Raw genomic sequence first — 288,358 nt, 5'->3', positions numbered from 1 at the left:
TATTTTTTTCCTCAGTTTAGGCCGATACGTATTCTTCTACCTATTTTTGGAGAAAAAAAAATCCCAATAAGCGTTTATCGATTGGTTTGCGCAAGATTTATAGCGTTTACAAAATAGGGGATAGTTTTATTGCATTTTTATTTTTATTTTTTTTACTACGAATGGCGGCAATCAGCGATTTTTTTCATGACTGCGACATTATGGCGGACACTTCAGACAATTTGGACACATTTTTGGGACCATTGTCATTTTTTTACAGCAAAAAATGCATTTAAATTGTATTGTTTATTGTGAAAATGACAGTTGCAGTTTGGGAGTTAACCACAGGGGGCGCTGAAGGAGTTATGTTTCACCTAGTGTGTGTTTACAACTGTTGGGTGGTGTGGCTGTAGGTCTGATGTCATCGATCGTGTATCCCTATTAAAGGGATCACACGATCGATGCAGCCGCCACAGTGAAGCACGGGGAAGCCGTGTTTACATACGGCTCTCCCCGTTCTTCAGCTCCGGGGAGTGATCGCGACGGGGTGGCTAGAAACGAATAGCCGCTCCCTCATCCCGGATCGCTCCCCGAGGATTTCCGACTGCCGCATGTAGCTGGGGGGTCCCGATCGGACCCCGACCCGTGGAAAGGCAGGGACGTACATGTACGCCCATATGTCTGTACGTGACATTCTGTGGACGTATATATACATGCGGCGGTCGTTAAGCCCTGTACACACGGGCAAGAAAAAAACGTTGTTTTCCCTGACGAGATTTTTGGCAAGAATCTATTGCCGTCCGAGTGTACAGACTCTCCTTTCAAAAGAACCGCGGTTTTCTTGAAAGGCAAGAACGCGGTGACGTTATCACGTACGATTAGCATGCGCTCGTCACATTCGATGCCGTCGCCGCCATCTTGCTGCACCCCACCTATAACTAGGAAGCTACCGCGCATGTGTCAAAGTCATTTTGAGCATGCGCGGGTTTCCACGGCGACAGGTAAGTATACACACGCTCGGAACATGTTCTCTATTTTTCTCGTCTAGATTCTGGGCAGTTTTCTTGTCGAGAAACCTGAAAGCCTCGTACACACGCACGGTTTACTCGGCAAGAAAGCTCTGTCAGCAGTTTTTTTGCTGGTTCTTGCCGAGTACACCGAGCGTGTGTATGAGGCTTTAGTCTATACAATATTTTTCATGTGAGGAAACCCAACAGCTTTTGTAGAAAATATGGTGAAAAACAGGAATTTACACTGCAAGCAGGTTTGGCATAAAATATTTACAAAACATAATTTGACATTGACCTTTCTGTTAAGAATTGCAACATCTGTTAGGGAAGTTAATGGGATGAGTTTTTTTAGGTTGCAAAAATCCTGTGTAACAAACAGTGGCTGCACGCCCATTAAGGGCTCTGGATGCATGCTTCCGGCCCCCTTATCTACATTTGTGGGTTCTGGATGCATGGATTATAATGTGGGGGGGGGGGGTTGAAGCACGTGATTAAATCCAGAGGCTATGAAAGACTTTAAAATGTCAAAATAGGGTAGGCTCAGGGCACATTCCGAGACCAACTAGTGGGGTGTCCCCTTAGTCTGCCTGTAGAGTAGCACACTTTTCCCATGTTTAGAAAAGTACCGTTGCAAAATGATATTTCTAAAGGAAAAAATCGAATTTAAAAGTGCTCACGGCTGTAATGTATTGCCAGATCCCGGTAATATACATAAAAAATAATTTAAAAAAACAGCGTGGACCCCCCCCCCCCCAGTCCGTACCAAGCCATTCTGGTCTGGTCTGGATATTAAGGTAAATTCCACGCCATTTATTTTTTTTAAATGGCGTGGGGGTCCCCCAAAATCTTTTTTCTTAATTCTATTATATGGTTCCCCTTAACCACTTCAATACACCATATTATATATTGTACAATGCACTATATACCCTGCACTGTATTATATATACTACACTGAGTGCACTATATACTCTGAACTGCAGTATATATACTATACGGACTGCACTATATACTCTGCTGAAAAATTGGGCCTTATGTGTTGGTGGTGCCAGAACACAGTAACCCCTCAGGCCCCGTACACACGCTCGGACCGAACCGATGAGAATGAACCGAAGTTCAGTTTCATCGGACCAAACCGACCGTGTGTATAGGCCATCGGTCTGTTTTCCTTCGGTCCAAAATTGTAAAACATGCTTCAAAACCGAACCGATGGACCGCTGCCCGATTGGACCAAACCGATGGTTAGTACAGAAAAGCATCGGTTCAAAACCCGCGCATGCTCAGAATCAAGTCGACGCATGCTTGGAAGCATTGAACTTCGTTTTTTTCAGCATGTCGTGTGTTTGACGTCACCGTGTTCTGACCCGATCGGATTTTGAACTGATGGTGTGTACACACATCAGACCATCAGGCCACTTCTGCAGTGAACCGATGAAAACGGTCCGTCGGACCATTCTCATCGGTTCGGTCCGACCGTGTGTACAGGGGGCTCACAGTTACTCTTGTTGGGTATAAGAACAGTCCCTGCTGTTAAATATTATTTCAGTGGCTGCTTGCCCTGTTTAAGTAGTCTGTGAGTGTCTGCCTGTCCTTGGAGGCCTTCCGGACATTATGGGTATTTTTTTTTTATTCTGTGTACACTGCCTGCACTGTTTTAGGAACTGTACATCGCCGAATGCACTGTATATGTAGGCTACACTGAATGCAGAGTGTATATATATATTATAGGGTTGTCCCGATACCACTTTTTTAAGACCGAGTACAAGTACCGATACTTTTTTTCAAGTACTCGCCGATACCGAATACCGATACTTTTTTTTTTATCTCATGTGACAGCAGCACATGTGTCAGTATGTTTTTTTTTTTTTTTATCTTTAACAATTTGTTTTTAACTTTATTTATAATGCTTTCTTTTTTTTAAGGGGGGGGGGGGGTAACCGTGTCAGTGTGTTATTTCTTTAATTCTTTTATTTTCTACAATCATTTTTTTTATTCTTTTGTTTTTTTATTCTTTATTTTTTTATTTATTTTTTCAGCCCTGTTGGGGGGGGCTTTGGTGAGATATCAGGGGTCGTAACAGACCTCTGACATCTTCCCTTTGAGACAGGGAAAGGGACTAGGGACACATGTTCCCCTGTCGCTTTCTCAGTAGCATCAGCTGCGCTGAAAATGAATGGAGTGAAGACAGCGTCTTCTCTTCATTCATAAACTGAAACATTTGTAAACACAGGTTACAATGTTTCAGTTATGTGAATGGACAGAGTCAGTGATCACTGACTCTGTCCATTCGGAGCAGTAAGGAGCCGGATTTACCGGCTCCTACCCCGCTCTCCATCCTGACATTTCCAGGGGGTGGAGGAGGAGCACGGAAGGGGAGAGATACACGGTGGCATACACGGGATACACATCGGTATACACGGGATACACGGTGGCATACACGGGATACACGGTGGCTTTCAGCTGCTTTAAAATCAGAGGTGATCGGTGCTTGTAAGTTCCCCATGCACTGATCACCGCCGACAGTACAAGTATCGGGTGAAGCATCGGGAGCATTTGCCCGAGTACAAGTACTCGGGCAAATGCTTGGTATCGGTCCCGATACCGATACTAGTATTGGTATCGGGACAACCCTAATATATTATGTAACCTGGGGGATAGGTAGCAGGTACAAAAGCTCCCTGGGATGAGCAGGCACAGATACCAAGTCCATAAGATAAGTGAAAAACAGTGGGGTGTTTATTGGTGCTATATACAAAGTCTTATTTACAGGTGCTGTACAGTGTGCAGAAAAACAAACAGAACAAAAAATTGTTAAACAAAAACCTAGCCGTGTCTCAGCTTTATTACAAGCCCTCACTACCAGGCTGAACAAGCCTACAGCTTGCCAGCTTCCACATTAAATGCTTAAGAGTTTTCACCAACCTCCTTGCTCTCACAGATCAGCACCCTCTGTGTTTCTCAGGCAGAGCAATGGCTGTCTGCTCAGGTGAGCTTAAATTGGCCTGGGGGAGTGGGCCAACACCTGAACTGGATCCTGGATCAGAGATCCCTGAACGTGTAAGAGAGGAGCCTGGGAGAGGTGTAAACCCCGAACAGGACTCTCCCAGGCTCTCTCTGGGATGCTCTGCTACAATATATATATATATATATATATATATATATATATATATATATATATATATATATATACACTAGTCCGATATATACATATATCGAATACACTACCACTAACTAACTAATCTGCCTGCCTATTCTAGCTCAATCTCTCTATCTCCGTCTACTATAACACACTACGGGCGCTGTGCTTATATAGTGTGGTGTGTGGACTTAGTCCCCCTGAGCCATGATTGGCCAAAGGCCCCCTGCCTTTGGCCAATTATGGCTCTCGCTGAGGAGTGTGCTGTGATTGGCCAAAGCATGCAGGTCAGGTGTATGCTTTGGCCAATCATCATACAGCAATGCACTGCGGTCGTGCAGTGCTTAGTGGGGTGCTCGAATTTTCCGCCATAAAATTCGCTGTTCGGCAAACGGGCGAACACTTACGTTCAACACAAACTGGAAAGCTCATCCCTTGTCCAGTACATGCCAAAGAACTTGGGACCTGAGTACATTTTTTTGCATAATGTGTGTCTGAGCCACACAGCTTCCAGGTTCACCTGCAAAAGAACACAGGAAAAAAGGCATGTACCTTGTGGTACTTTGTATTTTCCAGTTCTTCTCTGTATAAGTATGTGTATGGCTATGACGGGCTTTGTTGCAAATAACCCTGGGTGAGAAAATATGATCTGTTCTGCCTCTTTCACGGTTTTCCCTCACTGCTTCATGTTCCAACCTTCTCATCCTGCACTGTTCCTGCCCACTACTACCTTCCTTTGGCTAATTTTTGGATTTTCTTTGCAATGTTTCTGTTCCCCTTGTAATCTCCCTTCGCCTTGTGCCAGTAGTACAGTAAGCACAGTTGATATATTTCCTAGATACTATATAATTTTGCTTCGAATTGTTACTCTTACTCTTTCCCAAACAGGTATATTTATCCTATGGGGTAAGAGTAATTTGAAACACCAAGTCCTGGTGACAAATAAAATCATTTCCGAAGGCAAGGGTTCCATGAGAATAGTAAAGCCTTCCAATTCATGGTGAGAGATGGCATTCATGGGTAGTATGAGTTTTTGAGTGGGCAGTATCACAGCCTCTGTCCCAAAGTGAACCCTGGCAATAAAAAAAAAAATTTCCAGCTTATTAAAGGGCGTGCATGATTTCTCTAAGTGTGCTCAAGTGTACAGAGTGTGTTTCTTTGGGTGTATGAGATCACCACACCCTTGTAGTATTATCGCTGGAACAATGGTTCTAAAAAGGGTAGTGGCTCGTGAGCCCGTGCCATGAAGGCACTTGGTTTCTTGACTGTAAAAACATCTATACACTGTAAAGTTAACTACAACATCTTCAATTCTTGAACTGTGATTACACTTTCCTGCCCCGTTGCCTAATTCCTGAAAAGTGGGACATATTACTTGCCCAAATGTCGACTCCTCTAGCACTAGACCATGCCTGCCTTGGATGTCTCCAGGGTCGTGTTTGCCTTCTCTGCGAGGAGGCATCATCTCCTTGCTCCTTCAAGGAGTATTCTTGTATGTGCTTCAACACAGTTACTGTCTGGATCCAACTCATCCCTTCTGTCAATTTCTAGATGTCAGTTTGGTTCCCACCTATGATGGCTATGGGTGTATTCAAGCCCTAGTCTCTGCTCTTGTCATGCTATGATCACATCTAGCAGTTCTTTAAATTGTGAATGCTGCTAACTTTCTCTTGCATGGTCCATATGACTTTATCAAACAACAGTCCATTGACAAAGTGTTCCTTCAGATTGAATAAGCCTCTGCAATTTCTTGACTCAATCATAAGGGGTCATTATTGCAGGGGAGGTAGAATGCATGCTTCCCTCTAGAGTAGTACCATTGGGTACTGCTGTTGCAACAGAACCATCACAATTTCCTGATATGACTCACCCTGTTAGTAGATTCTAAGTTTAACAAAATTGGTTATTGACCAAATAATCAAAGAGTAACTGTAATGCCGCGTACACACGATCAGATTTTCCGTCGGAAAAACCTTGGGTGTTTTTTCTGATGGAATTCCGCTCAAGCTTGGCTTGCATACACACAGTCACACAAAAGTTCTCTAAACTTTTGCCTGTCAAGAACGTGGTAACGTACAACACTACGACGAGCTGAGAAAATGAAGTTCAATGCTTCCTAGCATGCGCCAAATTGTTTCTGAGCATGCATCGGAATTTTGCACGTCGGAATTGCTACAGACAATCGGATTTTCCGATAAGAATTTTTTCTGTTGGAAAATTTGAGAACCAGCTCTCAGGCTGGGTACACACGGGCCGAAAACAGTCGGTTCAGAAGGAACCAACCGACTTTCAGCCCATGCGTACAGCTTCCTGTCTGACAGAAGCCAGTCTCAAGACCAGGTAAACCAACATCCGATCAGTGCTCTCTGCCAATGGCTACAAGTGCTAATCAGTGTGTTCTGGTGGGGAGGGGTTCAGTCCCCCTACCAAAACGATAGTGGGGAGATTGCCGCATTAATATTGTGTGTTTTAGTATGGCAATTTGTATGTATTTTTCCTTCAGCCCGCTGGGTTGAAAGAAAAAAAAAACACTTATAGTATATACTAAACTTAGCTTGCAAAGTTAGAAGAAATGATGCAGTCATTTGCTGATGCAGCATAGAGTAAAACTAAGAACCAGTTCACGTCACAATAAAGTGCAGGATAGTTGTTGTAACACTGGTGGACTTCTGGAGGAATCCCAAGCATAAAGGGCCTCTCCACTGGAAGTGAAATACTTGGTAATAATGGTAGCAATCGGGCAAGGGATCACCACATTAACTGGGTCTTCTGAAAAAAACTGCGTCCAGCTGCCCACACACTGGTTCTCACAGTAGAGCGCCTTACACTTGTCTGCACTGCAGATGTATTGTCCAGCATCATATGCTTCATTAGGAGTGGCCTCATTTTAATATGCTTTGGGAGGGAATCTGAGGAATATATCCTTCCTCTGTGTGTCCAGGAACACTGGTGGGTTGTGGGAGATAAAATTAAAGGGACCTGCGCTGCCATCTGAGCATGGTGAGCAAATGGGCACTCCACTACACTATCACTGGAATCTTGGTTAACATGAAGCTTGTAGAAGACTCATCTCACCAGTGAAAGCGTGAAAATTAAATGGTACATTAGCATATTTTCTATGTTCTGCTCTTAGTGATTTTTTTTCATAGACATTTTTTGTTTTTGCATTTCAGTATATATGTGAGATCTGGGGTCTTTTTGACCCCAGATCTCACATTTAAGAGGTCTTGTCATGTTTTTTTTTATTACAAGGGATGTTTACATTCCTTGTAATAGGAATAAAAGTGACCCAAAAAATAATTTTTAAAAGGACAATGTAAAAATAAAAAATAAAATACATAAGAATTGTTTTTTAAAGCACCCGTCCCGCCGAGCTCATGCGCAGAAGCTCACGCGTACGTAAGTCGCGCCTGCATATGAAAACTGTGTTTAAACCACACAGGTGAGGTATCACCGTGAACATTAGAGTGAGAGCAATACTTCTAGCAAAAGACCTAGGGCCAGATTCAGAAAGATCAGCGGATCTTTCTGCTGGCGTATCGTATCTCATTTGCGTTACGCCGCCGCAAGTTTTTCAGGCAAGTGCTTTATTCACAAAGCACTTGCCTGTAAAGTTGCGGCGGCGTAGCGTAAATCACCCGACGGAATTCAAATTCGGCGGGTAGGGGGCGTGTATCATTTAAATGAAGCGCGTCCCCGCGCCGAACGAACTGCGCATGCGCCAGCTGCAACTGAATCCCAGTGCGCATGCTCCAAATGACGTCGGGAAATCGTCATGCTTTCGACGTGAACGTCAATTACGTCCAGCCGTATTCGCAAACGACTTGCGCAAACAAAATGTAAAAAATAAAAAATTTGGCGCGGGAACAACGGCAATACTTAACATTAGCTACGCCTCATATAGCAGGGGTAACTATACGCCGGAAAAAGCACTTGCAAACAATGTAAAAAAAATGGGCCGGGCGGTCGTTCGTTTCTGAATCGACGTAAATACTAATTTGCATATTCCTCGCGTAAACAAACGGAAGCGCCACCTAGCGGCAAGCGGGGAATTGCAGCCTAAGATCCGACCGGCGTAAGACACTTACACCTGTCGGATCTTAGGGATATCTATGCGTAACTGATTCTCTGAATCAGTCGCATAGATACGACCGGCCGGACTCAGAGATACGCCGTTGTATCTCTTTCTGAATCCGGCCCCTACTCTATAACTCAAAACTGATAACCGGTAGAAATGTGTAAACGTCGCCTATAGAGATTTTTAAGGGTCAAAGTTTGTCGCCATTCCACGAGCAGGCGCAATTTTGAAGCATGACATGTTGGGTATCAATTTACTCGGCATAACATTATCTTTGTACAAAAAATAATATATATCTTTAGTCCATAAAATGCTTTGATCAGTGCAAATCAGTGAAGACATACTTTTCAGGTGATCAAACGGTTACTCTGTTTGCCAAACAGCCAAGAAAAAAGGCGCCGCTTACTAGATGTGATGGATCTCAGGTTATAGAGATCATATGGGCACACACAGGAGGGATCACTCAGGTGAAGACCGTGGGCTAGATTCACATAGATTAGCGGATCTTTAGATCTATGTGATTTACGATCCGCCGGCGCACTTTTGCGAGGCTAGTGCAGTATTCACAAAGCACTACCTCGTAACTTCCCCGGCGGAATTCAAATTCCGCGGCTAGGGGGAGTGTACAATTAAAATCAGGCGCGTTCCCGCGCTGATTTAACTGCGCATGCGCCGCCGGCGATATTTCCCAGTGCGCATGCTCCAAATGACGTTGCTAGGACGTCATTGTTTTCGGCGGCAACGTAAATTCCGGCCATCCGTATTCCCGACCGACTTACGCAAACGACATAAAAATTTGAAACTCGGCGCGGGAACGACGGCCATACTTAACATTAGCTACCCCTCATATAGCAGGGGTAACTATCCGCCAGAAAAAGCCGAACGCAAACGACGTAAAAAAAAGGCGACGGGCGGGCGTTTGTTTCTGAATCGGCGGAAATCGGAATTTGCATATTCCTCGCGTAAAAAAAATGAAGCGACACCTAGCAGCCGGCGGGATATTGCAGCCTAATATCCGACGGTGTAAGTCACTTACACCAGTCGGATCTAAGGGTGATCTATGCGTAACTGATTCTTATGAATCAGTCGCATAGATCCGACCGTCGGATCTCAGAGATACGACGGCGTATCAGGGGATACGCCGTCGTATCTCTTTGTGAATCTGGCCCCGTATGTCCACGGATTCATCCAGTATCGAGATCCTTCCTCCTACAGCTGCCTTTAAGTGCTGCAATATGCTTCACATAGCAACTTCCACTCGTGGGATATATTATGAAAGGTAAAGAAGAGGCTTCATGGTGCAATACTCAATTCAGGGTTTTCATTCACAGATGAAAAAGTACTGACATCCAATAAAGACGGTATTTGGTATATTTTAAAAAAACACAGCCGCGGCTCAAGCCAGCCAGCCATCGACTGGGAAAGGAGGGTTGTGCAATTTATTTATTTTTACATATATATTAGTTGAAAATTCAGGTTTTTAGTTGAAGCACCTGTTCTTTTTCTTTATATATATATATATATATATATATATATATATATATATATATATATATATATATATATATATATATATATATATATATATATAATTGTTTGGGGTCTAGCACAGATATCCCACCACACATAACATTATCTTTCACAATATAAAAAAAAAAAAAACTGGGCTAACTTTACTGTTGTTTAATTTTTTAATTCAAAAAAGTGTATTTTTTCCCCAAAAAATGCGCTTGTAAGACCGCCACGCAAATACAATGTGACAAAGTATTGTAACGACCGCCATTTTATTCTCTAGGGTGTCTGAAAAAAAATATATAATGTTTAGGGGTTCTAAGTAATTTTCCAACCAAAAAATGATTTTAACTTGTAAACACAAAGTTTGAAAAATGGGCTTGATCCTTAAAGTGGTTGTAAACCCTTTACAACCACTTTAACCTACAGGTACGCCTAGCGTAAGGCTTACCTGTAGGTGCAATAAATATCTCCCAAACCTAAAAGGTTTGGGAGATATTTGCAAAAAATTGCAGCACCAGTGTCTACGGCGCATGCGCCGTACACACTGGGCGCTGGCACACTGAGCGTGCCGCTACTAACGACATCATGCCGTTAGTGGCGGCTCCCGCACGGGAGTAACGTCATCACTGCTCCGGCCAGTCACAGCGCCGGAGCAGCAATACCCGTTAGTCACTCCAGGTATCATGGCGGCGTCGGAGGAGGCGAACGAGGGCCGCTGAGGGGGCTTCGATCTCAGGTAACTAATTCATAATGAGCTAGCATACTAGCATACTAGCTCATTATGCCTTTGTCTTGCAGGTGGTCTTTTTTATTTATTTTTGACAAGAGGGTTTACTTCCTCTTTAAGTAGTTAAAAGGTGAACCTTGCTAAATGAATACATAAATAGGTTTACTAATGAACAAAACCCACTTGGCTGTTTTTTTTTCTTCTTCCTTATTATGATACATTTTCTTGTATACACAGTACAATATTTAAAAACAATAGGTTAACAATATACCTATTGTAGAACTCTGTCCATTTTAAATAAATGCCCCACCCCTCAATTAATGAACATTCTCTGTCCACAATGTCTTGCTGTATACTGTACACATCAAAAGAGGCATTTCTGGATTATTTTTTTTCTTGACAACTATGGCCCAGATTCACGTAGAGGGCACATCTTTTGGCCGACGTAGCGCATCTCATTTGCGCTACGCCGACGTAACATAGAGAGGCAAGGCCAGTATTCACAAAGCACTTGCTCTGTAAGTTACGGTGGCGTAGCGTAAATGGCCCGGCGTAAGCCCGCCTAATTTAAAGTAGGCAGGTAGTGGGCGTGTTGTATTAAAATGAATCGTGACCCCATGTAAATGAAGCGCCGAACGAACGGCGCATGCGCGCGCATGCTCAGAATCACGTCGAATTTACTCCCTAAGATACGACGGCTCAATTCATAAGACGTGAACGTAACCTACGCCCAGTCCCATTCACGTACGACTTACGCAAACAACGTAAAATCCGACGGCAGTTCCGACGTCCATACCTAACATGACTTAGACCAACTATTTGGTGGTTTATCTTTACGCCTTACGTAAACGGCGTAGCTTACTGCGATGGGCGCAAATACGTTCGTGAATCGGCGTATCTCGCTCATTTACATATTCGACGCGTAAATCAATGGAAGCGCCCCTAGCGACCAGCGTAAATATGCACCCAAGATACGACGGCATAGGAGACTTACGTCGGTCGTAGGAAGACAAAATTCAGGCGTATCTTGTACTGTGAATTAGGCGCATATATACGACGGCGCATCCGTGGACTTACGCGGCGTATTATTAGATACGTCGGCGTAAGTCTTTGTGAATCCGGGCCTATGCATTTGGATAAATCTGATCTTTAAAAAAAGCATTTATTCCAATAAATTTATTTTCAATTCTACTTCCTCAAACAATGCTGTTCTCTATGTGTGGTTGCCCTGCATACAGGATTATTGCAGTATTAATAAATAGCCACACGCAAGATAACAAGGTCTACAAACCAGAAAAGTAGCATTGTCAGAATGAGAGGTCAGCAATGGTGCCCTTAGGCTCGGTTCACACTGCTGCGCTGCAAATTTGTTCCGTTTTTTGTCCTGTGTGAGGTGCGAAGTTACCGCGAATTTCAGGAGTTGGACATAGCTGCGATTGATGTTCTAGCCAATGGAATCATAATGTAAAACAAAAAAAAAAAGTGTTAACTTTCTGTTTTTTGTGGAGAGTAGTGTGGTGGAATTCGCACATATGTGAACCATCAATGCGGTTCCAGAACAATGTACATTGATGTCCATGGAGACTAAATTTGCAGCGCTGTAAACTCACACAAGACCCTTTTTTTTTATCGCATCGCATTTGTAGTGGAATCGCAACGCATGTATGTGAACGACCGTCATTGAAAACAATGGGGTAGATTCAGGTAGATTGGCTTAATTTTCTGCGGGCGTATCGTATCTCAGATACGCTACGCCGCCGTAACTTAGTAAGGCAGGTTCTGTATTCACCAAGAACCTGCGCCCTAAGTTACGGCGGCATAGCGGAAATCTGCCGGCGTAAGCGCGCTTAATTCAAATTGTGAAGAGGTGGGCGTGTTTTATGTAAATAAAACATGACCTCATGTAAATGACGTTTTTGACTAACGGCGCATGCGCCGTCCGTGAAAGTAACCCAGTGTGCATGCTCCAAATCAACCCGCAAAAAGCCAATGCTTTCGACGTGAACGTAATTACGCACAGCCACATTCACGGACGACTTACGCAAACGACGTAAAATTTTCAAAATTTGACGCGGGAACGACGTCCATACTTAACATAGGATACGCCTCATATAGCAGGGGTAACTTTACGCCGGAAAAAGCCTAACGTAAACGACGTAAAAAAATGCGACGGGCAGACGTACGTTTCTGAATCGGCGTATCTACCTAATTTGCATATTCCTTGCATAAATCGACGGAAGCGCCACCTAGCGGCCAGCGTAAATATGCAACTAAGATACGACGGCGTAAGAGACTTATGCCAGTCAGGTCTTAGCCAAATTCCGGCGTATCTTGTTTTCTGAATACAGAAAAAAGATACGCCGGAGCATCCTAGAAGTTACGCGGCGTATCAATAGATACGCCAGCGTAACTTCTTTATGAATCTAGCCCAATGACTTTATGGATGACATGTGAATTTAGAATGTTTTTGATGCATTACATTCGTTATGAACTCGCATCAGTGTGAACCGGGCCTTATATAGAACAGATGATAGCTTATGTGCTAAAGATATACATAAAGCTCCTGGCAAACTGCCTAGTGTTTACATTCCTTCATTGAAACAGAAAACAGAAAATGTTAAGAAGCAAAGAGGAATCCCACATCAGGAAATGTCATTAGTAAAATATCTACTCACTGACGCAAAGGAAAAATAGCATACACTATGCCAAGGGTGAAAACTAAGCAGGTATTTTAGCTTCTTCTCACATGAATAACAGCTCTGTAGTGTCTTTAATTACTCTGTTTTTCTTTTCTTTTCTTTTTTTTTATTCTTTACATCCGCATATTTAAAGGCTTCCTGAAATAAAGGACTGGTTCATGAACAATTTCTATGAAACATAATGCAATTTCCTTATCGTTTTTTGCAATATGATCTCCTGTTCATTCAAGTGACCAAATGCAAACTTAAATTTTTATTTGCAGAACTAAATATATGGAGAAAATAATAAAGGGCCAGATCCACAAAAGGGATACGCAGGCGATACTGATACGCCGTCGTATCCCTGTTTCTATCTATGCGGCTGATTCACAGAATCAGTTACGCATAGATATTCCTAAGATCCGGCAGGTGTAATACTTTTACACTGTCGGATCTTAGGATGCAGTACCTCGGCCGCCGCTGGGGGCATTTCTCGTCGAAATTCCGCTTCGGGTATGCAAATTAGCACTTACAGGGATCCACGAAGCGGTTTCCCTTCGTGAAGTCTCCGTAAGTTGTTAGTTTGCAAACGCAAAGATAGGGTACCTTTTACAAAGTGTAAAGTTAGTACACCTTGTAAAAGTATACCCTTCTTTCCCGCGACGCTGTCAAATTTTTTAAAAAATAAAAAAAATTCCCGCCGCATCTCTTTTTTTTCCCCGACACAACTTTTTTTACCCGGCGCGATTCACAAAACTCGGCGCAACCTAACTTCGCGCAAAGCACGTCGGGAAAATCACGTCGGGAGCATGCGCAGTACGTCCGGCGCGAGAGCGCGCTTAATTTAAATGGGACTCGCCCCATTAGATTGGGCACGCCTTGCGCCGGACGGATTTAACTTACACCGCTGCAAATTTGTAGGTAAGTGCTTTGTGGATCGGGCACTTAGGTAGAGATTTTGCGGCGGTGTAACTTAAATCCCAATATTTAAGTTGCGCCCGCTGTACGTGGATCTGGCCCAAAGTACCTAATCAATACATGAAGGCCAATACCACCAGAACTGACACTTAAAGTTGAACTCCAGGAAGATGTAAAAACGAATGAATTCAGTTATATACAGTATATGTGAAAAATGTGTAAATGTAATTTTATATGCAATGATAAATTCCTGAGTTTGACTTTGGTGTATTCCTCTGCACAACAGCACTCAGACTAGGAGAGGGAAGGGTCAATACTTGGGGTCAATCAGGTGTCAGGCATGCACATGTGCAGACAAGGGACATATAGGCCCAGATTCACAGAGAGCAGGGCGCACATTACGCCGCTGTAGAGCACACACTATACGCTACGCCAAAGCAGCGAGGAGAGGCAAGCATTGCATTCAGCAAGCCAGTGCTCCCAACGCTGCGCCAGCGTGGCTTGGGTTTAGAAGGCGCACATCGGCGTAGGTGGAAGTGGGCGTGAGCCCATGCAAATGAGGCGTGACCCCATGCAAATGATGGGCCGAGCGCCAGACAGGTACGTATCACGAACTGGGCATGCGCCGTGACGTGGACGCACCCCTATGCGCCTGCTCACAACCACGCCGGCAAAACTGCCTAAGCTACGCTGGATCATTGCGTACACCGTGAACATAACGTACGCCCAGCCAGGCACACGTCCAACGCACAATATGCCGGCTTGTGTTCCCTGGTGCAGACCTGAGCATGTCTGTTGCTGGGTTGCACCTCCTTTATGGGGAAAAACTTTACGCCGGACGTACAACTTACAAGCATCTCGCGTAACATGCGCCGGGCACACGCACGTGAATCGCCGTATTTCCCTCATTTGCATGTTTGAATGGCTAATCAATGGGAGCGGCACCATGCTCCCAGCCTAAATGTGCGCCCACTCTACGCCGGCATAAGCAAGATATGTTGGCGGGGTGTACCCTGTTTTTAGCCGCATATTAGTTTGTGGGTCTGGTGTACAGATGCGACGGCACACATTTGCACTTACGTTGGCGTAACTTGTTATACGTCGGCGTAAGTGCTTTGTGAATCTGGGCCATAGTATATAAGTGGAAAAAACCTTGGGAAAAACCCTAGGAAAACACTGCGCTATCTGGTGAAGAGCATATATTGAAATATGATGAGGTGACAAAAGCAGCTAGTACCTATTGCTCAAAATACCTAAAGCAAAAAAATACATACAAAAAGAAGGTACAGCGCTAATTAATATGTGAAATTTCAAAAATGTGTGAACAAAATGAAAAAGGATGAATACCAAAAAATGAATATTCAATATAATAAAGTGATAAAAATGGAAGTGATAATAAAAATATATATATATAACAGTCCATAAAGTGTCCAATAGTGAGAAAACGAAGTTGATAATCTTCCACCAAAAGAAAACACCAGTGTGGTAAATATCCAATCTGCTTACCAGATCCACTGACCGTTTGTTACAGCGGTCAGTTGAGCTCAGAGAAATTTATAGTCCTCTCAAGCAGACTAATATCCAGCAGGTGAAAAGGAGGGGAGAATCAAATCGGCAGCTTCAAACTCCAATGAATGAGAAATGAACGCTCGTGAGTGACCAATGCGCAGCTCGTCATCGCCTGTACGGAAGAGAGCCACACACACGGAGAACAGCTGTTAGGATTTGATTGACCGCACACGCTGTGTTTATTCTACTGAATTGTAAGTGCAATACTTTACATTAAAGACCTTTTACTCGCAGTACTTCACCATGGAGCATCTTTGTTCTTCCCTTTTTTTTCCCTAATCATACGAGCGTTCATTTCTCATTCATTGGAGTTTGAAGCTGCCGATTTGATTCTCCCCTCCTTTTCACCTGCTGGATATTAGTCTGCTTGAGAGGACTATAAATTTCTCTGAGCTCAACTGACCGCTGTAACAAACGGTCAGTGGATCTGGTAAGCAGATTGGATATTTACCACACTGGTGTTTTCTTTTGGTGGAAGATTATCAACTTCGTTTTCTCACTATTGGACACTTTATGGACTGTTATATATATATATTTTTATTATCACTTCCATTTTTATCACTTTATTATATTGAATATTCATTTTTTGGTATTCATCCTTTTTCATTTTGTTCACACATTTTTGAAATTTCACATATTAATTAGCGCTGTACCTTCTTTTTGTACATAGTATATAAGTAAATTTTTATAGCACTGATCAATGCAATAATGTTACTGGTCCCCAAAACGTGTAATTTGGGGTCAGATTTGTCATCCGCAGTGTTGAAGTCCTGCTAAAAATCGCAGATCACTGCCATTACCAGTAAAACCAATAAAAAATAAATACAAGCCCCTAAATCTATCCCATAGTTTGTAGATGCGATAACTTTTACGCAAACCCATCAATACATGCCTATTGTGGTTTTGTTTACCAAAAATATGTATAAGAATATATGTTGACCTAAACTGATGAATATTTTATTTTAGTTCTTTTTTTTTGGGGGGGGGGGGGTATGTATTATAGCAGAAAGTAAAAAATACATTTTTTTATTCTTTTTTATACTCATAGGGCCAGATTCATATAGAGGTACGACGCTGATACACAGGCTTTTTCTGGCGTATAGTTACCCCTGCTTCTATGAGGCGCAGCCAATGTTAAGTATGGGCGTCGTTCCCGCGCCGAAATTTGAATTTTTACGTCGTTTGCGTAAGTCGTTCGCGCATACAGATGGACGTAATTTACGTAAACGTCAAAACCAATGATGTCCTTGCGACGTCATTTGGAGCAATGCACGCTGGGAACATTTCCGAAAGGCGCATGCGCTATTCGATCGGTGCTGGAACGCACCTGATTTGAATAGTACACTCCCCCTAGCCGCGGAATTCGTATTCCACCGGGGGATTTACGATACGCCGCCGCAAGTTTTGAGGTAAGTGCTTTGTGAATTACCCACTTGCCTCAAAAACTTGCGGCGGCGGATCTTAAATCACATAGGTTACGTGGATCTAAAGATCCGCTAACCTATGTAAATCTGGCCCATAATGTAATTTCTGGTTGATCCTGTGTTTTCCCCACTTCCTGGCTGCAAACTGACCAGGCTAAACACAGAAGCCAATCTGTGCTAGCGTGATCAGTTTGTGTGCCTTTTCAACCCATGCAGAGTTAAGAGGAAATGCATAGCGTGCCTGTACCTTCCTTTGTCAGATTGTAGTACCCTGATGTTTAGGCAGGGATGCTGTTAAATTTTGTTGCCACTGCCAGGCAATAGTTGCCTTGGCCAATTGTTAGGAGGTCAAATGATTTCACCCTAATTCTGGAATTGTGGCACTTCCCTCTTTTGTCGCTAGGTGGCCGGGTACCTGGTGATATTAGATAAGATAAGGGCATTGCAAGGACAGATTAGGAATGAATGGGGTGTCTCAGCCAATGGGCAGGTTTTTTTTGGATCCCTTGGCCTGCTGGGAGAGCCTATTTATTTGGATGGGGTCAGGTGATCAGGGTTCTGTGCCACCTGGACAGTTGTCTGGGTGGATGTGTTTAATGCTGCCCCGAGCTGCTAGGCCAGAGCATGCCTATCCCTGAGACGACTGGCTGCTAGGCTGTCTGAGGGGCCTATCCAGAAGCAAGAGAGCAGGGTTCGGTTGATACTGCGGCTTGAAGTCCAAACAGAAGTGAGGGTTCTGCTGGCCGGAGAACCTGTTGTGGTCAGAGGTAGAGGGGAAGCTGTCGCCACTAAAGGACCATTCACCTTATTACCAGGGACCACAGTGAGTAGCTGAAGCACGTACAAGAGCAGTGTTCTCACGAACCGGGGACGGTGACGAATTGGGAAACTTCAGCAGGTACCAAGCCAGGGACCCAGCCAACCACACAATTTGTGTTAGAAACTGTTATAAGACTGTTGCCATAGGACATCGATTCTATTTGTGCAGATGTGGTGTCTTGCTGGATGCCATTCCCTGCATGACTGTCTACCTGTAGAGAGCTCGGAGTTTGCCAATTAATATTGCAACTACTAAAGGGTGTCCTGGCCCTAACCCTCTCTCCCAAAGTTCTGTTTAAGAGATTATAAATCTCTTTGCATTCAAGAAGTTTCTGCCACCCATAAATCTACCTTGTCATGCACCCACCATGCCTTGTAACCCACTCTACACTGAAGAATGTCAGCTGCCCCTAACTCTTGAGGTCACCATTAGGCCTGTGGAGGTCCGGGACTTGACTACACATACCTCTTCTCTTAATTGAAAGATGCTTCCCCTGGAAGCTGATCCCCACTGTCAAACATCTCTCAGTCATGACGAGGTGGTCACCCCCATCCACAGGTCTGTGATGTGACGAAGAAGGAAAACTTATCAATGTTACATTTATATATATGGATTTTTTTGGTATAATTTTTACATATATATACATATACACTGTATATATGGTATAACTGGACTTCTTCAGTTGAAAAAAAATCAGGTCACTAGGCAAACTGCACTGTTTCCTAGCACTGCAGAAATCTCAGGACTAGGTAGGCAGAAATACAAATCATTTACCAGGTAAAAGAGCCCCCTTTTATGTAATCTGTTTTTACTTAGCAAGAAATTACAGAGCTCAACAAGTTGGCGTTGTTATATAATCCTTTCATAAGATAGACCAGTGTTTATCAACCTTTTTTTCTGTCAGGACACCCTTTAAAATTATACACAATCTCGAGGCACCCCATTCTAAAATGTAAAAACTAAAATAATAGTTTTACATAATGTAGCAACATCCATTTATATCCATAATGTATATCCATATAGTGAATCCTAGTACATCTAATGCAAATCACACCATCCAGGCATGTGAATCAATCATCAATCACAGTGCCCCACCAACACAAACATGGCAACCCATGCCATGACAATCCTCTCCTGTTGCTATTCCTGTCTCAAATGACTGTCTACAGCTGGAAGCTGAATGTCAATAAACCTGCCTCGGATGCTTCTGATGTTACTGAAATAATATGGTCAAGGTCATATTTGATCAATGGCATCACTCAGGATGCCCGCCATCTTGTTTACAATTTGAAAACATCCAGTAAGCAGCTGGAAGCTCTCATTTAGTGGCGGTAGTAATACCACCAATAAAATTAAAGCAGCAGTCAAATTCACCAAATCTGGTCACTTAGGGCCTGATCCACAAAAACCCGGCGGAACGTAATTTTTCCTATTTAAGTTACACCGCCGCAAAATCTCTACCTAAGTGCCCGATCCACAAAGCACTAACCTAGAAATTTTGAGCGGTGTAACTTAAATCCGTCCGGCGCAAGGCGAGTCCCATTTAAATTAGGCGTGCTCCCGCACCGGACGTATTGCGCATGCTCCCGACGTCATTTTCCCGACGTGCTTTGCGCGGTTTTACGTTGCGCCGGGTTTTGAGAATCGCGACGGGCATAAAAAAAAAAACGAGTTGCGGCGGGAAAAAAAAAAAAAATTAACAGCGACGCGGGGTAGAAGGGTCTACTTTTACAAGGTGTAAACAGTTTAGGCCTTGTAAAAGCAGCCCTAATTTTGCGACAGCAAACTAATACTTACGGAGAAAAAACAAAGCGTAAAAGCTTCGTGGATCTCCGTAAGTGCTAATTTGCATATCCGAAGCGGCATTTCGAAGAGAAATGCCCCCAGCGGCGGCTGCGGTACTGCATCCTAAGATCCGACCGTGTAAGTCCCTTACACATGTCGGATCTTCTGCCTATCTATGTGAAACTGATTCTGTGGATCAGTTCCATAGATAGAAACAGGGATACGACGGTGTATCAGTAGATACGCCGGCGTATCCCTTTTGAGGATCAGGCCCTTAGTTCATCCATTCAGCTTGGGTTCAAGTTGGTTGAACCAAACCCAAAACTCAAGCACCCAAACCTTCTTGCTCATTCCATTTTCTCCCAAAGGTAGAGGAATGTAAAACTGATAACATCAAGCGCAAAATAAATGATTCAAACAAACAGATCATTTTATATATTTGCTTTATAAGTGATGTCACTGTATTTTGAAAGCGAATAACTGTCTTAATTAGAAAAACAAATCTATAAAAATAGCAATGTTTTAGTCAAATAAGGAATTTAAAGATTTCATATCTGTTACTATTATGTTAACAATGCTTTGAAGCAGTTTTAAATTGCAATGCTGATTAAATCTCAGCATTGCCTTCAACAACCTATTCTATTTTGGAAGTTCATTCAAGAACCAGCTTGTTCAAGTATATCATGTTCCACCTTGCAGGCTATTACTGTTTCATAATAGAGCAGTAGAATCGATACAAATGGATAACATAGCTAGCAAGTAGATAAAGATCCATTGACATATTCGCATTGATCTGCTTCCCCTCTCTGGTGCAGAGATATCACTGAAAAGGACAATAAAAACATTATTTACTAGAAATATGACAATAAATATTTTTGGTGGCCTTAAACAAAGCATCAGCACAACTTTTAAGTACTGAAAAGGTCACTGCTTGCACTATATTTTGACCTAGCCTGACACCACATACTGTTTATTGACTGTCCTGACACCACATACTGCTTACTGACTGTCCTGACACCACATACTGTTTCTGGTCTACCACCGCTATACCTCCTGACTTCTCAGCAGCCTCCACTGACAGGTATGATGGTATAGCAAAGGGTGTCAAAGGTCCTTGCAGCACTTCTGCCAGTAGCACACCACCAGCTGTAGACTATAAGAGACAAATTTCTCTGCAGTAAAAAATGTAATACAGTCACTGCCACCCATATGCCCAGCATTAAAATTTAAGCTTGTCAAAGCTGCAGGCTTTACAACTCCTGCCTTTCCTTCTGGTGGATTCTGCCCACTTCTGTGATTTTTGCAGAATGTGCTGTACCACAATGGCAGGTTCCCAGTCGCTTTTTTCTTTTCACGTAAGGCCATTCCAGTTCTGTACCATCATGTGGAAGGCAATGTTGTGGCATCGTTGGGCAAGGCAGTCAGCTGCAAGGTCCACCTTACTGCTGACACATGGTCCAGCAAGCATGGTTGGGACGCTACAGGGAGTGCAGAATTATTAGGCAAATGAGTATTTTGACCACATCATCCTCTTTATGCATGTTGTCTTACTCCAAGCTGTATAGGCTCGAAAGCCTACTACCAATTAAGCATATTAGGTGATGTGCATCTCTGTAATGAGAAGGTGTGTGGTCTAATGACATCAACACCCTATATCAGGTGTGCATAATTATTAGTCAACTTCCTTTCCTTTGGCAAAATGGGTCAAAAGAAGGACTTGACAGGCTCAGAAAAGTCAAAAATAGTGAGATATCTTGCAGAGGGATGCAGCACTCTTAAAATTGCAAAGCTTCTGAAGCGTGATCATCGAACAATCAATCGTTTCATTCAAAATAGTGAACAGGGTCGCAAGAAGCGTGTGGAAAAACCAAGGCGCGAAATAACTGCCCATGAACTGAGAAAAGTCAAGCGTGCAGCTGCCAAGATGCCACTTGCCACCAGTTTGGCCATATTTCAGAGCTGCAACATCACTGGAGTGCCCAAAAGCACAAGGTGTGCAATACTCAGACATGGCCAAGGTAAGAAAGGCTGAAAGATGACCACCACTGAACAAGACACACAAGCTGAAACGTCAAGACTGGGCCAAGAAATATCTCAAGACTGATTTTTCTAAGGTTTTATGGACTGATGAAATGAGAGTGAGTCTTGATGGGCCAGATGGATGGGCCCGTGGCTGGATTGGTAAAGGGCAGAGAGCTCCAGTCCGACTCAGACGCCAGCAAGGTGGAGGTGGAGTACTGGTTTGGGCTGGTATCATCAAAGATGAGCTTGTGGGGCCTTTTCGGGTTGAGGATGGAGTCAAGCTCAACTCCCAGTCCTACTGCCAGTTTCTGGAAGACACCTTCTTCAAGCAGTGGTACAGGAAGAAGTCTGCATCCTTCAAGAAAAACATGATTTTCATGCAGGACAATGCTCCATCACACGCGTCCAAGTACTCCACAGCGTGGCTGGCAAGAAAGGGTATAAAAGAAGAAAAACTAATGACATGGCCTCCTTGTTCACCTGATCTGAGCCCCATTGAGAACCTGTGGTCCATCATCAAATGTGAGATTTACAAGGAGGGAAAACAGTACACCTCTCTGAACAGTGTCTGGGAGGCTGTGGTTGCTGCTGCACGCAATGTTGATGGTGAACAGATCAAAACACTGACAGAATCCATGGATGGCACTCTTTTGAGTGTCCTTGCAAAGAAAGGTGGCTATATTGGTCACTGATTTTTTTTTGTTTTGTTTTTGAATGTCAGAAATGTATATTTGTGAATGTTGAGATGTTATATTGGTTTCACTGGTAAAAATAAATAATTGAAATGGGTATATATTTTTTTTTTGTTAAGTTGCCTAATAATTATGCACAGTAATAGTCACCTGCACACACAGATATCCCCCTAAAATAGCTAAAACTAAAAACAAACTAAAAACTACTTCCAAAAATATTCAGCTTTGATATTAATGAGTTTTTTGGGTTCATTGAGAACATGGTTGTTGTTCAAAAATAAAATTAATCCTCAAAAATACAACTTGCCTAATAATTCTGCACTCCCTGTATATTTCATTCACAGCACACTGGGTAACTGGTCTACCTGCAACTTGGAATGATGCAGCTACTGGTGATGATGCAAGATTTGTCAGCTCCACTCCCTCCTCTTCCTCCTCCATGGCCTCCTCTGCTGAATTTTCCTATGAACCACCAGTACCCACTAAGCGTTCAATGGACTATTCCATGAGTCAGGCTAAAAGGTGCTATGCAGTGCTTCAGCTGGTCTGTGTAGGAGCAACACTGGAGCAGAGATTATTGCAGCTCTGCAAGGGCACGCCCAGAGGTGGTTTACGCCAGCTGGAGCCAGGAATAGGGGTGTGCAATAATGGTACAAACCTCCTGTCCGCTCGTAGACAGGGTAAGTTGACACATGTGCCATGCCTGGCACATATCCTCAATTAAGTGAGGTTTTCTTAAGCAGATATCCAGGCCAGTAGAGTCTGTAGCCATTTCAGGTTGTCATACACAGCCGTTGCTCGGTTGGCTGAAATTCAGAGGGAATTTCACCTGCCCTTAAACCGCCTGATTTGTGACATGCACACCAGGTGGAACTCGACTTTGGCAATGCTGCAGCGGCTGCACATGCAGCAGAGGTGCAAAGGCTATATGGATAAATAGGATGCATATTTCTCCTACATACTGTATAACTGCTTGCCCTTTCTATGGTTGAAGGCCTTGGGTCTGTTTGTTGCATTTTTAACCACTTAAGGACCCCCCACTGTATATATACGTCCTCTTTTTAAACATGGATATCTCAGTAACGGCAGCAGCTGCTGCCACAACTGAGATATCCATGTTTTCAGCGGGCGGCCGTGTAAACGATAACGGCGGTCTCCGCGGCGGATTCGCCGCGAGATCGCCGTTATCGGTGGCGGGAGAGGGCCCCCCCCCCCTCCCGCCGCTTTTCCGCGCCCTCCGCCGCTTACCGGAGCCGTCGGTAGCGGCGGAGGAGATCCGATGCTGCCGCCTGGAGAGTGAGGACTTGAGTGAGGGCAAGATGGCCCCCACCCATCCTCATAGCTCTGCTGGGCGGAAGTGACGTCAAAACGTCAGTCCCGCCCAGCCTCTTAAAGAGACAATTTTTTTTCTGTCATTTTTTTAAATGACAAATTTTCCTTTTTTTTTTTTTTTTTTTGCATTTAAGCCTAAATATGAGATCTGAGGTCTTTTTGACCCCAGATCTCATATATAAGAGGACCTGTCATGCTTTTTTCTATTACAAGGGATGTTTACATTCCTTGTAATAGGAATAAAAGTGATCATTTTTTTTTTTTATATTTTAGTGTAAAAAATAATAAAATCAATAAAATTAAATAAGAAAACAAAAAAAAAATTTTTTTAAAGCGCCCCGTCCTGACGAGCTCGCGCGCAGAAGCGAACGCATATGCGAGTAGCGCCCGCATATGAAAACGGTGTTCAAATCACACAAGTGAGGTATCGCCGCGATCGTTAGAGCGAGAGCAATAATTATAGCCCTAGAGCTACTCTGTAGCTCAAAAAATGCAACTTATAGAATTTTTTAAACGTCGCCTATCTAGATTTTTAAGGGTAAAAGTTTGACGCCATGCCACGAGGGCGCAATTTTAAAGCGTGACATGTTGGGTATCATTTTACTCGGCATAACATTATCTTTCACAATATATAAAAAAATTGGGCCAAATTTATTGTTGTCTTATTTTTTAATTCAAAAAAGTGAATTTTTTCCAAAAAAAGTGCGCTTGTAAGACTGCTGCGCAAATACGGTGTGACAAAAAGTATTGCGATGACCGCCATTTTATTCTCTAGGGTGTTAGAAAAAAAAATATATAATGTTTGGGGGTTTTAAGTAATTTTCTAGCAGAAAAAACTGTTTTAGTCTTGCAAACACCAAATCTGAAAAACACCTGAGGTCTTTAAGTGGTTAACATGCAGTAGAGGGCCATCAACGAGTATCTGTGTGAGTATGGCAAAAACGAAAGGCTCAGGCCAGCTCAGCCTTTTTCCCTCATGCCAATGGCTGCTGATAAAGGATGCATACCCTGCACTGTCACCATTTGAGAAGGCCACAAGGCTAGTGAATGGTTTCAATGCATCTCTCAGTGACACAATCCCTGTTGTATTCCTGCTGGAGCAGACTCTGTGTGGCAATATGGATAGGGCACTCAAGGTAGAGCAGCGGCAGGAAGAGGAGGACTTCCTTTCCTCTCAAAGCCCGCTATATGTAGACTACATTCTTGCAATGTCATACAACACACAAAGGGAGATGGAGGAGGAGGATTCTGGCAGTTTTGGAGGCATTGAAGCAGGAGAAGACATACATCATCCCTTAAAAGATGGTTTCCCATCCCCAGAACCCTTAGAAGTAGTATGTGGCTGGGAGGAGGAAGTTCCAGATACTGTAAACCTCAGTGACATCATGGACTCTTTTTCTCATGCCTCCACAAACTTGCGGTGCATGGGCTCCCTCATTCTTTAAAGCCTGCTAAAGGACCTGAGAATATGTGGCATCAAGGAGAAGGATCTAACTATTGGTTGGCAACCCTCCTTGACCACTGTTACAAGGAGAAAGTCCCGGAACTCATCCTGTCCCCACAGAAGGAGCAGAAGATAAAATCCCTTGAGGACATTTTAAAAAGGGAGTTTATGTAACGCCTTTCCAGACTCTGGTAGGTTACAGTCTTGTGGAAAACATAGTTTTAAGGCTTCTGTTGGTCAAGAGAGGAACAGTGGAGAAGGGGGCCGCCTCAGTGATGCATAAAGTGAATGATGAGCGCAAAGATAAATGGAATAATGATTATATCACATCTAATCAATGAACAATTAAAGAATAAATATAAGATCCTCATTAAAATGAGGAACTAACGCAAAAACCCCCCAATCACCACTAATATCTTGTGGCAACTGAGGTGTGCAATCAGGGGTGATAAATACAAAAAAGTGTCCCAAAATATGATAAATAATCAAAGTGTCCCAAGTGACAGAAATAGAATGATCCGTGTATGGAAGCTGGCAGCGATGAAATATATCCAATACAGTGTGCTGTAAAATTTCACACAACAGCTGGGCTCACAGAGCGCTTACCTCCCTCACATGGAAAAACAGCATGGAAATCCTCAGACGGAATGTATACAAACTTCTCCTTTCTCGGATGGACGACTGTAGTCCAGTGGAATCTCTCCAGAAGCGTGTCCTTCCCTCTGTGTGCAGTTCCAGGCTTCACAAAAATGGCCGCTCCGTATCCAAGCAATCACAGGTGGTTGAAAGAAAAGAAGGGCTCCAATAGTGAAATATTTCCAAACGGAGTTTAATAGACTTCCATAAATGATTAAAATAGCCTCTGATGAAGTCACGCGTCATGACGTAACGCGTAAGGCGCATCTAGACGTAACCGGAAGTGACGCGGCATCTCGTCCGCACTATCGCTGTTAGACACGTTGCGTTGTTTTATTTCAATTTTAGTTCTTTTGCTCAGCTATTTTAATCATTTATGGAAGTCTATTAAACTCCGTTTGGAAATATTTCACTATTGGAGCCCTTCTGATACACCTGCTGTTCTGAGCCACATGTGAGTGCATACATATATTGTTTGCTTTCCTCTTCATATTGGTTTCATGCCCTGTTGATGACTACACCACAATCCACTTGTTTTATGTGAGTTCTGATGATCTTTTGATATCAGTGTTTTTGGATTAACCTAATCCTGCATATCAAGCTTGGAAGTGTTGCCATCTACCACTGAACCTCTTCATCATATGATTACATGCTTGTTTTACATATGTATCTGGTAAGCAGATTGATTGCACTGGGTGTTGGTGTGCATTTGTCTTTTGTACACCCTGAAGCTTGGTGGAAGTTTTCTCATCTTCACTTACTTTTAAGCGCTGCACTTTGGACTTTTATTTTTTGTGTTTGATTGATCTACAAACTGTGCTGGCCACTTTCTATTTTCTATTGTTAGCGCAGATATTTGTTTACCCTGTTTTAATATGTTGAATTCAATGGTGCATCAAAACTGAATGACAATGGTAGAAAGAAGAGTAACTAGGAAGGGGAGAGTATGCTTCCCACATTGTGTGGATGACATAAATATCTCTTAAATATCAATTAGTAAGTAATGCGGACAGTGGAGAGGAACCCCAGGGTATTAACACATAAGACCGTGACCACACGTCCTGAGTAAGGTAACAAGAAGAGAATATAAAGGTCAAGAGAGGGAAATAAAAAAAGGGTGAGGGCCTTTAGGCCAGCAAGAGAGGAAAAGGGGGGGGGGGGTCAGGGAAAAGGAACAAGAAGGAAAGAGGCCATCTACTCCACACCAGGGTAGTTTTTTTTTGTTCCCAGTTATTGAGGCAGGTATCATAAATCTAGGGTTCCAGGAGCATAGAGTCAAAATGTGAAGGAAGGAAATGTTAAACCCAAGGTGGCCAGATTTTTAAATGCTGTGAGATCTTATCTAATATAGTCACCTTGATCTTACTGTGGATCATAACGTGGGTGATCCTATTTTTAGTCTTTACAGGGCAGAGAGATGGGAATTTCCAAGCCTTTGCTATAGTCTGCTTAGAAGCTGTAATAACATAAATAGCAAGATTCGATTGTGCTTTTGTGAGATTGGACGGACAATGATTTAGCAGGGCAAAGTCTGGATCGGGGTGGTCAGCCTATTCATCAGGATGGTGGGGATTCTGAAAATTTCAGCCCAAAATTGCTGAAAAACCAGGCACTTCAAGCAGATATGTAGAGATATGCAGATATGCATATATGCATGTGTGTGCCCCTTTCACCACAACCTCAGAAGCAAGTGAAGAGGTAGGTCGGGAAGAATTGAGCAATTCTTGCCGGAACCAGATACCAGTGTATGAGTACCTTATAGTTGGTCTCAACAGCGAGCATTTTTTGTGACGAGGAGTTAGTTGTTGCCCAAATGTCATTCCAATCTTCCGGTTCTAGAGCAATATTCAGGTCATCGGTCCAAGGGGTAGCATAAGGGGGGAGACAGGAAGATGTAGTTGTGAGGTGGTTGTACAACTTTGAAATGATACCCGGAGCATGAGGATCCGAATTACAGATACCTTTGTATAGGGTCATACTGAATGGCGATGTAGAGGCACGTAGGTATGGGGCAAGGAAGTGGGATATCTGCAGATAGTGAAAGAATTCTCTACTTGGAATGTGAAATTGTTCCTGCAAACTCGAAAAGGGCTTCAGACTGGAGGAAGCGACCAGTGTGGTTAGCCTAGTCAAGCCAAGACGCTTTCAAGTTGTGAAAGCGTCAGGATTTATGTAGGCTAGAAGAAAAGATGTATGGCCTAGGAAAGATAATAGAGGGTAATGTGGGGAGTGCAGTTTAAAAGGTCCTTTAAACCTATCCCATAGGTGCAAGGAATACACAGTAATCAGGTTATTTAATGCTCTTCGCTCTGAATGTTGTAACCAGAGGAAATTATCAACTGTGAGGGGGTCATTGTCTATAGTTTCAAGTCATACCCACAGCAGAAACCTCCACGGTGGTGTGGTATAAGGCAATATGGGATAGTTGAGCCGCCTGATAATACTTGGAGAAACAGGGGACTCCCAGTCCTTCATGCAATCTACTGCCCATTAGCACTGAAGAGGGCAGCCTAGGCTTAATGGGGCCCCAGATGTATTTATGTACTCAACTTTGTATAATGCAGAAAAAATAAGAACGGAAGGACCCGGAAGAGATAAAGTAGTTTGGGCAATAAATACATCGTTACCGCCGTTATAAGACCCAGCCAGGAAAAGCATAAAGGCTGTCAAGTAGTCATAAGAACAATAGCTGAGACAATTTAGGGAGCTAGTAAGTTCACTATAAAAAGGCTGTGTCACTGGTGAGTTTGATGCCAATATATGGGAGAGATGAGGTTGTCCATTTGAAGGGGAAGGTTTTCAGTAGGTACTTCACTCGTTGGCAGGGACACATTGAGTCCCATGGACTTCAGTTGATTAACTTCAACACCAGATATAGAGGCAAAACGATCTAGAGTACAAATTAGATTAGGTAAAGTAATACGAGGTGAGGTGACGAAACATCAGGGCATTGTCTGAGAATAGGCACAGTTTGTGGTGACAAGTGGCCACCTCAATGCCTTTGATATCTGGATTTGTCCGAATAGTTAGAGCTAACAGTTCTAGAGCGAGGGTGAAAATTAAGGGAGAGAGGGCAGACCTGCCTAGTTCCCCAGACAATTGGGAATCTATCAGTTCGAAAACCTGAGTATTTAATATAAGCCTGGGGGTTATCATATAGGACCAAGACCCAATGGAGAAAATGAGGGGCAAAACCCAATTTTGTAGTACATATAGAAGATCAGATGAAGACATGGTATCAAAAGCTTATAAGGGGTTCCTGTCTTTTACGAGCCAGATGTCATAAGAGAATCACACGTCTAATGTTATCACTCGCTTGATGAGGGGGATGAAACTGACTTGGTCTTTTTGTATGAGGCCCCCAATAATACTGTTGAGTCGTATGGCAAGAATTTTGGCTAACAGCTTAATATCAAAATTTAATAAAGAAATGAGCATAAAGTTAAACCAGGAGGTATGATCCGTATTGGGCTTGGGGAATCATGGAAAGAATAGCGGTCAGTGTGTCCCTGCCAAAAGAACGTTGCATTAGGAGGGAATTAAAGGCATTGCTTAGAGAAATGTATCTACAGGGGGTCCCCGGGTTACAAACAAGATAGGGTCTGTAGGTTTGTTAAGTTGAATCTGTTTGTAAGTCGGAACAGGTACACTTTTTAAGTGTAGCTCCAGCCCAAAAAACTATTTTTAAGCTTTTTGGATAGCATAAGGAAGGGTTAACATCCCTGTAACATTTGTTTTGCTGTCTGTGCCCCTGTTCAAAAGATTTCACCTCACTTTCTGTCCCGGTGACAATTGGATTTTGAAAGTTTTGGGTTGTTGTGGAAACAAGCCTTGGTGATAAAGCATCAGTAGAGACACCTTTTTCCCAAAATAACTTTTACAGGAGAGAATTTCCCTTCCTAGGGGTAGATTTCCTCTCACTTCCTGTTGTCTCCCTCCATTTGTAAGTAGGAGTCGTTTGTAAGTTGGATGTTTGTAACTAGGGGACCCCCTGTATTTTAAATCATTGATTGTGTGCAACATTACATATACACACAGCTGTGCATAGTAGCCAGCAAGTTTCAAGGTTTTATTGTCAAAGCTCAATTGAACAAGCTAAAGTAATGCTGGCCTTACACAAATTTTAATAATCCAACATGTTGGATATTTTTTGAAAAATAAAAACTAATCAATGATGGGAGAATCGTGTGAGAAATGTAATCGAAAAAGAAATTCGCTTGTGCAAGAAAAGAAAATTCCCGGAAAGAAAAGGAGATTCCCGGATAGAAAAGAAGATTCCCAGGCACAAACATTATTTTCTGTAGGAACATGAGGTGAAATTGAAGGTTTGGTCAGTCGGATTTCGAAATCAATGGTGGCACCATCGGATCAAAAAACGCACACATTTTCTGATTTTCAAAATAAAGTTCTTTCGAAATTCGACCCATGTATGGCCAGCATTAGAAGCTGATTTTTTACCACGAACAGCTGAACCAGATTCTGTGTGCACAAGTTTTAGTAATTCTCCCCTTGTATGTTATTGTTCCTTGAGAGTACCAAATGAAGTCCCATATTTATTTTCCCCTTGCGTTACCATTTCTATGACAAGATGATGCAGGAATTATCCATCACCAAGTGCATTATTTATCAAGGAAGCGGTGGTTAAAAACCTAGCACATGACATCACGGGAATTAAGCTAGCAAATTGCCAGGGGCAGCAGTTTCCACATATATTTTTTTTTCCTTCAGTAACTGACCATGCAACTTATCAGTCAGATAATTTTGTAATGCTCTGTTGCAAGTTCCTCAGTTTTAAGCTCACCCCCCCCCCCCACAAATTAATTGACAGTGCAAACTCTTTACATAGAAACAGATTGCAAAATCATTCAATGTAATGAGAAAGAGAACTGAAGCCTCTTGTTTCATCATCCTATGTTTCTTTTTTTTCTTTTTTAAATATGTTTTTTTTGCATTAAACTTTTTTTTGTGCCAAACTTGAGGATGAAGTTTCAGACATTTATGAGTCAGGGCAAAAACAAAACTGGGCTTGAAGTGTTAAATGATGGCAACCCGTGGAATAATTAAAGAAATCAAGGTGTTAACATAATAGAGCAAGCAAAAAATTATACATTACCACTTTGTATTTATTCAGGGCCAACCCCTCCCATCCTATTACATTAATTAAAGTGGAGTTCCATTAATTTTTGTGTTAATTGAAAGCCAGTAGCTACAAAAAGTGTAGCTGCTGACTTTAAATAAACACACCCCTACCTGTCCCACGATCCAGCGGTGCACTCACCCCAACCATTTTCACCCTGTGTCCTTCCCTCCATGGTGCCACCTTCCTTACTATGGGCACTCGGCTGTGACAGCTTGCGGCTTCATGTGTCCCAGAAGACATCGTAAGGGAGGGGGAAAGGAAAACTTCCAATCATGTAAGGTGACCGGAACAGAAGTGGGAGCGGATACCTGTCAAATTGGGTACCTGCCCCCCCCCCCCCTTCCTTCCCAAAAGCTAAGTTTCACACATAGGAGACAGGGAGGAGGCCTTAAAGTGGAACTTCCACTTTTGAGTGGAACTCCGCTTTAGGTGAGTTTACTCCATCCCCACTCACACTTTTTGGATCTTTGCATAGTTTCAGCATATCGTGGTGTGGACACGTGATGAGTTTTCTGTCAAAAGCCTGGTTTGCCATATACTGTAGTTACTGAGGAAATGACATGGGATATATTGTCCCCCAACAGCAAACAACACTTTTGATGAAAACTTTTCAACTACACGTGTCCTCGACAGATTGCTGAAGATTATGGATGTCACTAGAGCTGGGCCAGCTTGGTGGTCAGGGTCAGCAAAACCTAAAATTCTAAATTGATTTGCCATTTGGAAATTCCTCCACCCGCTGACCACCAATGTAAGGGAGCATTTATTCTTACCACCAAATACAGTGCCTTGAAAAAGTATTCATACCTCTTTAAATTGTCCACATTTTGTCATGTCACAACCAAAAATGTAAATTAATTTTATTGGAATATTATGTGAAAGACCAACATAAAGGGGGTCATTTAATTAGCGATAATTACCGCTAATTAGCAATGAGATTATCACAATCACAGTAATTAGCACCCAAACAGAATTCACAATGATGCTGGGGCAAAAATGCTCCCAAAACCAAATTTACTATAGTGCCCAGACAACAGATAATGCCCAAACCCTAATGCCCTGTACACACGATCGGTTCATCTGATGAAAACGAACCGATGGATTTTTTCATCAGATATCCAATGAAGCTGACTTTCATCAATCTTGCCTACACACCATAGGTTAAAAATCTGATTGTGTCCAACGCGGTGACGCGGTGCTGAGAAAAATTAAGTTCAATGCTTCGGGGCATGCGTCGACTTGATTCTGAGCATTTATGGATTTTTTACCGATGGATTTCCCCACAGACAATCGTTTTTTAACCATATGAAAATTTTAAAACAGGTTCTATTTTTTTTCACAGATGGTAAAAAACTGATGGGGCCCACACACGATCGGTTCGTCCGATGAAAACGGTCCATCAGTCCGTTTTCATCAGACGAACCGATCGTGTGTACAGAGCATTACTCTTGGTAGGACCTGAAGTATTGCACATGAAAATAATGTTTAGAGCATGATATGATCGCCTAAATGGTACTGAAATATGTGGTATATTGTTTAAAGATGTTATATACACTGAAATATCTTTAAAAGTCTAAGAAGGGATAAATTCCCAATCTCTTTACAACTAGGTGCCAGTACAACTGAGCATGCTCAGACAAACTACTCTCATTTTAACTCCAATGCCTTTTTTACCAAGAGTTATAGTAAATACCAAAATGAGCGATGGGTTAGAAAGCGTTTTTTGAGAGTGAAAATTAGTGTTATGTAGCCCAATGTAAGTTTCAGCCATTATATCTAATGGTACAATTGTAACTTCCCCAAATAAATATTTTTCATGTAGGGATGGGCCGAACCCCCCCCCCCCCCCCCGGTTTGGTTCGCACCAGAACATGCGAACAGGCCAAAAGTTCTAGTAAACATGCAAACCCAAACACGACCATGAAAAATCAAAAGTGCTTATATTAAAGGCTTATATGCAAGTTAGTGGCATAAAAAGTGTATGGGGACCCGGGTACTGCCCTAGGGGACATGTATCAATGCAAAAAAAATAAAAAATGTAAAACAACATTTTTTTCAGGAGCATTGATTTTAATAATGCTTAAAGTGAAGCAAAAAATGAAATATTCATTTAAATATAGTGTCTGGGGGGTCACCTTGGTCTGCCTTTAAAGTGGCGTATCTGTGTGGTGTGTAGAACAGTGCCGCAGTAAAATGAACAGAGGTGTGACTTGGCTTACTGAACAGCTGAAGGAGATAATCTTCATTATACCCAGACGAGAACATCCCTCAACGATCAAGGTGGTTACTATCGTGGCTGGCAGGTTGATGCACATGCTCTTTAGATCTCTATAAACTGAGATCTCATCAATCCGGTAAGCGTCAGTAATATTACATTCTTTGGCTGCAAATAGATCTAGGCTTCTTCTGAATATTTCAGTGAATATTTTCTGTTTTTTATACAGCACTCTTGTTTTTTTATATACACAGTCATATGGACTTATTTTTAATTTTTGCACCTCTTTAATGTTCAAATATTTTTTTGGTAATATATATATTTATATATTTGTGTGGTTATATATGCATAATTTTCACTGAGTTGGTCATTTCACATAGTGTTTTTCAAATTATTTCCTTTAAATAGGTCTGATTTTACACTAATCATTTTAGTGGTTGCGCGCTTGTTTTTATATTTTTTACATGATTTTTGGGCTTTAAGTATTTAGGCTTTTATGAGCAGCAGCACCATTGTTTTTTCAATTAATTTATTTCACAATATCACATATTTTTTCATTAGGTCAAGCGCAGAGTTCTTTCCTCTTTTTATGGCTGTAATGTATTGCAGGCTCCCAACAATATAGATAAAAAATCATGAAAAAATGGTGTGCGGTCCCCCCCTCAGTCCATACCAGGCCCTTCGAGTCTGGTATGGATTTTAATGGGATTTCCACGCTAAAAAAATATGGCATGCAGCCTGGAGGTCAGGATAGGGGGGGACGAGCGAGTGCTCCCCCTCCTGAACCATACCAGGCCAAATGCCCTCAAAATGGGGAAGGTGCTTCGGAATGCCCCCCAAAGCACATTGTCCCCATGTTGATGGGTACAAGAACCTCTTCCCGACAACCGTGGGCAAAAAAAAAAGTGTCCTGTGATGTTAATCCATCTCCAATCACGCCACCCAACGGACCTGAAAAATAGAAAAAAAAAAGAAAAAATTCCACCTCCATGGAAGGGCTACCGCCGACTGCTGTCTTTTCCCTTTGACAGGTGTTATATAGGCAAGGGCAAGGGCAACCCAGTGAGGTAACCAGATGACGTGGGGGCAGTATCTGGGGGCCCCCTTGTTAAAGAGGGCTTTCAGATTACAATAAGCCCCCACCAGCATGACCCCAACAACCTATGGCCAGGGTTGCCGGGAAGAGGCTTTTGTCCCCATCAACAAGGGGACAAGGTGCTTTGGGGGGCACCCCAAAGCACCCTCCCCATGTTGAGGGCAACTGCCCTGGTATGGTTCAGGAGGGGGGCTCGCTCATCCCCCCCCCCTTTACTGGCCTGCCAGGCTGCTTGTTTAGATAAGGGTCTGGTATGGATTTAGGGGGGGTATGCCATTTTTATTTTTATTTCATTTTAAAATCTATACCAGACCCAAAGAGTCTTGTATAGATTTTGGAGGGGACTCAATGCCTTTTTTTTCTTCTTAATGTTGTCATAGGGTTCCCCTTAACTACTTCAATACACTGTATTATATACTCTGCACTGCAATATACCCTGCACAGTATATACAGTATATATAGAAAAGAGTGAATGTGTAGCGCTTAAAATGACTGTCAATGATGAGAATCAAATATCAAAATGTGAAAGTATAAAACACATAATAATTGAAAATACTGGGCCAAATTCTCAAAAACTCTGCGTAACTTAAATTTCAGCAGTTAAGTTACACTGACTTAAAATTTCTACCTAAGTGCCTGATCGTCAAAGCACTTAGGTAGAAATTACACGCTGTGTAACTTAAGTGCCGCCGTCGTAAGGCGGTCCTCCTCTCCTGGGGGCGTTTAAAATTTAAATGAGGCGCGCTCCCGCGCCGGCCGTACTGCGCATGCGTGTGACGTCATTTTCCCGACGTGCAGCGCGCGAACGTAATTAACGCCGGTCGGCTTTGAGAATTTCGACGGGACACTAAAGTTGCGACGGGTGAAAAAAAAAGACGCGCCGGGAAAACAAATAATTATAAAAAAAAATGACAGCGTCGCTCGGCATGCATTCCTGAGAGGGAGAACTCCATGCCAATTTTCAAAGAAAAAAACGGCATGGGTTCCCCCCCCAGGAGCATACCAGGCCCTTAGGTCTGGTATGGGTTGTAAGGAGACCCCCCCACGCCGAAAAATTGACGTAGGGGGTCCCCCTACAATCCATACCAGACCCGTATCCAAAGCACGCTACCCGGCCGGCCAGGAATGGGAGTGGGGACGAGCGAGCGCCCCCCCCCCCTCCTGAGCCGTGCCAGGCCGCATGCTCTCAACATGGGGGGGTTGGGTGCTCTGGGGCAGGGGGGCGCACTGCGGGCCCCCCCACCCCAGAGCACCCTGTCCCCATGTCGATGAGGACAGGACCTCTTCCCGACAACCCTTGCCATTGGTTGTCGGGGTCTGCGGGCGGAGGCTTATCGGAATCTGGGAGTCCCCTCAAATAAGGGGGCCCCCAGATACCGGCCCCCCACCCTAAGTGAATGGATATGGGGTACATCGTACCCCTATCCATTCACCTGGAGGCAAAAAGTAAAATGTAGTAAACACACAACACAAGGCTTTTTAAAATATTTTATTATTCTGCTCCGGATGCCCCCCCTGTCTTCGTTATTAGCTCAATTACCAGGGGGGGCTTCTTCTTCCGCTCTCCGGGGGTCTTCCGCTCTCCGGGGGTCTTCTCCGCTCTCCGGGGGGGCTTCTCCGGACTCCGGGGGGCTTCTTCCATCTTCTCCCCTCTTCCGCTGTTGACTCGGCGAACCCCGGTTCTTCTGCAGCTCTCCGGTGCCTTCTTCTTCAGCGCTGGCTGCCTGCTATGTTTGTGTGTTAGCTCGATTTCAAACAGGCAGCCAGCGCGGTCTTCTGTGGCGTCAGGGTCTTCTCTTCCTTTCTTCCGATGTTGCCTCGTCGCCTGTTGTCGCTGTAATGATGGAAGCGCGCCTTGCATCCCATTTATATAGGCATCACCGTCCCATCATGCTCCGGTAGGTACCCACGTGGTGGGTGCACGTGGGTAGGCACCCACCACGTGGGTACCTGCCGGAGCATGATGGGACGGTGATGCCTATATAAATGGGATGCAAGGCGCGCTTCCATCATTACAGCGACAACAGGCGACGAGGCAACATCGGAAGAAAGGAAGAGAAGACCCTGACGCCACAGAAGACCGCGCTGGCTGCCTGTTTGAAATCAGGCTAACACACAAACATAGCAGGCAGCCAGCGCTGAAGAAGAAGGCACCGGAGAGCTGCAGAAGAACCGGGGTTCGCCGAGTCAACAGCGGAAGAGGGGAGAAGATGGAAGAAGCCCCCCGGAGTCCGGAGAAGCCCCCCCCGGAGAGCGGAGAAGACCCCCGGAGAGCGGAAGACCCCCGGAGAGCGGAAGAAGAAGCCCCCCCTGGTAATTGAGCTAATAACGAAGACAGGGGGGGCATCCGGAGCAGAATAATAAAATATTTTAAAAAGCCTTGTGTTGTGTGTTTACTACATTTTACTTTTTGCCTCCAGGTGAATGGATAGGGGTACGATGTACCCCATATCCATTGACTTAGGGTGGGGGGCCGGTATCTGGGGGCCCCCTTATTTGAGGGGACTCCCAGATTCCGATAAGCCTCCGCCCGCATACCCCGACAACCAATGGCAAGGGTTGTCGGGAAGAGGTCCTGTCCTCATCGACATGGGGACAGGGTGCTCTGGGGTGGGGGGGCCCGCAGTGCGCCCCCCTGCCCCAGAGCACCCAACCCCCCCATGTTGAGGGCATGCGGCCTGGCACGGCTCAGGAGGGGGGGGGCGCTCGCTCGTCCCCACTCCCATTCCTGGCCGGCCGGGTAGCGTGCTTTGGATACGGGTCTGGTATGGATTGTAGGGGGACCCCCTACGTCAATTTTTCGGCGTGGGGGGGTCTCCTTACAACCCATACCAGACCTAAGGGCCTGGTATGCTCCTGGGGGGGAACCCATGCCGGTTTTGAATTTAAAAATTGCCGTGGAGTTCTCCCTCAGGAATGCATACCAAATGCCGTCGCTGGAATGGGCCTTTACAAGGTTTGGCTAACTTTCCACATTGTAAAACCAGCCCTAATTTTGCGCCGGCAAATTCGGAACTTAGGCAGAAATCAAAGTGCTGAAATGCTTTGAAAATCTGCTTAAGTCCTCATTTGCATACGCAAAGCTGGATTTCAATGAGAAATGCCCCCAGTGGCGGATGCGGTACTGCATCCTAAAATCTGACCGTGTAAGTGTCTTACACATGTCAGATTTTCTGCCTAACTTTGGAAAAAGCCTTTTGAGAATCGTTTCCAAAGTTAGGCACAGGGATACGCAGGCTGAACAGCAGTTAAGTCTGCGTATCTCTTTTGAGAATTTGGCCCACTATGTGCATTAATGACATTTAAGACCCATTTTACAAGGAACAAATAATGTGCCACTGGCACGTGATGGAACATAAACTGTTGCGTCTGTTGGCTGATACCAGAACACACAGGCGATATGATCAACGGTAAATAAATAAAATCACATATATCAAAAAAAAGTCAATCAAGTGAATCAGTGAATGGATGAAAAAGGTGACTTTCTCCAGTATGTGATAATCCCACCACCGATAGTAATGCAGGCTTACCGGAGCGCGTTGACTTGCGATGACGTATGCCACCGCAGGTCAAAGAAGGCTTATATGACTGATGTCATGAAATGATCCAGGGCAGAGTAGGACATCAACCGATCATCAAACGGGATTACACTATGTGGCTACTTTTCTCTCCTATCTACATACACCACTGACACATTGGGAGAAAACGAGCCTCGGGATCCTATTTTCAGAATAGCATCGAGTCTCCTTCTATCCACCTACCCCATAGAGGATTTGATGATCTGTTGATGTCCTACTCTGAGCAGGGCCAGGAGGCGTGGCTGTGAGTGACAGAGCGCCAGGTACACAGAAGATTGCGGCTCTTTAATTCAGCGGCAACAGATCGCAGCTCTGTAATTCAGCGGCAACGATTCATAACTTATCATACGATGGAAAGGAGGTAAGGTTAAAATAAGATTCCCTCCTCAGAAACCATGTCACTTGATTTCTAGGTATATGGTAATGTTAATGGCTTCTGCAGGATTGTGAAGCAGTGAATTATTATCCCCCCCCCCCCCCCCATCATTTAAAGTATTTAGGTTCTTCTATTGTTTCAGTACTCGTCTCTGCAGCCTGCTTAAGTCAGTTGCTGGGGTACTTGTTTACTGAGGGAAGTTGAACTTGAAGTGAGGGAGTTTGGAGACCCCTGGATTAAAGCAATATTATGACTTAGGTTAGCAAGATATTACCAGTACTCCTGTCTATGTAAAATGTTTTTTTTCCTTAGGCCCTGTACACACGTTCAGACCAAACCGATGAAAACGGACTGAAGTTCAGTTTCATCGGTCCAAACCGACCGTGTGTGGGCCCCATTGGTCAGTTGTCCTTCGGGCCCAAAACAGAGAACTTGCATTAAAATTGGACCGATGGACGCCTGACCGATCGTCAAAACCGATGGTTAGTACGCAAAAGCATCGGTTCCAAACACGCACATGCTCAGAATCAAGTCGACGCATGCTTGGAAGCATGGAACTTAATTTTTCTCTGCACGTCGTTGTGTTTTACGTCACCGCGTTAGACTCGATCGGTTTTTAAACTGATGGTGTGTAGGCACATCAGACCATCAGTCTACTTCATCGGTGAACCGATGAAAACGGTCCTTCAGCCCCCTGAGCCATGATTGGCCAAAGGCACCCTGCCTTTAGCCAATCATGGCTCTCACAGCAGATCATGCCACAGAGCTGAAGAACAGGGAGAGGTAATTGTAAACAAACCTTTCCCTGTTCTTCCTAGTGTGGCTGTCACTAATCGTCTGTTCCCTGTGTTAGGGAACGACGATCAGTGACATCACACGCACAGCCACGCCCCCCCACAGTAAGAACACTCCCTTAGGGCACACTTAACCCCTACAGCGCCCCCTCCTGGTTAACCTCTTTACTGCTATTTTCACAGTAATCAGTGCATTTTATAGCCCTTTTTTTTGCTGTGAAAAGGACAATGGTCCCAAAAATGTGCCAAAAGTGTCCAATAATGTCGCAGTCACGCAAAAAAAACACTGATCGCCGCCATTACTAGTAAAAAAGAAATTATTAATAAAAATGCCATAAAACTATCCCCTATAACTTTTGCGCAAACCAATCAATAAATGCTTTTTTGCGATTTTTTTTTTTACCAAAAATATGTAGAAGAATAAGTTTTGGCCTAAACTGAGGAAAAAAAATGTATTTATATATTTTTTGGGGATATTTATTATAGCAAAAAGTAAAAAATATTGCATTTTTTTCAAAATTGTCGCTCTATTTTTGTTTATATGCAAATTTTGTTTGGGAGCCACATCGCACGACCGCGCAATTGTCAGTTAAAGCGACGCAGTGCCGAATCGCAAAAAGGGGGCAGGTCCTTTACCTGCATAATGGTCTTAAGTGGTTAATGTGTCTAATTTTTTTGTGTTCTACCATTGTAGCTTGTAAGTTCTTTTGAGCAGGACCCTTCTAACTATATTGTTAAATGCTGGAGCATCATTTCCATGCCTTTTTATATATATTTTTTGGCCCAAGTACATTAGAGAGAGAGAGAGAGAGAGAGAGAGAGAGAGAGAGAGAGAGAGAGAGACTTGTAAAGCGCAACACATGCGAACTGAATCGCCTCTGGGCGCTGTATCCATTTCATGGGTAAGGAACCCCTTGACCTCAGAAGAAATGGGTTTTAATCTTTCTCCTGAAGGCCAAGTGGTCCGACTCCAGTCGGATGGTGGTTGGTAGTGCATTCCACAGGCGGGGTCCTTGGACTGCAAACTATTCAAACCCCTTCAAATCTGTATTAAATCTGGTTACATACAAAAGTATTTGGTTGTGCACAGATACTTGTCTTTGATTAGAAAGTGTAATGGAGGAGAGGGGAAAGGGGAGCGGGAGAAAGAAGAAATTCACATTGGGAGTGATACTAGCTGCGCGCCGCGATACGGAGACCCTTGAGTGATTGCCGGAACACACTAAAACAAGTAGGTTAAAACATGACTCGAGTAAAAGCCGAGGGGGTAATTTTCACCCTAAAATAAAAGGGCTGAAAAACTTGGCTTATACTCGGGTATATACAGTACTATTATGTCACGTGGCCAGCGGCAGCCAATTACAGCCTCGCCGGGACTAAACAAAGGTCTCACTGTCACTGAATCACATGATCGCCAATGTTTTGCTATGACGGAAAGAACGGCACAAATTCCAAGCCACGATCCCAGAACCAATACTGAGAGCATGGCTTCAGAATATGACAATGTGCGGGCAAGACCACGCCTTGTTTGAGAAATCGTGATACTGGATAGCACTGGTCAAACGACCGAACGCAACCCAAGATTGTGATACCAGAGGACGCTGGTCGCGCGGCAAGCGACACACTCAGAGACTCGCAATACTAGGTGACGCTGGTCTCACGCACGCGATACCAGGTGACGCCAGCCACGTGACAAAACACAGCCAATCACAACTACACAGATTAGCAATAGTGATCTTCACATAGCAAGTCTCACGACCAAGCATAGGATATCAACCTCAACACAAACCAAGTGTATAATTTCAAACCCATCTGCCGAGCTACCTAAAGCACACAGCTGAGGGACATGAAACGGAACCTCCTTGTGACCACCAACATGTGGACTCCATAAATGGCAGTCGAACGTACCACCAGTCAAAAAGGGGAACAAAAATTACATGCACAATACACCTAGTTATTAAGACAAAAAGTTTATGCAAATGAAGAGAATAGGAATACTGATAAAAAAAATAAAAATAAAAATAATGGAACACAACTCCCAGATCAAAAAGTGTAAAATCATATAAAGGAATTCATATGGAATGTGAGCTGGACACATATACCAATAAATATAAATGAAATATGAATTTTCAAGCTTGATTAATGAAAGCGTTTATGTTCCACTTGACGTTCATACCGAACGGCGAGTAGTGAGTGAATGAGTGAAAAAACGTATATAGCGCTGCACATGCGAACTGAATCGCCTCTGGGCCTGAGGACCTGAGCTCATGTATCCAGTATGTTTCTAATCGGGAGACTCTCCGTAAACGTGACTCTCCCCTCCAATGGGGAACACACTAGTCAATGAGTTGGAACTGTGTTCCGATGGGATCTTTATTATGGTATTTTATCCACTTCTATACCAGGCACTTATGCACCTTCCTGGGCGGAACTTATGGGTGGCACTGATGGGCACTTATAGGTGGGCAATGGGCATGGATGGGCACTGTGGGGTGGCACTGATGGACACTGTGGGGTGGCACTGATGGGCACTGTGGGGTGGCACTGATGGATCCATGTTGCCAGTCAGTGCCCATTTGTGGGCACTGATTGGCATCTTTTTTTTTTACTGCCCTTTTTTTTTACTGACTTTTTTTTATTGCCCCTTTTTTTTGGTTATCAGGTCGAGGCTTGGAGCTCACACCGGCATGTGACTGTTTTACTCCAATCATTGATCCTCTTCAATGGTTTGTACTTTAATTCATATGTTATCTATAAATATGTGAAATGTGGTGGAGCTGATATATGCCCCTGTTGTAGTCTATTTAGACGAAACGCATTGGATTTGACTTATTGCTCCCCACATTTCTTTTTTACTTTTTGTGATCACATATTTTTTTTTTTTGGAGGTAAATATGTTTTTATTAATTTCAGTATTGAGAAGAAATAATAAAAACAAAATATACAATACACGTAAACATCAGATTTCTACAGAATAGGATGAAACAAATTAGTTAATACTGTCTGAAATTCAGCACAATGGGATCTTAACACGAGTCTACTGAGTTTGTTTCTCATGTCGGGTTGTCAACAGTGTGTGGTACAGAGAAACAATAAAGACTGAGAAAACATAAAGCAGTATAACTGTTCATAAAGTATATGCAGTATAACTTCTTTCAAAAGACAGAAGGAGAAAAAGTAAGAAAGAAGAGAGGAAAAAGAGGAGAAAGAAGGGCGGTGGAGGGGGGAAGGAAGAACCGAGAGCCAAGCGGACCATGACGTCATTGTCGTGCAAAGAGTATTTGGACCGAGCATTAGGGTTGAACTTGAGGTGTCAGCGATGTTTTCAAGGAATCAGAGGAAGAGTAATTAATCCATAAAAGCCTTAGGGACCTGAATTTATTGTAGGTATCAGAATCAAGGGCTAACATTTCCTCCATCCGCATGATATCATTAACCAAGGAGACCCATAAGGACAATGGAGGGGTAGAGGTAGATTTCCAAAATAGGGTGATAAGCTGTCGTATGGCCGATAGAAAGAAACGTAGTAAGGTATTCTTCTGTGATGCTATGGAACCAGGTAGCATAGACAGCAATGCTATCTCCGGTGTGGGTGTTAGGGGCAGATCATAGAGCTCACTATATATGGAAAAACCTGAGACCAAAGGGGTTGAACGGCCGGACATGTCCACCAAATGTGGAGGTAGTTACCGTCTATTGAGCCGCATCTCCAGCATATCGGGGGCATAGAAGGAAATATTTTATGTAGAGAGAGAGGGTCCCTGTACCATCGAGAGAGGAGCTTGAAGTTCTTCTCCTGAGAGTAACAGGAGATAGAGGACTTGTGCGTGAAGTAGTATGACTTCTGCCAATCCGTTGTATGGAATTCCTTTCCCAGCTCCGTGGACCACTTCTTCGTGTAGGAGGGAAGTTGATCGTGTATTAGTGTGTGTAGCAGTGTATATAAGGAGGAGAGCAGGTGTCTTGGGGTTTCAGAAAGAGAACACAGTTGCTCGAAATCCGTTAGGGGTCTGTGAGTCTGAGACGAAGAGAATAGGACGGAACAAAAGGAGGACAGGAGCAGGGTCGTGAGCCAATTATGATGGTCCTTAGGCAGTACAGGGGAGCCGGAAGTGGGATGTACAAACGAACTCGCTATGGGCCAGGTAGAGCGGGAATATGGGCCTACCGCGTATGAACCCAGTCCCAGAGGCAGCCCGGGGTGGTCGAAGAGGGATGTCAGCAGCGATGGATCAGTGGACAGTAAGGAAAGTAGTCCCTTTTTGTACTATAGCTGTAGAGCGGCTTTTGTCAATGGAGAAGCATGAGAAACTAATTGCAGGTGATGTTTATAACCCCAAAGTAAAGCTTGTACGTCATAAATGGATAAGTCTTGTTCTATCATGGTGGACGCTTTAATGAAGGGGCGAGGGAACCATTCTAATATTCTGGATAATAATGCAGCTTTATGGTATAACTCAAAGTCGGGTAAACCCACCCCTCCCCTGGTCTTGGGGTATGTAAGTAGAGTATGACGGATGCGAGACTTGCCATGGTTCCAAATAAAACGAATGGACATGGGGCGTAGAGAGGAGAAGAAACGTTTGGGGATAGAAATGGGAATAGTTTGGAATAGATAGAGTAATTTAGGAAGTGTGTCCATTTTCAATGTGTTAATATGACCAAACCAAGGTATCAGGGAAGAATTCCAGGTGTCCAATTCCTTCCGAAGTTGGGCCAGAAGAGGGAGATAATTGAGGGCATACAGTTGTGAAAGATTTGAGGGAATCGTTACACCTAAATATGAGATGCCATCAGCACACCATTTGAAGGAATAATTCGCCTTCAATCTAGTGAGGGTTGTATGAGTAAGGGATATGTTTAGGGCTTCAGTCTTAGACATATTTAATTTAAAATGACTAAAATCCCCAAACCTGTGAAATTCATCTAATAATGAGGGGAGGGACACATGAGGTTGTTGAATGTAAACCAGTAGGTCGTCTGCATATAGGGATAGCTTGTTTTCAGCAGAGGGTGTCTGAATCCCCGGAATAGATATATTCTGTCTGATGGCCTGAGCTAAGTGTTCAATCACCAGGACAAAGAGTAGAGGCGACAGGGGGCAACCTTGACGTGTACCATTCGCTATCTGGAATGGTGTGGAAGAGGAGCCATTGACCAGGACAGAAGCAGAGGGGCGAGAATATAGGCCCATTGTCTTGGAGATGAAAGCAGGACCCAAGCCCAGCTGTTGGAAAGAAAGATGTAAAAACTGCCAATTGACCCGGTCAAAGGCCTTCTCCGCATCGAATGACAACAAACAGGCTTTTAAATTACGACGTTGAATATAAGAAATTAAGTGAATGGTTTTAGTCGTTTTGTCCCTGGCCTCACGACCAGGGATAAAGCCCACTTGGTCCTTATGGATGATTGATGGCAATAGGGGGGAGAGGCGGTTGGCCAGAACCTTGGCGAGTTGGCGTATAACTTAATGTCTATGTTGAGAAGCGAAATCGGTCGGTAGCTACTGCATTGTGATGGATCTTTTACAGGTTTGGGAATGAGTGAAATGTTAGCACTGAGGAGATCACTGGATGGTAAATGATCGTCGTCAATAGAGTTAAATGCAGTGGACATTAAGGGGGCTAGGGATTGGGCCAGTGACTTGTAGAACCTAGGAGAAAACCCATCTGGGCCTGGGCATTTCCTAGATTTTAGGCCATTAATAGCGGTAAGATATTCTTCGACCGTCAGGGGATTATCCAAAACCGCGGCCTGTTCGGCAGTTATCTGAGGTAAAGCTGTTTCCGAAATGTAAGCCTTTAAGTTGGATAGATTAGAGTCTCCCGATTGCGTCGATGGGGCCTGGGAGGGTAGATTATAGAGGTCGGTATAATAACGTCGGAAGGCGTCCAGAATGCCCTTTGTATTGCAAATTTTTTGGTTGATCATTAGCATAGATATGTTGTATGGGACGGCGTATGGGGCGGGGATGGAGGACTTTAGCCAAATGTTGGCCACATTTGTTGGCAAGGAGATAATGCTTGTTACGTCCTCGGTCTCTGGCTATCCGGGAATTGGTGTCAAGGAGGCGGAGAAGTTTCCTACGAGTGTTGGAGAGGTCGACATATGTAGCCGGGTTCATGTCGCGTTTGTGTACCGTCTCGAGTGTATGTATAGTGGATAGAAGTCTGGTAATATCAACTGTGATCACATATTTTATCATTACGGTTGTACGTTGGTTTTTGTTCAATAAAACCTACCCTTTTGATCTATACCATGTGGAGGCTTTTTCTCTTTTTATATCTTTTCCGATGAGAGTTTTTTTGGCCTTTCCATTCAGCTGTTCAAATCTGGCGTTCCAACCTCATGGCTACCTGCAATACTCTTCAAAGCTGCTCTTGGAGTTGCCTGGGTTTCTATGATTGCCTTGGGAGTCTGTGAGATCCTGGTTTTCTTTGCTTGATTGACTCGTTGTCACCGACATTCGAGTCCACCACTTCCGGTAAGAGTGCACACCCCATAGTTCTAGTAGAAGACACATCATCCCTGATGTTTCACGTGTTTACCTAATTATTGGGCCTCACCTCAGAACAACAACCATTCCATGTTGGACTTTATGTGTTTATTCTTCACTTATGGGACATTTTTACATTTATGTTTCTGTTTATTCATGTGTGTTTTTTCACATTTGAGATTCACTCCTATGTGCATAGCAACATTTGATATACAGAATCCTGTTTATTAGTTGCTTTCTTCAAGCGCTGCATTTTTTACTTACCTTAATCAGGGTGGAGGTGCTGACCGTAGAGTGGATCTCCAAGACAGATTATGCCTGTCTGCTGGTCCCTCTGATTCTCAGCTTCCAGCTGAGACTGTGTCGGGGGAAGGTGACAGTTCTGGTGATAATCCTAGATTGGCCGAAGGGGCCTTGGTACCCTCTTCTCATCCTTAGAAGTGTCAAGGATTGACTCTCTCTGCCTGTAAGATCAAATCTTCTTCGAAGTCCCATTCATCCAGCATCCGACAGGCTCAGGCTGATGGCCTGGGTCTGGAGAGGCAGAGGCTAATGGATTTTGAATGCTCTGTGAAGATTGTGAAGAATACTCTTACGAAAACAAGAAAGGACAGCGCTAACCCTGCCTATAGTAGAATATGGCATAAATTTCCAGCATTATTGCTGATCAAGATTTTACGCCGGACTCTGCAGAAGTCTGTTCTGAAATGTCTGCAGGCGTGGCTTGATTTAGGTCTATGCGTAGGTGTGCTATAGGCACACATTTTGGCTTTCTCGGCCTTCACCGGCATACAGTGGGCATCCAACACTTAGTTATACTGTTTTTCAAGATGCAATTTGGTTGAATCCTTGAATTGTTTCCTTGTTGGATATTATTGCATCAAATGCCTTTAATCACCATGTGGTACCTCTCACTGAAAACTGCTTTACTGGTGGCAATTACATCAGCCAGAAGAGAGTCCGCATTGGTGGCCTTGGAGTTTAAAGAACCCATACTTGTGTATTTCCCAGACAGGGTGGTACTCATGCCAATGCTCAAATTTGTGTCTAAACTGACTTTCAGAGTGCATATCACACAAGAGGTTGTCCTCCTATGTTACTTTTGGGGAGTACTCAAGAAATTATCCCATCGGATATGGGCCAGCTTTAAAATGTTTAATCACGGCGACTTCTGCCATCAGGAAGTTTGAGCATCTGTTTGTCATTCCAGGTGAAACACATAATGATTTTACAGCTTCCAGCAAGATTATTGCCTCTTGGTTGATAAAGCTCATCTCCTTGGCCTACAAGTTGAAAGGGTTGACTGTGCCAGGAGAATCACAGCACTCTTCACTAGAAGGGTCTTGACCTTGAGACTGGCAGCAGGCTGAGTGTCTGAATCTATCTGCAAGGCAGCTACGTGGGCACCAAAATATTCATATTCATAGCTTAATGACAGTTGAGTTTGGCAGAGGCATCCCAGCTGTGCTGACATGGAGCCATTAGGAAAACGGAAAATTTAATTCAAATACTTACCATAATTTTCCGTTCCTGACGAGCTCCAATGCTGCACAGATCCTACCCAGCTTGGTAGGACTAGTTACAGAACGCCAAGGCTGTAGGTGGGCTCAAATTTATATGAATTAAAGCGGAGGTCCACCCTAAAGTGGAACTCCCGCTGATCGGAACCCTCCCCCCTCCGGTGTCACATTTGACACCTTTCAGAGGGGAGGGGGGTGCAGATACCTGTCTAAAGACAGGTATTTGCACCCACTTCCGGCCACACAGTCTCGGGCAGACTGCGGGCATGACGTCACCTCCCGTCCCCGTCCCCCCATTGTGTTCTGGGAACACTCTGCTCCCAGTACACAGCGGGAGCCAATCGGCAGGCGTAGCGCGACTCGCGCATGCGCCGTAGGGAACCAGGCAGTGAAGCCGGAGTGCTTCACTTCCTGGTTCCCTCACCGAGGATGGCGGGGGGCAGCAGAGTGACGAGCGATTGCTCGTCCTCTGCTGTGGACGGCGCTGGACTCCAGGACAGGTAAGTGTCCTATTATTAAAAGTCAGCAGCTGCAGTATTTGTAGCTGCTGGCTTTTAATATATTTTTTTTCAGCGGAGCTCTGCTTTAAGTCCTGGAGGCATGGGGGGTGGAGCCTATACCCAGCTGTGCTGCCTTGGAGCTCGTCAGGAAAGGAATATTACGGAAAGTATTTGAATTCAATTTTCCGTTTTTAGTGTGGTACAAATAGCTACCATAACTGAACAATAAACTGTCAACTAAACCAAAAAGTCAAGGTTTCTGTAAGAACAAGCATTACGTTTAAACGATTTTCAAATATTTGCCTTGTTACTTCCTTAATAGCAAAAATACATAGCAGGCTTCTGTACTACAAAGAGAAGCTAAAGTCAATAATATTGTTACAATAATCCAATTTCAAAGCTATTCAATTGACAACATACTGTAGAACAAGGAAATCCCATTTAAGTAATTGTGTATACACACATAAGTGATTTATGACACTGTATACAGCAAGAAGGTACAGCCTTTGTTTTATTTTGCACTGTTGCAAGCCTATTAATGTATGCCGTTTATAATTTTGTTTAGCATGTTCTTTATTACTATAGTCAACATTATACTGTATCTTTTTACCCTTTGCTGAGCAGATAAATTCTACATCAGTTTAGCACAGATTAGAAATTGGATTGCTTTTTAAGTTTCATTACTGTGAGGTAAAGAATGGACTGCATGGATAATGCTGTTTGATGTTATTGCTTTTTTAGAAGCATTTCCAAATGTAGCAGGGTTTTTTATCCAGAGAAAAGATGTAGGAACCTAACTCCCTCCCCTAGGCCTTTCCTGTCTTTACCCCTACCCTCCCCTATAACCTCCCCTTGTCTCTATCCCTACACACCTGCTAACACAGCCCCCTTTAGAGAACAGGTAACAAAGTATCATTTTGGGAGGCTATACCCAGGGGTGTCCAAACTTTTTTCAAAGAGGGCCAGATTTGATGAAGTGAACATGCGTGAGGGCCGACCATTTTGCCTGACATTCTTTGAACCATTAAAATTCGGTCTAAGTGTGTTAGTTCGAGCTCTAATACACGGCCCAACAAGAATTCTCTTGCCTTTGTGGTTGTGTCTGAGTAAAGAGATGAGCTTGGGTGTATTATTTGTATGTACCGTATTTATTGACAAGTTTGCCTCAACACTCTTATGCCTCGTATACATGATCGGAATTTCCGATGGAAAAAGTCAGGCTAACTTTTTTCATCGGAAATTCCGACCGTGTGTATGCCCCATTGAAGTAATTCCATCGGAGATTACATAGAGAACATGTTCTCCTTTCCTCCGATGGAATTCCGTTGAAATTCCGATGTGAGTTTGGTCGGGCAAAGGTCCGATCGTGTGTACAGGCCATTACTTGACAGCTTGGTCTGTTAAAGTAAGTTATAAAATAACAGACTAACTGGCTTGATCACCAGGTTATAAAAACAAAAGCACAAAAAGAAAACGAATGCAGCCACCGCATTTATGAATTGGTAAGTTACAACTTAATACATTTTTGCTTTTGGGTTTAATGCCACCTTAAAGGAGTTGTAAAGTAAAAAAAAAAAAAAATTCACCTTAATGCAATCTATGCATTAAGGTGAAAAAACATCTGATACTGCCGCCCCCCCGAGCCCCGTTATACTGACCTGACCCCTGGAAAGTCCTGCGCGGTCCCGAGATCCTCTTCGCCGCTCAGCCTGGCCGCTGATTGGCTAGCAGATGGATTGAGAGCAGCGCAGCCATTGGCTGGCGCTGTTGTCAATTACATCCAGTGACGCAGCGTGCCGAGGGGCGGGGCCGAGTGATACAGCGAGCGGCTATGTATCACGGGAGCGCACCCGCAATTACTCACCACCATGCGAGCTCTCGCATGACTGTGGTCAGTACTTGCGGGGAGGACCAGAGACCGCAGAAGACGTGGATCTGGGCCACTCTGTGCAAAACGAACTGCACAGTGGAGGCAAGTATAACATATTTGTTATTTTAAAGGGAAAAAAATTCCTTTATTAACCCTTTAAGGAAAGATGCAAATATATAAATATTACTTCTCCATCCATCTTGGAAAAATGTGATATCATATACAAATAATGATTGGAGTGTCAACCATGTCAAGGTTGTTTTTCACTTATAGATTATTTAACCCCAATCTTAACGAAAGATTTTATGGAACACTTTTTTACCATTTTTAATAGGTATACCAATTAATGCTTTAAATTGGCAATTCTACCATTTAAATTCTGCTAATTTTTATAGAATAATATAGCACCTTCTGTATATGTTTATATTGGCTAAGCTTTTGGACTTTCTCTGTCAGATGATATAAGGATTCATTATCTTGGAAAACTTGACAAGACTACACTCTACTGTTTTGATACTGTTGTTCTTTTGCATTATCTTATCCTCAGGTACTGTATGTTCGTAAATAATGTCTAAAATCATTAGCTTTTTTTGTAGCTAATGTGGCTGGGAAAAAAGCTAAGCACAGCTTCTATCAAGCCAGAAGGTGGAGCTCTATTCTACCTTCCCTATTGTGCACAGTGTAACCATTTTAGCTGTGCTGAAAGAAAGTATTTGTTTACAAAAACTGGAATTTCATCATAGCAGGGACCTCTGAATATCAGATAAGTAGAACTGCAAGTCAAGCTTCCATGCTGTCTCATTAGATAACCAATAATGCTCTAGGAGCCCCTTGTTGTTTTTATTTTATTTTTAAACAAAAAAATATATACAGATAGTGAAAAAATACTGTCTCTCAGTATGTTTCACTATCTGTATATACAGTTGTATTCAAAATTATTCAACCCCCACTGAAATTGATTGTTTTGCCCAGTTTGACATTGATTTTGATCATCCTGTCATCCTGCTTACAATTAAATCAAAGAGGCACGTGTAGGTCAGACAAATATAACATAACATTTATAATGAAATAACCACAAATGTCTTTTCTGTGCTCACATCATTATTAGTGTTGCTCACGAATATTCGCATTGCGAATATTCGACTCGAATATAGCATATTCGAGAAATCGCGCTATATTTCGAATTTCGCGGTGAATATTCGCAATTCCGAATATTCGCATTTTTTCAATTTGATTTTTAAAACAGATCACATCCTATCGACGTCTAAAAGCATTGCTGGTATGATTAGAGACCCTGGGCCGAGTAGCTAAGCTGAGGCGATCCTTTTATGTTGCCAAATTGAAAAAAAAAAAATTGCGATTTTTCGCTATTGCGAATGCGAAAATTATTGCGAATTTTCGATAACTGTGGTAGGAGAACTCTGATTGTCTCTGATGCAAAAGGGGGGGGCTTTGTGTATGTGTATGTTATGAATATTTGTATGTTTGATATTATTATTTTTTGTAAGAAGGAAAAAATTGCGCATACCTTAAAAAAAAGGGGGGAATACAGCAGCAACTCAAAAATGTTATACAACATAAATTAATACAAGACAGAAAATGGAGTCGCTCTACAAGAATAAAAAATATGTCTAGTGACAAGACATGTGGGCAAATTATAAAATAAGCAAGCGCAAATAACTTGTGAAATACACAGTGAAACAAATATATAAAGAAATATAGTCCCAATAATAGAAAAATAATCTTTCATAAAAATGTCTTTGATATGTGAAGTGAAAAAAATTCCAAAGCATGCAGCATGAACGTGTTAAATCTTCAAGGTGTTTGATTGACAAACGGCTGTGACAGATGGATAGAGTAAAGAATCACCACCAATGCAAAACACTTTTTATTTTGTATTGTAAAATATCAAGAATATTCTGAGCCAATCAGAGTGCTCCTTCCGCATTTGCCGAATATTCGCAATTATTTTGTATTGTAAAATATCAAGAATATTCTGAGCCAATCAGAGTGCTCCTTCTGCATTTGCCGAATATTCGCAATTATTTTGTATTGTAAAATATCAAGAATATTCTGAGCCAATCAGAGTGCTCCTTCTGCATTTGCCGAATATTCGCAATTATTTTGTATTGTAAAATATCAAGAATATTCTGAGCCAATCAGAGTGCTCCTTCCGCATTTGCCGAATATTCGCAATTATTTTGTATTGTAAAATATCACGAATATTCTGAGCCAATCAGAGTGCTCCTACAGCATTTGTCGAAATTGCGCAATAAATATCGCATTCGCATGTTGCGATATTTCGATAAAATATCACGAATATTCTGAGCCAATCAGAGCGCTCCTCCAGCATTTCTCGAAATTGCGCAATAAATATCGCATTCGCATGTTGCGATATTTCGATAAAATATCACGAATATTCTGAGCCAATCAGAGCGCTCCTCCAGCATTTCTCGAAATTGCGCAATAAATATCGCATTCGCATGTTGCGATATTTCGATAAAATATCACGAATATTCTGAGCCAATCAGAGTGCTCCTACCGCAGTTATCAAAAAATCGCAATTATTTTCGCATTCGCAATAGCGAAAAATCGCAATCATTTAATTTCGATAAAATATCACGAATATTCGAATTTAGCGAATATATCTCGAATATTCGAATATATATTCGAGATATATCGCGAAATCGAATATGGCATATTCTGCTCAACACTAATCATTATCAGTTTTATTCAACCCCCAATTCAATCTTAGTACTTAGTACAACATCCTTTTACAGTTATAACAGCTTTTAAACTTGAAGCATAGCTTGACACAAGTGCCTTGCAGCGATCTACGGGTATCTTCGCCCATTTGTCATGGACAAAAGCCTCCAGTCCAGTCACATTCTTAGGCTTGCGCACTGCAACTGCTTTCTTTAAGTCCCACCAGAGGTTCTCAATCGGATTTAAGTCTGGTGGCTGCGATGGCCACTCCAAAATGTTCCATCCTTTAATCTTCAACCATGCTCTAGTGGACTTGGAGGTATGCTTGGGATCATTGTCCTGTTGAAAGGTCCAACGTCTCCCAAGCCTCAGGTTTGTGACGGACTGCATCACATTGTTATCCACTATCTCCTGGTACTGAAGAGAATTCATGGTACCTTGCACACGCTGAAGCTTCCCTGTACGTGCAGAAGCAAAACAGCCCCAAAGCATGATTGACCCCCCGCCATGCTTCACAGTAGGCAAGGTGTTCTTTTCATCATAGGCCTTGTTCTTCCTCCTCCAAACATAGCGTTGATCCATGGGCCCAAACACTTCTAATTTTGTTTCATCAGTCCACAGAACACAATCCCAAAACTTCTGTGGTTTGTCCACATGATTTTTGCATACTGCAGTCGACTCTTCTTATTCTTTGGAGACAGCAAGGGGGTGCGCCTGGGAGTTCTGGCATGGAGGCCTTCATTACGCAGTGTGCGCGGTATTGTCTGAGCAGAAACTTCAGTACCCACATCTGACAAATCTTTTGTCAGTTCCTCAGCAGTCACAAGGGGACTTTTCTCCACTCTACGCTTCAGGTAGCGCTCAGCAGTCGAAGTCAGCATCTTCTTTCTGCCACGACCAGGTATCGTTTCAACAGTGCCCTTTGGCTTGAATTTGCGAATGATGCTTCCTATGGTGTCTCTTGGTATGTTTAACATCTTTGCAATCTTCTTATAGCCATTGCCCTTCCTGTGAAGAGTAATCACCTCTTCTCTTGTCTTCCCGGACCATTCTCTTGACTTCACCATGTTTGTAACCACACCAGTAAATGTCTAGAAGGAGCTGAGTAACACAGTCATTTTAAAGCTGCCTGATTGGTGCTTATTAGGCTTTATTGCTGCTCCCTGACATCCACAGGTGTTTTCAATACCTGATTGAAAACACTTCAATGAACCTCTGTTCTTCAGAGTGGTAGTCTTTAATGGGTTGAATAATTGTGTAAATGAAGAATTCACAAAATAAACATTTACTACTGTATTACAAAACCAATTGATGTCATTTTAGTTGCATATGGTTCTTTAAGAAGTCCTTGTAGGATTTCATTCTGAATACAATTACAAATGTACACTAAATTCCCTAAAACCCTTTACAGCATTGGGGGGTTGAATAATTTTGAACACAACTGTATATATATACAGATAGTGATTTCTATGCACTCTTGAGATAATCAATAATGCTCTAGGAGCCCCTTGTTGTGGTATTTTTTATTTATTTAAAAAAAAAAATATATATATATATATATATATTTTTTTTTTTTAAATAAATAAATAAAAAATACCACAACAAGGGGCTCCTAGAGCATCATTGATTATCTCAAGAGTGCATAGAAATCAGAAAAAGCTATTTTAAGACAGGGGAGTAAGTACAACTGTGCAAGACTGAACATTAGCTGTAGTTCAGCTTTAAATGTAAGCATTAAATTGTCCTTGTCTAGCTTACCAGCCAATACCCTGATCTAGCATCAAAATAGTTGAAACATTTTACATCAGCCTGCTTAGCATCAGTTATGTTTTCTGTGTTAGGCATTTGATAGTTTTCTGTGAGGAGTACAGTTGGGGTAATTTTTTTATCCACCACTTTGTATTCTGGATTAGCATGCTCTTAGACATTCTCTTAGTCAATTTGTATTCATCAGGAATATAATAGCATCAAATGACAGACTATACCCACTAATGTTATTTTAAAGCCCAATCCCATTGTAGGGATTTCACCTTTCCCTGTGAGAGAAAGAACAAGAAATAGGGGATTTGTTGTTATTGGGACAGAAAAACACAGACATTAATTATACCCCAATAGAGAGTCTTAAGCCTCGTACACACGATAGGTTAAACCGATGAAAACGGTCTGTTTTCATCAGTCCAAACCGATCGTGTGTAGGTCCCATAGGTCAGCCCTCAAAATTTGCACTCGCCTACTCGCATTTGGCGAGTAAACAAATGAGGAGGGCGAGTAATGACAGGGCTGTGCTATCACATGAATGTCTGCTGCCTAGGACCGCCCCTCTCCACCTCCTGCCACACATCCCCGCCCAGGCTCGCAGAATGTGCTGTTCATTAAGCATGAAAGAACCGCTGGGACCTCCCCTCATCACCTCCGTTCTGCTGCACATCCCTGCCCAGACACACAGAACGTGCACTTCGCCGCCTGGGACCGCCCCTCTCTGCCTTCGTTCTGCTGCACATCCCCACCCAGACACACAGACCGTGCACTGCACTATACTTGCAAGAGCCGCCTGGGACTGCCCCCTTCCTCCTCTGTTCTGCACATCCCCGCCCAGACACACAGACCGTGCACTTCACCGCCTGGGACTGCCCCAGGCTCAAACGACGCTCTGCCCTCAGTGTGCAGTGATGACTGACCCCCATGGCTGCAGAATGGTAAAAACAATGACAGTGTGCTGGAGGCATTGATGAAATGGGGGATTAAACAAGACGTGTGCTGGAAGGAACAGGGGTGGGATTGAGAGCAAGCATGTGCTGGATGGGAGGGGGGATTGGAGGCATAGATATCATGGATGGGGAGGGGGGGTTGTGGAATTGGAGGTCTGAATCATATCTATGCCTTCAATTTCACCCCGCCCCCAATCCATGATTTCAATATTCTCCCCAATCCATGATATCTATGCTTTCAATATTCTCCCCAATCTATTATATCTATGCCTCCAATTCCACCTTCACTCCCCTAATCTATCATACGGTATGATAGAATGGTGGTGGAATTGGAGGCATAGATATCATGGATTGGGGAGAATATTGAAAGCATAGATGTACAGGATTGGGGGGAGATTGGAGGCATAGGTGTTTTGGAGAGAGGAGGTCTGATGATGAGGTGTGCTGGTGGGTCGTTGGGGTTGGGGGGTGGGGCATTGGAGACAGAGATATGCTGGGAAGAGGATTTGGAGGTAAGGATGTACTGAGTTAGGCATTGAAGGTAGGGATGTACTAGGGGAGTTGTTGGAGTTAGGGATGTACCGGGGGAAGCATTGGTGGTAGGGATGTACTGGGGGAGGCGTGGGCGTGTTTAGGGGCTGATTTAGGGGCGGGGCAGGGTAGGGTTTGGGTGGGGCAACTGGTGGCGAGTAACTCTTAAGGCCTGGCTAGTAGTTCAGGACTTGAAATTTTGAGCCCTGCCATAGGTCATTTAACCTTAGGTTAAAAAAATGGCAACTTGCTTTAAAATTTAACCTATGGATGGTAACCGATAGGTCAAAACTGATCGTTAGTATGCAAAACCAATGGTTAAAAACCCACGCATTCTCAGAATCAAGTCGACGCATGCTTGAAAGCATTGAACTTTGTTTTTTTCAGCACGTCGTTGTGTTTTACGTCACCGCGTTCTGACACGATTGGTCATTTAACCTATGGTGTGTACGCAAAACGGACCATCAGTCAGCTTCATAGGTTAACCTAGGACAACTGTCTTTCAGACCGTTTTCATCTGATGGACTGATCGTGTGTACGAGGCTTAACCCTTCCCCAAAAAGAAAATGTTTTCTGGAAGTCTGATGTATGCTGTGTAAAAAAACGTAAAAAAACAATAAATTCTTTGTGAAACACATGACCGGGTAAAACCAAAGAAGTCATGTGTGTGTGATCTCCTAAATATGCCACATGTTTTTATGGTTATGTTTCGCCTGTGTCTAGTGGCCAGTAGTTGCTTTGCCTCTTTCTTGTACTTTGATTCAGGCTCAGTCAAGGTTCTGATCCTCTAATACTCTTTCAAAAAACAAAAAAGTAATTTTTGATTGTACATGCACATTAAGGGGAACTTTAAAGATGTGATTAGCACAATGTTTTTTTCAGTTCTTTGTGCTACGAAGATATTCTAGTTTTTGACACATTATAGAGCTTAAAAGTAGTATTGTACATGCTTGTGTAATCAAGAATGTACATTTACTATGTAACAGAACTAAAATGTTGACACTCTTTAAAAGAAAGTATACATTTGCACCTATAATTGTATCACCTTTTCCCTGAAATGGGTCTGCAATTGCTTACAAGACATAAGTCCTTGTATCATCTTATTCTCTTGTTTTCAAGAAAAATAGAGTTATGCTGTTATTGACTTGTCTTTTCTTTTGCTGGGTTGTTGTATTTCATAAAACTATATTTTCTGTTTGTATTTTCCCTTTTTGTGCTCCTAACTTCTGGCACATTGCACATTGTACATTGTAGTGGGTAAAAATCTTATTTTACATGTTTGTGCAATAAAGACTGCTAGTTCACTATGTAACAGAACTAAGATGGTGACACCCTTAAAAAACAATTATACATTAGCATCTGTCATTTTATCACCATTTCCCTGAAGCACTTGCAAAACATAATCCTTGGATCATTTTATTCTTTTCTATTTTAAGCAAAATATTATGCTGTAATAAGTTATGTTGTTAGTGGCATGTCTTTTATTCCGATACTGGTGTTTGATGATTTATATGGGTAGTCTTGTAGAAAAGATTCAGTAAATTTGGGGTCCATTTGATTAAGCCAATAACTTTCTTATTATTTATTTTAGGGTGTCTAATATAAAGGATGAGTCTTTACCAAATAAATGTTGCACTAGTGGAGTTTCAATGGCCAAAAAGTTCCCTTATCAACATCTCTACTAGTGTCTCTACACAGACCTTTTATTTTTTTTTAGATTTATAATGCAAGGTGACTTCAAAAGGTTTATCTTAAGCATTGTTGATTGTACAGTATATAATCTTATATATATATATATTTTTTTTTTTTTTAATTTATGTCAGGGAAATTGGCTCACGCACGAGCCGCAACAGTAACATCAGATCAGTACAGTCCGATAAAACAAAACAATCATTTTGCAAAGGAACGTTAACATACAGAGACATAACACGCGTGTCCCCGAATCTACAGCGTTTTGACTTCCCTTTAAAAGTACCCCATCGAGGTCGACTGATATCACTTTCCCCGATCGGGGTTTCAAAGTCGGGGGAGGTCCCTTGTCGGGTTGAACACGGGCGTCCCTCATCTTGAGCGTCCTGTGTGGGTGAACAGTGCCAACTGTGGCATCGCGGGTCGTCCGGGCCAGTCCCTGTGTTTTTTTTTTTTTTTTTTAAATAAGTGAAAACTAGGTTAGAGAAGATGTAAAGAAGAAGAGAGAAAGGAGAGAGAGAGAAGAAGGCAGGGGAAAGCATCGAGGGATAGGGGGGGGGGTTAGGTGGCAGGGCCCACAGACATGGGCTCAGTCCCTTATATATATATTTAGCAATGTGCCGTGTGCATATACACATTTTATATATATATATATATATATATATATATATATATATATATATATATATATATATATATATATATATATATATATATATATATATGCAGGACCGCTGATAAGCCAGTACAACTGGCCCTGTTGTAGTGGGCCCAGGCCAGCAGGGGCCCGGATGGCAACCCCCTTTAAAAAAAATATATGTTTTTATTTTTATTTTTTAGGGGTCCGGAGACCCACAGGGCCCCAGATGGCAACTCCCCTTTTTTTTTTTTTTTTTTTTATAAAAAAATACATATATTTTTTTAATATATTTTTATTTTTTATTAAAGGGCCATTTTTTTATTTCTTGTATATGTATATATATATATATATATATATATATATATATATATATATAATTTATTAAAGGGCTCATGAGGTCTCCAGGGCCCCATGTGGCAAACCCCCTTTTTTTATAAATGTTTTATTTTTTTATTAAAGGGCCCAGAGGACCCCAGGGCCCTGGATGGCAACCCCCCCTTTTTTTATATAAATGTTTATTTATTTATTTTATATATTTTTTTTATAATTTTTTTATTAGGGCCCAGAGGTCCCGGATGACAACCCCCCTTTTTTGTAATTTCTTTTTATTAAAAAAAAAATAATAATAATTTGTAAAGGGCCCCCCTCCGCTTCTCAATTCGCGGCAGCCCCCCTCCCGCTTCTCAATTTCAGACGGCAGCACCCCCCCCCCCTCGGTTCTCTGCTCCAGGGGGCCCATGACTGAAGCTATGTAAGGGGCCCCATAATTCCTGATGGCGGCCCTGTATATATGTACTGTGAGGGGTTAGCCCGGAAGTGGGTGTGTGTGACCACCTGGAAGGGTTCAGCACACAAAAACACTAGGCACAGCAAACAGTGGTAGGAGGAAAACAAAAAGATGCAGTTTTATTTGAACTAAATACAAATAAAAATATGACAGAAAATAAAAGAAATACAAAAATAAATCCTGGTCAACTTGACCTGCTTGCTATAAACGTTGGTGTCCCTAACTAACAATTGGGTACAGACTTGTGCTGCCCCAGTCCCTGACTCCCTGCTGTTTAAATCTCTTAGCAATAGCCACACAGGCTTGGTCTCACCACACAGAGATCACACTCCCCAGACTATTCACACAGATCTGGTTCCAGGTTGGAGCATATCTCTCTGCATGCTGGGAGTTTTTGTAGAGGACCTAATGAGCTCACCTAATTCAGCTGGGCCCATTAAGTCCTCCAGCAGGACTCCCAGCACTCCCCCTAGAGGTATAAACTGGCATAAAGCCTGAACCTAGGGGATATATACACTGCATCCTGGATGCAACCAGGGAATGTAACCTGCCTGCTGCCACAATATATATATATATATATATATATATATATATATATATATATATATATGTAGCATCCCCCTACTTTGAGTACGGGCGCTACCCTAAAGTTAGTGGGGAATGGGAGGCTTAGTTTACTCCCATTCACAATTGATGTAAATTTAGGCTGCTGCCAATTCCAGAATCGGTCCTGTAGGTCAGTCTGCGCTCCAGGGGATGCGTTATTCCCCCTGGGTGGCAGTTGGCACTAGAGGGATTCTGGTGGACCCACCTTCTCCCAGCAGCCAATCAGAGGAGTTCTTCCCTCGTTGGGCATGCTGGGAGGGGATATATCTGTGGCACCTGCTTTTGGCGGGTTGTACTTGCGGGGCCCGAGTTCCAGGTGCGGTACTGACCTTCAGGGTACGCGCATCCAAGGGCCCCGCCACCGCGTCCTGCCATGCTGAGGCCGGGCACCATGCAGAGCCTCACCCTTCCATTAAAAGGGGCTCCGGCGACTTGCTGGGTCCTAACCTTCTGCTGAGAAGATCCTAAGCCGGGAGCTGTACGATGGGGGATTGGCTCGGGAGAACCTAACATTAGAGGTTGTCCAGGAGGCCTAGACAAACCATCGGGGATCTAGTCACCACACCATATGACAGGTATGCTCAAGCTGTCAGTGGGTGACATTGATTGAACTAACTGGGAGGATTTGCTCCAACTATTTTTCACAAATCCTAAATTGTCCAGCCTGTGGCAATCATTCTGTACAGCAAAGAAACAGTGGGAAAATACTACATACATAAAGTAACAAAGCTGTCCTGTACATATAATATATCTTCTAGATTGATGCCTCCCCATCACTATGACCCCTCTACACCCCAGGTATACCCCCAGCACTCCAATTTTGGGTCAGCATGGGCTCAAGGACAAGCTGCTTTGGGGAAAGTGCAGGGCCCCCATGCAGTGCCCAGGTGTGCCCACTCATTAATAGTGTTGCTCACGAATATTCGCATTGCGAATATTCGACTCGAATATAGCATATTCGAGAAATCGCGCTATATTTCGAATTTCGCGGTGAATATTCGCAATTCCGAATATTCGCATTTTTTCAATTTGATTTTTAAAACAAATCACATCCTATCGACGTCTAAAAGCATTGCTGGTATGATTAGAGACCCTGGGCCGAGTAGCTAAGCTAAGGCGATCCTTTTATGTTGCCAAATTGAAAAAAAAACATTGCGATTTTTCGCTATTGCGAATGCGAAAATGATTGCGAATTTTCGATAACTGTGGTAGGAGAACTCTGATTGTCTCTGATGCAAAAGGGGGGGGCTTTGTGTATGTGTATGTTATGAATATTTGTATGTTTGATATTATTATTTTTTGTAAGAAGGAAAAAATTGCGCATACCTTAAAAAAGGGGAGAATACAGCAGCAACTCAAAAATGTTATACAACATAAATTAATACAAGACAGAAAATGGAGTCGCTCTACAAGAATAAAAAATATGTCTAGTGACAAGACATGTGGGCAAATTATAAAATAAGCAAGCGCAAATAACTTGTGAAATACACAGTGAAACAAATATATAAAGAAATATAGTCCCAATAATAGAAAAATAATCTTTCATAAATATGTCTTTGATATGTGAAGTGAAAAAAAGTCCAAAGCATGCAACGTGTTCAATCTTCAAGGTGTTTGATTGACAAACGGCTGTGACAGATGGATAGAGTAAAGAATAACCACCAATGCAAAACACTTTTTATTTTGTATTGTAAAATATCACGAATATTCTGAGCCAATCAGAGTGCTCCTTCAGCATTTGCCGAATATTCGCAATTATTTTGTATTGTAAAATATCAAGAATATTCTGAGCCAATCAGAGTGCTCCTTCTGCATTTGCCGAATATTCGCAATTATTTTGTATTGTAAAATATCAAGAATATTCTGAGCCAATCAGAGTGCTCCTTCCGCATTTGCCGAATATTCGCAATTATTTTGTATTGTAAAATATCACGAATATTCTGAGCCAATCAGAGTGCTCCTACAGCATTTGTCGAAATTGCGCAATAAATATCGCATTCGCATGTTGCGATATTTCGATAAAATATCACGAATATTCTGAGCCAATCAGAGCACTCCTCCAGCATTTCTCGAAATTGCGCAATAAATATCGCATTCGCATGTTGCGATATTTCGATAAAATATCACGAATATTCTGAGCCAATCAGAGTGCTCCTACCGCAGTTATCAAAAAATCGCAATTATTTTCGCATTCGCAATAGCGAAAAATCGCAATCATTTAATTTCGATAAAATATCACGAATATTCGAATTTAGCGAATATATCTCGAATATTCGAATATATATTCGAGATATATCGCGAAATCGAATATGGCATATTCTGCTCAACACTACTCATTAAGACATCCCTGGATACACCCCATGTGAAAGAGGTCTAGAAGACACATAGAAGCTGCTATTAGACACCACCTTCTCATCATGCTGCTATGCTATTATAGGATTGCAACTAGGATTTCTGTCTTCCTGTTACTTTCAGAAAGCTTTCCTTCAAAACATGTTTAATTTGACTTTTCTCTGATTTTTCCCACTTTGGACATTATTATTATTAAGGATGAGCTTTATGTTCGGGTCGAACATGAGTTTGACTCAAACATTGGCTGTTCATCCATTCTCCGAACAGCGAACAATTTGGGTTGTTTTGCAGCAAATTCGAAAAGCTGCGGAACACCCTTTAAAAGTCTATGGGAGAAATCTAAAGTGCTAATTTTAAAGGTTAATATGCAAGTTATTGTCATAAAAAGTGTTTGGGGACCTGGGTCCTACCCCAGGGGACATGTATCAATGCAAAAAAACTGACTTTTTTCGGGAGCAGTGATTATAATAATGCTTAAAGTGAAACAATAAAATTGAAATATTCCTTTAAATTTCATACCTGGGGGGTGTCTATAGTATGCCTGTAAAGTAGCGCATGTGTCCCGTGTTTACACAAAATTACATTTCAAAAGGAAAAAAAGTAATTTAAAACTACTCGCGGCTATAATGAATTGTCGGGTCCCAGCAATACAGATAAAAGTCAGGTCTGGTATGGATATTAAGGGGAACCCTGCGCCAAATAAAAAAAAAGGGAACACTTTTTATGACAATAACTTGCATATTAACCTTTAAAATTAGCACTTTTGATTTTTCATGTTCGTGTCCCGTAGACTTTAGCGGTGTTTGAGTGTTCGAACTAATTTTTTGCCTGTTCGCATGTTCTGCTGCTTACCGAACCGGGGGGTGTTCGGGTCATCTCTAATTATTATATAGGATTTATATAGTGCCAACAATTTTCCAACATAATATAAAGAGGGTCAATACAGCAACAATACAATTCAATACAAGAGGGTTAGGATGGCCCTGCTTCTGCAAGCTTACGATCTGCAGCATTTTCTGTCCACATATGGCTTGGATAATCACACCCCCCTATCCATCATCACCAAAGACAAATATACTAGGCCTCCCAATACTGGGACATTCAAAGTCGGTTATTGTGACTTTGAATGCCCCAGTTTTGGGGGGTCCTAGTTTATTTGTCTTCGGTGATGATGGATGGGGGGCCGTGATTATCCAAGCCATATGTGGACAGCAAGTGTGTTTTTAATATACCTTTGATGTTTTATGAATTTGTTTTATGTATTAAAAATTGTGTAATTTATTAGTATTTCTTATGTTTTTCGTTTATGTATATGTTCTGATAGACTATCATGCTCCTGATGAAGCGCCACGATACGCAAAACATGTAGAGCAGAGCAAGAAAACCTTTCTGCATACTAGACCCATGATTAAGGCTATTCACTTCATATGCACACCGTTCAACCATCATTGTTTGTTGGATATGTATCTCTTGTAATTTGAGTTCACCAGTGCTACTATAGTTTTTGGAAGTGATATAATAGCATTATTCTGGGCCATATATTGATAATTACTACACTGATATTTATGAATGTATTTTTACAGATTTCTATAATAAAACCCTTAGATTTTTACATAAACGACCTATGTGCCATTTAAAGTCCAATTTCCTAGTTTAATCAGTGTCCATTTCAAAATATTTGGCACATTTATACCAGTGCATCCACATTGTCACCCTGTGGGGAAGCACACTTAAGCATTTCCTTCAAAACATAGCAGAATTGTTTTCTGCAATGCCGATCATGGTTATTTAAAAAATGCTTATTCATAGCACAAGGATGGTGTGCTGTTAAAAAAATAATATTCAGAACTATAATACAGAGTGATCAGTCTGATCACTTCAGCATCCAGCATTTAATTTAGTAGATCGTGTTTATATGGTGTGTGAATGATATGCAGATATTTTCAAGCCTAAGCATAACTCCATTATTGGCTCAACCTAAACATACTTGGTCACAAGCATTTTCTTCTCCTGCACTGTCATTTTTTACTGAGACCTCTCTGCACAGCAACTCTTTTCACCTGCACTGACTTTCTTTACTGAGCCCTATCTGCACAGCAACTCTCTTCTCCTGCACTGTCATTCTTTACTGAGACCTCTCTGCACAGCAACTCTCTTCTCCTGCACTGTCATTCTTTACTGAGACCTCTCTGCATAGCAACTCTCTTCTCCTGCACTGTCATTCTTTACTGAGACCTCTCTGCATAGCAACTCTCTTCTCCTGCACTGTCATTCTTTACTGAGACCTCTCTGCATAGCAACTCTCTTCTCCTGCACTGTCATTCTTTACTGAGACCTCTCTGCATAGCAACTCTCTTCTCCGGCACTGTCATTCTTTACTGAGACCTCTCTGCATAGCAACTCTCTAATCCTGCACTGTCATTCTTTACTGAGATCTCTCTGCATAGCAACTCTCTTCTCCGGCACTGTCATTCTTTACTGAGAACTCTCTGCATAGCAACTCTCTTCTCCTGCACTGTCATTCTTTACTGAGAACTCTCTGCACAGCAACTCTCTTCTCCTGCACTGTCATTCTTTACTGAGAACTCTCTGCATAGCAACTCTCTTCTCCTGCACTGTCATTCTTAACTGAGACCTCTCTGCATAGCAACTCTCTTCTCCTGCACTGTCATTCTTTACTGAGACCTCTCTGCACAGCAACTCTCTTCTCCTGCACTGTCATTCTTTACTGAGACCTCTCTGCATAGCAACTCTCTTCTCCTGCACTGTCATTCTTTACTGAGACCTCTCTGCATAGCAACTCTCTTCTCCTGCACTGTCATTCTTTACTGAGACCTCTCTGCATAGCAACTCTCTTCTCCTGCACTGTCATTCTTTACTGAGACCTCTCTGCATAGCAACTCTCTTCTCCGGCACTGTCATTCTTTACTGAGACCTCTCTGCATAGCAACTCTCTAATCCTGCACTGTCATTCTTTACTGAGATCTCTCTGCATAGCAACTCTCTTCTCCGGCACTGTCATTCTTTACTGAGAACTCTCTGCATAGCAACTCTCTTCTCCTGCACTGTCATTCTTTACTGAGAACTCTCTGCACAGCAACTCTCTTCTCCTGCACTGTCATTCTTTACTGAGAACTCTCTGCATAGCAACTCTCTTCTCCTGCACTGTCATTCTTAACTGAGACCTCTCTGCATAGCAACTCTCTTCTCCTGCACTGTCATTCTTTACTGAGACCTCTCTGCATAGCAACTCTCTTCTCCTGCACTGTCATTCTTTACTGAGACCTCTCTGCATAGCAACTCTCTTCTCCTGCACTGTCATTCTTTACTGAAAACTCTCTGCACAGCAACTCTCTTCTCCTGCACTGTCATTCTTAACTGAGACCTCTCTGCATAGCAACTCTCTTCTCCTGCACTGTCATTCTTTACTGAGACCTCTCTGCATAGCAACTCTCTTCTCCTGCACTGTCATTCTTTACTGAGACCTCTCTGCATAGCAACTCTCTTCTCCTGCACTGTCATTCTTTACTGAAAACTCTCTGCACAGCAACTCTCTTCTCCTGCACTGTCATTCTTAACTGAGACCTCTCTGCATAGCAACTCTCTTCTCCTGCACTGTCATTCTTTACTGAGACCTCTCTGCATAGCAACTCTCTTCTCCGGCACTGTCATTCTTTACTGAGACCTCTCTGCATAGCAACTCTCTTCTCCTGCACTGTCATTCTTTACTGAGATCTCTCTGCACAGCAACTCTCTTCTCCTGCACTGTCATTCTTTACTGAGAACTCTCTGCATAGCAACTCTCTTCTCCTGCACTGTCATTCTTTACTGAGACCTCTCTGCATAGCAACTCTCTTCTCCGGCACTGTCATTCTTTACTGAGATCTCTCTGCACAGCAACTCTCTTCTCCAGCACTGTCATTCTTTACTGAGAACTCTCTGCATAGCAACTCTCTTCTCCAGCACTGTCATTCTTTACTGAGATCTCTCTGCACAGCAACTCTCTTCTCCTGCACTGTCATTCTTTACTGAGACTTCTCTGCACAGCAACTCTTTTCACCTGCACTGACTTTCTTTACTGAGCCCTATCTGCACAGCAACTCTCTTCTCCTGCACTGTCATTCTTTACTGAGACCTCTCTGCACAGCAACTCTTTTCACCTGCACTGACTTTCTTTACTGAGCCCTATCTGCACAGCAACTCTCTTCTCCTGCACTGTCATTCTTTACTGAGACCTCTCTGCATAGCAACTCTCTTCTCCTGCACTGTCATTCTTTACTGAGACCTCTCTGCATAGCAACTCTCTTCTCCGGCACTGTCATTCTTTACTGAGCCCTATCTGCACAGCAACTCTCTTCTCCTGCACTGTCATTCTTTACTGAGACCTCTCTGCACAGCAACTCTCTTCTCCTGCACTGTCATTCTTTACTGAGACCTCTCTGCATAGCAACTCTCTTCTCCTGCACTGTCATTCTTTACTGAGACCTCTCTGCATAGCAACTCTCTTCTCCGGCACTGTCATTCTTTACTGAGATCTCTCTGCACAGCAACTCTCTTCTCCTGCACTGTCATTCTTTACTGAGACCTCTCTGCACAGCAACTCTCTTCTCCTGCACTGTCATTCTTTACTGAGACCTCTCTGCATAGCAACTCTCTTCTCCTGCACTGTCATTCTTTACTGAGACCTCTCTGCATAGCAACTCTCTTCTCCGGCACTGTCATTCTTTACTGAGACCTCTCTGCACAGCAACTCTCTTCTCCAGCACTGTCATTCTTTACTGAGACCTCTCTGCACAGCAACTCTCTTCTCCTGCACTGTCATTCTTTACTGAGACCTCTCTGCACAGCAACTCTCTTCTCCAGCACTGTCATTCTTTACTGAGACCTCTCTGCACAGCAACTCTCTTCTCCTGCACTGTCATTCTTTACTGAGACCTCTCTGCATAGCAACTCTCTTCTCCGGCACTGTCATTCTTTACTGAGACCTCTCTGCACAGCAACTCTCTTCTCCAGCACTGTCATTCTTTACTGAGACCTCTCTGCACAGCAACTCTCTTCTCCAGCACTGTCATTCTTTACTGAGAACTCTCTGTGCATCAACTCTCTTCTCCTGCACTGTCATTCTTTACTGAGACCTCTCTGCATAGCAACTCTCTTCTCCTGCACTGTCATTTTTTACTGAGACCTCTCTGCACAGCAACTCTTTTCACCTGCACTGACTTTCTTTACTGAGCCCTATCTGCACAGCAACTCTCTTCTCCTGCACTGTCATTCTTTACTGAGACCTCTCTGCATAGCAACTCTCTTCTCCTGCACTGTCATTCTTTACTGAGACCTCTCTGCATAGCAACTCTCTTCTCCGGCACTGTCATTCTTTACTGAGACCTCTCTGCACAGCAACTCTCTTCTCCAGCACTGTCATTCTTTACTGAGACCTCTCTGCACAGCAACTCTCTTCTCCTGCACTGTCATTCTTTACTGAGACCTCTCTGCATAGCAACTCTCTTCTCCGGCACTGTCATTCTTTACTGAGACCTCTCTGCACAGCAACTCTCTTCTCCAGCACTGTCATTCTTTACTGAGACCTCTCTGCATAGCAACTCTCTTCTCCTGCACTGTCATTCTTTACTGAGACCTCTCTGCATAGCAACTCTCTTCTCCTGCACTGTCATTCTTTACTGAGAACTCTCTGCACAGCAACTCTCTTCTCCTGCACTGTCATTCTTTACTGAGACCTCTCTGCACAGCAACTCTCTTCTCCTGCACTGTCATTCTTTACTGAGACCTCTCTGCATAGCAACTCTCTTCTCCTGCACTGTCATTTTTTACTGAGACCTCTCTGCACAGCAACTCTCTTCTCCTGCACTGTCATTCTTTACTGAGATCTCTCTGCACAGCAACTCTCTTCTCCAGCACTGTCATTCTTTACTGAGAACTCTCTGTGCATCAACTCTCTTCTCCTGCACTGTCATTCTTTACTGAGACCTCTCTGCATAGCAACTCTCTTCTCCTGCACTGTCATTCTTTACTGAGACCTCTCTGCATAGCAACTCTCTTCTCCGGCACTGTCATTCTTTACTGAGACCTCTCTGCACAGCAACTCTCTTCTCCAGCACTGTCATTCTTTACTGAGATCTCTCTGCACAGCAACTCTCTTCTCCAGCACTGTCATTCTTTACTGAGAACTCTCTGTGCATCAACTCTCTTCACCTGCACTGTCATTCTTTACTGAAAACTCTCTGCATAGCAACTCTCTTCTCCTGCACTGACTTTCTTTACGGAAACCTCTCTGCACAGCAACTCTCTTCTCCTGCACTGTCATTCTTTACTGAAAACTATCTGCATAGCAACTCTCTTCTCCTGCACTGTCATTCTTTACTGAGACCTCTCTGCATAGCAACTCTCTTCTCCTGCACTGTCATTCTTTACTGAGATCTCTCTGCACAGCAACTCTCTTCTCCAGCACTGTCATTCTTTACTAAGAACTCTCTGTGCATCAACTCTCTTCTCCTGCACTGTCATTCTTTACTGAAAACTCTCTGCATAGCAACTCTCTTCTCCTGCACTGACTTTCTTTACGGAAACCTCTCTGCACAGCAACTCTCTTCTCCTGCACTGTCATTCTTTACTGAAAACTATCTGCATAGCAACTCTCTTCTCCGGCACTGTCATTCTTTACTGAGACCTCTCTGCACAGCAACTCTCTTCTCCTGCACTGTCATTCTTTACTGAGATCTCTCTGCACAGCAACTCTCTTCTCCAGCACTGTCATTCTTTACTGAAAACTCTCTGCATAGCAACTCTCTTTTCCTGCACTGTCATTCTTTACTGAGACCTCTCTGCACAGCAACTCTCTTCTCCTGCACTGTCATTCTTTACTGAGACCTCTCTGCACAGCAACTCTCTTCTCCTGCACTGTCATTCTTTACTGAGACCTCTCTGCACAGCAACTCTCTTCTCCAGCACTGTCATTCTTTACTGAGATCTCTCTGCATAGCAACTCTCTTCTCCTGCACTGTCATTCTTTACTGAGACCTCTCTGCACAGCAACTCTCTTCTCCTGCACTGTCATTCTTTACTGAGACCTCTCTGCACAGCAACTCTCTTCTCCAGCACTGTCATTCTTTACTGAGATCTCTCTGCACAGCAACTCTCTTCTCCTGCACTGTCATTCTTTACTGAGACCTCTCTGCATAGCAACTCTCTTCTCCGACACTGTCATTCTTTACTGAGACCTCTCTGCATAGCAACTCTCTTCTCCTGCACTGTCATTCTTTACTGAGACCTCTCTGCACAGCAACTCTCTTCTCCTGCACTGTCATTCTTTACTGAGATCTCTCTGCACAGCAACTCTCTTCTCCAGCACTGTCATTCTTTACTGAGATCTCTCTGCACAGCAACTCTCTTCTCCTGCACTGTCATTCTTTACTGAGACCTCTCTGCACAGCAACTCTCTTCTCCTGCACTGTCATTCTTTACTGAGACCTCTCTGCACAGCAACTCTCTTCTCCTGCACTGTCATTCTTTACTGAGACCTCTCTGCACAGCAACTCTCTTCTCCTGCACTGTCATTCTTTACTGAGACTTCTCTGCACAGCAACTCTATTCACCTGCACTGACTTTCTTTACGGAAACCTCTCTGCATAGCAAATCTTTTCTCCTGCATTGTCATTCTTTACTGATACCTCTCTGCACAGCAAGTCACAGAGTTGAGACTATCCATCTATGCCCTATGCAATGTTAGGTGGAGTGTCCCATTATCCCATTACACTACCTTCTGTGCTAACCACCACAGGAAACTGTGCGGTTGATTTGCTAAAACTGGAGAGTGCAACATTTGGTGCAGTTGTGTATGATAACCAATCAGCTTCTAACTTCTGATTGTTCAATTAAGCTTTGACAAAAAATAAACTGGAAGCTGATTGGTCTCAATGCACTGCTGCAACAGATTTTGCACTTCCCAGTTTTAGTAAATCAACCCCAATGTTTAGATTTAAAGTAATGTCTGACATGCTCCTTAATGTGGGACTCATCCATGTGCTGCTCTATATCCTTCAATAGGAAATTATACAGCAAGATTTAGAATTAGAGTGTCCCAGAAAAATCCCCAAACCTCTCAAAGGAATCAATGACAAAAAATAATGCTGGGGTGGTGTGAAAGTAAAGCCTCAGAGAGTCACCCTGAGTCTGCCTCATTAATCCAGAGAGACATTACTAGGACATTAAGCCAAGTTTAGTAAGGGACCTCTGGTATGACAGGGAAAAACACAAAAAAGGAGGCCAGGTGGAAATACAATAAAGAAGAAGAACGTGGGTGAGGTTTGTACATTTTTATCCTTGCGATTTCTGCAGGGAGGTAAACCAATCTATCAAGTTTCAGTCTTGGAGAATAACTGGGCAAGGACATTTTGTTTTAAATAACTTTTTTATCATGAGAAAAATGAATAACAAAGGTGAGCTAATATACCAATAAAATAAATGTTATTTCATATACTTTCATTTAAAAAGGTGATAAACATTTAAAGTATGTCCTTCAATCAGACAAGGATTGAAGACTTGGCATGTTGCATTCATCATATAATATTGCAACCATTTATATCTGGAAAAAAAAACACACACGCACATTGTTCCAGCAAATACAATTGCTATAAATTCACCTGTAAATGGGTTTTTAGGAGCAAATGAAGAAATATTTATATTTGTCATCTGTGCGTGTCTTTATCTTGGTGTAATTTTGCGTATTCAGAATGGAAACAAAGCAATGAAAGAAACGACTTTTAATAAGAACGAGCGTAGGATATTATTACTATATTATCATATCAATTTACTGTAAAATCCAGAGATACCAGCAACCAATTTTATTGTTTTAATTAGGAAACCTTTTGTGTATAGCAGCTGCCATCGTCTGCTTATTATTATTTGACAGATAAGAAATTGAACCAGACATATTTCAGCTTATGATAAAAACAGTTCTATTCCCATAAGAAAAGTCGTAATGTCTTCAGTGTGGCTTTAGTATGTGTCTATTCCCAAACCATCAGCACTTTACTGAAAGGGATGATCACATGGGAGCATGAATCACTGAAAAAAAGACAGATAACAAGAAATTAGATTGTGTTCCTTTACAGAAGAATATTATTTATTTATATGTTTACTTTTCCTTCATGTAAATGTACACACACGTAAGGCTTATTTTTAAAATAGCCAAACAAAGATACATATGGGCGCAACTCAATACATGCAGCCACGGTCAAGAAGTTAATGTGTTGCTCGGCTTAAGACTAGAATGGGGACAATATGTGACCTGATGTGGTTAGTTAATATTTTTAAAATAAACATAGAGGAGCCCTTGAATAAACTCACCAGTCTTGGTCAAGGTCAAGGTCTACAGGTCAAGGTACATTAGCATGATGGTCACTGGAAAGAATGCTCCTAACATTTGTGGTCATTGGGAGGAATCCCCCCATTACAGATAGCTAAAAAGATCATTGTTGTCAGTGGTTACTTATCTGATAGGAAATTGTTCATTGGTTAAGTAACCCCCACAACCACTGAAGGACCCCCCCCCCCCCCCCAAATGCATTTTTTTACAGGGATATTTCTTTAAAAAATATGTGAGTAGTATTTTTTTACAATGAAGCACTGTTAGGTAGATTCAGTAAGAGTTAGGCCAGCTTATCAGTAGATAAGCGACCTAACTCAGAATCTACGCCGACTTATGTTTAAGCGTATGCTCAAACAGAGATACGCTTAAACATATCTAAGATACGACGGCTTGCGCCGTTCTATCTTAGATTGCAATATTTCGGATGGACGCTAGGTGGCGCTTCCATTGTGGTCGGCGTAGAATATGTAAATTAGTAAATACGCCGATTCACGAACGTAAGCCCGGCCGCCGCAGTAGATTTACGCCATTTCCGTAAGGCATTTTCAGGCCTAAAGTTATTCCATCTATTAGGTGGAATAACAATGTTAAAGTATGGCCGCCGTTCCCGCTTCGAGATTCAAAATTTTTATGTCGTTTGCGTAAGTCGTCCGCGCATAGCGATTTACGTCGTTTATGTCCACGTCGAAATCAATAGGCCCGTGCGGTGTACTTAGCCGCAATGCACACTGGGAATTGTAGGCGCCCGGCGCATGCGCAGTACAGAACAAACGTGAAAAATGTAAGGTCAAGCCTTATTAACATAAAACACGCCCCCTTACACGCATTTGAATTTGGCGCCCTTACGGCCGCCCGCTTTAGGCTACGCCGCCGTAACTTAGCAGGCAAGTACATTGTGAATCGTGTACTTGCCTCGCTAACTTACGGCGGCGTAGCTTAAATTCCTTAAGCTTCGCCGCCGCAAAGTTACGCCAACGTACCTGAATCTACCTATGTGATTTTATTTGATTACACTATGGAAGTATCTTAGTTTTAACTGATCTGAGCAGAACTGTGGTGGAGTGGGTAATGCCCAGGAGAGTCCTGATTCTGGTCACACAAGTGGAGGTAAAATCATGTGGATTACTGGGACATCTTGCCAGTTATTTGAAGAGAGCCTTCTTTACTCACTTTATATACAAAGGGGTCAAATAATACTGGTGAGCCTCCGTTTTACTTATAGTGTATGGATTCTATTTGAAGTGATAGTAGACTAATTTTGAGGATCAGTGACTCACTTATTTAAAAAAGGAGGTAATTTACATCTGGTAAGCCCTGTCGATATTGACTGTTTGAAGGTTTGAGATTAATATTATGCTGGTATTTAATTTAGACATTACAGTTTTGATCATCAGCATATTATACTATAGGAGTTTTTATGTTTTAATGCCAGTCCTGGGTACTTCTGAGAAAGAGGTATATTCTGATCTCATCGGATGAAGTGGAGAGTGTGGAAGTCTTCATATACATGTAGAAAAAATCTGGTGGGACACCTTTTGTCATGTACTCTCATTTGTGGGGAATGCTGAACACTCAGTTATAAGACTTGGTTAATATAACAAGTCAGTGATATCTGGTGAGCCTTTTAAATGTAACATTACATAAGAGGCCTTATACCGCATGGGAACATGACACTGTAAAGCCTCGTACACACGATCAGTCCATCCGACGAGAACGGACCGATAGACCATTTTCATCGGTTAACCGATGAAGCTGACTGATGGTCCATCGCACCTACACACCATCGGTTAAAAAAACGATTGTGTCAGAACGCGGTGACGTAAAACACAACGACGTGCTGAAAAAAACGAAGTTCAATGCTTCCAAGCATGCGTCGACTTGATTCTGAGCATGCATGGATTTTTAACTGATGGTTGTGCCTACTAATGATCGTTTTTTTCCCATCGGTTAGGAATCCATCGGTTAAATTTAAAGCAAGTTGGCTTTTTTTTTTAACCGATGGTTAAATAACCTATGGGGCCCACACACGATCGTTTTTGACCGAGGAAAACGGTCCATCAGACCGGTGTCCTCTGGTTAACCTATCACGTGTACGAGGCCTAAGGGTACTAAACTATGGAGATGTATTTTCTCTAATGTTTGATAGGAGTCGAGAAATAAGGGCCCGGATTCACATACATCGGTGCATATTTATGCCACCGTAGCGTATCTCATATACGCTACACCGACGTAGCGCAGAGAGGCAAGCACTGGATTCACAAAGCCAGTGCTGCCAAATCTGTGCTGGGTTTCCTATGCGTAAGTCATCGTAAGTGGAAGTGGGCGTGAGCCATGCAAATGAGGCGTGACCCCATGCAAATGATGGGCAGAGCGCCATAAAGATATGAATAACGAATGGCGCATGTGCCGTCCCGTGGACGCATCCCACTGCGCATGCTCAGAATCACGTCGGAACTACTCCCTAAGATACGACGGATCACTGCCTACGACGTGAACGTAACCTACGCCTAGTCATATTCACGTACAACGTAAACTACATAAGATACGATGGCTTGTGTTCCCTGGTCCATACCTTTGCATGGGTTGCGCCTCCTATATAGGGAATAACTTTACGCCAGACGTACGACTTACGCAAACCACGTATATTATGCACCGTGCGCAAGTACGTTCGCGAATCGACGTATCTCCCTCATTTCCATATTTGAATAGGAAATCAATGGGAGCGCCAAATACGTCCAGCGTAAATATGCGCCCACGATACACCGGCGTAGGCAAGTTACGTCGGTCGGATGAAGCCTATTTTTAGGCGTATCTCGGATTGTGAGCACGGTGCATAAATACGACGGCGCATATTTGCACTAACGCGGCGTATCTCGAGATACGTCGGCGTAAGTGCTTTGTGAATCCGGGCCAATGAGTGTGAATCCATGTCACTGACAATTAGAGAAATTAAGTGGTGGGGCGGACCCTACCTAAAGCTTTTCCAATTTCTGGGAAAATAAGTGCACCTGGAAGTCTGTTTAATTATACCCTATAGGGAAAGTGCTGTTTAACTCATTTAACTATAACGGGTCAAGATATTCTGGTGATCCTTTTACTTATACTTGAACACAGAGCACTGTGGTGGAACATTCTGGGAGCTAAAAAAAAGTGTGTTTCAAGGACAATTCATTTTTTTATCACAGACTTCATTATTATCACTGTTATCTGTAGGAGGAACTATATTGATTTTAATATCGGATTGATTTTTCACTTATATCTGATGGTTATTATACAGTATATTCACTTTACTGTATAAACTGATTTTATAGCAAACGTTAGTATATATGTGATTAACCTCTGGAGGAACCCTAGGGTTCTATGGGACTCTGGTTGAGAAAGGCTGCTATAGAGATTACACGTAATGATGTGAAAAACAAACATCCTGTAAGCATCAGTTTTATGGGGAAAAACACCTTCTTGATGAGGTCATTGGTGTATGGCCAAACTATTTTAAGATGACAGGAGGTCCACAACCTCTTTATAGCAGTGGTGTGCAAATTATGGTATTTTGTGAAAAATTACAAATGATGTACTCTTTCAATGGTTGACAGAGTACAGATGACTAGGTTGCATACTTAAAATGTTAATATGCTACCAGGGACATGAGATCACACAAACTGCATAACTGAAGACTGAATAATATTTCTGTGGTATGCAGATGGCAGGTTTAGATTTTGGTGTGCACAGCAAGAATCCATGGATCCATCCTATCCCATGTCAATGGTTCTGACTCCTGGCATAATGGTTTGTAGATTTTTTTTTTCATGGGGCATATAGGTTCATGACCATTCTGTGAATGCTACAGCATGCCTAAGTAATGATGATGATCACCTGCAACGATTTATGGGTAACGAGATAGATGTACCTAGAGAAGAATTCCAGGCATGTTTACATGCCAGCTTGGACCAATGCAATGATGCATATATTATACCTGTGGGATTTCTCTAGAACAGGGGTCTCAAACTGGTGGCCCTCCAGCTATGGCGAAACTACAAGTCCCATAAGGCTGACAGTTACAAGCATGACTCCCACAGGCAGAGGCATGATGGGACTTGTAGTTTTGCAACAGCTAGAGGGCCGCCAGTTTGAGACCCCTGCTCTAGAAGCTCGAGATTACTGTAGTAGATTCTACTCCAGTGATCTCCACCCCACCTGTTGCATTGCCCTTTTTATATACATTTTCAGTGTGTACTCATTTAGAATGTTAGCATAACTTTCATCTGAAAATAACTTTGTGAGTTTACATGAGATACTATGCCAAACGCCAAGAGACACTTAACCTTTGCTGCTTCAAAAAATGCTTTAACACAAAGAACTCGAACATAAGTTATAACAGCATGATAGAAGGTTAAACATTTTTCAGATTGCAAAAGCATGCTTGGTAAATTGGTATAAGTTTTATAAAGGCATCACAGTCAGTTTAGAGAAAAGATTCATACAGAGATTAGTCTATACTGTGCTTTCTGGCATGCAGCTTGTTCATTCTTCCTTGTCCCAGCAAGAAAACTCACAGAATACATAAACATGCATACACCTAAATATATATATATATATATATATATATATATATATATATATATATATATATACAGAGCTTTTTTTCTCAGAAAATAGGTGCAGGAACTCAACCACGACCCGTTCAGATTTCACAAACAGTAGGAGGGTCTTAAAGGGGCATTAACTACAAGAATTGCATTACACACAGAGTGCAGAGTTTAGGGAGTTACAAAGCTGTCACTTGTAAACAAAGAAACCAGACTTCTGTGTTTACAAGTGATTGTGGTGAGCAGGCACCAAAGGGTCTGAGCCAAAGGTGGTGGAACTGAGTTCCCCCAAGTTCCCCCTGAAAAAAAGCCCTGTATATATATATATATATATATATATATATATATATATATATATATATATAAGCATTTAGAGTTAGAAATTTTTGTGGATACACTAAAAAACACAACTTTTGCATAAACACAGACTGACCATGTCACAGACTCTTATGTGCTATTGGCTGGCTGATCATTAAATCACTAATTTCTCTGCAATAAACCATGTGTGTTGTTTTACCTAACAAATGTTTTGTATATCTATCTATGAAGTTCTGAAATGTACACAGCTCTGTCAGAGCTGGTTCACCCCGGGGCGACTTGCGATCCGACTTCATGTCACCTCAAATCGTCCCAAGTCGTGCTGTAGAGAAAAACAATGGAAGTGAATGGGAGCGGTGTTAATACACACGACTCAAGGCGATCCGACTTCAGAAAAAGGTTCCTGTACTACTTCAATCTGATTTGTAGGCGATTTGTACCAATTGATTTCAATGGAAGTCGCCTCCAAGTCTGATCACTGTCTTAACTGAAGCGACTTTCCAGGAAGATAACATACATTTCTCAGGCAGACCTCTCCTGCCCCCCTCCCTCCCCTCCCTCTCCCAGAGCTGATTGTTGTTTTATTGGCCACTGGAAGTCTCCTGTCCTGGAGACACTTCAAGTCGTGTTGTAAATCGCCCCAGATCGCCCTGTGGTTCATGTTCAAGTCGTGTCGGAGTCGCCTCTGAAAGTCGCGCTGGAAGTCGTGTCGCCCTAGTGTGAACCGACTCTCACACATGACAGTGATTTTACTCAGTTACAGTTCAATAACACAAGTCATGTCCTCCCCTAGCCTGTGACTGGACAGTGAAAAGAGAAGCAGTAAGCTAATAAGCTCATCCCTGTCTTATTCTGCTATTCCCTCTGATTATCATGTTCCTTGCACTATAGCAAAATGGACTGGCTTCTTATGCTAATTCTCATTCCCTTAAAGGGGTTGTACACCTTTGTGTTTTTTCACCTTAATGCAACCTATGCATTAAGGTGAAAAAACACCTTGCAGTGTCTGGCCCCTCAGTTTTTCTCACCTGAGCCCAGAATTTCCGTAGGCGCGATCTCGCGTCGCTCTCTACATGGCTTCTCGGCTCTTCATTGGATAGATTGATAGCAGTGCAGCCATTAGCTCTCGCTGCTGTTAATCGAATTCAGTGACACGGCCGCTGGGCATGGCCGATTCATACACTCGTGGCTATGGACGTGAGTGTATGACACAGGAGCACACCTGAAAGGTAACCCCCTCGGGAGAGAGCTTCCCAGAGGGGGTTATCTATTGCGGGGAAGAGCTGAGAGAGCCGCCGTGGCACCCCAGAACAGGAGGATCGGGACCACTCTGTGCAAAATGAACTGGACAGTGGAGGTAAGTATGACATGTTTGTTATTTTTTTTTTAAACGGGAACCATTACAACCACTTTGAAAACCTCACCGTTCCTTGCCTCTATGTTACCAACCTTCTTTTGTACTTTTTGTTATAGATATATTTTGCTCTCCCTTAAGGAATGCTCCTGAGGAAAGGATTATATCCTGAAATGCGTCAGGCCCTACCTTCATCTTGGAGACATCATCCATGTCAAATCACAATCATTGTAACTGTGTTTGTTATCGTGATATTGTTTTTACTCTATCAGTCAATTGAATGTTGTCCACATCTTTGACTTCTTAAACTTTATTTAATAAACACATTTTCTACTTATCTTGTTGTTTTTACAATTGGTTGCCTTAAAAGTTCCAACCCTCCTTGGGGGACCTCCTTTTTTCTGTATACTTTACAACCACTTTAGGCCTTGTACACACAATCGGATTTTCCTACGGGAATTGTGTGTTGACAGACTGTTGGTCTAAAATCCGACCGTTTGTACGCTCCATCAAAAAATTGTTGTCGGATTTTCCGCGGACAAATACTGGATGGCAGGCTTTAAAATTTTACGTGGATAACGGTCTGGTGTCAAATTTTTCGATTGTGTGTACATATTCCGTCAGACAACAGTCCAAAGTACGAACACGCATGCTCGGACGCAATGATTACCAAACACAACATTAGCAGAAGGTGCCCAAAGGGTGGCGTTAAAGAGCTGAAAAAAACATATAGTATGTCTAGTACGTCACTATGTTTGTGTTTGTTGGCTGACAATTGTGTGCCATTTGTATGCAAGACAAAATCCAGGCACACGCCCTTTGGAGAAAAGCCTGGCGGTTTGTCTGCAGAAAATCCGATAGTGTGTATGAGGCTTTATTTCAGGCACTTACACAGCTTGCAGAGGCAAAGATGTATTAATGATTACATAGCTGCATTCCTTTGTTCCTTCTATATCTTTAATACCATTGCCATTACAGGACTGACAGTACACATGAAACCAAATTTTAAATGTGAGTTGTAAGGCAAAGTGAAGTGCAACACAGTACATAACTGTCTCTTGCTTTATAAGATTATTATTTTTTCAGATCATTGCTAAACCTTTTAATCTTTACAAGGCTGTTGGCAACATATTGAAAGGTTCAAAGGATCAGAGAATTTATTACCCACTTAAGGACCGAGCCTCTTTCTGAGATTTGGTGTTTACAAGTTAAAAAAAAAAAATTTGCTAGAAAATTACACATTATATATATATTTTTCCTAACACCCTAGAGAATAAAATGGTGTTCATTGCAATACGTTCTGTCACACCGTATTTTCCCAGCGGTCTTACACTTTTTTTATTAAAAAAAAAAGACAACTGTTTTAAATAGTGAAAGATAATGTTACGCCGAGTAAATTGATACCTAACATGTCACGCTTCAAAATTTCGCCAGCTCGTGGAATGTTGACAAACTTTTACCCTTAAAAATCTCCATAGGCGACGTTTAACAAATTCAACAGGTTGCATGTTTTGAGTTAAAGAGGAGGTCTAGGGCTAGAATTATTGCTCTTGCTCTATCGATCGTGGCGATACCTCACATGTGTGGTTTGAACACCGTTTTCATATGCAGGCGTTGCTCACATATGCGGTCACTTCTGCAAGCGAGCTCGGTGGGACTGGGTGCGTTTATTATTATTTTTTTTTTATTTTACCTTTTGTTTTTTGTTTTTTTACATGGTTCTTTAAAAAAAAAATTGTGTCACTTGTAAACATCCCTTGTAATAGAAAACAAGCATGACAGGACCATTTAAATATGAGATCTGGGTTTAAAAAGACCTCGGATCTCATATTTAGACTAAAATGCAATAAAAAAATGCAATAAAAATTAAATGTCATTTAAAAAAAAGGTCTCTTTAAGAGCTATGGGCGGAAGTGACGTTTTAATGTCGTTTCCGCACTGCAATGGTACAGAGACGGGTGGGGGCTATCTTCCCCCTAACTTGTCTCCATACCAAGCCAGGAAGAGGACCCAATCGCCTCCGCCGCCATCGTCGGCTCCGGTAAGCGGCGGAGGGCACCAGGAGGGGAAGGCCGCCCCCGATAAAAGTGATCTTGCGGCGAATTCGCAATTAAACAGTACAATTATATATTTATTTTTCAGAAATGTTTAAGTTAGTTCCTCACAAATAAACCAAACATGGTATTTGATGACAAGTGTTCAGACACTACAAGACTACATCAGCGCTCATTACCACAAATACAGTGTAATAACATAACTTATAATTAACAGCATTTTAATCGAAACACTACATAGCAATACCTCCCAACCTTGATTTAGGCAAAGGACACAACTCTGCCACAACCCCTAATCACATGATGAATTAAAGCTAAAGGACAATTAATTAAACCCCATTGAGCATTTGTCTCGGCTAATTTTCCTATTAACGTTTACAGCTAAACCAATGCTCTGTCATGCTTGTGGCTGTCAGCGTCTTGCTATGCCTCATGGGACTTGTAGTTCTGCAACAGCTGGAGGGCCGCTAATTGCATATCCCTGAAAAAGAGCAACACATGAGTCCCACACGGGGGAGCAATAATTGATCAGACTATTTAAAACAAATGCAATATGACAATTTTTGGCATTGGTTAAAGTGTATCTAAACCCATATGCACATGCTTTACCATAATTGAAACGTAAAGTATCATTAAATCACAATTTATTTGCTGCCAAATGATAATACTTGTAAATAGATTTTTAAAATGTTTTCTAAAGCTGGCAATAGATGGAGCAATTTTCTTTTCATTTAACCAGATTGAGCTGGTTGCTAAGGAGCAGGCCGGGAAGCTGGCTGCTGCGTTCTTAACAACAGATGACTTATCAGCTGTCAGAGGGTTCCCCGTTGATAGCTGAATGTAACAAAAAAGCCGACAGTTAAAAATGATGAAAATAAAACATTGTGGAGTCTCCACCCCCAATGCATACCAGGCACTTATCCGAGCATGCAGCCTGGCAGGTCAGAAAAGGGAGAAGATAAGTGAGCAGCTTCGATCTGTGGGACCCATCCTCCATGTTGAGGGCATGTAGCCTGGTATGGTTAAGGAGTAGGGGAGCACTTGCCCCCCCCCTTTTCCTGACTTGCAGGGCTGCATGCTTTGATAAGGGTTTGGTATGGATTTTGGTGTTGGGTTTCCCTTAAAATCCATACCAGACCTGAAGGGCCTGGTATACATTGGCAGGTGGGGACCCCACACTTTTTTTTCATCATTTTTTATCCCATGGAAAAACTCTGCCTCCATAAGAAGCGTCCCTGTGACTGCCATGTTTTTGCTTTGACAACTGTTATATAGGCAAGGGCGGGGCTACCGGGTGACACTGCCCCCTTCCGACATCATGTGATGTCACGTGACGTCAGAGGGAGTGGGGTCACCCATTATGTTATCGGGTGGCCCCGCCCTCAGCTATATGAGACCTGTCACCAAAAGGCTGCAGTCGGAGGGAGATTTTCTTTTTTTTTGGGACCGTCAGTGCTGCGATTGAAGATGAAAGGACATTGCGGTCACCTTTTTTTTAAATAAAGGAATTGTCAAAAACTGTCTCCTGTCATTTTTACTTTTTTGGGTAAATGGGTAAGGGGGACAATGTACCCTATACCCATTCACATGGGGGGGGAGCATCTGGGGGCCCTCTTTTCCGGATTCTGACAACCACCGAGCAAGGGTTGTGAGGAAGAGGCCCTTGTCCCCATCAACATGGGAACAAGGGGCCAGATTCACATAGAAGAGCAGCGGCGTAACGTATCGTAGATACGTTACACCGCCGCAATTTTTTATCGCAAGTGCCTGATTCACCAAACACTTGCGATGAAAACCTACGCCGGCGCAAGGGGGGCCAATTTAAATGGGCGTGTGCCATTTAAATTAGGCGCGCTCCCGCGCCGGACCTACCGCGCATGCTCCGTTTCCAAACTCCCGTGACGTCATTTTTTCGAACGGCGACGCGCGTAGCGTAATTTCGTATCCCCGGACGGCTTACGCAAACGACGTTGATTTTTAAATTTCGACGCGGGAACGACAACCATACTTTAGACAGCAATACGCTTGCTGACTAAAGTTAGGGCACCTAAAACGACGACTAACTTTGCGACGGGAAACTAGACTAGCGGCGACGTAGCGAACGCGAAAATCCGTCGTGAATCGCCGGAACTCCTAATTTGCATACCCGACGCTGGTTTACGACGCGAACTTCCCCAGCGGCGGCCGCGGTATTGCATCCTAAGATCCGATAAAACAAACATTGCATCCTAAGATCCTGTAAAACAATTACACCTGTCGGATCTTCTGGCTATCTATGTGTAACTGATTCTATGAATCAGTCGCATAGCTAGAAACAGAGATACGACGGCGTATCAGCAGATACGCCGTCGTATCTCCACTGTGAATCTGGCCCAAGGTGTTCTGGGGAACCTAAAGCACCCTTCCTATGTTGAGGGCATGTGGCCTGGTACTGTTCAGGAGGGGGAGCACTCTCTCGTCTCCCCTTTTCCTACAACCTGCCAGGTTGCATGCTGGTATGAAGGGCCTGGTTTTTAAATTTTGGTGCAGGGTTCCCCTTAATATTCATACCAGACCTTAAGATCCGACAATATATTACAGCCGCAAGCAGTTTTAAGTGACATGTTTTCCTTTAGAAATGTCATTTTGCTGAGGTACTGTTATGAACATGGGAAAGATGCGCTACTTTACAGGAAGACTAAGGAGACCCCCCAGGCACGATATTTAAAGGAATATTACATTTTTATTGTTTCACTTTAAGCATTATTAAAATCACTGTTCCTGAAAAAAAAATTTTTTTTTACTTTTTTTGCATTGATACATGTCCCCGGGGCAGGACTCGGGTCCACAAACACTTTTTAATGGCAATAATTTTCATATTAGCCTTTAAAATTAGCACTTTTGATTTTTCACATTCGTGTCACATAGACTTTAACGGTGTTCCCACAATTTTTTTGCATGTTCTGCTGCGAACCGAACCGAGAGATGTTCGGCTAATTAATACTGATGAGTCATCTGTTAAGGACGCGGCAGCCTTGCTGATGAATATTTACGAATATTGCTAATAGGTACGTTTTTTATGACAGAAGAGTCTGTCTGTCAGTGTTTGTGCACACTGAGCTGCACATATGCAGCTCAGTGCACATTGTTGACACCGCTCTGTGCAGTGATAGTGTGAGTGGGATTGACACACAGCATGGCCAACTAAGCAGCCAAAATAAGTCTGAACCTGGGAGGAAGACCGAGAGAGGATGACAGTGCCCATGACTGAAGGAACTCAAGGGATCACTAGCCAGGTAAGTCTGCCAAAACATGTTTTGCATACTAGCACATTATGGCTAAAAGCTCCAACTTTTTTTGTAAAATTTTAATTCCACTTTAAAAATTCACAACTAAAAGGGTCATATATGGGGGGTGAGGGTTTTGGTTCCAACAGAGAGATGATCCCTCCAGGGAATGTTGGAAGCTTTGCATATCACAGTTTACACCTGTAAAAAAAAGAGTTATAATATTTAGATCCAGAATCCAGATCCAGAATTTCATGGTCAGCAAGAATCCAAAGCACAATTCAATGTTAACTACAGTACTATTTATGTGTATGCTGATGATGCAAAGATTACTGAAACCAATAGCACACATGCAGAAGCTTTCACTCTAATTACAATGAACTGAAACTTTGATTGGTCATTTAGGATGATCAAACCTTGCACATCATTTGCATTGCTTTACAATAAAGTTGTGTTCCTGCGAAATTCAAATAAATTCCGCAGGAATTTTTTAAAGGCTCACATGAACTTTGTTTTATATTTTGGTTCATTGCCCATAGCTGGTACTAACTCAGATATTCCTCTGCATACAGAAAAGAGGAAAACACTTATAAACACAGGTCAAGGTTCTCAGTTGTAATATAATATTATTTTATAACATCCAATCTTAACACCCACACTTTAATTTGTGTTTTCAGTTCATCTACTGTTTCATTATAATGCATAGTCAAAGTTAGACAGTAGCATCATGTTTTATATAACAGGGAATCTCTGCCAGGTTTTTATTGCTATGCATGCCCTTGAGGAGTTTATGCCTCTTTACTGTTCTAGTAGAGGGTTATGTTCCCTACTCCACTGCTTTTATTTATGGCTGTGTTCCAGCCAGCCAGCCAGCCAGATTCTGTTTACTACAAGGGCAGGTGTACAGTATGCTGCACCTGGGAACCAATCAAAATCGTTGTTTCATTTTCAGGCCTGCACTGCAGAAATGACAGTTGAAAGCCAATTTGTTGTCATGGGCAATGAGACATTTTTCTTTCAGAATACTTTTCATAAATCAGCTTCTTTCATGACCTTTTTTAAATAGTTAACCCATGTAAGCATTTAAAAAGGTACTTTAACCACTTGACAACTGGGCACTTAAACACCCTTAATAACCAGACCAATTTTCAGCTTTCGTTGCTCTCACATTTTGAATGACAATAACTCAGTCATACAACACTGTAACCAAATGAAATTTTTGTCCTTTTTTTCCCACAAATAGAGCTTTCTTTTGGTGGTATTTGATCACCTCTGCGGTTTTTATTTTTTCCGCTATAAATGAAAAAAGAAAGAAAATTTTGTAAAAAAAATGAATTTTTCTTCATTTCTATTATAACATTTTGCAAAAAAGTAATTTTTTTTCATAAATTTGGCCTAAAATGTATACTGCTACATATCTTTGGTTAAAAAAAAAAAAATGGGTTATTATTTAGTCTGGGTGAAAGTTATAGGGTCTACAAGCTATGGTACCAATTACTGAAAATTGATCAATTTGATCACATCTGATGTACTGACAGCCTCTCTCATTTCTTGAGACCCTAACATGCCAGAAAAGTACAAATACCCCCCAAATGACCCCTTTTTGGAAAGAATACATTCCAAGGTATTTAGAAAGAGGCATGGTGAGTTTTTAGAAGTTGTAATTTTTTCCCACAATTCTTTGCAAAATCAAGATTTTTATTTTTTTTCACAAAATGTTCATATTCGCCGGTTATTTCTCACACACAGCATATGCATAACACTAATTACACCCCAAAACACATTCTGCTATTCCTCCCGAGTATGCCGATACCAAATGTGTGAGACTTTTACATAGCGTGGCCACATACAGAGGCCCGACATGCAGGGAGCACCATCAGGCGTTCTGGAACACCCAGACCAATTCTGACATTCCTCTCCTACATGGAAAATCATCATTTATTTGCTAGAAAATTACATAGAACCCCAAAACATTATATATGCTTTTTTAGCAAAAACCCTAGAGAATACAATGGCGGTCGTTGCAACTTTTTATCGCGCACGTTATTTTCGCAGCAATTGTTTGAATGTGTTTTTTTGGAAATAAAACGGTTTTGTGCTTTTAAAAAAAAAAAAACATTAAAGTTAGCCCAATGTTTTTGCATAATATGAAATATGAAGTTACGCCGAGTCAATAGATACCCAACATGTCACCCTTCAAAATTGCACACGCTTGTGGAATGGCGCCAAACTTCGCTACTTAAAAATCCCCATAGGCGACGCTTTAAATATTTTTACTGGTTACATCTTTTTAGTTGGAGAAGAGCTCTAGGGCCAAAAGTATTGCTCTTGCTCCAACGTTCGCAGCGATACCTCACATGTGTGGTTTGAACACCGTTTTCATATGTGGGCGGGACTTACGTGTGCGGTCGCTTCTGTATACGAGCACGCAGGAACAGGGGCGCTTTAAAAAATATATATATTTTTATTGTTCATTTCACTTTATTTATTTTAGTTTGATATGTTTTTCCCCAAAAATAAATGTTTTGATCATTTTTATTCCAATTACAAGGAATGTAAACATCCCTTGTAATAGGAATATAGCATGACAGGTCCTCTTTACAGTGAGATGTGGGGTCAATAAGACCCCACATCTCACCTCTAGGCTGGGAAGCCTGAAAAAAAAATAAAAAAAATAAAACGATCCTGGTTTCGATCGTAGCGGTGAGTCAGAAGAGGCACCGGAGGGAGAAGGGAGGGGAGACGTCCCCTTTCGCCTCCCGTAAGAACAATCAAGAGGTGGAACAGCCGACATGATTGTTCTTATGGTGTAGGGAATCGCCGGCTGAAAAAAATGATATCTGAATGATGCCTGTAGCTGCAGGCATCATTCAGATATCCCTGCACAAAGTCAAGGACGCCATGACGGCCGGCGGGCGGGAAGTGGTTAAAACGCATTTTTTCCCCAGAGTATTTTCTGGGTACTGCAGAGTATTAGCCGGGGTATTGCAGAGTATTGGTGTTGGGGAATTGCAGAGTATTGGTGTGGGGGTATTGCAGAGTATTGGTGCGGGGGTATTGCAGAGTATTGGTGCGGGGGTATTGCAGAGTATTGGTGCGGGGGGTATTGCAGAGTAATTGCGCAGAGTAATTGTGCAGGGGTATTGCAGAGTATTGCCGGGGAATAATGCAGAGTATTGCCGGGGAGTAATGCAGAGTATTGCGCAGGGGAGTAATGCAGAGTATTGCGCAGGGGGGTATGCAGAGTATTGAGCAGGGGGGGTATGCAGAGTATTGCGCAGGGGGTGGTATGCAGAGTATTGCGCAGGGTGGTATGCAGAGTATTGCGCAGGGGGGTATGCAGAGTATTGCGCAGGGGGGTATGCAGAGTATTTCGCAGAGGGGTATGCAAGTATTGCGCAGGGGGGTATGCAGAGTATTGCGAAGGGGGGTATGCAGAGTATTGCGCAGGGGAGGTATGCAGAGTATGTCGCAGGGGGGTATGCAGAGTATTGCGCAGGGGGGTATGCAGAGTATTGCGCAGGGGGGGGGGGTATGCAGAGTATTTTGCAGGGGGGGGTATGCAGAGTATTTCGCAGGGGGGGGGTATGCAGAGTATTTCGCAGGGGGGAGTATGCAGAGTATTTCGCAGGGGGGGGTATGCAGAGTATTGCGCAGGGGGGTATGCAGAGTATTGCGAAGAGGGGTATGCAGAGTATTGCGCAGGGGAGGTATGCAGAGTATTTCGCAGGGGGGTATGCAGAGTATTGCGCAGGGGGGTATGCAGAGTATTGCGCAGGGGGGTATGCAGAGTATTGCGCAGGGGGGGTATGCAGAGTATTTCGCGGGGGGGGGGGTATGCAGAGTATTTCGCAGGGGGGGTATGCAGAGTATTTTGCAGGGGGATATGCAGAGTATTGCGCAGGGGGATATGCAGAGTATTTTGCAGGGGGATATGCAGAGTATTGCGCAGGGGGATATGCAGAGTATTGCGCAGGGGGGTATGCAGAGTATTGCGCAGGGGGGTATGCAGAGTATTTTGCAGGGGGATATGCAGAGTATTGCGCAGGGGGATATGCAGAGTATTGCGCAGGGGGATATGCAGAGTATTGCGCAGGGGGATATGCAGAGTATTGCGCAGGGGGATATGCAGAGTATTGCGCAGGGGGGTATGCAGAGTATTGCGCAGGGGGGTATGCAGAGTATTGCCGGGGGTATGCAGAGTATTGCGCAGGGGGGGTATTGCAGAGTATTGTAGGGGGGGTATTGCACAGTATTGCAGGGGGTTTCAGGGATGGCTGAGCAGGGATGGATGGATCTGTGACTGCAATAGTCACAGATCCATCCACAGCGCTGCTGACACCCGCGCTCCCCCCTCTCACACTGTACCGCTCGGTACAGAGAGAGGAGGGAGGAACCGGCGTCATCAAAAGACGCCGGTTTGTTTACATGTGATCGCTCCGTCATTGGACGGAGCGATCACGTGGTAAACGGCCGCTATCAGCGGCCGTTTACCGCGATTCGTGATCGGCCGGGTCCTCCGGACCCGGCGGTCACGGATGTTCCTGTGTGCGCGCCCCAGGGGACGCGCGGGAGAGCGACTCTGGGAGGACGTACATTGACGCCCTCCTAGAGTTAACCACCCGCCCTGTAGACGTATATTGTCTATGGGGCGGTTACCAAGTGGTTAAACAGTGATGCGTCATTTAAACATCTTACAAAAAAAAACAAAATCTCTGTAAGATATTACTGTCTGTATTGTATATTTGTATCACTTTAATTTCACATTTTGCTTAGTCATTGGATACAAATTAAAACTGCCATCTTTAATGTGAAATCTTCATGGTCTCAGGTCTTTTTCATGTAGCCACCCTGACGGTATGATTATGTCAGATTTTTGCGACTCAAAGCGGTACAATTGTTTTGCATAGAAATTTAGCGTTTTATATTGTAGGCCTGTAATTCTTATGTGAAATATGAGAAGCAGGTGGTGGCGCCAACCTTAAGTGTAGATTAAATGTCAAAAAATAATGAATGTTGTATGGGTGGTATAATAAAACCAAAACAAAAACAAAAAACAACAAAATTGTTGCGTGGTGATCCAAATAACAAACTGTTCAAAAAACTATTCAAGAAACAAGAAACTCAAAAAGTGTTCAAGTGCTGGAAAATCATTCCATCTCTGCTTCATGCAAAATTGAGTGAATCAATAAATATAAATATAAAAATAAAAATAAAAATATAAATATAGTGCAGTGTGCTTTCAACAGACAGTTTCCATACTGTCAGTAAAAGAGTCTTTATGCAAAAAAACCATGCAAAAATAAATAAATAAATAAAATATTAAAAGTGCTGTGTGCTTCTTCCACGTGAGAGCAACGTAGGTATAAATCTTCTGTGCAAAAAAACGTGCTCGCTCCCTATGGTCCCGCACTCACCAGATACTTGAACCCCTACAGGGGTAACAGGCGTTCACAGTATAAATACTGACAAATCCCTGGATCTTCCCAGAATCAATCATTAGATGTGTTGCTTTGCATCCGTTGTCTTTTCTTTGGCTTTTCCCCTTTGTTTTCACCTGGCCAGTAACACACCTTCTGTATTAGTGACTCTGCATGAAGGAGCACAGGTGGCACAGCAGATGGCAGCAATCTCGGATGGGTTGGACTCTACTACTGTACAGCAAAGAGTCAGCCAGACATAGTGGTCTTTGGAAACCGGGACCACTCAAACCGGAATGGGACCATAAGCGAGACTGGGACTTCAAATTGACGTGGCCGACAGGAACCGTTCCGTTCCGGTTCCTGTCGGCCACGTCAATTTGAAGTCCCAGTCTCGCTTATGGTCCCATTCCGGTTTGAGTGGTCCCGGTTTCCAAAGACCACTATGTCTGGCTGACTCTTTGCTGTACAGTAGTAGAGTCCAACCCATCCGAGATTGCTGCCATCTGCTGTGCCACCTGTGCTCCTTCATGCAGAGTCACTAATACAGAAGGTGTGTTACTGGCCAGGTGAAAACAAAGGGGAAAAGCCAAAGAAAAGACAACGGATGCAAAGCAACACATCTAATGATTGATTCTGGGAAGATCCAGGGATTTGTCAGTATTTATACTGTGAACGCCTGTTACCCCTGTAGGGGTTCAAGTATCTGGTGAGTGCGGGACCATAGGGAGCGAGCACGTTTTTTTGCACAGAAGATTTATACCTACGTTGCTCTCACGTGGAAGAAGCACACAGCACTTTTAATATTTTATTTATTTATTTATTTTTGCATGGTTTTTTTGCATAAAGACTCTTTTACTGACAGTATGGAAACTGTCTGTTGAAAGCACACTGCACTATATTTATATTTTTATTTTTATTTTTATATTTATATTTATATTTATATTTATTGATTCACTCAATTTTGCATGAAGCAGAGATGGAATGATTTTCCAGCACTTGAACACTTTTTGAGTTTCTTGTTTCTTGAATAGTTTTTTGAACAGTTTGTTATTTGGATCACCACGCAACAATTTTGTTGTTTTTTGTTTTTGTTTTGGTTTTATTATACCACCCATACAACATTCATTATTTTTTGACATTTAATCTACACTTAAGGTTGGCGCCACCACCTGCTTCTCATATTTCACACTTTTTCTCCATTCTGTGGGGATTTTTCTGCAGGGGCAGCCCCTCACACTTATTATATTATATACCTTATTTTTAAATATTCTGTAGCGCAGATTCACATTTTTCCTTTTCCTGTAATTCTTATGCCCCGTACACACCATCACTTTATGTGATGAAAAAAAACGAAATTTTCTGTGAAGTAAAAAATGACGTTTTTGAAACTTCAATTTTCAAAGACGAAGTTGCCTACACACCATCGTTTTTCTCACAATGTTCTAGCAAAGCGAGGTTACGTTCTCACCACTTTTTCCATTGAAGCTTGCTTCATAAGTAGCTTCTGGGCATGCGCGGGTGAAAAAACGTCGTTTTAAACGACGTTTTTTACTACACACGGTCAATTTCTGTGAAGTAAAAAATGACGTTTTGAAAAACGACACATAAAATTGAAGCATGCTTCAATTTTTTTTGGTCGTTTTTTACAAGACATAAAATGGCGTTTTCCCCCACACACGGTCAATTAAAGTGACGTTTTTAAAAACGTCGTTTTTTTTCATCACATAAAGTGATGGTGTGTACGGGGCATAAGTAATAACTCACTTAAATCTGATCAAACAAGGGTCTAGTAGACATCCTGGGTATGATAAAGTTTGAAACACAAAATCATAAATTATAATATAATATAATAAATAATTATAAAAAATAATAATATAATAATAATAAAATGCATTTTCCCACGATTAACTATCATCGCAGGATCCTGGAGACAAGGTAAGTAGCCTGCACCAGGATCCTGCAATGCAATTTTGAGAGTGGCTCAGGATTACCGCTAATGGTACTGAAATTTAACCCAGAGCCACAGTCGGGAAAACTGCCAGTGAGGTTAAAATTTCACAATTTAACATTTTTTTTAGTTATGTTGTGTAACATATTGTGTTGTTTATATAAAATAAATTTTTACAAAGAAATATTTATTACAGTAAAACAGGGCATACCCCTGACACTATTTTTACAGAGCATTCTAATGAAACAATTCACATCAGCAGCTTTTTCCTTTTTCTTTTTTATAAAAATACCTAAAACCAACAACATACAGCACTGTGTTCCAGAAGGAGGATGGGAATGACCTGTTCCTGGAACAAAATCAAGCGAGTGCTGCTCAGCTATTCATAGGACGCTTTGTATTTTATGAATGGCTTCCTCTGACTGGCTGAGGTGGAGAGACAGGCAAATGATGTCTTGATCTCCACCTCCAATCAGAGGAAGCCTTGTTCTCATTGATGAAATCCAATACTTCCTGTGAATGGCTGAGCAGCCCGGAGACTGACTCAATTTTGTTCCAGGAGCAGTAGGATCGGTTCCCATCCCACTATCAGAACACAGTGCTGTATACTGTAGGTAGCTGATGCCACATACAGATCCCCTAGTAGGCCCATCTTTTAGTAAAAAAAAATAGGCTTTGAAGCTGATGTACTACTCCCAAATCCCCTACTGGTTGGAGCAAACTCTGTGTAAAAGGACCCAGGTTCACACACACACATACACAATTATGTTAATAGTTTTGAATATATATTGTAAAAGTAGATGTAGCCAGGTGCTGGACTACAGAAACATGGAGAAAGAGACATTGCCTTATATTCTTCTCTTCTTCTACTGAGATACTGATGGTATGTTGCACCATTCTCCTCCAGCCAGCAGGGGGAGAGCTTAAGCGAAGCAAGCCCACAGACATTTATGCAGAGTGCTGAGAATCCTGGGAGTTGTAGTTTGAGAGGACAGCCATATAATGGGATGAATAGCTAGGTTCTACAGAAAGAAATATAACACTTAAACACTTAATTAAAAATATCACTACTTCATTTATAAAACGGATGCATAAACTCAGTCATGAGTAGTAGGGATGAGCTTCGTGTTCGAGTCGAACTCATGTTTGTCTCGAACATCGTATTTTTGACCGTTCGTCGAATTACGAACGTTACGGGCCGTTCACGCCAAATTAGAGTGGCATGTCATGGCCCATACAGGGAGTGCAGAATTATTAGGCAAATGAGTATTTTGACCACATCATCCTCTTTATGCATGTTGTCTTACTCCAAGCTGTATAGGCTCGAAAGCCTACTACCAATTAAGCATATTAGGTGATGTGCATCTCTGTAATGAGAAGGTGTGTGGTCTAATGACATCAACACCCTATATCAGGTGTGCATAATTATTAGTCAACTTCCTTTCCTTTGGCAAAATGGGTCAAAAGAAGGACTTGACAGGCTCAGAAAAGTCAAAAATAGTGAGATATCTTGCAGAGGGATGCAGCACTCTTAAAATTGCAAAGCTTCTGAAGCATGATCATCGAACAATCAAGCGTTTCATTCAAAATAGTCAACAGGGTCGCAAGAAGCGTGTGGAAAAACCAAGGCGCAAAATAACTGCCCATGAACTGAGAAAAGTCAAGCGTGCAGCTGCCAAGATGCCACTTGCCACCAGTTTGGCCATATTTCAGAGCTGCAACATCACTGAAGTGCCCAAAAGCACAAGGTGTGCAATACTCAGAGACATGGCCAAGGTAAGAAAGGCTGAAAGACGACCACCACTGAACAAGACACACAAGCTGAAACGTCAAGACTGGGCCAAGAAATATCTCAAGACTGATTTTTCTAAGGTTTTATGGACTGCTGAAATGAGAGTGAGTCTTGATGGGCCAGATGGATGGGCCCGTGGCTGGATTGGTAAAGGGCAGAGAGCTCCAGTCCGACTCAGACGCCAGCAAGGTGGAGGTGGAGTACTGGTTTGGGCTGGTATCATCAAAGATGAGCTTGTGGGGCCTTTTCGGGTTGAGGATGGAGTCAAGCTCAACTCCCAGTCCTACTGCCAGTTTCTGGAAGACACCTTCTTCAAGCAGTGGTACAGGAAGAAGTCTGCATCCTTCAAGAAAAACATGATTTTCATGCAGGACAATGCTCCATCACACGCGTCCAAGTACTCCACAGCGTGGCTGGCAAGAAAGGGTATAAAAGAAGAAAAACTAATGACATGGCCTCCTTGTTCACCTGATCTGAACCCCATTGAGAACCTGTGGTCCATCATCAAATGTGAGATTTACAAGGAGGGAAAACAGTACACCTCTCTGAACAGTGTCTGGGAGGCTGTGGTTGCTGCTGCACGCAATGTTGATGGTGAACAGATCAAAACACTGACAGAATCCATGGATTGCAGGCTTTTGAGTGTCCTTGCAAAGAAAGGTGGCTATATTGGTCACTGATTTGTTTTTGTTTTGTTTTTGAATGTCAGAAATGTATATTTGTGAATGTTGAGATGTTATATTGGTTTCACTGGTAAAAATAAATAATTGAAATGGGTATATATTTTTTTTTTGTTAAGTTGCCTAATAATTATGCACAGTAATAGTCACCTGCACACACAGATATCCCCCTAAAATAGCTAAAACTAAAAACAAACTAAAAACTACTAAAAATATTCAGCTTTGATATTAATGAGTTTTTTGGGTTCATTGAGAACATGGTTGTTGTTCAATAATAAAATTAATCCTCAAAAATACAACTTGCCTAATAATTCTGCACTCCCTGTAATTCACTGCGGCATCGCAGTGCATTGCTGGCTGATGATTGGCCAAGCATGCACTATGACCTGCATGCTTGGCCAATCACAGTGCGCAAAAAACGGAGAGCCATAATTGGCCAAAGCCAGGGTGGCTTTGGCCAATTATGGCTCAGGAGGTTTAGGACACGCCCCACACTATATAAGGCTGCCTCCCTGGCAGCCTTGTGTAGTGTGTTGTGGTGGTTAAGAGAGAGACAGAGAGAGACAGAGAGTGTTGTTTAGTTAGATAGAGCAGGCAGGCAGGCAGGCATGCTAGTCATTTAGAGTTACAGTGTGTAGAGAATATATATGCATTTCAGGTGTTGTATATATATTTATACACTGTATTGAGTTTAGCTAAATCTGCTCTTCCTAATATACTGACAGGCAGGCAGATGGTTGTGCTAGCTGCAGTATTCTCACTTGGTGTACTGTGTCCTCTGCAGAGTGTGCACCTAAAGCCACGTGAATACAATTGCTGTTGTTCTCATATTAATACCACAGGCAGTGACTGATCAACCAGTATTCTAACTTGGTGTACTGTGTCCTCTGCAGAGTGTGCACCTAAAGCTATGTGAATACAATTGCTGTTGTTCTCATATTAATACCACAGGCAGTGGCTGATCAGCAAGTATTCTCACTTGGTGTACTGTGTCCTCTGCACAGTGTGCACCTAAAGCTACGTGAATACATCTGCTGGTGTTCTCATACTAATACCACAGGCAGTGGCTGATCAGCAAGTATTCACACTTGGTGTACTGTGTCCTCTGCACAGTGTGCACATAAAGCTACGTGAATACATTTGCTGGTGTTCTCATATTAATACCACAGGCAGGAATCTGCAAGTATTTTCACTTGGTGTACTGTGTCCTCTGCACAGTGTGCACCTAAAGCTACGTGAATACATTTGCTGTTGTTCTCATATTAATACCACAGGCAGTGGCTGATCAGCAAGTATTCTCACTTGGTGTACTGTGTCCTCTGCACAGTGTGCACCTAAAGCTACGTGAATACATCTGCTGGTGTTCTCATACTAATACCACAGGCAGGAATCTGCAAGTATTTTCACTTGGTGTACTGTGTCCTCTGCACAGTGTGCACCTAAAGCTACGTGAATACATTTTCTGTTGTTCTCATATTAATACCACAGGCAGTGACTGATCAACCAGTATTCTAACTTGGTGTACTGTGTCCTCTGCAGAGTGTGCACCTAAAGCTATGTGAATACAATTGCTGTTGTTCTCATATTAATACCACAGGCAGTGGCTGATCAGCAAGTATTCTCACTTGGTGTACTGTGTCCTCTGCACAGTGTGCACCTAAAGCTACGTGAATACATTTGCTGGTGTTCTCATATTAATACCACAGGCAGTGGCTGATCAGCAAGTATTCTTACTTGGTGTACTGTGTCCTCTGCACAGTGGGCACCTAAAGCTACGTGAATACATCTGCTGGTGTTCTCATACTAATACCACAGGCAGTGGCTGATCAGCAAGTATTCACACTTGGTGTACAGTGTCCTCTGCACAGTGTGCACATAAAGCTACGTGAATACATTTGCTGGTGTTCTCATATTAATACCACAGGCAGGAATCTGCAAGTATTTTCACTTGGTGTACTGTGTCCTCTGCACAGTGTGCACCTAAAGCTACGTGAATACATTTGCTGGTGTTCTCATATTAATACCGCAGAGTTTTAGCTCCAACTAAAGTATCTGTGAGGGGTTGCAGTGTTGTGGCACCAACACCAGTGCCTAAGGCCCACTTTTTCTGCCCCTGTTCAACAGGGGCATGTAATTACAATTCTTGATCTAATATTTAACAGCATGGCCCATTCCTGCACCCACCAAGAGAAACTGTGAGGACTTGCAATGTTGTGGCACCAGCGCTAGCACCAAAGGCCCAATTTTTCTACCACTGTTCAACAATGGCATGTAATTACAATTCTTGATATAATAGTTTACAGCAGGGCATTCTAGCGCCCACCAAGACTAACTGTGAGGGCCTACGGTGTTGTGGTAACACCAACACCTAGGGCCAAAATTTCTGCAGAGTATATACGGCAGGCCCCTACTTTTAAACATCCAACTTACAAACGACTCCTACTTGCAAACAGGAGGAGACAACAGGAAGTAAGAGGAAATCTACCCCTAGGAAGGGAAATTCTCTTCTGTAAGAGGTGTCTCCTGTCCACTGATGCTTTATCAGCAATCCTTGTTTCACTAAAAAAAAAAACATTTTCAAAAAAACATTTGTCATTGGGACAGAAAGTGAGGTGCAATCTTCTGAACAGATGCACACAGACAGCAAAACAAATGTTACAGGGGTGATTTTTTGGCTGGCGCTACACTTTAAAAAAGTACCAGTTCAAAATTACAAACAGATTCTACTTAACAACAAACCTACAGTCCCTGTCATCTTTGCACTGCCTGTATACTGCTGTTCAAAGTGGCTGGTAAAGACCTGGGGGGAGGTAGGGGAAACCCATGCTATTTTTCTCAATTATTTTCATCCATATTGCAGGGACCAGACATTACATTAAAGCCGCAAGCAGTTTTAAATGACTTTTACCTTATAGTAATGTTATTTTGTGCAAGGACAGTTCTAAACACATGCCACTTCACAGGCATTGTATAGACACCCAGCAGGTACGATATTTAAAGGAATTTTTCTTTTTTTTTTTACATTAAGCATCATTAAAATCACTGCTCCCGAAAAAACTTCAGTTTTAAAAACGTTTTTTGCATTGATACATGTTCCCTGGGGCAAGACCCGGGTCCCCAAACCCATTTTAGGACAATAACTTGCATATTAGCCTATAAAATTAGACTTCAATGGGGTTCTAACGGGGGGGGGGTGTTCGGCTCATCCCTAATGAGTAGTAGTTCTCTTTAAAATGTATCCTCATTCTCTCTAGTTTTCGATAATCCAGTATTGTTTAGAGAATGCTTACTATGTAATGACGTGCATCATAATGAGTGTCAAACAAGGTGTCTACTTATAATGATAACTTATTAATGTAATCATTACTCCCTATCTTGTTTTTATCTCCTGTTTGACATTTTCCATTATGTATACTTTGCCTTGGGAAAATGACTTTGCAAAAAAGGCTTCATTTTATTTTACCTTTCCTGCAATAAAAGTTATATGTTATTAAAACTGGGATTGGCCAGAGAAAAGAGACAAAAAATAGGGTTAGGCACAGGTTTAATAAGCACTCTCCACTGCCTGATTGGTAATGAGGTTTCCTGTTCCTCAGGGGAGACTCCCTGCCACCCTTCTCCTCTTCCCTCATCCATTTTGTCCCTAGTGCTTTGTCCAGTGCCCTGCATGCAGTTTTATATTATATGTACTGTTCTTTCTGCCTGAAAACTTGAGATTGTTCATAGCAACCAAAAATTGTCCCTTTACATCAAAAGTGGTTTTAGACCAGCTAGAAAACAGCGATAGTAAATTAGAACACTTGCAGAATTGAGCGATAGTGAATCGTGGGGAAATAAATTTTATTATTATTATATTATTATTTTTTATAATTATTTATAGTTATTTATTATATTATAATTTATGATTATGATTTTGTGTTTCAAACTTTATCATACCCGGGATATCTACTAGACTTTTGTTTGGACAGATTTAAGTGTGCTATTACGAAAGCCCCGTACACACGGTCGGACCTTTGTCTGACCAAAATATAAAAAATAATGCTCTACTTGGGATAGAGAGGTGATGTTTATTGATTTTTTGTCAGATTTTGCCCGTGTTTCTATTGAGATCTCAGCTCATATATTTTGTCAGACACCATTATTTGTACAGGACATGAAAGAAATCTCTCCAACAAAACTACAGTAAGCAATAAAAAAAGTTATAGAGATTTCTACCTTTCCTGCTTTACTACCAATATCATGGCCAGAACTGGGCTTTAAAATGTAATGGAAGCCATAGTTCCTATTACTGTTTTATTATCCAATTCCAATTATGTCAAGCTGCCTTGTGCCACCAGCACATTGGAGATCGGAATTACTGCTCCAAGAGTTTGGGTCCTACAGGGTAACTCCACTTTCATGGGGAAAAAATAGCAAATATTAATAATATAGCATACACAATTGCTACACAAGCCATGTTGTAAATTATGTTGTAATTTAACATAATTAAAAATTACTTTTCCTTAGTACAGTAGTTTTCACTAAAATGCAATGCAATATGACAACCTGGAGGCGTTCTGTATACCATTGGTGTATGGAACGGCTCCAGGAATGTAATTTCCTGCTTGTGCAATTGACTTACTGAAGTCTGCACTAAGATACAAGTCAGATTTTAGGCATCCTCTGAAACATAAATAAAAATTTTAGTGAAACACTCCCTAAGCCCAGGTTCACAGCTGAATTCGCACGATTTCACTCCCGCTGGCAGTCCCGATGTCGGCCGCGATTACAGGGACATCTGTGCAGGTTTCTGCACAGATGTCAAAGTAAATCGCAGGCCGAAATCGCAAAAAGTAGTACAGAAACTACTTTTTGAAATCGGTGCAGCGCCGCAGATGAAGCGTTGCACCAATTAGGACTGTGCCTTTGCCGGCAATTGCCACCAAATGCTGTCGTTTTAACATGAGATTTGACATGTCAAATCGCATGTCAGACGCACCAGTGTGAACCAGGGCTAAGAGTTTATCGCTTCTACAGGGATTCAGACCCTTCAACTTTTCTAATTTCAATACTGCAAGTGCAATAGCTAATTCAGAATGAAAGCCAATCCCATTCAGATTCACTCTATACACAAAAAATTGCCAGAGCAAAAACAGGTAGGAATCTGCAGAAAAGTTTGTTAAAATCCATGCAATGTACATGTGGAGTTATTTTTTAAAGCGGTGGTTCACCCACACTAACAACATTTTACCATTAAATTAGGCATAGTAGCGCGAGCTACAGTATGCCTGTATTGATTTTTTTATCCCCGTACTCACTGTGCAATCCTCTATAGAAGATTCCTAAGTTGCCTCAAGTTGCCTCGCAAAGTCGTGCCGACTTTCATGTCGCTGTAGTGTGAACCGGCACTCAAGGATTTGGGTGCTGTAGCAACAACCAGCTGGGAACTGGTTCAGAAAGTCATAATGAAGATATTTGCCAGCACACCATGGATCGACTAGCTTTATAAATTAGCTATTAGCAGGGACTATTAACTGGGATTCTCATTAACTGGGAATGTTCATTATTATCAGTAAATGATATTCAACTACAGACAGTATTTAATAAGCAATTGATAAGCATTTTCAATTTCTGCTGCCTGTGTGAACAAGGCCAATTAACACCTAATGCTATAGGTGGTCTCAGTAATCAATAGTTAGCTTGGGCATGGACAATGGTAATAGCTATTAAAAGAAGATCAAGTTATAATAGATTCTATGGTGTTTATAAAAATATAGGACCGTGTAGAATCAGCTTATTAAAGAGATACGTGATTACTGTTTATGAGTCATGAGTGGAAAGCATTTGTTATGACAATGTACTGAAAACTATCCACTTCTTGGAACTCATAAGATAAAGTACAGTAAACAGTACAAGGTTCACCATTGCCTGGCCTTCTCCTCAGATGGCATGTCAAAAGGCCACCCTTTCACAATGTATTTGAACTTTAGAAACATCAATTGTTAAAGATTTGAGTTCCAGGGGTTTGTGGTTAACATGAAGTCTGTTTAAAAAAAAATCTATTGAAATGTATGTTTTTTTTTTTTTTTTTTACATTAGTAAACATTGTAAAGAATAATGTAAATACATATTTTCCTGCGGCATCAAATGCCACTCTAAACAAGCTGAATCGCCACTTAAAATCAGTGCAGGAACTTGGGACCAGATTCACAAAGCACTTACGCCGACTTAACGCGAGATGCGCGGCGTAATTGAAAAATGCGCCGCGCGTATCTTTGCGCCGTATCCTCAAACGAGATACGCCTGAAATCCATTTTTTTCCGTCCTACCTAAAAAAATTACACCGGCGCTTCTTCGAGCGCAAAATACGCTAGACACACCGCTGTTTTGATAGGCAAAGATGCAAATGAGGGAGATAAGGCGATCCACAAAATTAAGTGTGTGCGGCATAGATTACGCCCTGTGCGCATCTGCTAGTTTCATGGTAAAATTACACTTTATAAAAGGTGCCCTAACTTTGAACCAGCCGTGTAAATGTCAGCTAAAGCAACACCATTAAGGAAGAGCTGAGCACACACACTTGCAGGACAACAATCTGTATGCCAACATGCCAGGGGCATCCATGCTCATAACTATACTAGTGACTTTAGTAACCGAGGGTACCCCCTCTTCTGAGGGCACAGCCAGGAGACGCCTCGCAGAATGCATCTTTGCCCAGTAAACACACACATTAATCATGGCACAATGAGAATGCATGCATGCACACCCACTGTGGTCCCTAGCACAGACACATCACATGCACATCTAATTGGATTAGATCCAAGTACCCCCAATGGTACTTGGGAGCAGTAACGCCACGCCACGGCTCCAATTATGTCACTGTGCATTCATACACCTTTCACATGGACCTGGGATCACTTCTCCCTGGTCCTGGGGATCCCTACTCCACCAAAACTGAGGGTGACACCCCTTATTTAATCAGGGATGCCACCCCCACATTCACACATCATTCACACACATAAAACAAATCATAAGTACAGTATAATACAAAAAAAAAAAGTACCCCAAAACTTAACGGCGGCGGCGTGAGCTACGCCTGGGCCGGCCACGGGCACGGCCACGGCCAACCAGGGGAGACTCCTGGGGGGGTGAAGCAGGGGAAGGAGGAGACTCCCCTGGTGACTGTCCTCCTGCTGGCCTGCCCTCCAAGGCCACTGCAATTCTGTTCAGACCCAGAGTGAGGGCAGCCGTATTGGCCTGGATAGCCCGGGTATTGTCCTGGACAGCCTGGGTCAGGGCACTCACCTCCTGGGCCACGCCTGTTGTGGCGGTCTGCAGGTCACAAATGCATGTGATGACCGCCAAGGAGTTTGTGGCCACATCAGTGAGTGACTCCTTAATTGAGCCCAGGCTGTCCTCTATCTGGGTCAGAGTCTGGTTGATCTGACCCAGATGGCGGGCCTGCCGGGCATTGTCCCTCTGCAGAGTCTTGTGGCCTGGGAGGAGGGGAGAGAGAGACCCTTGTGGGGGAGGCCTGTTGGGGGAGGAGTGGGGGGCTACCCCTGATGGAGGCCTGACTGCTGTCAGCCTCAGGGGTAGCCTCAGGGGGAACCACATCCGAAGCCAAAAAGATTTCCCTGGCAATCTCCATATCTTCATCCTCATCCTCCCCCCCTCAACCTCCTCATGAGGGGAGGTGTGGCCACTCCCCTCCCCTGGGGACTCCTGCCATTCTTGGGGCTCTTCTGCAGCCTGTTGTCCTGGGGATGGTGCAGCCTGGCCTGATGGCCCCGCAATCTCCTGGCCTGATGGCCCAGCAATCTCCTGGCCATCTGTGGAGGACACAAAACATTCACAGGTTGGAGGATCCACACACTTGGCACATATTCCCTTCCCCCACCCACACATGCTACTCACCAGATAGAAAAACCCCAAAATTACCTGTCCTCACAGGAGCATCAGATTCAAAGCCAGGCAGGCCCACCACCTGCTGGCTATGGAAGCACCGGGCCACTGCCCATTCCTCCTCAGTCAGCCTGACGGAGCAGGGTGGGCCTCCTCCAGTGCCCGTGGCATGGGCATTTATTTTGGCCATCTTGTCCCGGACCAGGCTCCTAAGATCATTGATCTTCTTTTGAATCCCACTGGGGGTCCTCGTCTCCCCCCCGCCGCATTGATCTGATCAGTAATTCTCTTAATGATCTCTTTCCTCCTGTCCGGGGTGGTGTTCCGGCTCTCAGGGCCATGCAAATAATGCCCGAAACGGGTGATGGCCCTAGCAAGTATCTGCTTTTCTCTGATTGAAAAATTCAGCTTCCTGCGCTTCGGTGCCATAACACCCAACACTCAGCACCAACAAAAAACAAACACAACAAACAAACACAAATACTCACACAACAAACACACACAAAAATCAAACCACACAAGCAGACAGCTAATACAAATTCAAAAACAAACACCGAAAAAACAAACAGAAAAAACACTCAGAAAAAAAACACAGCTACTACACTCTACTACTCCTCCAAATCTTTTATCTAACACTAAACTCACCAACACACACCAACAGACGACAGAGCAAAAGCAACTTGCTTTAGGAAAGGGGAACACAGGGATGTACTTTTGCAAGGGAAGTGTGTTTGTCTGGGGCTATTTATACACAGGGCGATTCTCGAACTAAGTACGCTTGGCCTTTTACCTATCTCACTGATTGCGCCGAGCCGAGTTCTTCACATGCCCAGTGAGGTGCAGATTTGTGCGCGCATGCGCAGTACGGCTGGCCCTTCATTTGTATGGGGTCACGGCTCATTACAATGGAGCACGCCCACTTCCTTCCCACTTGCAATAACCCTGCCTTACGCCTCGGGATTTAAGTTACGCTGGCGCAAATTTGGGCGCAAATGCGCTGTGGATACGCCACTTACGACACAAAATTAAGGCACCGTAACTTAAATGACATACGTTTGGAGTAACTTAATTTGCGCCGCTCTACGTGAATCTGGCCCAGAGAGTGTAGATATCCCCATCTCTGTTCAGTGTTTTCTTTAGTTAATCCCCATGTCACTAAATAGAACTGAATGAGCAGATTTCAGATGGTAATTTCTCTAGTGTGATCACTTAGGCTACTTTCACACTGGCGCGCCGTCAGCGGTAAAACTATGTTATTTTTAGCGGCACTTTACCATTTTTTTGCTGCGCTTTTCGGGCACTAGGGGGGTACTTTTAATCCCCGCTAGCGGCCAAATAAAGGGTTAAAAGCACCCGCAAAGTGCCACTTCTGAGGCGCTTTGCAGGCGTTTTGGCAGCGCTGCCCATTGATTTCAATGAGCAGGGGCACTTGGGAATACCGTCCTCAGACTTTCACACTGGGGTGAATGGAGCGGCTCTTTCAGGGTGCTTTGCAGGCACTATTTTTAGCTCTATAGTGCCTGCAAAGCACCTCAGTGTGAAAGTAACCTTATAAAAAAGGAAACAAAATGTATAAAAAAAAATTATATATATATATATATATATATATATATATATATATGTGTGTATATATATATATATATATATATATATATATATATATATATATATATATAAGAAGGCCAGTATGGTGGCCTGAGTTTATGGGAGGAGCCCGGAGGGTATTTAAGCAGCCCACTCACACATGCTCTTTGTCGGTTCAGTGTGCGGTACTACACGTCACTGGGCCGACTCTTTCCAGCTCACCTCATGTCCGTGAGTCTGCGCATTCAATCGCATTCGACACCCTCCCGCCCTTCCCTTTTTCAGGGCACTTCTCAGAATATCCTTCTTCAATTAACTACCCATTACTTACCTTGGGTATGCCCCCTTTTCTTGGCATACTGACCAGACCATCAAGGCACACTTCAGGTATATTTATGTTGTAAGTCTTGTCGCGTGTTTATGTGATCCACATCTCTCTCGGTCAGAGGGTAACGACCATAAATATATATATACACACACACAGTATATATATATATATATGTATATATATTCACAAATGTTTTGCCTTTCATTTCTATTTTAAACTGAATGTGTTGCTTTACAAGCTGAGGGTTCACATATACTTCTTTAATGCAGCTATTTTATCATTAATATTTTTCTTTTATTTAAAAAAAAAAAAAAAAAACAAGCAGTGCAAGTGCTTGAATTTGGCTTTGTATTAGCTTCTTGCAGTCTGCTGTACAGCAAAGCTTACACAATTGGAGGGAGAAAGTCAGCTCATAAACTCGCTTTGTAAAAGGGAGCTTTAACACATTCCTTCCTGCAATCTTTATATTACTGATGTCCCATTGGGATTACATTACAGGCATACCCCACTTTTAAGTACACAATGGGGTTTATTTACTATCGCTGGAAAGTGCAAAATCAGGCTCGCTTCTGCTTGGAATCCAATGAGCTTTTAACCCCAGCTTGTTCAATTAACCTGCCTGGCGGTGTTCCCGAGTCTGACTCGGGGTTAGATTTTCCTGCTGCGAGCGGTAACCCCGAGTCAGACTCGGGCTTGCCTCGCTAGATCCACAGGCACTTTTTACTTACCTTGTCCCTGGATCCAGCGATGCCACCGCGCTGTGTGAGCGAGCGGGACCTCGCTCGATTCACACAGTGCCTCCGTGTGACGCCGATCTCCGTTCCCTGCGACGTTACGACGCACGGGGACGGAGAACGGCGCCAAATTCAAAAAAGTAAACAAACACTATACATACAGTATACTGTAATCTTATAGATTACAGTACTGTATGTAAAAAAAACACACCCCCCTTGTCCCTAGTGGTCTGTCCTGTGTCATGCATGTCATTTTATATAATAAAACGTTTCTTTCTCCCTGCAAACTGTAGATTGTCCATAGCAACCAAAAGTGTCCCTTTATGTCAAAAATAGTTTTAGATCAGCTAAAAAACAGCAATAATAAATTATAATCACTTGCAGAATTGTGCGATAGCGATTTGTGGGGAAATTCGTCATAAAAAAAAAAAATAATGACAGCGACAATTCTGCAACTGAGCAAATTTCAGTGATTTTAATTTGATTACATTATTGAATAATTTTTATTATAATTATATTATTATTTGTTATAATTATTTATAATTATTTATTATATTATAATTTATAATTTTGTTTTTAAAAAAATGTCATACCCGGGATGCCTATTAGAATCTTGTTTGGTCAGATTTAAGTGAGTTATTTCTAAAAATGACAGACCTACAATATAAACCGCCAAATTTCCTTGCAAATAATGGTACCGCTTTTAGCATGTTTTTTCTGAAAGAATCATACCGCCAGGGAGGTTAAGCCTGGTAATAAAACCTGGAAGCTCATTGGTTTCTATGCAGAAGTGAGCCTGATTTTTCACTTTAAAGTGATAGTAAATAAACCCCATTGTGTACTTAAAAGTAGGGAATGCCTGTACTAAACATACTGCCACCAACTGACACTTTGGGCAGCTGGTTGATCTGGTCCTCACTATAAAAAAAAACAGGAACCAATCAGAGTAATTCCCATGCGATTACTATTTCACTACAAAATAGTGACGACATGCAGGATGGAGAATTCTTAATAGGCTTTTAGCCGGTAGAATAACATTGCTACTGTTAGGCTGCAAAAGTGTTTGGAGTGTCATCTATTGAATACTGTAATTGTCATATACAATTACAGAATTAAAAAATAATTATTAATTGAAAAATAGCCTACATGTGCAATTTACAAATATGGCTGCCCCCGTTTACATATAATTTCATACTATCAAAAGATACAATTTTTAAAGCAATAACATACATGTAAAAATAATTGAAAGGGTTATAAAATCATTTGGAAAAAAGGAGTATTTTAAAAGCAACACTTCCTGTTGAAATAAAACTGTACATGTAGGAGGCAGGACTGTATGCAATCCAGGTTGCTTGCATAAAACTGCTCTTGTTTTTTTTTTCTAACACATAACCACAGTTGACGTCAGCAGTTTTAAGAAAGAGGAACCAGAAATAGTTATATGTATGTATTCTGTTTACTCAATTTCCATGGTATCTTTGTCAACACAAAACATAGACGAAAGTGAAAAGTACTTATTGCATAACTTTCCTTCTTGTATTCTCTCATTTTTTTGAAATTTAAAATAATAATAAATCATGTGACAGAATACAAGATCAAATTTGGAGTTAAAGGTCATGAGAACATTTATAAGGCTTACCACAATCTGTGAATTATAAGGCAAATCTCTGCACACCCCTTAGAATTTTCCTTACCTAACTTGGAATATGTATCCTATTAATAAAATATAAAAAAGTGATTTTACGTATACATTTCTTTTCAATCTGTTGTCAGCTTTGAATTTTTGTAACTGCGGTATTCAATATTTTCTTGCTTGCAGTCATTAAGTCAAGAAAAGACCCATACAGGCAACTTCAAAATCAAGCTCTTGTATTCCAAAACTAGTGTAAGATCATTTACACCATAGTAGTAATATACAAGTCACATCTCTGTGCTTCCAAAATGAATATAAGATCATTCTTACTATAGTGGTAATGTACTAGCCACAACTCTTTGCTTCTAAAATTAGCATAAGATCATGCACACCCTAGTAGTATGTGCACATCTCTGCAGGTTTTTATAACACTCCTTAAAAAGTTGCCAAGGTTTAGGTCTATATCAACCTTTTCAAAGCCAAAAATGCACTCAGAGTGGTTCGAGAATGGGTTGGTATAGACCGTTTTCAAATGAGCAGTGATTTAATGGTGCTTAAAGTGAAACAGTAAAAATGAAAAATTTCTTTAAATATAGTGCCTGGGTGGTCTTCTTAGTCTGCCCGTAATGTGGCACATCTGTACCCTGTATTGAACCGTCTGCAGCAAAATTTATTATACATTTATAAAAGAAAAAAATGACAGTTACCCTGCAAGCTTTCTTTTTGTTTTGTAAAAAACGGCTTGGGGAGCCAGTCTGTATGACGAGGCCACAATTTAGTGCATATGGAGCAAGATTAGAGATTTTTTGGACAAATTCTGGTGTCTGTTCAGCAGACTTTGGATAGAAGTAACAGGTGCGGAAAAATTGGGCTTTGGGTGTTAGTGGTAGTAGTAGTATTAACACCCTAACCCTAACAAAAAAAACACTGAACCCAACTACTAATCCTAACCCTAACCTAACCTTAACTCTAACCCTTTACCCTAACAACATTTTTTTTTATTAATAATATTAATAATAATAATAATAACCAAAAAGGAAATAAAAGCTCATGGAAAAGCTAAAAAGAAACTGCAATACATAGCAACAAATGATGCAACAGATTATAGTTTTCTCCATTGGCTAATAAAAAAATGTAGAAGCTAAAAGCAACAAAATTGTGCAAAAAAAGCCACTTAAAGATGTTATGCTCAGGTGTGAGTGCAGCCTAACACTCAATTAAAAGATTTTGTAAGGTAAATTATGCATGGCATGTCTCAGCATCTTCAGAGCGAACACAAGTAAAGCCGGTACAAACTACAGACTTTTCCGATTTGCGTTCTCTGCCATTGGCTGAGAGCGCTGATCGGGAGTCGGTCGACTGCTGGTTTTCCAGCATGCACATCTGACAGAAGCCGGCCAAACAGCTGGCTTCTATCAGACAGACCGACATACACACGGGCTGCAGTAGCATTCATGAGCTTGTTTTCATTTTTATCAGTGGGCTCCATTGCCGGTTGGTGGTATATTTTTCTCCTCCTTCCTCTGCTTCACGGTGGTATGGCTTCCCCTGCGACTCCTCCCTTCTCCTCCCTTCTCCTCCTTTCTCCTCCTTTCTCCTCCTTTCGGTCAATCTGGTCTCAGGACCAGCTTCCTGAGCTGGGATTGGCCAGGAGAAGACAAGAAGACAAGCAAACATTGAAGAAGACAATCGCTATTGTCACACAACTGGGTGGGCTCGGGACACAGTGCTCTGCGCCCCAAGCCTACCTGTTTTTGAAGCCAATTGAAGCCTCCGGCTCTAAACATGTGCTTTTACCAAAAAAACTCCCATTGGAATCCATGCGTCTGGCGCCCTGCATATAATTTAGGGGTTGGGCATATAGATTAGGGAGGTGGACTCTCAGCTTTAAAGTGGATGTAAACCCACTCCCATCCTTTCTAAACTACAGCCATAGTGCTGATCTATAAGGCTATACATGCCTTCTGCATGTATCCTTACCTGTCAAATGTCTCCACTCTGTCTGTTATAAGAACTGAAAAACTGCAGATTCTGTGAGCGGGTCTGTTGTCTGGAGCTCTGTGGGTGGAGTCATGATGTCAGTAGACTCCCCTCCCTCCTCTACACTCTCCTTGTCAACATGCATTTTTCCTGTGTATTCCTTACACTAAATTCTGCTATGATCACTAACATCCAGTCAAAATCCAGAAAAGTAACCAGATGACTTCAGAAAAAGAGTGGTGGTGGGAATTAAAAAAATAATGCCTGTCTCCAGGCTAGTGCATGAGATATGTAAATAACCTGTCAATCACAGCAAGGGGGCGGAACGGACTAAGGTTTTTCTCTGTAAGTCCGTTTTATTTCACTGAACAATAAAAGAGGATTGCTTATAGCTGGATTAACTCTGTGTGGCAAGACTGGGCACAGATGATAGGAAATCTTATACTGTACATTGTGACATCAAAAAAATTTATAAAAATTTTCAGGTTTACATTCACTTTTAATGTAAAAGTCATCTGAGTGGCTGTGGAGCTGCCCGATCACTGGTGCTTGTTGCCCCTCCTCCCCCAATGGTTTCTGGGCTCTCCTGAACAACGTCAGATTAGTGATGAAATGCTTCGGGAGGAGCGACGTACTGATGTCACCGCCCTGTTTTTACGTCCCGCATGCACAGGTGTGTTGTACTAGTGTTTGCCGGCTGACTTACTTATGGACTTTTAAACATGTGCATTCTATGCTTGTAAGCATACATTTTTATTCAAATAAAATACCACCCAGTTTTACCGATTCCTCTTTATTTTGTTTTTGGATCGGTATGAACATTTACACCGAGCTGATTCCAGCGGCTGGCTGCTGATCGCTGGACACATCCATAGTCTCCAGGAACGATTGGTTGATCGGTTACTGAAGGTGCTGGGAGGATTAAAGGCCCTGACTGGGTATAAGCCACAAGCTCAAACAGCTTGTGCAGCTGATAAGCTTGCACTCTATGTGGTGGTGGATTCACGTTGTGTTATAAAAGTTACAAAAGATTTCATTACAGTGGGCTAGATTCACATAGATTAGCGGATCTTTAGATCCGCGTAATCTATGTGATTTACGATCCGCCGGTGCAATTTAGCGAGGCTAGTGCAGTATTCACAAAGCACTTACCTCGAAAATTGCACCGTCGGATCGTAACTCCCCCGGCGGAATTCAAATTCCGCGGCTAGGGGGAGTGTACAATTTAAATCAGGTGCATCCCCGCGCCGATTTAACTGCGCATGCGCCGCCGGCGAAATTTTCCAGTGCGCATGCTCCAAATGACGTCGCTAGGACGTCATTGTTTTCAGCGGCAACGTCAATTGCGGCCATCCGTATTCCAGACCGACTTACGCAAACGACGTAAAAATTTGAAACTCGGCGCGGGAACGGCGGCCATACTTAACATTAGCTACCCCTCATATAGCAGGGGTAACTATCCGCCGGAAAAAGCCGAACGCAAACGACATAAAAAAAAAGCGACGGGCGGGCGTTCGTTTCTGAAGCGGCGGTTCTCCTCATTTGCAAATCCGACGCGTAAAAAAAACCGAGGCGACACCTAGCGGCCGGCGGGAGATTGCAGCCTAAGATCCGACGGTGTAAGTCACTTACACCAGTCGGATCTAAGGGAGATCTATGCGGAACTGATTCTTATGAATCAGTCGCATAGATCCGACCGGCTGGACTCAGGAGATCCGCCGTCGTATCTCTTTGTGAATCTGGCCCACTGTGTTTCTACAATCACTTATCCACTTACTATTGGAGGATTTAAGGACTGTTGATTTATTTTTTACATATTTTTATATTATATATTTTTATATTCACTCCCGTCAGTTTATTCATCATAACATAGGATGCTCACCATAAATATACCGGTATATTGTTTCCATATTTTTTTTTTCCTTTTTTTGCATTTTTATTTTTATTCGATTTAATTTTTTTTTTTTTGGATTCACTTATCAGATTGATTTATTCACTTGCACATTATTTGTTTACTTATCTTTTTTTTTTTTTTTAGTGTAGCTCCTTGTTTTGTATTTGTCGTAATGTAAAGAATGCTCCATAAGATGAAAAACCTTATGCCTTCACAACCACTTTAACCTCCTGGTTCAGCAGCATAGCTTTTGATATTACCTCTCTGTATTTAGCCTATTTATTGAACAGTGAATCAGCATCATCGCCTCTGTCCAGTGAGCTGACCTACAGAACAGTAAAGCTGAACTAGTAAGTAGTTCAGGAAATTGTCTTACTGACTACCAGGCGTGTGCCTGACCAAAATTACAAATCCTTGGTAAACATATATGTATTACAACCATACATAACTTGTATAACTTGTGACTGTATTTTTCACAAACTACACAATAAGAGGAACCAAAGCAGAAATATAATTGTGAGGTTTTGAAAAAACACACACTGCAAAACTGTGTTCATCTGGGTGAAGATATCTTAGAACCTCTGTAATTTGGAGAAGGGGGAAAATTTACTTTTTAGGCACTAATAATAAAAGAATACATTTTATTTGTAGCAACTTATACACGTAATTTTAAAAATAACATTAACAAAGACTGTAGCAATCTACAATGCTAAACTGGGTATCTGCAATGATAGCCTTTGATGTCAGATGTAGCGAGCCATAACAGCCCAAACAGAGAGACAGGACTGGACATGTGTAAGTAACAATGGAGCAAGCTTGCTCCATTTATTGGCAATATCCAGTTTACCAATGTAGACCGCTACAGTCTTTATAAATGTTATTTTTAAAAATGCATGAATAAATTGCTACAAATAAAATTTGTTTTGTTATCATTGGTGCCTAAAAAGTAAAATGTTCCCCTTCTTCAAATTATATATAATTCATGTAGAAGTTGAAAGGATGGACAGCCGCACCTCCAAAAAAAACCTTAGGTTGTCTTTATTTTAAAAATAGGTGGAAAATGCACTACAAATAACAGCAAAGGGTGGAATACAGCCTACACGTTTCGCACTGCGATCAGTGCTTAGTCATGGCTAACAATTGAATGAAACAAACTTTTTTTTCACAAGAAAGAATGAAACAAACTTAATTGTATATGTGATACAGATCAAAAACATGTGACCAATGCTACCACTCACAGCTGAGAACCAAATAAGGGGAACTCCCAGAAGTAAGTGGATAAGCACTAACACATGTGCACATAATGACATAAGAACATAGTCCTTGCAATAATAAAATCATCTAAGGCACACTTTGATAATAACACGCACAGGTATAAAAAATATATAATTCATGATTAGGACGTGGCACTGCTGTTTGCGTCCATAATGCCACCCTGTGATGGTGCACGTAGCTTTCTTGTTTATTTGGAACAGTGGTCTCCAAACTATGGCCCGTGGGCCAGAAGCGGCCCTTTTATTTGCTTTTATACGGCCCTTGGAGGACTATTTCATCCACTGATACCAGCAATGGGGCATAATTCCCCCGCACTGACACCAATTATGGGGCACAATTCCTCCCACTGACACCAACAATGGGGCACAATTTCTCACAATGACACCAATGTTGGGGCACATTTTCCCCCATTAATGCCAACAATGGGGCCCAATAACACCAATGATGGGGCACCATTTCTCTCAGTGACATTGACAATTGAACCCAATGACACCAATGATGGGCACAATTTAGCCCCAATGGCTCCAATGATGGCGAACAATTTCTCCCAATGACACCAAAAAGTTAGCCTAATGACTCCAAGGATGGGGCACAATTTCCCCCAATGACACCAACGATGGGGCACAATTCCTTGCACTGATACCTTAGATGGGACATTGTTCTTTGAAAGACAGTCAATATGGCCCTTTGTTTAGAAAGTTTGGAGACCCCTGATTTAGAACATCTGTTTAAAGCTCAACTCCATAAAAAAAAAGAAAAAATCCATTCTTGCAATGAGGTCCTCCACATTGTAAGGGTAAAATGTTTGTTAGGGGTTACATTGTACAGCTTTATTTACCTATTTCCCCACTCAGGCCGGCTTCAGCCTTCATCTCCTCCACTTGAGACGCCGGTCTATGGGTGTAACCGTGGCATCAATACAGGGACAATAACCTTGTATTGTATGTTTAGGAGTCTGGAATGTGACCAGAGCCAATCACAGATTCCAGAGCAGCTGAGAGGGACTGATCGCAGCACTGGGGGGAGCCTGTTGGATTGAGGAGTTCTCCTTATTCCTCTGCCCCTAGAGACTAAATAAGCAATGGACCCTTGCAGTGCAGGGGCTCCACTGCAAGGGTGGATTTTTTTATTTTCATGGAGTTGGGCTTTAGGGAGGTATATGATGTAGATTCAGAACACATACAGTATGTTCTCCCATAGTTTCTATATCTAACAAAATTTCATGACCACTACTGATGCGGGATTCCTGCATATCCAAATGCCATATAGCAGTGGCATTATTGCCTTCCTTTTGTACGCTTGTGATACCAGTAACCCCACAAGAAGAAGAAGCAAGAAGTTTATTCAATTATTTTGCAAGAAGCAAAAGAATAACAATTAGCATCATAGTGGGCAGATTTGCAAAGCTTGAGAAAGAATACTTATCAAAATATTCACAAAACCCATGACCTATGTCCAGTATAACAATAATAGGTTATCTAAACTGTAAGTAAATAGAACCATTTTCAGTTGTACAGTAACTAACACAGCATACACCCAAAAATAAATCACAAACACTTAACCACTTCAAACCAAGGACCAGGCCATAAACTTAAAGTGTATCTAAACCCAAACACTTACCGTATTTTCCGGCATATAAGACGACTGGGCGTATAAGACGACCCACCAAATTTTCCAGGAAAATTTTTGGTTTTGGGATATACTCGCCGTATAAGACTACCCTCTTCCTACTAGTCTTTCTGGAAGTTGAGGGGTAGCCAGAACCGCTGACAGAAACAACCGCTGACAGAAACAGGCTTTTTTCAAGCCTCACTATGCCATTACATGCCCCCACTGTGCCATTACATGCCCCCACTGTGCCATTACTTGCCCCCACTGTGACATCACATTACATGCCCCCACAGTGCCATCACATTACATGCCCCCACTGTGCCATTACATTACATGCCCCCACAGTGCCATCACATTACATGCCCCCACAGTGCCATCACATTACATGCCCCCACAGTGCCATCACATTACTTGCCCCCACAGTGCCATCACATTACATGCCCCCACTGTGCCATCACATTACATGCCCCCACTGTGCCATCACATTACATGCCCCCACAGTGCCATCACATTACATGCCCCCACAGTGCCATCACATTACATTCCCCCACAGTGCCATCACATTACATGCCCCCACAGTGCCATCACATTACATGCCCCCACTGTGCCATCACATTACATGCCCCCACAGTGCCATCACATTACATGCCCCCACAGTGCCATCACATTACATTCCCCCACAGTGCCATCACATTACATGCCCCCACAGTGCCATCACATTACATGCCCCCACAGTGCCATCACATTACATGCCCCCACTGTGCCATCACATTACTTGCCCCCACAGTGCCATCACATTTCATGCCCCCACAGTGCCATCACATTACATGCCCCCACAGTGCCATCACATTACATGCCCCCACAGTGCCATCACATTACTTGCCCCCACAGTGCCATCACATTACTTGCCCCCACAGTGCCATCTCTTGCCCCCACAGTGCCATCACTTGCCCCCACTTTCCCCCCCAATGTGCCATCACTCACGTTTTGCAGGCCGGTGACAGACTCCGTCTGCTGCGAGCGTCCATGATTTCAAAGCCGCGCCGTCTTCTCAGCGTGTCCTGTGATTGGCGGAACAGAAATTTTCCCAGTAGCGCCTCTGTTCTGTGTTCCGCCAATCACGGATGCCTTCTCATCTTGTCCGAGGATGAGAAGGCATCCGTGATAGGCGGAACACAGAACAGAGGCGCTGTTGGGAAGATTTGTGTTCCGCCAATCACAGGACACGCTGAGAAGACGGCGCGGCTTTGAAATCATGAACGATCGCAGCTGCACGGAGACCGTACCCGGCGTATAAGACGACCCCCGACATTGGATGCATTTTTTTGCATCCAAAAAGTCGTCTTATACGCCGGAAAATACGGTATTCTAAATATGGTGTTGTAAATGTTCCTGTAATGGCAAAAATGTAATCTTTTTTGGAATGTTTTTTCAAATATACCAGTAAGATGTATCCACAGACAATGCCTTTTAGGGTGACAACGATTGCTCAGTTCAGCTGCAGTGTTGTCACCTTTTCTGGGTTCTCCTGAGGTGGGCTATAAGCAGCTGTGCCAATGCATAGTTATGCAGTATTCACTGCAATAAAATGATAATGTTTGGCTTTTGTTTGAGGGGACACACATCCACAGGAGGATCTTTGAAGTGTCTACATGACATGCACAGTGCAATTAGAGAATGCATAAACAATGTAGATGTAGTGCCCTGTGGTAATCAGGCTAAATTGGGTTTTTGGCTCTGAAGATTCCAGATATAGAGTAGGAGGGTCAGCCATTATGAATATTTATTTGACCTCAGCTAATCCATGGGAGGGAGTACCCAAAGGGTAGCTGGGGGGAGGTAAATGGCTGGGAAGCCTGTTCAGCAGTGTCTTCCTCCTGGGACTGCTGCCCCTGGGATACAGCCTGTGTATTGAAGAGCTGATGTCAGGCCTCAGCATGTGCTTGGCTGAGAGCCTGAAGGAATCTGGATTTAAAGATATTTACTGGATGACATCACCTGTGGAAGAGGGCCTAATAGGGGGATCCTTTTATCACAAAAGAGTATTGCTGGAAGTTGGTGGGGGACAGCTGTCTGTGGAAATTGTGAGTAGGACCCTTTCTTAACCTCCCTGGCGGTATGATTCTGTCTGAAAAAACATGCTGAAAGCGGTACAATTATTTGCAAGGAAATGTGGTGTTTTATACGGTAGGCCTGTGATTTTTAGGAATAACTCACTTAAATCTGACCAAACAAGAATCTAATAGGCATCCCGGGTATGACATTTTTTTAAAAACAAAATTTTAAATTATAATATAATAAATAATTATAAATAATTATAGCAAGTAATAATATAATTAAAATAAAACTTATTCAATAATGTAATCAACTCAAAATCACTGAAATTTTTTCAGTTGCAGAATTGTTGCTGTCATTATTTTATTTTTTTTATGACGAATTTCCCTGCAAATCGCTATCGCACAATTCTGCTGATTATAATTTATTATCGCTGTTTTCTAGCTGATCTAAAACCATTTTTGACATAAAAAGACACTTTTGGTTGCTATGGACAATCTACAGTTTTCAGGCAGAAAGAAAGGTTTTTATTATATAAAATGACATGTAGGGCACTGGACAGACCACTAGGGACAAGGGGGTGTGTATTTTTTACATACAGTACTGTAATCTATAAGATTACAGTATACTGTATGTATAGTGTTTGTTTACTTTTTTGAATTTGGCACCGATCTCCGCTCCCGTGCGTTGTAACGTCGCAGGGAACGGAGATCGGCGGCACAGGAGGATGCTGTGTGAATCGAGCGAGGTCCCGCTCGCTCACACAGCGTGGTGACATCGCTGGATCCAGGAGAAGGTAAGCCAGCGCACGCTGCAGGCTCTGCATAGCTTACCCCGAGCGTGACTCGTGGATACCGATCGCAGCAAGAAAAACCCACCCCGAGTCACGCTCGGGGATACCGCCAGGGGGGTTAAGACTGCAAGTGTGCCTGTGCTTTTGGGGTTGAATGCCAGAATTTGTTACAAGGACTGGGATTGCTGCATTAAATCCACAGAAAGACAACCTCTATACTGAGCCTAGTGTGCTGGTATGCTCTGAACTGGTGTTGGGCCTGGCAGTCTCTGAACTGGTGAGGGAGACCTGGGTCATGTTCGGCTGCCCCTTCCGGGGGTGAACACTACATAGGGGGGGATTTGTAATGGAAAAAATACATTCTAATTTTATAATAATCCAGTAAGCATCCTTCCTCTAACATAAGGTTTAACTTGAATTTGATGTGGATGATATATAAAGATATATATACTATAGTAGATATTGTCTTTTCTTTCAATGTTATGGTCTTATTACATATTCTTTATTATGTGTCGGTTAAGTAAGCATGTGCAGATTTACGAATCAAGAAGAGTAGTGCTGTCCTGTAAAGGTCAAAGTATATGCTGTACATGTCCTGTAAAAATCCAAGTTAATAATGAGGAAGAGAGTTACCTGGATAAATTGCTTTTCCCTTTAATATCTCCTGGCTGATTCTGGGGCTGTTGCAACTCCAGGACCACACCCACTTGAAATTCTACTTTTCCAGGCAACTGTCCGATTTTACACACTGCTCCAGTGCCAACTTTGCCACAGGGTAAAATAACCTTTACTCTGCTTCCAACTTTCAAATCCATTGGAGAATTAGGAACAAACACACGGAAACTTCTATGACTCTTCATCCTGGTAATATTGATTTTGAAAGTGCTTTGTCAGTTTTATTATTATCAATGAATATAGCTTGAATATTATTTTCCAGTCTATAGTCATAAATATGAGCTTGCAAACGCAAAAAAAAAGACATGATTTCATTATAACAATGTATGGTAAGTGAAACGTCTCTTGAATTTGCTAATTTAACCTGTGGCCTAATTGTAAATTATGACTGAAATAAGAAGTAACTTTTGGTTCATAAGAACGCAGATTTTTCTTTTTCTATACTTAGAGCTGCTGATATGGCCACACACTGGTCCTGGGTTTACATTTTTTTCAAATGAAATAAAATTCTTCTGCTGTCATCATCCAGTCATGTGCAAGCAAAGGTACTTCGTATTTTTTTCCTTGCACATGGTTGAGTATTTTTTGCAAAGTGAATTTTCACCACACTCACTAAGCTAAGGGGAAATTACCCTGTAAAGTGAACAGCCTATTTGTCTTTAGTAAAACAACGCTATTATGTGGATCCTGATTTTAAATATGTTGCTTTTCAGTTATTGTTCTGTAAGGGCTTTGTCTAAAGCCTCGTACACACGACAGAGAAACTTGATGGGCAAAACACATAGTTTTGCTCGTCAAGTTCCTTGTTAGGCTGTCGAGGATCTCGGCGAGCCAAATTTCTCCATTGCCGTTGAGGAGTTTCTTGCTGCTTTTTGCCGAGAAACTCGGTCGTGTGTACGAGGCTTAAGGCTCCATTCACACAGGCGGACTCCGTTCCTACGGAGTCCACCTGCTCCCGCCAGCTCAGCGGGAGATCAGTCCGCAGATCTCCGCTGAGCCAACGGATGACAAGCTCCTCTCTGCTCACTGAGCGGGGAGGGGCTTGTCAGGCACTGCTGTCTCCTATGGAGCGATCTGATGAAAACGGACAGCATGTCCGTTTTCATCAAATCTTACCCGATCCGCATGGACGGATGGGGACGTGCCCCCCATACGTCTGTTTTTAGCGGATCGGATAGGGTCGGATGTCAGCGGACATGTCTCCGCTGACATCCGACGCTCCATAGGGATGCATGGAGCGGCCTCTATAGTCGAGGCAAATACCAAATGATAATCATATTGTGGATATATCAAACATAGTGAATGAGGCCTGATGCGTAGGGGTTGTTCTGCCAGATGTATTGCTATTCCCAGTATCCCCATAGTGAGGTTTGCGTATGAGAGTGCAAAGTTAGCTCCCTTGCCTCCTGAATCCACCCCCCCACCCCCCCTTAGCTGCTGGCTGGTGTGTGAGAGCGACAAGGAGCTGTGATAGGAGACCTGCCCTTTCATACCATTGGCATGGCGAGTTTGATTCACTACACTAGTTAGTAAGTGTTTTTAACATTTTTTTTCTAAATAAAATACTGGTAATACTGCACTTTCTCTCCTTCTCTTTGTCTGTGTTTTATTGCAACTCCAGGCTGCTTTGCAGTGTGAATGGGACACAGGAAACAATTATTTTCTGTGTATCCTTGTGGTGACCAACATTTTACAATGCAGTAAAACGCTGATGACCGCATGTGTGACTATAGCCTTTGAGGGACAATATAAAACACTTTTTAGATGGTTTGTTTATTTGTACATAGTGCTTGGTTTTTGGTACAGTATATTATAAAACTTTAGATATGGCAATTACATAGTTACATTGCTTCTTCTTGTACTTTGGAAGCTGGAAATCATTGTATTTTCAAAATGAATGATGTGTTCTCTGATTGGACAGTGTGGAGAGGCACTGCAGTGATGGCGCAATCGCACCTCTTCCAATCAGACAACACTTTGTATTTATTAAATCATGGGACCCGGAAAAAGTGGTAGCAGCTGCCACTGTAGTACCGGTGTCTACTACGATAATTTACAGCTTCCGCAGGGATCCCACATACACACTAACTATGTAAAAATTGTCATATCTAAATTTCAGCTTTAGGTATCGTTCACACCATGATGCATAGATGTCAGCTCTTCTGCATGCATTCTACAAGGGCACAAAAAAAATTGTTCTCTATGTGCTCTGTTCATACCACAACATGTAGTGTATGCATTTTTTTTGCACAGGAAAAAAACTGACATGACATCAACATTGGTGTGAACAGGGCACATAACTGATGCGCATGAAAACTGATGTAAACATGCATGAAATCTGATGTGAAACTGATGTCTCTGCTAGTAAAATCTGCATGGTTTTCCATTTCCCATCAGTTTTCATGCACGTATTATGTGAAAGAGCCCTGAAGGATTTAAGGGTTTCATTGTAGGGAAAACATTGTTTTTCTTTAGTGGTTTAAAATAACAGAATTAATCTATGGCCCTTTAGCTGCCATGGCATTTCATGTCCCAGGATGCCTTGGCAGCATAGAAAAAAAAACACATCATGCCTAAGGCCCATGTCACACAGGTGATAGCTGCTAAAGAATTGCTTATCTTAGAATTTTTGATGCTAGGAAAAAATGAATTATACTCATTGAACGGCCTGTCTTTTAGAGATTCTAAACAATTTGAAGTTCAGCTTCTCTAGTGTGTGTAACTTAACTATATATATATATATATATATATATATATATATATATATATAAACATTATAAATACCTTTTTTCCATCTTATTATAAGTGATCACGTGCCCTTTTTCCATTAACCATTAAGGTAGAACCCAAGAAGGCATTAACATCTAGGGGCCATAAAGGGGTTAACTGCGTGCCTAGGCAGATTGCTGTTCTGCCTGTCTCCCGAACGATCGTGAGATGCCGAACGAACATCATGCCCGTCGGACCCGCTGATTGGCTCCTGCTGTGTCCAATCACAGTGGGAGCGGGTCTCCTGCAGTGCCTATGCGCACCCCAGACCCAGTGCACAAAATCACGTACAGGTAAGAAATTTCACAAAGGAGGGCCGCCCTGCCGTAGTATATCTGCGTAGGGCAGTCTAGGAGAGGTTAAAGCAGAGTTCCACCAGAAAAAAAAAAATGAAAAGTCAGCAGCTACAAATACTGCAGCTGCTGACTTTTAATATATGGGCACTTACCCGTCCTGGGCGCCCGCAATGTCGGCACCTGAAGCCGATCTGTCCCTCGGCTCTTGGGTGCTGCCTATCTGAAATTCCCTATCTGAACCATTCCCCTAGATGTTGAACTGAGGAAGAGGAGAGTCCTTTATAGGGATAACCACAGATGATTTAGCCACTCTATTAGAAAATGAAAACTGTAATATGACTGGATGCTATAGACAACAGATTCTGATATCAGCAGCAGGGTTTGGAGGTGATATATTAAAAACTGGGATAGAACAGACATTTCAAAGCTGGTGCATTCAAAGGCAAAAACTATTAAATGGCATGCTTTGTCTTGAGTTCTCTTTTAATCTGCATTTAAAAATTTATTTATGGGTGAGCATGCAAGCAGATATGCTTAAATTGTGCTTACTATGTTTTCCAAAACTGAATAAGATATGATTGTGAAGAATCTCTTACAACATACTGTTAATTTACTGAGTGTTCTAATTTGAAACTTGAATTCTACCTCTCCAACATCAAATTACTGATTTACATACCTGCTAGGAAAGGAAACAGAAAAGCTTTCCAAAGCTGAACAGCATGTGAATGATGAAGGCACTTCTAAGTTCTTATACCCGTCTATAGTTCTAAGGTCCTTACAGGGATGTGTACAAGTGTTCACTGGATCCCCTAAAAGGAGACATAAGATTACATCAACATTACCAGTAATGCATGGAACCCTACTCCAGGTAGTAGAATTCAGTGCTGCCTTTGAACCCAAAGAGTGCCCATCTAAAGAAAAAAAAATGCATCTCTTCATCTCTCTTGCTGAAAAAGCTAGTTGCCTGTCATTCTCATCCTCCTCTTTGAACTACTGTAGATAGAGACTTCTGACTGTTCTGCATATATGGTCAAGGTCAATGAGCAATTATTGTACCCATTGGGTTAGAAAACAGCCAGGACACCAATAAATGGCACTTCAAGAATTTCAGTGTTGCCGGCTCATTCTACTGTTTATAGCAGGGATCCTCAAACTACGGCCCTCCAGCTGTTGCAGAACTACACATCCCATGAGGCATTGGAACACACTGACATTCACAGACATGACTAGGCATGATGGGAATTGTAGTTCCTGAACAACTGGAGGGCCGTAGTTTGAAGACCCATGGTATATAGTGATACCTTATACCCTGAAGAACAGGCTATTTCCAGTAAATGCTGGTGGGAAAATGGATCAGTAGGTGAGCAAAAGGAATGCAAAAATGTCCTACTGGCAGTGGACTGTGTGAACCATGTAGTGCATATATCTTTGGAGATCCCCAAAAAATGTAAGTGATTAAAGGGATCTTGCATTCAGCTTTACTGTATCACATAGTTCAGAAGGCGGTCGCCAATGGCAGCTCAATTTTTCTAGCATCACCTGTTTATTTTAACCATCTGCTTGGGAAATAGCCAGTCAAAGCAGACCTAATCTGTCTTCTACCAGCTTCTATAATAGGTTCTAGAGCTTTAAGGATTGTCTGTTAAATATATTAATTAGTCCTGCAAATCACCTTTTATGTCAGTTCAGGGGTATAAGCTGGGAAGTACATATGTATTTGGCATCCTAACACTGGTTTATAGAGTGAAGCAATCCATAAGAACTGTTGGCCTAATCCACAAAAACCCGGCGCAACGTAATTTTTCCCATTTAAGTTACACCGCCGCAAAATCTCTACCTAAGTGCCCGATCCACAAAGCACTTACCTAGAAATTTTGAGCGGTGTAGCTTAAATCCATCCGGCGCAAGGCGTTCCTAATTTAATGGGGCGAGTCCCATTTAAATTAGGCTTGCTCCCGCACGGGACGTACTGCGCATGCTCCCGACGTCATTTTCCCGACGTGCTTTGCGCGGTTTTACGTTGCGCCGGGTTTTGAGAATCGCGACGGGCGTAAAAAAAAAACGAGTTGCGGCGGGAAAAAAAAATGTAAAAAAAAAAATGACAGCGACGCGGGGTAGAAGGGTCTACTTTTACAAGGTGTAAACAGTTTAGGCCTTGTAAAAGCAGCCCTAATTTTGCGACAGCAAACTAATACTTACAGGGAAAAAACGAAGCGTAAAAGCTTTGTGGATCTCCGTAAGTGCTAATTTGCATACCCGAAGCGGTATTTCGACGAGAAATGCCCCCAGCGGCGACTGCGGTACTGCATCCTAAGATCCGACAGTGTAAGTCCCTTACACATGTCGGATCTTCTGCCTATCTATGTGAAACTGATTCTGTGGATCAGTTCCATAGATAGAAACAGGGATACGACGGCGTATCAGTAGATACGCCGGCGTATCCCTTTTGAGGATCAGGCCCTTTATCTCCTCACCCTCTGTTGCAGCCAGTTAAGGAATCAACAAGAACTTTTACTGTATCATTATCTGTATCATTATCTGTGTAAAGCCTAGTACACACAGGCCGAATATTGAGCGGGATCAGTCGGTTCAATAAAAACCGGCCATCATTCAGCTTGTGTACTGGAGTCGGTCTGACAGAAGCCAGACATTCATCTGGCTTCCGTCAAAGAGGCATGACCGAAAGAGGTCTGCCGATTGTCTCCCGATCAGCAATCTCAGCCATTGGCCAGAATGTGTTTTTACGGGGTGGGTCCCCCTGTCAGAACACAATAGAACCGCAGGGGTGATCGCTGTTCTAACGTCGGGTAGTTAGTACAGTGGCTTCTTCTGTGTCAGTTTTTTTTTTCGTTCAGCCCTGCTGTGTTGAACAAAAAAAATAAAAAATACTGGTGTGTACGAGGCTTAACATTGCTACTACTATTCTCCAGATTCTGTGCCTAGAGATCCTATGTTTTTGAGTATCCTCTTTAGCTCTGAACCTCCTTCTCACAAAGGGACTGATTTACTAAAACCGGAGAGTGCAAAATCTGGTGTAGCGCTGCATAGAATCCAATCAGCTTCCATTTTTTTTTTTTTTGTCAAAGCTTAAATGAACAAGCTGAAGTTAGAAGCTGATTACCTACCATACACGCTGGGCCAGATTTTGCACTCTCCACTGTCTCCAATATTAGTAAATAAACCACAAAGTATTCTGCATTGGCATAAGATATGAAAACAACTAAAGAAACTTACAACACTGAGGTTGAATAAAAACATAAGTGTGTACAATTAAAGTGCATGCATAGGCAAAACATTTCTTTCTGGTTTTGGATCAAGTAAGGCCCCATGCACACGAGACGCTGGTAAACGCGTGTTCAGAGGCATTTGGACAGCTTTTTCAACTGCCCCTGAACACATTCAATGTAACTTTTTTTTTTCTCTCTTTGTGCTGCCTTCTCAATTCTTCTACATTTCATTTGACTGCTCCCCTTGATGCTGATTCATAGTAACCTGGATTGGGGAGGGGGGGTGTGGGCGCAGTTTGGAATTAATATTTTAAAGCTGATCCCTTTCAAAGCATCTCCTACAGCGAAATACGTCAAGAAGGCTAGTGCCGACGTCATCGTGCTGCCGGACCCACTGGCGGTCCGTTTGTTATACTGCTCTGTATTACTTTGCCTGATGTGAGTACCTTTCTCTATTATAAATAAATGTGATTTAAATCTTTTGCCACTATTGTGGTATATCCCTGCTGGAGAGGCCTGTGGTTCCCATTATTTGGTCTGTACATGAGAGTGCATTTGGCTGATTTCTAGCACCATACAGACCTTCTATAATTTGGGGGCCTTGTATTCTGTTAAGAGGCCAGTGTTTTCTATGTGGTGGTGAAATTCTCAAGAAGTCACAGATGAATCAGTGGTGGTCTTTGATGTATTTATATATATAAATATAGTTGAATGATTTGCAAAATTTGCAGTGTTTGCACATTTTTAAATGACTCATATGGCAGATTGAGACTTAAAGGCACAGCGCAACATATTTTGGAATTATATTGTTTTTACATTTGAATTTGAATGTGTTCTTGAGTGCTGCTGTACACATTTTGAATTTATATTGTTTTTATTTGTATAATATTTGCACCAAGTGCAGTTTTAACATTATTTTAGGTTTTGGCATCATCGCCCTGGGCCTGGGATGACCTTGTCCCTATTTACATGTGTATGGGGTGGGATCAAGTGACTGCACAGAGATGGCAATGCCATCAGTATGAATAGACTGTCATTAGAATTGCATTTACTATGAAGAGGATAGCAGAACATGATATTGATTTCCTGCTGTTAATCACTGTCAATGTACAGCATAGTGTAGCGTTCAACTGCCAAAATAAGGGTAATAAACATTTTTATATATATTAAAAAAAAAATCATTAAATATGTATTAGTAGTAGAGGCAGATAAAGACATTGTAATTCTGCAGTTTCCAGGCTATTTTTAATAAATACATCAACAGAACCAATTAACATTAACATTTTTTTTTTTTTTTTTTTTCAAAAGCCATCTGCTTGGAATTTCTCTGTTCATCCTAAAATATGCTAGTCTTCAAAGGGTCGGTGTTGACAGCACAATTTCTTACATAAAACTATTGTCATATAAGAAGAAAGACTGACACCTGCTGGATTCTAATGAAACTGAAGAAGAAACAACAAGGGAATGTCAATGCAACTTGTGTATGCAGTTCTTTTTTTTTTTTTTTTGTAAATGTGTTGATTCTTATTTTTTAAGTAATATGTTTTTCTCTGTCGTCTGCAAAAAAACATTCTACCTCTATAATTTGACAAGGTTTGAAACTATTCATTACTATCCTTGATCTGTACCATGTGCCATCGGGCACAAGGTGTAAGAAAGGTAATGGGGTCTGTTAAAGCTGAGGAAGGTCCAACTCTCCACTGCAAGGGGTAACTGCTTGTTTTGCCTAAGGTATGCAGAATAAGGTGATATACTAACATCATTCATCACTCCTGCAGGCTTCCTGCTCTTCATGTAACCAGTCCCCCAAAGTCTTTTCTCATCAATGCCAAACAGGTTGCAGTTTTCTGACTTCATCCCACACAACGCAGGATCAGTAGTCCTGCATTGTATGGGAGACTGCTGAGGGCCAAACCATATTTTGGAGTGTCAGACAGAGGAGGAGAGTACCTGAGGCCATGGAGGCGAGGAATAAGGTAAATAAATCGCCTTATTCCTCATTCCCTAGGAAAAATAAAGAGTTAACCTTTGCAGCCCACTGTAAATCTTTTTTGGACCCTAAATATTACCTTTAACCTATTGTGATAGTTATTCTCTACACCTAAAATATATGATGTTTTCTGCTTTCATGACACACAAAACAATTTAATGTACAAAAAGGTAATAGCACAGAAGTCGACAGACAGAGACAGCATACAAAGGAAGCCTTTATTAAGATATGATACGATCTAAAGAAATGTACAATATAAGCGAAGGTGACTGGCGCCAAATTATTTAATGTAGGGCAGAATAAAAGATGTCATTGTAACAAAAGCATAACAATAGCACAAAATGTTTTACCAAGGTAATTGGAGCGCTGTTATTGTTTGCCATTCTGTAATTTAGGTACCATTACAGTTTGCAACAGTTAATAACTGCAGGTTACGTTTCCAAATAGTTTCTCTGCTTTTACTGTGTTGTAGACATTGGGACATATACAATGTGGGAAAACTGCAGGTGTTACTTAGTTGTCCCCCTTACAGGTTTTTGCATCCACAACAACATTCTAGAAAAAATGCAATTCGGCTTTGCAGGACCAGAGAATCAGCACAACTATAAATTGTCACTAGACACTTCAGAGGTACTGAGTGTAGTAGTTCCAATACACCAGTCCATGACAGGCATAGAGGTCATGTTATTGTATCGACAACAGCCTACCTTATAGACAGTAATGCCGAGCATGACCTTTTACCAGCCTCCATGTCATTGAGCTAATTGTCTGTGTGTGTGGGCATATAAGTTATAATCTGTTATAACTTGGGTGGTGTGCACATTGTTTTCCCCTTTTGGGCTTAAAGTGGTTGTAAACCCAACCACACAACTTGCATCTACAGGTAAGCCTAGATTAAGGCTTACCTGTAGGTGCAAGAAATATCTCCTAAACCTGCACGGTTTAGGAAATATTTACTGAAATGACAGGCGCTAATGTCTATGGCAAAAAACAAAAAATACAGCGCTCAGGGGTGGGGTAAGAATCACTTTATAGTCTTAAAATTAGTGCAATGTATATACATGAACTGAAAAAAATATATATGCAGTTGGCAAACAGTTTATAATGGAATCTAATTAAAGGTCCCCAACACATGTACAGAAGTCGTATGGTGATTGTGGGATAACAACCTAAAATCACTACTGGGAGGGTGTTGAAAAAAGCTTCCAACCGATGTACATACAGTGGTATGTGGAGGTGGTACAGCCGTTTGTATGCCTCTATGCAGGGAGATGGAAAACAAGCAGTGGGGAGATGACATCCACGCTGAAAGTAAACGTAAGTGCTGTTCACCTGCAGAGGGAGATATTGCTGTGGATCTAAACCAACAGGGAGGCCGATGGGAGCGAGATCTCTCCTCACGACGAAGATGTAGGGCAGCGGGGAAGATCCTGGATGGGAACCACCGGGCCAGTACGAAGACGCCGCCGCGTCGGTCAAAGGCGAGGAGGGAGGGGCGGAATCACCGCTGCGTCACACAAAGGGGAAGGGAATGATGTCCGGACTCTATCCCTCAAGGATCATGTGACTCCAGGGGCCAATCAGTGGAAGAGATAAACGAGCAGTATAGGTCAAAGCACTGGCGTCACTGGAGGAATTCCCAGAATATCAGTGTCTCAAGACTGGCTTCTTGTGAACAAGTGGGGGCATCAAACGAGATGGGGGTGAGCCGTGACTGACATGTTTCGCGTGCCAGACGCTTTGTCAAAGTCACGGACAGGCATCACCACCAGATTAATAAAGGGAAAATAACCATCCCATTGGATAATGGCAGGCGGGGGGACGGATTTGAAGTTTTAACCCCACCATCACCATTGTATTTTTTTAAAAAAGCAACATATTAAATTTGTGAATATTAATCTGAAAACACCCACAAAAAAAGCACACAATAATGACACATATACAAAATCTACAAAAAATACAAAAACTAAATATATATACATATAAAACTAAAAATAAAATAAAATTACAAAAAAATAAAAATAAACATGAAAATAAAATATATAAGTATAACCATATGTATATATGTCCATACACAGGCATAAACGCACTCTCCATATACTCAATATACTCAACTAATAACATGTATTGGCAGTACCATGAATGATACTAGCACAAAAACATTCATCCATAAAAAAATTAAAAAATCCTTAAAAAATCCTTAAAAGATCATAACGTTATGTGTATAAAACCATAACGTTATATATACAGAAATTTAAGTTTCGTTGGTAATGCTAAAGATGTCTAGCTCCTCGTTGAGGCCACCTGGTGACAAAGAACCCAGCCGAAAGATCCAAAAAGTTTCCCTCTTACAGAGGAGGGAAAATCTCTCATTCGCGGTAAGTGACCCTGACGGAATGGACTCAATAGCCAGAACCTCCAGGCACTTAAAGTCTTTCTTATGGACATGCAGGAAGTGTCTAGGGACGCTGTGTTTATCACAGCCCTTTTTAATAAGGCGTCTATGTTCGCCTACTCGTATCCGTAAGGTACGCATAGTCCTTCCTACATATAGCAAATTACATGGACAACGCAATATGTAAACAACAAATTCCGTAGAACAAGTAATAAATTGATTAATCGGAAACCTGCAGTCTTTGGTTTTAATAAAATCGGTACCTCCTTTGGGGATAGACTGACATGTAAGACATCCCCTTTTGCCACATCTGAAGATACCGGTTTTACTGTTAAAATAGGCCCGAATATCTAGTGGACGAGTAGAGTTGGTCTTAGAGACCTTACTTGGTGCAATGATGTTCCGAATGGTCCGTGCCCTTCTAAAGGTAATCTGGGGTTTAGGGGGAAGAGAAGAAGACACATATTGGTCTAGATGAAGAATATTAAAATGTTTATTAATAATGCTACTTATGTTTTTATGTTTGGTGTTGAAAGTAGAAATGAACCTTATATTATTTTCAACTTTGTCCTTCCTGACCTTCTTATTTTTGTTAATGATCATGTTAGAATTAAAAGCATCATCTAGTAGTTCCTGAGGATACCCCTTTTCTCTAAATTTAGTCTTCATAATAAGGCCCTGGGTCGTGTAGTCCTGTGTCTTGGTGCAGTTTCTCCGTAGCCTATTGAATTGTCCATATGGGATATTTGATTTCCACGACGAGTGATGGCAACTATTAAAATGTAAATATGAATTACCACTGGTAGGTTTGATGTGATTACTAGTGGTAATAACCTCCTGATCATGTGAAAGTACCAAGTCCAAAAAAATTAAATTATCCTTATCAAAGACATGTGTGAACGTAAGGCCTAGCTCATTATTGTTACAGTGGTCCACAAATAAGGAAAAAAGATCAGCACCACCACTCCAAATAAGAACCACGTTGTCTATGTAGCGCCCGTAAAAGACGACGTGTTCCAAAAATGGATTATTATTCCAAATCTGTAGAGTTTCCCAGTACCCCATGGTCAAATTTGCATAAACGGGTGCAAAATTGGCCCCCATTGCAGTACCTTTCCTTTGTAAAAAGAACTGATCACAAAAAGAAAAAAAATTGTGATTGAGGCAGAATTCAATACCTCTACTGATAAACTCAGATTGAAGAGAGTTAATATCATCATTATTCTTACTTAGGAAGTATTGTACTGCCGCTAATCCAATGTTATGGGGTATCGACGTGTACAAAGAGGCCACGTCTAGTGATGCCCAAGCATATCCCTCTTCCCAGGAGTAATTTTCGAGGGTCTTAATAATATCATTGGAATCTTTGATATATGAGGGCAATTCACAGACAATAGGCTGTAGGGCATGATCTATATAGGTGGATAGACCACTAGTGAGGCTGTTGGTACTAGCAACAATCGGACGACCAGGTGGGTCCACTAAAGATTTGTGTACTTTCGGGAGGTGGTAAAAATGTGGGGTACTGGAAATTTTGGGCAATAAAAAGGACTTCTCTCTCTTGTTGATAACGCCCTTACTAAAAGCCGTGTCAACAAGAGTAGTTAGTTCTATTTGATAGGCGGAAAAAGGGTCTGTATTAAGTTTTTGGTAAGTCTCACCATCCGACAGCAAGCGATATGCTTCTCGGAGGTACTCTACCTTATCCTGCACGACTAGGCTCCCGCCTTTATCGGCTTGTTTAACTATAATATTTTTGTTTGCCGTGAGGTCTTGAGGTCTAATGTCTATGGCGCATACGCGCTGCAGACAAGGCGCAGACGCACTGAGAGTGCCGTTTTTGCTAATGCCATTAATTGGGTTAATGACGTATTTCCGCACATGTGCAAGAGTGACGTCATCAGCGCTCCGGCCAATCACAGAGCTGGAGCGGCGAAAACAGGAAGAAGATCCAGGGGACATGTGTAACGCTATTAGCGTTAATTTGTGTACAAGGAGCGCAGCTTTACCTGCAATGACAGCTGCGCTCCATTCAAGAAGACATCCGCGTCACTTCCGGTACGCGGACGTCTGCGCTCCACATTGGAACGCGGAAGTGCGTTCCAGTGTGTGGCGCTCGGCGTGGATGGGAGACCGGGCTATTTAAACCTCCAGCACTGGCGGCAGGTTGTTGGAATATTCCTGTTGGACCCTGCCGCCACCTGGAGACCCTCCACCAACCCACAGACACCTTGAAGTTCCCTTTGTGGGACACTTGGATCCAAATCTCATTACTATACTGGATAGAAGGACCACCAGCTCTGCATACTGCTAAGGAGATACCATCAGCACCTGTGCTAACTTTCCCAGTCTGGACTACCTCCTAACCACAAGTATATTCTGATCATATTACTGCATATTGGGATTACCATCTACTCCTGTGCAAACAGACCTGGTCCACACTACCTCTTAAACTGCATGAGTATATAGAACATATTACTGCATATTTGGAAATACCATCTACTCCTGTGCAAACAGACCTGGTCCACACTACCTCTTAAACTGCATGAGTATATAGACCATATTACTGCATATTGGAAATACCATCTACTCCTGTGCAAACAGACCTGGTACACACTACCTCTTAAACTGCATGAGTATATAGACCATATTACTACATATTTGGAAATACCATCTACTCCTGTGCAAAGAGACCTGGTCCACACTACCCCTTAAACTGCTTGTGTATAAAGACTATTTTGCCACATAGATAGTGTTGCTATCCATACTCTGGACTGTCTCTTTCTATCTCTCTCAGAATGCATATTAACTATTGAGATACTTGCTCTAATTATATTGGGGTTTCTTTCTATATGTTATATCAAGAGTGCTAATTTTCTACATGACTCAAGTTCACTACCTATATATGCAGAAAGCACCTACTAAAGACTTATCCTTGTTATTTTCTAGATAAAAGATACAACATAGTTTAACAAGTATTAAACTATTACTACATGTTTTGCTCCAATCAGAGGATATGATGATATAGACCCCATACTCTTATAGTTCAGTGAGAGTGAGCTGGTGGTTAATTCTGATAGGCCTCTACAGCTGGAGTCTAAACTTGAGACAGAGTGTTCTCAGAATCAGGGTCGTAACATAATATTCCAACCCCTTTAAAAAAAAAAAAAAAGGAACATTCAAGATGGATCCAGCTGAACTTGCAAATCATTTAGTTACACTCTCTCAAAGAGTGGATAACCTTACTGCTAACATGAATGAATTGCGTGTTCAGAATGATACCTTACGCAATCTGAATCATGCACAAGCTAGAGACAGACCTGAAGCTAAGGTCTGCCCACCAGAACTTTTTTCTGGTGAAAGGAAGAATTATAGACAATTCATTAGTTCATGCCGTTTGATGTATGAATTACGTCCGCGCACTTATTACTCTGATAGAATAAAGATTCTCACTTTAATTACCTATCTCAGAGGTGAACCCAGAGTGTGGGCTGATACATACATAGAAGAACATGGAGATCTTTTGGGAGCTTTTGATACTTTTATTAATGAGATGTCTCTCTTATATGAAGATCCTAACAAACAGCTAACAGCTGAAAATTCAATCAGAACCCTCAAACAGGGAAAGAGGCCTGTGGAGGACTTTATTTCAGAATTTAAATGCTGGAGCAGGGAGACCCAATGGTCAGAGATTGCTCTTAGAAATCAATTTCGTTTGGGATTATCAGAGGCCATGAAGGATGAGCTTGCTCGCATTGTGCTCCCTGATACTCTAGAAGATCTCATGCACCTATCAGTGACTATCGATCGTCGCCTGCGTGAGAGAAAGGCGGAACGTGCAAATACATACCCAGTCACTTCCTTCAGGAGATTCAGATCGCCTTCAAAAGAGTCTCCAATGGAACTTGGAACTATAAGAGGACCTTTGACTCCAGCAGAAAAGCAACGCCGTAGAGCCAATAATCTATGTCTTTATTGTTCAGCTCCAGACCACATTGTCTCTACCTGTCCTCTACTTAAGAAAAACTCTGAAGGTAAATTTTCCCACATTAATAAATTAGACTCATCCCTTTCCACATCTAATCGATATATCTTTATCCTTCTTACTCTACAGTGGGATCAAGAAGAGATTTCCATTGAAGCAATGGTCGACAGCGGAGCCTGCGGCAACTTTATAGATTCAAGTATTGTAGAATCAAATAAAATCCCCTGTGTGTTTAAGCAAAATCCAGTGTCGCTCACTTTTATTGATGGGTCCAGTTCAACTCATGGTCCTGTTATATCTCAGACATCTCCCCTAAAGGTTACATGTGCCACTGGTCATTCTGAGACCCTCAAATTTGATATTATTTCATCACCTGTCTTTCCCATTGTTCTAGGCCTTCCATGGTTGCTTCTCCATCAGCCTATTTTTTTATGGTCCACCAAATCAATTTCTTTGCAGTCTGATTATTGTAAAGAGTTCTGTTATTCGCCATGTATCATCTCTTTCTCTGACGCCATTCCACATGACCTACCTGAATATTTACATGACTTCATTGATGTATTCAGTAAGACTAATGCAGATAAACTTCCTCCACATAGAATTTACGACTGTCCCATAGACCTCATCCCCGACAGTCCTATCCCTACTGCTCGAATCTACCCCCTCTCACAACCAGAGCTTGTACATTTAAAGGAGTACCTCGATGAGAATCTCAAAAAGGGGTTTATTAGGAACTCCACCTCTTCAGCAAGTGCAGCTCTCTTTTTCGTAAAGAATAAAGATGGTTCACTCCGACCAATCATTGATTATCGTTCTCTCAATAATATCACTATAAAAAATAGATACCCATTACCACTCATTCCAGAACTCATTGAGCGTTTACAGAACGCCAAGATCTATACAAAACTGGACCTCAGAGGTGCATATAATCTGATCAGAATCCGTTCGGGTGACGAATGGAAAACTGCCTTCAAAACCCCGATATGGACTCTTTGAGTATTGTGTAATGCCTTTCGGTTTATGTAACGCTCCAGCAACTTTTCAGTGGTTCATTAATGATATTTTTCATGATCTACTTGATATTTGCGTTGTAATTTATTTGGACGACATCTTAATTTATTCTGAGAATCAGGATGAACATCACAAACATGTGCGCTGGGTTCTGGCTAGGCTTAGGACACACTCTTTGTATGCAAAACTTGAAAAGTGTGTATTCAATCAAACTACTATTTCCTTCCTGGGATACCAGATTACTCCTAGTGGAGTTCAGATGGATCGATCTAAGGTAGATTGCATTCTGTCCTGGCCTTCACCACAAACTAGGAAAGCTCTTCAGAGATTTCTCGGCTTTTCAAATTACTACAGAAAGTTCATAAAAAACTTTTCAGCTATTGTGAGACCACTAACCAGCTTAACCAGTTCAAAGATACCTTTTGTTTGGACTGAGGATGCACAGAAATCCTTTGACACACTCAAGAATAGTTACACTTCAGCTCCTATTCTTCAATTGCCAAATCCATCATACCATTTCACATTAGAAGTAGATGCTTCGCATTTTGCTCTCGGCGCTGTACTCTCCCAACAACCAACCTTATCAGAACCACTACATCCAGTTGCTTTTTTTTCCAGGACACTCTCCTCAGCGGAAAAAAATTATCCTATTGGTGAGAAAGAATTACTAGCAATAAGAGATGCTCTCTCTAACTGGAGACATTTGCTGGAGGGTTCAACACATACTATCACCATCCTCACTGATCATCGAAATTTACAACACTTAAAATCTTGCAAAACTCTCTCTGCCCGTCAAGTCAGATGGAGTCTATTTTTTGATAGATTCAATTTCGTTATTTCCTACCTTCCTGGTACTCAAAATACTAAAGCAGACTCTTTGTCTCGTATGCATGAAGAACAAACATTGGAGATTCCACCACTTTCAATTATTCCATCCAATAGGATTCTGGGTACTACTATGACCTTTAATAAGTTGCTTATTCAAACCCTTACTAAAGAGAGATCTCATTTACCTATGGGTTTACAACAAGAGTCTAATGGACTATTAACTTTTAACAACAAGATATATGTTCCACCAAAATTGCAACTTATGTTACTAAAACAACTTCATGATGCTCCACTTGCAGGACATCCTGGAATTACTAAGACCCTTCATTTAGTCAAGAGAAATTACTGGTGGCCAAATCTCACAAAGACAGTTCAGGACTATGTTAATTCTTGTCAGACCTGTGCCACCAACAAACATTCTAGAAAACCTCCCTATGGCCTATTAACTTCTATCCCAATACCAAACAGACCTTGGGACGTTATTTCTATGGATTTCATAGTTGACCTTCCAAGGTCAAATGGAACAAACACCATCATGGTCACAGTTGATGTTCTAACAAAGATGGCCCATTTTGTACCTTTGAAGAGGTTACCAACCTCTCAAGAGACTGCAAAGGCTTTCATATCCAATATTCTTAAACGTCATGGCTTACCATCTCAGATCATTTCAGATAGAGGCTCACAATTTATTTCTAGATTCTGGAAAGCTCTCTGTCAAACTCTACAAATAGATCATCGCATGTCTACCGCCTATCACCCCCAAACTAATGGGCAAACAGAACGGGTAAATCAAACACTGGAACAATATCTGCGCTGTTACTGCACCCATCTTCAAGACGACTGGTTTCATTTACTTCCACATGCAGAATTTGCTTACAACAACGCCTCCAGTTCATCCTCCCAGTTTTCACCTTTTTACGCAAATTATGGTTTTCATCCTAATAATTTACCGTCTACTTTTCCTTCAACTAATGTCCCTGCTGTTCAGAATCTTTTATCAACCATAAAGGATACTCTAGATACTCTCCGTTCTAATCTTGAAGATGCACAGATTAGACAAAAGAAGTATTATGATTCTCATAGAACAAAACCCCCTTCATATAAGATTGGAGATTTGGTATGGTTATCTACTAGGAATTTACGACTCAAGATTCCTTCAAAGAAACTTGGCCGTCAGTACACGGGACCTTTTCCAATTTCCCACATCATCAATAATAATGCTGTCAGATTAATTTTACCCTCCGATTGGAAGATTCATCCATCCTTCCATGTTTCATTAATTAAACCTTACAAACCAAACCCTTTTCCAAACAGAGATCCACAACCTCCTCCACCAGTTCAAGTTTTTGGTGAGACTGAATATCAAGTAGAGAAGATTTTGGATTCTAGGAGGAGAGGTTCTTCCATTCAATACTTGATTCGTTGGAAAGGCTATTCTCCCACAGATGATTCCTGGGAATGTTCATCAGATATTCATGCCCCTAGACTCATTAAGCAGTTCCATCACAAATATCCTGATAAACCATCTCCTATTAGGCGCCCCGGATGGGCCCCCTTGAGGAGGGGAGTATGTAACGCTATTAGCGTTAATTTGTGTACAAGGAGCGCAGCTTTACCTGCAATGACAGCTGCGCTCCATTCAAGAAGACATCCGCGTCACTTCCGGTACGCGGACGTCTGCGCTCCACGCTGGAACGCGGAAGTGCGTTCCACTGTGTGGCGCTCGGCGTGGATGGGAGACCGGGCTATTTAAACCTCCAGCACTGGCGGCAGGTTGTTGGAATATTCCTGTTGGACCCTGCCGCCACCTGGAGACCCTCCACCAACCCACAGCAACCTTGAAGTTCCCTTTGTGGGACACTTGGATCCAAATCTCATTACTATACTGGATAGAAGGACCACCAGCTCTGCATACTGCTAAGGAGATACCATCAGCACCTGTGCTAACTTTCCCAGTCTGGACTACCTCCTAACCGCAAGTATATTCTGATCATATTACTGCATATTGGGATTACCATCTACTCCTGTGCAAACAGACCTGGTCCACACTACCTCTTAAACTGCATGAGTATATAGAACATATTACTGCATATTTGGAAATACCATCTACTCCTGTGCAAACAGACCTGGTCCACACTACCTCTTAAACTGCATGAGTATATAGACCATATTACTGCATATTGGAAATACCATCTACTCCTGTGCAAACAGACCTGGTACACACTACCTCTTAAACTGCATGAGTATATAGACCATATTACTACATATTTGGAAATACCATCTACTCCTGTGCAAAGAGACCTGGTCCACACTACCCCTTAAACTGCTTGTGTATAAAGACTATTTTGCCACATAGATAGTGTTGCTATCCATACTCTGGACTGTCTCTTTCTATCTCTCTCAGAATGCATATTAACTATTGAGATACTTGCTCTAATTATATTGGGGTTTCTTTCTATATGTTATATCAAGAGTGCTAATTTTCTACATGACTCAAGTTCACTACCTATATATGCAGAAAGCACCTACTAAAGACTTATCCTTGTTATTTTCTAGATAAAAGATACAACATAGTTTAACAAGTATTAAACTATTACTACATGTTTTGCTCCAATCAGAGGATATGATGATATAGACCCCATACTCTTATAGTTCAGTGAGAGTGAGCTGGTGGTTAATTCTGATAGGCCTCTACAGCTGGAGTCTAAACTTGAGACAGAGTGTTCTCAGAATCAGGGTCGTAACAACATGGTGGTGGACGGGAACGAGGAGGACTTCGGGGGCTTCGATCTAAGGTAAGTGTCACATAATGAGCTAGTATGCTGTGCATACTAGCTCATTATACCTTTCTCTTGCAGGTGTTTTTCTTGTTTGCTTGTTTTTTAACCGTGAGGGTTTACTTCCTCTTTAACCTCTTCCCGCCCGCACGGCGGGTTTTTACGGCCGCAATGCGGCTCTTAATTGCCGGGAGGCCGTCTATGTAAGGCCTCCGGCCTCCAAGCCACAGGTGCTGATGCGCGTGCCTGGTGGCCGCGATGTCCGCCAGGCACCCGCAATCGGCGGTCACGGAGACAGGGACGAGGAGCTCTGTGTGTAAACACAGAGCTCCATGTCCTGTCAGGGAGAGGAGACTGATGGTGTGTCCCTTGTATATAGGGACAACCATCGGTCACCTCCCCCAGTCACCCCCCTCCCCTCACAGCATCCCTAATTAGGGAATACATTAACCCCTTCCTCGCCCCCTAGTGTTAACCCCTTCCCTGCCAGTCACATTTATACAGTAATCAGTGCATATTTTTATCATTGTTCGCTGTATAAATGTGAATGGTCCCAAAAATGTGTCAAAAGTGTCCGATTTGTCCGCCGCAATATCGCAGTCCTGACAAAAATCGCAGATCGCCACCAATACTAGTAAAAAAAAAATAATAAGACCTGAAACTATTTACATAAATACTGTCTGATTGCCTTTACCCTTTACTTCCCAAAATCATACATAGAGATCAGGTGGGCTTTGTCCCGGGCCGGGAGGCCCGAGACAACACCACTAAGACGATACTCCTTATCGCATACGCCAAACGTTACCAAATTCCGACCTGCCTTCTCTCCTGTGATGCGGAGAAGGCCTTTGATAGGGTCAGTTGGCCATTCCTGCAGTCCAACCTCGCCCAAATAGGTCTGGGCCCGAAAATGCTCTCACAAATTATGTCTCTGTACTCCAACCCCTCTGCCTCCATATTGGTCAACAGCGTCAAATCAGAGACGTTTTCGATTAAGAATGGAACTAGACAGGGGTGTCCTCTCTCCCCCCTCCTTTTTGCTTTAGTGATAGAACATTTAGCCCAGGCGCTTAGAGCAAACCCGAGCATACAAGGGATCCAAACCCCCTCATCTCATTGTAAACTTTCCCTATACGTGGATGATCTTCTGCTATATATTACCCAACCCCATGTAACCATCCCGTCCATATTGGTGGAGATAGATCGGTTTGGTAGAGTAATTATAAACTAAATTTATCCAAAACAGAGGCCTTGAATGTATCACTGTCGCAGCCCATCCTTACGGCCCTTAAGTCTAATTTCTCCTTTCAATGGCAGGCAAGATCTATCTCCTATTTAGGGACGGCCATCCCAGCTCAACTATCTGAGATCTATACCCTGAATCATAGCCCTCTCCTGACCAGACTTCGACATCTCACCGAGGACCGCTTAGACTTACCGGTATTGTGGTTTGGACGTATGAATACGTTAAAAATAGATATTCTGCCCAAACTATTATATTTGTTCCAAGCGCTTCCGATAACCCTCCCTTCCGCCTTCTTTCGTACGCTACGCTCTATGGCCATACGGTTTGTGTGGAAGGGGAACCGCCCGAGATTGAAACACAAGCTCCTCTGCTCTCCCATTGCTAACGGTGGAACGGGTCTCCCGGATTTTGAACTCTACCATTCGGCAGTGGTATTTTCGCAGATCCTGGAGTGGCCTCGCCCATTATGTAAAATTGGCACATTAGTTGAACAGGATCTGTCCCCAGTTGACCTCCGGGCCCTCCTTTGGGGACACGATCGGTTGCATCGATCTCTGTCTGAGCTATCCCCCCTCACCAGAGACGCCTTGCCGATTTGGTACCGGAGGAAGGCGGCTTGCGCTTTAACCACGGATCCGGGCCCAATGACTCCCTTATTTGACAACCCAGCCCTCCCAGAGGGCAGACTCACCCAACTGATCAATGAATATTATAGGGATTCTTGGCCCACTGCACAACAATTTGTGAATGTATCTTCCGGTTCCTTAATGACGAATGAGGCTTCCACGCTCCCTAGAGTGACCTGGTTTACATATATACATCTGACAGCCTATTGCAAGCAGCTTCATGACTCAGGACAGGTCCATAGGCCCTTGACAGACTTCGAAGAACTTTGCTCACTTCTGGAAACCCCCCGCCACACTCTTTCTTTGATCTATAAAATGATACTAGGTCACACCCATGGTTCTCTTCCTAAATTTACCACAGCTTGGTCAGGGGATCTGGGGAATGTTCCCATCGGCTTCTGATTCATGCTGGAGATGTAACTCGGCTACTGGTACGTACAGTACCGTCATATATGGTGAGATTGTGACTTGATTCGCCCATTTTGGAACCAGGTGTTCCAAGTTTATTCAGAGCTGTATGGTAAACCTCTGCATCCCTCTCCTTCTATTGCCCTCCTATCCATTCTCCCTGGTACCTTCAAATTCCAGAAGCATACCCTCCTTAAATTTTGCCTCGGTGCTAGCAGACAGTTGATTTCCAGACATTGGAATTCATCCTCACCCCCGACCCTGGTCGAATGGGTAAGTGAAATGAATGGTGTTATGGAAGAGTTGCAGGACAAATCCCTAGACAACTCTGCCAAATTCTCCTTCACCTGGGGGGTCTGGAGGTATTACTCCTCCTCAGACAAACTCAAAAATAGACTTCCACCCAGTTCGAATGTATTGCCAGCACCAGCGCCTTAATATAATTTGAGAACCCTTGATTGGTGCTCATCGTGGGGGACCTGAGCACACCGTCTCCCTTACCCTCTCCCCTACCCTCTTCTTACCCCCCTTTTTCTGTCCCTCTACCTCTTCGACTTTCCTCTCCTCTGTTCTTCTCAGTTTTTCTGTCTTCTTCCGCAGACCGACTTTGCCTGGCTATGATTTCCCTTTTTCTTTTTCATATGTACAAGTTTATTTGCCAGCTATGGATCTTGTGTGTTGTACAGACTTATTGTTATTTCACAGCTACCTGCACTACTGCCATACTTGTTTTACTTCTTACTTCCACCTGGCCTTGGGCGCAGCAGGTTCCCAGAGGGGCGCCGGGGTCGGGGGAAGTCCTTATTGGTCGCAGGTTAGCACGTTGTACTTGTGCTTGTATAACCGATATTGTACTGAAGTAATGTCTGTTCACACTTGCTTATATGATGTGGGATGCTTATGATTCTTGTTATGTGGGTCGAACTGCCCAGTGTCGGTTCATTTTACTATCTGTTGAAAATTGTTCTTTACAATAAAATCTTATTGAACCTAAAAAAAAATAATAAGAAAAAAAAAAATCATAATTCTATCCCCTATTTTTTAGACGCTATAACGTTTGTACAAACCAATCACTATATGCTTATTGTGATTTTTATTTTTACCAAAAATATGTAGAAGAATACGTATCGGACTAAACCGAGATTTTTTTTTTTATTGGATATTTATTATAGCAAAAAGTAAAAAAAAAATGTTTTTTTTTAAAATTGTCGCTCTATTTTTGTTTATAGCGCAAAAAATAAGAAACCACAGAGGTGATCAAATACCACCAAAAGAAAGCTCTATTTGTGGGGAAAAAAGGACGTCAATTTTGTTTGGGAGCCACGTTGCAGGACCGCGCAATTGTCATTCAAAGCGTGACAGTGCTGAAAGCTGAAATTTCACCTGGGAAGGAAGGGGGTATATGTGCCCAGTAAGCAAGTGGTTAATAAGGAGCCTGTTATAGCTATGTTTAATAGTGTTGATTCCTTAAACTGCTTTAGTCGCAATAAAACTACTGTATTGCTGGAGATTAGCAGTAATTTAAATCCAATGTTTCTTTATTGTTTTGAGGAAAGGCATTACATCTTCAAAACAGTAGTATTCATAACAGATGTCACCACCGGAACAGTCTTACACAATCATTGAATGCAGTGTAAGTATAACAAAAAAACTGGGTGAAGAAACAAGGTGAGAGCATACATTTGAAACACAGGGTTCCAGTGGTAGGGAAGAGGGATGGGGGGGGGAGTAAGGGAAGGGAGGGTGGGGGAGGAAGAGGGCACCAGCATGAGCAGACAAAAGGAACAAGAGCAAGATGTCATTATTTGACAGAACATTTTGGATGATGCAACCATTGGGACCACATAGTCAGAAATTTCTCAGAACGTAAATTCTTCCTAGCTACTATTCTCTCCATTTCGCATTGGTAGTTTAGATCAGCAATGGTGTTAGAAATGGAAGGGACAGTAGCAGATTTCCAAAGTCTAGTAATATTCAATTTGGCAGCATGGAGTAAGTGAATGACCACACATCTGGCCGTTTGAGGGATCTTATCTATACCAATATGTAGTAGGGCTAGAGCTGGGGACGGGGACCAGGGCGTCCCAACGATTGAGGAAATCAGCCTAAAAACTTGGTTCCAGAAGGAGCTCAAGGATTTGCAGAACCAGAGAGTATGCGCCATGGAGCCGATGCTTCCGCAGTTCCTCCAGCAGGAGGGGGGGTGGCCAGGGTACATTTTAGATAACCGGTAGGGCATGAGATACCACCTGTGAATGGTTTTCTGATAAGCTTCCCAGTGGTTGGAACAGTGGGATGCTTTGTGGGTTTCCATAAAGGCCTGTAGCCACTGGTTGTGGTTAAAAGGAATGCTTAGTTCTTCTGCCCATTTATTCAAAGAGTGCACTTGAGAGCAGGGTCTAGCGTCACTGAGGCAGGAGTACATTTGGGAGATGCCTTTAGAGCAGGGGTGGGCAATTATTTTTTCGATGGGGCCACATGAGAAACTAAAAATATTTTGGAGGGCCGGGCCAAAAGGCTAAACTCAATACTGCAAAAAATCAATTGTATTTCTTTATAAAAAGCAGTAAATATCATTGTTGGACAACTGGTACGAGTACTTGTTATAGACATGACACAGGAGGGGGACAGAGGCTGGGGACATGGCACAGGAGGGGGACAGAGGCTGGGGACATGGCACAGGAGGGGGACAGAGGCTGGGGACATGACACAGGAGGGGGACAGAGGCTGGGGACATGACACAGGAGGGGGACAGAGGAGGGGGACAGAGGCTGGGGACATGGCACAGGAGGGGGACAGAGGCTGGGGACATGGCACAGGAGGGGGACAGAGGCTGGGGACATGACACAGGAGGGGGACAGAGGCTGGGGACATGACACAGGAGGGGGACAGACGCTGGGGACATGACACAGGAGGGGGACAGAGGCTGGGGACATGACACAGGAGGGGGACAGAGGCTGGGGACATGACACAGGAGGGGGACAGAGGCTGGGGACATGACACAGGAGGGGGACAGAGGCTGGGGACATGACACAGGAGGGGGACAGAGGCTGGGGACATGACACAGGAGGGGGACAGAGACTGGGGACATGACACAGGAGGGGGACAGACGCTGGGGACATGACACAGGAGGGGGACAGATGCTGGGGACATGACACAGGAGGGGGACAGACGCTGGGGACATGACACAGGAGGGGGACAGAGGCTGGGGACATGACACAGGAGGGGGACAGAGGCTGGGGACATGGCACAGGAGGGGGACAGACGCTGGGCACATGACACAGGAGGGGGACAGACGCTGGGCACATGACACAGGAGGGGGACAGACGCTGGGGACATGACACAGGAGGGGGACAGACGCTGGGGACATGACACAGGAGGGGGACAGACGCTGGGGACATGACACAGGAGGGGGACAGACGCTGGGGACATGACACAGGAGGGGGACAGACACTGGGGACATGACACAGGAGGGGGACAGACGCTGGGGACATGACACAGGAGGGGGACAGACGCTGGGGACAGGCAGCCACTGTTTAATCAATAACAATTGATTAAACAGTGGCTGCATGTGATGGCACAGTGGCTGCGTGTGATGGCACAGTGGCTGCGTTTGATTGGCACAGTGGCTGCGTGTGATTGGCACAGTGGCTGCATGTGATTGGCACAGTGGCTGCGTTTGGGAACAGTGGCAACAATTGATTGCACAGTGGCTGCGTGTGATTGGAACAGTGGCTGCGTTTGATGGGAACAGTGGCTGCGTGTGATTGGCACAGTGGCTGCATGTGATTGGCACAGTGGCTGCGTTTGGGAACAGTGGCAACAATTGATTGCACAGTGGCTGCGTGTGATTGGCACAGTGGCTGCGTTTGATGGGAACAGTGGCTGCGTGTGATTGGCACAGTGGCTGCGTTTGATGGGCACAGTGGCGACAATTTATGGTGGCACAGTGGCTGCGTGTGTTGGCACAAGTGGCTGCACAAGTGGCTGCCCTGCCTACCATGGGCGTCCGCAGAACTTTTTTCAGAGGGGGGCAACATTTTAAGGTCTGGTCGTGTGATCTTACCTTTGTCAGTCAACAGCGGCTACATGGGAGAAAGTGCTTGGCGGTGGCTGATAAAGCCTGATGAGCAGATGTCACCCATCGATTCCCATGTCACAGTTGTTATTGGTGCTCGCTCCTCTCCCCTGCATACGCTGCTGGATCACACAGGTGAGATAACATGACCAGATTGGAACAGTCTGAAAATAGGTTAGTCCGCATAGGTGTTAGGGGTAAGGGGGCGGGGGAAGTTTTTAAGGCTAGCGTAAGCTGGAATTCTACTTTCAATCTACCCTCCTTATTGGTGGCTTGTGGCAGTTTTAAAGCAGAGCTCGACCCAAAAGGGGAAGCTCCACTTGTTTGCACCCTCCCCCCTTCCTCTGCTGCATTTGGCACTTTTTGGGGAGAGAGTGTACCTGGATTTGCTGTAGCGATCTGAGCCACATGCAGAACCATGAAAAATATGCTGCGAGCGACCACAGCAAGTAAAGGTATAAATAAACATACAATTAAGCAATCAATCCATTACAAAAAAAACTAAACCTGCATGGTGCAGCATTGGCTCAAGCCAGTGGAGATTTTAAAATCTATATGGACACAAAAGCATCTTTATGCTGTTATGCCCATATAGCTGCTTTAGTGCCCATATAGATGCTGGTGTGCCTCTATATGTGTGCAACATCATCTATATTAGGCACAATAGCAGTTATATGGGCACAATGGCATAAAGATGATATTCTGTCCATATAACTCTTTGTGGCCATACAAATGCTACTGTCTCCTATTGTGCCCAGTGACACTGACCTTGCAGTTCTGCCAGTGTCGGGACAAGGTTATCTGGTGACCAGGGTGAAGATGCCAAACTGTGCTAAATTTTGAGTGTCTTCAGTTAGCCTAAAATACAGATTTCTTGTAAAAAATTAACAGCTACATACAGAATGCCCAAAATGATTTATACTGAGCAAGAGAGAGATTTTTAGACATTTGTAACTGACCTTAAATAATTTGTAACTGATCACATGCTTGGTCAGACATGAATTTTTGCAGATGCTCACCTCCTTTGCAATCAAAACATCTAGCCTTAAAAATGTCCATTACAGATTTGTAATGAGCCTGGGAAGTAGTAGAATTGTCCTGGTCTGGGGTTTTATCAGAGTTGCTGGATACTGATAATTAAACAGTAATCTGCAAACACGGATTACAGACAGACCATGGCACAGAAACAAGCTGACACTAACCTAACTTGTTCTACAAATATAAGTTGGCATTTCACCTGGCAGCTTCCAGGGCTTGATTCAGGAACTTCTCAGCTGGCCTGGGGTGAGCTCTGGTGACTGCTGGACTGGACAGTGGCTGCTGAGAGAACGTTATCTTCCTGCTCCGCCCACCCTCACTGCTGCTCTGACTGTATGTTTTCAATACTGAAATCGTATGCGGCTGACGGACGGGAAAATCGTAGTGTGAACCCAGCCTTACTTGGACAGCAGCCAAACCTGGGGGGATCGTCCTTCTCCTGTTTGGTACGGCTGCAGCTACAGAGAATGAGGCACTCAGTTCAGTGTGCGGGCTGTATAAGAGGTCAGAACACGGGGTAGTGTGACAGCTGGGCAAGATAAGATGCTGAAGAGCTTCTCCTGAGTGTTCTGAGCATAGTGCAGCTCGCATCTGGTGCCCCCTCTCCTCCCCGCCGTGCCTGCAAGGACTGCTCAGGAATCTCACTGTCTGTGTGCAGACACCTTGCCGATTCCAGGGGGGGGTCACTTGACCCCCATGCTGCCTACTGTTCTCACCGCGGCGGGGAACAGACAGCGTTCGTTTGAACAGCTGTTTTCCCCGCTGTGCATAGACACTCCCCCTTGGACGGATCTGTCCAATCGCGAGCAAGGGGGAGTGTCTATGTGACTCCCCCTTGCTCGCGATTGGACAGATCCGTCCAAGGGGGAGTGTCTATGCGCAGCGGGGAAAACAGCTGTCTGTAATGTTCCCCGCCGCGGTGATTAACGTGGCAGCGGCGGCGGCGGGGGGGGGGCCGGATTAAAAAGTCCGCCGGGCCGTAGTTTGCCCAGGTCTGCTTTAGAGGGAGATTGTGGCGAGGAGTAATACAGGTATATTGGTGCTGGGATTTGTACCGTGGAGGATAGTTTAGTTGTTTAGTGGGAGATTCGGGCATAAGTAAAGAGTTCCGAGCTAGGGAGACTGAATTTGTGTTGGAGAGCCTCAAAGGTATGTAGCGCATTATGGTGTAACAGGTCGCCGACATTTAGTATGCCTGAAGAGTGCCATTGGGAGAGATTCAAGTCAGGGATGCAAGAGGATAGGGCTCTGAGAGGTATCTGTAGTGTTTTCTGAGGTGAGTTGGGAGGGTATACAGCGAGAAGTTTCTTCCAGGCCATAATAGAAGCGGAGATCATTGGGTTAGTGTAATGAGGGGTTGGGGAGTAGCCTGCTGATGTTAAAGTGGAGTTCCACCCTCTTTTTCAACTTTATAGAATCCTATTTGATACTGGCCCCTTAAATATATTTGGCATGTTTTAAAAAAAAAACTCACAGTGTTATCCCATCTTTATATCTCCCGCCGCGGCGGCAGCTGCCTCGCCGCGTTTTCCAGCGCTGCTATGCCTCCTGGGAGATGTTTATCATCAATCCCAGGAGACAAGGTTGCTGGCCTGAAGTATCGCGAGATTCGCAAGCGGGCGGGCGGAGGAGACATGGTAATATCGAGCGAGCGGAGGGGCGGGCGGAGGCGGAGACATGTTAATCTCGAGGGAGCGGAGGGGCGGGCGGAGGCGGAGACATGTATAACTCAAGGGAGAGGACGGCGGGCGGAGGCGGGGACATGGTAATCTCGAGCGGGCGGGCGGAGGCGGAGAGATGGTTAACAGCCCCGCCCACCGCACTAATTATGTAATCGGCAGGGGGGGAGGAGGAGTGTTGGTGGGAGATAGCAAGCACCGCGCTATCATATACGCTGCCACTGCAGTGCACCCAGCAAACGCAGCCACTTTGCCATCAAACTGCTGCCTCACTACAATGAAAGTTTATTGAGTAAAAAAAACTGCTGCCTTACTGTGCCAGCAAACACTGCCTCACTGTGCCCGTCAAACGTATCCACTGTGCCAAACGCTGCCCAACGCTGTCTCACTGTGCCTGTAAAACGCATCCATGTGCTAGGAGCTATGCGATTTGGCGGGGGCAATGCAATGTGTTGGGGCGATGCAATGTGCTGGGGCGATGCAACTTGGCGAGGGGCGATACAATGTGCTGTGGCGGGGGGTCGATGCAATGTTCTGGGGTAATGCGATTTGGCAGGGGGGCGATACAATGTTCTTGGGTGATGCGATTTGGCGGGGGGGGGGGGATGCAATGTGCTGGGGCCATGCGATTTGGTGGTGGGGTGATGCTATGTGCTGGTGTGATGTCATGCGATTTGGTGGGGGGCGATGCTATGTGCTGGTGTGATGTCATGCGATTTGGTGGGGGGCGATGCTATGTGCTGGTGTGATGTCATGCGATTTGGTGGGGGGCGGTGCTATGTGCTGGTGTGATGTCATGCGATTTGGTGGGGGGCAATGCTATGTGCTGGTGTGATGTCATGCGATTTGGTGGGGGGTGATGCTATGTGCTGGTGTGATGTCATGCGATTTGGTGGGGGGCGATGTGATTTGGTGGGGGCAATGCGATGTGCTGGGGCAATGTGATTTGGTGGGGGGTATTGCAATGTGCTGGTGCGATGTGATGCAATTTGGCGGGGGGCAATGCAATGTGCAGTGACGATGCGATTCGGTGGGGGGCGATGCAATCTGCTGGTGTGATGCAATGCAATTTGGCAGGGGGCAATGTGATTTGCTGGGGTGATGCGATTTGGTGGCGGGGTGATGCAATGTGCTGGGGCAATGCGATTTAGTGGTGGGGCGATGCAATGTGCTGGTGCGATGTGATGCGATTTGGCGGGGCAATGCGATGTGCTGGGGGGGCATTGCAATGTGCTGGTGCGATGTGATGCAATTTGGCAGGGTGCAATGCGATGTGCTGGGGCCGATGCGGTGTGCTGGGATCGACGCGGTGTGCTGGGATTCATGCGGTGTGCTGGACCGATGCGGTGCGCTATGTTATGGTGGCAATGTGCTGGGGGAAGGAGGAAGCAGGAGGAACTCAGCACAGCACAGGGATGGTGGGAACCCCTCATAATGAGCACAGCAGAAGTACAAATCCAGGAATTCAGCACAGAACAGGGATGGTGGGAACCCTTCATGAGGGGTTCTCACCATCCCTGTGCTGTGCTCATTATGAGGGGTTCTCACAATCCCTGTGCTGTGCTGACTTCCTGGGTTTGTACTTCTGCTGTGCTTATTATGAGGGGTTCCCACCATCCCTGTGCTGAGTTCCCGGGTCTCTACACCTGCTATGCTCATTATGAGGGGTTCTCACCATCCCTGTGCGCTGCTGAATTCCTGCGGCTGTACCCCTGCTGTGCTCATTATGGAGGGGTTTCCACCATCCCTACAGCCCCAGGAAGTCAGCACAGCACAGGGATGGTGATTACCCCTCATAATGAGCACAGCACAGGGATGGTGAGAACCCCTCATAATGAGCATAGCAGGTGTACAGCCGCAGGAATTCAGCAGAGCACAGGGATGGTGGGAACTCCTCATAATGAGCACAGCACAGGGATGGTGGGAACCCCTCATAATGAGCATAGCCGGGGTACATAACGAATGTTGGTAATTATTATGAAAAGTGAAGGAATCTAACGAAAATTCGTATTTCGTACGAATCCTAATTGAGTTTCGGGCACAAAATACGAAATAACGGCTAATGCGAAACGGAACTAAACAAAATGAATTTATTGACAGTGCACATGTCTGGTATATGTATACACACCACATATATAACAAGATATATATATCATCTTGTTATGTAGATATATCTGCACAGGAACAAATGATTTTGTATATTTACTGGTTCCTGGAAGGAGGAGGGGAGGAGAGGTTTGCATAGATAAGAGGCGATAACTTTCTCTGACACTCCCGTTGCTATTGAAACCTGATCTGAAACCATTACACTGCTTGTACAGCACTGAGCATGTGCGAGGCTGAAATCCAGGAAGTCATACAGTCTGGCTTCATGATGCCCACACTTAAGATGGCCCCAGTCAATTTCTGTTTTATAAAGTGTCTAAATGCTGTAACAACCTAACAAAACGGACCTTAGTTTACAGACTAACTGTAGTAGAATACATTAAGCTTGTGTATTACAGGGGTTTTCATATTTAAAAAGTTTTTATATTTAAAATTGTGGCCGGAACTCCGCTTTAACAAGAGGTGGTCTGGAAGGCTTGCGGGCAGCTGGTAGGAGGCTTCCATGGTGGACCATTGCTTCTCAGGCGTAGGGTGCCACCAAAAGTACAGCTGGTCCAACCGGGAAGCGTAGTAGTAATTGGCAATTTGGGGCAGTCCTACCCCACCCTTACGATGGGGTCTGGTAAGTATGTAGCCCGCACATCTGGGCGGTTTGGAATTCCAGATATATTTAGTTAATTGGCTCTGAATAGAGGACAGAAGGGAGCTAGGGACCGGTAAACTTAGGGTCCGAAATAGGTAGAGAAGCTTTGGCAGGATTATCATTTTGAAGGTGGCTATGCGCCCCACTATGGAGAGGCCTGCACTCCGAAGAGATTTCAGTAGAGTGGGTAAATTACGGGTGAAGGTGTGGAGGTTCAGTTGAATCAGTTGCTTAGGGTTGGGTGTGACCTGGACACCCAAGTAGGGGATGGACGTGCTCGCCCACAGGTAGGGTAAGTCGGCTTTCAGGCATGCAGTCGTGTGGGGTGGGAGATGTATGGGGAGGATTATGGATTTTGTGGCATTAAGTTTGTAGTAAGATACAGAGCTAAATTGGTGGAGGATGTCTTGTATGGCTCGAAGAGACTGGGTAGGATTGGTGACCATCAGGACCACATCATCAGCAAACAGGCTGATCCTGTGGTCCGAGCCATTACACAAAAGGCCTGAAATTCTCGGGTCAGATCTGATTTTAGCGGCTAAGGGTTCCATTATCAGGGCGAAGATAAGTGGGGAGAGGGGACACCCTTGTCGCGTGCCGTTCGTGATATCGAAGGGGGTGGATAGCATCCCCCCAGTAAGTACTTTGGCAGTGGGGTTCGAGTATAGGGAGAGGATGGCGGTTTGGAACCATCCAGTAATACCAAATTTAGTTAATACCTCCTGGAGGAAAGTCCAGTGGACTCTATCGAACGCCTTTTCTGCGTCGAGGGAGAGAAGCAGAGAAGGCGTTCGATCTTGAGCGGCCCGGTGGATGAGGTTGAGCACTCTTCTAGTTGCGTCTGGTGCTTGCCTGCCCGGGACAAACCCAACTTGGTCAGGGTGAACTATCTCTGGCAGAAACGACATCAGTCTGTTGGCAATAACTTTGGCGAGTAGCTTGATATCAGTATTCAGGAGCGAAATAGGCCTAAAGCTAGAGGCAACAGAGGTGTCCTTTCCAGGTTTAGGGAAGTGAGCGCAGCATATCCGTAGGTAGAGAGCCAGAGGAACCAGCAGCGTTGAAGAGGTCCGTCAGTTTGGGAGACAAGAGCTCGGCAAATTTTTTATAGAATGGGTTAGAGAAGCCATCCTCTCCCGGAGACTTGTGGAGAGGGAGGGCTTTAATTGCTGCGTGGACTTCAGCAGTGGTGAAGGGCCTGGAGAGAGTTTCAAGTTGCGCCTCTGAGATCGTAGGTAATACGATCGGATCTAGAAAGCTACGAATCTGTTCTAACGTGGGCTGGGGATTAAGGGGGTCTTTTTTAAGGTTATAGAGTGATGCATAGAATTCGCTAAACGCATTAGCGATTTCTTGGGGATTGGTTAAAAGTTTCTTCGAAGTGGGGTGCTTGAGGGAAGGAATTTTGGCTTTTTTACGTTGGGCCTTGACTTGACGCGCTAGAAGTGATCCAGCTCTATTGCCCAATGAGTAAAAGTTAGCCTTAGGCCCCGTACACACGACCAAACATGTATGCTGAAACTGGTCCGCGGGCCAGTTTCAGCATACATGTTCGGTCGTGTGTGGGCGCGAGCGGGCCGAATTCAAGCAAACATTTGCCCGCCGGGCCTTTTCCCAGCGGGCAAATAATCCTGGACGTGTTTTAAAACCGTCCGCTGGAATCCTGCCCGCTCGGACATGTACGGTCGTCAGTACAGACCTACCGTACATGTCCAGGCGCCCGCCGTCCCTCGCATGCGTCGAATGACTTCGACGCATGCGTGGAAGCCTTTAAATGGCAGGCCCGCCCACGTCTCCGCGTCATCGCCACGTCATCGTCGCGGCGACGACGCGTCCGACGGACCGCTTTCACCATACATGTTTGTTCGTGTGTACCCGGCCTTAGAGTATTTAAAGTTACGTTCAAATTTGTGTAGCAAGAGGGTACGCAGTCGTTGCCTAAGCTCCAAGAGCTTAATAGAGTGTTTGTGGGAGGGGAGGGATTTATTAAGATTTTCTACATCTAAAATTTGAGACATGACCTCGTCAATCTGCTGGGTCCTCCGGCGTCTCGCTCGTTTACTCAACTTAATAAAAATTCCCCGGAGGTAGGCTTTGTATGATGACCAGAGTGTAAATTTATCGGTGCCGGGCAGTTTGTTAAAGTCAAAGAAAGATTGGTGCTCAAGTTCTATTTCTTGGAGGACTTTGGGGTCCTCTAGTAAGGAAGTGTCCAGCCTCCATATCCTCGGTGGTCCTGGACGCAGATCACCGAGAGTCAGTGAAATAGGGGCATGGTCCGACCAGGATATGAGACCGATGTCAGAGTTCATGACATTCTGGAGAGTCCATTTGTCCACCAGGAACAAGTCAATTCGGGAATAGGAAAGCTGTGGGTGAGAAAAGAACGTGTAGTCACTTTCCGAGCCGTGTTGTGCTCTCCATACATCAAAGAGATCCAATTCACGGAGCAGGGGGTTTAGGGTTGGTCGGCGGCGACTTTTAATGCTGGAGCTGTCCATACTTGGGTCGCCAATCATGTTTAGGTCACCGCCCATGACTAAGTTACCTTGTCGCAAGTCGTTCACCTTCTTAAAAAGACGTCGTAGAAAGCGCAGTGGTCTGGAGTTCGGGCCATAGATGTTGACCATGGTATAGGTGGTTTGAGCGATGGAGCAGATGAGAATTATGTATCGGCCTTGCGTATGGATATGTTGAAACTGTAGGGTATCCCGGACAGCCATCAGTACACCATTCTTTTTCTTATCATTTGAGGCGAGATAGACAGTGTCATAGCCTTTGAGGCCAAGTTTAGGAGTTTTTGAGTCCGCAAAGTGCGTCTCCTGGATGAAGACAATGTCTGCATTTTGTTTTTTCAGCTCTCTTTGCAAAGTAGATAGTTTCTGAGGACTGTTGAGGCCCTTAGCATTTAGTGAAAATATTTTGATCGGCATGGTACGTTGATGGATGGTGGTCCACTAGGAGTGGTTAGCAGTGTCAGACGTGGGGGAGGGTAAGCGCTTGGAGCGTTTATCCTTAAAGGAGCGCAGGCTGTGGGGAGGGATTCGAAAGTTTGTCAAAGCTGGTGTAGAGCGGGAAGGGTAGTAAAAAGGGTGATAAAAAGGAGGAGCCCGTGATCAATACGGGATCAATGTGCAGAAACACTGCTAAACTGTACCATCAGGGGGGTTTTCCTTCAGTGGAGTCCAGAAACTCGGACCCAGTGAATGGAAAGAAAGGCTCGAAGAGAAAAAAAACAAGACTCATCATAGATCCGCTGTGACCCAGCTATGGGTCTAAAAGGATTGTAAATGTAAACAGGAGAGCTTAGGCATCTTGTAGGGACCAGTCGCCTTCCATGTGAGAGGGAGAGGTGGGTGGCGGTTTAGGATTTTCCTCAGGGAATATGCGCCAAATTTTCAGCAATTGGAGGCCTGCTTGCAGCGTGCGTACCACGTGGGTTTTGCCTTGAAAAGTAATCAACAACTTGGTGGGGAACCCCCATTTGTATGGAATGTGATGGTTCTGAAGGCCTTTCGTAATTGTGGCCAGTTGCCGCCGGTTTTCCATAGTTGCTTTGGAGAGGTCTGTGTATAACTCCATTGCAGTGAAAGGTTCCGGGAGGTTCGGTTTGCGCTTAGCAGCGTGCATTAATTTCTCTTTAGCGTTGTAGAAGTGTATGCGCGCTAATACGTCTCTGGGTTTCTCAGCTGAAAGGTGAGGCGGTTTGGGCAGCATGTGCGCTCTGTCTATTTCTAGGTCCCTGTCGGACAGGTCAGGTGCTAGCATGCGCATCAGAGATTGCAAGAAGCGTATCAGCTCGGGTTGTTGGATCGATTCAGGTACGTTGCGGAATTGAATATTATTTCTGCGTGATCGATCTTCGAGATCGGCGAGCTTGAGATTGATCGCCCGCAGTTCATCGTCGTGTTCAGTGCAGACATCTACCACTTCATTGTGAGCAGTGAAAAGATCAGACATTTTGTGCTCAATGTGCTGCAGGCGCTGATCCTGGTGTTGCACAACATTAGCCAGTGAAGAGACTGCAGCTGAGAGATCAGAGTACAATGTCTGTTTGAGTGATATCAGCATGTGCTTCATCGTCTGCTCTGATATGGGCTGGTCAGAGGCAGGGAAGTTATCTATGGCTGCTGCGTTATGGATGTCAGGTGGAGGCAGTATAAAGGGTATCCTGGGGCTGCTTCCTGGAGCATCATCCTCCCTCCTGGGCTTGGATTTGACAGGGGAGGACGAGGAAGGTGAGCGGGGTGGTGAGTACTCACTGTGTGCATCTGGGGAGAAGCCTGGGCTCTGATGGTCGCCGCTGGTGTAGTGAGGCAACGGCTGAGCTGCGTGGCTGAGGGAGCCGCCGGCGCCATCTTGATTTCGGCTCGCTCCGGCCAGAGGGAAAAAGTCAGTGAGCTTTTGCGGCATTGCAGGCTGTTTTCTTCGTTTCAGCATGGCGCTCGGGTGTCACTGGTCCCGCCGGGATGAGGTACAGGCTGTTGGTGTTCAGTTTACTGCGCTGTGGAGCCGCTATTAGCCGGGTGTAGAGCGGAGCTATTCGTTCAGGCAGCCATCCTCGTTGCCGGCAAGCCACGCCCCCCGATTAGCAGTAATTTATTGTTAGGATTTGTTGCAGTTATTGGTTGTGTTGACTGATCTGATTTGGGAAAGTGTGTAAGAAACACTGGTCTCAGGTAATTTTATGTTAATATACATATTTGTACATCTTTCTATAACTATTGAATATCAAGAGGGCACAAGTTCTTTGCTTGTAATCGCAGATGTGGTCCTCCTCTGGTTTTACTTTGGATTGACTACCACTTAGGCCTCGTACACACCATCGAACATGTCCGATGAAAACGGTCCGCGGACAGTTTTCATCAGACATGTCCGCTCGGAGATTTCGGTCTGATGGCTGTACACACCATGAAAGCGAAATCCCCGTGGACAGACAGCGCGGTGACGTGGCGGTGACGTTGACGCCGCCATGTCACCAAACCAGGAAGTAAAATACTTCCACGCATGCGTCAAATCCATTCGATGCAAGCGGGAGATATCTGTCCGCTGGTTAGGTGTACTAACCAGCGGACATGTCGGACGGACGGGTTTCCAGCCGACAAGTTTTAAAGCATGCTTTAAAACTTGTCTGCCGGAAAAACCTGTCTGCTAGGCTGTACACACGGTCGGATCAGTCCGCTGAAACTGGTCCGCGGACCAGTTTCAGCAGACACGTTCGATCGTGTGTACAGGGCCTAAGTGTCACTACTGGCTCCTTACCCCTATTGTGGGTAGCCGCCTATGCTAAGAAGTACGTCGAATTACTGGATCATCCCATATTTATGGTTTATCATACCAGCATCCTCTTTTTTCCTTTTTTTTTTTTTTTATGGATAGTTACTGTCTCTGCATTAGCCCATATGGCCATATGAAGACTGATATATTTGCAAGTAATTGCCCCATAGTCATTCTGAATTCTTCCTGGATGTACTACAGAGTATATAGTATTATAGCTGCTATAAAGGGAACTTGTGCTGTTGCTCCAAGCAATAAGATGATAGTTTTATCTGTCCAGCCTGCCAACTAAATATATACCTCATTCTTGCTTGCACACATTTCCATAGATAACATCTTCCTATTGCACACTGATCACACATAATTTTTTTTTTTTGTTCCTTGTCCTGAAGTCAGACATGAAGAACAAGCAGTATCAATAGAAACATGAATGTTCTTACCTAACCGCCTTCGCAACACATCGTCGCCATTTATGGTTGCTTCTACAATCCCATCAGTATTATCAAATGATGGATGCTCTGGATTCTCACATTTTGCACTCTCTGTCAGGTTGCATCTTTCCTGCTGTGAAAAACATACACGCATGCAATTATATCCCATTTTTGCATTAGGCAACACACAAGTACTGAAAAAGATTCAAGTGTCAAACCATAGAAAAATAGGCAAAAAAGTAAAAAAACAAATGCCTGAATACCATTTACTAAAATGTTAAATGTTTGTGTTTATAACGACAGACTAATATAATGTTCTATATATATTTAGTGACCATATTTAGAACGCATTTTACACTTGCTATTCCAACAATAAAGAAACCGATTAGACTAGACACAGATAGCATGGCTTGCCCCACCCCCAGGTCCCTCATTACAAGATTTGACTGACAGCAGCGAGAGCCAATGGCTCCTGCTGCCTCAGCAAAGCCTGTGAGAGTGGAGAGAAAAGACAGAGCCGCTGCAGACGGGCACAGTGCTGGATTAAAGTGACACTAAAAGTTATTTTTTGTTTTTATTTTTTAATAACAAACATGTCATACTTACCTCCACTGTGCAGCTCATTTTGCACAGAGTACATCAGATAACCCCCTCTGGGAAGCACTCTCCCAAGGGGGTTACCTTGTGGGCACACTCCCAAGTCCAGCATTTGGCGCCCATAGCCGCTGAATGCAGGGGTCGGCCCACGGAACCTGCATCATTGGATTTAATTGACAGCAGTGAGAGTTGATGGCTGCGCTGCTATCAATCTATCCAATCAAGAGTCGAGAACCTCAGGCAAAGATACAGTGCGTCCTCGTCGTGGGACATTCCAGGGCTCAGGTAAGTAAAATGGCGGGCTGGGGGGCCGGTAATTGTCAGATGTTTTTTCACCTTAATGCATAGGATGCATTAAGGTGAAAAAACAGGAGGGTTTCCAACCCTTTAAGGTAGGTAAATATAAGGGAGGGTGAGGGGGCAATACTGATACCTAAACACTTTCTACCTTTATGCAGAGAAATGTGAAAACATACCGAAGAGCGCAGATGAGCATGGTACACTCACTCTGCAGTTTCTGCAGCTGTGCTTGGGCGACTTGCTTATAAGGCACCCTATAAAAAGGGGATATCAAGCTGTATTGAATTCAGAGCATACTCTTTTTTTTCTATTAATTTTTTTTTATTTAATTATTTTTTTCCAAAATTCAGTGTTTACATAGTTACTCACACCCATACAAAAAGTATGTGATACATACAGCTGGATAAACAGCCATCGCCGACGATGGTCATGATATACATACGATAAATTATCCTAACTCTTCCCGCCCCCTCGCTTCTCCCACCCCCCCCCCCCCTACTACCTCCACCCGCCCTCCCCCGTCCTACTACCGTCCCCCACCCCTTTCCCCCCCCAATGTGTCTCTTATGTCTTTTTGAGAGAGAAAGGGAGGGTCAGCCAAGGTGGAAGAGGGGAGTTGCCTCTTTCACGAATCTAGCTCATAGTCCCTGTTAGGGAGGGGCCGGAATTTGATTCGACTTATTTTAATTTTTGGCTGTTAAGAGATTTCTATCTTCTATGGTTGGGGGAAATTTCTATTAGTATCGATCTTTTACCTCTACAGAGGGAAGCCTGTGTGTCTCAACCAGGGTCCCCACACTTTTTCAAACCTTTTATAATTCCCTTGTTTAATAAACGCCGATCTCTCGCTCTCAATCAGCGTGTTTATGGTTGCGATCCAGTTCCTGACAGATGGGGGCTCTATGATCTTCCATGTCTCCCAGGAGGCAGGTTCTAGCATCTGGCTCTAACGAGGTCTTAAAGATATTATTAAGTTTGTTGATGACCTCTGTCCAATACCTGAAGAGCTTGGGACACCTCCAGAACATATGGACAAGGTCACCTGTAGCCTTGCATCTAGGGCATTCATCTCTCCGTTTCCAGCCTAGTTGAAACATTTTTTTTGGGGTGTAATAGACCCGGGGTAGTAAAAATAGATGAGACAGTCTCTGTGCTGGGGCAATAGATACTAGAACCCCTCTGTTTAGGATCCTACTCCACTGCTCTTGCGTTATCGGCCCCAAGTCCCGTTCACATCTTTCTCTACTCCTGAGCATACCCGATTGATTTATAGCCCTAGCCCCCAATTTATTGTATAGCTCAGAGATTAACCCTTTCGTTGATTTTTTTTGGGCTATTTTATTAAGGATAGGGGTCTGGATCCTGTCTAGCGAATGGGTTTTAAACTGAGTCTGAGTGGCATGCCTGATCTGAAGATATTTAAAAAAGGTTTTATTTGGGATATTGAATTCTTGTCTCAGATCTGAGAATAACTTCATAATATTCCCCTCATACAAATGGACAAGGCGCGTAATTCCCTGTCTCTCCCAAATATTGCATTTTCCCACCCCCTCAACTTCTGGGAGATTTTTATTGTTCCAATGGGGGGCAAATTCAGTTACTCCGAGGTATCCCAATAGAGCCTTTGTTGTCCTCCACACCTTATTAAGTAAGTTTATGGTCGGACACTTATGGGCAAATGAGTTTGCCTCCAAAACTTCTACTAATGTTTTGTGCGGGGCCCCTGCTAGCATTAATCTAAAGCACTCTTTTCTTGGGTCTAGGATTCCGCACCCTGCAATGTGCTGTAGCTGAGACACCAGAAAGTAAATTCTTTGATGTGGGACCGCCATCCCTCCCTCCCCGACCGGGAGCTGCATGGTCTGCAGCCCGATTCTGGCCTGCCCACCTTTCCACATTAGTTCGCGAAATAACGTTTCCACTCTTTTGAACCACGCTTGGTTAACCCAAATCGGAGAATTGTGGAGAACGTATAATATCTGGGGGAGCCAGATCATTTTAATTAGACTGCATCTCCCGGCTGCGGAGAGAGGGAGGCGGCTCCAAATGTCTTCAGAGCATACTCTGACAGCCTTATGTATGTGTGCTCTCCGTAATTATGTAATGTAATTGCGTAACAAATAAACATGATTTGGAACTCTCTCAGTCTGAAGGTAATTTCACAGATTTCCTGTAAAATAAGGAACCTTGAGGTAAAATCCCCATTCAGAATGTATGAAGGTAAAATATGTTTAGGCTTTAGAAACACTTTAAGTTAAAAAGCAAACTTTCCAATGGCCTATACTCCAGTTTTAAGCCCAACTGAAGTCACAGAAATAGATATCTGGTTAACAAGAAATTGACCTAACCACCTTCATTTTCATAGTCTTTCCTTCAACAATAAAGAGTTTTCCTGGTTTGGAAGGTGCAACATTATTAAAATGTCCAAATTCATGTACCTCTTATCGGGCCTTTCCTATGCGATAACCACCGCTTTACTTCCAAATTTGTCCAGTCTTCCAAAAAACATACAATTCACCAAGAACTTCTCTCTCCCTAAAGTGAATGGGGGACTTGCTCTCCCAGATTATCTAAGGTGCCATATGGCCTGCTACCTGACACATCTAATGAACTGGTGTAAACACGTACAACTCAAACATTGGGCTGCTATAGAAGAATCTTCTCAGTTCTCTCTTTGCTGTTTACAATGGTGATTCCGGGCTTATCTTATTCACCTTGAGATCTCATCGTACTATCAGTCCTACTGTCAGGGTTGAGTTCAACTGCTGGTAGCACTGGGGTTCACTTTGCAGATGGCTGCAGTTCCAGTGTCCACCAGCAGATGTCTCCCAGAAGCCAGCAGGTTCTGATTAACCACACCTGGCTCCAGCTGCCAGGTGGATATTTAAGGCTGCTCCTCCCTTCACCCAGGGCGTTACTATCCTGTCTGCTTGCCTCCTTGCTATTAGCTTGTGCCTGATAACCTTTCTGAACCTTCCAGTGTCCTGATCCGTCCTGCACCCTTCTGCCTTGTTCCATGCCCTTGTACCCAGTCGTGTCCCCTTCCTTGCATCCCTGTTGCCTTTGTCTCTTATGTTGTTGATATTGTATATAGATAGCAGTTAGGTTCATTAGTTATTCTTTTTGCTGGAGTGGTTTATGTTTTTCACTGGTTGCTGTGTATGTTTATTGGTGTGTGTTCACTGTAAATAAACATCACTTTAACCACTTAAGGACCGCCTTCTGCACATATACGTTGGCAGAATGACACGACTGGGCACAGGCACGTACAGGTATGTCGCCTTTAAGCCGTGGGTCAACACAGAGGCAGTGTCATTGATCCCCTGTTCCCTGATATAGGGAAAGACGATCAATGATGTCACACATCCAGCCCCGCCCCCCTACAGTTAGAAACACATATGAGGTCAGACATAACCCCTACAACGCCACCTAGTGGTTAACTCCTAAACTGCAAATTGTAATTTTCACAGTAATCAATGCATTTTTATAGCACTTTTGGCTGTGAAAATGACAATGGTCCCAAAAATGGATCAAAATTGTCCGATGTGTCTGCCATAATGAACAAAATCGCTGATCGCCGCCATTAGTAGTAAAAAAAAAAAAATATTAATAAAAATGCCATAAAACTATCCCCTATATTGGAAATGCTATACATTTTGCTCAAACCAATCGTTAAATGCTTCTTGCAATTTTTTTTTACCAAAAATAGGTAGAAGAATACGTATCGACCTAAACTGAGGGAAAAAAAAAAATGTTATATCTTTTTTGGGGATATTTATTATAGCAAAAAGTAAAAAATATTGCGCCGGGCTAAGATACGCTACGCCGCTGTAACTTACTTTTGTTTTGTTTGAATCCACAACGAATCCGCGCCGTAAGTTACGGCGGCAAAGCGTATCTGTTGCGGCGTAAGGGCGCGGAATTCAAATGGAAGTGATGGGGGCGTGTTTTATGTTAATACGTCGTGACCCGACGTAAACAATGTTTTTTTTTTAACTGTGCATGCGCCGTCCCTGGGGGTATCCCAGTGTGCATGCTCGAAATTAAACCTGAACCAGCCAATGCTTACGACGGTGACGTCATTCTACGCAAATTCCTATTCGCGAACGACTTACGCAAACGACGCAAAAAATTCTAAATTTTATGGCAAACAGGAGGCTCATATTATGCTATAATCTTTCTTTACTGTCAACCAGCAGCAAGAGAGTTAATGAAAAGAAAAAACGTTACACAGATGGATATGCAAATGAACATAGGTAGACTGTCCAATCAGGTAACAGAGTATGCTATAAAGGTGAGGTGTAGATGATGCTCTTCCTCTTTCTTGCTGCTCCAGCCAGATAAGTACTTTAAAAAATTCTCCTCAGGTGCTTATGCTTATATTTAGATTATATATATATATATATATATATATATATATATATATATATATATATATAACTCTTACATATATATATATATATTTATACTCATATTCGACAAAGAATTTCCCTGCAAACCTGCACTTGTCTCAGCTTTGCAGGGTCACACTTTCATCCTTAATCAGCACCTCCACTGCCCATCCCCCCCCTCCTCCTACTCATTATCTTCCCAGGTGTCTCCTCACCTTTTTTCATTCATTCCCGCTTTCAACATTTCTCTCATACCCTGACAACCCACGTCCCTTCACCACGGTTCCCGACACTACAGGCTATCATTTTTCTCCTCAGCTGGTGATCAGCTGTGCGCGGTACCGCGCGGATTCGCAGCCTGTCACACAGTGTCTCCCCTCACGACACTGCAACACTGCGATACCGCTGTTTCCCTGACAGAAAGTTTCTGTCAGGGACACAAGCAAGAGATGCTTTCTTCTGTGTGACTGTGTGCCTGTCACACACACACATAGTAACACATACGGTAAAACATAGCATTCACAATTTCTAATGTTAAATAACTTATGTTTGTTCATTGATATATACATGTAGTTGTATGTATATATACATTTGTATATATAGGTAATTGTGGATGTATATGTATATATAGATATATATACTTACAAACACTGAGCTGCAGTCTGAATATTAATTATAATATATATATATGTATGTTTGAGGTATACGCTTTTAATATATATGCCGCTTACTGACATGTGTATTATCTGCTGATACAAAACAGATATATATAATTCGACTGCATATACTAATTAGTTGTCCTATTATATTTTCTCTTGCAAGACAATTTGTCTTCAGCCACTATGTCTGATAAAGATCACACTACCGTTACCCCCTCAGATACCCCTGAGGAAAACCAAAAAATCCAATCCATAGTAGATAAATCCATCCACTCTGCTATGCAAACGGCCATATCTTCTATGCATGATTCCATTGCACAATCGGTAGTCATGGCCCTGTCCCAAAGTAAACCTCAGGTTACCCAGCAACCTTTACCTGCTACCCCATCTGACATTTATTGGTCAGCGGAGGACTCTACATCCCACATGATCCAGGGATTGAAAAAAGGGGGTAAAGTGTCTCAAAAGCGACATCATGCATCTCATACCGGTCCCTCCCATTCTAAAAGAATGGTCCTGATGGAGAACCAGGGTGAATCTTCTAAGCCTTCTAGTAAAGGAAAGGCTATTGTTAGTGACAAGAAGTCACACATTACACCCTCTGCCCGGGAGGAGTTGCTCTTTCAACGGGTAAAAATGGCCTCAAAAAGGCAGAAACCAGACTCTTACCGTACCTCGTCCAGCAATTCCTCTTCTAATGAGGACGAGGAAGGAGACTCTGAATACGAGTATGTCTCTGATACGGAAGAGGGTATACCCCTTGAAAAGGAGGAGTCCGAGGACACGATCTTAGACGGCTCTGGTGACCCGTATTTCGACCCAGGTCAAATTAAACACCCCCGTTCAGGAGAATGGGTGGCCCATTCCTTAGTTACAAAATTTTTAAGCCTCTGCATCCAGAAACCATTGGATAAGAACGAGGCTAGTAAGTTAAGAGCAGAGTGCCCGAGACCTTCCCTCCCAAAGAAATTAGCCAATACACCTGAATTAGACCCCGCACTAGTAAAATTTCTTCTAAAATCAGGAAAACACCCAAAAAAGGGTGTGGACAGATCATTTCGCTTCTGTCAAGACAAATTATTAGACATGTTAGGCCCCTTAGCTAAGATTCTGGATTTAACAGAAGAGGCAGTTTCATCTAACACCCCGATAGATTTAAATATCCTGAAAGGTTGGGCTCAGCGAGCCTTTGTGCTATTTGGCAACGCCAATGCGGCCATCTCTAACGAAAGAAGAAGATCGATTCTGATGAAGCTGGATCCACAGCTTATGCATCTTGCTTCATCTCAACCATCTTCCATCACCGAGGGTCTACTTTTCGGTGACTCTTTTATAAAAGAGATCAACAAATACGTGGCTCTCTTTACATCTCTAGACAAGGCCCAATCGTCACTCAAAAAGGTTTTCCAACCAAGAGTTTTTCCCAGAGCTGGGAAACGTAGGGGCCGATTTCCCAGCAGACCTTCTACCGAAGGTCATTTCCCCAGAGGCCCTCCCAGATCAGATCACTTTGCCCAACCGGTTAACACCTATCAACAATCCCCTTTCTTCCCACAAAGAGGTAGACCTTGGAGAGCGAGAGGCCATCGCGGTTTTCCCAGGTCAAGACCTTCATTTGGTAAGTCCCCATCCGAGGTGTTTTTCCCCAATTCCCTTGGGAGGCAGGATAATGTATTTTTTCCAAAGTTGGAATATGATAACCTCAGATGCGTGGATTCTGAACACCGTGTTAGGTTACCGGATAGATTTCACCTCTTTACCGACTCTAAGTCAGGACCCTATCCCAATAAGGTTCTCAGAAGAGGACAAAAAGCTCATCTCACTGGAGATAAAAGAGCTTTACTCCAAAGGGGCCATAGTTCAGGTTCCCCTACAAACTCCAGGTTTTGTGAGCAACCTGTTCCTGGTCAAAAAGAAGGACAGAGGTTTCAGACCAGTAATAAATCTGAAATACCTAAACAATTTCGTCCATTACCGCCATTTCAAAATGGAAGGTATTCACCTGTTAAAAGACCTTTTATTACAAGACGACTGGTTGGCAAAAATAGATCTGAAAGATGCCTACCTTTCTGTACACATGCACGAGAATTCCCAACCATTTCTTCAATTCCTATGGCAAAACAAGAAATGGCAATTCACCAGTCTCCCGTTCGGGCTGTCATCTGCCCCCTGGTGCTTTACGAAATTACTGAAACCAGTAGTAGCGGCTCTGAGGAGCAGGGGTGTTCGTCTAATAATATATTTAGACGACATTTTGATCATGGCACAATCACTTCAGACCATTCAGTTACACGTTCAATGGACAATATCCCTTCTGAACATGCTGGGATTCATAATCAATTACAAGAAATCCATCTTAACCCCTTCAAAGGAGGTCGAATTTCTGGGTTTTCTCGTCAACACCCAACTATCCCTTCTGAGTCTTCCAAACAGGAAATTGAAGACGATCAGAAGAGAGATTCGCTCAGTCCTGAACAAAAGTCAAATATCTCTTCGGACAATTGCAAGGATTGTCGGTCTATTATCAGCTTCCATTCAAGCGCACTACAGAGCACTACAGAGACTAAAAGCTCAACATCTAAGAGACGGTTTGGCATATTCCGACGAGATAACACTAACCCCGGACACCAAAGAAGAATTACTTTGGTGGCTGACTCACATCCAGATGTGGAATGGGAAGACAATCTTCCATCCACATACGGATTTGATAATAGAATCAGATGCAAGCAACTCAGGCTGGGGTGCCCGCTGCGGCCCTCTTACAACGGGAGGGAAATGGTCTCCAGACGAAGCTCGGTTGCATATCAATTGTCTCGAACTCCTAGCGGGATCATTTGCTCTCAAGAGTTTCGCGAGAGACAGGTTCGATTGTTGTATTCTCCTGCGCATGGACAACATACCCGCAGTACAATACATCAATCGATTAGGAGGTACGAAATCCAAACCTTTGGCGAACATGGCAAAGGATTTTTGTCATTTTTGCCTGGACAAGAACATTATATTGAAGGCGGAATACATCCCAGGCCTATCCAATTCCATCGCAGACTGGAATTCCCGTTATCTAACAGATTCCAGCGATTGGATGTTGAACAAGCCAATCTTTCAACATCTAAACTCCCTGTGGGGTCCTTTACAAATAGATCTGTTTGCATCACGCCTGAACAGACAGATTCCAACTTACTTCAGTTGGCGTCCAGACCCAGAAGCATTGGGGACAGACGCCCTTCTACAAATTTGGCCGAAAGGAACATCTTACGCTTTCCCTCCCTTCACTCTAATTTCAAGGGTTCTTCTTCTGACATGTTACCTGGAATCGAACATAGTTCTGATAACCCCTTACTGGCCATCCCAAACATGGTTCCCTCAGGCTCTGGAGATGAGCATAGACTACCCACGATTACTCCCAGTATTCCCTTCTATTCTACTAGACCCATTTCAGAATCCTCATCCTCTAATAATCTCAGGAGTTCTTTCCCTAGTAGCCTGGAAGTTATCAGGCAATCGGGAATTATCTCAGAACAGCTTACAGATCAGCCTGGAAACTTTGGTCTAATTGGTGCATGCAAAGGGATCTGGATCCCTTACATGCACCTCTCCCTCACGTGTTAAATTTCCTATCTGACGCTTTCTCTTCCGGCAAGGCCTACAGAACTATTAACGTATATCGTTCAGCCATTTCCTCGAGTCACTCACCCGTAGATTCTATTCCAGTAGGGAAACATCCATTGGTCTGCAAATTAATGAAAGGCATAAAATTCAAAAGACCTCCTAAACCCAAATACCTTTCTACTTGGGATGTTTCCATCCTCTTAAATTTTCTTAACTCCTGGGGCGATAACGAGAATCTGTCTTTTAAACATCTATCCTTCAAACTAACGGTACTACTTTGTCTTATCTCCCTCAAAAGAGTAGCGGATGTAAAAGCCCTAGATATATCCCGTAGACAATTCCCCCCCCCCCAGGGCGTTCGATTTTCCATTTTCAGACGCACAAAGACCAACTTACATTCGGTCTTCTATCCGGCTTTTCCCTTCAACCCAAACCTTTGTGTAGGCCAATGTCTAAAAACCTATGAAACTAAACCTCACCCTTTTAGAGACCCTGTCTCATCTCAATTACTGATTTCCTACTGCAAACCCTTCCATCCAGTTTCCTCACCCACCTTAGCTAGATGGGTGAGACAAACCATGGATTTAGCAGGCATTGACATTTCCATATTTGGCGCCCACTCCACCAGAGGCACTATGGCCACTAAGGTATTTCAATCAGGTGGTTCACTATCAGATTTAATGCGAACAGCAAACTGGTCTTCAGAATCCACCTTTAAGAATTTCTATTTTAAACCTGAATCTCATGTGTCTATGAATGTATTATAACTATAGGTTGTACGTTTATTTAATGCTAGGGTACACAGCTTTGAACTAGCATAATATGAGCCTCCTGTTTGCCATAAAATTGGAGATTTTCCTACCCTCTGGGACGGAAAATATAGATTTTATTAAAAACAGGAGGCGAGTATTATCCCACCCTAATACCCTACCCTTAGAGATTTATCTTGTTCTTACATAATGTATTCTTTTTTCAGCTTAAATACGCCTATTCTACGGTGGACTTCATGACATATTGAAGTATAAGTTTCCAGTTCAAGTTACCCCAATTAGCCTCCAGTTCAAGTGGTTTCCAGTCTAGTTTATCATCAAGAAAGAGGAAGAGCATCATCTACACCTCACCTTTATAGCATACTCTGTTACCTGATTGGACAGTCTACCTATGTTCATTTGCATATCCATCTGTGTAACGTTTTTTCTTTTCATTAACTCTCTTGCTGCTGGTTGACAGTAAAGAAAGATTATAGCATAATACTCGCCTCCTGTTTTTAATAAAATCTATATTTTCCGTCCCAGAGGGTAGGAAAATCTCCAATTGTACGCTGGAAGGACGGCCATAATTAACATTGAGTACGCCTCAGAACAGCAGCTTTAACTATACGCCGTAAAAAGCCGAACGCAAACGACGGAAAAAATGCGCCGGGCCGACGTACTTTCGTGGATCGCCGTAAATAGCAAATTTGCATACTCGACACGGATTTTGACAGAAACGCCACCTAGCGGCCGCCGAAAAATTGCATCTAAGATCCGAAGGCGTACGAAGACGTACACCTGTCGGATCAAGCCGCAATGCCGTCGTATCTTGTTTTGAGGATTCAAAACAAAGATACGACGCGGGAATTTTTGAAATTACGCCGGCGTATCAATAGATTTGTGGATCTGCCCCTTGGAGTTTTGTCCGAAGGACTTCTGTAAACCTGATCCGATAATCCCATAATAATTGTCGGAAAATTTTAACGCATGTTATACAATATTTGTTGGCGGAAAATCCGACAACAATTGTCCGATGGAGTATACAAACGTTCGGATTTCCTGACAACAGCCTGTCACCATACAATTCCCATCAGAAAATCTGATTGTGTGTACGGCCTTTTAGACCAATACTGCAATTCACCCCTGGAGGCAGAAATCAGACTGCTTTGTATGTCAAACTATTTTCTGACTCAACAGACCACCAAAAGAGAGAAAGGAAAGATTGCTTTGTGTTTTCAGAAATCTGAAAAGCTTGCTGACTCTTCTCACCCCCACACCACCTGCACAAATGACAGGAGGGGAATAACAAGGGAAAAAGCTTATGACAATGTGTATAATTGGAGTCTTGATGTGACCTCTTTTACACTGCTGCCTAAGCCTAGGGCTGCATGTGCACGCTTTAGTAGTTAATTGCATTACTAAAATCTCGTGAGATTGATCACTTTGTTGGTATCAGTTTTAAAGTGCATGTAATGTCATTAATTTGCTTCCTTCTGGTTTATAAAATGTACTGCAGTAGCACAAAAGGGCAACGTTTGCACTCATAGATTCTTTCAGTCTCATTTGCATGCTCCTAGGTTTAGGCAACTATTATAGTTAATATAGCCTTGCTCTTCCCCCACAACTTTTAGGTTACTCATTTGTCATTATTTTTATAAAATGACATCCTGTTTGCAATCAATAATACCTCAGAGAGTTGCTTTAATGCTTAACATTTTCTATATCTCAAACCATGACATTAACAACGTGTATTGTAGTATTGTTTAAATTATATTTATTTAACCACTTAAGCCTTTAGGCAGCTAAATGCCCAGGCCAGGTTTTGCGATTCGGCACTGCATGCTTTAACAGACAATTGCACGGTCGTGCGACGTGGCTCCCAAACAAAATTGGCGTCCTTTTTTCCCCACAAATAGAGCTTTCTTTTGGTGGTATTTGATCACCTCTGCGGTTTTTATTTTTTGCGCTATAAACAAAAATAGAGCGAAAATTTTGAAAAAAATGCAATATTTTTTACTTTTTGCTATAATAAATATCCCCCAAAAACATATATAAAAAAAATTTCCTCAGTTTAGGCCGATACGTATTCTTCTACCTATTTTTGGTAAAAAAATCGCAATAGGCGTTTATCGATTGGTTTGCGCAAAATTTATAGCGTTTACAAAATAAGGGATATTTTTATTGCATTTTTATAAAAAAAAATTTTTTTACTACTAATGGCGGCGATCAGCGATTTTTTTCGTGACTGCGACATTATGGCGGACACTTCGGACAATTTTGACAAATTTTTGGGACCATTGTCATTTTCACAGCAAAAAATGCACTTAAATTGCATGGTTTATTGTGAAAATGACAGTTGCAGTTTGGGAGTTAACCACAGGGGGCGCTGTAGGAGTTCACTTAGTGTGTGTTTACAACTGTAGGGGGGTGTGGCTGTAGGACTGGCGTCATCGATTGAGTCTCCCTATATAAGGGATCACTCGATTGATGCAGCGCCATAGTGAAGCACGGGGAAGCCATGTTTACATACGACTCTCCCCGTTCTTCAGCTCCGGGGAGCGATCGCGACGGAGCGGCTATAAACGAATAGCCGCGCCGTCGTCCCGGATCGCTCCCCGCGGGAATCCGACCGCCGCATGTAGCGGGGGGGGGGATCCCGATCGGACCCCCCACCCGCTAGAAGGCAAGGACGTACCTGTACGCCCATTTGCCTGTACGTGCCATTCTGTGGACGTACATATACATGCGGCGGTCTTGAAGTGGTTAAAGTCACACATATGCCTTTCTATGTACACTCACTGGTCACTTTATTAGGTAAACCTGTTTGGTTACTTGGTAACACAAATTGCTAATCAGCCAATCACGTGGCAGAAACTCAATGCATTTAGGCATCTAGACCTGGTGAAGACGACTTGCTGAATATCAAACCGAGCATCAGAATGGGGAAGAAAGGGGATTTAAGTAACTTTGAACATGCCATGGTTGTTGGTGCCAGACGGGCTGGCCTGAGTATTTAAAAAACAGATGATCTACTGGGACTTTCACACACATCAATCTCTAGGGTTTACAGAGAATGGTTAGAAAAGGAGAAAATATCCAGTGAGCGGGAATTGTGTTGACGACAGAGGTCAGGGGAGAATGGGCAGACTGGACCAAGATTATAGAAAGACAACAGTAACGCATTTGTTATAACCAAGGTATGCAGAATACTACTACTAGAAATCTCTGAACGCACAAAACATTGAACGAGGTGCCACTCCTGAGAGATTAAAAGGGTAAACTAGGCTACAATTCTCACAGGCTCACAAAAATTGGAGAATAGAAGATTGGAAAAAACGTTGCCTGGTATGTTGAGTCTTGATTTCAGCTGCAACATTCAGATGTTGGGGTCAGAATTTAGCTTAAACAACATGAAAGCACGGATCCATCCTGCCTTGTATCAACAGTTCAGGCTGGTGGTGGTGGTATAGTGGTGTGGGGGATATTTTCTTGACACACTTTGGGCCCCTTGGTACCAATTGAGCATCGTTTTAACACCACAGCCTACCTGAGTATTGTTGCTGACCATGTTTATTCATTTACAGTGTTGTAAGTAACAGCGTTTAAATAAACGCCGTTACGTAACGATTGCCCCTCAGGGGGTAATGAGTAATGTAACGACTTACATTTGCCCCAGCGGGAGCGCCGTTGCCGTTAGATTCGCTGCGTTACCGAAATTACTTCGAGCGTCTCAGACTGTCTGTGACATGACACGTTAGTGTCACTGTCACTCTGTCAGGGCGGGATGGAGCTGGCCTGTGATTGGATGGCCGGGTCATGTGACGCACTCGTCGACGTGACGATGTTGGAGTGACTCGTCGTCACTCGTCGTGGGTGGCGCTGGCCTGGAGCATGCATGCGGCTGGAGTCTCCGAGTCCCGCCCGCCCTGAGGCTGCTGTAGCAGTGCCAGTGTGTGTCACGAGGAGGGAGTGAGTCTCAGTCTGGCTCACCTCCTCACCTCAGCCGACAGCCGCCGACATCTCCCCTGTCCCCCGGGGGGGCTCCGCTCCACCATCCACCGCCGGTCCGGAGTCACCTCACCTCGCCAGCAACAGCATTGCACCGACCATGGCCCTGCGCAGGTAAGGAGCCGAGCAGTTTGGATTGCTTGGAACGGGGAGTGGGGGCCTGGGGAGGGGGGGGGGGGGGAGAGAGCGGCCTAGTACCAGAGAATCTTTTTTTTTTTTTAAATAGCTGCAGACTGGAGAGTGTGGGTGACAAATTGGACTTTTGTATTGATGGCTGAATTAGCAGGGAGTGCCAGGGATAGCAAAGAGCACAAGTAATTAGGGTGTGCTGCCTGGGCACACCCCGCATGTCAGTATTGCTGGCGCAGCCTGGGCAGTGATGGGCACTGGGGCAGGTGGAGTTGATATAATTAATTGTACACAGTATTGCATTTGCTGGACATGTGGAGCAGTCCGGTGGACTGTGTCACACAGTGTGACACTCTACCAGACTGCTCCACATGTCCAGCAAATGCAATACTGTGTACAATTAATTATATCATCATCACACTCCAGTGTCCAGCAATACTGTACAATATAGATTCATATATACTGTACTGTACTCTATAACTGCACTACAAAATTCCTTTACAAATAATGCATATTTTAAAATGTTATTAGTAATAACATTTTAAAATATGCATTATTTGTAAAGGAATTTTGTAGTGCAGTTATACAGTATAGTACAGTACTGTATATGGCAGGCCCAGCAAATGCAATACTGTGTACAATTATTAATATCATCATCACACTCCACCTGCCCAGCAATACTGTACAATATAGATTCAGTGTGCACTGCAGAAGTGTCACTCACACTACACACTGAATCTATATTGTACAGTATTGCTGCCTGGGCAGGTGGAGTGTGATGATGATATTAATAATTGTACACAGTACGAAATGTTGTAAAATACTGTATATAGTGTTTTTATTCTTCAATTAGTTAATATGAACATCTTTGATATTAAAGATGTTATAAAACGTAATAGCATTGTAGAATATAAAAAAAAAATTCTCAGTTACTTTTCCGAGTAACTAGTTACTTTGCCAAAAAAGTAACTGAGTCACTAATTCACTTACTTTTTTGGTCAAGTAACTTGTAATTGTAACTAGTTACTTTTTAAAAGGAAGATGAACAACACTGTTCATTTATGACCACACTGTACCCATCTTCTGATGTCTACTTCCAGCAGGATAATGCATCATGTCACAAAGCTCAAATCATCTCACCACTGGTTTCTTGAACATGACAATGAGTTCACTGTACTCCAATGTCCTCCACAGTCCCCATATCTCAATCATGGATGTGCAACCAATATGGACCTTGTTGAATCTATGCCATGAATAATTAAGGCATTTCTGAAGGCAAAAGGGGGTCAAACTCGATACTAACAAGTGGTCGGTGAGTGTATGTCTTCTGATGGTCGAACACATAATGATTTAATTATTCATACACAATTATTTAAAGGGGTTGTAAACCCTCCAGTTTTTTCACCTTAATGCATCCTATGCATTAGGCTGAAAAACTTCTAGCAGTAAAAGGACCCCCAGCTCCCCCATTTTACTTACCTTCTCTGCCCGGGGTTCTTGGCTCTTGATTGGATAGATTGATAGCAGCGCAGACATTGGCTCCTGCTGCTGTCTATAAAATCCAATAACGCGGGCGCCGGGGCGAGTCCTGCATTTAGTGGCTATGGACGCCAAATGCTGGACACAGGAGCGCGCAAGGTAACCCCCCATGAGAGTGCTTCTCCTAGGGGGTTATCTAATATGGGGAGGATTCGCGGGAGCCGCCGGGGGACCCTAGAAGACGGCGTACGGGGCCACTCTGTGCAAAACGAACTGCACAGTGGAGGTAAGTATGACATGTTTGTTATTTTAAAAAAAATTAAATTAACCTTTAGTATCACTTTAATTATTCATTATATTGATAGCTTGGATATCTGCATTAAATGTATGGTTCAGTAAGAAAAAAACATAAAGAAAAACAATATTTTTATTTTACTACATTTCCTATGAATACTACCAATTTTTTAAGTGCTTGAATAGCCAAAATGTTTTATTTTTTTAAAGGAACACTAAAGGTACAATTTTTTTTTTTTTAAATAACATACATGTTATACTTACCTCCACTGTGCAGATCGTTTTGCACAGAGTGACCCGGATCCGTGTCTTCTGGGGTCCCTCGGCGGCTGTCTCGGCTCCTCCTCGCAAAAGCTTTCCACGTTCATGCGAGCTCCCTCGCATGGTGGAAAGCTTTTGCGAGCGCGCTCCCGTGATACAGCAGCGGCCATAGCCGCCGACTGTATCACTCGGCCCCGCCCCCCGGCGCGCCGCGTCATCCGCTGTGATTGACAGCAGCGCAAGCCAATGGCTGCGCTGCTATCAATCCGCACAGCCTAGCCAATCAACGGCCAGGCTGGGAACCGAGCAGGATGACAAGCACGCGCCCGGGACTTTCGAACGGTGAGGTAAGTAAAACGGGGGCTCGGGGGGGGGGGGGGGGCGGTGCTGTCAGATGTTTTTTTACCTTAATGCATAGGATGCATTAAGGTAAAAAAACTTTTACCTTTACAAACCCTTTAAGTTTTGGATAGAATGGGTAAGGGTAAAACCCCCTGTCCGTTTATATACTGCTGTCCTGCAAATTTCCTTTCACTAACTGCCCAGGAGATGCAGGAAATAAAAAAAAAATCGCAACATAGTTAGGGGAATCTCATCTTAAACAGTTATCAGCAGAACAGGGGGCAGATCCACAAAGAAAGTACGCTGGCGTATCTATTGATACGCCGGCATACTTTCAAATTTCCCGCGTCATATCTTTGTTTTGAATCCTCAAAACAAGATACGACGGCATCTGGGTTAGATCCGACAGGCGTACGTCTTCGTACGCCTTCGGATCTTAGATGCAATTCTTCGGTGTCTGCTGGGTGGCGTTCCCGTCGTAATCCGTGTCGAGTATGCAAATTAGCTATTTCCGACGATCCACGAACATACGAGCGGCCGTCGCATTCTTTTACGTCGTTTCCGTTCGTCTTTTTTCGGCGTATGGTCAAAGCTGCTATCTGGTGGCGTACGCAATGTTAAGTATGGCCGTCGTTCCCGCGTCGAATTTGAAAATTTTTATTTTGTTTGCGTAAGTCAATGACGTCCTTGCGACGTCATTTGGAGCAATGCACCCTCAGAGTTTTGACAGACGGGGCATGCGCAGTTCGTTTGGCGCGGGGACGCGCTTCATTTAAAAGAAATACGCCCCCTACTCGCCGCATTTGAATTCCGCGCCCTTACGCCGCGAGAGATACACTACGTCGCCGTAACTTACGGCGCAAATTCTTTCTGGATTCAAAGATTTGCCAAGTAAGATACAGCGGCGTAGCGTATCTCAGATACGCTGCGCGGGTGCAGATCTTTGTGAATCTGCCCCCAGGTGCCCAAGTCAGAGACTATTGTGACATAAAAACTTGACAACATCTTCCCCAACATTATCCCAACCAAAAAAGTGTTTTTGCTAAATGTACACTTTATTCAGCAAGTAAAAAAACAAAACCAGGGAATGAATAGGAATGATTTATTAAACATTAAAACTGGTAAAGTAAGTAAACATCTTCCAAAATGTGTAGCATAGTAATGCCATGTTTTTAAGTTCCTGACAATTGTACCTGTTCCTTCAGTGCTTGTTGCTCTTCAAGAAGCTCTTGGTATCTGGTTCTCCATAGTTCTTTTTCCCCTGATAAGTCAGATTCCAGCTTCCCGACTTTTTCCTCAAATGTATATAGCCTGCTTATAGAGGTGCTGCTAATATCCTGCATACGTTTAAGTTCTTTCTTTAGTTCCTCTCCATCTATAGGATTAATGAAAATAGTCAATAAATATAAAAAAAATTAAACATTCCTGGCTCTAAATCCTAAACCAGACTCACCTAATATATTCCAGTTTTATTTTGACAGTGGCCATTTTTAATAAAGCTGATTTGATCACAAATATGAAGTACAAACATGCCTCCATCACTGTGGGTTTTACCTCTTCAGCCAATAACACTTGCATGTTATATCTTTTCTTGGTAGAAATACTATGGCCCGGATTCACGTAGCACTTACGCTGGTGTATCTCGAGATACGCCGCGTAAGTGTCAATGTGCGCTGTCGTATCTATGCGCCTGACTTTGAAAGCAAGATACGCCTGTAAATAGGCTTCATCCGGCCGATGTAAGTTTCCTATGCCGTCGTATCGTGGGCGCATATTTACGCTGACCGCAAGGGGCGCTCCCATTGATTTACGATTCGAATATGCAAATGAGTGAGATACAGCGATTCACGAACGTACTTGCGCCCGGCGCATTAATATACGCGGTTTACGTAAGTCGTACGTCCGGCGTAAAGTTAAGCCTCATAAAGCAGGTGTAAGTCATGTTAAGGTATGGACCAGAGAACAGCCGTTGTGTTTTACGTCGTTTACGTAGTAGTACAAGAATAGGGCTGGGCGTAAGTTACGTTCGTAGGCAGTGATTCGACGTATCTTAGGCGTTCGTTCCGACGTGATTCTGAGCATGCGCATTGGGAAGCGTCCACGGGGCGCATGCGCCGTTCGCTTGGCCCATAATTTTCATGGGGTCACGGTTCATTTAAATGGATCACGCCCACTTCCACCTACTTTGAATTAGGCCGGCTTCAGCCGAAGAATTTACGTTATGCTGGCGCAACGTTGGGAGCAAGTGCTTTGTGAATACTCTGTTTGCCTCTCTGTGTTACGTCAGCGTAGCGCATATGAGATGCGCTACGCCGGCAGAAATATGCGCCGATGTATCTGAATCCGGCCCCATATGTCTACTTAATTTGTCAGCTGTCTGAAATCGTGAACAACAACCCTGTACATGAGCCACATTGATTGAACATCTCCTACTATCTCCTATCTAGAGGACCTCAAAAGGAAGTAAAGTGGTTCTAAAGTCAAAAAGTTTTTTTTTTTTTTACCTTAACCTCCCTGGCGGTATGATTATTTCAGAAAAAAGGTGCTGAAAGCGGTACAATTATTTGCAAGGAAATTTGGTGTTTTATATTGTAGGCCTGTAATTCTTAGGAATTACTTACTTAAATCTGTCCAAAAAAGAGTCTAGTAGGCATCCCGGGTATGACATTTTTTTAAAAACAAAATTATAAATTATAATATAATAAATAATTATAAATAATTATAACAAGTAATAATATAATTATAATAAAAATTATTCAATAATGTAATCAACTCAAAATCACTGAAATTTGCTCAGTTGCAGAATTGTCGCTGTCATTACTTTTATTTTTTTATGACGGATTTCCCCACAAATCGCTATCGCACAATTCTGCAAGTGATTATAGTTTATTATCGCTGTTTTCTAGCTGCTCTAAAACCATTTTTGGTTTCTATGGACAATCTACAGTTTGCAGGCAGAAAGAACAGTTTTTATTATATAAAAGTACATGTAGGGCACTGGGCAGACCACTAGGGACAAAGGGGGGTGTATTTTTTACATACAGTACTGTAATCTATAAGATTAGAGTATACTGTATGTAATCTATAAGATTAGAGTATACCGTGTTTCCCCGAAAATAAGCCCGGGTCTTATATTATTTTTGGCAACAAAAGACACAGTAGGGCTTATTTTCGGGGTAGGTCTTACATGTAATGTGCCGTCTTCTCTCCCCCTCTCCCATCCTGCCTGACAAAAATCCCCATTGTGAACCGAATTAAAATGCTTGTACAATCCTATAATCCTCCCTATTACAGTAGTATATAATGTACAATGTGTGTGTTTCTGTAATATAATGGTGCCAAATACCTTCGTTATAACGCCGCTCTGTGCTTCTATGACTCGCCGGAGCTCTCTTCCCCACAATTATATTACAGAAACACACACATTACACATTATATACTCCTGTAATAGAGTGGATTATAGGATTTTACAAGCATTCTAAACTAGGGCTTATTTTCGGGGTAGGGCTTATATTGCAGCCCTCCTGAAAAATAACGCTAGGTCTTATTTTTGGGGTAGGTCTTATTTTAAGGGAAACAGGGTACTGTATGTAAGGTGCTTGTTTACCTTTTTGAATTTGGCGCCGTTCTCCGCCCCTGTGCGTCGTAACGTCACAGGGAATGGAGATCGGCGGCACAGGAGGACACTGTGTGAATCGAGCGAGGTCCCGCTCGCTCACACAGCGCGGTGGCATCGCTGGATCCAGGGACAAGGTAAGTAACTTTGTCTCTGGCTGCAGCGTGGCGAGCCCGAGTCTGGCTCGGGGATACCGCTTTTGGTATAAAAATCTTACCCCGAGCCAGACTCGGGAATACCGCCAGGGGGGTTAAAGGTGTTATAAAGGTCCATTTTTTTATTTTCTAAATAGGTTCCTTTAATCTAGTGCATTGTTGGTTCACTTACCTCTTCCTTCCATTTCCCTTCAAAATGTTTTTTTCTCACTTCCTGTTCCTCCTCAGTAAGCTGTTCTGACTGACTAACCCCCAGCCAGAATAGCTTGGATGATGGGGGCAAGCTTACTGAGGAGAAACAGGAAGTGAGAAATTCAGACAAAGAAAAAAAAAACATTTAGAAGGGAAATTGAAGGAAAAGATAAGTGAACCAACAATGCTCTAGCTTAAAGGAACCTATTTATAAAATAAAAAACAAACCATTACAACCCCTTTAATTCATTTTCTTCATTAAGGTTAAAAAAAACTCCCTACTACTTGTTCTGTACATAAGCTGTGTTGATTGAATATCTCTTACTAACCTCTATCTTAACCACTTGCTTACTGGGCATATATACCCCCTTCCTGCCCAGGTGAAATTTCAGCTTTTAGCACTGTCACGCTTAGAATGACAATTGCGTGGTCGTGCAACGTGGCTCCCAAACAAAATTGACGTCCTTTTTTTCCCCCACAAATAGAGCTTTCTTTTGGTGGTTTTTGATCATCTCTGCAGTTTTTATTTTTTGTGCTATAAACAAAAATAGGGCGACAATTTTGAAAAAAAAAAACACAATATTTTTTACTTTTTGCTATAATAAATAATTTTAAAAAAAAATATCTCAGTTTTGGCTAATATGTATTCTTCTACATATTTTTGGTAAAAATCGCAATAAGCGTTTAGTGATTGGTTTGCGCAAACATTATAGCGCCTACAAAATAGGGGATAGAATTATGACTTTTTTTTATTATTATTTTTTTACCAGTAATGGCGGCGATCAGCAATTTTTATTGTGACTGCGACATTATGGCGGACACATCGGACACTTTTGACACATTTTTGGGACCATTCACATTTATACAGCGAACAATGCTATAAATATGCACTGATTAATGTAGAAATGTGACTGGCAGGGAAGGGGTTAACACTAGGGGGCGATCAAGGGGTTAAATGTGTGCCCTGCTAGGTGATTTTTACTGTGGGGGGAGGGGACTGACTGGGGGAGGTGACCGATGGTTGTCCCTATGTACAAGGGACACAGCATCGGTCTCCTCTCCCTGACAGGACATGGATCTCTGTGTTTACACACAGACATCCACGTCTCTGGCTCTGTGACTGCCGATCGCGAGTGCCTGGCGTACATCGCGGCCGCTAGGCACGCGCATAGGGACCTGAGTGACGCGGCAGGCACGCGCACGCCCCGCCGGCAGTGCGCGGGAGGCCAGAGGCCGTATATTGAGGGCCTCCTGGCATTTTAGAGCCACCCTGTGGTTAAAGTGGTTAAAGACCTGAAAAAGAAGGATTAAAGTGGGTCTAAAGTCAAAAAGTTTTTTTAACTTAATACATTTTCTGCATTGAGGTAGAAAAACCTCCCCACTTCTTGTTCTCCTCCTCCTCCTGACCTGAAAAAGGGTTAGATGCTTGGTTTTAACATCTTTTATGTCACTGACCCAGAAAACATAAGCAGCAAGTAAAGTTAAAATTACATCAAAACACCTGTGAGTTAGCAATGTCTGCCCACATAATTTTATTGATAACTAGCTGAATACCCGGTGTTGCCCGGTCTTCCTATCTTAACCTTTTGGGGAGGAAAATCATAGTAATATAAATATACCCATATTTTATATAAGGGTGTAGGTAAGGGTTAATTTAACTGTCATATATTTTTATTTGGCATATAAGTAATATGTGTACCAGGTATTATTGAAATATCTCCAGGCGTACAGAAGTTATGTGGGAACATACATTTCCCATTGATTTGCGTGGGACTTTAAACAAAAACCCTGACCCTCACAAATGGGGGTAGTTAAGGGATAAATTAACTATCCTATAGTTTAAGTGGACATATAAGTAACATGTGACCAAGTGTTATCGAAATATCTACAGCCGTTTGGAAGTTATGAAGTAACATGTATTTCCCATAGAGTTGAATGGGACTTTAAAGGAAAACCCCGACCATGGCAAATGGGGGTGGGTAAGGGTTAAACCACCTATCCTATGTTTGTTGCTGACATATAAGTAACACACACACGTTGAGTTTTATATATATAGATAAGCAACATGTAGGGATACAGGAATATAAAGGGGTAAAAGTGATTTAAAAATCCAATTTATGTGATAGATTCGGCAAGAGACAATCATATAACCCCACTAGAACACTTATAGGCATAGGAATACATAAATATTGTGTTAATGCGCCAGTTGCACCCTGTTAAATCCTAAAACACATACACATCTGTCAGACTGAGATTGACCTATGCCAGTGCTGATCCTGACCTCCCTGGGGCCCTAAGCAAAATGACATGGCACATTAAAAATGAGAAGCAGAGGGCGCTGACGACAGTGACATGTCACATTAAAGAAAGTTGAGAAGCGGGGGGAGGGGGTGTTCTGCTGTCGGAAATAGCCAGCAAATTTAGAAGCGGGGTGAAGGGCTAAAATGACTTCTCACCAGGCAGGGCCTCTAGTCATTAGGGGGGCCCTTCGCAGCTTTGCGGGGCCCTAAGCGGCTTGCATAGTGAGCCTATAGGGAGGATCGGCCCTGACCTATGCTAACATTTACAGTAGATGAGCTGCCCAGAGTGAAATTTAATACTACTTCAATAATTAAAACCATAAAAACTTACGATTAAGCCTATTATGGTGAAATTCATCAAGGAAGACCGGTAACTGGGCATGTATGCTGTCATGCAGTTTGGAGACAAATAAGTTGTTGACATCAGTGTGCAGCTTATGTGTATTGGTGTTTCCTAATTGAGTTAAGTTAATAACAGATGTTTACAAAAATGTATAAGGCCTCGTACACACGGCCGAACTTCTCGGCAAAAGCCAGGAAGAAGCTTGCTGGTTTTTTTTTTTTTGCCGAGGAAACCGGTCGTGTGTACACTTTTCGACGAGGAAACCAACGAGGATCTCGTCGGGCCAAAAAGAAAGCATGTCTTCTTTTTCCCCGACGGGAATGGGAAAATTTGGCTCGCCGAGATCCTCGGCGGCTTCACAAGGAACTCAACGAGCAAAACTATGTGTTTTGCCCGTCGAGTTTCTCGGCCGTGTGTACGAGGCCTGAGAGAATACTATTCAGTTCAAGACCAAACATGACAATGCTATAATGTACAGGAGATGAACCGCTAGCATTGCTTCCCGTAGGCGATGTGTGTGTCTGTTGTATATAATAATAGGGCTCTAAAATGTTGTGATTTCACCCTGTGTAACATGTTTGTTGTCGAACTGTAAAATATTTGGAAATATCGAGGTGTATTTTTTAGGTCACGTCACTTCTAGGTCCCAGGCTGCCAGTTTCTACTAATCGGCTAGTGCAACACATGCCGGTGTTATGTCAAGTTCTCCAACCTGTCAGAAACTCCAACCGCTTAACTTCCGGTTTATTTAAAACCAGCAGTAATTGGAGTTTTTTGATGAATTGTTGGTTGGACACAACACTGGCAACCGAATAGAGTCTGGTGCAAGATATTTTTCTTACTTCAATTTGATACTAGCCAATAAAATGGCTGCCTCCGAGGCGGCGACAACTTTGTCCTTGTTAGCCGCTGTGCTGTCAAAACAGCTCAGTCTTCCTGTACCAGACTCTATTCGTTGTTGTCGGTGTTGTGTCCAACCACCAATTCGTCAAAATATCTGATTACTAAGGTTTTAAATAAACCGGAAGTGACGTGGTTGGAGTTTCTGACGGGTTGGAGATATTGACAGAACATCGGCTCTAAAGCGTGAGCAGAGGGGCAGCATCTCCAAAACATTTCATGTAGGTATTCCTAGTTCCGGGCAAAGGCACTCCACAATGTAAGCAGCTTTTAACTATTTTGTACTTATGATCCATTAAAACGGTATTACACTATATCAGTTCCCCTTCTTTCATTATGTGGTGCCATGGTGGAGAAGAATAGAGTTATCTAGAATCCCCCAAAGAAGCCAGGAGAATTTAAAGGAGTTTTACATACCCAGGTGTTTTTTTACCCTCTTTTTAGTTAAAGGAGTAATGGTTCTCTAGGGAGTGTGCATCTTATTTGTTCACTATTAGGTGAACAAACACTAAGCTGGTGATGGTTTTCCAACAACACACCTTACTGAAGATTAATCCCATTGATTCAGAAGATGTTATGAACTGCATTAAAAAACTATTTTAATTTACTGTCACTTTTAAATTATTGGAATTTAGTACTTTGCACTTATTGAATTTTGTATTTTGTCCAAAATGCTAAATTTGCATTTTTATGTATTTATTTTGCTTTACAGTCTATTAATTTTTCACTATTTTGGTATCTGATTATATGATATTTTTAGAGTTCGTTTTATAGCACCCCCTTATGCACATACATCTGGAAATATTGATACAGTTTGAAAAATTGACACTGAGGGAAGGGCCACGAACTATCATAAAACACTTTAACACTCCCAGCACACTGCTCAGACCTTTGGATTGGCTATCCAGGGATCAGTTAAAATGACCATATCTGCAGCTCGACAGCTCTCAATTTTACATAGAAACTATGTCGGATTGCTAATGAGCCATGAGAGCTGGTGATCTTAATAAATCAGATTGGAATTTGGCAGAACCAAAGACCAGTTGAACTTTGTTAAGTACTTATTCAGATTTAAACCCTGGTTCACACCAGTGCGACTTGTCATGCGACTTGAAAACTGTTCAAATCCGTACAACTTTGAAAAAGGTACCTGCACTATTTTTGTGCAACTTCATTGCGGCTTGCATTAACATCTGTTAAATGAACTTGTGTGCAACTTGTCAGCAAGCTGCGGTGAAGTCGCACTGAATAGTCGGCTTTGAAGTTGCGCAGAGTAGTATGACTTCAATGCCACACTGGTGTGAACCAGGGCTTAATCCTATTTATTTTGCTGATGCTTATATTTTTTTATTTTTAAATATCTTTTTCTGTACATATCTTTCTTTTTTTTTTCTTTCAAATATTTTATTGAATTTTTTAATTTTATACAATACAAAAAGCATGGGAGGATCATAACAGAACCGCAAAACAGAAGAACAAATGTGGTATGGTAAGCCTGGTAAACCTTCTATGAGGCCTCGTACACACGACCGTTTTCCTCGACAGAATCAATCAAGAAACTTGGTGGGAGAGCTTTTTTGCCAAGGAAACCGGTCAGGTGTATGTTTTTCATCGAGGAAACTGTCGAGGAACTCGACAAAAAAAAAAGAGAACAAGTTCTGTTCTTCCTCGACGGGAGTCTCAATTTCCTTGGGCTGGTTTTCGACGAGAAACACGATCATGTGTATGCTAAGAAATCCGCGCATGCTCAGAATAAAGTATGAGACGGGAGCGCACCTTCGGTAAAAGTAGCGTTTTGTAATGGAGATAACACATTTTTCACGCTGTAACAGACTGAAAAGTGCAAATTGTCTCTCACCAAACTTTTACTTAACACGCAGTAACATGAGATTAGCAAAAGCAGCCCCAAGGGTTGTGCCAGTGGAATCGAACTTCCCCTGCCATTGTATGTGTTGTACGTCACCGCGTTTGAGAACGAGGAGATTTGGTCTTGACAGTGTGTACACAAAGAAAGCTTGTCAAGTTTCTCCACAAGCCTAACAAGGAACTCGTCGAGGAAAACGGTGTGTCTTTTCCTACGAGTTCCTCGGTCGTGTGTACGAGGCCTAATGGAAAGTATAGGGAGAAATTCTGACAACATCAAAAAGAAATTGCTTTTAGAAGTAAGATTGTTCTACAGATTAACAAGTACATATCTTTCGTATACTTGTTTTATTGTCCTATCATGAAGACAATATTTTATGATTTTTATGATTCTCTAATTGCTCTAATGAGAGATTAAATAATTTCTGCATCTTGGATGAACATTATCATACTTTAATCTCTGTTAGGACTTGTTCACAGGAGGCAATTACATGCGTGCCCTGTGCAGGGCTGTGGTTTGCTGTCACAAGGATGCACAGGTGTTGCATGCATCCCTGTGCCAGCATCCCATTGTTGTCTACTGAAACATGCAGCTGAATGGACACAGTCCCTGTGTCCCAAAATGACATGTGGGTGCAAGTTTAGACTCATTAGTCTAGATAACCTGCTGCAAGGCTAAGCGATTCAACTAAGCATGAATACATAGATAATAGGGTGCAGAAAAATGTCAGCAGGGGCTCTGGACCGATGAGTCAAAATCGGAAATATTTGGCTGTAGCAAAAGGCAGTTTGTTTGCAAAGGGCTGGAGAGGAGTGATAATGGGTATCTGCAGGCAACAGTGAAGCATTGTGGAAGATGTGTGGGGCTGCACTTCTGCAAATGGAGTTGGAGATTTGGTCAGGCTTTTAATAAACATACACTTACCTGCTCCACTGTCTAGCGCCGCTCCGCTTCTCTCCCCCCCTCTCCGCCGGCGTCTCCATCCTAACTGTGGGCACCCAGCCGTGACAGCTTTTGGCTTCACGACCGTGCACCCATTGCGCATGCACGAGCAGCGATGTGCCATCTGATTGGACAGGCGATCGCCTACAGGGAGGGGCTTCCAAAAGGCGATTAGACTATTCGCCTTTGCAGCCCCTCGGCGGAAGGAGGAAGTGGGACAGGAAGTCCCACTCCTCCTGAAGCCCCCACTCCCCCCCCCCCCAAAAAAAATGACATGCCAAATGTGGCATGTAAGGTGGCGAGGAGTGGATTAAGCAGAAGTTCCACTTTTGGGTGGAACTCCGCTTTAAGTGTAAAGAACAAGGAGTCCTGGAAGTGATGGCTTGGCTCCCATAAAGCTGTGATGTGAACATCATTGAGTCTGTCTGGGATTACATGAAGAGACCGGATTTGAGGCAGCCTACATCCACAGAAAATTTGTGGTTAGTTTTCAAAGATGTTTGGAACAACCCACCTGCTGAGTTTCTTAAAAAATTGTGTGCAAATGTACCTAGAAGAATTGATTTGAAGGCAAAGGGTCACAAAAATATTGATTTGATTTGTATTTCCCTTCATTTACTTTCCATGTTGTTAATTGGTAAAAATAATTTAACATTTCTGAAAACATTCTTTCACACCTGCCTAAGGCCCCTTTTACACAGGGCAGATCAGCTCAGCAGACTCCACCAGCTCTGCTGGGGGTCGTTCTGTTGATCCCTGCTGAGCAGGCAGATGATAGGTCTATCTCTGCTCACTGTGCAGGGATGGACCTGTCAGAGCCTCGCTATTCTCTATGGGAAGATCGGATGTAAGTATCCATTTTCATCCGATTTGCTGGATAGATGGTGAAAGTATCGCCATCCATCTATTTTCAGCGGATCTTGTCGGATCGGAAGGCAGGCGGGTGTCAGCGGACACATTTCCGTTGACATCCACCTACCCATACAAGTCAATGGGTTGCCCGCCTGAAAAATGTATGAGCGGATCTTTGCAGGCCGATCGTGTGAAACGGGCCTTAGACTTTTACTCAGTACTGTATTATACAGCGTGTGTGTTCAGTACATTTGGTAATTTACAGAACTGTGGGAGGGACTGAAGTAAACGGCTTTCAATTAAATATTTTAAGAAAATATTGTCTTAGACCAGCATTTTTCAACCAGGGTGCCTTCAGGTTTCTTCAGGGGTGCCTTGGCAAAATGCCTAAAAATTGCCCAAAAATGTTATACAAGCCAGCGGGTGCATCAAGGCTGCCTTTAAGTTACACAAAGCCACAGGTTTTCATTGTTTGGTAAAGAAATCACAGACATACTGATATTCCTTAATGCCCTTGTATGCCCTAATAGATTGTGGTACCATGTTATGTCCATGCCTTAACTAGCAAGGAGATTTAAAGTGATTGTAAAGTCTCTTTTTTCCTAATAAAAATCACTTCCTCTGCGCAGTTGTTTTGCACAGAGCAGCCCGGACCCTCCCCTTCTCTTGTCCTTTTTCTGTGCTCCAGGCCCCTACCTGCTGTCAAATGCCCCCACAGCAAGCAGCTTGCTATGGGGGCACCCAAACCGAGTTTCTATTCCTGATAGAAACTGCCTTTTTTTAACTACTCGTTCTGCAATTACTAGCTGTGTAGAAATCATGTTGATCCTGTGGCTTTAAAGCTTTGAGTGGCTAAACCTGACCAAGTATCCAGATAAGGATTCTTGATTTGCATAGGCTTGCCTAAACTTGTTTCAGGTCAGTGTTTGGTATACATTGAAGACAGCTGGCCAGTGTAACAGCCAGGAATAATATTTAAAGTGGAAGTAAACCCCCCTATTGTTTTCAGCCAAGGAAGCTGCCATCTTGGCCTCTGTTTAATCTGCAACTGCCATGATGCTGCACATGTGATCAGTTATTAAACCAGCCATTGGATGGTTTGACAGTTTGGTTGAGAGCACATCCAATGGGAGTGTTACATTTCCGGCATGTGCCGGAAATGAAATTGTTTTATGGATGGGTTTACTTCCGCTTTAAAAAAGAATCAGCAAAGGCAACCCCTATATTCCTTTTAGGAAATTATTTTATTAGGATTGCTGTAAATTAGATTAGCCCATATAAAGCAAGTTGTTTTTCACTAAAACAGACTACCTTAGTCAGAAAGCACAGCATGAAAACCAAAGACAAATATATATCTCTTGGGTGGAAACTGTCCTATTCATTACCTAATCTCTAACAGCTGTATTTTTTTATTTGGTACAATACAGTCATCCACAGGAACATTGCTTTATAAGATTTCAGTTTTCATCAGTTTAGTGTAATCAAAACTGGTTGCGTAACAGTGCACAATGATCTCACCTTTAATAAATAAAGGCTTAGGCATTGTTTTATGCTTAGGAATACATAACATACCTGATTGTTGTGCCTCATTTTTTAAAGATGGCTTTTGCATGTCTTCCTCTGTAGCTGAGTTTTGTCCAAATATTAGAGATGAACTGACCTAGGTGTAAAATGAAGATGTTAGAAGAGTAATTTTGCCTGTACAAAGGGATATTTGCAGAGGTAATACATTTATAATACAAATATTTTTGCTTAAAAATTTAGCTTGTATCCTGCCCAATTTCATGCCTGAGTACTCAGCGTTTTAATGCCTGATATTAGTATCAAGAAAGTAGCCCTAATTATAAAAAAATGCAGATTGTTAGGTGTTGGTGTTGAATAATAAATAGGTAAAGTTTATGCAACAGCAGAAAATGGATTTATATATTTTTTTCATTGTAAGGATTATAAGATATCTTGGGCCATTGAAAACTGATGTTTAGAACGGGTAACTGTTAAACAAATAACTTGCAAAAAATGACAGATGAAAGATGGCTAATAAGAATGAGCAAAACATTAAGGACAAATCAAGATTTTGGCCTTAACCACTTCAGCCCCGGAAAAATTTACCCCCTTCCTGACCAGAGCACTTTTTTGCGATTCGGCACTGCATCGCTTTAACTGACAATTGCGTGGTCGTGCGACGTTGCACCCAAACAAAATTGACGCCCTTTTTTTCCACAAATGCAGCGTTCTTTTGGTGGTATTTGATCACCTCTGCGGTTTTTATTTTTTGCGCTATAAACAAATAAAGAACGACAATTTTGAAAAAAAAAGCAATATTTTGTACTTTTTGCTATAATAAATATCCCTCAAAAATACATAAAAAAACAAATTTCTTTCTCAGTTTAGGCCGATACATATTCTTCTACATATTTTTGGTAAAAAAAATCGCAATAAGCGTATATTGATTTGTTTGCGCAAAAATTATAGCGTCTACAAAATAGGGGATAGTTTTATGGCATTTTTATTATGATTTTTCTTTCATTAGTAATGGCGGCGATCAGCGATTTTTTATCGTGACTGCGACATTATGGCGGACACATCGGACACTTTTGACACTATTTTGGGACCATTGTCATTTATACAGAAGTCAGTGCTAAAAAAATGCACTGATTACTTTGTAAATGACACTGGCAGGGAAGGGGTTAAACACTAGGGGGCGATGAAGGGGTTAAGTGTATCCTAGGGAGTGATTCTAACTGTGGGGGGGGGGGGCTGGGCTACAAGTGACACAACAATGAAACTGCTCCCGATGACAGGGAGCAGTAGATCACTGTCCTGTCACTAGGCAGAACAGGGAAATGCCTTGTTTACATAGGTATCTCCCCGTTTGTTGATTTTTGGAAGTGTCTATCAGAGCCAGCGGCTCCCTGGTTAACACTGACACGAGGCTCAGCCAATCCGGTTCACCGGGTCTGATTACCGGTAACCTGATTGGCTGAAGCGACATTGAGGACGGGACTCGGGAGAAGACATCGAGGGAGCGTGGAGGGAGGATGGCTGACCCGGGCGACGGGGAAGAAGCAATCTGGTGTTTTTTGAGGGGGCAAACTTGTGGCAATTTATGGGCACAGTAGCGAAAATTGATGAGCACAGTGGTGATAATTGATGGGCACATTGGCGACAATTGATGGCACGGCACAGTGGCTGCATTTGATGGCATGGCACAGTGGCTGCGTTTAATGGCATGGCACCGTGGCTGCATTTCATGGCACAGTGGCGACAATTGATGGCACAGTGGCAACAATTGATGGCACAGTGGCGACAATTGATGACACAGTGGCGACAATTGATGGCATGGCACAGTGACGACAATTGATGGCATGGCAAAGTAGCGACAATTGCTGGCACAGTGGCGACAATTGATGGGCACAGTGGCTGCGTTTGATGGCACAGTGGTGACAATTGATGGCACAGTGGCGACAATTGATGGCATAGTGGTGACAATTGATGGCATGATACAGTAGCGACAATTGATTGGCACAGTGGCTGCGTTTGATGGCACAGTGGCGACAATTGATGGGCACAGTGGTGACAATTGATGGGCACAGTGGCAGCAATTCATGGGCACAGTGGCTGCAATTGATGGGCACAATAGCTGCATTTGATGGGCACAGTGAGGCTGCAATTTATGTTTGTTTTTTTTTGCGCCCCCCAAAAATTTTGAGCACCAGCCGCCACTGGTCTTCACATGTTCTATGGAATGTTTGCTGAAACAACCTTCCATTGCTTTCTATGGAATTACTTAAAAATATATTTGTCCTCTACTGAAGTTGTAATTCATTGTTGACCTAGAGATTGTAGATGAACATTTGAGTTTAGGAATGTTTGCACTCAAGTTAGGCTTCAGCTAACAAGCTACCAGCAATATTATGTACACAACAATTGTGCAAAATCATCAGCCTGAAGTGAAAGCATCCATTTTGCATAGTTCCCATCCACAGAGTAATTCCTGGGTCTTGCTCCACAAATCCACACCCTCAAAGATCTACCTGCACTGTACTTTGATTACTGTTTTTTGTCAGTGCCCATTAATGATGGTAATATAAAATGATGGTAATATAAACTAATAGTAAGATTTTACTATGCTACAGTTAAAGTGATACATTTTTCAGCATCTGGGCCAAAAATTTTAAAATGTCATGGTAACAAATTGTGTAGCCTCGACATCTCTTTGTTGTCTTTATTTTGTCACATGATGGGGTGCTATCCTTCCAGTCGAATATCAGATCAAATTCTTTATAAAGAAAATAGGAAAAAGCTGGACTCTTGTAGATCAGCAAGTTTAAAATAGGGAGGCGTGCCTTTCTGGTGAGAATTACCAAACTAGCAGTTTAGGTGCCGGTGGCTCCCCAGAAAAAGAAAAATCACTAGGACACTAGTATAGTATGGAGTGATCCAGGTGTTTTAGTTCCAGTGTCACAGAGGCATGAGCCTCCAACCAACAAATGTTTACTTCTAAACTAGGTAGAGGGGTCCTCAACATGGTGAAACAATAAGATCCAACGAATAATGCCGCGTACATACGATCGGAAATTCCGACAAGAAAACCGTGGATTTTTTCTGACGGAATGTTGGCTCGGGTCTTGGGTCACACAAATCTTGTCGCAAATTCCGACTGTCAAGAACACGATGACGTACAAGACGTACGACGAGCCGAGATCAATGAAGTTCAATAGGCAGTTCGGCTCTTCTGCTTGATTCTGAGCATGCGTGTTTTTTTGCACGTCGGAATTGCAGACGAACGGATTTTCCGATAGGAACTTTTTCCGTCGGAAAAATAGAGAACCTGCTCTCAATCTTTTGTTGGCAGAAATTTCGACAGCAAAAGTCCAATTGACCATACACACGGTCGAAATTTCTGACCAAAAGCTCACATCGGACTTTTCTTGTCTGAATTTCCGATCGTGTGTACGCAGCAGTGTCAATGCAATACTCTGGCCAGTCATTTTATGTGGGTGCACAATGGTATGTGGTATATGCACATCAGTAAGTGGGGTGCATAATGCAGGTGTGTGGAGTAGACAGTGATTAATGTGGAGCAAAGTTTCTGAACATTATGAGAAAGCAGTTATTTCATGGGGTGATCTATTTATAAAACTCTGGAAGCCAGTGTATTTTTTTTTAAAGTACATAAGGAAAGGAAATTATCATAGAATAATATTCTTTTCTTGAAGTCTAAATGTGCCTATAGATACAAAATTGTAAGTCTCCAGCTAGTGCTGTTTATCATTACCTACTTCTTTCTGTTTAAATCATTTTTTATTGTTTTCACATAGAAAAAAACTTTACAAACTTTCTTAAATTTTTTTAAATCAACAACCGTTATAAAATTCATAAGTTCTTCATACATATAACATTGACCTATACATATTACATACTACATAAATACAAAGAAAATTTGTGTGGGTACAGAGTTAGGTTCATCCTTATAATGTTACATCTATGATGGTATTCTTTATACTATGGCACCTTCCCTTCTCTTCTCCCCCCTATCCCCCCCTTCCATTGATCTCAAGGAGAAAAAAAAAGGGAGAGAAAAAAGAGGAGAAAGGAACCCCCATCTAAATTTAAAATCCTTCCTCTTTCTTTCTCCTTCTCCTTTAGTGAAAAGAGGGAGCAGGAGCGAGGAGGTTCTATCCAAGTACTTCCATGTAGTCCGTACCTAGTCCCCCCCTCCCTGCGCCCAACCCGTCCCCTTGTATATATTTATGTGTCTCTTGTCGTCAGAGCAAGAGAGAAAAAAAAAACCCAGGGAGATTACCCCTTTTATATTATATCCCATACCTATCCCCGTGCCCATATGTGTATCCTTACTTTTTAGGGAAGTGAGGTGGTGGACTTTCTGTCCTCCCCTTATCACTTCATATTATGTTAAAAAAAAAAAAGGGGAGAAAAAAGAGGAGAGAAGGGAAAAAATCCTCTTCTAGGTGCCAACCTATAGATTCTCTTCACTCCCCATAATGTCCAGATAGATCGGAGATTGCTTAAAGTTTATCCATTTCCCCCAAGTTTCTTGAAATCTTATTTCTGCATCTTCTTGAAAGCTTATTAATTCCTCCATTACCCTTATTTTATCTACCTCTCTAAACCATTCCTTTATCCTTGGTGGTTCCTTCATTCTCCAATATCTCGGGATTAATGCTTTCGCTGCGGTTAACAGAAATGTGGTAAGGGCAGTTCTACTTCTTTCTAAAGCAAAAGACATGAGCGAACCACATTGCCATGTTTGTGTACCTGCCAGCTCATCCTGCTGTCTGTGGGTGGTCACATCACACATACCGTACATATCTGAATTATTTCATAGGTCTATGTGTTTTTAAAGAATATCTGTCATAATGCAGTGGTATTCAAACTAAGAATATGATTTTTTTTTTTTTTTTTAAATGTTACCTTGAGTAAAATGTTAATCTCCAAATGATCAATAGATTGAAAAATATAAGTAACCAAAGATTTTCTTTAAAGACAACACATTCAGTAAGTCCTTTAATACATTGGGTAGCCTCACTGACCCATAGAGTTTTATTAAAGGCTGAAGAGTGTCTGAAGTTTTCTTAGCTTCATCCAGACAAATATATGTGTAGAGTATAGTGACTTTTAGGAACTGCCCCAGTAATAATACATGAATATGAGTACAGAGTTAACTTTCATAGATTCTGGACTCGATCTCCTCAGTTATCACAGGTATGGAAGCATATTCAACTGTGCTGTGGGACAGAATAATAGGATTTTTATAACAGCTTACCTGTAAAATCCTTTTCTTGAAGTACATCACGGGACACAGAGAAGCATAGTAATTACTATGTGGGTTATAGAGAGTACCTTCAGGTGTGGACACTGGCACGCCCTTAAGGCAAGAAGTTCCCTCCCCTATATAACCCCTCCAATACCGGGAGTACCTCAGTTTTGTAGCAAGCAATAAGTGTCCCAAATACCCCAAAAAAGAGGGGCGGGTGCTCTGTGTCCCGTGATGTACTTCAAGAAAAGGATTTTACAGGTAAGCTGTTATAAAAATCCTATTTTCTTTATCGTACATCACGGGACACAGAGAAGCATAGTAACTACTATGTGGGACGTCCTAAAGCAATGCTATGAGGGGAGGGAGACCCCAAGAAATAAGCCGGGCGCCATCAGACATGAGGAATCAAACTGCAGCCTGCAGCACACTGCGCTCAAAGGCGCTCTCCTCATTCTTTCTTATGTCCAATTGATAAAATTTAGTGAAAGTATGGACAGACGACCATGTCGCGGCCTTGCAGACTTGAGCCATGGAGGCTTGATGATGCACTGCCCAGGAAGTACCCACCGCTCTAGTGGAATGTGCTTTAACCTTAAACGGGGGAACCTTTCCCCTCAAGCCATAGGCTTGAGTAATGACCTGCCGAATCCATTTGGAGATAGTGGACTTCGACGCTGCCTGCCCACATCTGGGACCTTCTGGCAGGATAAACAATGTATCAGTTTTCCGGACCTGAGCAGTAGCCTTAAGATAGATCTTAACTGCTCTTAATACGTCTAGCGTATGCAAAGACTTCTCCCTTGCAGAACTAGGTTCTGAGAAAAAAGACGGGAGAACAAGATCCTGATTCAAATGAAATTTTGAAACAACTTTAGGTAGGAAAGCCGGGTGGGGCCGTAGGACCACTCTATCCTTATGGAATATAAGGTACGGTTCCTTACAAGACAAGGCCGCCAACTCCGAAACCCTCCTAGCGGAGGTTATGGCTACCAAAAATATCACCTTCCTGGTCAGAAGGACCAAAGGAATATGAGCCAAGGGCTCAAATGGTTGTTTCTGTAAGACAGAAAGGACCAGATTCAGATCCCATGGACACAAGGGAATCTTGACTGGTGGACTCAGCCGGATCACACCTTGCAAAAAGGTTTTGATCAGGGAATGTGTAGCTAGTGGCCTTTGGAAAAAAATCGACAAGGCCGAGATCTGGCCCTTAATGGTGCTTAGGGCCAACTTCATGTCTGCCCCTAACTGCAGAAACTCCAGAATTCTGCCAATGAGATACCTCCGGGGATGCCAACCCCTGGTCTCGCACCAGGCCACATAAGATTTCCAAACTCGGTAATAGATAAGTCTGGATGCCGGTTTTCTGGCATTAATCAAAGTAGATGCCACCGCATTAGAGAGACCCCTTTTCTTTAAGATATGGGACTCAATAGCCAAACCGTCAAATTGAGAGACGGTAAGGAAGGATGGAATATTGGCCCCTGGGACAATAGGTCCGGCCGAAGCGGAAGGGACCACGGTTGCCCCACGGACATCCTTACAATCTCCGCGAACCAGGCCCTTCTGGGCCACGCTGGAGCCACCAGAATCACTGGTCTTCCTTCCGACTTTACCCTGCGAAGAAGACGGGGTAATAATTGCAGCGGAGGACACGCATACATTAGGGAGAACTGGTCCCATGGGAACACCAGTGCATCCGTGCCGTAAGCAAGTGGATCCCTTGTCCGGGACAGAAAGTTGCCCACCCTTGCATTGAACCTCGATGCAAAGAGATCGACATCTGGTGTTCCCCACCTCTGACAAATGCTCTGGAAGATGTCGGGGTGAAGAGTCCATTCCCCTGGAAGCACCTGTTGGCGGCTTAGGTAGTCTGCTCGCCAATTGTCTATTCACGGAATGAACACTGCAGATATGCATGGGACATATTTCTCTGCCCAGGTCAGGATTCGATTCACCTCTCTTTGGGCTGCACGACTTCTTGTGCCCCCCTGGTGATTTATGTATGCCACGGCAGTGACATTGTCTGATTGAACCCTGACCGGAAGACCCTTCAACCTGTCTGACCAAGCTGACAGGGCTAGATAGACTGCTCGAATTTCCAGCAGATTTATTGGTTGAGACCTCTCGGAGGCTGACCATTTCCCCTGGAGAGACAAACCTCCCAGGACTGCACCCCAGCCTAGCAGACTGGCGTCCGTGGTCACAACCTGCCATGTCACGGGAACAAAGGACTTCCCCTTTAGCAGGTTCCGGGGGAACCAGCCACCAACAAAGGCTCTGCCGGACTGACCGGGAGAGAGACATAGGGAGATCCAAGGCTTGAACCTTTTTGTTCCAAGCGGACAGAATGGCATGTTGAAGCTCCCTTGAGTGGAACTGCGCAAATGGGATGGCCTCGAACGAGGCTACCATCTTTCCCAGTAACCTCATACAGAGGCGAATAGGAGGCTGACGCTTTGCTTTGACTAGTTGAACTAGTTCTCTTAAAGCCTCGAACTTCCTTTGGGGCAGGAAGACCCTTTTTAGCTTTGTGTCTATGAGTAGACCCAAATATTCGAGCCTTTGCACAGGCATTAAGGCTGACTTGTCCAGGTTGAGAACCCAACCCATGGATTCCAGAAATGTTACGGTTCTGTGTACCGCTGAGTTTAGATCGGCCACTGACCGGTCTACCACCAATAGGTCGTCTAGATAGGCTACTATGGATATGCCTTGAGACCTTAGATAGGCTAACAGTGGAGCCAATACCTTCGTGAAAACGCGAGGAGCGGTGGCCAGACCAAAAGGTAAGGCCACGAATTGGAAGTGGCGCTGATTTACCGCGAAGCGAAGCAGCTTCTGATGGTCGAGAAAGATAGGAACGTGCAAGTATGCGTCCTTTATATCGATGGACGCTAGTAGTTCCCCTCCTTGCAGGGAGGCCACCACTGACCTGATCGATTCCATCCGGAATGATTGGACCTTTAGGAACTTGTTTAAGGCCTTGAGGTCCAGGATGGGTCTTACATCCCCGTTTGGTTTGGGGACGGTGAAGAGATTGGAATAAAACCCCAAACCCTGTTCTTCCACTGGCAGTTCTCTGATTACCCCTTGGGATAACAGATGATCTAAGGCCAATGCTAAGGACCTTCTTTTGCCGAGGTCCTTTGGGACATTCGAGGTTAAGAAGCGCGGTGGAGGAAATTCGCTCAACTCCAGCTTGTAGCCCCCGGAGACCGTAGAGAGGACCCACCTGTCTTGGATCCTGTCTAGCCAAGCCTCCGCAAACAGCTGAAGCCTTCCCCCCACCCGGCTGAGTGGGGGAGAACCTTCATAATGCTGACCTAGATGCTGGCTTGGCCTGTGGCTTACGGTTCCAAGGTTTTTTGGAAGCCTGAGGCTGGCCCTGTGGCTTCCCACCTGCATTGAATCGTCCAGGAGGCCGTCGGAACTGCCTGGTACCGGAAGTACTAGGCATAGGAGAGGAGGATCTCTTAAAGGAGGGGGAACCCCTAAACCTTTTCTTTACTGGCAACAGTGTACTTTTGCCACTGGAAATTTTCTGAATATAAGCATCCAGATCTTCCCCAAACAAACGCTCTCCATGAAAGGGAAACCCCGCCAGTAATTTTTTACACAGGGCTTCAGCAGACCAGTTCTTCAGCCAGAGTAACCTGCGCATATGAACTAGCGAGAGAGTGAGACGTGAGGACTGCTGAATGGAGTCCTTAATAGCATCTATGGCAAAACATAATGCTCTGGGAAACTCAGCCAAATTCTGGGCCTGTTGTGCCGGCAATTCCTTTAAGACCCCTTTAAACTGGTCTTTCAAGGCCTGGCAAATCCCAATAGCCGCAATTGCAGGCTGGGTTATTCCTCTCGCCGAATCAAAAGAGGTTTTTAATAAAGTCTCTAATCTCTTGTCTGTCAGATCTTTGAATACCAGAACGTTGTCTACTGGACAGGTCAAAGATTTGTTTACGCAGGACACAGCTGCGTCAACCTTGGGGATGCCCCATTTTAGTGAATTGTTCCTCCATTGGGGATTAAAACCGAAAACTTCTTAGGAGGAAGAAAATATCTATCTGGATGTTCCCAATCCTTGTAGATAAGCCCTTCCAGCAGGGGGTGAACCGGGAAGAAATAATTAGCTTGAGGAGCTTTTAAGGAGCCTAAAGATGAGACTGCACTTGAAGCTGGCTCTAAAAGTGGCAACTTGAAGGCCGAACGGACCATCTCAGTGAGGGACTGGACCAACAATTTTTCGGATTGCGACGCCGAAAAGGGTTCTCCCAAAGTGGAATCCTCAGAGTCCACTACTTCCAGCTGACCTTCTGCCAGATCTCCAGAGGGTAAATCAACCTCTTCTGAGGATGCATGCCCCAAATCGAGGGACTCCTCAGAGGGAGAGGGGGACCTTGTGCGTTTTTCCCTTGAGAGAGAGGATGCAATCAAGGTCGCTAATCTCTGCTCCAGACCCCCCATAGCTGAGGCCAGAGCCTCCTGTGTCACAAAAACTGGAGCAGGTGGGACAAGGGCAGAACAGGCATCTGACAGCCCTGATGGTTCACCCTGGGCCTCCTTCAATTTTTCAGGAGAGGAAGCAGCCGCAGGAGCATGCCCGAGATCCTCTGAGCCAGATGGCGATCCCTTTGCTTTTTTGCTTCTAGTCCCTGAGCCTTTAGCCATGATAAAGCTGAGGTACTCACAGTAGTTGCAACTACTTGCGAACCTATAGACCAGCACTGACGCTGCTATTTGATGGTTGGCAAGGTGCAGAGCCCACTATGCGCCTTAAGCAGATGTCACTGTCCACCACCAGTACCAAATACTGAAAGTATGTGCACAAGATCTCTGTGTCCACCGTCAGCCAGAACCAGTTAGGTGGACTGGAGCATATAAGGACTAGGTGTAATCACCTGACCTGCTCTGTCCTGTAATCTCAAGTCTCATAGAGAACAGCTGAGATAGACCCCCTGCGCGCATGCGCACGCGCGCGCCGCTGTGAGGCGTGCACCATGAGGCTACGCGCGCACACGTAGCCGCACGCACGCACATGTCGTCACACGCATCTCACGGATCACGCCGCGCACATTCGTGCGCACTGAAGCAGCGTACAAAAAAGTTCATTTGCGCGCGCGCGTGCGCCTAAGACACATCAATGTCGCGCGCGCATGACGCTACGCGCTCATGCATGAGGATGGAACACCGCAGCTCCATGTGAGGACCAGGTAAGCCAAGTGAAGCCAAACATTTTGGACAACTTTTTTCTGCTTTTAACCTGCACAGGAGGGGCTAACTACCTGACTAGAGATACCCCTCCTCCCCACAACACACAGGACCATATAGGAGAAGCACAGACAGATAGCTTAGGCAAACATAATGGCTCAAATAAAGGAAGGTTACTCCTAGGACCAAGTCCTGAAGCACCTTCACTTACCTGATTCAACGCTGCAGGACTCTGCATTAACAGACAGTCCAATCTTCACCCATCACGGAGAGCAGCGTCTATAGACCTTCAGGGACCGGGGTCCATGGACAGGAACACCACACCCCTGGACCCATATCGCACCCTGTCAGTAGACTTTTGGTATTAGGAAATTGACCAAAGTACTGAATAACCAGGATCCAGCTCTCAAAGAGAAGCATTACAGGCCAAACCCCGGTCTTCTTAACCGGGGCCCGGGTACCGTTCACTTTGGCTCAGAAGCACTTTGGACGGATCCGGATTTCATGGAGGCTTTTTACATCCAATATGGATCCCTCCAGTAGAGCTCCTTGGAGCACATGTTCACTCGTGACCAACACCTTAGACACTGGCAAAAAAACTGAGGTACTCCCGGTATGGGAGGGGTTATATAGGGGAGGGAACTTCTTGCCTTAAGGGCGTGCCAGTGTCCACACCTGAAGGTACTCTCTATAACCCACATAGTAATTACTATGCTTCTCTGTGTCCCGTGATGTACGATAAAGAAATATGTTTTCTTCATTCAAATATACTCAGTGGTGTGGACGCTTTACTTCTTTACAAATGGAAACATTTCTATTGTTAAAAGTGTTCAATATGTGTCTGTTACACAAGTTCTGAAATATCATGCAACATAAAGTGTGGCTAAATTTCTTAATCTTTAAAGCACTTTGTTCTGTCCTGGGGATTATGTACAATTTCTGGCTAAAGTGAGTTTCAAGAAATGAAAGACCTAGAAATAGTATAATGATACCTCATTACCTCTTGAGAAAAGTGAAGTAAAAAGCGCCATGTGATTTTGCACCAAAAAAATGGATTCTGAAAAGACAATTAAAGAAAGAGAAGAAAAACAAGTATAAAGAAGAAGGCATGCAAGGGGGTAGCAGGGATGAACATATAGGACAATTTTGAATTTAACAATGCTAAATTGTTAAATTGTAAGGCTTGACAAATTCACTACATAAAATGTTCTGTATTATCTGTTTGTCATCTTCCCCAGACCTCTACTTAGAACGTATTCCTGTGGCCTGGAACCCTTTCCATGAAACCAACTGCATTCTCACATTATGATTTGTTACTTTGTTAGCTTTTTTGTCACCTCAGCAGCTGTAAATATTGGGGCAGATATAAGGGCTGCAACCTAGATGCTGACACATAGCAAACTGTACCAATCTTTGCATGGGAGGTTGGCAGGGAAGAACTGCTAGGGGGACAGGGGTACATGTGCCTCCTGGGCCAGAATTAGTTAAAGGGTTTGTAAAGGTAAAAAATGTTTTCCCTAAATAGCTTCCTTTACCTTAGTGCAGTCCTCCTTCACTTACATCATCCTTCCATTTTGCTTTTAAATGTCCTTATTTCTTCTGAGAAATCCTCACTTCCTGTTCTTCTGTCTGTAACTACACACCGTAATGCGAGGCTTTCTTCCTGGTGTGGAGAAAGCCTCTTGAGGGGGGAGGGGGTGAGCAGGAGTGTCAGGACACTCTCTACTTTGCAGATAGAGAAAGGAGCTGTGTGTTAGTGGGCGACCTGACACTCCTGCTCGCCCCCTCCCCCTCAAGAGACTTTCTCCACACCAGGGAGAAAGCCTCGCATTACGGTGTGTAGTTACAGACAGAACAGAAAGTGAGGATTTCTCCGAAGAAATAAGGACATTTAAAAGCAAAATCGAAGGATGAGGTAAGTGAAGGAGGACTGCACTAAGGTAAAGGAAGCTATTTAGGAAAAAATATATATGTTGGACTGGTGGCTTTTATCATTCAGTCATCGTTCGGAGCAGCATCCAATTAATGATACATGCTGGGCATTATGTAGAGCTCTGCTCCCCATTCTGACTTGCCATCATGGGACTCAATGCCAAGAAAACTGTCTGAAAATGTTAAAAGGTGTGTCACAATAAACCATGCCCTTTCCCCATGCCCACAAATCACTGTGGCACCAAGGTACACTTTTTTTTAGCACCATGAAAGGTAGGGACCCCACCCCCCTGGCCAAGAGTTTCGAGCCCTACCCTGGGAGTTGGCAAGACAGAGGACCATGGCATTTTTCTTGAGCAAATATCTACAGCTAATAACACAGTGGATTTGAAAAAGCAGCCATGACTGAAAAGTCCTGTTGTCATTATATAAGACAATATCTGCTGCAATAATGGATGGAAACAGATAACTATGACCATTAAATCACAAATAAGATGTAAGCCATTATATTAAATATGTACAACAGTGTGCATAGAATACTTTGCAAAGCAACTTAACTACGATAAAAAAAAAAAAAAAAGAATTCTCATTCAGAAACACCTTAACAAAAGATTAAAATGTTACTGTAACGGCTACCCACTGGTAGTGAGGGTCTCAGCCGTTTGAGACGTCCTTTTCCCTGGCAAGCTGCGATATGCAGGTACCGCCGGTATATCCCATCGAACGCCCTTCCAAGAAACGAGACGTGCTACGTTTGAAGGGTCAAGTATACTGACTTTATTTGGCATATTTCACCTGCTTATATCTGGTTACAACTGTTACAAGAACAATGACAGTTTCCGCCCTCCCCTTTTCCCAGTAGGGGGCTTCAACACAGACCCCCTGAAACAATGACATCTCCTTGAATTAATCACTTGGCCAGTTTCTAGACGCTTCGGCACCTCACCCCACTTAACATTTCCTGGCCAGGCACATAGAATTCAATTAACCTTTAAAACAATTATCACTCACACATAATCCCCATCAGCATACACCTCACAGGGGGGCTGTTTACCTGCACACAAAGAGGGTTCATTAGGTATGCAAAGGGAACATTAGCATTCCAGCAATGAAAGAGACTTGTCCAATTAACCCTTTGAGCTCAGAATACAATGTGGTACATCCATTTGTGACAAGCCATGCAGTTCCTTGTAGTCCCCCTGCACGAAGATTTTAACTGTCTCGGCAGCATGCATGTGTCCGTTACACTACTCCCCCTTTGTGGAACACTCCGGCAGACCCGGATTGATCCTTTTCGGATCAACTTGGGGATGTCCGGTCTGCTGTTAGGGTAAAAGTTCCATTTGCCTGGACAGTCCGTCGGCCTTCCCATTGGCTTACCAGGTCGGTAGCTGATGGTGACGGTGAAGAATAGAATTCAATTCTGGAACAGTCACTTGTTTTGCTCTCTCAATGGCTCCCAAAACCTGTTGCTGATGCTCTTGGGACAGATACGGCACCACCTGGATGCAAATCCCATTTAATCTTTTGACAATTTCCGCCTGTTTGTGCATTTCAATGTTCAAGCCACGGGACATCTCATAATACGTGACATAGTGTCGTTGCATCTCTGATTTCTCACTGGCCAACTTGTCACATTCCCATTTTAGACTGTGATATTGTGCCGGATCTACAGTACATGTCGGGGAAGGTAGTCTTACCCGGTTCTCAGCAGCAAGCGGGTTGATTCCAGCAACGCGGGTGGTCCCGGGACAAGCAGCAGCAGGTGTAGGTAAATAAGCCGAAGTCAGAGGGCCAATGTCGTTGCCCAGCACCACCTCGGCAGGTAGGTTGTCCATGATACCAACTGTGGTCTTTCCTGACCCGGCTCCCCAGTCTAAGTGCACACGGGTGGTGGGTACGCGAAATACAGCACCCCCTGCGACCCGGACGGCAACTGTGCGAGTGGACACGTTCTCTGGCTTTACCAGATGTTTTTGAATCAGAGTGATAGTAGTCCCGGAATCTCTTAAGCCTTGTGCTACTTGTCCATTCACTCGTACCTCCTGACGGTGATGCTGACGGTTATCCGGAGAGGCCGCTTGTATTGGGTCTGCCTCATACCAAATTCCCAGACATTCCTCAGGGCCCCCCTCGGTCTCCAGGCAGTGGGCCGCAGAGGGACGTGATGGAGTGACCTCTGTGTTGGGTGTTGTGCGTCTCCAGTTGTTATTTGTAGCTCTCAAAGGGCAATAACGAGCAATATGTCCCGTGTCGCTGCAGTGATGGCACGTCACCCTAGGCGAATCCCGGGGGTAGTTGCTAGGCCCCTGAGGACGTGGTGGGACTGGAGCCCGAAACTCTGGGCGTGGGGTGACGGTTGGAGTACGCGGTTCTACCTTCTGAGCCAGCCGCGTCGTACCCTGGCTTACTTTCCTTGTCTCCGCGTACTCATCTGCTAGCCGAGCCGCCTCGTTTAAGTTAGCGGGACGGCGATCTCGTACCCAGTCTTGTATGTCTGCGGCCAGGTCTTGGAAGAAATGTTCCATTAGGAACAGCTGCAATACTTCCTCCCCGGTGTTGGCCTTGCACCCTTGGACCCAAAGGGATGCCACCCTTTGTAACTGGTTGGCCCATTCCATGTGGGAGTCCACAGCCATCTTCTTGGACTCCCGGAAGCGCCGGCGGTAGGCTTCTGGCGTTACGGCATATCGGGTTAGCAGCGCCTTTTTAACTTGCTGATATTGTAAAATATCCTCTGGAGCGAGAGCCCGAAAGGCTTCGTTGGCTTTGCCCGACAGTTTCCCCGACAAAATAGTGACCCATTGGTCTGGTGGTACCTGGTGTAGTGAGCACTGTCTCTCAAAGTCCGCCAAATATCCATCGATTTCCTCCTCACTTTCTACAAAAGCTTTAAATGCAGTGAACGGTATTTTCTTTCCTGTAGCAGCGGGTGGGGGGGTAGGAACTGCAGGTGTAATGGGCTGTCTCGCTCTTACCAGTTCCAGTTCTTGTCCCCTCTTCGTTTGTATTTCTTCCCTTGCTTCCCGGAACAGCTGGTTGATTAGTTCCACGGACGTTTCTGGATACAAGGATAATCTCCGCTGTACAATCCCAGTAATTACATCTTCTTCGCTGACCGGTGCAAGGGGCTCCGTTCCTTCCATGGATCCATCCATTTCGTCCAGCTCCAGCAGGTCAGCTATCAGCTCCCTCCGTGGTCTGTTGCTGGCGCTCCTACCACGAATCTCCAGTAGATCTTTCAGTGTGGATCTTTTCAGCCTGGCATACTGCGACTCCATTCAGAACTTGCTCTTTGGATAAAAGGACCATCCCACTGCTGCCACCAATGTAACGGCTACCCACTGGTAGTGAGGGTCTCAGCCGTTTGAGACGTCCTTTTCCCTGGCAAGCTGCGATATGCAGGTACCGCCGGTATATCCCATCGAACGCCCTTCCAAGAAACAAGACGTGCTACGTTTGAAGGGTCAAGTAGACTGACTTTATTTGGCATATTTCACCTGCTTATATCTGGTTACAACTGTTACAAGAACAATGACAGTTTCCGCCCTCCCCTTTTCCCAGTAGGGGGCTTCAACACAGACCCCCTGAAACAATGACATCTCCTTGAATTAATCACTTGGCCAGTTTCTAGACGCTTCGGCACCTCACCCCACTTAACATTTCCTGGCCAGGCACATAGAATTCAATTAACCTTTAAAACAATTATCACTCACACATAATCCCCATCAGCATACACCTCACAGGGGGGCTGTTTACCTGCACACAAAGAGGGTTCATTAGGTATGCGAAGGGAACATTAGCATTCCAGCAATGAAAGAGACTTGTCCAATTAACCCTTTGAGCTCAGAATACAATGTGGTACATCCATTTGTGACAAGCCATGCAGTTCCTTGTAGTCCCCCTGCACGAAGATTTTAACTGTCTCGGCAGCATGCATGTGTCCGTTACAGTTACTAAACCCACAACAGTAAAATCTGTCTGTAAATGCAGCATAGCATGCTTGTTATACTCACTGTGGAACTTAAGGGGTCAATCCTCTGCATTGTGTAAAAAGGCTGTTTTATCCTGTATGCATAGATCCTCCCCCTCCTGCACTGTCTATCTGGGGAAAGACAGCCAACACAGGCAGAGTATCCAACACGCACATGCTCAGTTGTGTTTTTTTTCCTCGAGAGAATAATTACATGTTCTCAGAGCTAGCCAGGTCACATGATATTGGCATCACACATGTGGGGGCGTGTATACAGACTGAAGTGAAAATCTCCTACCTAAACTCTCAGCTCTGGAGAAACTGTGCAGTTTATCACTGACCGTGGTATACAGATCAGCCAAAAGTGTGTATAGTGGCAATATTTTAATGTAAAAAGAAGATTTATAGGGGGCGTGGCCTGGCAAGCGACCGGAATGGAAGAACACTAGAGGAGCTCCGTGCTAAGACACAGCCGACAGCCTTTTAAACTACTGCTGGCGCCTGGAAATCAGCAGACTGACATACCAGACCCCGCACTCTAGAACACGCCGTAGTACAATCGTGTCCTCATCCAGGAGCATTCCGAATTTGTTCAAATCTGCCTCGGCCCCGCGAGGCAACGTGGCGTCTCACAAGATGGCACGGTCCCAGCATGAGGAAGAGGACCTTAGCGAGGATTACCAATACACCACGGAAAAGTCAGGTAGGAGCCGTTCCCGCCCCGGAAAGCCCATTACCATTGCAGACATGTCTGTTATAGCAGCGGACATTAAAGCCACATTTTCAGCGGCAATCACAGACTTAAAGTCCAACATACTTGTCCTATCTGACAAGATTGAGGCGGCTGAGGCGAAGGGAAAGCAGAGGGACAGGGCCCTGCACAGGTTGGAAAGAGTAGCTGACACACATGCTTCACACTTCATCGAAATGAATCGCCACTTGGAAGATTTAGACAACCGTGGCCGTAGGTGTAACATCAGAGTAAGGGGTATACCGGAATTGGTAGAAAGTGACCAGATTGTCCCTGCACTGCAAAGGGTGTTTAACAGCTTGTTGGAGAGACAGGAGGACATGGAAATAAATTTTGTCAGAGCACACAGAGCCCTTAGAGCCAGAGGCCCTGACGATGCACCACCGAAAGACATTATTTGTTGTCTGCAGAGTTTCCAGCTCAAGGAAGATATTATGAGAAAAGCTCGCAGAAACGACCACATTGTCTTTAATGGCGCAAATATCATGCTGCACCAAGATCTCTCACAGATCACGCTGAAAAACCGCAGAGCATTGTGCCCCCTACTAGAACGGCTTAGGGAGAAAGAGATAAAATACACGTCAGAAGCCCTCCGGACTCGCCTTACTCCACCCCTGACAAACAAAAAGCCAAAAAACAGAAGCAAGGCCGTGGAGGGGGCTCACAAATGGGAACACCAGCACCCCGCTCTACACCCGCCAGGGGCCACGCATATGACTAGCTGAAACTAAGCTGCCTGGATTCTAACTGAGACTATGGATGACCTATGCTGTGAAACGATTTAGTAGTTATCTTGATCTGCCTTTACCCTATGTTGACGCTTACCACGACGGATGACAGATTCAGACGAGCCTGGTCAAAGGAAATGAATATAGACATCACTAATAAACAATAGACAACTGCCTGCATTCTCTCACATAAATGCTCCATAAGCACTAGAACGCAAGACACGTCTTACAAACTGCTGACACATTGGTATGCTACTCCGGACAAACTTCAAAAATGGTACCCGCACACCTCAGACAGATGTTGGAGGTGTGGGACTGAAATGGGTACCCTCAAACATATTTGGTGGGATTGCCCCACTCTGTCTGACTACTGGTCCAGAGTTAGGCCCCGTACACACGAGGGGATCTCCACTGGAAACGGTCCGCCGGACCGTTTCCAGCGGAGATACCTCCTCCGGATTTGGATCCGATGGCTTGTACTCACCATCGGATCAAAATCCGCGTGGAATTCATCCGCGGTGACGTGTCGCGCCATCGCCGCGATGATGACGCTGCGATGTGCGCGACGCTGGAAGGTAAGTACTTCCACGCATGCGTCGAATCATTACGACGCATGCGAGGGAGGGGAGCGGACGGATTGATCCGGTGAGTCTGTACAGACCAACGGATCAATCCGCTGGACCCGATTCAAGCGGATACATTTCTTAGCATGCTAAGAAATTTATATCCGCTTGAAATCGATCGGGCCGAGAAATGTCCGCGGATAAATATCCGCTAGGCCGTATCCAGCGGATAGATCCGGTGGTGTGTGTAAGAGGCCTTAGGGATGCTGTGAAGCGAATCACGGAGACCAGCCTTCAACTGGACGCAGCATGCTGTCTGCTCCATATAACAAATTTTTCCATAAAACGTTATAAACATTCACTAACTAAAGACCTCTTGAACACTGCCAAATCTTTAATCCCAATCCTTTGGAAAAATACTAGACCCCCTTCCATTCGCGATTGGCTTAAAAAAGTGGCTGATACATGCTATATGGAGGACACCTCAGCTCAAAACTCAGTTGAAAATGACCAAAAAACATGGTCCCCGTGGTTCGCTTTTAAGGCCTCTCCAGAATATGACTTAGCCATGACTTCCTGAGCTGCCACCACGTTGGTTCAACACTCCTCGGTTTAGCCCATTCTCACAATACAGATATTGGGTTGAATATATCCGTTCTTACAGGTCTCTGATTTGATTCTCTTTGGTAAGCAAACATCATGCCCCGCCAACGAAACATCCCGCCCCTATCTTATCCATTCCCCTCTGTCTCTTTTTCTTCTCCCCTTCCTTTTCTTTAAGGTGTTTATAATATACTTTACGATATGTTTTTGTGATTTACAGAAATATTGGCACTACAGTCCAAATTTACTTCCCTTAGGGCACTACTTGGTGGTCCCATTCGTGAGGGGTTACTTATATTACTCACGCTGTATGTTGTGCTTTGAAATGGATTTATTAGCTTTTGTCAATTGAATTGAATGTCATATTTTTTCTACATCTTCACTTTATATGCCACTTTATTTCCTGTTAAATGTGCAGATTGTACTGCTATATTTTGTTTGAATAAACTTTTGATGTTTAAAAAAAAAAAAGAAGATTTATAATTTGTGGGCACTGTGGGGGAATAACTATTTTCACATTACTGTGTTTAGTAATACTTTAGGAAAATGTGTTGACTTACACCTTGCTATTTGTCCCTAACCTCTGTAGCCACCCTGTATTTTATGGGTGTCTAATAAATATACCTTTCCCAAGTAGTAGTTTTGCACAAGACATCGATGTCTGCCGGAGCAGGATTGGTGTCTGCCTTCAGCATATCCTGGCACTCCCCTGGACTAATAAAGTCTGGAAGCCTTGTTGATAATGGATACTTAACCCTAATCCTCTCTACCTGTGAAGCTGGAGCAATAAAACTTGAAAAGACTAACATAACTGCCCTTCACCCTACTGGAGGTGAGTCCACCCCACTACCTCATGCAGGAGGAGTGCTACATTGCACTGTTCATTGACTTAAGGCATCATTATGACCACCGCAGGTTGTTTACTGATCTATTGCTGCTCCCAAATCTTAGACACAACTGGAGGCAGAAACTCTATTAACTAGTTAGAATTTAGGTCTTCTTTAAAGTGATACGATAGGTTCAGTTTGAAAAAAAAACATGTCATACTTACCTCCACTGTACAGTTTGTTTTGCACAGAGTGGCCCCGATCGTCGTCTTCTAGGGTCCTACAGCGGCTCTCGCGGCTCCTCCCCGCAATAGATAACCCCCTCTGGGAAGCTCTATCCCAAGGGGGTTACCTTGTGGGCATGCTCCCGTGTCATACACTCGGCGTCCATAGACCCCCGGCGGCCCCGTCATTGAATTTGATTGAGAGCAGCGGGAGCCAATGGCTGCAACGGGGGGCTTGGGGGCCAGAAACAGCAAGGTGTTTTTTCACCTTAATGCATACGATACAACCCCTTTAAATATTACTAGAATACTGGAAGATATGCCATGAGGGTAGTCATTCTTACTGCCTGTGGTCTGCCTGCAGGTGGTCTTTTCCCCATTAATAACTGTGTCTCTGTGTGACGGTGGCCATCTTGGTAGAGGCAGGTTTCCTCATGTCAGAGCTGCCTCTCTAATGACATGTAATATGAATATTCACTCTCTGCATTCATTAATCCATTCGGATGATCATGTGGCATCTGGCCAAGCACTGCTGTATCTCTGCTGCCCCCACCGTATATGCACATACTATGTGTTTTAATATGTGGTAATGTCATTTATTTGAAATGTATGTTTTTCATTTACATGCTCTCTGGATGTTGATACATGTTTTGCAATTTTGTGACTAATAAATTTGTACTTCCTTTTAATACCCGCACCATGCCTGCAGCCTCATTCAAAGTCCCAAATATTTTCCCACCCAATATTCTTTATTTACGTTACCAGGGATGGAGGTGCTATACTCATAGACCTCATTTAAAGTCCCAATTTCCCCTTCCTATTTCGTACACTATACCCCCTCCGGCTGGAGAGGCGACTAGAGTAAAGTGTCATTTTTGAAGCAGGATTGCTTCCATTTTTGTTAGGCCTGAATCTGCCATTTCTCCTCCTCACCCATCTTTGATCTCTACCTCAAGTTTACTGTTTGCCGTGTTGGGCAGTAATAAAAGCACAAGAAAGACACCTGCTGTTTGGACATTCCGTCATTGCTACTCTCATCAACTACCCTAGATGTCAGAGCCATAGAGGTAACACGCCATCCCAATCTATAACCAGCGGCTCCTGCGGGGGTAGCGCTACACAAGTTTTAAAGCTGGGGGGCGATAAATCAAAGCAAATCCATAAATAAGCTTGCTAGCTACTTGGAAGGAAAATCACAGCTACCCACCCCCCCCCCCCCACTACCCCCACTAGTTGGGCGGTTGCATTGAAGTATTTTATATTGGGATGGGACCAGCTCGTCCAAAATGGGAGCTTTAAAAGAGGAAGTCCAGATCCTCCTCCATAAGAAGGGTCACGTATTAGCTGCATTAGCCACTGCCAACCTGCAGTTTAAAAGACCCCCTGTTAAGGAGGATGCAGGAAGGTTTCTTAATGGATGAGGAGGTGTATTAGAATCACTGACCCGTGAGAGTGATCTATGAGAGAGCGGAATGTGTGGATTAAAACCATTGACCTCAGACTGAAAAATCACATTAGTATCCAAGACACACTTGTGCCGCATACACACGATCGGAATTTCCGATGAAAAAAGTCAGATGGACTTTTTTCATCGGAAATTACGATCGTGTGTGGGCCCCATCGGACTGTTTCCGTCTGTTTTTTTTTTTTTCCGATGGAAAAAAAAATGATAGGACATTCCTATCGTCTGTGTGCAACTCCGACGGAAAAAAAACCCACCCAAGCATTGAAATTAATTTTTCTCGGCTTTTCTCGGCTTGTCGTAGTGTTTTACACGTCACTGCGTTTTGGACGGTCGGAATTTAGTCTGACAGTGTGTATGCAAGACTGATGGAAGTCAGCTTCATCGGAATTTCGACGGAAAATTCCATCTGACTTTTTTCATCGGAAATTATGACAATGTTATGTAAAAAAGCACAGTTAAAACTATGCTAACAAGGAAGTCTAGCAGCCCTAATTGGAGAGACACCTAAACCCTTTAAGTTGAAAAACTAGACAGAGCGCTCAGCAAAAAATACACAAAAAACTAAACCAAGCAAGGTATTCTCACAGCCATAGTAAGAGCAAACCCAGACCCTTCACTTAGTAGCAGTACTAGAGGGCAGGGGGCCTAATACCCAATTCAGAATATGGTGACCAAACATACCAAACATACAGAATATAATAGAAGTCTATTGCAAAGTGCAGGAAAGGTACACTGCGTGCCATCCAGCCTCTCTGTTCATTGTGGCCCGCGACCGGTTACCAAGTCGCTTAAGTGGCACTCGCTCTTCAAAAGGTTGGGCACCCCGGGCCTAGGCTAATGACATCATGCAAAGCTCTCTCTCTCTCTCTCACTCTCGTGAGAGTTTGCCAGGAAGAGAGGGGGAATGAGTTATAAGAGGGCAAATGAGAGCTGTAGGGCTGCAGAGCTGGAGGTGTGCCTATGTGTGTCTGTATAAATCCAGGAAGTGAACAGGCAGCAGCTTCAGCTGCCCACAGTTAAAATGGCTGCAACCAGACTCAGTGGAGGGAGATTTCTGAAGCATATTTGGCAAGTACAGAATCACAGTATATATAAAATAATATGCAAAGTGGTTGGAGGGAAGCTTCAGAATGGCAAAGATATTTGTATTACAAATTATGTGAGCAGACTGCAGTCCCTCTTTAAGCAATTGCCATGTTTGTTTGTTTTTTTTTCAGAAATAACAGTTTTCACACCTTTTAACATTTTTTACATCTCATCGCTCCAACCTCCTTCAGCTACCTTCTATCTGTCCTGTCAATGATGGAATGTGAAGGCACACTCCGCACAGCACTGATGCTTGTACACTCCAGTGGAAGCTCACATGACAAAGTGACTATGCAAGAGAACATATGGGAGATAGGGACAGAGTGTTGTCACAGCATAACAGCAAGTGCCTGAAGAAGGACCTTCATGGCAGGATTACAAGGTATTATTTTAATTAAATCTATAGCTTTAAAAAGATTGAAAAATACTTTTTAAATTACATTAAAATGGTAAACATTATACAAGATTTTACTACTTGGGTTTACATCTACAGCACTTTAAGCTTCACCTGAATGTATAGGGTAATGCACTGAATGCATGCCTAAACAAATGCCATTTCGACAGATAGGAAGTTATTTAAATGGTATCAAATTCATCATGCAGTCCTTGGAAATTTACCAGATCAATCCAAACCAAGCCTTGTTTGTTGTGTGCTATCAGTAACTATATATAATGTTATCTATACTATACCAATACACAATGGTTATAAAGATTACCTGTCAGACTCACAAGATAACATTCTTAAAGTTATGGTCATCAATATTTATCTTGCGTAAGTAATGAATAAAACACTCAGAAAAGTTATGGAACATAAAGAACAGAATAACACTGACACTAACCCATGCCATGCTACAGAAGCTGAAGATCTTGCAGAAAGCCTTGCTTAGTATGGACAGGAGATGGAAGATGCCCATCTTTATGGGTGATCAGCTTTGCCGTTACACAGGATCATCCAGGCCACCAGGACCAACGGGACCTCCTCATATTAGCACTATAAATATATAACAGCCTAGTATCAGCCATAAATACCCCTACCATCATTGCAAAATACTTGAAAGTTGTACAGTAAATACAATAATAAATATATAATATTTATATAATATATATAATAATAACTATTCATAAATTACAATATATTTTTTTCCTTTTCGTAAAATAAATAATACAGTAGGGTGGCAGGGGATTTAACCACTTAAACACATTTATTTACATGGGGGGTTTGAGGGTTTTGAGGATCAATCAAAAAAAAAAATTCTCTCGGGTGAAGGGGGGGGGGGGGATAGATGGGGGTGATTTTGATTCTCGTCTCACTGGTTGTGTTTTGGATGTTGTTGCTCCTGCGCTATGGTTCTTCTTTTTTTCTTATGCTATGGGATGGATTCATTTTTGTGTTTTTGTGCATTTGTGTTGTTTTTTTTTGTTTGTTTTTATAAATTAAATGTATAACGGTCTTTGGAAAAGTATGTAAGGTCTTGTATTTGTATAATAAATTATAAAAATAATTAAAAATAAAAATAAATAAATAAACATAATTATAGCACAAACAATTTCTATATTAAAAAATAAATAAAAAAAACATTCAAATTGAGAACCCTTTCCTGTTGGGGGTCTACAGTTTTGAAAGTGACGAAAGAGGGGTACAAACGTTAAAAGGACCAGCAGCGGTTGTGTTGTAGGAAAAATAAGGAATTATGTCATGTCTAGCGGTGTCTTGCTTAGCAGTTTTGCGTTTTTGACAGCTGCTGATATTGCGATTCACAGTCTAAGTACAGTTTACCATGTGCATGACAAGTGAGAAAACTATTTTCTTAAGGTGCGATTGTATAGACATACAGTATGTAACCCTCAAGTATGGATTTGCAAAATCAGAACAGTTTGGCAACAATAAAATAATGATTCCATTACCAATAATGATTACTAAACATGCATTGTGAGCTACATACATCCCAATACATAAGGATTCTATGTAACAAGCACATACCTGTGTATGTTTGTTGCTGGTCTTCCCTGCGGTTATGTGATAACATATGCAGTATAGCAGTGTTGCTTTAACACTTAGAGTAGTCCCTAATGCTTCTCAAGCTGCCGCTAAACAAATCCTTTGTAAGGAAATGTGTTTTTACCAGTCTTTATGTAAGCTGCTTAAAAGAGGTTGTACCAAGCACTGCAGGATTGTACTAAGAATTTTCTATAAGCTTTATGTTATCTTACAACAACCATTTACAGTATAACCATTCCTGATGACTGTGCAGTAGTTTTTAATTTTCATCATAACCATCTAAAAAATATTAAGGAAAAAAAACATCTTGTTAAAATTAAATAAATTAGGTATTAAACTTCGATAGTAGGACATGTGCTCTCTTACAGAAAGCACAGGTCCTGCTTGAGATACATACAGAAATACTGTACAGAGACATGTTCTCATACAAGCACATCCAAACCCAGAAACATGAATGTAACCACTTGTCGAACCATTGTAGTACATATGCTGTGGAAGGGAGGCTCGTACAGGCGCCATAACGTACCTGTATGTCCTGGCTTCAATCCGGGTTCTCGCACGTACCCGAAAACCCGAGCTGTCCTTCACTGCAGCACAACCAATCAGCGGGTCTCGGCCGTAAATCACCACTGATCGGCTCAGCGAATGACAAAAGAGATAAAAAGAAGAAGTTGTCCAGTATACAGGTCTCCATCCCTGATTAATTGGAAAAAGAAGGTGAAAATGGGGGCAATGGGACTTTATATGAAGCACAGACTTAGGGTAAGATGAGTCAATCAATACAGGTAAATAAGATATGTATTAAAGGGGTTGTAAAGACAAAAATATTTTCCTCTTAAATTAAAGTCTGACAGTAGCTGATAAAGTAAAAAGTAATGTTTTGCATTATAACTAGTTTGATACCTGTTGTTGAAATCAAACTGTTTTATTCACCTCCGTCACTCCTGAATCATTATTCTCACTGACTTCCTGGTTTGCGGTGCACATTCATTCTTGCTACATCACGGCCTAATGGGAACTACAGTTCCCATTAGGCTTAGCCTCCATGCCTGTGAGGGATAAGAGAGCATCTTCACGCAGGGCTGTAGTCATGGGGAGGGGGTGAGCACATTCTGCTTTCCACCATGCAAAACAGCTCAGATGCTGGTGGAAAGCAAGAAGAGGAGAGACAGGAAATGGCATTTTCAAACCTGGATTACTGTATTTTGGAGGTCAAAAGGAAAAACGAGGTAAGTGATATTTAAATGCTCTAGCTTAGAGCAATCAATTGATCCAATAAAAAACAAACCTTTAGTGTTCCTTTAATAACAAAATTGAGCATAGCGCATTGGATGATAAACATATTAAATCAATATATATGATACAAAGTATGATGATACATGATTAATAAATCACATAATAGTAAAATTGGTTACATGTTATACAAAGTAGCACATGATTCATAATGTCGGCAGAATACCCAAATTATGTATAAACATGATAGGTAATATATTAAATTAATTGAACACTCCAACAATAAAACCCATGGTATACACATGATAGCTATGATAGGACATCAAATATAAAAGCTCAACGCGTTTCGTGGAGTAGTATCCACTCATCAGGAGCAGCTAATTAGTAAAGTAGTAAAGTCCCACTGCCCCCATTTTCACCTTCATTTTCCAATTAATCAGGGATGGAGCCCTGTGTACTGGACAGTCATGGTCTCATATCAAGTCCCAACTTCTTTTTATTTCTAACGAAAGCAGGATGGAAACGCACACTTATTTAATTTTATTATTCCATGTTTTGCTTTTAATATTCATTAAGTGCCATTACAGAGTACTTGCTATATTGGGATTTTCCTCTCCGCAATCCAATGCACTATGCTCAATTTTATTATTAATAAATATCTTATTTACCTGTATTGATTGACTCATCTTACCCTAAGCCTGTGTTTCACATAAAGTCCCACTGCCCCCATTGCCCCCATTTTCACCTTCTTTTTCCGAATGACAAAAGAGAGCCCTGTGGAGTTAAACAACACAGGGCTCTCTACAGACAGCATCCATTTTGCTGTTTTATTTTTTTCTCCATGAAAAGCAATGAGTAAACACTGGTGCATTGCTTAGAAAAAATAGCACACATTAAGCATTGTTAGGCACACATTAAACCCCCTTGATCACCCTAGGTGTTAACCCCTTCCCAGCCAGTGTCATTAGTACAGTGACAGTGGGGTTGATTTACTAAAGGCAAGTTCCCCCAGCATCAGATAGTGTCAGATTGCCTGCCTCACTATCAAAGGCCCACTATATGTTGATGATCACTGCCATTCATAGTATAAAAAATAAAGATTCCAATATATATATGTATACCATAGTTTGTAGACGTTATAATGTTCATGCATACAAATCAGTATACACTTATTGGGATTTTATTTTTACCTAAGACATGTAGCAGAATACATTTTAGCCTAAATTTATGAAGAAATTTGATGTTTTACATTTTATTGGATATGTTTTATAGCAGAAAGTAAATATATATATATATATATTGTCTTTTTTCATTTTGTAGCGCAAAAAATAAAAATCCCAGTGGTGATCAAATACCACACAAAGAAAGCTCTATTTGTGTGAAAAATATTATATGAATTTTGTTTGTGTACAGTGTTGCATGACCACACAATTACCAGTTCAAATAGCACAGTGCTAAATAGCATAAAATGGCCTGGTTGTGAAGGTGGTAAAACCTTCCAGAGCTCAAGTGGTTGATATATTACAGCTTACTAGTCTGTAGATGTGGTAGTTGCATTCATATTTAAGGTTTTTCTTTTACTATTACCAGGAAATCCTGCAAATAACAAAAGTTCTGCCCTGGATGGCTACACTTACTTCTCCAACGTATCTATGAAGGAAGCAAAGGTTGCCCCAGGCTGAATTTTAAACATGTCTGCCTTTGTTTATCTCCATTACATGAGGGATGGGGCATTAGTAGTTTACACTGTTTTATCTTTTCATCTAAGTTCAAAGTTACAGTGCATGTCAGGCAAGATCAAAAAGTATTTTCTGTACTTTCTGAAAATGTTTTTTAGCAGCCCTGCCATATTCAGGAGCACTTCTATTTTTTATTTATTATTGCATGGGGTGATTTATGTAGTATGTTTTTCTTAGGTTCTCCTAAACTAAGGCAATTGTTTGCTTCTTTGTGCTGCTGGGGGCTGTCCTTGGCAATAGTGTAGGAGGCGATTATACCCTGAGTTGTAAATATTTATATTCCCTGCGGCCATTATGGCCTGTGGTGCATTCAGGAGGTGATAATAAGTATTGGAGGAACTTTCAGAAAGCTCTCTAACCTCTCAGGCTTGCACAGAATGCTACCAGTAGACCTCTAAGGAAGCCTGAACTGCTAATATTGCTTGTCTTGGCTTAAAGGCACATACAACCAGTCCATTAGAGGGGCTGAAATCTTTGATCCATTTGAGCCTGTCATGTAAAGAACCTTTTTTGAAGCTGGTTGGTATCCTGTAAACTAGAATTGATGGAGTTGAGGTCAATTATTCTATAGCTGCTGGATGGTCAGTGAGTGCTGTGGGGCATATCTGAATTGTTATCCCTAGAGAGGCTAGGAAGGACCCAAACAAGCCAACAGCCCCTCCAGGGGGTGTGTTTTTAGCTCACAAAGAAAAAACTATTTAACTATATTGCATTTTGGCCACAAAATGGAGATGACGACCCACAGGAATTAATCAAGTAAAAAAAAAAAGCAAAACATTTTATTAACTACTTTCCGACCTGCCGCCGTCATTCTATGGCGGCAGGTTGGCTCTCCTGCGCGAGAGCCCGTAGCTCTACGTCGGCTCTCTCGCAGGCAACTAGGGGCGCACGCCCCCCGCTCGCCCCCAACTCCTGTGCACGTGCCCGGTGGGCGCGATCTCCGCCGGGCACACGCGATCGCTCGTTACAGAGCGGGAACCGGGAGCTGTGTGTGTAAACACACAGCTCCCGGTCCTGTCAGGGGGGGAAATGCTAATCCTCTGTTCATACAATGTATGAACAGAAGATCAGTGATTTCCCCTAGTGAGGCCACCCCCCCCTACAGTAAGAACACACCCAGGGACATACTTAACCCCTTCCCTGCCCCCTAGTGTTAACCCCTTCCCTGCCAGTGGCATTTTTATAGTAATCCAATGCATTTTTATAGCACTGATCGCTATAAAAATGTCAATGGTCCCAAAAATGTGTCAAAAGTGTCCGAAGTGTCCGCCATAATGTCGCAGTACTGAAAAAAATCGCTGATCTCCGCCATTACTAGTAAAAAAAAATATTAATAAAAATGCCATACAAATAACCCCTATTTTGTAAACGCTATAACTTTTGCGCAAACCAATCAATAAACGCTTATTGCAATTTTTTTGACGAAAAATATGTAGAAGAATACATATCGGCCTAAACTGAGGGAAAAAATTGTTTTTTTATATATTTTTGAGAAATATTTATTACAGCAAAAAGTAAAAAATATTATTTTTTTTCAAAATTGTCGCTCTATTTTTGTTTATAGCGCAAAAACTAAAAACCGCAGAGGTGATCAAATACCACCAAAAGAAAGCTCTATTTGTGGGAAAAAAAAGGACGCCAATTTTGTTTGGGAGCCACGTCGCACGACCGCGCAATTGTCAGTTAAAGCGACGCAGTGCCGAATTGCAAAAAGTACTCTGGTCTTTGACCAGCAATATGGTCCGGGGGTTAAGTGGTTAATCTTGCATAAATATTTCTGACATTTCTGCAACAAATGTTTTAATAAACAGACAACTAAAGGTGCATTGGTGCTCAGTGGAAACGCTAAAGGATCTATTTATTAAAATAAGTCTGTGCAAATATATGAGTATTTGCACAGGCATCACAAATTATCTCTGGAATTTCGTAATGTTTATATCCTATGGTTGTCACCTCCATCCTGTGACCATAATGCAGTATTTTCAGATTGAAGTATGTCAGGAAATTACCTCAATATAGCCACTAGATGGAGCTGATGATTATAGAAAATAAGTATGTTAGAAAAACTACAGGGATTATTTGAGACATCTGCTCAAACATTTGCACAGTGACATTTTTATAAATATAGCCCTAATGGTGAATTGGTCTTCAGCAGAAACACTCACAGGGCTTCTTCAGTGCTTAGTGGAAAAAGCTTTTTTCCCTCTCTTATTCACTTCCTCTATTTCCTATATTTACCCAAATTCTTTACTCTTCTCATACTCCTGCTCCTTTCTCCATCATTGCTGCCAGCCCTGCTGTGTTGACAAACTCAGGTTGTTTTCAATTCCAGCAGTGGAGAGGACTGCCAACCCAATCCCTTGTGCCCCATCTTGTTCTTCCTCCACTAGCCACTGCCCTTCTTTCTTTCTTATGGAGCTTGTAACCTGAGATTACTCTGATTCACAGGAGAACACGCTTTCTCCTCCCCTGTCTTGCTGCTTCTTTCCTCATTCCCACTAGATCTAATTTTCTCTGCATTGTTGATAATCTTAGTTTATTCATCTCAGTGGGATGTAGGGTGCCACTAGAAATCTGGGTCCCCTCTTTCCCATTGTCTCCCCTTACACTTTAACCTCCACCCCACTTACGCATCTCCACACAACCCTGCAGACACCTGTAGATACAGAAGCCTCCATACACCCGTAGACAAACAACCTTCCAAACCCAACAGACACACAACCTTGCAAACACCTGTAGATACAGAAGCCTCTGGACACCCATAGACAAACAACCTTCCAAACCCAACAGACACACAACCTAGCAGACACCTGCAGATACAGAAGCCTCTGGACACCCATAGACAAACAACCTTCCAAACCCAACAGACACACAACCTTCCAGACATCTGCAGATACAGAAGCCCCTGGACACCATAGACACACAACATTCCAAACCCAACAAACACACAACCTTCCAAACCCAACAAACATACAACCTTCCAGACACCCACAGATACAGAAGCCCCTGGACACCTATAGACAAACAACCTTCCAAACCCAACAGACACACAACCTTCCAGACATTTGCAGATACAGAAGCCCCTGGACACCCGTAGACACACAACCTTCCAAACCCAACAAACACACAATCTTCCAGATACCTGCAGATACAGAAGCCCCTGGACACCCATAGACACACAACCTTCCAAACCGAACACACAACCTTCCAGACATCTGCAGATACAGAAGCCCCTGGACACCCATAGACACACAACCGAACAAACACACAAGCTTCCAGACACCTGCAGATACAGAAGCCCCTGGACACCCATAGACACACAACCTTCCAAACCGAACAAACACACAACCTTCCAGACACCTAAAGATACAGAAGCCAATGGACACCCATAGACACACAACTTTCTAAACTCAACAGACACACAACCTTCCAGACACCTGCTGATACAGAAGCCCCTGGACCCCCATAGACACACAACCTTCCAAACCGAACAAACACACAACCTTCCAGACACCTGCAGATACAGAAGCCCCTGGACACCCATAGACACACACCCTCCCAAACCGAACAGACACACAACCTTCCAGACACCTGCAGATACAGAAGCCAATGGACACCCATAGACACACAACCTTCTAAACTCAACAGACACACAGCCTTCCAGACACCTGCAGATACAGAAGCCCCTGGACACCCATAGACACACAACCTTTCAAACCAAACAAACACACAACCTTCCAGAAACCTGCAGATACAGAAGCCCCTGGACACCTATAGACACAAAACCTTTCAAACCAAACAAACACACAACCTTCCAGACACCTGCAGATACAGAAGCCCCTGGACACACATAGACACTCAACCTTCCAAACCCAACAGACACACAACCTTCCAGACAGCTGCAGATACAGAAGCCCCTGGACACCCATAGACACACAACATTCCAAACCCAACAAACACACGACCTTCCAGACATTCACAGTGCCCCTTCTACAATGTGCATCTAAAAACATTTAACACCCAATTGTCCTTTTCCAAAAAAGCTACAAGCAGATTTAGATGGACTTGACCAATTAATTAAAGTGTCACTAAACCCACATTATAATTAACAATCAATAAATGACGTATTACATGTTGTTCATACTCAGTCATTATGAAAATAATTTTCTGTATTCTGCAAAAAAACTGTTCCTTCTGCTCTCTATCTCCACCTTCTGTCCTTGTCCCCAATTCAGTTAGGGAATTTGCACATGCTCAGTTTTCAGTGAGTTTCTATGCTGAACATTTCCTGGGCAGCCCATGTGACTATAGAGGCACACATGTGGGCGTATGCACAGTGGTAAATGACAGCCCACTCCCTCCCTCCTACTCCAGGCCCACTAACCAGCTAAACACATTTGGGGACGGGATATTAAATGTAGATTGATGGAATAATTACCTTCCTCTTATTCTAAGACACAGACTGGAGAGGTGTGATACAGCCTGTGACTGGCAGAAATCCACCCACACCATGTTATTGCCAAAAAATTATAAAGATTTGATTTCAAATATGTATTTGTATGACAATTTAAAACAGTTTATTGATATTAATGATTTATTTTTACTTTGTATCCCAAAGGCTGTTTTATTTATTTTTTCCATTTTGAACCAGCAGCAGAGAACTAAAAGCTCCTCCTGCTTATGTTTGCCTGCAGACAGGCTGGGAAAGAGCTGTTTTCATTAAAATAATTACAGTGCCATCCTCCACATACAATAATAAGAAGGGACAATATAAATATACAGTGTGTGTTCAGTATCACTCCAATGCTTCAGCTAACATTTTTAGACAGTTACAGCAACTGTTAGTGGTAAAATGTTTGTCTCAATCCTCTAACTGCCACTTTTGCTGGACAGATCACTAGATGAGATTTAAATAAAAAAAAATATGTAGCCAGCACTTCTATAGGCCTGTACACACGATCAGATTTTCTGACAACAATTGTGTGATGGCAGGGTTTCTGTCGGATAATCCGGCCGTTTGTACGCTCCATCGGACAATTGTTGTCAGAATTTCAGACAACAAATGTGGGATAGCATGCTCTCAAACTTTCCGACAACAAATGTGTTCTGTCGGATTATCTAATCGTATGTACACAAGTCCGTCAGACTAAAATCCAAAGTACAAACACACATGTTCCGAACCAATGCCAACCATCAGACAACATTAGCAGAAGTTGCCCAAAGGGTGGCGCTAAACAGCAGAAAAAACATGTAATCTTGTGTATGTTGGCTGAAAAATTTCTGCCGTCTGTATGTAGAACAAGTTTCACGGCCAACGCCCTTCGCACAAAATTCCACAGATTTGTCAGATGGAAATCAGATCATGTGTATGAGGCTTTAGAGTGATAGCAGAGTGGTAGATAAGCCCACCTTGTCTGGCATAACCATAGCTACCAATTTAGGCTTAAGGGGTGGGCCTAAGCAGCCAATACAGATGGAACCACATGCCCACTGTTTCCTATGTTTCTTTCCTTCCATTCTTCTGGGTATCTGGCACACATGATACTGAAAGTGCCATTGGGTGGATAGGAATCTGCTGAATTGGTAGAATGGGCAGAACCCTTGGGGACCTCTTGCAAAACCCTGGCCCAGTTCACATTGGATGCAATGTGGGGACCCACATGCGATTTGAACAGGAATCACACTGCTGCAGACTAGCAAGTGGTTTGAACAGGAACGCAGTGCTGTATGGCCCAAATTGCACCGCATCCACACCAAAATCGTGCAGGACCCTTTTTTTCCAACACCAGAATTGGATAGTATGGATGTTCACAACTGCGTTTTGCAAACAGATTTGGGGGTATCATTCATGCCTGCAGCGATTCGCATTAAAGGGGTGCGATTTTGATGCAGTGCAGAAACCGCACAAATTTCGATGCAAATTCCACAACGCATCAGTGTGAACAGGGCCTTTAAGCGGCTCTCCACCCTAATTACATCATTTGCTTAATAACAATGGCGCCATCTGTTATGCTAAAAACGGTTATTTTTTTTTAGCTAAATGTGTACAGTACCTGTACATTACTGTACCTTCCGGTCTGCATGTATGCGGGAGTTTTCCGGGCATTGCATCACTTCCTGTTAGATGCAGTGCGCTCTGCGCAGCCGTGTTCTCAAATCTCGCGCTATTTCGAAAGCCGCTGTTCCCCGTTGCTTGTGCTCGTGCGCATGCGCGAGATCGAGCGGTGGATGCTGGGACATCAGCATCCACCGGAAGAAGGGAGTGCAGGCCTGTGGGCTTATGCCCACAGTTAAAATCGAACCAAAACGGAAGGAGGAATATAAGTTTATATTTAACACAGGATGGCAGTGGAGCGGCCGCGGGAGACAGAAAACGTGAGTTCAGCAAATTCGGGGCATTAACCGTTTAACTAGGCATTAACAAAAAAATGTTTTTGGCGTGGGAGATCCGCTTTAAATAATGCAAATCTTGATATGTATACAATAGGAAATAGGAATAGGAGTGCAATAGGAAAATAAATCTAGGGAAATAGGCAGATAGGAAAAATTGGCAAAACATATAAAGAAAGAGAGATACTTTTTACTGAATACATAAATAAATAAATGTTAGATCCTGTTATCAAACAGAGGGCAAGATTAGAATGGTGAAATAAGCGTACCTATCTGTATAATCGATGAAGAATGGCCTATATATTGTGGTCACTGGATTAGATCCAAATCCCCAGCACAATAGACGCTGATACAGCATACAGAAAGCATTATAAACCCCCTGTCCATAACTGACATACTTCAAATAACTTATGTAAATAACTCTGGTTATGTATTTGTGGGACAACATGATCTCAAATTTATAAGCAATGTGTTAAACGAGATAGAAGCAGAATAGCATTACCCATCATTTGCTGTCAGCGAGACTCGACTTTTTTTTTTTCTCAGCTGCCCTATTATAGCCTCAATATGTTGCAATGTTCCAGAAGTAGCTTGAAAATGATCTTATCGGGAAGAAAGCATGAAAGTGCACAAGCAGTTTCTCTATTATTTCCCTTCTGTTCTCTGTTTACAAGCTTGTTCCCTGTTGCTAGGATGAGCCTCTAAGCTAATCACTTCACTCTGAGTACAATGAAATAACTACTGTTTCTCTGACTGAAGATGAAGAATGGACTTTTCTGGCTCATGGCACATAATCCTTAACACTCTGTTAAACGAATAAAAACATTAAAATTGCAAACTCAAAAACATAAAAGAAACAGGTTATTTCCTCAATGTCGCCACTGCACTTTTACAGCCAAAGTCAAGAAGTGTTTTGCAAAACTACCAAAGTAAGAAAAATGACCTTAAAGAGAAAAATATAAGTGCTGCCATTGATGACCTCCTTCTGAAAATGCTACTTTTCTGGCTGTTGTGCTGATTTGAAAACTTTCAGAGCACAAGCTGGAGATTAGCAGGCTTACACTGGTCTGCTGGAGGATCTCTGCCTACAGTGCTGCTGCTGGCCATCCATCTCACCAGGCATTTTGCCTCTCAGTAACCATTGATGTGGGTATTATTTAGCTTACTGCACAATTGCCACTGCTCGCCTGGTTGGACAATTTACTGCACAAACACATGCTTCGGTGCTCGTGTGGCCGGTTGCGTCCCCTGCCTCCCCTCTGTCTGGTCCAGTGTCCAACCTACCTTCCCCCATGGCCTGTTAGGGGATTGGTATTTAGATTCTTTGTATGATACCTCCCTAAAGGTTAGTGGCTGTTAGATGTTGTGATATTCTTGCGGCGCCCTTGATGAAGCAGTTGAGGACTGCAAAACATGGTGGAAATTAGAAGCAATAGATACCATTATTCACACATCTGTATTGATTTTAATATTTGGTGTATGGTTACATTTGGTTACATTTAAAAAAAAATTATGGTGACTAGGTCTTAGTCTACCATTTATTTTAATGAAATTGAATAAATATAGAAATATGTGCAGTGCCATATATGATATGTTAACAAGCAAAGCAAAAGTGATACAACAATGATTACCGTAAATGGTATACAAAATGGCAGTGATATCGTAATAAAAACAAACAAGTGTGTAATGGTGAGGTGAACAAAGTCCAAGGTAAAGAAATTGAATTTAAAGCCCGATGGGTTTTACTTTCTTTATTTCCCAGCAAAAGTAAAGCATAATGGGCTACTATGCGTAGATTAGTAGCCCATTAAGTGTCACTTACCTGAAATTGAAGCCTGTGACGATGTCACCACTGTCCCAACTAGCAGCGAGCATCCATCTTCACCCCTCTTCCTTCCATTGCCGCACACTCCGGCTCTGTGACTCGGACAGTCCCCGGAATGAGCACACTGTCCCCAGAGCCAGTCTGTCCCCGGATTGCAAGGCAGGTGCTGAGGCGGGGGGGCATGGTGGTCCGCCCGAATGCAACACACTGGCGAGCATCAGGCCGGCATGAGTTTTTTTTTTTTTTAAAACGTTCTGCATAAAATCTTTGAACGTGCGTGGAATGAGGGACTCTATTAAGAGAACGACTATCCTAGATATGCTGGGGGCGAGAGGAGCAGGCCTGCTCTGTCTGCAGGAGACGCACTTAACCGCAAAAACAGCCGCATAGATGTGCGGTCCTAAATTCCAGTCCACTTACCACTCTTACCACACATCCTATTCTAGGGGTGTGAGTATACTGGTGGGAAGAGGATTGGTATTCTCCTGTAGAGAGAGCAGGATAGACGATCAGGGAAGGTTTATATTTTTATTCTGCTTAATCGAAAATAAACCATTTGTGATAGCCAGTGTTTATATCCCCCCCCCCCATTTAAATTTGAAGTTCTACACAAATTGATTGAGTTCACATTGGATAAACCAGGGATTCCGATACTTATTATAGGAGATTTTAATGAAGCCTTAGATAGGACCCAGGACAGGTTCCCGCCGGGAAACAGACCTAAAATAAAAGGAGAGGATCGATTAGCTCTATTTCTGGATGAAGTTGGATTATGCGATATTTGGCGCACGCGCTATCCGTTGGAACGCCAATATTCCTGTTTTTCGAAGACTCACCACACTTTATCCAGAATAGACATGGCGTTGGGTAACGACGAGGCAGCAACACTAGTAACTAACATAGAATATGGCCCAAGAGGAATCTCCGATCACTCACCGATTGAGTTGATAATAAAAGCTAGGGGCAAATGGTACCCCAATGAATGGAAAATTAGCCCTCATTGGCTCGAGCTAATGAGTGAACACAGTATGGTGATGTCTGCTCCCAAAGAATTTCTACAGATAAATGTGGGAACTGCATCAGTGGGGGTGGTATGGGACACCCTAAAAGCTCACCTCCGAGGTCTCCTGATTCAAAAGATAACAGGGATTAAGAGGAAAAATAGGGAGGGTGAGAGCGAGATAAGGAAGCAGCTGCTACAGGCAGAGAAGAGATACATTGAAGCCCCAACCTCGCACAGTTTAAAAGAGTGGTTAGAAAAAACAGATATATAAAATGACTACATAAAAAAAACAGAGGGAAAACGAATATTCCAGAGACAGAACCAGTTTGGAGAGGGAGAGCGAGTGGGGCGCCTATTATCTCTGCTTATTAGAACTAATTCCCCCCCATCCACTGTTACAGCAGTCACGTCAGCAAGAGGGGAAACTTCCACCGATAAAACTGTGATATTAAATACTTTTAGAGAATTTTACGTGTCCCTTTATAGCTCCAAGAGGAGGGAGGGGACCGAAGGACCGGGAAATATTTTCCTGGGAATGTCCGTCCCGTCACTGTCGGAGGAAGATAACATTGATATGGAGGCGCCAATCACTTTAGGTGAACTAAAACAGGCAGTGGCGGGGATGTCAACTCAAAAGTCACCTGGCCCAGACGGGTTGCCCTTAGAGATCTACAAAAGATACAGGGATATTCTGCTACCAGAACTCCTCAAGACATTAAATTGGGCACTGATTTATGGAACACTCCCCACCTCTATGTTAGAAGCCACCATTATTGTCTTACATAAGGAGGGGAAGGATCCAACTGAGGCCTCATCATATCGTCCCATCTCACTACTATGTACTGACGCCAAGATCTTGGCTAAAGTATTAGCAACTCGTCTAAACCGGAATATCCAAGCGCTCATACATCCTGACCAATCTGGCTTCATCCCAAATAGGTCAACCAGTATTAATATCAGGAGACTGTTCCTGAATATGCAAATTCCAACAGAGGGGGTAGGTTCCAGAGCTGTTTTAGCCCTGGATGCCGCCAAGGCTTTTGACAGTCTGGAATGGGACTACCTATGGAAGGTCTTAGAGAAATTCGGGTTTGGTCCCAGGTTTATTAGTTGGGTGAAGCTGTTATATAACCAGCCAAGAGCTAAAATTAAAATCAATAACGAATTTTCCGAAACCTTCCAGCTAGAGAGAGGAACTCGACAAGGCTGTCCCCTTTCCCCCCTTCTGTTCGCGCTGGCGATGGAACCATTGGCCATCAAAATCAGAAAATCAGAAGATATACAGGGGTTCCGCAGACTAACCATAGAGGATAAGATCGCACTGTTTGCGGACGATGTCCTGTTTTTTCTGGGAGATACCGGAACATCGTTAAAAAATGTAATCAAAACGGTGGGCGAGTTTGGGCTATGTTCTGGGCTGGTCATCAATTGGGAAAAGTCAGCACTACTGCCAATTGATTCCCTTGGTGTCCAGATACCCCACGGAATTCCTCAGTTAAAAGTAGTAGCAATGATGAAATACCTCGGGATATGGATCACGAGGGACATCAATAGCTTTGTCCAAAATAACTTAATTCCCCTCTTGGCCAAATGGGAACACAAAAGAGACATCTGGTGTAAACTACCACTATCCATAGCGGGGCGATGTAATTTAATAAAGATGCTATGGCTGCCCCAGCTACTCTATATCATTCATAACTCCCCAGTCTGGATAGACCAAAAATGGTTTAAAAGGATAGAATCCATTTTCAGAGATTTAATTTGGAAGAAGGGACAAGCCCGGATTTGTCTCCAGACCATGCAGTTACCAGCTAAAGAGGGGGGAATGGCAGTTCCGCACCCGAAAACATACTTCCTAGCTTCGCAGTTACAACATATTGCGAATTGCGGATTGGAGGGAGACGGGAATCCCGGGATACTGATGCTAATAGGGGCACCACATAGGACAATATTGGAGGCACTCGAGGCTGGTTCGTTTATTCATAAATGTCCAACTATAAAACTTATCCTTAAAGTATGGCAAACAACAAAAACACTGTTGGGCTATAAGGGAATAACAACGTTTGCCCCTCTCTGGTGCAATCAAAACTTAAAGGAATTAAAAGACATTGAGAGATGCAAGGAATGGGAGAGACAAGGGATAAACCACTTAAACCAATTATATGAGGGAGAGCATATGAAATCATTTGCAGACTTGCGACAGGAATTCAATATAGCAAACAAAACATTTTATAGATACCTCCAGATCCGGCACGGCATCCAAGCCCAGTTTGGGTCACAACCTATAGCAGTGTTTCTCAACTCCAGTCCTCGGGGCGCACCAACAGGTCTTGTTTTCAGGCTTTCCATTATTGTGCACAGGTGATTTGATCAGTTTCACTGCCTTAGTAATTACCACAGCAGTTTGATCTGAGGGAAATCCTGAAAACATGACCTGTTGGTGCGCCCCGAGGACTGGAGTTGAGAAACACTGACCTATAGTATGGTCCTCGGCTCCTACCCTCCTGAAAATAACCTCTTCAAAAACAACTAAAGGCCTGATCTCCGAACTGTATTCCAGAATAGGAGCTAAAACAATAAGTAGGGCAGGCCCCATTAAGAGCAGGATAGGGTGGGAGAGAGACTTAGGGCAAATGTCCACGGAACAGTGGAGCGCGATCTTGAGGAGGGGGGTACTGGTCTCGATCTCTCCATCTCAGAAAGTATCACACTTGTTCCTCTTGCATAGAGTATACTATACCCCCAAGAGAATGTTCAATCTTGGGTGGAGAAGTACTGATGAATGTCCAAGGTGCAGAGCGACAGGCAGCCTCATCCACATGATGTGGAAATGCCCTAAGCTATTCAGATACTGGGAGGAGGTGATAGACATAATAAATAAAACTTTTAAAACGAATTTGGAAGCTGAGTCCAAGGCATGCCTATTAGGCAGTATTGAGGATAGAGTGCCTGTCGGCGCCCTTGAGGTAGTGCTGAGATGCCTCTTCCAGGCAAGGAAGTTAATTGCGTGGAGGTGGCAGGCCCAGACTCCACCCACTGTCAAAGCTTGGGTTGAAACCATCGACACAATGATCTGGAGCGAGAGAGTTACACTTACTAGACAGGGCAACTATAGAAAATTTGTGAGGATGTGGAAACCTTGGCTAGACACAAAGGGATGCTCTATATAAGAAGAGGAAGTCTTTCAAATTTAATCAATACTTTAACCCGCTACTGGACATCCCTTTATGGGGAGGATTAATTTATTGAAGCAGATTAACCTAAAAAAACGGCCCAAGGTGTGATGGGAGGGCGGATGGGTGGGCGAGGGCTGGAGGGGCGGTGGGGGGGATGGTGGACATAAGGGAAGACAATTTTGAATTCAAGAGGTCTTTTTTTTCACTTAAAATATAATGATACAGAGATAGAGGGGGGGGGGGGGGGAATGTATGCTTGTGTATGCACTATGTCAAATCTATGTAACTTGGCGCACTATTTTTGTAATTTACACATGCAAACAACAATAAAAAATCTTATAATGGAAAAAAAAAACAAGCAAAGCAAAAGTGATACAACAATGATTACCGTAAATGGTATACAAAATGGCAGTGATATCGTAATAAAAACAAACAAGTGTGTAATGGTGAGGTGAACAAAGTCCAAGGTAAAGAAATTTAATTTAAAGCCCGATGGGTTTTACTTTCTCTTTATTTCCCAGCAAAAGTAAAGCATAATGGGCTACTATGCGTAGATTAGTAGCCCATTAAGTGTCACTTACCTGAAATTGAAGCCTGTGACGATGTCACCAATGTCCCAACTAGCAGCGAGCATCCATCTTCACCCCTCTTCCTTCCATTGCCGCACACTCCGGCTCTGTGACTCGGACAGTCCCCGGAATGAGCACACTGTCCCCAGAGCCAGTCTGTCCCCGGATTGCAAGGCAGGTGCTGAGGCGGGGGGGCATGGTGGTCCGCCCGAATGCAACACACTGGCGAGCATCAGGCCGGCATGAGTTTTTTTTTTTTTTTTTTAACAAACAGTGGTGCTTTATTGAAATAATACACATTACAATTTATATAAGATGACGGGTCAGTGCATCAGCATTACTATTTGCGTTGAATACAACTGAAATATAGACAGGACGACAGGGTCCACTGTGGGCACACTACCCACTAGAGTCAGTGCTGATCTAGTATTAGGACAAGGCACATAATATAACATTTTACAGAGACATCACTGTTAATAAGATCAAGTTGCTTCCAACACTTAGACATACACATTATTGCAGGAGTTCAATTCAGGGTCCAAGGTGACCAGACCTTCTTAAACTTCCAATGACAACCCTTGCTTGAGTAGGTCATTTTATATAGAGGGAGGGCTGCATTTACCATCGCCTCCCATGCGGCCACATCAGGTGGGTGAGGAGGATTTTTAGAATTTCCTTTTTGGCATAATACAGGAGGTGTGATATGAGCAGCTTAGAGTGATGGGAATGCTGTTTATCACCAGGAATTCCCAGTAGGGCTAGGTGTTAAGGTGAGTTGTAGTCTAAGGCCCCGTACACACGGCCGAGGAACTCGACGTGCCAAGCACGTCGAGTTCCTCGTCGAGTTCTGGGATGAAGCCGCCGAGGAGCTCGGCGGGCCGCCTTCTCCCATAGAACAACGAGAAAATAGAGAACATGTTCTCTATTTTCTCGTCGAGCTCCTCGGCGGCTCCATCGAGCCAAAACTGTACAGACGACAGAGTTTCTCGGCAGAATCCGGGTTTTGACCGAGTTTCTCGGTGAATTCTGCCGAGAAACTCTGTCGTGTGTACGGGGCCTAAGGTTGATTTCAGCAAACACAGCTTTCCAGTATGACATAATTGAGGGGCATTCCCCCCAAAAAAGTATATAGGAACAATGATGTAATCTACAGCATGGGCAGACAGGATCACGCTCAGAAAAGATCCTTTGTAGCCTCTCCAGGGGAATAATATACCCAATGGAGAAATTTAACCTGAATCGGCTTATACCAAAATCACTAGCTTTGGGCCTTGCTCTATCTAGAGATAAACAATCCCCCTTCCAGTACTCCCACAGTTTCCCCATCCTGGGTATATTGGTACAGAGAAGAGTGCCATAAAGAGCCTATAGTGGCTTGTTTAGATCTCCAGGTGCCAAAAGTTCCTCTATGGGGTCAGCTTTAAGAGTAGGAGATTAGGAAACTGAGCACTAATGGCGTGTCGCAGATGGAAGTAGATTCATTAGATTCGTAGATTTAGCCATGCAGGGGGAGGTTCCATTCCATATAAAGGAAATCGGCAAATTGTCTATTTCTTTAAAAAAAGGTGACATGGACCGGGTAGATGATGAAGATATAGTTAAAACGTGGGCGAAGCATCATTTTGACCATATTAATTCAGCCTATCAGATTCAGCAGGAGCCTGGACCAGAAAGAACGTGTTTTGAGCGAGGTCAAGAGTGGTTAAAGATTACTGGCAAAAAAATATGACATTCGTCTGGTTACCTGCACACTCAGGTATCTAAATTCCTCAACCCACTGTAATGGAGATGATGGAGCCGCTGTCGTCTATTGTAAAAAAAATTATTTGGACCAATTAATCCATATTCCCGAAAAAGTACAGAATGTGTCAAAAATTGTGCCCGTATAAGTGATAGGGTGCAATGAGAAGGATGTCTCATTCCAAATCCACCCCCCCCCACTTCTAGCACAGATCCTCTCCTCCAAGTCTTCCCTTCCAGCACATTCTTCCCCCCCTCCATCCTGGGTCAAATCCTCTCCCTCCCCCGCCCCCTATATCCTCCACAGCACGAATCCTCTTTCACCCATGCCAGCATAAGTACTCTCCCCAGTTCTGTCAGAAAACCCTTTCGATAAAGTAGAGCATGCACATGCTATGAATCTCTAGTAAGGTGCCCGGGATCCCAGACACCATAATTGTTTCTTTAATAGCAGCCAGCATCTCTTTGAACAAGGGGGTAAGGGGGGGAGTTGTCAAAGAAGTATACTCACAGTGATTTTGGGGGGGGGGATGCTGTATGTGCTAGGGGGCACTTTGGGAAAGGAGATTATTTGTGCAGGAGGGGGGTCTAATTTTTTTCCCTCCCAAAGTGCCCCCTAGCACATACAGCATCCTCTTATTCCCACCCCCCCAAATCACTGAGTATCTTTCTTTGACAACTTGTCCCCCTTCTCCTGCAAGTGTCATGTGGTATATTGCATTCAGACCTAACCTCAGAACAGCACATCCCGTTGATGCGGTGTCCATTCTCCAATGAGGGGGAGGGGGCTTCAGTCCGTGTGCATTAGTGTGAGTAAGGAGGGGGGAGATGCAGTTGGCATACAGAATAATTGCAGCAAGTGGGACCTGAAACACCCCTCCCAAGCTGCGAGACTGTCACTGGAGCCAAGTGCCGGAAGTGAGTACACGCTGTGCTGGAGCTCACCCTCCTTGCAGCCTCTACATAAACCAGACCGTAAAACAATTCCTGCTGTCTTGGTACCCCCTTACAGTGGCTGTATACATTCATAAACATGAACAAATGATCAAGTGGAAAATTACATAGGAAGCATAGGGACTCAAGGCCAGCACATTGTCCTCTGCAGTCCCGGAGGGATGGATGGCTGTCACACACCCTGCCATTGTGCAAGACCAGGGATAGCTGACGGAGGGGGTGCCGATCAGGTTCCTGATATCAGCATGCCAATAAGCCTGATGGAGGAGGGTTAAAGGGAGCCCAAGTACTCCAAGACAGGGTACACAGCCCAGGGAAAACACTGACTGATCAAGGTGATGGAACAGGAGTCCACACAGGACAGCAGTGAGCTGGGAAACCAGAAGTGATGCCGCACGGCCCCCCAAAAAGCACCGCCCAGTGCCCACCGTCCCCTGCCAATTAAAATATAGTGGGGTGTTGGGGCACATCGCTTGCACCCTGAACATTCCCTAAACAAGCTTCCCAGCTTGCAATCAGCTAATTGCAAGCTTCTTATAGACCACCGTGTGTCAAGCACCTGGTAACTCTTAAAGAGACAATTTTATAAATAGCTGGGGGGTGGCACCCGTGCACCCCCTATGGACAGGCTGCCACTGCTGGCAAAATGCTGGAGAGCAATAAGCTGACCAGTCTGTTGCTGCTTCACTTTTCATTCACAGGCAGAAAGTTGACCAGCTTGTATTTCTTAAAGTGTAACTGAAGACTAAACTTTTTTTGACGTTGGAAAAGATACTGTAGCTTAAGAAGTACAAACCTAAGATACCAGTGAGAATATTGAGCATGTTAGAGTTTGCATGGTTTATACTGTTATAGGGCTGCGACTAAAGATTATTTTCATACATAAGTTTGCCGATTATTGTTTCGATTAATTGGGTAAAAAGACTGAAAAAAAAGTTTGGTGTATGAATTTAGTTAATTTGTAAAGTTTAAAAAAGACAATTTATTCTTAAATATTTATACACAGTTGTAAATACAAATAAATGGAAGGAAGACAATCCGCAAATCCATACATGCTCTTAAAGAAGTCCAAATTTATTGTAACTTTATGAAAGATGAATATATACAGATGTTAATGCGTTTCAGCCATAGTGGCCTTGTTCACAATAATTATGTATAAAAACAGCACAGAATTTATAGCGTAAAAACACCCCCTCTTCCATGTAAATACAAATAACCAGCTATATGGTTAGGTAACAGAATATCTAATCCACTCTGAGAATAACAGACAGAAGAAATTGATATACTATTAGAGGTTGAATTTGGTACACATCATTGGACTCCTAGATCAAAATTTTTATTCAAAGAAAATAAATAAATAAAACTAAAACAGTTTTGCAGATTTTCAGGCAGGATTGTAATATATTATACAGACTCCCTTGTCATAGACAGGTAGCTTGATACAAGCTACCTGCGGTTGCTGGCCATACACAAACAAGTTTTTTCTTTCAAAAAATTAAATTTTAAGAACGTTTGTTCGATTTTCTAATCGTTAGTGGGGTCTTGTCGACGTTCCGTACTAAAGGCTGAGGCTTTTTTTGTATGGGCATAATCATTTTAAATATAATGCACTATACTGGTAAACTTTTACTTTAAAATTAAATTGTAATGCCTTATTATACCTCTTATTAGTCTATCAGACTCCAGCTTCTCTAGGTTCAGATACAGATCTTCCCTGCACATAGCCCTTAAAGTGATTTTAAACAAACTTGTCATGCTTACCTGCTCTGTACAAAAGTATTGTACAGAGCAGCCCCTTTCTCTTCTTCTGAGGTCCCCCACCAGCGCTTCTAGCTCCTCCTGCCTTCAGAGATAGCAAGCTCTCATCTGTTAATCGATGAAGCTGACTGATGGTCTGATGTGCCTACACACCATCGGTTAAAAAAACGATTGTGTCAGAACGCGGTAACGTAAAACACAACGACGTGCTTCCAAGCATGCGTCGACTTGATTCTGAGCATGCGTGGATTTTTAGCCGATGCTTTTGCATACTAACCATCAGTTTGACCTATTGGTTATCAGTCCATCGGTTCAATTTTAGAGCAAGTTCTACATTTTTTGACCGAAGGATAACTGACCGATGGGGCCCACACACGATCGGTTTGGACAGATGAAAAGGTCCTTCAGTCCGTTTTCATCGGTTTGGACCGACCGTGTGTACGAGGCCTCACACATTCACAAGTTTTCAGGCACTTACTGACATGTATGAATGAGTGTACTGTATACGGACATGTATGAACGGTGTAACAAGCTGTATGCATGCTGCACTGTATATTCTGATGTGTAAGCAAATAATGCCTTCTGTATACATCCCAACTAATCGATTATGAAAACAGTTGACAATTTTCATAAATCAATTGTCGATTCGCTGTTTCAACCCTAGTGATAATACAAAACATTAAAAAAGTATCAATGGGAGGAATTTTGTCTTAATGTGTACACTAAAACTCCAAATATAAGCTGAACTGTTTTTTGTGACTACATATAAACATATATTTTTTAATGATCTATGCTAGTATCTACATTGGTGCAAAATATCACCCACCGATTGTGTACAACTATTTCACATTATGGAATTCTATTCATCTTTATTAAGTTTTAATATTGCCATATATTCTCTTTAAAACTTTACCATGATATGTTGGGTTTATTTATGTTTAATTAGTGTGATGTATGAAAATACTTTCCCCTGTAATTGACCCACATTCTCTATGACTAAGCTGGTAAGGGCAAAACCCGTTGGAGCAAGCTGGTATGACAAGCCAGATGTAACAGTGTCAGGAGCAGACAGACCAAAACTGAAACTGTGATTGGCCAAACTGAGGTGCAGAGACAGGCAGAACTGGAGCAGCTGGCACAGAAAATGGCATGACTGCCGCAGTGAGCAAGGCTGGGTTCGAACTGCTAATACAGGGTCAGATTGGACTGGAGCTGCTGATATAGAGAGTCGTTTGCTCTGGCTGGTGTGTTTGGAGACAATCATTTAAAGGCCCTGGATGGGTTTGGCCACAAGCATTCTATTGTTATATATCTGGTAAGAGTCCCCCCTATTTGGTGATTCCTATTGGTGGTGGCTTTCCCTTGGTGTGCTTATTATTCGTTTCATCTGCGGTACATCACCATATGCTGTATATATATTTATTTTCATGCTCCTTGGATCTCGTATCTATCCACACAATTGGAGGAATACCATCCGGACTTTCAGTGGCAGTTTCTGATAAAGACCCTTGCTGGGGGTTTCCAGCTGCAAGCCTTGTTTGCTTGCCCTTCTGGTAAGCGCATAGACATTTATTCATCTATTGCACCGGTGGAGGATTTTTGTTTGCCAGTCACGTTTACACCTTTATTCATCAATTTCACTCACCTAATTTGAACTTTCACTACATTTTTTTCATTTTTGGTTCTTTGGACACTATTTATATCTATATTAATTTATTAATCAAATTGATAATTTATACTCAATTATGGTTAGCGCAACTTATTTGTTTTAGATGTAACAGTGTGCATTGTGTGATCCAAGTAAATCGTGTTTAACCACTTCCATACAGGGCATTTTCACCCCCTTCCTGCCCAGACCAATTTTTAGTTTTCAGTGCTGTCGCACTTTGAATGACAATTGTGCGGTCGTGCGATGTGGCTCCCAAACAAAAAATTGTCACCCTTTTTTTTGCCACAAATAGAGCTTTCTTTTGGTGGTATTTGATCACCTCTGCGGTTTTTATTTTTTGCACTATAAACAAAAGAAGAGCGACAATTTTGAAAAAAAACACAATATCTAACTTTTTGATTCAATTAAATATCATAATTTTTTTGTTAAAAAACGTTTTTTTTCCCTCAGTTTAGACCGATACGTATTCTACATATTTTTGGTAAAAAAACAAAAACGCAATAAGCGTATTTGATCGGTTTGCGAAAAAGTTCTAGTGTCTACAAAATAGGAAATAGAATTATGGCATTTTTTTTTTAATTTTTTTTACTAGTAATGGCGGCGATCTGCGTTTTTTTTTTTATTGTGACCGTGACATTGCGGCGGACATATCGGACACTTTTGACACATTTTTGGGGCCATTCACATTTACACAGCGATTAGTGCTATAAAATGCACTGGTTACTGTGTAAATGTGACTGGCAGAGAAGGGGTTAACACTAGGGGGCGCTGAAGGGGTTAAATATGTTCCCTAAAGTGTGTTCTAACTGTAGGGGGAGGGGGACTCACAAGGGGAGGAGATCGATGTGGGTTCCTCTGTACTGGGAACACACATCTGTCTCCTCACCGCTGACAGGACATGGATCTGTGTGTTTACACACACAGATCCATAGTCCTGCCGTGATTGCGGGTAATCGCGGGTGCCCGGTGGACACCGCGCACGCGCACCGGGTCCCGAGGAATGCGGCGGGCGCGCGCGCCCCCTAGCGGCCGGAACAGACAGGACGTCATATGACGTCCAGTCTGAAGGACGAAAGGTCCCCACCGACGTCATTCTACTATGGCTCGGTGGGGAAGTGGTTAAGCACAGCGATGTCAGAGTGCAGAGTTTTCTTTCTTTAACCTGTGGCTTGATCAGCAGGGACATGCTCCTGGATGGACACCCGAGGACAGAGGACAAGTGAACATTTTGGAACAACATTACTTGATATTATATCTACCAACCAGAAAAAAAAAACTCCAAAAGAAGAGGATAATAAAGAGTTTGTTGTTTATTCTGCAGAACCACAATGAACAGTGTAAGGGCTTACAATGAACAAGTTAATGATTTTCACAAGCAAATCAAACATTTTCACTTGCTGGGGAAATTAGAAATTGGCCTGAATATAACCCCGGATGTAGCTGCACAGACCAAATTAAATAAATTCTTAAATCAAACAAATTCCAGTTACTCACATTTTCAAAAATGAGGATCGAATACAATGCTTATATGATGAGGCTGTTACTGGCAAAAAATAAATAAATACAGTATACAGGTAAACTGTATGTCAACCATTAAAAATGAAAACAAAAGCATATGGGCACACTGATCAGATAAACCCCACTATTTATTAAACAAGTAAAAACAATGATAAAATGGCAGGAACCAGTAACCTCTAGTACATGTTTACTGTAGTCATATCTGTAAAAAATTACTTGATTACTAGACTATTAGGCCCCTTTCACACTGCCGTGACTTAAATGTCGCCCAATTTTACTGCGATTTCAGGGAATGCCTGTGTAAACTTGATGTCTATGGACCTCAACTCCCATCAAAGTCGGACCAAAGTAGTACAGGAACTACTTTGAAGTTGCAAAGATATGAATAGTACTTATTGCAAATCATGGGGTAAGACTTGTCATGCGACTTTGCAGTCCCAAGTTGCACAAGTGTGAAAGGGGCCTTAATGGTCACACTGGGGTTGATTTACTAAAACTGGAGAATGCCAAATCTGGTGAAGCTCTGCATAGCAACCAATCAATCAACTTCCATATTGTTTGTCAAAACATAATTAAACAAACAGAAGTTAGAAGCCGATTGGCTAGCTGCACCAGATTTTGCACTCTCCAGTTTTAATAAAATCAACCCCTATGAGTTATTAACATGGGCACTATGCAAACTTTAGTGCAAGAAGTGTTTCAGACGCACTGGGCTTTTAAATGGATGAGAGGGAATTTTCTGCTCCTACGTGTAACTTTCATTTTAACAACCCAAAAAGGGGACAGAGTAGAGGATCGCCTCTATTTGATGCCTTGCATATAGGCTCCTTTAGAATTAAAACTAACTGGGGGATGTCACAAAATATAGTCTGGTGAAATTTCAGTAAGGGTGTACAGAATCATACCCAAGTCTGCACCTCTAAATATCTTGGCTGCCTATATATATTTTTTATATATATTATATATATAAAAAAAAAATCCCAAGATATTCAAAACTTCTTGCTTAAATTGGACTCCTCTTTAAGCACACCCTGTGCAGCATTGCAATGCATGCATCTGCCTTTGTAGATTTTCAAAATAGCCCCTTTAAACCCTTGACCAGTAGTAGTGTGAGATGGATTTGGTGAGGGCTATGGAGGGGATGAAAATGCCATCATGAAAACAACAGCTCTGTTTTACAACGCCCTGCCCTGGTTCTTCATTAGATGAGAACTCTGAAATAGTGTTTTTCCCTTTACGTTGTCCTATGCTAGTGCATCATTTACAAAACTCACTGATGTACACAATTTGAAGTGTATAGACAGAAAGCATTTACTTATGGTTTCAAATTATTGCTTCTTGGAGAGCTTAAAGTAACAGCATTTTAAGCAATGTATTTTATTTTTACTCCTCCTGTCCCCAGTCACCATCTTTTAGACCCCTTTCACACTGGAGCAGTTTTCAGGCGCTATTGAGCTAAAAATAGCGCCTGCAAACCGACCCTAAACAGCCGATGCCGTGTCTCCAGTTTAAACGCTTAGGGCTTTCACAATGTAGCGGTGCGCTAGCAGGAAGGTAAAAAAAGTCCTGCTAGCCGCATCTTTGGAGCGGTGTGTATACCGCTTCTCCACTGTTCCTGCCCATTGAAATCAATGGGACACCGTGGCTATACCGCCGGCAATGCGCCTCTGCAGAGGCGATTTTTAACCTTTTCTTGGCTGCTAGCAGGGGGTAAAACCGCCCCGCTAGAGGCCAAATTGGCAGTAAAGCATAGCAGCGCTTTACTGCTGACACACCTCTCCCCCCAGTGTGAAAGGGGCCTTACCCATCTGTCCCCCAATTCAGCAAGGTAATGGCTAGTAACCTAATCAGAACTGCGCATGTGTTTGTCAAAATCGACTTGGCCAGACCTGTTTATGCACTCTGCAGTGTCCTTCAATCCACTGAAGAGAGCATTATGCAAATGTGATCCAGTATATGAACTGTCCACACAATTTAAGAGAGATTTCAGAGTGCCTGTATTGATCCCGTTGAGGCGACCACAAAGCCGATATCTTGCTGGAGCGGAGGGTTGTATGTAAAAGACAGAGGACCAGGGGTAAAAAGAAAAAAAACGGTAGCTGCAGGCGCATGTTAAATTTCACTGGAACAAAACTGCATAATGGTCAGAGATTTACCCCAAGTCTTTAGTGCACACAGGGGGTTAACTTACTAAAACTGGAGAGTGCAAAATCTGGTGTAGCTCTGCATAAAAAACAATCACCTTCCATTTTTTTTGTGTTAAAGCTTAAATACATAAGCTGAAGTTAGAAGCCGATTGGCTACTAGTGCTACACAATTAATCGTTAAAAGGTCACGATCTGGATTCAACCCCCCTCCCGTTCCTAATCGGCTGTTTCCGTGATTCTATGTAAACAGACAAAGCCGAGCTGTCAAAAAACAAAACAAAAAAACTGACAAAATGTTTATCAACATTCCTCAGCGCTGAGAGATAGAGAAGAGAAGTTATAACAATGTATTATTCGGTTCTTTTTAGATCAAAGACATTTACTTTGGTCAGTACATGAGGTCAGTTTACCAATTAAAGACCTGTATTGTAATCTGTATTTTTTTTTCTAAGAAAATTATTTATTTATTTTAGCAGAAAATAGCAGATGTTGGAAAATATGTCACACTGTATTTGCACAACGGACTTTCAAATGCAAATTTTTGGGGAAAAAAAACACTTTAAAAAAAATAATAATAAAAAAAAAATAACAGCAACGTTAGCCAAATTTTTTTGTATAATGTGAAAGATGAGGTTACGTGGTGAGAATCTTAATTCTCATTTTATCCAGAGTCGTGCAGCTCTATTGGCTACCAAGCACAGCTGCATCAGATTTTGCACTCTCCAGTTTTAGTAAATAACCCCACAGTTTTTAACTTTAAAAGCAAATACAATTTAGGCCTAAAAAAAAAAAAATAAGAAATCCACAGTATAAAAATATGTACACATTTACAAATACCAAAAAAGAAAAAAATTCTGATGCTTGTACTCAGCAAAAATAACCAAGCACAACTCTACTGAACGCCTTACTTTACACAGAGTAAATATCTAAAATTCTGAGTCCTATTTTGGAGAACCTTTTTAGCGTTCTCCTGTGTCAGCAAAAATATAAAACTTTTAAAAAGCAAATACAATTCATTTACCATTTTCAATCTTGAAAGTAAATCTGAAAACTATGGAAATGCAAGACCATGTGAGAAGGTGCTACACATTTGTTTAAGATGTCAAACTAAGCCATACCAATGTAGGTCAAATAAATAAGCTGTGGCATATTTGGAAAACAAGCAAGTGCCTTAAATAGAAAACCAGATAATATATGGGCTCATTTTTTGTTTTGGCCTAGTAAACCATCCCTAGAGACATGTGTATGTGTAAATTGGATGAAGTAAAATTTAAACAATACTACTGCTTTAACGAGGACTATTAAGAGGGATAAAGTACGCTTGGAGATGCCTACATGGTGAAGCGCCACACATTACTATTGGCTCATCACTATGATGGACCTCCTTAATGGTCTATGAGCATAATGGAGCAGGCAACTTTTAGCACTGTTAGAAAGTGGAATAGTTTTACCTGATATATTCTAATGGCAGACTACCACTGCCATAACTGCAGACTTTTTAGGAGGTTGCTGCAAGTATGTACCTGCCAGAACCTATAAGTAACTACGCTTTATACCTGTAGCAGTTTCATTATGCTAGAAAATTATACTTCAATACTAGAATTTAAAAAAAAGGTATATCAAATCCAGATAATAATCCCACATATTAGAGGAAAGGTTTATGTAAACTGGCAGTCTCATTGGGTATTAATTTAACATTAGGGTGAATGGAACTCAGTCAATGCAATACCTAGCATTAATGTGGCTTAGAAGGGGTGGCTACTGTGCAGTATACAAAAGGGGGTAAAATAGGACATGGCCTATCTGCATCTTCTCAACTCAGACAAAATACCCAACTGCTGGTTTAAAGAAAGCCACAAGCAGCATTAGCTGAATTTCACTCATGATGTTGTGAACTGAACTTGGCACAAGAAAGCAACAAAAGGCACATAGAAAGCAGTTGTTTACACATACCACAACTTTGCCTATATCTATTAAAAAACATAAAAGCTGGTAAATTTAGACACACATGCTGGTGTCTTATTTGAAGTAACAGTGAATATCCTTGGTCTGGAAGTCAGTTCTCTTGAAAGTCTTGCTTGAAGTGGTAACCAAAACTAATAATCCTTAAGAAAGAAAAAAAATATATATAAAAAGTGGTTTCAATGTATTGCCAAAGAACACAGCAAATTCAAAGTGAAAATAGCCCCACAACCCTCTGCAATCAAGGTATTGTGTAGGCTTTTACAGCAGATCAGATTTTTTTTCATTTTACATTTTAAACAAAACAGAAATGGACACAATGCAGAGCACTGGCTGAGAGCACTCTGCTGTCGTCTGCTCGTTTTTCAACATGCTCGGCCAGCTTCCGTCAGACCAGCTGCCATACACACCGGCCAAATGTCGGCCGTTTGTTATTGAACCGGCCTACATCACCCGGCATTCAACCTATGTGTAAGGGGCTTTACAAAGGAAACCATATCAACATGAGAATGAATGCTCATGTAAATCCTCAAAGAAAATTGTATACTATCGTGCCTGAGGTAAATGGAAGTGACCTGGCCATTTGTAGCAAAACCATGCCGTTGCCCACATATAAAAGAGAAAAGAAAGGAGGGCGCACTGACCTAGTGTAATACCGTATAAAGGGGTTTTATTAAACATATTAAAACAATGGTTATACTCACAAAATTAGTTGTAAAACGTGCTTTAACAAACCGTACAGCTGGTACGCAGCAACGCCAGAAGAACACGGTGACAACACTGAGTATAACCATTGTTTTAATACATTTAATAAAACCCTTTTATACGGTATTACACTAGGTCGGTGAGCCCTCTATTCTTTTCTCTTTTTTAGCTATATGAATTCCCATGATTCTGAGGAGGGCTGCAAGATTTCTGAATATACCCTGTAATTGGACCACCTTACCCTATAGCAAGAAATAACAGAGCGCAGGAGAATTTTCTGTTTGCTATTGTGTTGCCCACATATAATCATACAATGTCATTACAGTGGTAAAAAAACATTATCTGTGGAGGTTGCAATCATCTGTTTTTTTTTTAAGCTTGTTTTCTCCCCCTATTGTCATCCAATTATCCTGCCAGTAACTTATTTTTCAACTTTCTTTAACAGACCAAGCTGTCCAGCAAAAATTAGAGGGTTGAGACAAACCATTTAACCACCACTGTAAGGCCCTGTACACACGACCGGATCTGTCCGCTGATATTTGTCTGACGGACAGTTTCAGCGGACAGATCCGGTTGTGTGTACAGCCAACCGGACCGGATTCCCGGCCGAGCGGACTTTTTCCAGCGGACTAAAATTTCCTAGCATGCTAGGAAATCTGTCCGCTGGAAACCTGTCCGTCGGACGTGTTCGGTCGTCTGTACAGACTCACCGGACATGTCCAACCGACTGCCATCCCTCGCATGCGTCGTACTGATTCGACGCATGCGTGGAAGCTTTGAACTTCAAGGCCGCCCACGTCGCCGCGTCATGGCGACGGCGCGGCCACTTCCCCGCGTATTGATTACGTGCGGATTTTTGTCTGATGGTGTGTACCACCATCAGACAGAAATCTCCGGGCGGACATGTCCGCTGAAAACGGTCCGGCGGACCGTTTTCAGCGGACTGTCCGTCCGTGTGTACGGGGCCTTAGGGGTGCTGCAATGGTCAGCTCTTTTTTATCCCAAATGGATAAAAAAATTGCTGTAACAGCTTAAAAAGTTTTAGCTGGAGTTCAGCTTTAAAGTAAAAAAAGAAAAAAAAAACACAGCCATCATATTTAAAGATTTTGCAAACTGGAATATTAAATTTGCTGTACCAATTACAAATAAAAAAAAAATAGACCAAAGTATATAAAATTAAATGTAAACATGACCCTGTGGAAAACATTTACCGTATTTATCGGCGTATACCGCGCACTATTTTGCCCTGAAAATCAGGGCAAAATCGTGGGTGCGCGGTATACGCCGATACCCGCCACGAGTTTGAATACTGCGCCGGCATATACCGAGCGCAGTACACTCGTGTATCTTCGGGCAGTCTCGGCGCCTCTCGCACTGACGTCCTGAGCGTACAGGACGTCAGTGCGAGAGTTGCCTAGCCTGCCCGACGATACACGAGTGTACTGCGCTCGGTATATGTCAGGGCAGTATTCAAACTCGGCGCGGGAAACGAGCGGGGAGGACGCCGGACCCGACGAAGAGGACACCCGAAGCCGCAGACAGACGCCGGACCCAACGAGGCCGCCGATGGACGCCGCGCAAGACACCAAAACTAAGTACAAAACATCTTTTTTCCACAAGAATTCTGGCAACTTTAGGGGTGCGCGCTAATCGCGGGAACCCCTTATCCCCCGATAAATACGGTATGTAAAACAAAGACCTCGAATTAGAAAGAAAACCACCATTTCAGATGAATTCTGGCAATATTTTCAAATACTTACTGATCTGGGCTTTTTGTTCAGTTTGAGGTCAATCCTTTTAAAAAAGAAACATAACACATGTAAGATGCAGAAGAAAAAACAAAACAGGATTATTATTATAGAGAACTAAGTTGCTAAATAGAGTTTTATGCAGATTCTAGTTGTGTACGCGATATAATGAACTTCAATTTATTGGTTAAAGGTGAAAAAATGACTGCAGTTATAAAAAGGATCAGTCACAAAAACTTAACTAACTACCAGTCTAAGCTCACGCTTGTACAATATGTATGCAGACTACTAAAGGAAACCCTATAGTGGCACTTACACGTGAGCATAGGACCGCAGGCATCACTCGGGGCTGGAACGGGAGATAAAGAGACTGAAAACAAAGTAGATGGACTTCAACAATAATTAGAATAAAAAGTAATAAGAAGTTACTTTTTTGTGAGTGTTCCGCAATGATTTTTTAGAAAAAATGTCATTGAAAGTGGACAGAGGCAATCTCCCGATCTACCTTTAAATTCTGCAAAATCTAATCGAAGTGGAAAACTGCTTTCAATTAAAAAATGACCTGAACTACCCATAGACATTAGGGATTTTATTACCCAAATGAATATCATATGTCACAAAGTATGACCTGCAATACTCTTCTTTCCTTAAAGAAAAGCCTAATAGCAAAAAATACAAATAAATAAAGAGGGGAGATACTTTAAAGGCCACAGTGCTGCGAAAAGACTATTCAAGAGGTGGGTAAACTCAGCATAACGTGCTAGAACAGTCTAGAGACAGGTTAACTTTTTAACTGCCTAACTGGAAAAATGTAATTACTTTGGAGGTTAGATACCAGGATTATAGCTGCAGCTAGATTTTCTTTTCCCTTAGGCGCCGGTCTTTCAAATTGATCACTGCTGTGGATTCACGGTGGGGTCACTTTTAGAAGCGTCAGGAGAGGTGCCCCCCCCCCACCGCTTCCTGATCGCTGAGCCCGGGAACCATCTGGCAACGGCAGTGTCTTGCCATAGAAATAAGCAATGACAAGATGGCCAACGCAAAGTCAAGGACCAGAGCAAAGTCATGACGTCTCTTCCAGTTCTCGAGCCATGTAATAATGCTTTTTGAGCTTTTGTGTCGGAAAAAGGGTAGGAGGAGAGATTTGGGGTTATTTTAGACCCCAGATCTCTCCACAAAGAGGACCTATCAAGCTGTATTGCGATCGCAAGGGATGTTTACATTCCTTGCTATAGCAATACAAGTGATCACATTTTTTTTAAAAGAGACAGTGTAAAAGATTTAATGAAATAAATTAGATTTTTTCCTTTTAAATTGCCACCATCCCTGCGTGCTTGCGCGCAGTAGTGAACGCATACGTAGGTCATGCCCACACATGTAAACAATGTTTGCACCCCACATGTGAGGTATTGGCGTGAACGTCTGAGCGAGAGCAATAATTCTAGCACTAGACCTCCGACTCTAAACTGGTAACCTGTAGAAATTTTTAAAGCATCCCCTGAAGTGTGTAAGTTGCGTAGTCATTCGTGGTCATTTCACGAGCCTGGGCAATTTTAAAGCATGACATGTATTTGGCGAAACATCTTATTTCATATTATACAAATTGGGATATATGATTTTTTTTTTTATTCATTAAAGTATTTTTTTTCCAAAGAAAACACAGGTGGTCTGTTACTGGCTGATAACTACATAAAAAAGCAGGAATAAAAGCTTTGGGGGAAAAAAACAAAAAAACAAAAACACAACACTAATGCAGCCACTATTTCCAGTGTTTGGTAAGCGAAGATATATTACACTTTTGTTTTTAGGTATAGTTGCGCTTCCACTATTGTGAAAAATGGTAATTAGAGGAGTTAGAAAACATCTATCCAATCATTGATATTATATGATCACCTAGTGCCAAGCGAGATCTACAACTGCTTGCCCGATTAAAAGACAAAATGTAAATGCATGACTGAAAAGAATAATGTGGAGCATCTGGAACAAGACAGCATGTCTGAAAGCCCTATAGTGTGTCCATGGACACCTTTATACACATTAATAGTATTAATTTAATTCAGTATGAAATAACCTAAAGTCCAGCAATACACATTGGCAATCTCAATCTGTTCCGATTAAGAAAACTAAAATGGATCAATGCAACTTATCACTAAGGGGCTTATTTATAATGAAGGGCATCTGACATTCAGCAAACATTCACTGTAGATGAATCTTACAGGTTCATGCATTTTAAAGTGGTTGTAAAAGCTAAAAGGCACGTGCCTTTAATTCTCTGCATGAAGGTAAAAAACCTTTTTATAGTAAGCTCCCCACAGCCTCCCCTAAATATTTACTTGAACCAGATTGCGGTCCAGAGCTGCTCTCCCTCCTCATAGGACTCCACCTAATCAGCAGAGGCCATTGTCTGTGTAAATCTAATCCTATGACAAGGAAGTGTGTGGCGGGGGTCGAGCCGCACTGTGCCCATCAATAGACCCACACAACGAGGCTCATGATCGAAACTGCACATGTGCCATCGTAGGAGGTGGCTTTCTATAGTGGGACATGGAGAAGAGGATCTCAAAGTGGCAGTAGGGGGCCCCAAAATACAAGGACTGGGGGTAGCTTCATGCAAAACCATTGCACATAAAACGTGTAAAAAAAATATATAAAAAAAAATGTAGGGGGGCGTACCTTTACAATCACTAGGACAGTGATGGCAAACCTTGGCACCCCAGATTTTTTGGAACTACATTTCCCATGATGCTCAACTACACTGCAGAGTGCATGAGTATCATGTGAAATGTAGTTCCAAAGCATCGGGGGTGCCAAGGTTTGCCATCACTGCACTAGGACATTGATTCATCCAAAAATGTTTAGAGACAGTCACACTCACTGCTTTATAAATTAGACCCCAAAGATGCTCTATGGAAACCATAAAAATGGTTTGTAGCAAGATGCTTTAAATCGGTTGGGCCAATCAAAGCTGGTTTGAAAGTGTATAAAAAACTGCTGTGTGCATGGCAAGCAATGCGATGGGAGGGAGAATCAGAAGCACAGCATACATCATTAATAACCATGAAGTGTATATTCATGTACATACAGTATCTCACAAAAGTAAGTACACCCCTCACATTTTTGTAAATATTTTATTATATCTTTTCCTGTGACAACACTGAAGAAATGACACTTTCCTACAAAGTAGTGTAAAGTAGTGAGTGTACAGCTTGTATAACAGTGAAAATTAGCTGTCCCCTCAAAATAACTCAACACACAGCCATTGTTGTCTAAACCGCTGACGACACAAAAGTGAGTACACCCCTAAGTGAAAATGTCCAAATTGGGTCCAAATTGTTAATATTTTGTGTGGCCACTACTATTTTCCAGCACTGACTTAACCCTCTTGGGCATGGAGTTCACCAGAGCTTCACAGGTTGCCACTGGAGTCCTCTTCCCAGGGCCGCCATCAGGGGGGTACAGGTATTACACCTGTAAGGGACCTGGCTTGCCTCACTACGTTTTTTTTATATATTTTTTTTGCATTACACCTGTAAGGGTTCTCTGCTCCAGGGGGGCCCTGCCTAAAGCTGTGTAAGGGGCCACAAAATTTGTGTTGTCTTTACCCTCAGCTTCTTTAACAAGGTAGTGGTCATCTTGGAGGCATGTTTAGGGCGGTTGTGTTGGAATTCTGCCCTGCGGCCCAGTCTCCAAAGGTAGGGGATCGTGTTCAGCTTCAGTATGTCACAGTACATGTAGGCATTCATGGTTCCCTCAATAAACTGTAGCTCCCCAGTGCCGGTGACTTGTCCTCAATGTTCCCCTAACGGGGAAGTTTCTTCACTGACTGCGCAGGCGCAAACTTCCTGACGGAAATCTCCGAACCTCGCCCGGCATCCAGGCTCATTCTTTAACATCCCTGTGGATTGGAGGATGTTAAAAAAAGAGCCAGGAGGCCGAGCGAGCGGAGCGAGCCGTCCGAACGCAGCGAGGACGTGAGGCCGACTGGCCACTTACCTCGAAATCCACGTCGCCCTGGATGCCGGCCGCGGTTCGGAGATTTCCGTCAGCAAGTTTGCGCCTGCGCAGTCCTTGAAGGAACCTTCCCGATAGCTGGAACCATCTCAGCACATGAGCATGCGCTGGAACTTCCACGATGGCTGGAACAAGCACGGCAGATCACCGGCAGCACTCATGCAACCCCAGACCATGACACTCCCACCACCATGCTTAAATGTAGGCAAGACAGACTTGTCTTTGTACTCCTCACCTGGTTGCCGCCACACACGCTAGACATCATCTGAACCAAAATTTTTTATCTTGGTCTCATCAGACTACAGGACATGGTTCCAGCAATCCAAGTCCTTAGTCTACTTGTCTTCCGCAAACTGTTTGTGGGCTTTGTGCATCATCTTTAGAAGTCTTCTTTCTGGGACGATAGCCATGCAGACCAATTTGATGCAGTGTATGGTCTGAGCAATGACAGGCTGACCCCCCCACCCCTTCAACCTCTGCAGCAATGCTGGCAGCACTCATATGTCTATTCCCCAAAGACAACCTCTGGATATGACGCTGAGCATGTGCAATCAACTTCTTTGGTCGACCATGGTGAGGTCTGTTCTGTGTGGAACATGTCCTGTTAAACCACTGTATGGTCTTGGCCACTGTGCTGCAGCTCAGTTTCAGGGTCTTGTCAATCTTCTTATAGCATAGGCCATCTTTATGTAGAGCAACAATTCTTTTTTTTATAGATCCTCAGAGTTTTTTTTGCCATGAGGTGCCATATTGAACTTCCAGTGACCAGTATGAGAGAGTGAAAGCAATATTTAACACACCTGCTCCCCATTCGCACCCAAGACCTTGCAACACTAACGAGTCACAGGACACCGGGGAGGGAAAATGGCTAATTGGGACCAGATTGGACATTTCCACTTAGGGATGTACTCACTTTTGTTGGCAGAGGTTTAGACATTAATGGCTGTGTGTTGAGTTATTTTGAGGGGGATAGCAAAATTTACACTGTTATACAAGCTGTACAATCATTACTTCATTGTATGAAAGTGTAATTTCTTCAGTGTTGTCACATGAAAAGAAAAAATGCGAGGTGTGTACTCACTTATTTGAGATACTGTATAAAATCATTTGTATATAAAAGCAAGAAAAACACATTTTGGAGTGAGTGACACACATTGATAAAATTACAATTAATGGATCCCAATAACAAACATTAAAAATATACAAAATTATTTTAACTTTATAGGAAAACCATATTAAAATGTGTCTGTACCACAGAACAAAAAGACAAAAGGGGGGGGGGAGCAGCAGTACAAAGCATTGGATACACATTTAAAGCCACTTGTATTAGCTAGAACAAAATTCATTAATAGTTAAAAATCCTGCATACAAAAATATATACATGTATAGATTATTTCATTTGCAGAAGTGAACAGAAGCTGTTGTACAGACCAAAGAATCACACTTACTCGAAGTCATAATCATACATGCCAGATGGACTGGGGGAAGCATTAAAGAGAAAAGAAAGCAATAGGAATTAATGCACCGATTAGTGTAATTGTGTGATTAGCAGAAAAAAACAGCAACAAGCTAATCTGAAAGGAAAAAAAAAAAGTCATGGACAAATGCGCTGGATCAGGAGAGAGTAAAATGCAGGTTGGCATGCACACTACAATAGAAAAACAAAACAAATCACGGAAGACAACAGACTGACATTTTTTTGTTTGCTGAAAATACATTTTAAATTATATTTTTTAGAGTTTACCAGGACAGCAAAGAATATCGGACGAATGATCGTCTTTTTTTTTGCATGCTAGTTTCAAATCAAAGATGAAGGTTACTAAGGTGGCGTAATATATTATACGCTGCTTGGGATTTTTTTTTTTCTCCCTTCAGAAAATTTTGGAATAACTCTTGTGATCAGCACTCGAAAGGGGTGTACAAATGATCAGATTATCATACAATCAGTTTGAAAGCGGTATTTTTCGTCCGATTTTCTGATCGCGTATACCAAGCAATACACATTTCAGTTTACTTTTCAAATACACATCACCAGCTTCTGAAGTCGCACTAAAACATTTCTATTACGTTACATCTTATTTTACAAGGTGGTGCCCCATTCTCCTAATGAACACACAAACTTGTCAAAAGGACCCATACTGTTGTCTTCCCTTATGGTCTGCTTGGGCCTGGCAGAGCTTGGTAGCGACACTACCATTTTTCTGCCCCAGGTCTCTGTACTTGCCACTTCATCTGATCTCATGTGCTAGCCCACCTGTTCCAGCATCAAAAGCATTTATTAAAAGACTTGCAAGCTGCACACCAGATAATCTATTGCATCTTCTCCCACTCTACAAAATGGAGAAAAATGCAGAGTAAATTAAGGTGAGAAGAGCCTGGGTAGATTGTGCATTAACACCTAGTCAGCAAAATGTTTTACACAGGATCATTACCCGACATGTACAAAAACAGCAGAAAGAGGGCGCCTGGGTCAGTGTGATAGCAATAAACAAGTAGCACTTTATTCAGATACACTTACATAAAAGTATCTTGCAAGCTGCACAAAGGGTGGATGTGGATCACCAATCAAGCAGCGAGCCGTCATGAGGGATGAGGAGACCACTATGGGGATAAGCTCAGACCTGCCGTATGGAGATATATAACCAGAAGCGTCTCCAGCTCTCACAGAGCTAGAAAGAGACCAAATAAAAATGGGGCGGGCCGCAACACGTTTTTGAGGCACCACCTTCTTCTTGGTTTGGTCTCTTGCTAGCTCTGTGAGTGGTGCGAGAGCTGGAGACACTGCCGGGTATATGCACCTCCATACAGAGGGTTCAAGCTTATCCCCACAGCAGTCTTCTCATCCCTCATGATAGCTGGCTGCTTGATTGGTGATCCACATCCACCCTGTGTGCAGCTTGCAAGATACTTTTATGCAAAGCCTTGCACACACGATCAGATTATTGGACAAATGTTTGTCAGTTTTTTGTTGCATGCTAGTCTTAAATCGAAAGTGAATATGTTACTCCCCATCAGAAAATTTTCGTACGACAGAATTCAACGTCAGAAGCGACGCAATGTGTTGTTTGAGTCATTTCATTTATGAGCATGCCTAGTCTTGCTTTTCAGATTTTTTGGGGGCCAAAAACCGTACTAATGAACAGAAAAATGGATGTTGTGGTCACATCAGACAGAAATTTTGGAGCCTGCGCATCCAGTTTTTGTCCGATGAAAAGTCAGTCATCAAAAGCAGCATACTAAACGATCAGAAAAATCGGCAGATCGTTCATCGGACGAAATTGTACTTCAGATTTTCCGATCGTGTGTACGGGCCTTTAGTGTATCTGAATAAAGTGTTACTTGTTTTTACTATCATACTGACCCAGGAGCCCTCATTCTGCTGTTTTTGTTTGTGTCTGAGGAAACTCCCATTTCCTGCTCAGAAGCTGCAGGTGACTGTGTGCAATCCCTAACCTCCTGTGGATCCAGCCATCCTACGGACTTCTCCTTGATATTCCTTACTACTATAGACCAATTCTTATTAATTATTATTTTGTTGTCCCCCCCCCCAGTTATTGATCCCTTATAGTCCACCTTATAGCCGCCATTGAGCGCTGACTCGCACACTACCTGACAGTTCTGTATGATATATTGCTTGTATTACCCGACATGTGGTTAGCAAGTTTCTTTATGTATACTGTAACTACTTCATCCAAGGGCACCTATTTCGGGAATTTTAGTAAATCCTTTAACTTCGCTACACAGGCTCTAAAGGAAGCACTTTACCACCTTACCACCTGTACAAAAATTGTAAATAAAAAAAACATGTTTTATTAAAATTCCCCCACACCAAACTGCAGCCCACCAGAGATTATATTTGCCTTTCTCCCCAATCCAGCAATCTATTCTTCAACATGACATTTGCTAGTCCTTCATGCTACTCCATTAATTTCAATGGGAAACAGTATAGTGGCCGTCAGCTGTTCCTCCAAATACAGCTTACCAACAGGAATGGAAGTGGCCATAGCGCTTGGCACACAATATGGAAAGCAGCCTGCCAGGATCATGAAAGAAAAGATTGCTGGATCAGAGAGAAAGGCAAGTATGTCGGGTGCATTAAAACTAGACAAAAACACATGTTCCCCAGGTAATGGTCCACAGGAGTATAGTATGCACTCATAGATCACTCACCACATCAGGCGTTTTTACCATAACCAAAATATAATACAAGAAAAAAAATCCCAGTATAGAACACCAGGAAGGCAAAAGGGGTCACTTTTGGTAACAAATGGATCATACTAGAGTGTAGAGAAGTATGTCAGGTGGGCTGCACTTGTGGAGACAGGAACTTAAAGGTGAACTAGTTCTTTAAGGTTTAACACTTCTAAAAAGAAGCACAGACTGCAACATTTGCTGATGCAATTCTGCGGTCACTAAAATAGATACCTGTAGAACACAGCGACTCATACACTTATCAAATAAAGGAAACGTTCACCTTAAAAAAAAAAAAAGCGCACATCTTTTTGCAGGTAAAAAAAAAGTGAAATTTCTGTTTTTTTATTCCTTTATTGGGAGCCTGTAAAGCATTGTACCCACGATAAGCAAATTGCAGGTGCAATGCAGGGCATTTGCAGACTGTGTGTAAGCTGTCTGCTTGTAGCTCATATGAGCAGTCACACACTGACAGGAAGCATCAATGATCTACCTAGAAAGCTCAACAGCACACTGGTAGTTCTTTAAGCACTACAAACAGACAGCTGCAAAGGCTGTCCGTACTTGTAGTTTTCCCATTCACAAAACACTGAATAAATGACGCAACTGGGTGGGCGAAGCCCTGCACGGCGAGTCTTTTTCAAATTGTGACAGAGAGCGGGGGGAGAAGATTCCCAGCCTGCTGTCACAGGGACAGCTGCAGTAGTAACAGATTACAGGATGTTACATCCTGAATATGGGTGTAACAAGTTAAGAAAGGTGACCTTATCCTTTAACAGAAATATAACCAAGACGACTGCAATGAAAAAAACATTAAATATCCTTATCCCAACTACAACAATACATTTTTTCCTCCCGACAGTGAAACGGTTGTTAACACTCAGAGTTGCTCTCTAAATTCAGACTTTCTGACAACATTAATATCTAGGAAGGCACAGAGAGCAAATTAAAAAACTTTACTATATATTCTAACCTATCCTAACAAAAGTTAAAAAAAAGTGTTTGTGCGACTGCTGGAAAGATTTCCAATTTGAATATTGTGCAAAAGTTCATTTACTTCACTAATGCAACTTAAAGAGTTTAAAAGGGGTTGTAAATCTTTGTCTTTTTTCACCTTAATGCATCCTATCTAGCCCCCCCCCCCCATTTACTTACCTGAGCCCTCGAAAGTCCCATGCGGGGAGGAGCCGAGACAGCCGCCAAGGGACCCCAGACGACCAGGAACTGGGGCTACTCTGTGCAAAACAAGATGCACAGTGGAGGCAAGTATAACATGTTTGTTATTTTATTAAATATTTGAACCAACCCCTTTAATCAATATAGGAGATAGTTCAAGCCGTGATTTGTCATAATTGTGATGATTATGGGTTACAACTCAGGAAAACCCTAAATCCACAATCTCAGAAAATTTGAATATTGTAAAAAGGTGCGATATTCTAGGCTCAAAGTGTCTCACTCTAATCAGCTAATTAAGCCATAATACCTGCAAAGGGTTCCTGAGCCTTTAAATCAGGGGTCTCCAAACTTTTCAAACCAAGGGCCAGTTTATTGTCCTTCAGACTTTAGGAGGGCTGGATTGTGGCTAGTGAGGGTAGAATATGTCCTAGGACCAGCATCGGTGAAAATAAATATGGCCTTAAGGTTTGTGATCAGTAGGAGGAGGAGTAGTAGTAGTGCCCCTATTAGTAATAAGAATAGTATCCCATCATTGGTATCAGTGGAAGAAATAGCGCCCCCCTTGTTGGTGTCAGTGGGAGGATAAGTGCCTCAAATTGGTTGAAGGAATAGTGCCCCAAAGGGCCGGATAAAGGTTAGCAAAGGGCCACATCTGGCCCTCGGGCCGCAGTTTGGACACCCCTGCTTTAAATGGTCTCTCAGTCTGGTTCAGTAGGAATCACAATCATGGGAAAAACTTCTGACCTGACAGTTGTACAGAAAACCATCATTGCCACCCTCCATAAGGAGGAAAAGCCTCAAAAGGCAATTGCAAAAGAGGTTGGATGTTGCCAAAGTGCTGTATGGAAGCACATTAAAGCGGTTGTAAAGAAAATGTATTTTTTTTTTTTTTTAAATAACAAACATGTTATACTTACCTCCACTGTGCAGCTCGTTTTGCAGAGTGGCCTCTAACCGCATCTTCTGGGGTCCCTCGGCGGCTGTCTCTGGTCCTCCCGGCAAGAACTCCACGCATTCATGGCGTCCTTGCGGGCGCGCTCCCGTGATACAGCAAGCGGCTGTAGCCGCTCACTGTATCACTCGTTCCTGCCTCTCGGCGTGCCGCGTCATTGGATGTGATTGACAGCAGCGCCAGCCAACGGCTGCGCTGCTTTTAATCCATCCGCTCTAGCCAATCAACGGCCAGGCTGAGCGGCGAAGAAGATGTCGGGGCAGAGCCCGGGACTTTCAAGGGGTCAGGTAAGTATAACGGGGGGCCGGTATACTCAGAAGTTTTTTCACCTTAATTCATAGAATGCATTAAAGGTGAAAAAACTTTTTCCTTTACAACCCCTTTAATAGAAAGTTATGTGGAAGAAAAAGGTGCACAAGCAGCAGGGATGACCGCAGCCTGGAGAGGATTGTCAAGAAAAGACCATTCAAAAAAGTGTTGGGGACTTTCACAAGGAGTGGACTGAGGCTGGAGTTAGTGTATCAAGAGCCACCACACACAGATGGATCCTGGACACGGGCTTCAAATGTCGTATTCCTCGTGTCAAGCCATTCCTGAACAACAAACGTCAGAAGCGTATTACCTGGGCTAAAGAAAAACAGACCTGGTCTGTTGCTCAGTGGTCCAAGGTCCTCTTTTCTGATGAGAGCAAATTTTGCATCTCATTTGGAAACCAAAGACACAGAGTATGGAGGAAGAATGGAGAGACACACACTGCAAGATGCTTGAAGTCCAGTGTGACGTTTCCACAGTCTGTGTTGATTTGGGGAGCCGTGTCATCTGCTGGTGTGGGTCCACTGTGCTTTATTAAGTCCAGGGTCAAACGCAGCCGTCTACCAGATTTTGGAGCACTTCATGCTTCCTTCCACAGACGAACTCTATGGGGGTGCTGACTTCATTTTCCTGCAGGACTTGGTACCTGCCCACACTACCAAAACCTTGTTCAATGACAGTGGGATTACCGTGCTTGATTGGCCAGCAAACTCGCCTGACCTGAACCCCATAGAGAATATATGGGGCATTGCCAAGAGAAAGAGGAGAGACATGAGACTGAACAATGCAGAAGAGCTGAAGGCAGCTATTGAAACATCTTGGTCTTCCATAACACCTCAGCAGTGCCACAGGCTGATAGCTTCCATGCCACGCCGCATTGAGGCAGTAATTGCTCCAAAAGGGGCCCAAACCAAGTACTGAGTACATATGTATGCTTATTCTTTTCAGAGGTCCGATATTGTTCCATGTACAATCCTTATTTTATTGATTGCATGTAATATTCTAATTTTCTGAGATTGTGGATTTGGGGTTTTCATGAGCTGTAAGCCATAATCATCACAATTATGACAAATCACGCTTGCTTTGCATGCAATGAGTTCATCTCATATATTAGTTTCACCTTTTAAAGTTGCATTAGTGAAATAAAATAACTTTTGCATGATATTCACATTTCACCTGTATCTAAAAACAAAATATTTTGCAGATAAAAACCATTAGATAATTATATATACAAAGTACAGAGTCATTTCAGTACAGTTGTTAATGCAGGTAATCTATGTTATTCATGGTTAATGAATATTTTAGCTCCATTTAAAAAGGGGTACTGCATATGTTGTAATCAGGGTGGATAAAAATCAATGATTTAAAAAATAAAAATGGGATTCTTTTGATTTTATCAAAATGTATTTTAATTAAATGCTTTTGAAGTAAAAATCTAGCTACTGATAGTTTTTTTTATTTAAGATACATTAATAATGTAGTTTATTCAGCATTAAATGGAACTTAGTTATGTAGAATGGAGGCTGTATATTCTGCAATATTTACATTTTTGGTAAACTCATTCAATGAATCCAAGCTCTGCAAGCTGAGACGACATGCACCGCTTTGATGCATTCGCACAAGTTCAGGAATATTCCTTTATTCCATTGTTTTGGAATGTCGTTTATGTACACTAAAAACTGTACGATTGAATCGGTAGTGTCACTATACCCTGGATATAATGAGGATGGCATAGTGTCACTGTGCCCTGGATATGATGATGATAATGATAGCCCAGTGTCACTGTGCTCTGGATATGACGATGACAGCCCAGGGTCACTGTGACTTGGATATGACAGAGTAGTGTCACTGTGCCCTGGATATGACAGAGTAGTGTCACTGTGCCCTGGATAGGATAGCCCACTGTGTCCTGGATATGATGATGGCGTGGTGTCACCGTGTCCTGGATATGATGATGGTGGTGTAGTGTCACTGTGCCCTGGATATGATGATGGTGGTGTAGTGTCACTGTGCCCTGGATATGATGATGGTGTAGTGTCACTGTGTCCTGGATATGATGATGGCGTGGTGTCACTGTCCTGGATATGATGATGGTGGTGGTGTAGTGTCACTGTGCCCTGGAAATGATGATGGTGGTGGTGTAGTGTCACTGTGCCCTGGATATGATGATGGTGGTGTAGTGTCACTGTGCCCTGGATATGATGGTGGTGTAGTGTCACTGTGCCCTGGATATGATGGTGGTGTAGTGTCACTGTGCCCTGGATATGATGATGGTGTAGTGTCACTGTGCCCTGGATATGATGGTGGTGTGGTGTCACTGTGCCCTGGATATGATGATGGTGTAGTGTCACTGTGCCCTGGATACGATGATGGTGTAGTGTCACTGTGCCCTGGATACGACGGTGATGGTGTAGTGTCACTGTGCCCTGGATACGATGATGGTTTAGCGCCACTGTGCCCTGGATACGATGATGGTTTAGCGTCACTGTGCCCTGGATACGATGATGGTGTAGCGTCACTGTGCCCTGGATACGATGATGATGGTGTAGCGTCACTGTGCCCTGGATACGATGATGATGGTGTAGCGTCACTGTGCCCTGGATATGATAGCCCAGTGTCACTATGCCCTGCATATGATGGCGTAGTATCACTGTACTCTGGATATGATGATGATAGCCAGGTGTCATTGTGCCCTGGATATGATGATGACAGTGTGGTGTCACTGTGCCCCAAATAGGATGATAGCCGGGTGTCACTGTGCCCTGAATATGATGACGAGTAGTGTCACTGTGCCCTGAATATGATGAAAGCCCAGTGTCACTGTTTTTTGCTAAAGATACATGAATAATTTAGTTTATTTAGCATTAAAAATGGAACTTAGTTATGTAGAATGAGGCTGTATATTCTGCAATATTTAAATTTTTGGTAAATACATCCAGTGAATGCAAGCTGAGATAACATGCACTGCATTGATGCTTTCACACAATTTCACAGCAACCATGAGCTAAAACAGTAGAAGTTCAGGAATATTTCTTTATCCCATTGTTTTGGAAATCTATATACACTACAAACCGGGCCATCATCATATCCAAGGTATAGTGACTCTTATCGAATCAATCATACAGTGTCACTGTGCCCTGCATATGATGATGGCGTAGTATCACTGTGCCCTGCATATGATGATGGTGTAGTATCACTGTGCCCTGCATATGATGATGGCGTAGTATCACTGTGCCCTGCATATGATGATGGCGTAGTATCACTGTGCCCTGCATATGATGATGGTGTAGTATCACTGTGCCCTGCATATGATGATGATAGTCGGGTGTCACTGTGCCCTGGAGATGATGACGACAGTGTAGTGTCACTGTGCCCTGGAGATGATGAGGATAGTCTGTTATCACTGTGCCCTGGAGATGATGAGGATAGTCTGTTATCACTGTGCCCTGGAGATGATGATGGAGTAATGTCACTATGCCCTGGATTCTGACGATGATAGCCGGGTGTCACTGACTTTTTTTTTTTTTTTACGATACATGAATTTAGTTTATTTCTTTATCCTATGGTTTTGGAAAGCTACGTACACTACATATGTAAAAATAAGGTACAGCGCTAGGTGAAAAACTTGAAACCAAAATTATGAAAAAAATATATATATGTGATGTCAAAAAAATTGATAAATGACAAATATTAACATATGTGGAAAAAAACTGTGAAGAAAAGGTTCCAAAGTATGAGGCCTTGTACAGACGAGCAAACATGTCCGATGAAAACGGTCCGCGGACCGTTTTCATCGGACATGTCTGCTGGGGGATTTTGGTCTGATGTGTGTACACACCATCAGACAAAAATCCCTGGACAGAATATGCGGTGACGATGCCGCGGCGACCCCGGAAGTTCAATACTTTGATGCATGCGAGGGATTTCGATCCAGCGGACATGTCCGATGAGTCGTACAAACCAACCATCGGACATGTCCGACGGACAGGCTTCCAGCGGACATGTTTCTTAGCATGCCAAGAAACATTTGTCCGCTGGAAACCTGTCCGCTAGGCCAGGAATCCAGTCCTGTCAGCCCTACACACAGTCGGACATGTCCGCAGACCAGTTTCAGCAGACATGTTCGGTCGTGTGTACGAGGCCTAAGTATTAAAGTCCATAAACTGTGATTACTCATCCAACCTTTACTTTGATGTCAAAGAGAATTCTTCTTCCACCAAGAGGACACCCAAATAGTGAGATGTAGTCTCCTTACCACAGATGGATGACAGTCATTACAGCGGTCTGAATGGGCACAGGGATTTTTAAGTCTTCCCAGATAGACTCACTCCAAGCATTGGTAAAGGGGCAATGACTCCGAAATGAACTCGTTCCAGAAAGTAAATTGATGGTTCAATAACTCATGGAATGAGAAACAAAGAAAAGCCCCATAGCGCGATATCCCTGACGACGTCTTTTGATGACGAAACGCGTAGGTGTGGCCTTGCTGAGTGGAACGTCATCACGCTCTGAACACGGAGATACGCAGCTACGGAGCCTAGCAGACAGGAGAGGATTTGAGGAGACGCCGCATTCCCTCTACACTTGCACTCATCGCGTTACTTTATCAACATAAGTGTAAGTGCAACTTTATTAGTCGATTAAACCCGCTTTTAAACGTTATCACGATATGGGGCTTTTCTTTGTTTCTCATTCCATGCGTTATTGAACCATCAATTTGCTTTATGGAGCGAGTTCATTTCGGAGTCATTGCCCTTTTACCAATGCTTGGAGTGAGTCTATCCGGGAAGACTTAAAAATCCCTGTGCCCATTCAGACCACTGTAATGACGGTCATCCATCTGTGGTAAGGAGACTACATCTCACTATTTGGGTGTCCTCTTGGTGGAAGAATTCTCTTTACTCATCCAACCTTTACTTTGATGTCAATCACAGTTTATGGACTTTAATACTTACAGGGAGTGCAGAATTATTAGGCAAATGAGTATTTTGACCACATCATCCTCTTTATGCATGTTGTCTTACTCCAAGCTGTATAGGCTCGAAAGCCTACTACCAATTAAGCATATTAGGTGATGTGCATCTCTGTAATGAGAAGGTGTGTGGTCTAATGACATCAACACCCTATATCAGGTGTGCATAATTATTAGTCAACTTCCTTTCCTTTGGCAAAATGGGTCAAAAGAAGGACTTGACAGGCTCAGAAAAGTCAAAAATAATGAGATATCTTGCAGAGGGATGCAGCACTCTTAAAATTGCAAAGCTTCTGAAGCGTGATCATTGAACAATCAAGCGTTTCATTCAAAATAGTCAACAGGGTCGCAAGAAGCGTGTGGAAAAACCAAGGCGCAAAATAACTGCCCATGAACTGAGAAAAGTCAAGCGTGCAGCTGCCAAGATGCCACTTGCCACCAGTTTGGCCATATTTCAGAGCTGCAACATCACTGGAGTGCCCAAAAGCACAAGGTGTGCAATACTCAGAGACATGGCCAAGGTAAGAAAGGCTGAAAGACGACCACCACTGAACAAGACACACAAGCTGAAACGTCAAGACTGGGCCAAGAAATATCTCAAGACTGATATTTCTAAGGTTTTATGGACTGATGAAATGAGAGCGAGTCTTGATGGGTCAGATGGATGGGCCCGTGGCTGGATTGGTAAAGGGCAGAGAGCTCCAGTCCGACTCAGACGCCAGCAAGGTGGAGGTGGAGTACTGGTTTGGGCTGGTATCATCAAAGATGAACTTGTGGGGCCTTTTCGGGTTGAGGATGGAGTCAAGCTCAACTCCCAGTCCTACTGCCAGTTTCTGGAAGACACCTTCTTCAAGCAGTGGTACAGGAAGAAGTCTGCATCCTTCAAGAAAAACATGATTTTCATGCAGGACAATGCTCCATCACACGCGTCCAAGTACTCCACAGCGTGGCTGGCAAGAAAGGGTATAAAAGAAGAAAAACTAATGACATGGCCTCCTTGTTCACCATCAAATGTGAGATTTACAAGGAGGGAAAACAGTACACCTCTCTGAACAGTGTCTGGGAGGCTGTGGTTGCTGCTGCACGAAATGTTGATGGTGAACAGATCAAAACACTGACAGAATCCATGGATGGCAAGCTTTTGAGTGTCCTTGCAAAGAAAGGTGGCTATATTGGTCACTGATTTGTTTTGTTTTTGAATGTCAGAAATGTATATTTGTGAATGTTGAGATGTTATATTGGTTTCACTGGTAAAAATAAATAATTGAAATGGGTATATATATTTTTTTTGTTAAGTTGCCTAATAATTATGCACAGTAATAGTCACCTGCACACAGAGATATCCCCCTAAAATAGCTAAAACTAAAAACAAACTAAAAACTACCGTATTTATTCGAGTATAACGCGCACCCCTAATTTTCAATAAAAAAATCGGTATAAAATCATTGTAATTGCTAAAAATCATTTATGTCCAGCCATGCCCCCTGTATGTCCAGCCATGCCCCCTGTATGTCCAGCCATGCCCCCTGTATGTCCAGCCATGCCCCCTGTATGTCCAGCCATGCCCCCTGTATGTCCAGCCATGCCCCCTGTATGTCCAGCCATGCCCCCTGTATGTCCAGCCATGCCCCCTGTATGTCCAGCCATGCCCCCTTACCTTTAATCACGCGGCGCGCGGGAACATTACAGACAGCGTTCGTTTGAACAGCTGTTTTCCCTGCCACGCATAGACACTTCCCCTTGCTCGCGATTGGACAGATCCGTCCAAGGGGGAGTGTCTACGCGCGGCAGGGAAACCAGCTATTCAAACGAAAGCTGTCTAATGTTCCCCCGCGCCGCGTGATTAACGTTGTGGTGGCTTCGGTGGCGGCGGGGGGGACAAAGTCCTCGAGTATAACGCGCACCCAAACTTTAATCTTTTTTTTTGGGTATAAAATTTTGCGCGTTATACTCGAATAAATACGGTACTTCCAAAAATATTCAGCTTTGATATTAATGAGTTTTTTTGGGTTCATTGAGAACATGGTTGTTGTTCAATAATAAAATTAATCCTCAAAAATACAACTTGCCTAATAATTCTGCAATCCCTGCATAGTTTGGAACCTTTTCTTCACAGTTGTTTGTTTCCACATATGTTAATATTTATATTTGTCATTTATTAATTTTTTAGACATCACATATATTTTTTCATAATTCTGGTTTCAAGTTTTTCACCTAGCGCTGTACATTATTTTTACATATTGTTTGTTTTACTTTTGGTATTTTAGGTAATTGGTACTGGCAGATTTTTTTTCCCAATATCATTTTGGGACTTCATCACATTTATTAGTTAGCGCAGTGTTTTTTTTCCTAATTAGGAAAATATTTTTTATTTGTTGTCTCTATGTACACCACAAACCGTATGAATGAAACGGTTCCGATATCACTGTTTTACTAACCTGACAGCTTATTATTCTAAATAGAACCTTTAACTACTTGCCGACCAGCCGCCGTCATTTTACGGCAGCAGGTCGGCTCCCCTACGCGAGAGCACGTAGCTATACGTCGGCTCTCATACAGGCCACTAGGGGCGTGCCGCCCGTTCCCGACTCCCGTGCCCGGCGGGCACGATCGCACGTTACAGAGCGGGGATCGGGAGCCGTGTGTAAACAATGTATGTATGAACAGAAGATCGGTCATTTCCCCTAGTGAGGCAACCCCCCCCTACAGTTAGAACACACCAAGGGAACATACTTAACCCCTTCACTGCCCGTGGCATTTTTATAGTAATCCAATGCATTTTTATAGCACTGATCGCTATAAAAATTACAATGAGTCCGAACTGTCCGCCATAATGTCGCAGTACCGGGGGGGGGGGGGAAACGCTGATCGCCGTCATTACTAGTAAAAAAATGCACACACACACACACACACACACACACACACATAAAAATGCCATAAAAATACCCCCTATTTTGTAAACGCTATAACTTTTGCGCAGACCAAACAATAAACGCTTATTGCAAAAAAAAAATTTTTACGAAAAATATGTAGAAGAATACGTATCGGCCTAAACTGAGGGGGGAAAAAAATTTTGTTTTTATATATTTTTGGGGGATATTTATTATAGCAAAAAGTAAAAAAAAAACGACGTTACGTAACGGTGTTTCTATGAACCTTCCAGGACGGCACCCGAGAGATGGCTCCTCCCCACAGGAAACACAATCACTTAACAATTTAAAAGTCCCCACCCTTCCCCTTGATCCTCAGTATGAATTAGAGTAGTCCTGAACTGGTTCACAAGGGACATTGTTCCGTATAGGTACTTACCACCTAGCGTTTAGCTTATCTTTTCCCTCCACATAGGGCGGGAAGTAGGCCCGCCGTCCTGGAAGGTTCATAGAAACACTGTTACCGGTAAGTAACGTCGGTTTTCTCTCATCACCTTCCAGGACGGCACCCGAGAGGATAAACGAGTAACCAACAGGCCTACTTTAGGGTGGGACCCTTGCCTGCAAGGTCTTTCTGCTAAATGTCAGAATCTGATTTTATTTCACCACTTCCACTCCCTAGTGTGTGATGAGGGTATCCTAGCTGGATCATGAAAATGACCTTCAGGTCTGCTCCATCTATGCTCCTGTCTCCTCTTTGGATGCAGAGTCTAGGTGGCACGTGCTCTTAAAGAAAAAAATTCTGAGAGCTTGAGTATTCTTTAGGATAGAAAGGTTGGCTGCGCCAATATTCTAGCCATCGTGGTTGAGAGTGTCTGCAAAGCTGCATAAGACCATCCAAAGTTTAGTCAGAGATTTGTTCTGTGAAACAAAGCCCTACTTTGATCAACCAAGAAAAAAACATGTGGTTTTAAGCCACTAGTCTGTACAGGAGAATGGTTTAGAAAGAAACAGGGTCTCCCGACGTACAATCCTTGTGGGTCCCCCTTTTTTGTTTGCCATAGTCCTGGTGAAACAAGGAAATAAACCCACTCAAGGATACTAGATTAAGGGAAGTCTATTCCCTTCACTCAAATGACTGGACAGGTATGTGACCAAGCAGGGCGTTTGGTGTGCTCCTGCACTCCCTTCAGTCCACCTCCATTCATTGGAATGCATGTGACTTTATAGCGAGGACACTTATTGGTCAGTGTCTGGACCACAGGATGCCTTGGCGTGGCTCGTTCGTGCGTCCGCCAATACGCGTGGACAAACTCCCGTCTCCAACGTACACTGCTAGACCGGACAAAACAGCTGCTCTGCAAGCCGGTTGACAAGCAGGTCCCATCCTGGTCATTCCCCATTTCTGGGTTCCTTCCCATCTGAATACTGACATGTCAGATGTGAGATTGTTCTATATACCCTAGGCTCCTTATAACCCTGCGAGTCGATCATTAAACTACGCAGAAAAGAAGCCTGTTACAAAATTGCGAGTAACCACTGCATTCATTGGTATATAACAGAAAAGAACAAAGGTGTCGGGGGAAAGAAAACTTTTCACCGCCCCCCGCGTATAATATGCAGATACATTTTACCCTATAATCTCAGGGTAAACCCATGAGTGCCACACGCCAACAGAATACAGTATTCTGTAAAAATCCAGTGTTTGAGGTCATGATCCACTCCACGCACCAAGGAGTGTTAAGTTAAGCAGATCCCTACCACAAGGGACCAATGCCATAGTATGAGTAAAAGATGAATATTGGTTATTCATATCCAGTTCGTCCGAGGGGGTGACATGAAGGACATGCACTGAGCTATAAAGCTATCGGATCGGGAGAACCAGTCAGAAAAAATCCTGATGCTGAATTTTTTAGGCAAACAGCCCCTAACAGCGTAACCCCTTTCCTACTAAAAAGAACCTGCTAGGTGATTTTATGACCTCCTTCCAGTGTCCTATAACCCTACTGGGTTCAGGTCTAGGGAATGTCTCTGGCATGCCTAGAAGTAAAGGCCCGCAATCAGAAATCCTGTTCCTTCCATGTGAATGGAAAATAAGGTCTGAAATAAAGTGACCAAAATGTCCCAGATATACAGGTCCTAGATCTTGTATTTCCGAAGGACAGCAAGCTCAGACTTAAAATGGAAAGACAGATAGACACCCCCAGCCTCCACTGCTGTGTTTTCTGATATACAGAAACCTGTAGGATAGAGAAGACACAACCAACCTTAGGTGTGCATTTCTCATATGTAGTAAGATACCATATAACCTAAGCCCAGAGAAAGGACAGAAGCTCCAAGTGTGAGCTTCTGATGCTTAATAGGTTTATAGGTCCTACATTCAACAGAGAGGCCACTAGCCAATATGGTGTTTTTTCTGAGTAATAAAGAACGCAGAGGACACAGACACCTTCTACTGCTGTGTTTTATTTATGTGCAGCGACCCAAAGTAATAGATTCAGGACAGGAGGACAAGAACCACTATAGTGTTGTCTATTCCTGACTCTGACCGCAGTACGGTCTTCCAATCAACAGAAAATAATACTAGCACCTATAGTATATCTCTGATGATCATAAAAAAAAAAAAGGCAGTCGCATGGCCAGTATGACAACAAAAGGACATATGCGGCCTCAACCGTGTATTGCTGGTGTTATACTCCCTGCAGTCATAACTAGCAGAGAGTGGTATTAGCATACTTCAGATAAACAATAGGGTATAGGACAAGGGAACGAAATGTTACAGACAGTAACATTGTATACTCCAACACCCACAGTCATATACCTGATAGAAACGCCACTAGCAAGAAAACTCAATGCTGTGCGTTTCTGGATAGTAACAGTATACCGTCATAAACCCACAATACCAGTTGTGCATTATTTTGATTAGAAAAAAACTTGGAAAGTTTATATGACCAACAGCATGTTGTCGGCAACCCAATGTGTTACTTAATGCAACCTTGTCGGGTCATCTAATCAACAGAAATGTCACTAGCAAAAAAAGGACCCTTAAAGCAGTGCATATCTGAATTTATAAATATCCTTAACAATAATACAATGCTATGCGTTTCTGATCAGCAAAATTGTATAGTCATATAACCAGCAGAAGTGTCGCTATCAGTAACTCAGCGTCATGCGTTTCTGATAAGTAATAGTGTACCAACATGTAACCTCCAGAAATTTTTACCAACAGTAACTCAGTGTGGTATGTTTCTGAATAACCATAGTGTGCGGTTATATAATAGAGGTGTCACCGACAAATCAATGTCATGCTTCTCTGATAAGCAATAATATACATTCCTGTATCCGACAGAAATTACACCGACAGTAACTCAATGTGGTATGTTTCTGAATAACAATAGTGTGCGAATATACAATAGAGGCGTCACCACCATTCAGTGTTATGCGTTTGATAAGGAACAGAGTACCGTTATCTAATCAATTTTAGGCATTTCTGGTGAGTCATAGGATATCCCTTGATCATCAGTCTACATATACATACACACACACACACACACACACACACACACACATATATCTCAGAAATGACCCAAGATAAACCCGTGTTGTGCATTTCTGATGTGCGGACAGACCAACGCTCTATCCTAGCATAACCTGAGTTTCAGATATTGATCCTTCATCCCAGTGAAGGAACATGGTAGTTCCAAATACTGGAAATCCGAGGTGTGTGACTATACCACAATAGTGGTAGCTGCTATTCTGCTATTGCAAAGGTCCGAGTAGGTGTAGCTGGTCCACACACAGGTGGGAGCTAGTCCAAGCCTTTAAGGTCTTAACGAGCACAGACTCAGAAATCAATTAGGTCTCTCATGAAGAGGTGACCATAGTCTCAGGCTGGAGGCAATCAGACACCTGTATGGCTGATTTTCATAGCTTTAACACAGGGGTTTGTACCAGAGAAACTCTTAATTAAGGGTTGCAGGCTAGCATTTTATGCTTCTCACACCACCTAAATGGTTTGTTGCCTGAGCCACAAGAGGTTTAGATTAACTCTAACACACTGGTAATATACCCACTAGTATGCCCCCTGTTGGGCCTATCCTAAGAGTTTAGGAGGTCAGTTTTTTGGCTAAAAAACCTAACTGCACCCTTGTGATCTGCCTGTCAGATTCATGGCAGGCTGGCCCTAACTGGATTGAGCCTTGCTCAGCCCCCTTTTATGAGATTATTCTAGGGATTTTATAATCTCCTCAGAGGCCTGTATTTGCCTGCAGGAGTCCAACCAGACCCTCTAGGGTGAAGGGCTCCTGTTTAGCTTGGCTTACCATATCCTCCCTGTCCTCCTTAAGCTTCCTCTACCTGGACTAGAGGGAATGACTGTGAGAGCGGGGGAAGGGCACTAGGTTCCGTTCGGACGAGGCATTCTTGGGAGGATATGTCTTCTCTAGGGATAAGCTCCTCTATGTCAGACCTTAGTTACGGACTGCCTGGCGGCTTCATGGAAAGTTTTTCCTTTCTCTAAGTTATTAATGCATTCTTAGAAAAAAACAGGACTGCAGGTTTGTACTGGGGAGGTGAAAGGGTGAGAAGTAAAAACCAGTCCTGTGCTGGCTGGCTGGCCCCAGAGACTCAGACCCTGAAGACCAGGACTCGCACTCCCGTTCCTCCTCCCTTTCCAAGGGGGAATGTACTCACTGCGCCCCGACCTGGATCTGCCTGCAGTCACATTTGCCTTCATCTCCTCCTGTCCATGAGGAGGTTTGGCTGGGTCCCCGGCTGTCGGTACCTCTTGTAAGGGCTATCCGCAAGCCGACCCTTCCACCGCCACGCTTCTCTCCGGCGTCCCTCCCGGGTTGCGCTGTGAGGCAAAAGCCCACCTTCACTCAGAGGCTTGGAGCGCAAGGTTTCCAAAAGTAGGAAGCAGTACCCAGGAAGAGAGAGCTCTTCAAATGGCGGCGTTTCTTCTGCACCCTAGCGATGGCAAGCCTCCCCGCAGCTCAGAGCGCTGGTGCACGCCTGGGGCGACCTGTGAGTTAGACCCGAAGGCCTACAGGTTAGTTCAGCCCTCCCCGGCCTCCCTAGAACCTGTCTCAACAGGGGTACCTTCGACCTTTCCGGTCTCTAGGTTTTCAAACAAAACAAACGTGACGATGTGTTCGGGAGAAACACAATCAATACTGAGGATCAAGGGGAAGGGTGGGGACTTTTAAATTGTTAAGTGATTGTGTTTCCTGTGGGGAGGAGCCATCATCTCGGGTGCCGTCCTGGAAGGTGATGAGAGAAATATTCATTTTTTTCAAAATTGTCGCTCTATTTTTGTCTATAGCGCAAAAACTAAAAACCGCAGAGGTGATCAAATACCACCAAAAGAAAGCTCTATTTGTGGGGAAAAAAGGACGCCAATTTTGTTTGGGAGACACTTTGCACGACCGCGCAATTGTCAGTTAAATCGACGCAGTGCCAAATCGCAAAAAGTGCTCTGGTCTTTGACCAGCAATATGGTCCGGTGGTTAATGTTTGCAAACAAAATGAAGATTTCCTAACTGCCAGCAAGAATGAGTCCTTACATTAAGGCCCCCTTCCACACTGCAAGACAGGCCACGTTAGCAGTAAAGTGCCACTAATTTTAGCAGCACTTCTTCGGCCACTACCGGGGGGAACTTTTAACTAGCCTGTATGTGCTGCAGGAGAAGTCAGGGATTAAAGTGAACCTGCTGCTGTGCCCTTTAGATTCACAGGGAAAATGGTTGTAGTGGTTACTAGGTTATGCACCAGGAAAGGAAAATAAAATTTTCCTGGTGCCTTCATAGCAGTAGACGCATGGGGAGGGGGGGGGGGGGGGGGTGTGGAACAACCAATCATACGTATGCCGCCATGGATAGGCACCAGGAAAGGAAAATTACGGAGAGGCAAGTATTCAATTTTCCATTATACCTCCTGAAGCACAGTATAGAATAAGGAATGGGAGAGGGATCATAGATAAAAGGCCACTAAATATGCGCGCGCACACACACTGCAGCATTTTTTTTTTAAATAGTGACTTAATGCTTGGAGTTTTCCTTTAAGTTTCAAGAATTACTGCTATGGTCACTGCTATGACACCAAGCTATGCAGTGGAATAACGTCCTTGCAGGATGTCTCCAATTTACAAGCCGACCTCAATGCTCTGTCTAATTGGGCGACTAAGTGGCAGATTAGGTTTAATGTAGATAAATGTAAAGTTATGCACTTGGGGGCTAAGAATATGCATGCATCATACATACTAGGGGGAGTACAACTGGGGGGGATCTGTAGTGGAGAAGGATCTGGGGGTTTTAGTTGATCATAAGCTCAATAATGGCATGCAATGCCAAGCTGCGGTTTCCAAAGCGAGCAAAGTCCTTTCTTGTATTAAGAGAGGTATGGACTCCAGAGACAGATATAATTTTGCCCCTGTACAAATCATTAGTAAGACCTCATCTGGAATATGCAGTTCAGTTTTGGGCTCCAGTTCTCAAAAAGGACATCGGAGAACTGGAGAAAGTGCAGAGAAGGGCAACCAAACTGATAAGAGGCATGGAGGAGCTCAGCTATGAGGAAAGATTAGAGGAACTGAATTTATTCACTCTTGAGAAGAGGAGAATAAGGGGGGATATGATCAACATGTACAAATATATAATAGGTCCATACAGTGAACTTGGTGTTGAGTTATTCACTTTACAGTCAACACTGAGGACAAGGGGGCACTCTTTACGTCTAGAGGAAAAGAGATTTCACCTCCAAATACGGAAAGGTTTTTTCACAGTAAGAGCTGTGAAAATGTGGAACAGACTCCCTCCAGAGGTGGTTCTGGCCAGCTCAGTAGATTTCTTTAACCACTTGCCCACCAGGTAAATTCTGGCACTTCTCTCCTTCATGTGAAAATCACAATTTTTTTGCTAGAAAATTAATCAGAACCCCCAAACATTATATATTTTTTTTTAGCAGACATCCTAGGGAATAAAATGGCAGTCATTGCAATACTTTTTGTCACACCGTATTTGCGCAGCGGTCTTACAAGCGCACTTTTTTTGGATAAAAATCACTTTTTTGAATTAAAAAATAAGACAACAATACATTTTGCCCATTTTTTTTATATATTGTGAAAGATAATGTTACGCCGAGTAAAATGATACCCAACATGTCACGCTTAAAAATTGCGCCCGCTCGTGGCATGGCGTCAAACTTTTACCCTTAAAAATCTCGATAGGCGACGTTTAAAAAATTCTACAGGTTGCATTTTTTGAGTTGCAGAGTAGGTCTAGGGCTAGAATTATTGCTCTCACTCTAACGATCGCGGCGATACCTCACTTGTGTGGTTTGAATACCGTTTTCATATGCGGGCGCTACTCGCGTATGCGTTTGCTTCTGCGCGCGAGCTCGTCGGGACGGGGCGCTTTAAAAAATTTTTTTTTGGTTTTCTTATTTATTTTTATTTAGTTTTATAATTTTTTACACTGAAAAAAAAAAAAAAAAAAAATTGATCACTTTTATTCCTATTACAAGGAATGTAAACATCCCTTGTAATAGAAAAAAGCATGACAGGTCCTCTTAAATATGAGATCTGGGGTCAAAAAGACCTCAGATCTCATAATTAGACTTAAATGCAAAAAAAAAAATTAAAAAAAAAAGTCATTTTTTCAAATGACAAAAAAAAAAATGTTTCTTTAAGAGGCTGGGCGGGACTGACGTTTTGACGTCACTTCCGCCCAGCAGAGCTAGGAGGACGGGTGAAGGAGATTTCTCCTTCAGTCCCGTCCCCGCTCAGCTGCCGGACACATCCGATCCCCTCCGCCGCTACCGACGGCTCCGGTAAGCGGCGGAGGGCGCGGGAGAGCGGCGGGAGGGGGGGGCCCCTCTCCCGCCACCGATAACGGAGATCTCGCGGCGAATCCGCCGCGGAGACCGCCGTTATCGTGTACACCACCGCCCCCTGAAAAGATGAATATCTCGGTTGTGGCAGCAGCTGCTGCCGTTATCGAGATATTCAACTTCAAAAAGAGGACGTCTTTTTGACATGGGGCGGTGGTCAAGAGGTTAAGAAAGGCCTGGATTCTTTCCTAAATGTACAGAATATAACTGAGTACTAAGATTTGTAGGTAAAGTTGATCCAGGGTAAATCCGATTGCGTCTCGGGGGATCAGGAAGGAATTTTTTCCCCTGCTGTAGCAAATTGGATCATGCTCTGCTGGAGTTGGGTGTATAGGATTTTACTGTGTTTTTTATTTTGTTTTTTTTTATTTTTTGATGGACTTGTGTCTTTTTTCAACCTGACTAACTATGTAACTATGCAACACTGACATACAAGAACTATAATCGTCTGAAATCCGGAATAGTTTCTTTTTAAAGTTTATACATTTTTTAGACTAAGGTTTTAAACCTTACCATCTGTATACAAGCTTTACCTTAAGAGCATTTAATTAAAGGACTAAAGAATCGCCAGACTTCATTGTTAAGCTTAACTACTTCAATATAGGGCACCGTCATCCCCTTCCTGCCCAGGCCAATTTTCAGCGCAATCACATTTTGAATGACAATTGCACGGTCATGCTACACTGTTCCCAAATGAATTTTTTTGCATTTTTTCCCCCCACAAATGGATCTTTTTGGTGGTATTTGAGCGCCACTGGGTTTTTTGTTTGCTTCATAAAAGTTAAACTTTGTGAAGTAAGTTTTCTCCTTCAATGACGAGGCGGCACTAATGGGCGCAGATGACGAGGCACTTATATGCATCGCTGATGGGCGGCACTGATGCACACAGATTGGCATCCTTGGTGGTCTCCAATGGGCACCCTCGATGGGTCTGCACTGATAATCAGTGCGCAGATTATCAGTGCAGACCCCCTCATCAGGGAAGCAGCTGATTGGCTCTCCTCTACTCGTGCCTTGTCAGCACGAGTAGAGGAAAAGCCGATAAACGGCACTTCCTGGTTACCATGTGATGAGCCGTTATTGGACATGGCTAATCACATGGTAAAGAGCCTACGTCATAGGCTTTTTTCCTTGGATCGGAGATGCAATGTGTGAGACACACCAATCGCCATGCTGCACGCCCCCGCACTCAGCAGTTTTAGAAAATCTCCCCCAAAGTGTATAGCGTTTGGTGTGCAGGAACACAAACTGCTTGCACACCACCCTGACCTCAATTCTATCGGAAACCTTTGGAACTAAACGGCACAAAAACCCAACAGTGTAGATCCTTATGGAGAGCCTTAAGTGGAATGGGATGTCATCCATCAAGCTCATATAGATGTGATGGTCAGGTGTCCACAAAACAATTGGCCACAGTGTATCTAAACTGGTATTGGCAAGTTGCTTTGATTTGTTTAAACTCTTCTTAGCAAAAGCTAGTTTAAAAATTGTTAGAAAGGCAAACGCATCATATTCTGCAAAATATATTTTTTCTTGCCTTGTGTGATGGGTGAAAATTAAACCAATTAGAAATCCATTCTGGACTGTTCAGACTCATCAGAAAATGCCAGGGAATGGTCAATGTGGGAATTAAACATATGATATTCCCAGACTGTCACTTGTCATCCTTATAGATGAGGCGGAATTAAGACAATGACGGTCACTCTGCCCAAAACAGAATCTTTAATTTTTTGTTTTAAACCTATGAAACAAATATTCTAAAAAAATCAAAATATTCACAATCACAACAATGGAACACTACAATTGGTTACAAATAACAAATCATTAATGTGAGCCGTATTTATACTTTATCCTACAGCAAAGTGTGCTAGGAATATTTAAGCAAACACTGCAGCTGCATGACAAAAACCAAGAAGCAAAAAAGGTGAAAGCTACATAATGATGCTTAAGCCAACCTGTGCCGGTTTTTATTCTTGCGTTTCTTGTGACTGCTATGATGCCCTCCAGAGTTGGCCGATGATGCCGCTTTCTGAGGCTTGACACCCGATAAGGAACCATCTAGATCTTCTGTATCATCCTGACTAGGCTCATTCTCCTGATTCTGAAAGTCTGGAGAATTGTCGCTCTCTGTTCCGCTGCCTGGCTCTCCTACAAAACCAGAGTAAAAACAGATAATGGTAGGTTTGCTTATTGTGTTTCATATAGAACAGGGAGATTCGATTAGGGGGAAGTCACTGCCAGTTTCAGATTTTTTTTTTTTATCTTGCAATCGATTATATATATATATATATATATATATATATATATATATATATATATATATATATATATATATATATATATATATATATATATATATTAAAAAAATATATATTTATATTATATATATATATATATATATATATATATAAAAAAAAAAACACAAACAAAACACACACACACACACACACACACACACACACACACACACACACCTTTTTTAATATGAGGATGCGGCAAGCAAACAAGTGTGAACATTCTGTGTGATTTGGGAAGTCATAAAAGGCACTTACGTTTATCAATCATTTGATCTTGTACTCCAGCTAATGCACTTACAGCCTGAAAAGCAAAAGGCTACTTTTAGCACCAATTTCACAGTTTTTCTCTCATTATTAGACAGATTATCAAAACAATAAAATTAACATGTTCTCAACAAAGGAAGAGTTATATCCGTTTTAAAAGTATAACCTTTAACTGAAAATATACTTTAGCCGTTTTTTTCAAGTGTACCATATTAAATTGGTTGTAAACCTCAGACATGAAAATGAACAAAGCAAATCCTACTAGAGTGTATTTTTCTGAATCCAAAAGCACAAAGTCTGCTTCTTCCTCTCTGCATGACCCACTCCTAGTGGATTCAACAGACACCTCAGCCTCCAGAATATGGCCCACCCCCTCCTAAACATAGCAGATCACTCTTACTCTCCCTTTGTGTCTCTGAGCCTATGAAGAAGTGGTGGGTGTGTCTTTCCAATCAGCTGTGAGATCACAATGTTCTCTGTGCTCTAGCTCTGCAGTGTGTGATCAGATCACTGTCCCCTGCTTTCTGTTGCCGAGTGAAAAACCTCATCTGTGTATTAAAGAAGGCTGTACAGGACAGAAGGCTGCAAATAAACAGGAACAACTTATGTAGGAGGATTGGTTTCATCTCAGTATATCACCTGAGGCCAGTCACTTCACTTGGCAATGGCATATGTAAGGGTTTGCAACCACTTGAAGGGCTCCCAAATGTACAACGGGCTGAACACTGAACTGCAGCATTTTTAGTAATAGGATGCCTGGTAGTGTGCTGCAATGCAAGGGGCAGTGCATTGGAATGCAAATGCAGAAAAATGACACAGCAACTGGCTAACACATAATGTGAGTGAAGTGAACATCCTATTCACATGGTGATCTTACACTGTCATGTTTTAGGTGATTGTTCAGCTGGAAAAGCTTTCACAAGAAAAAAAAAAAAAAAAAAGGGAGGATAATGATCCCTTTCTTTCCATAAAATGAAAATCGAAATCAATAACCGTCTCCTCAAAACCTCCTCAAAGTACCAAACCCAGGAAAAACAGCTTACCGTATTTTCCGGCGTATAAGAGGACTTTCTAACCCCTTAAAATCTTCTTAAAAGTCGGGTGTCGTCTTATACGCCGGTAACCTAACCTTACCTTATCCCAAGACATGCAGAATCGCGGCCGTACATTTTTTCAAAAGCCGCGCCTCCTACGTCTTCTGTTCTGTGATAGGCGGAACACTCAGCTTCCCAGAACACTCAGCTTCCCAGGAGGCACGGTGTTCAGTGTTCGCCTATCACGGAGGCCCTCTCGTCCTGTGTTTAGTGTCCGCCTATCACGGAGGCTCTCTCGTCCTCGGACGAGAGGGCCTCCGTGATAGGCGAACACTAAACACAGTGCCTCCAGGGAAGCTGAGTGTTCCGCCTATCACGGACCAGAAGACGTAGGAGGCGCGGCTTTTGAAAAAACGTACAGCCACGATTCTGCATGTCTTAGGATAAGGTAAGGGCACAGTCTGGCATGTAATGGGGCACAGTCTGGCATGTAATGGTGGCACCGTGAGGCGAGGCATGACTAGTAGGAAGGGGGTAGTCTTATATGGCGAGTATATCCCAAAACCAACATTTTGGCTGGAAAATTAGGGGGCCGTCTTATACGCCGGCAAATATGGTATTTTATTTAGGGCCAATTCAGACTATTGCATTTTAGTAACGCACATGCCTTGCCAAAGCACACATTGTCCTGTTTGTGGCAACAGGCTGAATGTGGACTAATGTGAAAGAAAAATAAAAAAGCAACTACAAATGGGAATCTTTTCATAGACAGTCATACATTTTTCGCAGTTTCAGGTTTAGTGAGCATGCAACGTTCCTTTCTAAAATCAATCCCAAATTGTCAAAAAGTATTTAAAATACTCACCGCTGCAGAAGTTACTGAAGATTTACTAAAAAGTCTTTCTGCTTCTTTAAACTTTCGATTTCTTCTATCATTTTTGCTGTTTGAGTTCCTAAGAGAAAAACCAAAAACACAAAAGTTAGGAACCTGGTAACTAATTTTCTGGGAATCCTCCATGGCAGCATTGAGAGAAGGTTTCTCCCACCTAGAGACAGGAAGCACACCATTCACCATTATAAAAGACACATACCCCTGCGCATCAGAAATACAATAGTACTGAAAATCAATAGGTAAAAAGTACAAAAAGAAAAAAAAAAATGGACCCCACTACACCTTGTGTAATCAAGCCCTAAAAAAAAATATAGTTGGTTAGGCAGAGTTAAAAGATAAAGTCATCTTTAGTAACAAGTTACATACCCCCTACCACCCCCCTAATTCCCAATTGCGACATCAGGCCAGGGATCTTCTCCCTGCACCTGCCATCACAAAAAAAAAAAAAAGAGAAGGACTGAGGGAAAGTAAAGGATCATTCATAAAAACTATAGTATTTCATGTGTGGACCAAATGTATGTGCATATTTAAACAAAGCAATCTTTCACAACAAACAGAGATAAAAAAAATATATATATTACTTTTGATTTGTTAAGTAACGGTCCCATCCTCGGATGATATTCCCATACATCTGGGTATCTTCCAGATAACTTCCTTCGAAAGCATAGATCTGGCGTTCTAGATTTGCCAAGGTCTCCTAAAAAACGGCAAAAAATAAATTAAAGGGCAGCACAAAATAATATTTAAATAACGCAGTGGGGAAAAAACTCCAATCTGCTGGTAAAAAAGAAAAAAAAAAAAAAAAAAAATGTAAAATACCCAGTTTTGACTCTTAAAAAACACACATGCTGAAGTACACTGCAAATTAACTTTCAGGGATGGATGTGCACATTGTGAAGAACCAGGACTATACCTTGTCCAGGCTCTGTCAATGATGTTTCTCCCATCTCTTCATACAAGGATAGCATCCTTTACATTACTTATGATAACGTTCTTCTGGTTACTAATATGTTTCAGTGAAACTTTTCCCGTGAGAGCAATGGACGCTGCCATTGCTGGCAACTTGTCTACAAAATATTAGTTGTTAGGCCACCATGCCAACTGTCTTGCTTCAATGCAGTTGTAAACCAGAACAAGTATGCAGACAAAGGCTTCTGAATTAATTCTTGACTTGGTTGATACATTGGGGGTCATTTCCGAAAGACAAATCCACTGCACTGCAGTTGCAAACTACAAGTGCAAAGTGCACTTAAAATTGCACTTGGAAGTGCAGTCGCTGTAAATCTGGGGGTAGATCTGAAATGAGGGGGAAGCTCTGCTGATTTTATTATCCAATCATATGCAAGCTAAAATGCTGGGGTTTTTTTTTCAGTGATCTTTCAGTGCAATTTCAAGTTGAACCTCTGGCATTAATACTCAACCAAGCAACTAGCATTTCTTCAGCATTTGCAGCACATGCATTTCTCCTAGGATACATTCACTTTGAGGCTATGCTCACAAAAATCTATAAGGCCCCTTTCACAAATGCGGACCGTTCAGATCTACCTGTCAGTTTTTTCAGGCAGACCTGAACGGACGCTCCATACATATCTATGGAGCGATGGATGTCAGCGGTGACATGTCCGCTGACATCCGATCCGCTAAATCCAGACGAATGGAAACCCTATTTTATCATGAATGGCAACATGTACTGTGACTTACTGAAGCAGAGCATGACTCCCTCCTTTTGGAGACTGGGCCGCAGGGAAGTATTCCAACATGAGAACGACCCCAAACACACCTCCACGACAACCACTGCCTTGCTAAAGAAGCAGAGGGTAAAGGTGATGTCCAGCATGTCTCCAGACCTAAACCCTATTGAGCATCTGTGGGGCATCCTCATATAGAAGGTGGAGGAGCGCAAGGTCTCCGACATCCACCAGCTCCGTGATGTCATCATGGAGGAGTGGAAGAGGACTCCAGTGGCAACCTGTGAATCTCTGGTGAACTCCATGCCCAAGAGGGTTAAGGCAGTGCTGGAAAATAATGGTGGTCACACAAAATATTGGGCCCAGATTGTCAATTCGGACATTTTCACATAGGGATGTACTCACTTTTGTTGCCAGCGGTTTAGATATTAATAGCTGTGTGTTGAGTTATTATGAGGGGACAGCAAACGTACACGGTTAGGGCCCTTTCACACGTACGGACCATATGTCCGCATTTTCGTCCGTCCATTGCAGATGAAAACGGGACATACCTTGGTCCCTATGTGATTACGGGTGTCAGCGGATGAACATCTGCTGACACCCGTAATTGTCCGCCTCCGCAAAGATCCGCATTTGCGTACGGAAGAAAATCCTATTTTTCTTCCGTCTGGCGGATCGGATGAACACGGACATACGGTCCGTGTTCATCCGATTCCCCATAGGGGAGAGAGGAGGAAAGACAGGGCGGTCCCTGCACAGTGTGCGGGGACCGCCCTGCCAGCTCAGCGGGGATTTTACAGAGGATCCCCGCTGAGCTTTTGCGGACACACGAAGGCGGATCATTACTGATCCGCCCATGTGAAAGGGCCCTTATACAAGCTGTACACTCACTAATTTACATTGTAGCAAAGTGTAATCACATAAAAAGACATAATAAAATATTTATAAAAAAAATGTGAGGCGAGATACTGTATGTAAATCGGACCATACATATTACAATAGGATTGTACAATCCCCTTTAAATCCACAAACAGCCACCTAGCCACAGGGGCCTGTATAATTCTATACAAATTGAAGGCCTTGTTTTTTAGGTAGGCACTCCCAGTTATAGCTTTGGTAAATATGGAAAAAACAAAAAACAAAAATCGTACCATCAGATTAAAACATCCATTTCCATTTTAATAGAAGAAAGACAGGCATGTACAAATCTAAAATGATACATGTTCTGTGATAGACAGATTTCTATTAATAAAGCAGCACCCATTTACATGCATCAGATGACTTGCTAACTTGCTGGCTGTAATATTGCAAAATCTTGCTTCCCAGTGTGGTAGCAGTGACACTGTGCTGGTTTGGCCTGAGGCAGCATTATCCAGATCTGTTATGTCAGACAGAACTAGTGTGAAATCTCCCCAAAGGCAACATGGCTATATATCCCCGACAAATTTCCTAATCCTTCCTTAGGCCCCTTTTACACAGGCCCACCTTGTCAGTTTTTTTTTAGACGGACCCGATCAGACTCTCCATTATCTTCTATGGAGGGGGAAGATGTCCGTTTACACTTTATACCAGGGATCCTCAAACTACGGCCCTCCAGCTGTTGCAGAACTACACACCCCATGAGGCATTGTGAAACTCTGACATTCACAGACATGACTAGGCATGATGGGAATTGTAGTTCCTGAACAACTGGAGGGCCATAGTTTGAAGACCCATGCTTTATACAGAACATAAAGATCTTCTTTAAGACCCCTTTCACGCTGGCAGAGTTTTTCCATGCGCTTTAGCACTAAAAATAGCGCCTATAAAAAGCCTCATCTGCAATCATCTGGGGCACTGCGCTGGCAGGACAAAAAGTCCTGCAAGCAGTTTCTTTGAGGCTCTTTAGGAGCAGCGTATACAGCACCTACAGGTAAGCCTTAATTAGGCTTACCTGTATGTAAAAGTGGTTGTAAAGGGTTTACAACAACGTTAACAAGCCTGTAAAGAGGACCTTGCTTTAAAATGCAAGGTCTGGCTATCATATAATCAAGGGTGTCAAACTCAATTTTATCGTGGGCCACATCAGCATTATGATTGCCCTCAAAAGGGCCGGTTGTATCTGTAAGATTAGATGTCCAGCGCATCCCCTCACCTTTACATTAGATGTCAAGAGCCATCCCACCATCAGAAGTTGAGTCCTCCAACTTTCCCTTACATTACAGTTCACCCCACTTTCCTTACGCTGGGAAGAAGCTGGATGCATTGTTGAAAGCAGAAAGTAATGCCGCGTACACACCATCACTTTATGTGATGAAAAAAAATGACGTTTTTAAAAACGTCACTTTAATTGACTGTGTGTGGGGGGAAACGTCGTTTTATGTCTTGTAAAAAACGACCAAAAAAAAATTGAAGCATGCTTCAATTTTATGTGTCGTTTTTCAAAAGTGCACTTTTTACTTCACAGAAATTGACCGTGTGTAGCAAAAAACGTCGTTTTCTAAGACGTTTTTTCACCCGCGCATGCCCAGAAGCTACTTATGAAGCGAGCTTCAATGGTAAAACGTGGTGGAACGTAACCTCACTTTGCAAGAACATTGCAAGAAAAACGATGGTGTGTAGGCAACTTCGTCTTTGAAAATTGAAGTTTCAAAAACGTAATTTTTTACTTCACAGAAAGTGTCGTTTTTTTTCATCACATAAAGTGATGGTGTGTGTATGCGGCATTAGGGTCTGAAATAGGACCAGAGGAGGGCTGGATCTCTTCCGCAGCTGCAGCAGAGGTGCGAGGGCAACATGAAATGGCCTGGAGGGCCGGATTTGGCCCGCGGACCTTGTGTTTGACACCTGTGATATAATGCATTGTCTCCCTGCATTAAAGCAGAATTAAACCCAAAAAATGTCATATTGCAGCTTGCCAATCATTAAATGTGGTGCCTGTATTTGCTTTCTTTGTTTAGGCTCTTACCCCTCTGTTTTTACCTGGCCAGTAACACCTCCTGTCCTAAGAGTGTCCACATTCTACATGAATGAGCACAGCAGACAGCAGCACTGTCAGTCTGGGGGGAAGGGGAGTGTTAAACATTAGCAGATTTAGACACACTAACAAAATTGAAGCCAAACTCCAGTTGACATTTTATAATCAGTTACAGCAGACTGTTTTTTCCCACCCCTTTTGGGATAAATGTTTTGTATAAATAAAAGCCGATCATTGTAAGAACCCGTCAGTGGTAAATGCTTTGTCTCAGCCCTGTAAACTGATACATCAGTAAGGGGAGCTTGTTCTTTTGAAGAAAAAAGAAAAAAAGAAAAAAAGAAAAAAAAACACTTACTGGCTTGATCACCAGATGAAAATAGAAGGAAAGCCTAAAAAAGAAAATTAATGCAGCCATCACATCTAAGAATTGGTAAGCTGCCATAAAAAATAAATAAAAGGTTTGCTTTTGGCTTTAAGAACGCTTTAGGCAAGATCCTGAGAATTAGGAGGAACGCCAATATAGCAAAGAGACATGGCTTCACAGTCCTTTAGAGTCTTATCACTAGATTTGGCATTCTCATTCTTCCTAGGATTTCCCCAGAAGGAAGGGTAGAAGTTCAAAAGGTGACATTACCCCACTCTCCACCTTGTTTAATCAAAGAATGCCTGTATGCATACTTGCATTGTGCCAAGCTGGACCAATAAGTATGCAATACAGATCCTTCCTGCTTTAAAAAATAAAATAAAAAAGTTTAATAAAACCGATAATTCCAGTAAAAGTGATTTGAGTGGCTATACAGCCGGCCGATCATTTTACGGCACTCAGAAAGAGCATCCAGTGTGCTGCAGAAAAAAAAAGCCGAGTTAGACTTACCGGTAACTCCTTTTCTGGGACAGCTCCTCCTACCAGGACAGGAAACACGTTACCCCCACCAGATAAAAGGGCGGTCCTCCAGGCCCCATGTCAGTCTTCGAGAACCGTAGGACTTCCCTGAAAAACATATGCATAATACACTTAACTTCCATACAAAAACCAGGTGGGAATGCGGCTGTCCTAGAAGACTCTAAGAAAAGGAGTTACCGGTAAGTTTAACTCAGCTTTTCTCCCAAGCGTCTTCCAGGAAAGCCCATGAGACGATGAGCCAGAACTTACCAGTCTAGGATGGGACAACTGCCTGAAGGACCTTTCGACCAAACGCCTGTTCTTGAGCAGATACAGGCGATAATGTTTAATGAAGGTCGAATAACTGGACCATGTGGCAGCCTTGCAAATTTGTTCCGGTGAGGCACCAGCCCTCTCAGCCCAAGACGCAGACAAAGCTCTTGTTGAATGCGCAGTGACAAAAGGTGTAGGAACTTCTCTAATTTTGTAAGCTTCCGAGATGGCTTGCTTTATCCATCTAGCCAATGTGGCTATAGATGCACTCTTACCCTTGTGTGTACATGAAAAAAAGGACAAATAAAGCGTCTGTTTTCCTAAAGGTCTTAGTGACCTCCAGATAGACGAGAAGGATTCTTCTCACATCTAAAAAACTTCCTTTCTTGATCGCCCTGTGGCGAACTACAAAAAGGATGGCAGTACAATGTCCTGCGATCTGTGGAATATACTGGCCACCTTAGGCTAGGGTGACCAGACATCTCCGGTTTCAGGGGACAGTCCACAGATTGAGGACACTGTCCCCAGACTAAGTCTGTCCCCAGTTTTGTCCACCGGATTGGATTTAAACAAGGGCTGGGGCAATTTCAAAGACAGTCAGTGCAGAATAATAAAAAAAAAAATCTGAATCACACACACACACACACACACACACACACGCTAAACCGCTCCTACAAGGGGGGTGTATTTGTTTTATTATCTGTGCCCCTTTCTGATGATCATGTGCTGGTCGGAGAGGAGGGAATATTTCTTCAGTTTCGAGTGCATGCCCATTCAGCTCTGCTCGCATGTTCTTCTGCCTTGGCTAAAGTCCTGACCAACCGCCTGCCTATCTCCTTGCCTTCCCTGGTGGAGTGATCTTCCTCTGCTCCCCACCCAGTAGTAGCCGGGGCCCAGAGATTAGGACTTGACAGGCTGAGGCGGATGGCAGCATCGACGGGCAGAGAGTCACTGATTACCGCTATTACTAGTAAAAAAAAAAAAAAAAAATAGGTCCCCGGATTTCATTAAAAAAAAAAAAAAAAAAAAAAAAACATGGATCCGTTTTTAAAACAACTCGATCCTCAAAAATCGTGAGGAATGGCTCCCTCACTCTGGAGGCCTGTAACTTGCTTACTCTTCGAGCTGAGGTAATTGCTTTAAAAAAAAATAGTTTTTAAAGTAAGTAATTTAATAGAAATATCCTCTAGGGGCTCAAAAGGAAACTCCACCAAAGTTTGAAGTACCAGGGACAGGTCCCAAGTTGGACAACTTCTCACCACTACTGGCCTGGCCCTAGAAATGGATTTGAAGAATCTAGCTACCGTGGGATTTTCCAAAAGAGAAAATTGGAGGAAAACACTGATAGCTGCTGCCTGTACCTTCAAGGTACTAACTGAAAGACCCTTGTCGACACCCTCTTGAAAAAATTCCAAAATAGAAGGAACATCATGCGTTGATCTTTGGTTTTCAGACAACCACGAGTTAAACTTTCTCCAAACTTTGGAATATGTGGCTCTAGTGACTGGTTTTCTGCAATCCGCCAGTCTTGATTACTTTGTCAGAAGACCCCTGAGCCCTCAGTATCTTTTCTTCAGATACCAAGCCGTCAAGCTTAAGGAAACCGCCTGTGGGTGTGCAACTGGACCCTGCAATAGCAAGTCCTCTCTCTTCTGAAGCCTCATTGGAGGCTCCAAGACCAGAGTCTGTAGCAGGGAAAACCATGGCCTCCTGGGCCAAAAAGGGGCGATCAGAATAAGGTCCGTTTCTTCTAGGAGAAACTTCCAGAATAAGTCTGATCGGCGGGAAGGCATAACAGAAGTCGAATGGCCACGGATTCACCAGAGCATTGATCCCCAGTGAGTGATCTGCTGGGTTCAGAGAAAAGAACTCCTCTGTCTTGCAGTTGTACTGATTTGCGAAAAGATCTGCTTCGGGACAGCCCCACTTGTCGTTGATCTCCGCAAATACCTCTAGATCAGGGGTCCTCAAACTACGGCCCTCCAGATGTTGTAGAACTACACATCCCATGAGGCATTGTAACACATTGACATTCACAAACATGACTAGGCATGATGGGAATTGTAGTTCCTGAACAACTGGAGGGCCGTAGTTTGAAGACCCATGCTCTAGATGAAGCGACCAATTGTCTTGCTCCACCTTGTGGCGGCTGAGATAGTCTGCCAGACAGTTTTGCGTCCCCTTCAGGTACACTGCTGTAGTTGAGGCTAGATTCTCTTCTGCCCGTGACTCCAGAGACCTCGCGTCTCCATCCCAGTTTTTCAGAAGAAACATCTGCAATGGTCTTTGATGGAATCTTGCCCATGGTACTGCAGGGAAACACAAGGTCATCAGACCCACTGTCCTTGAAACTTCCCTCAGCGAGTCCGACTGAGTGGTCGGTAAGGCGGAAACCGCTTGCACCATTTTTTGAGACCTTCTCCTCTGGGAGAAAAATGTTTTGGTCTACTGAGCAAAAGTCGTAGCCCAGATACTTCACCTTCTGGGCCGGATTTAGGTAAACTTTTCTCTGTTTATCAACCAGCCTAGGGATTGAAGGAAGTCCTGTACAGTCTGGAGATCTGTTAGCAGTTTTTGGTAAGACTCTGCCACTATTAGGAGGTTGTCCAGGTAAGGGATAATAGTTATCGCCTTTAACCTTAGCGGAGCCAGCACCTCCCCAAACACTTTTGTGAAAATGCGTGGAGCTGAGGACATACCGAAGGGGAGGGCTTGAAACTGAAAGTGCCGGATTTCTGTTCCCATTTTGACTGCTATTCTCAAGAATCTTAGGAATGCTGGATGGATCAGGACATGCAGATAAGCATCCCTTAAATCTAAGGTGGCCATGAAGCAGTTTGGGCAAAGCAGGCTTTTGATTGTGAACACTGTCTCCATACGGAAGTGCTTGTACCTGATTGATCGGTTTAGAGACCGAAGATTCAGAATAAGCCAATACTTCCCTGATGGCTTTCTGATAACAAAAATATGCGAATAAAACCCTTTGCTCTGATCTGAGCGGGGAACAGGAATCAGGACTTTCTGATCTAGCAAGTTTCCTATTTGGAGACCCAGAGCCCTCGCTTTTTCCCCCAATCTTTGGGAGGGGAGGTGATCAATAGTCGCTCTGGTGGTCGGAGAATTCCAGCCTGTACCCATTTGCTACTAGATCCAGGATGAAGGGACTGCTGCCCACTGTGGGAGAAAGGCCCTCAATCTTCTTCCCACTGGAAGATGCTGGTCACTGTGGCTTGGTGATTTGTTGAGGTGTGTTAAACAAAACACCCCCTCTACCTTTACACTTGTGCCCGGCCCAATGTTTCTTGGGCCTGTTGTCCTTTCTAGGACTTGGCTGCCTGCTTTGGCCACTATTTTTTTTTTTGGCTGCCTGCTTTTTCTTATATTCTGGAAAGGCCTTTTTTCTATCGGCCGTACGTTCCAGTGCCTCCTGCAGACCTGGGCCAAAAAGATGATCCCCTGTTAGGGGAAGCCTACGTAGGCGCAATTTAGAGTCTGCATCACCTGACCAGGTTTTAAGTCAAAGGCTTCTTCTGGCTGAATTCACTAAGGCCGAAGTCATGGCTGTCATTCTTACCGACTCTGCGGAAGAATCCGCTTAAAAACCCCACGGCACTAAAAAAGGAGAGAAAACGATTTTAGAATCTCTTCTCTAGGGGTACCAACAGATGGGTTTGAATCTGTGTCAGCCATTCTTCCAAGTTTCTGGCTACACAAGTGGCGGCCAGAGCCGGTTTGAGATTCCCAATAGCTGAATCCCAGGCTCTGTGAAGGAGGATATCTCGAGTCCTTAAGCGTGCCCATATCAAACGCCAGGTCCGAATTTTTTGAAACCTTTGAAAGAGGAGCGTCTAACTTTGGGTTTTTGTTCCACGGCTGCACTGCATCCTCATCAAATGGAAACCTTCTTTTCAGGTTACCAGAAAAGAAAGGTTTTCTCTCTGGATTTTCCCACTCCAGCTTCATAATAACAAGGAGGGAACTGTGCACAGGAAAGACTTTAGATTTATTTTTGTGCAAACCTTTGTACATAAGGTCATGTTTAGATAATTGCACCTCCTCCTCTTCCATTTCAAGAGTTGTATAGATAGCCTTTAAAAAGTTATCCACGTCTTCCAAAGATAACAAACCTTGAGCCCCTAGAGCAGTGTTTCTCAACTCCAGTCCTCGAGGCGCCCCAACAGGTCAGGTTTTCAGGATTTCCCTGAGATGAAATGGCTGTGGTAATTACTAAGGCAGTGAAGCTGATCAAATCACCTGTGCAAAAAAATGGAAAGCCTGAAAACATGACCTGTTGGGGCGCCTCGAGGACTGGCGTTGAGAAACCCTGCCCTAGAGGATTCTCTATCCTTGGGCCCTGTATCTGACCCTGATTCTTCTGGAGAACGGGTAGATCTGGCTTCAGCCTCAGAGTCTTCACTCTACATACTCTGTTGCGGAGTGCTACCCACTGAAGCCTATTTGAAGACGGACCCTCTGTGGGAGCCTGAAATCTATCAATTAGAGTTTTGAAAGAGCTAAAAAGTAGATTTAAGCTCATCACTAACTGAAGTCAGTATTTTCTGACACAAGGCTACCGGGTCATCTTTTACTAGGCCTAAAATACAGGAGCGGCAAACTGGTTTACTCCATGAGGAGCTCAGTTTACTTCCGCAAACCGAACATTTTTTTTTTTGGTGGCTGCGCTTGGGCTTTGTCCTGAGTCTTGGCCTGCAAGAGAACAAATGACCCTGTAAATTTTTTGCAAAATACCCTCCATTACACCCCATGCAGGAGAAAAATAAAATGTGCCCCCTTCACCTAGTCCCTACTAGTTACAAGGGGAAAGACACTCACAGGCTGTAAAAGAAAGTACCTCCACTTCAGGCTTACCTGTGAGGAGCTGGTGTTAGGGCTTGATTCCGCTGCCTGTGCAGGTATCTCAAAGGAGTCCATCCTGCCCCTGTAGTGGTCCGCGGCCTTTGCTGGGTTTCACTTTCAAACAACCAGCCTCCCAGCATCCCCCGTTCTGAGACTGGAACTAGCGTCTCCGGCGCCCGTCGATGACGTCAGATCGCCATGGAAGAGACCCCTCCGGGAACTTCCTGTGAGCCAGCTTGGAACGCAAGTTCCGCCCATCACTGCGCGTGGCTTCCTCCTTCCTGCATGCTCCAGCCTGGCTGTTTGACATGGAAAAAGCCAACACCGCCGCTGCTTATGCAGGAAACCATGCGGTTTTGCAGGAGGGAGCTCCAACGACATCGCGGTGCTGACATTCCCCCCATGTACTGAGAAGAAGGGACAGCAGCCACAAACCAACTCCCCCGTTGGATGTGCCGCTCTGGGACCTAAGGAAAGAGGTAGGAAAAAAACTCACCCATCTCTCAGGGAGCCATGCTCATGAGACCTAGGGAAACCCATCTGGAGGAAACACTAATACTGACATGGGGCCTGGAGGACAGCCCTTTTATCTGGTGGGGGTAACGTGTTTCCTGCCCTGGTAGGAGGAGCCCTAGGTCTCATGGGCTGCCCTGGAAGACGCTTGGGAGAAAAAAAAATTGCACTGCAACGCACATCACACCAGCATTGTGGTGTGAATGAGGCATATAGAAAACAATTACTTTCTATGTGCCTCAGTGGTGACCTGCTTTGATCCAGTGTGAAAAAAATGCAGGTTATCGCACTCTAGGGAAAAAGCTCTTAAAAGTAAAGTTAAACTACACGATACTTACCTCTCCTTCAAACAGTCTGACATCCCTCGCCGGCATCTTCTACCCAGCTTTTTCTGGCTCTCAGACTGTGGCTCTTTCGATTGGCCTGCACAGGATGATGTCATATGCCATGTATGCACAAGAATGCAGTTATCCTGCCACACAGGGATGTAAACCAGGCTGCACTTTAATATCTCAGTGTACATGCCAAAGACTATGAGCATGCAGGTAGGTTTCTTTTACTGCAAGTGACATTTCGTGCATCTTCTGCAACAAAGAGCCTGCTTGTTCAGAGTCTTTGAAAGCAGGGCTTTAGTTCCACCTTAAGTAATCCTCAAATGTGTATTTTATCTCAAATAGTGTTAGGGTAGCTCTCCCTCCAAAGAAGCACATTTACCTTTATCTGATGACAGCAATTACTTAGTTTTTCATCTAGTGGTGCTATTCTTCGGTGTCTGGGCTGCACCTGTGCATTACAGCCCTTCTAGGCTTCTATAGAGGAACAGAGACTATACCATAGAAGTCAAAGGAGCTGTAATGTGTAGGCAAGGCCAGGAAAGAAAGGATTTTGTAGCACTAGATGTAAACAGTGTAACCGCTGCCTTTAGATTGATGCAAGTATGAATCTGTGGAAAGGAAGGGTGGATAATGTTAGGTCAGGGAAATGGGGCAAGAAACATTGGCACACTTTGTTTTAGGGCTCATGCACATGTGGGTAGGGGTGATGAAACTGTAGCCCTACCACCCATTTTTACCACCGCCCATGTGAACAAGCCCTTAAATCAGGATCCTGCTGTGAGCAAGATCCTGTGTATTAAGCCTCGTACACGCGATCAAATTTTCTGACGGGAATTGTGTGTCGACAGCCTGTTGGCGGAAAATCCGACTATTTGTACGCTCCATCGGACAATTGTCGGATTTTCCGTGGACAAATGTTGGATGACAGGCTTTAAAATTTTCTGGACAACGATCTGTTGTCGGATTTTCCGATCGCGTGTACACATGTCCGTCGGACAAAAGATCAAAGTACAAATACACATGCTCAGAAGCAATGCTCACCAAACACAACATTAGCAGAAGGTGCCCAAAGGGTGGCGCAAAAGAGATGAACAACCACATAGTACGTCACTATGTTAGTGTTTGTTGGCCGACAATTGTGTGCCCTTTGTATGCAAGACAAAATCCTTCGGACTAAAGTCCAAAGCTTTGTCCGTGGAAAGTCTGATTGTGTGTACGAGGCTTTAGTCGTTAAATCTTGTACGGACTTTAAAAATGCACTTATCCTTTAAAGCAAAACTAAAGCCTAGCATGCTTTACAACCAAGGAGGCTGACATCTTAGCTAGTTCACAGTTGCCATGACTCTGCATGTGATCAGCTATGATACTAGCCATTTATAGCTTAACAGCTAAGCTTAAGGCATAAGCAGCTGAGACCGTTATTCATGGCATGTAATGGTTTTGGATAACAGTTAAAGTGGAACTTAAGTCCTGTTCTCAAAAACTGTGAGCAGGAAAGCACTTTAGGAACAGAAAAGTCATGCAACGTCTCTTCCGCAATAAAAGATTCCTAACCACCTACTTGCAGGTCTAATTTGGAATGTGCACTGAGCTGTGCAAGCCAACGTTGCCTGTGTCGAGCGAGTGACCTGTGGTGATCACGAAGCAGCAGGGCAGCCGATCAGCACAGGGCCTGGAAGTAATAAAGGAATATTCTGGCCAATAAAGTAAATAAAACACCCAAACACGCGCCTGAAGCGGTTTGAAAAACATGGCTCTAGGTGCATTTTTAACATTGTCGTTCTCCTATCAGGAGAACGACAATCAGAAGAACCTAGTGTGCATGAGGCCTTACTGTAATTTATAGCTTTCACATGGATCCCACATACATACTTCCATTTGTTTAACCACTTCAGCTCTGGGAGGTTTAATCCCTTTCATGACCAGGCCATTATTTTTTGCTACTTAGCACTGCACTGGAGATTGGGTACAGCGTTGCATGACTGCACAAACAAAAAACTATATAATTTTTTTTTTTCATACCAATGAAGCTTTCTTTTGGGTATTTGATGACCACTGGGTTTTTTTGTGCTATAAACTAAGAAAGACCAACAATTTTGAAATATATATATATATATATATATTATAGAGTTTGACAAATTTGCTTGGAATCTAGGAGCCAGCTAAAAAGTTAGGAGCCAGTAATCGTGCCCCGTCCCGCCGAGCTCAGAAGTGAACGCATACGTGAGTAGCGCCCGCATATGTAAATGGTATTCAAACCACACATGTAAGGTATCGCCACGATTGGTAGAGCGAGAGAAATAATTCTAGCCCTAGACCTTCTCTGTAACTCAAAAAATGCAACCTGTAGAATCTTTTTAAACGCCGCCTATGGAGATTTTAACCACTTAAGCCCCGGACCATTTTGCAGCTAAATGCCCAGGTCAGGTTTTGGGATTCGGCACTGCGTCGCTTTAACAGACAATTGCGCGGTCGTGCGACGTGGCTCCCAAACAAAATTGGCGTCCTTTTTTCCCCACAAATAGAGCTTTCTTTTGGTGGTATTTGATCACCTCTGCGGTTTTTATTTTTTGCGCCATAAACAAAAATAGAGCGACAATTTTGAAAAAAAAATTCAATATTTTTTACTTTTTGCTATAATAAATATCCCCCAAAAACATATATAAAAATGTTTTTTTTCCCCTCAGTTTAGGCCGATACGTATTATTGTACCTATTTTTGGTAAAAATAAAAAAAAAAAAAAATCAAAAAAAAAAAATCGCAATAAGTGTTTATCGATTGGTTTGCGCAAAATTTATAGCGTTTACAAAATAGGGGATAGTTTTATTGCATTTTTATTAATTTTTTTTTTTCTACTACTATTGGCGGCGATCAGCGATTTTTTTCATGACTGCGACATTATGGCGGACACTTCGGACAATTTTGACACATTTTTGGGACCATTGTCATTTTCACAGCAAAAAATGCATTTAAATTGCATTGTTTATTGTGAAAATGACAGTTGCAGTTTGGGAGTTAACCACAGGGGGCACTGTAGGAGTTAGGGTTCACCTAGTGTGTGTTTACAACTGTAGGGGGGTGTGGCTGTAGGACTGATGTCATCGATCGAGTCTCCCTTATAAAAAGGATCACTCGATCGATACGCCACCACAGTGAAGCACGGGGAAGCCGTGTTTACATACGGCTCTCCCCGTTCTTCAGCTCCGGGGAGCGATCGCGACGGAGCGGCTATAAACAATAGCCGCGCCGTCGTCCCGGATCGCTCCCCGAGGGAATCCGCACGCAGCGGGGGGGGGGGTCCCGATCAGACCCCCCACCCGCTAGAAGGCAAGGACGTATATACAGTGAGGAAAATAAGTATTTGAACACCCTGCTATTTTGCAAGTTCTCCCACTTGGAAATCATGGAGGGGTCTGAAATTGTCATCGTAGGTGCATGTCCACTGTGAGAGACATAATCAAAAAAAAAAATTCCAGAAATAACAATTTATGATTTTTTAACTATTTATTTGTATGATACAGCTGCAAATAAGTATTTGAACACCTGTCTATCATCTAGAATTCTGACCCTCAAAGACCTGTTAGTCTGCCTTTAAAATGTCCACCTCCACTCCATTTATTATGCTAAATTAGATGCACCCGTTTGAGGTCATTAGCTGCATAAAGACACCTGGCCACCCCATACAATCAGTAAGAATCCAACTACTAACATGGCCAAGACCAAAGAGCTGTCCAAAGACACTAGAGACAAAATTGTACACCTCCACAAGGCTGGAAAGGGCTACGGGGAAATTGCCAAGCAGCTTGGTGAAAAAAGGTCCACTGTTGGAGCAATCATTAGAAAATGGAAGAAGCTAAACATGACTGCCAATCTCCCTCGGACTGGGGCTCCATGCAAAATCTCACCTCGTGGGGTCTCAATGATCCTTAGAAAGGTGAGAAATCAGCCCAGGACTACACGGGAGGAGCTGGTCAATGACCTGAAAAGAGCTGGGACCACCGTTTCCAAGGTTACTGTTGGTAATACACTAAGACGTCATGGTTTGAAATCATGCATGGCACGGAAGGTTCCCCTGCTTAAACCAGCACATGTCAAGGCCCGTCTTAAGTTTGCCAATGACCATTTGGATGATCCAGAGGAGTCATGGGAGAAAGTCATGTGGTCAGATGAGACCAAAATAGAACTTTTTGGTCATAATTCCACTAACCGTGTTTGGAGGAAGAAGAATGATGAGTACCATCCCAAGAACACCATCCCTACTGTGAAGCATGGGGGTGGTAGCATCATGCTTTGGGGGTGTTTTTCTGCACATGGGACAGGGTGACTGCACTGTATTAAGGAGAGGATGACCGGGGCCATGTATTGCAAGATTTTGGGCAACAACCTCCTTCCCTCAGTTAGAGCTTTGAAGATGGGTCTAGGCTGGGTCTTCCAACATGACAATGACCCGAAGCACACAGCCAGGATAACCAAGGAGTGGCTCTGTAAGAAGCATATCAAGGTTCTGGCGTGGCCTAGCCAGTCTCCAGACCTAAACCCAATAGAGAATCTTTGGAGGGAGCTCAAACTCCTTGTTTCTCAGCGACAGCCCAGAAACCTGACTGATGTAGAGAAGATCTGTGTGGAGGAGTGGGCCAAAATCCCTCCTCCAGTGTGTGCAAACCTGGTGAAAAACGACAAGAAACGTTTGACCTCTGTAATTGCAAACAAAGGCTACTGTACCAAATATTAACATTGATTTTCTCAGGTGTTCAAATACTTATTTGCAGCTGTATCATACAAATAAATAGTTAAAAAAATCATACATTGTGATTTCTGGATTTTTTTTTTTGATTATGTCTCTCACAGTGGACATGCACCTACGATAACAATTTCAGACCCCTCCATGATTTCCAAGTGGGAGAACTTGCAAAATAGCAGGGTGTTCAAATACTTATTTTCATCACTGTATACGCCCATCTGCCTGTCCGTGCCATTTTGCGGACGTAAATAGTCGTGCGGCGGGCGTTAAGGGGTTAAAGGGTAAAAGTTCGTCGCCATTCCACGAGCAGACACAATTTTGAAGCGTGACATGTTGGGTATCAATTTACTCGGCGTAACATTATCTTTCCCAATATAAAAAAAAATATTGGGCTAACTTTACTGTTGTCTTATTTTTTAATTAAAAAAAAATATATTTTTTCCCAAAAAAAAGTGCGATTGTAAGACCGCTGCGCAAATACGGTGTGACAGAAAGTATTGCCATTTTAATCGCTAGGGTGTTTGAATAAAAAAAGCTTCCTTCCCTGAAAATGATAGGTGGGTTTACTTACGCTTTAAGCAAAAAAAAGCTGGCAAATCACTGCTGTCTGTATAGAGCCCTGTGTTTCTTACCTACACAGGGCTTTCTTCTGTCATTGGCTGGGCCATAAATCATTGGCCAGGACCTGCTGATTGGCAGCGAATGACAACACAGCCAGGATGGCGGACGGGTACTCACATGACTCCTACACAGAAATACCAGATCACATACATCTACGTGACTTGGCACAGCAGGGCTGCTCTGCCACAGTATAAGTGCGGCGGACGGTCCTGAATCAGTTAAAGTGGTAGTAAACGGTAAAATAAAAAAACCCACACACTGGTCTACCTGTAGGTTTAAAGTGATATTAAAAGGTGATAAACAAACAACAATAACCATCTCATTGTTTCTCTGTGCAATGGTTTTGCATAGAGCAGCGTCGATTCCCCCCTTCCAGACCCTTCCCTCCTGCCAAGTGCCCCAAGAGCAAGCAGCTTACAACGGGTGTTCCCAAGCAGGTTCGCTCCTGAGCCAATGCTCTTCGTGTCCATTCACACACAGAGCTGTGGCTTACCCCTGTCCCCTCTCACCTCATTAACTCACTGGCCGTGATTGAAATCAGTGGCCGATGAGCCAATGAGGAGAAGGAGGGGGTGAGACCGAGCCACGGCTCTGTGTCTGAATAGACACAGCCCTGGCTCGGCTGTCCCCATAGAAAGCGGCTTGTTGTGGGGGCACTCGGCTGGAGCGCCAGCGAGGGACCCGATAAGGAGTAGAACATGTTTGTTATATTTAAAAACAAAAAAAAAGTCTCATTTTAAGTGATTGTAAAGTCTTGTTGAAAAAAATAAATAAATGATATAAATAAAAATAATCCCTACCTGCTCTGTGCCGTTGGTTTTGCACAGAGCAGCCCGGATCCTCCTGTGCTGCTCCTGGCCCCTCCCTCCTGTTGAGTGCCCCCACAGCAAGCAGCTTGCTATGGGGGCACCTGAGCCAAGCTGTAGCCTGTATACAGTGCCCCTGTCCATTGAAAGGAATGGGCGCTACTTTAAAAGCGGTGCTAAGCAGGTGGTTTTAACCCCTTCGGGGGGGAATTTGCCGCTATAACAGCAGTAAAACTAGCTACCGCTAATGCCCCAGTATGAAAGAGGGTCCAAACGAGACACAGAAGACAGTGGTTTGCCCTGCTCTTTCCAAAAATGGGAAAAAGATCTTTTAGCTTTACGACTAGAAAAGCGGTTAGCTTGTATTGTAATAGCTATACAACTTGGACTTTTCATCCCCCATTTGGGTGGTAACAAGGCATGTTCACCCTGTGGTAATTCCCTCAGGCCAAGGGCTCTTATTGTATTTCTCATAGGGCCAATCTGCCTGTACATAGCAGCTGGAATATAGAAAAGACAGGTGCAGTGGTGCACAAATTACTAGAGTCTTTTCTTTTATCCTGGAGACATATCACAGAAAATACACTGCTGAAACCAAAGCATACATTGTAGAAGATAGGTTACAATCCTAAAGCACCATCTTTTTTACCCTCAGCCTGTCCCCACCCCCCTGGATTTCTCTTTCCCGCCACCATCACCGCCCTCTTTCTATTCAACGAGATGGCTGAACCTACGCCAGAAGCGTGGCGTACGCCATTTTACGGAAAAGGCTGCGCAACGCCAACGGCGTAGCGCTATACAAACAACACCGTTCTACGTACGTTACGTAGCGATGCAGGGATTCACGTATCCCAGCTGCGAAAATGAAGGTAACGCGAGAAGAAGCGGTGCCGTTTATATAATGCGAAGGAAATGTAGTCGGAGCGCTAAGCCGGTTAAAGCGGATAGATCCGTAGAGGATTCGGTATTAGAAAGGAGAGTTCTTTTACCGCCAGCTCCTGTTTCCTCTTCACTAGCTCGGAGAGTTCCCGGCGGGTATCTGGAATCTGAGGCGTTGTGGCCTTGTTATGCATCGCCATGATGGAGTGTGGAGAAGGAGGGAGGGGCCTGAGGAGTATATAAACCTGCCCACTTCCACTCCTCTACAGTGTGCGGACAAGGAGTGTGAGGCGGGATGGCTGCTGCTAATCAGTGCGAGGCGCCGCTAATGAGGGAAAGCCACGAAAATGGACGTGCAGCAGCAAATATTTATTCATGAACAATGTCTTCGTTGTGTATTCGTCTAGATATACATAGCTCCCAACTGCCTCTACTCAGAGGGGCTGTTCCTGTTTACAAACTCGGTCCCTCTTTTCTCCTTAGCTGGCTGACTTTTTAGGCTAGACCTCTATAAGATTTTTCTTGGAGTTCAGTTCGATTTTGCTTTGCGATTTGTGCTAAATGTGTGTTTTTTTTTTTTACCTCATTTGCATAAATGTGAAGACCTGTCATTCAACACAATGGGCCAGATTCTCAAATGAGATACGACGGCGTATCTCCAGATACGCCGTTGTATCTCTGAGTTGCGCAGTCGTATATATGCGCCTGATTCTTAGAATCAGTTACGCATAGATTTCCCGTAGATCCGACTGGCGTAACTGTGTTACACTGTCGTATCGTAACTGCATATTTACGCTGGGCGCTAGGTGGCGCTTCCGTCGAATTCCGCGTTGAGTATGCAAATTAGCTAGATACACGAACGTACGCCCGGCCGACGCAGTAAAGTTACGCCGTTTACGTTAAGCTTTTCCCGGCGTATAGTTACTTCTGCTATAAGTGCAGCGTACCAATATTAAGTATTGCCATCGTTCCTGCGTCGAAATTTGAAAAAGTTACGTCGTTTGCGTAAGTCGTCCGTGAATGGGGCTGGATGTCATTTACGTTCACGTCGAAACCAATGACGTCCTTGCGGCGTACTTTGGAGCAATGCACACTGGGAAATTTCACGGACGGCGCTTTCGGAAAAACGTCACTCACGTAGGGTCACAGTACATTTACATAAAACACGCCCCCCTGATCCAAATTTGAATTAGGCGGGCTTATGCCGGCCGATTTACGTTACGCCGCCACAACTTACGGAGCAAGTGCTTTGAGAATACAGCACTTGCCCGTCTAAGTTGCGGTGGCGTAACGTAAATCGGATACGTTACGCCGCCGCAAAGATACGCGGTTCTATGTGAATCTAGCCCATTCTGTTTTTGGAACGCATCAAATTTGCAATGGACTTGCATCAGTGTGATGTGGCATTTCCATGTGGCAAGGAAAAAAACGCATTCAGCCCTGGATCACACTGGTGTGTTTTGTCATGCCTAATCCGCGGCAAATGCTGTCCTAATCGATGCGAGTAGTTTCTGTACTACCTTTTGCGATTTTAGGCTGCGATTTACATTGACAACTTTCTGCACATATGTCTCTGAAATCATTCCCGCAGCCCAGTGAGAACCTGGGCTTGCAGGCATTTTTTTTTTTTTTCATTTATAAACCTCAACGCAGCTGCATTGTTTTCAATAGAAACGTTCACACAGGCACCCTAGGCTATATGTGTACACATATGTCAAATCCAGGTATTGGATGGGGGCAATTTTACACACATATTCACTGATCATTATGCAGGAAAAAAATGTGTAATAAAATCAGTCAAATTTATTTATAAATGTGTCTTTAGCCAAAGGCTTCTTAGCCCACATTTACATCTGGCCGATTTAGCATGTCATATTGCCGGCGACAGCACCGATTCCCAAAAGTAGTGCATTACTTTTGGTGACTTCAGGGGGGATTTCAATAGATCTCTGTGCAGAAACCCGCACAGATGTCTATGAAATCGCTCCCGAAGTCAGACTGAAATGCGGACTTGACATTAACACACAATTTCTAACCCACAGTCAGTGGTACGGCACGACAGTCTGACATGCGTCCGACTTCAATTAACAGGGATCCGACGTTGATGCCCAACAATATCAAAGCATGCTTTGGCCAATCGCAGCGCCGTCAGCGAGGCGAGCCATAATCGGCCAAAGGAAGGGTGCCTTTGACCAATTATGGATCAGGGGGTTAAGTTTAAGTCCACACCCCTCACTATAAGGCCACCTGCACGTCGGCCGTGTGTAGTGTGTTGGTGGCGTTGTTGTGAAAGAGAGAGTGTGTCATTTCATTTACTTTGAGCAGGCAGGCGATTCAGTTAGCGTGTGTATTTAGTGTGTGTGTGTGTGTGTATATGTGTATATATGTATATATATATATATATAATCGTATTTTCCGGCGTATAAGACGACTTTTTGGATGCAAAAAAATGCATCCAAAGTCAGGGGTCGTCTTATACGCCGGGTACAGTCTCCGTGCAGCTGCGATCGTTCATGATTTCAAAGCCGCGCCGTCTTCTCAGTGTGTTCTGTGATAGGCGGAACACAAATCTTCCCAGCAGCGCCTCTGTTCTGTGTTCCGCCTATCACGGATGCCTTCTCATCCTCGGACGAGATGAGAAGGCATCCGTGATTGGCGGAACACAGAACAGAGGCGCTACTGGGAAAACTTGTGTTCCGCCAATAACAGGACACGCTGAGAAGACGGCGCGGCTTTGAAATCATGGACGCTCGCAGTAGACGGAGACTGTCACCGGCCTCCAAAACGTGAGTGATGGCACTGTGTGGGCAGGTGAGGGCACTGTGTGGGCAGGTGATGGCACTGTGTGGGCAGGTGATGGCACTGTGTGGGCAAGCGATTGCACTGTGTGGGCATGTAATGTGATGGCACTGTGGGGGCATGTAATGTGATGGCACTGTGGGGGCATGTAATGGCACAGTGGGGGCATGTAATGGCACAGTGGGGGCATGTAATGGCACAGTGGGGGCATGTAATGGCACAGTGGGGGCATGTAATGGCACAGTGAGGCTTGAAAAAAAGCCTGTTTCTGTCAGCGGTTGTTCTGGCTAACCCTCAGCTTCCAGAAAGACTAGTAGGAAGGGGGTAGTCTTATACGGCGAGTATATCCCAAAACCAAAATTTTTCCTGGAAAATTAGGGGGTCGTCTTATACGCCGAGTCGTCTTATACGCCGGAAAATACGGTGTATATATATATATATATATATATATATATAT

At 43.1% G+C, this 288,358-nt stretch overlaps 2 protein-coding genes across 9 annotated transcripts; both read right to left on the bottom strand.

The window, feature by feature from the left end:
- Positions 1–70,128: 70,128 nt before the first annotated feature.
- LOC120926929 lies at positions 70,129–215,551 on the bottom strand. 3 transcript variants are annotated; one of them, XM_040337230.1, is made up of 9 exons: positions 215,421–215,551; positions 204,397–204,548; positions 192,406–192,462; positions 180,986–181,073; positions 169,443–169,624; positions 151,438–151,561; positions 118,360–118,492; positions 114,577–114,804; positions 70,129–70,447 (listed from the first exon to the last, which is right to left on the bottom strand). In XM_040337230.1, exons 2-9 carry the CDS (start codon positions 204,469–204,471, stop codon positions 70,390–70,392), a joined length of 945 nt encoding a protein of 314 aa, XP_040193164.1. In that variant the 5' UTR covers positions 204,472–204,548; positions 215,421–215,551; the 3' UTR covers positions 70,129–70,389. The 3 variants fall into 3 exon arrangements, with proteins under 3 accessions (XP_040193164.1, XP_040193165.1, XP_040193166.1); XM_040337231.1 differs by lacking the exon at positions 215,421–215,551 and adding an exon at positions 205,539–205,659; XM_040337232.1 differs by lacking the exon at positions 192,406–192,462 and having other exon boundaries at positions 215,421–215,550.
- A 16,319-nt stretch (positions 215,552–231,870) lies between these two features.
- MEAF6 (MYST/Esa1 associated factor 6) lies at positions 231,871–285,369 on the bottom strand. 6 transcript variants are annotated; one of them, XR_005747004.1, is made up of 9 exons: positions 285,213–285,369; positions 267,132–267,247; positions 266,524–266,611; positions 264,616–264,661; positions 264,019–264,211; positions 241,152–241,181; positions 236,009–236,062; positions 235,705–235,738; positions 231,871–233,382 (listed from the first exon to the last, which is right to left on the bottom strand). XR_005747004.1 is itself a non-coding variant. In XM_040337227.1 (8 exons), exons 1-8 carry the CDS (start codon positions 285,300–285,302, stop codon positions 233,374–233,376), a joined length of 606 nt encoding a protein of 201 aa, XP_040193161.1. In that variant the 5' UTR covers positions 285,303–285,369; the 3' UTR covers positions 231,871–233,373. The 6 variants fall into 6 exon arrangements, 2 of the variants coding, with proteins under 2 accessions (XP_040193161.1, XP_040193163.1); XR_005747005.1 differs by having other exon boundaries at positions 236,009–236,041; positions 285,213–285,368; XR_005747006.1 differs by lacking the exon at positions 241,152–241,181 and having other exon boundaries at positions 285,213–285,368.
- Positions 285,370–288,358: the final 2,989 nt, after the last annotated feature.

This window comes from Rana temporaria, chromosome 2, assembly GCF_905171775.1.
Source record: "Rana temporaria chromosome 2, aRanTem1.1, whole genome shotgun sequence".
NCBI classification, from domain to species: Eukaryota; Metazoa; Chordata; class Amphibia; order Anura; family Ranidae; genus Rana; species Rana temporaria.
Note: the sequence above shows the minus strand (reverse complement) of the source record. Positions and strands in the feature narration are given on the sequence as shown.

Bases quoted from the DNA above. Each gene is read 5' to 3' on its own strand.
- MEAF6 (XM_040337227.1), bottom strand. From the start codon at position 285,302: ATGGCGATGCATAACAAGGCCACAACGCCTCAGATTCCAGATACCCGC. The intron at 264,662-266,523 runs GTGAGTATTTTA...TTTGCTTTTCAG, and splicing joins CTTCAGTAACTTCTGCAGCG to GCTGTAAGTGCATTAGCTGG. The intron at 235,739-241,151 runs GTAAGTGTGATT...CTTTTTTAAAAG, and splicing joins ATGTATGATTATGACTTCGA to GATTGACCTCAAACTGAACA.
- LOC120926929 (XM_040337230.1), bottom strand. From the start codon at position 204,471: ATGGGCATCTTCCATCTCCTGTCCATACTAAGCAAGGCTTTCTGCAAG. The intron at 192,463-204,396 runs GTTAGTGTCAGT...TTGTCTTTTCAG, and splicing joins GCTTCTGTAGCATGGCATGG to AATCCATTTTTTTGGTGCAA. The intron at 169,625-180,985 runs GTATGTTATGTA...TTAATCCTATAG, and splicing joins AAATGAGGCACAACAATCAG to ATGGAGAGGAACTAAAGAAA.